This window comes from Gobio gobio (genome assembly GCF_949357685.1).
Source record: "Gobio gobio genome assembly, chromosome: 7".
NCBI lineage: Eukaryota > Metazoa > Chordata > Actinopteri > Cypriniformes > Gobionidae > Gobio > Gobio gobio.
In genome coordinates this window covers 52,441,854-52,658,863 of record NC_137103.1, presented here as the reverse complement: position 1 = coordinate 52,658,863, position 217,010 = coordinate 52,441,854, and the positions used below count along the sequence as shown (strand labels likewise).

Below are 217,010 nucleotides of genomic sequence, written 5' to 3'. Positions count from 1 at the left end.
CACGCCACATATAAACAAAATTAAATGAATAAATACAAAATAATGACAGACACATACACACACTCGCACTCGAATCTACCAGCGTTTGAAACACATTCACACTCATGCAGAGATTGGTAACATTATAAGAGCATGGAGACTTTATTTTGAAATAAAGTGCAGAAACTATCCCTTGAATGAAAGAATGAAATGAAAGAATATCCCAGTGAAATTCAACAGATCCAATGCATTTATCTGCAGATTTGACATTTGCTCGGGTGTAATGATTCTTAATTTGACATGCTGATGTGCGATTTACTAGATCAAACGGTTTGCTTGTAAAGTACAGTGTTTTACAGTCACATAAAAATAAACATAAATAAAATAGCTCAAATCAAGCTGCAAAGTCTTGATGATAGAAATTTCAAAAGTAATTTAAGAAAGCGTTTATTGCACACAAAAATAACCTCCAATGTATTACTGGGTATAAATACATATTTTAAGGTATAAACTAACATTAGACAGATGCAAAAAAAAAAAAAAAAAATCCCCTCAGATTATGATGTTAGACATTGAATATTACAATCTTTGCAACATAAATGAAGGTCAGTCTGACAAGAAACATGAGTGTAAAGATCCAGGCTGCGTCCCAAATCGCACACGCTCTTATTTTGAAGAAGTTATTACTTCATAACTGCTACAAAAGTACGTTATACAGTATGAATGATGTACTCAAGCGTGCCGCACACGTCCTGTAAAGTGAAGCCAAAGCGTCTCGATCGCCCCCAGGTGGTTGGTCCCAGTATAGCTCATAAACCCCGCCCTCTCCAGGAAATGTAATGGGACGTGGGACAAACCAAACAATCAAATTACACTTCAAATATTTTTTCCCCAAAGATGGTTCCTGTCGTTTTAGGTTTTTATCACTCTGATGTTAGTTCAAGTGTTCATTTTTTTTTTTTTAAATAAGTTTGGTTTAAGTTAGTTATTTGATGCTATATAAACGGGGAGTGTGACGTTATGATTGACAGCTTCTCTGAGCGAAGTCACTGAGGCACTAACAGACTTTTTTGGGGGTGGAGATTGGAGCTTTAGCTTTAATTTCTGCATTTCCATAACTGTTTATTTCACACCAACATAATGAGTTGTTTGTATCGCAGAGAGTGTTGGCGGGATTTTGATATCGAAGCTCTACTTCCTGCTCTCTACTGCGCAGACTCAGTCCCAAATCTGCCCCAAAGATCCTTGGCCCCAAAGATGTCAGCGCCATATTCGGACGTTAGCGGCTTCACTTTTCTTCAGTGGAAGGTAATAAAGACGCGTCGTCCATATTTTTTACGGTCTATGGATGTACTACATTCGCCATGTTGTCATTGTCATGTGACCTACCAGCGTCAGTTCCATCAAAGTAAAATCATTTCACTCGGCGGCCATCTTTGAAACGTCTCTCAGACATGCGGGTGCAGCTTCTATCTTATTGAATGGGGAAACTTCAAATTCTCCAAAACTGTTCGCCAAGCTTACGATTACATTTTTGAAATCACCAATGAAATCTGACAACAAATGTCTCATAAATGTAGTTTCTAAATGCTCGAATTGTGACAAAGCCAGCATTTTTAAGCCTCGACAAAGCTAATGTGCAATCCTAAACCCGCTTCTCAGAACCCTGCCTGTTTCTATAGTAACCAGAGCGCAAAGACTTTACTAATCAATGATTGGCTCTTTCATTTAGAAGGCGGGGCTTATTCGCCATATTGGGCGTTGCACTTTCTCCCATTCATAAGTAATCCGAGTGCACCATCTTCCTATTTATAAAGTCAATTTGATTCATTCACAAATCCTCTCCCATGGCCTCGTGGGATAGTAAAGTGTCCATCATCAACACACTTCAGAATCTCGCCATAAATAGTAGCTCATCCTGGGACTTTTTGCCTATTGTTTTATGAGTACTGTGAGTTCGGAGATACTACTTTTTTATCACAAACTGTTTTACGCCGGCTATATAGTATGCGATTTTGGACGCAGCCCAACTGTTTTATCATTATTGCTAACAAAATTTGTGATAGAAGCTTCTCTAGACTAAATATTTGGAAAACAAAGTGATTTTGTTGTAAGAAGATTTTAATTTCCAGTGACTTGATGAAGCCAACATTATTGTAGCTTTTATGAGGGTTAGTTCACCCCAAAAAATGTAAATTATCCCATAATTTACTCATCCTCAAGCCATCCTAGGTGTATGACTTTTATCTTTTAGTCAAACACAATCAGAGTTATATTAAAAACCTGGCTTTTCCAAGCTTTATAATGGCAGTGAATGGTGTCTTGGAGCCCAAAAGGCACATCCATCCATCATAAAAGTAATCCGTACGGCTCCAGTGGGTTAATAAAGGCCTTCTAAAGCAAAGCCATGGGTTTTTGATCATCTCTGGCTTCCAGTAATGGCTGTAAGCGAGTCGAGTATGGGCAGAAGAATGACCTCTGACCTGACTCATGATGTAGGATGTAGGAGTAGCGTAAGCTCAGGTGAGAGTAGACGCCTCTCATGCTTCAAACAACAAACTCAAGCCACATTTCTCTTTAAAAATTATCGTTTTAAACTTCTAATTCATGACAGGTGTTTTGCTCTATCCTCTGTGCTTCCACATTCATCAATACGTCATGTGTTGGGTCAGAGGTCACTCTTCCGCAAGAACTCGATTCACATACGGCCGTTACGAAAAAGCCAGTGATTAACAAAAACGCATGGCTTCACCTCAGAAGGCCTTTATTAACCCCCTAGAGCCATACGGATTACTTTTATAATGGATGGATGTGTTTTTTTGGGCTTCAAAATCCAAGTTACCATTCACTGCCATTATTAAGCTTAGAAGAGCCAGGATACTTTTGATGTAACTCTGATTGTGTTTGGCTGAGAGACGAAAGTCTCACACACCTAATAAGTAAATAATGTGATAATTAAATTTTTTTGAGTGAACTAACCTTTTAACATTTGACCAGAAGTGGATGATAAATGTACATATTCTATTATGCATATATATTCATAGCTACATATTAAACTAACATGTGCTTTGCAAACAGTGGCATACTGCAAAACCTTTTTGAGCAGTGGCATCATATATAAGCTCGTGCTGTTTTTGTGCTCCGCTACAATATTTTCTGTGCATATGTTTGGATGATATAGTGCTCTACAAACGTTGCCGTTTTTTAAACAGTGAGTATCTTGCTTTCTGTCAGTTTTGCACAAGAATCAGCATTTAACTTTTGAGTGTCTATAGCTATGTTTCCATCCACCGATTTTTATACACATTTTGAGATATCGCATAAAAAAACGCTGGAAGAAAACGCCTCTATGCGCTCAATTTAGGCGGATAATTGTTTCTATCTGATCAAAAAGACATGCGCATGAACTACAATAGCAACACATTTACTGTAAATCCCTAAAAACTCACATGACTTTGCCTCATTGGATAGCTGGACTAACCAGCGAACCAATCGCATCGCAGCATCTCAAATGTTGGTTTGGTCGTTCTGAAATGCCTGAGCCAGTCTGTCATCAGAATCATTTGGTTTAATAACCTTCCAGAGGCGTTTCACACGATTGTGTTCCCAAACACCAGTATCAGAATGAGAAATAACATGCGTTTATTGCATTTCGTCTGCGTGTTTTCACAGTCATTTATGATGTAGGAAAATACATTTTTATGAGATATTTTGTGCCAATTTCCCAGGAAGTGACGATTTCTTGAACACATGGGATGGAAACGCTGATTTCATTTCCAGACATTTTATGCGATATTCCAATTTTGCGCATAAGTTAAATTTGCAACTTTGAATGGAAACATAGCTTATGATTCATCCCACAGTTATGACTCCAGTGGAAATAAAAATTTTGCTGCATAAAAAAGACATATGCATGGTTTTCCGGCACCTTCATCCCTCCCTCACATCCTGTAACAAATCCTTCCCTTGCGGGCCAAAATAACCCAAAGCCCTAAACTTATACTTTGTTTTTCATTTCATTTTTATAATATTTTTATTTTTTAATGCTATTTTTTTATTGGGAGATTTTATTTGTTTTTTATTTTATTTATCTTTAAATTACTAGATTTTATCAATAAATAATATAATTTAAGCACATTTTTTCAACTTAAATTCAAAATAACTTTACAATTCATGCAATAACCAGCTCAAAATATCTCACATTGGGCAATTTGGGTGTCTCTGCTGACCTCTTGTGAGAAATACATAAATAAAAATAAAATGTCATGACCCTTGCCACTAGATGGACTTATAGCTCTATATGGAGCTCAAATGAACTGTTCCGCTGGGTCCTAAAGTCAGTTCTCGAGTTTATCTCTACAGTATGAATTCAGATACACATGTAGACATTATAAAATAATTTTTTGGTAAAGTTTTAGCATTTTTTTGGTTTAATTTTGAGGATTTCTATTTATACGGAAGCATTCCAGGGGGATTAAATTGACCCACAAGGGAATTATTTTTTACTTATTTTTTTTTATTACAACCACATAAACTTCTTGAATCGAATCAACATTTAAAAAATGAGTTTTGTGTCAAAATGACCCGAGGGAAGGATGAAGGTTAAGATGCAACGTTTTGCAGTGCAGAGACAGTCGTAGATAAGCAAATCATCGTCTAATAACCTCAAGGCCGTCTCGTACGCCAGTGCTTGCAAAGAGGCTGATCAGTGTAATTGTTAATGCCGTGCTGAGTTTGGTTCAAGCTAGCATGACCAAGTGCAAATAAACAGAGTGGATTAGAGAGGAGTGTTTTCAGTGATCAGCTCTGGAACATGCCCACACACACCTGCTTCCCAATATGTTGCAGTAAAACATGCAACGGGTCAAACCTTCAGCCATGCGTCTCTGTTCCTTTAATAGAGGGGTATAATGTATGTACATGGCAGCTACTCAAGATTCCATTTGCAGAAAAAGAAACATTTGCAATATTTTGCTGCAGTGGGTCCCAAACTCTGAGGGACAGGTGTGGTGGTATGGGTAAGTTTAAGGGTAGGGTTAGGGCCAGGTGTGGTGGTATGGGTAAGTTTAAGGGTAGGGTAGGGCCAGGTGTGGTGGTATGGGTAAGTTTAAGGGTAGGGTAGGGCCAGGTGTGGTGGTATGGGTAAGTTTAAGGGTAGGGTAGGGCCAGGTGTGGTGGTATGGGTAAGTTTAAGGGTAAAGTTAGGGCCAGGTGTGGTGGTATGGGTAAGTTTAAGGGTAGGGTAGGGCCAGGTGTGGTGGTATGGGTAAGTTTAAGGGTAGGGTAGGGCCAGGTGTGGTGGTATGGGTAAGTTTAAGGGTAAAGTTAGGGCCAGGTGTGGTGGTATGGGTAAGTTTAAGGGTAGGGTTAGGGCCAGGTGTGGTGGTATGGGTAAGTTTAAGGGTAGGGTTAGGGCCAGGTGTGGTGGTATGGGTAAGTTTAAGGGTAAAGTTAGGGCCAGGTGTGGTGGTATGGGTAAGTTTAAGGGTAGGGTTAGGGACAGGTGTGGTGGTATGGGTAAGTTTAAGGGTAAAGTTAGGGCCAGGTGAGGTGGTATGGGTAAGTTTAAGGGTAGGGTTAGGGCCAGGTGTGGTGGTATGGGTAAGTTTAAGGGTAGGGTTAGGGCCAGGTGTGGTGGTATGGGTAAGTTTAAGGGTAGGGTTAGGGCCAGGTGTGGTGGTATGGGTAAGTTTAAGGGTAGGGTTAGGGCCAGGTGTGGTGGTATGGGTAAGTTTAAGGGTAAAGTTAGGGCCAGGTGTGGTGGTATGGGTAAGTTTAAGGGTAGGGTTAGGGACAGGTGTGGTGGTATGGGTAAGTTTAAGGGTAAAGTTAGGGCCAGGTGAGGTGGTATGGGTAAGTTTAAGGGTAGGGTTAGGGCCAGGTGTGGTGATATGGGTAAGTTTAAGGGTAGGGTAGGGCCAGGTGTGGTGGTATGGGTAAGTTTAAGGGTAGGGTTAGGGACAGGTGTGGTGGTATGGGTAAGTTTAAGGGTAGGGTAGGGCCAGGTGTGGTGGTATGGGTAAGTTTAAGGGTAGGGTAGGGACAGGTGTGGTGGTATGGGTAAGTTTAAGGGTAGGTTTATGGACAGGTGTGGTGGTATGGGTAAGTTTAAGGGTAAAGTTAGGGCCAGGTGTGGTGGTATGGGTAAGTTTAAGGGTAGGGTTAGGGACAGGTGTGGTGGTATGGGTAAGTTTAAGGGTAGGGTTAGGGACAGGTGTGGTGGTATGGGTAAGTTTAAGGGTAGGGTTAGGGACAGGTGTGGTGGTATGGGTAAGTTTAAGGGTAGGGTTAGGGACAGGTGTGGTGGTATGGGGAAGTTTAAGGGTAAAGTTAGGGCCAGGTGTGGTGGTATGGGTAAGTTTAAGGGTAGGGTAGGGCCAGGTGTGGTGGTATGGGTAAGTTTAAGGGTAAAGTTAGGGCCAGGTGTGGTGGTATGGGTAAGTTTAAGGGTAAAGTTAGGGCCAGGTGTGGTGGTATGGGTAAGTTTAAGGGTAGGGTTAGGGACAGGTGTGGTGGTATGGGTAAGTTTAAGGGTAAAGTTAGGGCCAGGTGTGGTGGTATGGGTAAGTTTAAGGGTAGGGTTAGGGACAGGTCTGGTGGTATGGGTAAGTTTAAGGGTAAAGTTAGGGCCAGGTGTGGTGGTATGGGTAAGTTTAAGGGTAAAGTTAGGGCCAGGTGTGGTGGTATGGGTAAGTTTAAGGGTAGGGTTAGGGACAGGTGTGGTGGTATGGGTAAGTTTAAGGGTAAAGTTAGGGCCAGGTGTGGTGGTATGGGTAAGTTTAAGGGTAGGGTTAGGGACAGGTGTGGTGGTATGGGTAAGTTTAAGGGTAAAGTTAGGGACAGGTGTGGTGGTATGGGTAAGTTTAAGGGTAAAGTTAGGGCCAGGTGTGGTGGTATGGGTAAGTTTAAGGGTAAAGTTAGGGCCAGGTGTGGTGGTATGGGTAAGTTTAAGGGTAGGGTTAGGGACAGCTGTGGTGGTATGGGTAAGTTTAAGGGTAGAAAAATAATAAATATTTTTGGTCAAAATAATAAATATTTTTGGTCAAAATAATAAATATTTTTGGTCAAAATATGTTGTACGTACTATGCAATTCTAATGAAAAAATGCTGTACTAAATTAGTTAATAAATAATTTTCAATAGTGCACCACACTGTATATAATCCACAGAATTCTGCAAATGGAAGTGCAAAATAACATTATTATCACCTTTAGAGTTTGATAATGATAAAACAGGGAAGAAATTCTGCCAGACACTGAGTATGATATATGAACTGCCATCAATATCCTGAGTCTTACACCGGTGTAAAAGTGTGCAGAACACAGAGTATGTGGAAAAGACAAGTATCACCCTCTGTCTATGAGAGATTTACTTCCTGAAAATGGAAGTGTTGTCCAAGAATCCGTTCGAAATATTCCTCGACCTCGAGGAGCGAAATGCAGGAGAAGGAAGTAGGAAGTGACATCACAGAGGAAGGGAATACAGGCGAGTACCAGTGGAGAATCTTGCATTAGTATTAAAGTTTTGGCCAATGCCTGTTTTAAAATGTCCTTTGTGCTTCCAGTGGAAGAGCTGTGTGATGTCCTGGACTTTCCCATCGGTGGAGAGAGTCAGTGCTGTTCCTTCAGCAGCCCTGGATCAGACAGCGGTCGGTGGAGATCCAGAGGTACGCTCGCCGCGTCGGGGGGGGAAGAGAGCTGGACTGGAAGCAGGGAATTCGAATGCTGCCGTGTCAGAGGAAGAGTCTGGCTGTTTGTGAAACTGTACATGGCAGTGGAGTGTGTGGACAGACCTGACGAAGAGTCTTTGGGGTTTGGATGGATGTTTGCCATGGCCAAAATTTCCTGTAAAAAGAGGAATTTACAGCAACTTTTATAGATGCTTTGGGTATGTATTTCTGTGTTTTGCATCATTCAGAATTGCATGATTGAAATTAAATGTCTAGTCTAACCAGAAATATACTGTTTTTAATCCACGTGGCATTTGATTTTTGTCTTCAGCACTATTTTCTCAGGAGTCACCATTTGAGAGAAAATCTGGAAATTGCACTATTAAAGGACAACTGCGGTGAAAAATGAACCTAGGGGTAATTAACACATGGTTACTGAGTAGATTGTTCTCTGGGATGCGTTTTCATGAAAATCGAATGTAAAGAGTTTTATCGCTAAAAACTAGGGGTGTAACGATTCGTATCACGATTTGAGGTTGTCGATATGATTCAAGGACGATATTGGTTCATTTGGAACGATACGATCCGAAATGATTCAGTGACTTGAAATCGATTCAGTAACTTTTTAGCCAAAAATTGTGTGACTGAAATAAATATCTGGATACTGGTCAGTGCAGGTGAAGTTTCCTAGATTCCTGTTGTTTCTTGTTAGGGAATCAGGTATTAATTAATTATGGATATAAACAAACAAGTAAACAACAATTAATGGAAAATGCATTCACATTTTATTTGAATAAAGTGCAACCAACAGTTTAGGTTGAATTTTAACAGGAAGTTAATCTTTTCTGCTCTCAATTTCAATATTCAATACATTTTCAATAAAAGCACAGTAAGTGCAACCAACATTTCAAAGGTAGGTTAACCTGCTACTTCTGCTTTTGTTTTCCAACATAAAAATATTGCAATATTAATATCAAAAATAAAGTGCAACTAACTTCTCTTCAGGTTTAATTAATAGTAGGTTTACCTGCTACTTTTGCTGTTGTTTTTCAACATTAAAATAATACAAATACAATATTATTATCAAAATTAAAGTGCAACCAACATTTCTTCATGTTGAATAAATTGGCTGAACCTGCTACTACTCTCAGTTTAATAAACAAACAATATTTAACAAAAGATAAAATGTAACCAACTACTCTTCAATGACTCTACATATTTTTTTTTTTTTCAAAAATATCAACTGATCAACATGATCTGACCGCAGAAAACTTCTCTGTGCGTTCACTATGTCTCCAGCTGTACTAAAAACTCGCTCTGCTGGCACACTGGTGCAGGAATGCACAGGTAACATTTAGCAAGGGCTGAAAGTACAGGTAACGTTAGCTCTTTCTCCTGGTGGCTTGATAATTTCTCGCTCGTTGGCTTCTCCTCTGCCATCCGCCATGCTATGTTTTGTTTTCTTAGCGCTGCTGCTGGTGCGTTGCGATGATGTCACAGATAGGCAGACTGAATCGAGTAACGTTTAACGCCTTTATCATTAAAAGTGCTAAGAAAAAACATCCATATAAAGTCTGACGTGCTTAAATCAAATGCTTTATTTCCTATTATCGATACAATCGATTGATTACCTTTTAAAACGATGTTAGATCGATATATGTCGTCCGGAAGGCAAACTTGCAAACACAGATCGATGTAGTTAGATCATAGGAATATAAATCGATACATCGATGTAGTAGATGAATCGTTACACCACTACTAAAAACAGATGAGCTTATAACGCTACGCTAGTATATGGGGCATAGAATAAGTAAAATTAAATCGCTAGTTAATACCACTAACAAGGCTCAAAATAGCCTCACACTAACACGGTAGCATAATGAGGGTAAGAGTAAGTGTACAAACAGTTTAATAAGAAGATACTTTATAAAGACAGTACATTACGTGTATACAGACAGGAGCCATCTTGGAAAACAGTCTCGACGAATCGAGCCACGAACGCAGTGCTATGTGAGCTGGTCGATAGGAATTAAGTTCAGCTTAGCACAGCGTTCGTGGCTCGATTCGTTAGTGGTATTAACTAGCAATTTAATTTTATTTATTATATGCCCCATAGACTAGCGTTATAAGCTAATCTGCTTTTAGAGATAAAACTCTTTACATTCGATTTTCATGAAAACGCATCCCAGCGAACAATCTACTCCATAACCATGTGTTATTACCCCTAGGTTCATTTTTGACCGGAGTTGTTCTTTAAAGATGTATTTATCCTTTGAAGCCTCATACATTTTAATAATACACACACACTGATGAGCCCAGAACATTATGAACAGTCATAGGTGAAGTGAATATCGTTGATCATCTCCTAACAAGGCCACATATTAAGGTCTGGGTAGAAAAATAAAGATCTTAGGCCCCCCCGTCCACATGGAGACGCGTTTAGCTGTATACGTAAAAAATTTGTACCGTATCAGCGTTTCGTCCAGGCGGATCCTACATTTTGGGAGCATGAAACCGATATTTTTTTAAACCGGGTCTCAGAGTGGATAAATCTGAAACCGACAACCTTGCTTTTTTCGTGTGTACAGTCAATCCGTATATTTTGTGAAACGGGTATGTCATCACACCACGTCCCGCACGAGTAAAGACTAGAAGGGATACAGCTACGGCCACTGGGCATGCGCACATCAATGCGTGATTTAATTCCTGTATTTGCATTATTGTAAGGGTAGGTTTAGGGTTGGGGTAGGTGTATGCGTTAATAAAACACAATCTGGTAAGTAGCAAATTTATTTATTGTTATTTTATCGTGAGATTTTGCCTCACTTCCTACCATCGCTGTACCCCTTCTAGCCACAACACTTCTCTGTTTTTAGTGTATTTCTGTGGCAGAATTACAGCGCCACATACTGGCCTGACATGTATACAACATCGTTTTGAGTCGGTTTCAGTGGTTCCGTGTGTACGTGGATATTTCTTGAGACGAGGGAAAAAAAAGATTGGATGGGGAAAGCTCTGGCTTTGTGTGGATGTGGCCTGAGTGACTTTGACAAGAGCCACACTGTTATGGCAAGGCGACCTGAGTCAGAGTATCTCTGAAACGGCAAGCCCTTGTGTGTTCCTCCGGGTCAGAAGTGCTGAGAATTTACCAACAGTGGACAGAGGAGGGACAAACCACAAAACAGTGACAGGGTGTTGGGCGACTAAGGCTTATTGATGCACGAGGCCAATGAAGGCTATCCCGTCTGGTTCGAGCCAACAGAAAGTGTTCAGGATCAATCCCGGAATGTTTTTGCATTCACACAGAAGGCACTCTAGCAATTCTATGGCAATTTTCTGGGATCAACTCTGTGTGAAAAGGGCTAGAGTGTTGGGCGTCCAAGGCTCATCAATGCACGAGGGCAATGAAGACTATCCCGTCTGGTCCAAGCCAACAGAGTGTCTACCGTGGCACAAATCAGACAAAATTTTAATAATGGTTATGGGGGAATTTGTCACAGGGCTGCTGCTGACCAATCAGAGTGCCTATGATGACCCCCGTCCACTGCCGAAAGCGCCTACAACAGAGTCCTGCACGGGTCCGATTTTGAAAACCCGCACCCGCCCGTACCTGCAGTGCTTAAACCCGCATCCGACCCGTTTTCCGACAACAGCATTAAATAAAATCCGCACCCGACCCGACCCGCTTAAAATAGAACCGACACCCGACCCGCAATAAAATCAGTTTAGCATATCACATTATAAACACACTTACAAAAATGTTTATTGCCAGCATACAGAAGTTATTACACGACCATTAACACAAGGACAACTTCTGCCGGGAGCTTAACGTGGCTTAATGTACTGTTATTAAGAGACCAAACTCAGTAAACATAATACTAATAACGTATACTATGTACAAAAAATCAGATGAGCCCAGAATATGAACGCAACGCGTATAATTACACGTTCAACGTTTTCCTACCATAGAAAACCATTATAAAAAAACACTTAACGTGGCTTAATGTACTAAAACAGTGTTATTAAGAGACCAAACTCAGGAACCATAACACAAATACTGTTCGATAGAACTGCTTGTGCTTGGTTTTGTTACCACAGTTATCTGCGTGCTTCCTCAGCCATGAACTTCCACATTTGCGGCTATCTTTTCTTCAATTCCTCATGATCCATCTCGGTCAGTGCAGGCAGAGCGCGCGCACACGGTTGTGATTTTTCTGTGAGGGCGCGCGCGCGGCCACAGTTAAACTGATATGGATTTGAAATTATTTTATCAACTTGGAATACAGGCAAGGCATATTTTTGTATATGCATATTTTTAGGAACACATCTACAATATACATGCATATATTGTTTATATATAGGCCTATATTCGTTTACACGTTGACTGTTTAAAACCCGTGTTTAGACCCGTGTTTCTCCCTTGTCCGACCCGACCCGCACCCGTATCCGACACAGTAGGATGTTTTTCACCCGTTTCAGCAATATTCGCGGGTACCCGCACCCGTGCAGGACTCTGGCCTACAATGGGCACGTGTAACGGATGTAGGTCAGTAAGAGCTGTGCGTGTAACTTTCTTGGCCTCAAGAGGCGCACTAGCGACTGAGGCTAGAGGCTGTGGTCTTTAGCATCCTTGTCTCCCACGCCTGAGACCCCGGTTTGAATCCCGCTCAGAATAGGTCGAGTAGGGCCGATTACACATGCGAGCGTCTGAACTGGAGCAATGGAAAAAGGTTGCCTGGTCCGAAGAGTCCCATTTTCCTTTACATCACGTGGACGGCTGTGTACGTGTGTGCCGTGTGTGCACTGTGGGATGATGACAAGTGTGGAGGTCCATTCATGTGGATGGCAGATAAGGAAGGTCGTCATAATGTTTGGCTCATCAGAGTGTGTGTGTGTGTGTGTGTGTGTGTGTGTGTGTGTGTGTATACACTTTTTATTTACAGTATGTATTTGTTCAAATACCATAACATTTTGGAGCCCCATTTACACCTACTGTATATTTAGTACTTACTGACTGCAAGAGATCAGCCAAGGTTATTGTATGAGAAATAATTAATGTCTGCAGTAGGTGGCGCTCTTCAGCTGCCCGTGTGATCTCTCTCCTGTTTCTCACAGTCTGCGTGTCACAATATAACATATAGATGTGCCAGTAAATGCTTCTCTGTGCTCTTAGAGAATCAAAATATACACTTATTTTGCCATTATTTATATTGTCTAAAACAATATATACAGTAGATGGTAATATATTTAGCTTTTATTTATTTATCATATTTAAATTATTCAAATGCACACTTCAGATGCAGTGCAATATGTTTGTTCCTGCCAAAATAAATTATTTGTATGTTAAGAAACGCCTAGTAGACCTCAAGTATGTAAAGATGCACCCATCTTCCAAATGCATGATGTTTAGTAGGGTTCAGTGTTGTTAACTAAAACTAGGTTTCATCAATTTACATAAAGCGTATATAAAAAATAAGAATTGGAAGTTAAAGTACTAAAATGACTAAAACTGAAATAAAAAGATAAAGATAAATAGGATTATTTAAAATATAGGGAATAATGAAACACTAAACCTTAAACTACAGTTAACATTAAGACTAGGAAATAACCAGCATGTTTGGCAATTGCGCTTCAGATATTTGTATGATGTTCAATAGATCTTCATGAGGTTTGGTTCTGTTCTTCGTTTCCTGTAGGTGTGTGTTGTACCTGTGATGTGCAGTGTGCTGCACTGGCGACGGGCTGCACTCTGATGGCTGGTCTCTTGTACTCGGGACCGCCTGCGAGGCTGCTGTAGGCCGGAGGTCCCAAACACGTCTGCCTCTGGAGCAGCTGCAGGACACTCTGGATGTCTGATGTCATCTGAGACTCTAACCTGGTGAGACAGTAACCAGAGCGCTGTGAGAAAACTGACCTGGAACAAATAGTTCTATGTGATAGAATGAAAATCATTTACACACTCCCATGTTGTTCCAAACCCATATGTTTTTCCATGGAACATAAATGGTGTGCATGTATATGCATACATACATGCATAAACGCATGCTTACATGCATGCATACATGCATACATACATGCATACATACATGCATACATACATGCATGCATGCATACATACATACATACATACATACATACATACATGCATACATACATACATACATGCATGCATACATACATACATACATACATACATGCATACATACATACATACATAAACACATGCATGCATGCATACATGCATACAGACACACACGCATGCATGCATGCATACATACATACAGACACACACACACACACACACACACACACACACACACACACACACACACACACACACACACACACACACACACACACACACACACACACACACACACACACACACACACACACACACACATACATACATACTAGGCATGTGCCGGTATCACATTTTCATGTTGTGATTAATTGCTGAGGCTTTTATCACGGTATACGGTATTATCATGATATTGAAATAAGTTGCAAAAAAACTGTTGTCATACAATAACAGGTTTAATAACTTTCTTATAACAACTGCTAGTGTTTGTTCAGGTCCATTAAATAATAGTTACAACTTTTGATTTTAATAATGTGTTATTAAATGCTGAAATGTACATTTAACTAAGATTAATACATGCTTTAGAAGTATTTTTAATTGTCAGTTTGTTAATGAATGAACTAATGTTAAATAATGGAGCCTTATTGTAAAGTGTGTGACTGAATAACAATCAGAACATATTCAAACAATATCTATAGGGCATGTCATTTAATCCAGATTAAAATATAAAATGTTCAAGTTTGAAAATGAATAGCTTTAAGTATTAAGTATTAGGTTATGTGATGAGCGGGGAAACGGTTGCATTTCTGCTGTTCCGTCAGCGCCCTCTGCTGTCGAAGAATGAATGTGCACTTCGGCGTGTCACTCTTCTGCCATGTGCTCGGCTCATGCACGTTGGTTCTATTTACATCAGTGTGTGTTCCTCTTTGTGTCGTAAACGGTTGATGGGTAAAGTATTCTTAAAATTCATTCTAAAAATCTGAATAATTCGTAATAAATAATTATTCACGGTATTTTGAAGTGCCCACGATAACAATAGTGTGCATGTTTATTATTGCGGTATATCGTATTACCGTTTACCGGCACATGTCTAATACATACATACATACATGCATACATACATGCATACATGCATACATACATGCCTGCACATGTAACGGAGGCCAGCTAGTTGTCGTTGTGTGAGTAAACCTCACTCCTCTGATCTCAAGAGATGCTCTAGCGACTGACACTATAGGTTGCAGCCTTTAGCATCCTTGTTAGAGTGTCCGACTCATGTCGGCGAACCCGGTTTCGAGTCCCGCTTGGAGCGGGCGGTTTGAACAGGAGGGGTTACACATACATACATACAGTTTATATATACACTACCAGTCAAACGTTTTTGAAAGTAGTCTCTTAATGTCACCAAGGCTGCATTTATTTGATCAAAACTACAGTAATATTGTGAAATATTATTACAAATTAAATTACCTGCTTTCTGTTGTAATATATTTTAAAATGTAATTAATTCCTGTGATCAAAGCTGAATTTACTTACAGCCATTACTCTAGTCTTCAGTGTCACATGATCCTTCAGAACTCATTCTAAGATCATTTCTTATTATCAATGTTGAAAACAATTTTAGCTGCTTGATTTATTTATTTGGAAATCAAAAGTTTGGGGTAAAAAAGGGAAAAAATTAATTCATACTTTTATTTAGCAAAGGCACATTAAATAGATTTTTTTTTTTAAACATGAAAGACATTTCTTAAATTAATTAATATTACAGAAAGTTATATTTATAATAAATGCTGTTGTTTTTTTTCATAAAAGAATCCTGAAAATATAATCAGTTTCCACAAAAATATTAAGCAGCACAACTGTTTTTAACATTAATAATAATCATAAATGTTTCTTTAGCAGCAAATCAGCATATTAGAATAATTTCTGAAGGATCACGTGACCCTGACGATACTGAAAATTCAGGGTTGGCAGGTTTGACACCAATAACATTGAGCTTGATTGGTTCTCACATGTTACAAACATGCAAGTCATACGAACTATGGTGCTAGTTTTTGTCATTTTGACAGCAGCAGTTCCTATTCACTTTTAGTAGAAGGGAAAAATCGACCAGGATTTTGTTCACACTTTTCTTTTACTGAAAGAAAAGAACTATGTGCACAAACCTAGATTTAGAGGAGGAAAGGCTGTAAATAAGTTAAAGACTCTGCAGTGAGACAAGTTGATTTTATATAGTGCTTTTCAAAAGGTTTTAAAGCAGATGTATAGAACATAATTTCAGTAAAATGTTTTTAATTCTGGAAGGTTTTCATTTAGCAGTTGGTCTGAATGTCCATAGCTCATTGGTGTTGACTGTTGTTGTACAGCAGGGGGAGTTCTTGCACTGATGCATGCATCTGAATGCTTGTTTCCAGTTTATCACTTTACCTGCTCAACTTTGATGAGAAAGTTATTTATGACCTAGTTTGTAGGGCCTAGTAGAGAGAGATGACCCCAATACAACACCATTTCTGCTCCAACGAGCCTTCACGCATAAATACTCGATAAAAACCATGATCTGGCCGTTCATGAAGATTTCAGAAGCAGTAGCGTTCATTATTAATATTCCCCAAAGAAAGGAGGCATGTTCATTTTTCATGCAGGTAATGGACATGTGCGGAGGTAACGGCGAGGACAGGGGTATCATTTATAGTATGTGATATGAGTGCTCAATGAGCCGGCGCAGGTTTAATCAGTGTGTAAGGCACACCTAGTCATTAAAACAGAGAGCCATTAACTGGAGAATAAGATGATCCATGCTTTCTTGGAGTCTGCAGGCTGGCAATTGTTGTAAATTTGCAAGACATGGTCCGCATCCTATTTCGACTTCATAGCGGTGCCACAGAAAAACAAAAATGACCACAGTGAACAACATGCATTATTATTTTTCTGTTTACTTATTTTTCTTGTGATCTTGATCTTGTCAAGGGTTACCTTGAGAAAGCAAGCTATCTATCTAATATATCTATAGTATTGAGCTTAGTTATATACAGAGTTATATGTAGGTGTGGGTATTAGGAATGAAACTCCTTCAAAGAGACGACCTATACAATGATTTTTAAATGCATCGTATAAGCATATGTGCATATGTATGGACTAACAAGATTTTCCCTAAACTCTTTCCAATCCACCTCACGAAACCTGTCAGGAACACGATAATTTCACTTCATCAAACTCAAAAGAAAGAAAATGACTTTTCTTATTTTACATTATTTTCATGATTATTAAGGACAATTTCACCACCAAATTCTCATAATGTGTCCAGATACTTTTGTTTTTGCCCAAATTTTTCCCATATTTTACTGTATTACGATGGCTGGAATACTTTATGTAATAATGATAAAGTTATAAAATAATAATTTATATTTTAATGATATATTTCAATTGTATGTACTATGTACACACACACATTACACATACACTATATTGCCAAAAGTTTTGGGACGTCTGCCTTTACATGCACATGAACATTGACATCCCATTCTTAATCCGTAGGGTTTAATATGGAGTTGTCCCACCCTTTGCAGCTCTAACAGCTTCAACGCTTCTGGGAAGGCTTTCCACAAGGTTTAGGAGTGTGTTTATGGGAATTTTTGACCATTCTTCTAGAAGCGCATTTGTGAGGTCAGGCACTGATGTTGGACGAGAAGGCCTGGCTCTCAGTCTCCGCTCTAATTCATCCCAAAGGTGTTCTATCGGGTTGAGGTCAGGACTCTGTGCAGTCAAGTTCCTCCACACCAAACTCGCTCATCCATGTCTTTATGGACCGACACTTTGTGCACTGGTGCACAGTTGTAACCCCTCTTGTTCGAACCGTCCGCTCCAAGCGGGACTCGAACCCGGTTTACTCGCACAGCAACTACAAGCTGGCCTCTGTTACACTCACCCCCTAAACCTCACTCCCATCCGGGTCACGGAGTTATAGACATGTTGTAACAGGAAGGGGCCGTCCCCAAACTGTTCTCACAAAGTTGGGAGCATGAAATTGTCCAGAATGTCTTGGTATGCTGAAGCATTAAGAGTTCCTTTCACTGGAACTAAGAGGCCAAGCCTAACCCCTGAAAAACAACCCACACACCATAATCCCCCTTCCACCAAACTTTACACTTGGCACAATGCAGTCAGGCAAGTACTGTTCTCCCGTCAACCACCAAACCCAGACTCGTCCATTTTGGCAATATAGTGTATATAATATATATTATAAATTAATATTTTTATTATATTATTTTATCATAATGATAATTTTGTATATATCATTTATTTTAAAACTCAATGTGCCAGAATATAGTGTTACAATGCAAAATAGTAATGGTCAGAAAACAGAAACCATTGTCCTTAATGTTCGATTAGATGTTATATTTTGTGGTTAAATATGACCTGTACATGCACTTGTCAAGCCTTGTCAGATTCTGTGCTGTAAGATGTGCGATATGCAGCTCAGCTGATGCAGGATTTTTGCTGCCTGGTGCGTGTTTCTTTCTAAGCCAGTATTACAGCTAAAAATACCACCTGCTGTGATTCTGCTCACCCTGCTGCTTCAGTGTCAGTGTGTGTGTGTGTGTGTGTGTGTGTCTGTGTCTGTGTGTTTTAACTGCTGTTATCTAAACTTGTTTTGTCAGCTGAGGCTAATTTTCATGTGCATGTGAATGATAACCACAAGCAATGTTTTGTTTAGTAATGTTTATTGCAGGCGTGCATGTGGTTAGTGTAATTTGTTGTAGTGTGCAGATCCCCTGGAAACATAGTGTAATGTACTGGAAGACTCGCTCGCCTCTCAGAGATGCAAACAGTATTACAGCGGTTCAAATGTTTCTTAAAGGTGCAGGAAGCGATTTCTGAGAATCCTTGTTTAACATTCAAATCAACCCAAACAAACACACCCCTCCCTTCATTGCTCCGCCCCCAAAATGCACAAACACGCAATGCAAGAGCAAATGTGTCTCTCTGACCCTGTTTACACCTGGTATTAAAGGGTTAGTTCACCCAAAAATGAAAATTAGCCCATGATTTACTCACCCTCAAGCCATCCTAGGTGTATATGACATTCTTCTTTCAGACAAATAAAATCGGTGTATATTAAAAATGTCCTGGCTCTTCCAAGCTTTATAAAGGCAGTGACTTGTTTGGTGCATCTATCCATCATATAACTGCTCCACACGGCTCCGGGGGGGTTAATAAATGCCTTCTGACACGAAGTGGCGCGTTTGTGTAAGAAAAATATCCACATTTTAACTTAAAATTTCTAATTTTGACTAAAATAACTAGCTTCCGGCGGTCAGCGGTGCGCAAGTTGACTTGCAGTGAGAGAGTAACCCTTGACCCTTGAACCTTTGACGCATGCGTATTGACGAACGCAGAAGCCCAACTAACCCTTTAAGATGCGCTTTGGTCGATTGGATCACAAGTAGACAAGGGAAACACATTTCTGTTTACCCCTGGTGTTTTAAACTGTTTCTGTTTGTCCACTTCTGTCCTGATTTCTTTGAGGGGAGGGTCCTAAAGCTCTTGCCTGATCGTAACCCTTCTTTTTCTAGTAATCTTTTCTCTTTTGTAATGTCTCTCAGCCATCTCTCTTTCTACAGTCTTTCTTCAAATCTCCCTCTTGCTCACTCTCTCGCTCCCCTTACTGCTGATTGGCTCACTCTTTCCTCCTCCATCATGAGTGGACACGCCCCTGCTGCTGATTGGCTCTCTCTCCTCCCCCATCATGAGTGGACACGCCCCTGCTGCTGATTGGCTCTCTCTCCTCCCCCATCATGAGTGACACGCCCCCTACTGCTGATTGGCTCTCTCTCCTCCATCATGAGTGGACACGCCCCTGCTGCTGATTGGCTCTCTCTCCTCCCCCATCATGAGTGGACACGCCCCCTACTGCTGATTGGCTCACTCTCTCTCCTCCCCCATCATGAGTGGACACGCCCCTGCTGCTGATTGGCTCTCTCCTCCCCCATCATGAGTGGACACGCCCCCTGCTGCTGATTGGCTCAGTCTCTCTTCTCCCCCATCATGAGTGGACACGCCCCTGCTGCTGATTGGCTCACTCTCTCTTCTCCCCCATCATGAGTGGACACGCCCCCTACTGCTGATTGGCTCACTCTCTCTCCTCCCCCATCATGAGTGGACACGCCCCTGCTGCTGATTGGCTCTCTCCTCCCCCATCATGAGTGGACACGCCCCCTGCTGCTGATTGGCTCACTCTCTCTTCTCCCCCATCATGAGTGGACACACCCCCTACTGCTGATTGGTTCACTCTCTCATCTAGCGGTGAAAAGCTATATGACCATCCAGTGAATATTAGTTTCTCTTCCTCTCAATTCCGATTTCGTTTTAACGCCTACGGTGGCCGATTTAGTCCAGGATTTACATGGCTTCCAGTTCGACCTCGTCCACATTCGACACGGTGCCATCGAGTGTTTAAACGCGAATGGCGAAGCTTTAATTTACGGGTATGTCCCTCTTTGGCTAATGTACTTTCAAGATGGAGGGGCAACATGGCGACCCGCATTCGAACCCCTCACCCGTATGTATTTTCAATGGCATATTATAAACTTACGAGAATACTTTATTACTTGAAAGAAGTAAATATACATTAATGAGCACATATATTTTTGAAAGAACTAAGTGTTTTTAGCTAAGAATAAACTAAAAAAGTTACAGTGTAGCTTTAAATTTCTCATAATATACATTGCAGATTCCCCTCATTTCCAAAAGTCTGAAAACGGTTTGTTCAAAGATTAAGTCTCTTTAAACACCTCCTTTCTGAGAGCTTACTCTGCAAAAACATCTGAAAAAGCATAATGAGGCACTTTAAGTTTGTCTTCATAATCTTTCATCAAAATTGAATTTAACTGATGCTCAACATTTGAAATATAAGCTAATGCCACAACTCCTCTCCTCCAATAACCTGACCACATACTGGTATGTAATGCCCTCTTTTACAATCCAGCATGAAATCAACTGTTGCAACTAAAGCATTAATATTGATAGTGCATTCACGAGCTTGTGTATATAACCATTGTGCCATAATCATATGATATCATTGTGCGTGTATATAACCATTGTCATGAAACACGGCTCATTCCCAGTCTCCTAATGGAGCATTATTTCACCTGCTCAGGTGTTCCTGCAGTTGGTCTAGTCTGTGCTCCACTTCTCCATACGTGATGTCACCGTCCAGATCTTCATCTTCCGCTCCGGCCTGTTCATGTGCAGGCGTGTCCACGTCCGCTTTGACGCTGTCAGCTAACCAACCGTCAGTCTGGATATCTAAAACGGGTACAAAATACACACATGCATTTGTGCTCACATAGTGTTGCTACATACTAGGGCTGTCAAAAGATTAATCGCATCCAAAATAAAAGTTTGTGTTTACATAATATATGTGTGTGTACTCTGTTAATTATTATTTATATATAAATACACACACAAGCATGTATATATTTAAGAAAAAATATTTTTATATATAAAACATTTATATTTATATATAGATTATATAAATGTATATACAGTATATACATGCAAATATTTCTTAAATATATTCATGAATGTGTCTGTATTTATATATAAATAATAATTAACAGAGTGCACACACATATATTATGTAAACACAAACTTTTATTTTGGATGCGATTAATCGCGATTAATCTTTTGACAGCCCTACTACATACATGTTATTTTTTTCCGTATAAAGGTGTAAAAGCTTTAAAAACATCACAATGGGCTTTTACTGATTGTGTATTTTATGTGGTAGAATATAACGTGTTTCCACGATCCTTTACACCGCGCTCTCTCGTCTCATCCTGTTAGCTAAAATGCTAATTTCCCAGTTTTTGTCTAGAAAAATGCATTGCCATCCTTACAGAACTCTATTCTAACAATTGAGAAATTAATTCGCATCAAAATACAATAGAGTTTGATTGCACATGTAACTGACACTAGATGTTGCAGCCTTTAGCCTCCTTGTTAGAGCGTCCGACTCTCATGCGGGCGGACCCGGGTTCGAGTCCCGCTTGGAGTGGGCTTTTCGAACAGGAGGGGTGACATTGGTGCCGTGACCCGGATGGGAGTGAGGTTTAGGGGGTGAGTGTAACGGAGGCGGGCTAGTAGTCGCTGTGCGTGTAAACCTCACTCCTCTGATCTCAAGAGATGCTCTAGCGACTGACGCTAGAGGTTGCAGCCTTTAGCCTCATTGTTAGAGCGTCCGACTCTGATGCGGGCGGACCCGAGTTCGAGTCCCGCTTGGAGTGGTTCGAACAGGAGGTGTAACACACACATGACCTTCGATATCAACAACAAAACAAATGGGATGTGCTTTCTCCTGCTTTTGAAAAGTTGATTAGTCTTTATCTTCACTATGCATAATATTAGTTGCATTCATAATTTCCAGTTAGCATTGGCTTTCTGTGTTGTCCGTGATTCTCCGAACACGCCTGAAATATCCTGTGCAGAATGATGTTGTACAGGAAGAAACTGAGAAATTGTATCTCAGGTGCGTGTAAAGGGCTGCTGTCTCTGTGTTAGCGCTTGTATTGGTGTTATATTGCTGTGACTTTCCTATCGGTGAGGCTCAGGACTAATAGAAACACTAAAGCCAGTGGTTATCTCTCACAGACACCTGCTCCACACTGATCAAAACCGTGCGAGACGCCAATTTATGTCCGATCCGAGACTGTGGAGGAACCAGAGATGAGCAGTGCAGTGAAATTTGATTCCTCCAGGACAGATTCACCCTCATGGATGGTTGGAGACTGAGAGACACCTGACGTGGTCATCTCTGTGACAAACGTGTTCAACGACGGGTGAGGTTTCTCTTTACACGCACGTGCAGATTTCCTGTTGCAAGTTGGGGCATATCAAAAGCTTAAAACTGAGCCGCACCCATATTTTTTGGATTTTTACCCTAGAAGAGACATTTTAAATGTGTATAAATCTGCTAAAAGTTCATTTCATCAACTTTTAAAAGTACACTAGCAAATGGATGAGCTCAAAATGTTAAAACCACCATAGGGTTTATACTTACAATATAACTAAAGATACTATTATAATTTTGTATTAATATTTTGAATCAGTTTTTATTTGGTAATATTTTAACATTTAAGATGACGTAGTTACACGTTACTACATGTACTTACTATAGTAATAACAGTAAAGTATGCATAATTACAAGTAACTAACCCTAAAACAAACCCTAACCATAGCGGAGCCTTGGAGGGCAAAACCGCCATAGAACTCCATTGAACTGCAGCAGAAGCCTGTCAAATTTCCATCTTAAAAAAAAATATGTGAACAAGATGCACGATTTGGGCACTTATGATCCATATACAGCACCTGCTGCAGTATTTCAATCACTGAAAATAGCGTTTTTAAAATGCTTAATGTGTAAAACACTTTAGGATGAGTTGCACCAACAAGGATTCAATTAAGCAAAGTTTAACGCTAATCTAGGATTTGTTGTTATGGGTTTTATTTTAAATCGAGTTGTTGCACCACTTAATTTTAAACAGATTAATTGCGCAGTAAAACCGTTAGAATTATAGAGCTGATCGAGCAGCAGACGGAGGGTGAACCGACGCCAGGCTTAAGAATCCTTATTTGTGCAACCCACCCTTAAAGTGCTGTAATGAACTAAAACAGTGATATTAAAAGAGCAAATTCAGTTTACATCTTTTTGATGATGCATACTATATACAGGCAAGCAGATGAGCCCAGAATATGAATGCGGCACGTTTTCTTTATAATGGGTTTCGATAGGGAAACACACAAGAAACCTTGTGTTGCATTAATATTCTGTGTTCGTCTGCTTTCCTGTACAAAGTATGCATCATCAATAAGGTGTATATAGAATTTGGTCTTTTAATATCACTGTCTTACTGCATTAATACTGACTACAAACCTGGTAAAAATGACTGGTGGGCAATGGAGGAGAGCCTTGTTTTGCCCTTCAGGTGGGTGTGTGTGTGAGACATCACATGAAAACCATGAATAGTAAGTACACGTAGTTTATTAATATTACTCACTACTCATTTGAGTAAGTACAATGTAACTACCCCACCTTAAAATAAGGTTTTAATTAAAAGTGTACTTAGTTTTGATACTTTTTTGTATGTTTTTGTCATTTTTATTAGATTTATATATTTATTCATTTTAAATGTCTTTATAGTGTTTTATTTTAGTTACTTTAGTACATCAAGTTAAACTAAATTCAATGTTAACATTTTTAAAATTAAGTTTATTTTGTTTCAAGTAAGGAAAATAGTTTTTTGGGGTTTTATTTGTATTTGTTGTTGCCTATAAGAACCCTGGTCTGCACATTTTAACTGAAAATAAAGATGACGCGCATCGGCTTTAAATCATCAGGGAAACTTGCATGACCTCTAATATATCCGCTCGCATCAGATGAAGTATTGTACCTAATCATGTATTATGTGTATTACATGAATAGAGGTGAAAGGAAGATGCCTACAGCAAGTGCGGTTTGCTTTTTCCAGAACATGTAACACACAAAAGCTGACAATAAATTATATATTTGCTGCATTAAAGTTGAGGCAAAAATAAAAATTCTGTCTTACTCAAAAATGTACTTGCCCTTATGTCCCTAAAATATACAAACCTACATTTTTTTATATATATATTTATAATATATTAGTCATGTGAAAAAGAAAGGAACACGCTATTGAATTCTGGGGTTTTATATATCAGGACATATTATAAAATCCTCTTAAAATATGGTAAATACAACCTCAGATTAACAACAAATCATGACATATTACACCGTGTCATTTAATTATTTAGCAAAAAGACCTTCTATTATTCACAAGAGGGAAAACATTCAAGACAGCTCCCAATCTTCCCAGGAGTGGACGTCCCAGCAAATTCACCCCAAGGTCAGACCGTGCATTGCTCAGAGAAATCGCAATACACCCAAGAGCTACACCTCAGACTCTACATGCCTCAGTTAAAGGGATAGTTCACCCAAAAATGAAAATTAGCCCATAATTTACTCACCCTCAAGTCATCCTAGGTGTATATGACATTCTTCTTTCAGATGAATAAAATCAGAGTTATATTAAAAAAGTCCAGGCTAATCCAAGCATTATTATATCAGTAATAGTTGCTCTGTTTTTGAAGTCCATAAAAAGTGCATCTATCCATCAAATAACTGCTCTACACGGCCCTATTTAAAACTTTATAAAGTAAAAGTGAGAAAAGAAAAGTGTTGAAAGAGCCTCTCGCAATTCAAGATGCGTACGTGACGTCTGGCGAGCATAACTGGTCGCATTTGTCTTTCGATCGGCAGAGGCACTTTCAACACTTTTTCCATAAATTGAATACGGAAGGCGGTCGGCCGAGACTTTACCTTATAAAGTTTTAAATATGGATATTTTTCTTACACAAACACATCGATTCGCTTCAGAAGACCTTTATTAACCCCCCAGAGCCGTGTAGAGCAGTTATATGATGGATAGATGCACTTTTATGGACTTCAAAAACAGAGCAACTACTACTGCCATTATAATGCTTGGATTAGCCTGGACTTTTGTAATATAACTCAGATTTTATTCGTCTGAAAGAAGAATGTCATATACACCTAGGGTGACTTGAGAGTGAGTAAATCATGGGCTAATTTTCATTTTTGGGTGAACTATCCCTTTAAAATGTTCAATGTTCATGACAGTACAATTAGAAAAGACGGGACATGTTTGGAAGGGTTGCCAGGAGAAAGCCTCTAAACAAACACAGCACCACAGCTCAGGTTGGCAAAGTTGCATCTAAACAAACATTAAGACTTCTAGTACAGGTGGTTTAGTGCTTCCTAATTTCAGGAGTTATTATTGGGCTGCAAATATCTCAAAAGTACTTTACTGTCTTCAGAACCCCAAAGATGTCTGGTGTGAATCCTTCATCATCCCTTCCTGCTTTAGCTTTATCTAAATCGCCCCTTTGTATTTCACTGTAAACTCAACACCCAGTCGTAGCAAATACCCTCAAGATTTAGTTTAAATTTGGACAATGTTTTGGTCAAATTCAGTGATCTTTTTATTGATTATTATTTTGCCCCGTTCTCCACTCTCTCTCCTCAAACTACAATCTGCCAAGATCACACTTTAGTTATTTTCAAGTTCGTTATCTAATCCAAAATCACTGAGCATCCTGAGGTTGGAACAGCATGAAGGTTAATGATTATATTGCTTTAATATTTCAATGCCATGATAATCATGTTGAGTTTAGAGGGTTTGTACATGTTTGTGTGTGTGTGTGTACATGTGGAGGTCATATTCGTATGGCAATCCCCCTCTCTAGTGGCTGGTGGGCATTATCTTGCTTGGCTGTAGCGCAGGAGGGAACATTGTGTGCTCGTTGAGGAGAGTTAGGGAATAGATGCCTAGCGGATTTTCCTAAAGCCTGTAAAACGGGCCGCACTGTGCCTTAAGCTCCTGAAAGTCCCTGTTTTACCGTGGCATCTACTTCTCTCTCTCTCTCTCTCTCTCTCTCTCTCTCTCTCTCTCTCGCTCATCATGCTGCTTTCGCTTGGATTTAGGAACAGGCTGATTCGATCGATACTTTTTTTGTGTGCCAGAGCTCTGCTTTCCTTTTATACCCTGTTAAGCTGTGTTTTAAGGACTAACAATGTCTGAAAAGTTTTTAGGACGATTGTACGATGGTTTTTGTTTTGAAGTCATCCATCAAGCTAAAAGCCTGTTTCTACTTCGCTGAAAGCACAGAATATACAGAGCTTTTTAAAAACTTGTGAAGGTTGACATACTTTTATTTACATACAACTATTGCCCTGGCGGAGGTTGTTCTTGAAGGATTATGATAGTGTAAGAATGCAACTATTAATGTTTGACTATTAATGTTGCCGTCAAAATAATATAAATAAACATGAATGAAAGTACATCTTTAGAATTAAAGATATAAAATACACAATTAAATTATTAATAAAAAAAAGCTATGGCACATTGGTACTGTAGTATTATAGACCCTTTTCACATTTCCAGGTTTCTCAGAGCGGAAGTCGTCATAGTTGGGTTAAATATTACAGCTGTGAATGAGAGAATTCATTAAATATTTTTTTTGTGTGCCCATTTGCTCACATAGCAAAAGAAAAACGCCACAGTAGTGATTTCACAACTTTCAAAAAGAGGGAAAAAATAGAGTGAGATTGATAACGGCAGTCAAAAGAGAGAAATATGTTAATTTTTACCATCACTCCCATAGACGCTATTACTAAACACCCTCACAGCAACGGGAACTTTTTTTATTGTAATTTGATGCAAAAGTTATAAAATACAAAGTATTAGTGTTATAAATGTACATATATTTTTTTAAAAATGAAAATACATAAAATATTGCAGGATTTACGAAAAGGGTCTTTTAGCCATGTTGCCATCATGATACAAATAATATAAATGATCAACTAAATATTTAGAATCAAAGATATCAAATGCACAATTATGCATTACAATAGTAGTTTTATTAGCTAAATATTTTTATATAAGAAAATATTTTTTCCTATTATGTAACAGAAATTAAAGCTGGTGTGGTTCGCTTACGTCGTTTGCGATGATTTTGTGAGAAATGTTGAAATTATTGTTCAATGCTATGATAGATTTCAATTTTTATGGATATTTTATATAGTGAAATATACAGTGCTCCCCGAATGTTTGTAAGGGTTTGGACAATGTCAGCATAAATCCTTATAATTTTGACATGATTCTGCATTGAAAAGAGACAAACTAAGAAAACATATTTATTTAAAAAACGATATTAAGATAATAATTCAAAATATATTGGAGATAATAAACAAACAAACAAACAACAACAAAAACATCTCTTCAATATTAACTGCAAGTAACACATTTATACTATGAAATTGTAAGAATTAATGAGGATATTGAAAAAATGTTAACCACTTTTGTGTTTACAAAATTTTGGAGGACATTTTCATTGGCTAGATGATGCTCTTGCGTAGACTAAAAGAAGAATGCAAATTGCTCTTTTCTATGGAAGCTTGTTTCTGCCACAGAATAAAAAATAAAAAAAGTTATAAAAAAGCTAACCCTAATCAAAATGAAGTGAGTTTTTGCTTCAAACAAGCAAAATTATCTGCCAAATAGGGTAAGAAAAATAATCTTATTTCTGTTTGGGACAGAAACCAGATTTCAATCAGAAACAAGATTATTTCTCTTACCCTATTGGCAGATAATTTTGCTTGTTTTAAGCAAAAACTCACTTCATTTTGAAATGTTTCCCCCAGAAAACTAAAAAAAATATCATATGCATTTTACTTATCTAGCAAATATCTTGATTTTTAGAATTTTTAGATATTTAGACTACATTTACATTTAGTAATTTAGCAGATGCTTTTATCCAAAGCGACTTACAAATGAGTGCAATAGAAGCAAATAGGAACGTCAAGGGGAACAATATAGCCGCGTTTCCACCGCAGGAACTTTCCCCCGGAACTAGGAACTTTGGGGGGGAACTCGGTGTGTTTCGACCGCAGGAACCAGGGTCTAAATGAAGTTCCGGGTAAATATTTCCCCCTCCAAACGGCCCTGCTTGCGAGGTGGTACTTTTTAAAACTTCGCAAACTTTCGGGGGTGGGACTTGGGCGCTGAACATGCTGATTGGTTGAGCTCTCGCAGCATTTTTTTTTTCCACCGCCATATTTACAAGTCTTTTGCGAGGTGGGTTCCGTGGGTTCTACGTTCAGTAAATATGTTCTTTGCAGCAATGGAGTTAAACAAAAAATTCATCCGATGGACCGACGACGAGGTTCAGGCTTTATTGAGCATATATGCGGAGGAGGACATCCAGCGGGAACTGGAAACGGCGACCCGAAATGGAAAGGTATACCTGAAGATATCGACTCGGTTCCAGTCACACTGGAAAACAGTGCAGAGAGAAGTTGAAGAAATTGAGACAAGATTACAAGAAATTAAAGGATCATAACAACCGGAGCGGTTCCGACCGGCGTATCAACAAGTGGTATGACCGCCTGGGCGCGTTGTTGGGACACAGACCGTCCTTTTCTGGTGCAGCGGTAACGAAAGACTCGGCTAGTGCGTTGTTGGAAACCATCCAGGAATCCGAGTGGGTTGAAGGTAACGTTAAATATCTCATCTTGGTATCATCTATTAAACTCGTTGCAGTGTTTAAACACGTTGCAGTAACTTTTTTTTTTTTCAGCGTGTTTCCCCCGCGGTCACCAGTACGTTAGCCCTCGTCCCGTGTCTCCTGCCGAAACACACACACGCCGAGGTATAAAGCTGACAAAAATGTGTATATATTTAAAAACTGATGTGTAATCCTTAATGGTTTTGAGTAGTTTTGTTGTTTTTAATTGAAAACTTAAATTGCCCATGATAAAAATTGCACACTGGGCATTGTTCAAGCTGGGCAAACAATTGTTCATTATTTGTAGTGAAAACACTTTAAATAATTAATTGATGGTTTCTATTGTTTCAATATGCAAGCGCTGTAACAAGTCTCAATTAATCTACACTCACCTAAAGGATTATTAGGAACACCTGTTCAATTTCTCATTAATGCAATTATCTAATCAACCAATCACATGGCAGTTTTCTTCAATGCATTTAGGGGTGTGGTCCTGGTCAAGACAATCTCCTGAACTCCAAACTGAATGTCAGAATGGGAAAAAGGTGATTTAAGTAATTTTGAGCGTGGCATGGTTGTTGGTGCCAGACGGGCCGGTCTGAGTATTTCACAATCTGCTCAGTTACTGGGATTTTCACGCACAACCATTTCTAGGGTTTACAAAGAATGGTGTGAAAAGGGAAAAACATCCAGTATGCGGCAGTCCTGTGGGCGAAAATGCCTTGTTGATGCTAGAGGTCAGAGGAGAATGGGCCGACTGATTCAAGCTGATAGAAGAGCAACTTTGACTGAAATAACCACTCGTTACAACCGAGGTATGCAGCAAAGCATTTGTGAAGCCACAACACACACAACCTTGAGGCGGATGGGCTACAACAGCAGAAGACCCCTCCGGGCACCACTCATCTCCACTACAAATAGGAAAAAGAGGCTACAATTTGCACAAGCTCACCAAAATTGGACAGTTGAAGACTGGAAAAATGTTGCCTGGTCTGATGAGTCTCGATTTCTGTTGAGACATTCAGATGGTAGAGTCAGAATTTGGCATAAACAGAATGAGAACATGGATCCATCATGCCTTGTTACCACTGTGCAGGCTGGTGGTGGTGGTGTAATGGTGTGGGGGATGTTTTCTTGGCACACTTTAGGCCCCTTAGTGCCAATTGGGCATCGTTTAAATGCCACGGCCTACCTGAGCATTGTTTCTGACCATGTCCATCCCTTTATGACCACCATGTACCATGTAATGAAACACTTAAACACTAAAATGTATCATTGCATCATTGTTCTATTTAGGATGAATTGATGGAGTGGCTTTACCCTGTGATTTTGTGTGTGCATATTTGTCCCTTCAGGTTTGTGACGGACAACAATGACACATGTTTAGGATATGGTGTTAAGATGAACTAGCACTAAAACCTCACCATCACATGTCTTTTTTTCAGCATCCTCGGCTGAAGGACTGCATCCCGGCGTGGAGGTGTAGCTCTGTACGGATGGGTACTCTATTATTGCTGCTCCCAGAAGCCTTTGCTGTTCCTCTCTGGAGGTGTGACGGTCCTCAGAGCTTCTCTTAGAGCTGAGACGAGACTCTTGCCGCTCCGTTCTGCACTCGCTGTCCGCTTCTTTGAGGCTTACTCCTACGGGATGATCGGTCATGGGTACAAGATCAGACAGAATGAAAAACAACACGGTCCAAACATGTTTTAAGCAAAAAGTGATCTGGCTATAAATCAGATGTACAAAGTACACTGGGGGAAAAAAAATACTTTAAACGCTAATTTAGTTTATGTTTATGTTGAAATCAAGCCAAAAACATTATATTGACCTTAGGGCTGCACGATTCTTGCTAAAATGTGAATCACGATTTTTCTCCATGGGAATTGAGATCACGATTCTCTTACACGATTCTCATTTTATCTTATACTTAAAAAAAAAAAAGAATCAATTTTAAATAAAAGTAATTAGTTACAATTAAATTAAAATGTAGAAACAACAAATGTAGACAGACTAGATGTAAATATATGCTTATTACTGTTTATTTCTATTTTTATGATTATTTAATATCTTGCCTTGTGGAGAGAGGGTTTTTGTTGTCTTATTTCGTTGTTTCATTTTGTTTTTGCGTTTTTGTAAAAAATTAAAACTATAAATAAAAAAAATGTTATAAGAAAACGCTTAACGTGGCTTAATGTACTAAGACAGTGTTACAGACATCCCAACCTGAAAAAAGTCATTTCAGGGAGGTACGCCAAAAAAAAAAAAAAAAACATGAAAGGAGGAAAAGTATCCCGAATTTCACCACAGAACATGACTTTACTTGTATATTATAATATAATATATCATTAATATATAATTTCTATAGGCCTATGCAATTATTTGTAAAAAAAAAAAAATGTAAAATTATGTAGATCACTTTTACTATTTACATAAGCTGCTTTTACTATTTATGTAAACTGCTTTTATTTATATTTCATTGCAACTTTAAACAGGTCTAAGGAGTTTGTTGTTTTCATGTAGCCTTGGCAACTAGCCGACCTGAAAAATATGCACATGAAATGAAACTTGTTTAACTCAAACATAACATGTCAGTAACAAACTGTACAGCGTGCAAGATTGTCATTATGTTTATACTTTATACTTTCGTTTTTTGGGGCACTCTCCCTCTGCCATGCGCTCCAGTTTCTAGATACACTGAACTGATTAATTCGGTTCGGGAGAAGAGATAAAAGCCCGCCCACACTGACAATGGGCTTTATGCACAGCTGCACTACTTCCTGAACTTCAGCCAGCTCCTTTGTTTCCTGTCTGCCATTATTGGACAAACTGATTAATCCAGGTGTGTCTGATTATTGTTGTTGTTACTACAGAGGTCAGGCACACCTGGATTAATCAGTTTGTCCAATAATGGCAGACAGGAAACAAAGGAGCTGGCTGAAGTTCAGGAAGTAGTGCAGCTGTGCATAAAGCCAATTGATTGGTTGACTTACCGAAACAAGCCAATCAGGATGCTCTCCATCTTACATGCGCTTCATTAGGTGCACACCAGCACACACACGCAAGGTCTCTCGCTCTCTCTCCCTCTCTGCCGTGCGCGTGTGCACAGTTTGCGGTTAATTTTTACATCTTACCGCTACAAATCTGACTCCGTTTAGGTCTGCTCTGCCGTCTTGTTACACGTCAGTAAAAGCGAAGCATGGCCAATGAGGGAGAGGAGAGAAGTGGAGATTTATGATTGATTGGTTAGTGTTTTGTTATTGTGTGAGTGTGACAAGCTCTGGTGTGACCAATAACGCGTGAACGCAGCATGATCTGAGGGAAATACACGGAAGTGAATCGCCAACATTAAGAAATGAGATCGCATTTATGTTTGAATCGAGATCGTGATTTTTTTCCGATTAATCGTGCAGCCCTAATTGACCTACATTAATTAACATTTTGGCTAAATAAAATATATTAAGTTCGGCGTTTTTACTGAATGTTTCATTGTTTCATTCACGTTTCATTCATGAATATAATTGGACAAAAACCAATGCATTTTATTTGGTAACACTACAGTAATTTGTCTCATTACTTAAAGGTGCAGTGTGTGAATTCTAGCGGCATCTAGTGGTGAGGTTTTGAATTGCAATTGCTCACCCCTCCCTTTCGAAGCACATAGAGAAGCTATGGTGGCCGACACATGACAAAAAGGTCGTCTGAGACAGCAGTGAGTGACTAGCTCTCTACAGAGTGCTGTCCGTTTAGGGCTACTGTAGAAACATGGCGGCACAAAATGGCGGCTTCACTGTAAGTGGACCCGCGGTGTGTGTAGATAGAAACGGCTCATTCTAAGGTAATAAAAGCATATTGGCTCATTATGTAAGGTCTTTATACACCACTGAAAATTTATTGAAAAAATATCATTTGCATTTCTGTCAATAGATCCTCATAAATATTACACACTGCACCTTTAATGCATTTTTACCGAATGTATTAATCTTTGTTGTTAGTTAATAAAAACACAATTCTTCATTGTTTGTTCATGTTAGTTCACAGTTCATTAACTAATGTTAACAGATCCAACTTTTGATTTTAAAAATGTATTAGTAAATATTAACATTAATAATTACTGCAGAAGTATTGTTCATTGCTCGTTCATGTTTACTAGTGTAAATAACAAATTAAACCTTATTATTACCATTGTCTTCCCATAGAAGCCTGCTATAAAGAAATAGTTTAAACATACCAAAGCAATAATGTAGTAGCACAGAATTTCTCTTAGCCCTTGAACATAAATCATAAACACTGTCTACAATCATAAGGGTGATGTCATAATCATTGTTATACATTACAGTTCTTTTCACTGCTCATGTTTTATTATAGTACGCGAGACGTAAGATTAGGGGCTCATCTATAGAGAGGTTTTATTATCAGTGAGGTGCAAAACAATGTTCTTTCCATGTCTCAGTACATTAAGCAGCGTTAAGCTGTTTCCTTGTAATAGGCGTCAATTAGGTCAAATCACATTAAAAAAATATTGTCTTTCTCCTTGGACTATGGAGTAGGCAATTTTTTTGACCATAAATCTGGTTCTCCCTGGTCGTTGGAGTTGTGCATTTAAGCCACGTTAAATGTTTTTCCACGTTAAGTGTTTTAAAACGGTGTTTAAAGGCTCACCAGAGATCTAGATCTTCATCATAATTACAGCTGTAAAAATAACAGTTTATCCAGTAATAATGACACGACAACAATGCATCTTAATTATTTCCCAGCCAGCGTAAAAAAAAAAAAAAAAAAAGCCAGCCACCACCAGGGTTTTTGAACATTTGTGCAAAAATGTCATGGCCCCCAGAATATTTTGTTGTATGAATATCTGAAACTGAAATATATCAGAAGAAAGAACAGAGAATCTGCTTTTTAAAAAATTGCTTCATGCATTTTTATCAACACTTGAATGTGGGTAAGTTTAATAAAAAAGTAACATTTTGAGCAATTCAGAACGATGATCAAAACACAGATGGAGATGCTGTTTAATGTTGATGATTGTTATTTTAAATATGCATCTGCTTACAGACACGGATCAGGCATAACATTATGACCACTGACAAGTGAAGTGAATAACGCTGATTATCACCGGCTAGTGGGTGGGATATATTAGGCAGCAAGTGAACATTTTGTCCTCAAAGTTGATGTGTTAGAAGAAGGAAAAATGAGCAAGCGTAAGGATTTGAGCGAGTTTGACAAGGGCCAAATTGTGATGGCTAGACGACTGGGTCAGAGCATCTTCAAAAGGAAGGAACCGGCGATAGGGTCATGGGCGGCCAAGGCTCATTGATGCACATGAGGAGCGAAGGCTGGCCCGTGTGATCCGATCAAACAGACAAGCTACTGGAGCTCGAATTGATCAAGAAGTTAATGCTGGTTCTGATAGAAAGGTGTCAGAATACACAGAGCATTACAGTGTGTTGCGTATGGGGCGGCATAGCCGCAGACCAGTCAGGGTGCCCATGCTGACCCCTGTCCACCACCCAAAGCACCAACAGTGGCACGTGAGTATCAGAACGGAATCAGTGATGCTTTGGGCAATGTTCTACTGGGAAACGTTGGGTCCTGCCATCCATGTGGATGTTACTTTGACACGTACCAGCATTGTTGCAGACCATGTACAGCCTTTCATGGAAACGGTATTCCCTGGTGGCTGTGGCTCTTTCTGCAGATAATGCGCCGCCACAAAGCACAAATGGTTTGAGGAGCACAACAACGAGTTTGAGGTGTTGACTTGGCCTCCAAATTCCCCAGATCTCAATCCAATCGAGCATCTGTGGGATGTACTGAACAAACAAGTCCGATCCATGGAGGCCCCACCTCGCAACTTACAGGACTTAAAGGATCTGCTGCTAACATTTTGGTGCCAGATACTACAGCACACCTTCAGGGGTCTAGAGGAGTCAATGCCTCGACGGGTCAGGGCTGTTTTGGATCAACACACTATTAGGTCATAATGTTATGCCTGGTCGGTGTATATACACATTGCCCGGCCAGCAAGTTTAATTGTTGTATGAGAAAAAACGCACCCCTGAACTGAGAATGATACAGACCAAACAGTGAAATCTGTAAGCATTTTACCCAAAGTTCCTGCAACAGTTGCATGGTGTACTGTAATCAATCAATCATATTCACCTTTTGATGGTTTGCGTTTAAAGGAGATCTTCCTTCGGCTCTTCGTATCCTCTCCGTCTGAATCACTAGCTTGTGAAAAAGTGCTCTGAAGAGAAGGAGCCCAACAACAACACGCAATAATGATCTCTGGTGACTGATAAATGCTTAAATTTCATCTGTTTTCTACATTATTTCTTGTGTTTGATGGGAAGTACCTTTGCATTTTCATCCCGCAGGTTGAAGGTCAGCTCCAGATTGGTGAGGAAATAGTCTGCGAACTCTGGATACATGTCCAGAACCTCCAGCAGCTCTTCTCTCTGGATGGTGTGCAGGTCGCAGTAGCTGAGTGCTCTGACGTCTGCGTTCGATTTCCCGGGCTTAGCGTACAGGTGGATCATCTCTCCAAATATATCATTCTTACCTGGAGAACAAAGGTCACATTCAGGTTAGGAACATCATACATGTAGAACACAGATTTTGCCCTTCTGTGTCACAGAAGCCATATCACTATGTGCCTCCCTGGAGATCTATCTACAGTATATGCATGGGATTTCAGATGTTGATTGTGTCTTTTATACGTTTTTCTAGGCAAGCAAAGTCAGTTTAGGTCAGAGTCTATGCGTGCGGATTATCAGCGCTCACTCTCTCTGGAGATTATGATTATGAATCAGATGATGTCAGGTATATGCTGTTCTTTTCCCTCCGACCTCTTGTTAGATAACAACTGTTTGTTCTTTTGCCTTTCTTTAAAGATCACAGAATACAGGATTTGAATTGCTCTAAATGGTTTAAAATGCCTCTATTATGCTATTTTTAAAGGCTCCTAATTGTGTTGAGGTCTACAATAGGTTTAATGCATCCAAGGTCAAAAAACACTTACATTTTCTCATAATATACATTGCAGCATCACCTTTTTTCTCACGGTGTGTGAAACGTTTGATAGACTTGGTCGGCATTACAGGGAACGCCCACAAAACGTCATATCCGCCATATGCCATGGGGGAAAACAAGCCATTAGAATGAATGCACGAAGACCATGTTTGACGCTTTATCTTTACTCTTTGTAATATTTACGATTGATTTTGGCTTGGTGCAGTCCTGAAAAGTTCTCAACCTTTACCTTTATAAGCACTGATGTTTCCTTCAGGAAATGCAAATATAGTTTATTTTAATTATTCATTTTTGCTTACGATTGTCTCATGTTTTATAAAATGGCAAAAACGTCACCGCTGTACTGCATCAAAGTCCATTTAAGTTATAGTTTATCTCAAAAATCAGCAGGCTCTCAGCTGGGCCGCTTCCCGGGTAAATGTCAGACCCACCGAGTGATTCTGCTTTAAATAAGAGAGACGTGACTGAACTGCAGGTGACATTAAACTCAATTGGCTAAAATGCCTGACACAGCTGTTCATAAGGGATCTGACACCTTTCTGAATCTCACCATGAAGAAGCAGACACAAAGCATTGTGGGTTCTTCCAGTGGAGCAGAGGAGGGAGGAGAGGCGCTTTCTCTTTTTAATGGATCAAAAGAACAGTATTAAATGAACGCTCAGGGTTCAACACCAGTTCAGCTCTATCGACAGCATTTCAGCATGAATAGTCACTTTGGGAACTTTCCCAAATACTCCGCCCACTGACGTCTGGATGGGCCATACAAAATTGTACTTTATTAAGTAGTTTAAAAACAGTGTACTTTTACTTGAGTACATTTTAAGTGCCGTATCGATACTTTTACTGCGCTATTTTCCCTAAACCTGCCGTCGCTACATTGTTTATTTTTTTCCTGTCAACGTGATTGGCTAAGACGAATAATCAGTGTAATGACTCCATGCGTCATGTGTGTGACTCCCGAGTCCCTTCAAATCAACCATGATAGCGACCAGCCTAGAGTGAGAGGCACGCGCGCTTTATGAAAGGGGGTTGTTGCTGGTTACTGTATGATGACTGAAATCGTGAAGTTGCCTTAAACAATTACTAAAAATGGACTGCAGAATATTACATTTTCTAATACACGCACAAATGTACGTATTCTGGGGCCTCATTTATAAAACTTTGCGTAGGATTTGCGTCAGAAGTGGCGTACGGATGAAACATAGGACGTGCGTACGCACCGAAATATTCGGATTTATAAAACCGTGCGCACGCACATCCTACGCAGTTTTCCCTTAATAAATCACAATCAATTCTAAATGTAGCGCAGCTTTTGCGGCTTCATGTCACGCCCATAGTTGCCCATAAATAGTCCGGGAAACGCCCGCAAGTTAATATCCATCGATTGCGAAATCATGGCAAATACAGAGAGGAAATCAAAAAAACGTAACTTCACTCAATGTGAAGTAGAAATTATCGTTGGCGAGGTGGAAAAGAGGAGAAAATGCCCCACAGTGTGGGCATTACTAATGCCAAAAAGGCACTTGAGGTGCAAAAGGTTGCAGACGCCGTAAATGCTGTTGCCTCACAACCTCGGACTGTGGCCCGAAATAAAAAAGAAATGGTCGGACATCAAAGTCGAGGCAAAAAAGCGTCTAGCGCTACATCGCCAGAGTGTGTCTGCCACGGGTGGGGGAAAGGGGACACCGGAGCTGAGCCCTCCTGATGAGAGACTGCCGGCAATTATTGGGGAATCCCTATTAATCCCTATCTATGTGGAAATGGGAAATAGTTCAGTGCAAATGTAATTTCTTGCAGCTTTCTGGATGGTTGAGACATACGTCATATGTTCTTTTATCGAAAATAAAACAAACTAAAGGCATTTGCATGAATACCATGGTTCCGTAACTGATGAAGAAATTTTTACTATGAAAACAACTTTCCCCAGTGGACAATTAATACATCTATCTATCTATTTATCTATATATCTCCCTAATTATCTGTCTATCTAATTGCATCTATATCTGCTCCGCCAGACGGACACATTGACGAGAATATCAGTTGTGTACATTATTTCGTTCTGTTTACCATATTATTTATGAGGATGAATTGCATAACATGCCAATATTGTTGCAGAACATATTTCACTTTTTTTTTTTTTTTTTCATTTCTGTTGTAATTTTCGTTTGATTTTGTTTTTTACACTGCAGATCGATCAAACGGGTGTTCGTGTAGGCTGTTAATTGTAATACTTGCTTTGTGAAGTCTTCAAGTTATTTATGAGTCAGTATTGCCATTTCTTTTACACAACGTTCTACAGTATCTCACACTTTCACGTGTTTATTCCATCTGCCGACGGTGTCGCCATTTCTCATTTCATTCGTTTTTGTGCGTACGCCTGGGTCAGAGCTTACGTGTAGGACCGCACATTTTCCCGTCAAGTTTGCTTTTTATAAATACCAATTATTGCGTAGAGAGTGGCGTACGCCTTCTTTTGTGCGTACGCAACGTTTATAAATGAGGCCCCTGGCCCTGTCCCAAATCGCACACTTCATGTGCACTTTCGGTCTTGTTGACTTACAATGGCCGATGCGTGTCCGTCAAGTCCACTAGACCGTAGGGTGTCCCATTTGTCATTTTAGGTCTCAGAAGGGTGCTCGCGAGCGCCCCCTTTGAGGTCGATATGCGCCCTCGATGCGCACTTCAGCCGTGCGGGTTATGCAGCGGACTTCTTCCCGGCAGTCAAAGCGGCATTACGTCGTGAAAGTGCGGACTCAGAGGAAGACTGTGAGGGTTTAGGGTGCCATTTGGGACAGGGCCGGTGCCATCTGCTGGAAACACTTCATTTAGCTTGATTGTTTAGGCTTCAAAGTGCATTAGGCATTAACCAATCGTCACTGCTAGATTTGTGTCCCTTACATCGATTTTGCTCGGCATGTAAACGCATTAACCTGCTTTCTGTCAGCTTATTGAAGTGCATATTTTAATGTAATGTGTTCTCACATGGCGATTTTAAATTTTAGTCCATGTATAAAGCAAATAACTTTTAAAATAATAATTTAAATCTGGTTAGTTTTTAATTGCAAACAAAAAAATAATCAGTGGTGAAAATTGTGAGTTACTTGATTCTGATTTCTGAAGTGTAATCTTTTTACAGAGAAAACATCCATTGAAATTAAAGCTGTACAATGAATGCGTCTTGAAAAAAAAGAGCGGCTTTTTTTAACGTAACATTGTTAATGTACAACGCTTTGCAACCTTTTTTCAATTAGCCGCAAGAAAACCTCTACAGAACGGTTGCCATAAATGTTACCAGATTATTGGTTGCTTTCTCAAATATTACACGGCTGTATTTTTAGTGCTAGCAGTCAAAAATAAAACTTGGAGAAATATTGAAATACTGTTGATCTCATGTTTTTTTGTTCTTGCTGAGAATCATCCATAAAAGAGTAAGATACATTTTTAATTTGCAGGGTATAAGGTGGAATAACATTCATAGCATAATACTCACTACTCACTACTCTTGAGTACTTTTAAAAGGGCTACTTTTTACTCCTACTTTGAGTAGTATTTAGGACAGGTACTTTTACTCTACTAGCACTACATTTTTTGACAAGTAACAGTACTTTTTTTTTGAGTATGCTTTTTCAGTACTCTTTCCACCACAGCATATAAGTTAAGAGAGGCATTTATTTTCAATAAAAATAAAAGAAAATGTTCAAAAAGTGGAAATAAAGTGTCTAACATGTAATTAAGTGTTTATCGGTTAGGGTTAGATGTAGGTGTAGGGAGGGCTTTATTGTCCCAATAAGGTGGCGTCCATTTAATCATTTTAATAAATATAATAATTAACACTCTGTTATTGCAACCCTGCAATATACACAACACTGAGGTGCAAATAGTATCTGTCACTTTCTATAAGTATAAATAGCATCTTACTAATATCTACACCTATTGCAATGGAAATAGTGCTATTTTTACATAGTGTAAATCGAATCGCTGTTTTCATTTAGGCTGCGTCCGAAAGCCTAGGCAGTGACTCGTTGCCTCGCTGCCTTATCAAACAATGACTTTTAAGGCAGCGTTTGTGCATCAAGGCACCTCACGAAACTGATTTCGAACAGACTTCTAAGGGAGTATAACAGTTTAATGATCTACAGCAAAATAGAGAGAGCTTTGGTGAGAACTAAACAAATATTTAATTACTGCAGAAGTAATATCTTGCTATAAACAGTGTTGGGCACGTTACTTAAAAAAAGTAATTAGTTATAGTTACTAGTTACTTCTTACAAATAGTAACTGAGTTAGTAACTGAGTTACATCATTATAAAAGTAACTAATTACCAGGGAAAGTAATTACTGCGTTACTTTTTTTTTTTTTCTCCAAATGTTCAAATATGTCAAATAACTTGGATGCCCCCAATATTAGATATGTTAAATGAATGAATTGGACACTAGAATAAATTATTATTATAAAACATTGTACATTAATGTACACTATTGTAATGTTACTGTGGGACAATGTGAGAGACACCTATCAAATTCAATGCATTATTGTAAATATTATCAGTAGGCCTACTATAGTGTAAATATTGTGTAAATATTATCAGTACTATACTTTCCTTTGGTAGTGGAGCTCACGTTATCACCTGGGTTTTTAGCCACTAATTTTGTGGCATATGATGATGTGAGGCGCTTCAGAATCACTTGCAATCGTCGTGGAGAGACTCTTTCTTCCTGGGCATAAGTTGCACGTTACTTAAATATTCTTACCTTTCACCTCAACGAGGGAAAAGTAGCGCTTATACTTCCAGTTTGCGAACGCTACCTTTGAAGTCGTTGGACCATCGCTGAATGTGCATATGCGTGTGCGTCATTGGTGTGTGTGTGTGTGTGTCTGTGAACCAAAGACCGTGAAAAAAATAGGTGTGAACTCAACCTATCAACTTCAACCTTGTCTCCCACCCACCAATCATCATCAGTTATGTATACCACCCCACCCACCCCCAACACGCATGGCTAGTGCGCGCGCACACACACACAAGTTGCAGGTCCGACTGACAGAGAGCCTGTTCGGATGAAAAGCGCTTCAGTGAGCTCAATTATAGTAACGCGACTAACGCCGCATTTTTTTCCTCAGTAACGCTAACGGCGTTGTAACGGGAGAAACAGTAATTCGTTTGATTACTCGTTACTGAAAAAAATAATTCCGTTAGTAACGCCGTTTATCTGTAACGCCGTTATTCCCATCACTGGCTATAAATGACATCCGAAGTGGAAAATGTTACACACAAACTGACCTGCAAACGCAACTTTCGGACGCCCCCCCCCCAATCTCAACTTTCACGGGATTGTGGGATAGCAAAGGCAGCAAAGGATACAAATATGCTGCCTTCGAAATTAGATCAGATGAAGGACTCTCAGGAGACAAGAAGTGAAGCTAACATTGGATTCAGACGTGCCTTGAAGCCTTCCTGCCTTGAAATGTGTCCTCTGAAGGCAGCGTTTTCCAGATTTCGGACACAGCCTTAGTGTAGCATAGCATCTCGCTAAGAAAATGCTGCTTTTTCACTTCGTTTAAATAGAATCTATTGCTATTTAAACTTTGAATAAACAGCGACTATAGCTAAGAAAATATGCTATTTTCACCAATAGTGTAAACAGCCGCTGCCAATTTTATCTTAACTGGCTTTTGTGTCACTTTTAGACAGAACATTTTAAGAAAATGGCACATATAAATATAATTTCACTCACCTATCAATTGAAGCACAAATCAATCTTTACGTCTTTTTAAATGTCTGTGTTAAAAGATCACGTTTGGCGGTTTAGTGAGTCAATTATCTGTTAGTTTAGTCTTGGGTGTGGATGTGCATTATCTAGACACTACCTTTGTACTCTTACTATTTCATATGCATATTATTCCTGTGCATTGACTGGATGAAATCATAAAGCTTAATATTGTGGCTGCTTTCAGTTTAAAAAGTAAATTATCTGTTAGTTTACTCTTGTGCATTATCTAGAGAAGCCTGAAAAATAAAATTTTGTCTGTCTTTTTGAGATTTAGCAGCAGAATGTGTGATAGTACTGTCAAATTGACATTGATTTTCATCTGTCCCTTCCTTTCTAAGCAGATGGAAATACGGCTGAAAGCTGCCGACCGCATTACCAAGATGGGCAACGAGTGACTTCCTTTAAGGTATTCCTGTGTGGGATACTGTATCCCACAATGCAATGCTCTTGAATCCACCTTTCCATTATCTGAGATTTTAATCTCTGTTGACACATGATTAGTTTTTGACATTTTTACACTAAATTTGATATTTTTTTATACTTTGCTGTGTTCAAGTAGTGAATAGTGACATTTATTATTATCATCAATGTTGAAAACATCGGTGTTGTCATATTTTTGTTGAAACTGTGATACTTTTTTACCCACGTCTTTGATGAATAGAATGTTCAAAAGAACAGCATTTTTTTTTAAATAGACATTTTTTAAAACATTTAAAATGTATTTACCATCACTTTAATACATTATAGCTGGATAAAATAATTAATTTCTTGTATAAAAATAGCCTGGATGCCAGCCGAACTTACCCCCGCACAACATCATTTGAGGTCGGCAGTTCGGTCTGGACTCGATCCGTTGTAGAGCAACTATGCCTGAACAGAAGCTGTTCGGACCGATCAAATTGTCAGGGCGGGCTTTAGACGATGATGAACAGATGATCAACAGTAACGTAAGCATCCACGTCACCAAAGAGCGCTTGGGTTGAATTTGTTCTAATCCTAATCGGAGAACTTGTTCGTATATATGCATTCACCTTCACTATTTCTCTCAGAAATGATGATCGTGTTGGTAAGTAAGTACTCTGTGTATCCTTAAATTCTTTTTACAACACTGGCAAACATCGTTTACACTCATTTCTTCCTGCGCGCGTGCACAGGGTTACCAAGTTTTCACAACAAAACCTGCCCAATTGCTACTCAAAACTAGCCCAAAACAAGCCCAATAGCTTTCTGGGGGGGTTCTCCGGGAAAAAAAGGCGTTTGGGGGGTAAAATGTGTTTTTCGGGCAGGGTTGCCTGGGTTCCTGGGTCTAAATATCACATAATTGGGGGCCGCGGTTTCTTGGCAACACTGTGTGCAGTTGAGTTCTGTTGACATTTGACAACTAACGTTATGCGTCGCTCCGTTGCTCTGATTGGTTGTAGGTCTATCCAATTGAGGTCTTTCCTGGTTCACAGCCCAACGGAGCAGTATCAGACTCAAATACTGACTAGTATTGAGTATGACAACGTCAGGCTAGTATAAAAACCTTTGAACGGTAGTAGTACACAGTGCCATCCACCAGGGGCGCCGCTAAGGGGGGGAAAGTTAGGACAATTCTAAGGGCCCACACATTTTTGGGGCCCACAGAGATTGGTTTTATTAGTAGCCTAGTAACAGTACTAGTAGTAACGTAATAGAGATTATAAATGTATAATCTACCAGAGTAACAAATAAAACAAAATGATGTCTTATTTCTGCATTTCCCCCCATTCACTGCATGGTTCCGTCCTGTCCTAGCCTAGAATCACAGAGTGAGATCAGATGGTAAACTGTCAAATGAGAGATGTCTTCGCATTCGACAAAGAAGTATAGCTTAAATCCGGTCATCAAAACTGAGTACATTTTAATGGGACTATAAATGGACTATAAATAACAGAATATTAAGTTGTTTCCACTAACTGAGGGAAAAATCCAAGTGATCGTGCCTCGCACACATGTCAGTTCTAGCACTGCCAATTTGACATCGCAGCCTGTTCATTATCAAAATAAAATACGATCAATCGAACATATACAAAGTTCTGTGGGTTTTATGTTCACAGCTGCTGAGCGCGAATTCCAGTGCGAAGCTTCAGTTAACGGCCATGAAGTGCAAGATGAGATGTGTAGCTAAACTAAACGGCTGTGTTACGATAGAAGCTTTAAACGAGCGACAGAAACAATCAGTTTGCAAAGACTGTATCAGCCAATGCTCAGCTTTGGGAAGGGAAATATACAGGTCAGGAAGGAGAAGGTGATGGAGATGAGAATCAGGTATTGTGCTATTTAACACAGATATACCTAATTAAATTGCTGACAACGTTTTTGGATCGCTATAGGTTGGCTTGTATGTTTGGTACGGTAGGGGGCCAACCTTATATTCTTTCATAGGGCCCAAAATTGCTAGCGGCGCCCCTGCCCTCCACTAATGACACCCTTGGTAAATATGAGCAAAGGCGGCTGTGAAAATAAATCTGCATTGTTTTTTGATCTTTCAGTTTAAAAAAATTACAAAATTTGAACCTTTCATTGAGTAAAAGAATTGAAAGTCAGGGGAAAATCACATTATGAAATGTTTTTCTCCAATGCATGTTGGCCACAATTATTGGCTCACTATTATGAGTAAAATATCTCTGAAATATATTCCCATTAATATTTTTTTTTTTTAGCACCCCAGGGTGGACTAGGAACATGACAATGTCCAGCCATGACTTCCTGTTTCACAGGAGTATAAATATGAGGAAACAAGGCCAAATTCCCTTAATCATCCATCACAATGAGTAAAACCAAACAATATAGTTCTGATGTGCAGCAAAAGATTGTTGAGCTTCACAAAAATAGAAAGTGGCTGTAAGAATATTAGCTAAAGCATTGAAAATTCCCATTTCCACCATCAGGGCAATAATTAAGAAGTTTAATCAACTAAAGATGTTAGGAATCTGCCTGGAAGAGGACGTGTGTCTATATCGTCCTAATGCACAAGAGGAGGAGAGTTTGAGTGGACAAAGACTCTCAAGGATCACAGATGGAGAATTGCAGGATTAGTTGAGTCTCGGGGTCAGAAAGCTTACAAATGTATCAAACAGCACCTACATCACCACATGTTGTTTGGGAGGCATTCAAGAAAAATCCTCCTCGCTCATCCAGAAACAAACTATTCAGTTGTCAGACTGGAACAAAAGGGTTTGTTTTATAAGCTTTATGGCAGCAAACCCTCAAGATGGTTTGCAAACAGGGATAAAAAGTACCCCATTCCCACGGTTAAGTAATACCGCTCGATCTTTAATGTTGTGTGCCTATTTTTTTGTTGGAGGTCCTGGACATCTTGTTCAGATTCATGGCATCATTTCTAGCAAATACCAACAGATAAAAAAATCTAAACCTGACAGCCTCTGCTAGAAATCTTATAATGGGCCGTGGTTGGATCTTCCATCAGGACAATGATCCAAAACAAACATCAAAATCAGCACAAAATGAAGCTTCTGCCATAGCCGTCCCAGTCCCCTGACCTGAACCCTATAGAAAAGGAGTGATGAATCGAAGAAAAGAGTTGGGAAGCTGAAGGATCTGGAGATATTCTGTATGGAGGAATGGTCTCTGGTCTCTAGTCAGGTGTTCTCCAAACTCATCAGGCATTATAGGAGAAAACTCAGAGCTGTCATCTTGGGGAAAAGGACGTTGCAATAATTGTGGCCAACATGAACTAGAGAAAAGCATTTATTTAATAATGGAATTTCCCCACACTTTCAATTGTTTTACTTCAGATCAAAGGGATAAACAATGCAGATTTATTTTCACAGCCGCCTTTGCTCATATTTACCAAGGGTGCCAATATTAGTGGAGGGCACTGTATACGTATATGTGTTTTAAATGAATTGCATAACCCTATATCAGCCATGCATCATCTAGTTATTAGCATTAGCCTCTCCCATTAAAAAAACACATTTGTCAACCACTTCTAATCTAGTATTCCATTCAGATCAGACAAGATCTACCGTTTTTTTTTTTTTCTTTTGTTCTCTCTCACACACATTCTCTAATGTGCGCTGCTAGCTATAAAAAGCGAACCCTCTCTCTCCTGTGCTTTGAAGATGCCTAACACATCCAGCAGGAGCCACTTAATAGAAATGTCAGAAGCCGCTTCTTATCAGACACAGTTCTAGACACACAATGCAAAAGCCCTGAAAAGGAAAGACAGGCTTGTTTCCAGAATATGCTCATCAGTTTGACATTTTCTGAAAGAACAGTAATGTATACATTTCACTCTGCCTTTTGATTTGGAGACAGAGCAAACCGCACCCTGGGCACCCCGGCTCTCTGCTGCTGTGTTTAAGCATGTAAGGACAATGGCACATCTACCCACTGGGAGCTACAGCGTGTGCCCTCTCTCGCTCTGGTTGCTAAACGCCGCATCGGTAAACAACATGCCTGGACAAAAAGTCCTCCACAGGACGCGGCTGTGACGCGCCAATGTCTGCAGGCCGCTTTCAGCAAGCACACACACACACACACACACTATTGCATTATCGGATTTCTCTAAAACATCGATCACAAGAGCACAGTGAGAAATGAGACAATGAAATATATTCTTATGCTAGATTTTAAAAATAGTCGACCTCTGGTTAAAATAGTAATTTATAAGTGATTCCTTAATTAAATATCTAGAGCAGGATATTGAAGTTCCAAGTGGTCTAATCTCAAAATGTCCTTCTAAAGGCAACTGAGTAATAGTCATTAAGATTTTTGTGGGGGTCAGTAAGATTTAATAAAAAAAGAAATTAATACTTTTATTCATCAATGATGCATTAAAATAATCAATAGTGACAGTAAAGCATTTATAATGTTCTAAAATATTTCTATTTCCAATAAATGCTTATTCTTTTCAACTTTCTGTTCATCAAAGAATCTTGGAAAAAAAATTTATTATGGTTTCCACAAAAATATAAAGCAGCACAACATTGATGTTTTTAACATTGATAATATTAAAAAAAGTTTATTGAGCAGCAAATCATCATAGAATGATTTCTGAAGGATCATGTGACACTGAAGACTGGAGTAATGTAATTCTGGAGTAATTCTGAAAATTCACCTTTGATCACAGGAATAAATTACATTTTATAATATGTTCAAATAGAAACTGGCTATTTTGAATTGTAATAATATTTCAAAATATTACAGTTTTTACTGCATTTTTTATCAAATAAATGCAGCCTTGGTGAGCATCTTACAAACCAAATCTTACCCCCCCCCCCCCCCCTCTCATAATATATATATGCACACTGACATTAGTATATTATATTTTTCATATTATAATATAAATGTGCTGTCAATCGATTAAAATATTAACACACTGACATTAATATAATATGATAAATATACTATAAATGTGCTGTCAATCGATTAAAATATTAACTAATCGCACATTTTCTGTAATTAATTGTGATTAAACATTACAGTGGTTAATATATTTTTATATTGTAATAATTTCACAGTTAATATACAAATTAATGTAGAAACAACATAAAGACAGTTATGTTAAATATTTGATCTAACAGGTGAGAAATATACAGAAATTGAATAAAGTTATCAAACACTATTTTACATAAATTAATCCTTATGAAAGCTACAAAAAATATTCAGCCAAGAGCAGTGAGTGACTTTCTCTTTGTTTTTTGTTTTCTGATTAACATTAATGACAGACAGCAGCAGGTTTATTAGGCTGCTGTCACTTTAAAACCTGACGCACATAATGCGGATCCGGATCTGACACACATCTGATGTCTCTTTACAGTCATTTAAGACTTTATTTAACTCATTTGCTTATGAGGATACTCGACAAAGCTGGCATTTTGGCATAATTATGTGTGTTTTTGTCCATTCAAGCGCTAAAGAGAACTTAATGTGGCCGTGCGCTGTCTGACGAGTCATGTGTGTCTAAACTGGCTCCGCCCTCCTACGTACTTCCGCTCAATTTTCATTTTCCTTCAGTACGGTGTCTGGGTTTGCGGTATATTCACTGTTTTTGTTCTCCATCCAATCAGCGAACAGAGGGAGTGGCTGAGAACAATGCCGTTGCTGTCGTGCGCTAGTTTGAGTTGTAGTTCAGTAATGGCGGCGGAGAAAGATGTGAGCGAAGCCATTCATTCCGTTGTGGCAACGCAGCCGAATATCCAGAAGTTAAAGCCGGAGCAAGAACAATCTTTGAGTTTTGTTGGTGGCCATGGAGGGGCGGTTCTAGGATTTTCATTTTAGGGGGGCTTAGCCCCCAGTGAGGGTATTTTAGGGTCCAAATTGCACTATTAACTAGTAGCTTACTAACATGCATATCCATAGGATGGCTGTTTAGTAATACTTATAAAGTAATACTTATAAAGCTCCCCCGAGAAAACGTTTATTTCTCTGATCTACATATGTGCATTTTAAGATGTTCTGAAGGCCGAAAAATTTGATAACAGTAGCTTGAAAACCATGTCACTGGGCAGTAGATTATTTGTCTCTTATCTCCACATCTCTCTTTTTTCTCTGTTTTTATCTTGCCCAGTCTCTTCCCCTCCTAACGCTGAGCTTTAACTGATATAGTTTTTCCATTTTCGTCAGAGAAGAAAGTAAATATGCTTTACGTATTAACATACTGATATTTATATGTTTTATGAATACTTTTCTTAGACATGTTAATTTACTGTTTATTAAAGTTTTAAGTTTATTAAATTAATTCACAAAATAAACACATTAATTACTAATCTTATGCCCAATACAGGATGAAATAGCTGAGCTTTCTTATTTATTTACTGAAGGCTACAAATGGAATAATATTAATTTACAATATGTACACATTCATTATTAATCTTATGCCTAATCTGAAGAAAACGGTTTTAATATTTCTTGTTTGTTGATTACATTATGAATCACACTGGCCTATTTTCAATTCAAATTGGCGAAATTAGACAAAAGTGTTGGCTATTCATTTGCCTGAATATTTTTGTCTTTGTTTAACATTTCTGACTTAAAGAAGCAGAGTCTTAGCTTACATTTCTCTCACTTGATGTCGAGTCGTGCTGCTAAAATTCATTCTGTGTGAACATAAAGCCCGCCTACTCTGATTTGATTGGTTTTGAAGCCCCCCTAAAAAGGGTCTAGAACCGTATCTGATGTTGTGGCCCTCCTCCCCACAGGGTTTGGGAAAAGTTAGATTTTCCAGCTCGCTCCGTTAGTGGTGAATAGGTTGGCTAAGGCGAACGCTAGCGATGCTAAGTCGATAGTTGTTGTCGTCTCCACTCATACGTCACGACCAAACGTTAGCGATTGGTTATGGCAGATCCAGAGTGGCTCTGGGCAGATCCAATAGTTTTAAACTTCAACAGAGTACCCGCCTTCAAGGAAGTAAACGCTTGTCAATGGAGAGTGGCTAGACTCTCTGTACAAATTAAATGTACGAGAGTCTGGTAGGACCAGGCTAATGTGTGTCTGTCACAGACAGGAGATTCAGACGCATGCCAGTACAGATGTGTGGCGGCACTTTAAATAGCAGCGGCTCGGAGGCTTGCTCCAAACACTTTTCGTTGCAGCGTACTTGTACATGTGTAATGACAATAAACTTGAATCTAATCTAATTTGTTTGTTTTTTGCATGCCTGAATGGTTTAATAGCACTTGAATGAATGATAGCATGATCGTATCATTCATCATATCATGGGCAGCCAAAGGAGGACAAAAAAAAGACAGATGCTGAGTTAATTGCGTTAAGTATTTTTAACATGTTAAACAGTGGTAGTGCGTTAATTTTGACAGCACTAAATATAATATAATTAATATGTGTGTGTAATTTTATAAATAATAGATTTTCATGGATTATGGATTTCATATAACATCTCTTTCCATTAGTGCTTCCTTTAAAACAAGCTTGTGAGCTCTTACCCAGAATGGCCACCACTATGTCGTCCTTGAGGATCTCTATGGATCCTCGAGACAGGAAGTAGAGTGCGGTGAGAACGTCTCCGCAGTGAACGAGTGTGTCTCCAGGAGGAGCATGGGTGGTTTTGAAGCGCATGGCGAGGGCACGCAGGCATCCTTGAGTCGCACCCTGGAATGCCTTACATCCCTGGAGGAGACTTTGGTTCAGATGGAGACAAATATCTGCCTGTAAACACTCAGGAAACCCTTTTAAGACCTGCAGAGAGACGTGAGAATGAGGTGATACTCTATTAGATCCATCACTGAAGATTAAAGGAAGAACATTAGTGCAGACATTATCTACAATTACACTGTTTGTTATGCTGTGGTGTTAATGGGCTCTGTTCCAAAACCGTAACGTACACAGGCAGCATCCTGTCTGAAACTGGCTCTAACAATACAGTACTCTAATAATAATAATGAAATTGTGAAATCTTGATCATATATTCAAGATGGGAGTGCTTCTATGATGCCTTAAAGTGACAGTTCACCACATTTTGGAACGGAGTCCTTTTTTCACTGCTAATGAAATTATTTTGTATGATGTTTCTGCCAAAGTATTCATACAACTAAATTGGCGAGAAAGATACCTTAACCTAGACATATTAATGATGCAAGTGCCAACTACTGTGCTCATATAGCAGTGTAATCATAAATTAAAAGAGATGAAATAATGAGGGTTCAATAATGGCCACCAGAAATGATTCAGTTTCTTAGCAACATGCATACAAGCTTTAACAAGTGCAACTTTTAATCACCAAGTCTCATCTAAATCAGAATGGCTACCATAGACCGCCATCTAATATATGCTAATTCATGCGAGGGCTAGGTGATATTTGCAATATATTGACAATGATTTTGCTGGAAAATACATTTTGATTTTGTCATTAATATTATTAATATTCTCAATGTTATTGTTTAGTTTCTTAAAGACAGAATCACAAGAATAAAAACACCATATTGCCAAAAGTTTTGGGACGCCTGCCTTTACATGCACATGAACTTTAATGGCATCCCATTCTTAATCCGTAGGGTTTAATATGGAGTTGTCCCACCCTTTGCAGCTATACCAGCTTCAACTCTTCTGGGAAGGCTTTCCACAAGATTTAGGAGTGTGTTTATGGAGATTTTTTTTTATCTTTCTTCTAGAAGGTCATTTGTGAGGTCAGGCACTGATGTTGGACGAGAAGGCCTGGCTCTCAGTCTCCGCTCTTATTCATCCCAAAGGTGTTCAATCGGATTGAGGTCAGTCAAGTTCCTCCACACCAAACTCGCTCATCCATGTCTTTATGGACCGACGCTTTGTGCACTGGTGCGCAGTCATGCTGGAACAGGAAGGGGCCGTCCCCAAACTGTTCCCACTAAGTTAGGATCATTAAATTGTCCAAAATGTCTTGGTATGTCTTGGCATTAAGAGTTCCTTTCACTGGAACTAAGGGGGCAAAGCCCTACCCCTGAAAAACCATACCCCCACACCATAATCCCCCCTCCACCAAACTTTACACTTGGCATAATGCAGTCAGGCAAGTCCCGTTCTCCTGGCAACCGCCAAACCCAGACTCATCCATCGGATTGCCAGACAGAGAAGCGTGATTGGTCACTCCAGAGAACACGTCTCCACTGCTCTAGAGTCCAGTGGCGGCGCGCTTTACCCCACTGCGCTGACCAGTGTTGTGCCAGTTCATACCTAAAAAGAACTAGCTCAAAGTTCAGTTCACACAGATGATAATGAACTAGTTCATGTTCATTTGTTAAATTCTTTTTAAGATAGGCCACTATCTTACTCAATAGAACCTCTTTACCATCCATTACCAGCTGCAAATCACTGCCACTCCAAAACTAATCAAAATGATTGTACCAATAAACAAGAGACAATTATTATAGCCAGGAGAAAAATAATATTTACCCCTTAAATAATGTGTAATCATATGTAGAAATTGGAAAAAACAAGGTGCAGTCAAGGTATACTGTATGTTCAGTGAGCTTAACTTGGGTGGGTGTGCTTGGCGGCGGTCCTCTCTTCGTTAATGATTTCTTGCGTTCATCATTCAGTCGCAGATATTTGCCAAGACAGCTCGGATGGCGTAACTCGAAGTGTCGTTTCAAATTTGAGCTCGATGTGGCTGACGTACGTACTTGTTTGTTTAGTCCCGGTGGGCACAGTTTGCACAAAAACGTAAGGTTTTTTCCGTCTGAGTCTTCCTTTGTTTGTACATAAAACTCTGTTAAGTTCTCTTCAAAACTGGCTTCAGCAGTAGCTAAGTTTGAATCACGTGAACTAGTACTAGCACTAGTCATGATGCTGGACCATCAAGGTGTTTGCTGTAAACAGTCGTGTCGTAAAACCTGACTTTTCAAATGAGCGTGAACGTGAACTGTGCATTCTGCTCATTCCTGCCAGAGTGAGCGCCGCTCTCGTTCACGTTCATTGAATGAAAAGTGATTCGTTCAGTTCAGCGTTCGGCGAAAATATGAACGCGTTCATGCACAACACTGGCGCTGACCCCGCTCTGTGATTTTACATGGCCTACCACTTCATGGCTGAGTTGCTGTTGTTCCCAATTGCTTCCACTTTGTTATAAAACCACTAACAGTTGAGCGTGGAATATTTAGTAGTGAGGAAATTTCACAAATGCACTTATTGATCCCATTCTTTCACAAATGTGTGTAGGAGCGTCTGCATGCCTAGTGCTTGATTTTTACACCTGTGGCCATGGAAGTGATTGAACACCTGATTCGGAGGGGTGTCCCAATACTTTTGGCAATATAGTATATATTTCACCATTTTGATGCATATCTTTATTCATATTTTTTTCTTTTGTGATACTCTTTAAGAAACTAAATAATAACATAATGATATTAATATTTCATCATTTTGATGCATATTAGTATCAATGCATTTTTTATTTGGTGATTGTTATTATTATTAATATTATGTTTTCTTAAAGAGTATCACAAAAGAAAAAAATATGTGACCGTGTCACCAAGAAAAATAAATAAATAGGATATGCATCAAATGGTTGCCAAAAGGATGTCTAAAGTAAGTATCATCCTAAATATCATCCAGCCCAAAACCTTTCCTGCTAGGAGTCCTTGAAGGAGGGTGTTAAACATGCAGCGTTTCTGCACTGTGTGACTAAGATGAGCATCAATATTTCCCAAACTGAGTGAAGGGTGACGTGTATGAGAGAGACTAAGAGATAAGACATGAATGAAGATGAGTCGTGTCTGCGTTTATATAAATACCTCCTGCTCTTCCCAGGGTGACGAGGTCGGTCCATTTCATACGAGGCAGACATGGAGAGAGACAGGTGTTGCTTTCAGTACATAAACTCACACATTCAAACTGTGATGACATGTTCAGATAGCATTTCAGAGATCACTTATAGCAATGGTTCAACCAAAAATGAAACGTCAGCCATTATTTAGTCACCCTTGTATACACATTTTCTTTTTTTGTGGAACTTTTTAATTCTGCTCTTTTCCGTACATTACAGTTCATTTTCAGTGAATAACAACTTTAATTTTAATACAGCGCAACTACTTTTATCATACTTTTATGGTGCTTTTTTGTCTTTTTTTTAGAGCTTTTACGTTCCACAGAAAAAATGGAATGTGAGTATACAATTAACAGGTTTTTTTTTTTTTTGGCTGAATTGTGCCAACAAACATGACTTGGCACAGGGATGCCCAAACTTTTTTTGTCAACAGGACCAGTTTGACGTAAAATATTTACTTTAATTTACAAAATTGGAAACATTTAAGGATCTGGGGCCCGTTCTTCGTACGTCGCTAACTCAGTTAGCTGGATTTGATTGTTGACGATTTAACATGATCTCGGATTGTTTGGTTCTTCGAAGCTCATCCTGGACTTGCTGTCATAGTAACAGGTCCGTAAGCTTAAACCTGCTCGCGAGCGGCTTATTTCATGTAAACAGGATTAGATTGCATCTTGAGGTGATACTTAAAATCTGTCCCGGCAGCCACTGCTACTTTATTACAAGAGTTCATTACTGAACCAGGGGCAATAATAATCATTTTAAATAATAATATAAAAATGTTATATTGTATATGTATATGAGAATGTATAATGTTGTGTATAATACTATAGACAGCCACTTGATTGAGCAATTTATTTGTGATGGAATAATTACTTTATATAATTTTATTTTTATTGGTTTACACACATCACATGTTGTACAGTTAATCTGAGCCGTGCATTAAGTGATCACGGATATTATGGGATGGCTTGATGCAGCGCAAGAGAGGATAGTTTGATCTTGACCCATAAGAAACTTGAATACTGTCACGTTACAAATCTGCTTAAAATTGAATTAAAAATTAAATTACAACATTGAAATAAAAATGTAAAGGGTGTACAAATACTGTATAATATCGTGAATATAAATAATTGGTAATCATGTTAAAAAATAAATAAATAAATAAACATTTATCATTTATCTATTATAACTTTTATGTTGGTTTGGTCGTTTGGCTGTTTCCTTATAAAGGTTCAGAAATTCGTGGGTTTTTTTTGTGTAATTTGTCAAGTTGTTTGCCAGGTGGCTTTTTAATTATATGATTTCATTACGTTGCTGTCTTGACGCCAGCCAATCGCTGCATTGCTGATCGTGGTTTCGAGTATCGATGCATCTGCCCTCTTCAGGGAACACAAGAACGCGCAGTGATCTTAGATCATTTAATCCAGATATTTAAATCCAATCCGCAAATTCGTTTGAAGAACCAAATTAGCCAGAGATCAGTTATCACGATTAAAAGATCTGGGATCTGTCAAATCATCTTAGATGTAATAAGCGAGGTACGAAGATGGACCCCTGGGCCTGTATTTATCAAGCATCTGAGAATTACACACTGCTAAGAATTGACTTAAGAGTAAAAAAATTATTGGCTCAAAGCTGTGCTTAAAAGTTAGTTATCAAGCATCTCAATCATACTTTAAGTGAAGTGGAGGACTAAATCTTAAGTGTCAGTCTTAGAGTTGATTTACGACACTTTGCTGTGCCACAAACGGGATTTTAGATGATGTCATAGGGATGAACCAATCACTGAATAGATTGCCTTATTTAAGAATATTCTCAGATAAATTCACATTGAATGGTGAAGTTCCTAAGAGGAGTATACATTCAACACACATTTGACATAAATCATTTTCAAGAGAATACATTATAATATACACATTTGAAATGAAAGATAACCACGTTTTCCACCATGTCTTAAAGGGATAGTTCACCCAAAAATGAAAATTAGCCCATAATTTACTCACCCCCAAGTCATCCTAGGTGTATATGACATTCTTCTTTCAGACGAATAAAATCAGAGTTATATTAAAAAAGTCCAGGCTAATCCAAGCATTAGAATTTGATTCATAGTTGCTCTGTTTTTGAAGTCCATAAAAAGTGCATCTGTCCGTCAAATAACTGCTCCACTCGGCTCTGGGGTGTTAATAAAGGCCTTCTGAAGCGAATCGACGCATTTGTGTAAGAAAAATATTCATAATTATAACTTTATCAAGTAAACTTTCGACCGACCGCCTTCCATGGAAAAGTGTTGAATGTTGAAAGTGAAACTCAAGATGCGTTCGTGACGTCATGACGAGCGGACCTGGTTGTGTTAGTCTTTCAATCGGAAGGGGAACTTTCAACAATTTTTCCATAAATTGAACGGGGAAGGCGGTCGGTCGAAAGTTTACTTGATAAAGTTTTAAATATGGATATTTTTCTTACACAAACGCATCGATTTGCTTCAGAAGGCCTTTATTAACCCCCCAGAGCCGAGTGGAGCATTTATATGATGGGCAGATGCACTTTTTATGGACTTCAAAAACAGAGCAACTATTACTGCCATTATAAAGCTTGGATTAGCCTGGACTTTTTTAATATAACTCATTTTATTCGTCTGAAAGAAGAATGTCATATACACCTAGGATGACTTGAGGGTGAGTAAATTATGGGCTAATTTTCATTTTTGGGTGAACTATCCCTTTAATAACATTTTTGAAACTTGTGTGCTGTTAACTGACCTGCCTATATTAAGCCTAGATTTTGGATATAATCAGCAATTATGGATTCTAAAAGAAAACCGAACTGGCAGGAGGAAGAAGCGCTACTGCTTGCCGAATTAGTCAAACAGTGGAAACTTTATAATAGGCAAGTTCAGCCCAACATTAACCAGCACTGACAGAGATGATTCCTGCTCTGTCCAAACGATACCGTTTGATTAACTGCTCATTGTCAAACATTTCAAAAACATTCTTCCTCTTCTAAAAAGATTTGCGCACGTCTCTGTCTCCTCAGTGCCATCACAAGCCCCAGCGGCAACTCCTAACCACTTGAGAGACCTCTCGAGCTGTCTTGAATAACTGGGAAAGCAAGAGTGATTCTTAGCTTTAAGAAATTTGATAACTTGCTTTTATACTTAAGTTTGAAAGTAGGAGTAAATTTCATGAATTCTCAGCACTTAAGACTAAAATGGCACTTTGAGAAGCTTGATAAATACGGGCCCAGATCCTACATGAATTCCGGGAGATGTGTGTGTTTCACATTCTATAACAGTCTGCCTGACAATAAAGCCATCGTGAAGCCAAACCCCCTCATAGAAGAAGAAAGCCAATGATTTCACAACTTTGACGGATCAACTAAATTGCAACCTCCAAGTGGAACTCGTATAACGGTCTTCCACTAACGCTCTACTGTCAACACACAGCGTTACTTTTTAAACAAAACAACTTATTTGTCAATAAGTGACAAATTAACACCAACATTTTCCGATTTACATGTTGTGATGTGTATAGTTACATTGTGTACTAAGACCGACGGAAAATTAAAAGTTGTGATTTTCTAGACCGATATGACTAGGAACTATTCTCTCATTCCTGCGTAATGATCAAGGAATTTTACAGCCGTACCATGAGTGCAGTGGCGCAATGATATTACGAAAATAGGCTAACTTCCATCAACATAACCAACGTGTAAGACGTGTAATAACCAGACTTCATTGTGATTTATCTTATAATTTTTTTTTGTGTACATTTTTTGACATTTCTGTGTGTTTAAATAGGTTTAAGGTCTGCATTATCTGTCTTAATAAGTAGGGACTTTTATTTTGACGGCTGTTGTAGTCTACGGAAAGATAGTGAGAGCTTGCGGTTCATCGGAGTGGTTAGGCCGATTTAAAGTTTGCAGTTTGTTAAGCACCCCCCGAAAAGGCATAAGGTGTGTATGTTCTTGTTTACTGTCATCTGTAATGAGTATTTTTGTGTATTTCGATGTATGTTAATGATAATGCTATGAAGAGAGAGAGTTTGTATACGAGGTGTTACAGTGATTTTTTGGAGATCAAACGATTTCAATAAACTCCATGAAACATCAGTAAAGTCTGGCCATCATTGGACAGGGTCCGCTACACAACGTGACAATCTGCTTGCACAGAGAGCGCTGGGGACTATTATCAGGTGCTGCATAATATCATTGCGCCGCTGGACTCATGGTACGGCTCAAAGTTCTTTGATCATTACGCAGGAATGATAGTTTAGTTCCTAGCAATATCAGTCTAGAAAATCACAACTTTTCATTTTCCGTCGGTCTTAGTACACGATGTAACTATACACATCACAACATGTAAATAGGAAAATGTTGGTGTTATTTTGTCACTTATTGAGCAGTAGGCTAGCTGGAGCCATTTACCTCCAGTCTTTGTGCTAAGCTAGGCTAGCGGTTATTGCGTCAGACAGTTATGGCACGCACGGAGATGAGAATGGGATGTATGGACTTATCTAACTCTGGGGATACGGTGAATAAGCTAAAGTCCCAAAAAGTTGGCGTGTTCCTTTAAATAAGTAACAGAAATAAAATAACGGAGTGTCTATTTACACTAACTCCGCCCACTGATGTCTGGTTGGGCCAGACAAAATGGCAGAAGATGCTGGATTGTCAACAACAGAAGTAGTGTAGGGGTAAGGCGCGTGGCAGAAAGTTTGAATTCGCCTTTTGCCATCACATATCAGATCAGAAAATATCATGGCTAAAATGGTTGAATAATTAGATCAGGATGTATTAAACGCACCGTGTTCAAGTCGATGCCGTTGGTGTAGGTCCACGAGTGTTGGAAGTACTCCTCCAGTCTCTGCCGGAGCGGGTTTGGGATCTGGTGGAAGCGGATGAACTCTTTCACACGGAGCATCTGCATGTGGTAGCGCGCCGTACCCGAATACAGCCGCTGGATGATGGCAGAAACGTTCCCAAAAATGCTGGCGTACATCAAAGCTGAGGAAGACAGGACAGGGTCACACAGGTGAAATTGCAAATGCAAGGTACATTTTGTCTGTGGAGGACAATTTAGATCAAATCAGCAGTGTTTCTTTATTGTTGTGACCATATTTTGATTACCGAAAACCAGGACACTCGGCCCGGCAATGAGATACTCAAATGATACTCGACATTTACTCAAAGATTCTTTATTAATTTCTATACATTTAAAGTATGCCCCCTCTGTATGGATAGAAAATTGTTATATTAGGGCCAGGACAGGACTTGAAAACAGGACATGTCCTGGGAAAAAAGGACATTTGGTCACCCTATTGTTATCATTTTTATGCATGATGTGTTCTCAGCTATTTATGATTCGATACCTGTGTTTTAACTGTGCTGTCCACTAAGGGATGATGGGATAGATTTTTGACTTTGGACCTGACTGGTTTTTGAACCGGTTATCTTTAAAGGACTGGACGTGCTGGTTTCAGTCTCCTCACCGGCTGCAGCCATGTCTTCATCTCATACATGAAACACTCGCATTCACACAAAGAAACCCTGTAGACAAGTTTGGTTGAGCAAGGTGCGAAACACCAAGGGCCCTATCATACACCCAGCACAATGCTATGCCAGGCACAACGCAAGTGTTTTGTGCTAGTTTCAGCCCTACGCGGTTATCATTTTCACATCCAGCGTCACGTTGTTTAAATAGCAAAAGCACTCGCGCCATCCATTTGCCCATGGGCGTTCTGGTCTGAAAACCAGGTGTGTTCAGGCGCATTGTTGGTGTGTTGATATTTTGAGGAACTGAAAACGACTGCGCCATTGACCAACAAAAACCTGGTGTAAAGTCAGTAGCTCAGTATTTTTTGTTATTTAAAGGGCATGTTAGTAATATGCGCCTGTAGGTGGTGCACAACACGCATACACTCTGATTATTACACACATACAGGGATGCACAACAGCACACAAACATGCAAAATATTAAAAATAAAAGGATTCCTCTCTGGAGAAGCGTTCAGTCTTTCCACTCCCAAATTCTGGCATGTAAATAGTGAATCCGCCATGGTGGAAGCGCAACGGGCTTTTAAAGGGAATGGGAGATGAGACTCTGATTGGTTTATTGCACGTTACGCCCAGAACACACCAATGACTCATTAAGAGACCAGGCGCTTCGACTGTTTTTTCCGTCGTTATACTAGCAAAAGTGGATTCAGACACGCCCTGAGTTTACCTGCGCAATGAGCTTCAGACCATGTGCACAAATTGTTAAAGGTCCTGTTCTTCGTGATCCCATTTTTCAAACTTTAGTTAGAGTGTAATGTTGCTGTTAGAGCATAAATAATACCTGTAAAATTATAAAGCTCAAAGTTCAATGCCAAGCGAGATATTTTATTTAACAGAAGTTCCCTTTCAAAGCCTACAGCGAACGGCCGGTTTGGACGACATCCCTGTACATCCTGCTTTAATTACGTCAGTAGAACAGTTTGTTGACTAACCTCCGCCCACAAGAATACGCGAAAAAGGGGGTGTGGTCTTGTTGCTCCCTCGTGGAGAAGAGGAAGTGTTGCGTTCGGTTCGGTTGCGTTTGTCGCCATCAGACACTGTTATTTTCATCCCGGAGTCAAATCACCTTTGTTTGGCCTTCAGGGGCTGTAGTTTGAGCGCATGCATCTCTCTGTTATGGTAAGAGGCGTGACCTTTCCGGGCAACGTGCGCTAAGCTGCTGTCGAATCACAACACGGGATCCGCTGAAACAATCAGAACTCGTTACGTATTTCTGAAGGAGGGACTTCATAGAACGAGGAAATTCTCAGGCCGTTTTGAGGACAGTGAAAACAGCGCTATACAGATAAGTAAATTGTGTGAAAAATACAGTTTTTTTTTTTTTTACACATGAAACATGAACACATGTTATATTGCACACTGTAAACACAAACAAAGCTTCAAAAAAACACGAAAAACGGGACCTTTAAAATAGGGCCGTAGTAGATATAGCGTTTTCAATGCCCTGTAGATGGCGATATTGCTCCTTTTGTAGAAGAAATCATTTGCTGCAGAAAAAGTTAGGTGCTGTGCAAAATGTAACGAGTAAATGTATTGGCTTAAAAAGGCATACTTATTCAAAAATGTAGTCGAGTAGAGAGTAAAAGTTGCTAATACCTTTGATACTCAGTCAAAGTACAGAGTAGCGGGTTGAACGACTTCTGATTTTTTTTTTTTGTCGACATTTATGTGTTTAAAGTCGAGGTGACCTTCGTCGTCATTAAATGAACAAATAAGCCTGAACCTAGGCCTGCACGATAAATCGCTATAAAATCGCGATCTCAATTCACCCTGTTCACGATTTAATTGTTAAATGACTACGATTAAAAAAAAAAAAAAAAAAAGCCTTTATTTTGAAAGGACCGCTCTCACAAAGTTCAGGGCTTCACCCTCAGTTAATATAATTCCAAGGATTATAAAAAGAAGATATGCGGTAAAACTATTATAAATTAGCCGTGTTCCGTCGAGTGCAACTTCCTTCCCTTCACAGCAGCAGCTCTGTCATTTCTCCCTAAACCTAAACTTAACGTCAGAATCAGTGATTGTTGTAAAAGGCAGTGTCTACTGTTGCTAAAATGCAGGACGTGTTAAAAAGAGCTATTAAATGCACAATAATCCACAGAAGAGACGCTGTTTCCAACTTCAATGTGTGTGTGTGTGTGTGCGCACGCTGTGTGTGAAACGGACCAACTTGCACATTATTCATTAGGCTTCATGTGCGCGTCTAAACCATCAAATACACAACACTTAGACTATGTCAAAATGACCGGATTGGAGAGCAGTCACTTAAACACAGTTTATGTCTTAAATGGGTGTAAATGGTTTGGAGAAATGGGAGAGTATGATATTATTAGATCTGCATTTGGTCTTAAAGGGGCAGCGTCTAATAAACCTGCTGACGATTGAGCTATTAATGCGAATCAAACAAAAGGCAAAAAGAAAATATGCCATACCCACATAACTCCAGTAGGAGCAAGGAAACAACAGAAGCCATTTCTTACCATCTAGCAAAAGATATGGTTCCAATATACAACGTAGAACGTGACGGATTTCAAAAGATGATCCATACATTGGACAAACGCTTCTCAATACCATCCTGCAACCATTTTGAATGTTGTATGACATTTCAGTTAGCCTATTTAGAGCCATATTCAGTGCAGTGTTACATTTCTATTTTTGGTAACCTTCTTAAATGGCCAGTTGAATGCTAATTATACAATTTACAGGCTTGTGGTGATGTGCAATCTTCTATGTGCCAAAACAAATATTTTTGGTATTGCCAATTTGTTTTGTCATGGTTCATGTGTGCAATAAAACATTACACTTCATGAGGAAAAAAAATAGTTGCAGAGAATCGTGAAATCAATTCTAAGCTAAAAAAGTCGTGATTCATATTTTTCCCAGAATCGTGCAGGCCTACCTGAACCTTAAGCTAAACTCGAACCCTGGTTGCCTTGTGGGCAGCGCTGTGCACATTTACTTCCATAGTATTTTTTTCCCCCCATACTATGGAAGTCAATGGGGCCCATCAACTGTTTGGTTACCCATATTCTTCAAAATATACAGTGCCCTCCACAATTATTGGCACCCCTGTTAAAGATGTGGTCGTGGACTTCTAAAAATTCTCCTTTTTTTTAAACAACATAGAACCCAAATGCAAAAAAAGACAAAAATCCAACCTTTCATTTTATTACATTACTTTGGTGGTAAAAAAAAAAAATCACACATTTAGAAAAAAAAAAACTTGAAATCATGTGTCCCACAATTATTGGCACCCCTGATGTTAATACTTTGTACAACCCCCTTTTGCCAACAAGACAGCACTTAATCTCCTCCTATAACATTTCACAAGATTGGAGAACACAGAGAGAGGGATCTTTGACCATTCTTCTTTGCACAATCTTTCTAGATCATCCAGTGTCCTGGGTCCTCTCTTATGCACTCTCCTCTTTAGCTCGCCCCACAGGTTTTCAATTGGATTGAGGTCTGGGGACTGAGATGGCCATGGGAGGACCTTGAGTTTGTGACTGCTGAACCATTTTTGTGTAGATTTTGCCACATGTTTTGGATCATTATCCTGCTGAAAGACCCAATGACGACCCATCTTCAGCTTTCTGGCAGAGGCCATCAGGTTTTTATTTAAAATGTCCTGGTAGTGCAAAGCGTTCAGAATGCCATGCACCCTAACAAGGTTCCCAGGGCCTTTGGAAGAGAAACAGGCCCACAGCATCACAGATCCTCCACCATACTTCACGGTGGGCATGAGGTGCTTTTCGGCATACTCATCTTTTGTCTTACGCCAGACCCACTTAGAGTGTTTGTTGCCAAAAAGCTCAATCTTAGTCTCATCTGACCAAAGCACACGATCCCAGTTGAAGTCCCAGTACCGCTTAGCAAACTCCAGACGTTTACGTTTGTGAGTGTTAGTGAGAAAAGGCTTTTTTCTTGCATGCCTCCCAAACAGCTTGTTGGCATGTAGAGAGCGTCTGATGGTTGTTTTGGAGACTTTGTGACCCCAAGATGCCACTCTTTGATGCAATTCTGTGACAGTGAGCTTAGGACATTTTTTTACTTCTCTTACCATCCTCCTCACTGTGCGTTGTGGCAAGATAAACTTGGGACCTTTTCCAGCCTTGTTTGTCACTGTTCCAGTTGTTTTAAACTTCTTAATGATTCCTCTGACTGTAGATACGGGTAAGTTAAGGCGAGTGGCTATTTTCTTGTAGCCATTGCCTGACTTATGAAGGTCGACACACATCTGCCTTACTTGAATGGTGTGTTCTCTTGTCTTTGCCATGTTGACAAATGGGTAAGAGAATTAGGCCTCTGTGTCACGTAATATTTATACCCCAGGGAAACAGGAAGTCATGAATTACTAATTAAAAGTTCCTAGATACCCTGACCAACTTTAGCAACTACAGAAAAATATATTTAAAAAAAAATCAATAAAAATTTTCAGAGGAATTGTTAGGGGTGCCAATAATTGTGGGACACATGATTTCAAGTTTTTTTTTTTTTTTCTAAATGTGTGATTTTTTTTACCACCAAAGTAATGTAGTTAATGTAACTTGTACTTTTTCTCTTTTTTTTGCATTTCGGTTCTATGTTGTTTAAAAAAAAAAGGAGAATTTTTAGAAGTCCACAACCACATCTTAAACAGGGGTGCCAATAATTGTGGAGGGCACTGTATTTTGTGCTCAGCAGAAGAAAGAAATTAAGGCCGGTTTGGAACAACTTGAGAGTGAGGAAATGATGACACAGTTTTCATTTTTGGGTGAACTATCACTAAGATCTGTAACTACTTGCATTTACTCAAATACATCGCACCATTGTCTGTCCATGAGTGCAGGATGAAATCCTCAGTAGTTTGACTGTAAATATATATGCTAAAATACATTTTTGTCAACATTTAGTAGTATACTAGCTGGGCTAAAGACTAACAGACATGGATTAAAGATGACGTCATGGGGTCTTGTAAAGACAATAAACATATTGATTTGAAAAAGTATTAGAATTCATCTGCTAGATTGAAACGGAGATTAAATATGTCAGTATGAATTACCTGCAATATAGCCATCTCAGGACATGCACTTCAATTGAATATTGAAGAATATTAATTCGATTTTTACTCCTGTATACCTAAAAGTTTCTCTCACAATTAAACGGAGTTCAAATATATTCTTTAAAAATGTTTTAAGTCTCTCATGCTCACCAACGCTGCATTTATTATTGTGAAATATTATTACAATGTTAAATGAGAATTTTCTGTGTGAATATATTTTAAAATGTAATTTATTCCTGTGATGCAAAGCTGAATTTTTAACTTGTCACATGATCAGAAATCATTCTAAGATGCTGATTTGCTGCTCAAGAAACATTTCTGATTATTATCAATTTTGTCAGAAGAGCTGCTTCATAATTTTTGAGGAAACCAAACTTTTTTTCAGGATTCTTTGATGAATGGAAAGTTCAAAAGAACAGCTTTTATTTCACTATTTAAGGATTGTTTCACCAAAACATTAAACTTTGTCATTATTTAGTCACCATATATATTTTTTTTCAATGGAAACTTTATCCTTTTGTGATTCTCAGGAATAATAACAACATGCGGGTTTGGGACGACATGAAGGTGAGTAAATGACAGAAATTTCAGTTTTGGAACAGTCGATCCCTTTAAGCTGTTTTCGTACATGCGTGTGTTTCAGACTTACATCCAATGAGCATGACGCAGATGGAGAAGATCTTCTCCGAGTTGGTGTTGGGGGACACGTTTCCAAAGCCCACGCTGGTCAGTGAACTGAATGTGAAGTACAGTGCAGTGACGTATTTATCCTTTATGGTCGGCCCAGAGCTGGGGTCACTATCGTTTATTTTCTTCCCAATGGACACCTCGAGATTGTCAAGCCAGCCGATCTTATGGTCCAGATATGGTTTCTCCATATTTCCAATGGCGTACCAGATGCAGGCGAGCCAATGGGCGATCAGAGCAAATATACACATAAGGAGCATGAGAACTGCTGCGCCGTATTCAGAGTAACGGTCCAGCTTCCTGGCAACACGAACCAGTCGGAGGAGTCGCGCGGTCTTCAACAGGCCAATGAGAGTGGTTGTCTTGAAAAGAGAGAAGGTGCTCATTAGTTACACTGAAAACAGATTGCATTTTACCATGATACTCATTTGACTCATTAAGGCTAATCAAGTTCTTTTTCATAGGCTTTAAAACTAGTGATCTGCCCTTTTAAAGGGTCATTTGATGCTTTTTAATGTTTTCCTTTTCCGTATTGCCAAAAGTATTGGGACACCCCTCCAAATCATTGGATTCAGGTGTTCCAATCACTTCCATTGCCATAGATGTATAAAATCAAGCACCTAAAGTTTGGTGGTGGGGGGGTTATGGTGTGGGGTTGTTTTTCTGGGTTTGGGCTTGGCCCCTTAGTTCCAGTGAATTTAATGCTTCTGCATACCAAGACATTTCATGCCCCTAACTTTGTGGGAACAGTTTGGGGATGGCCCCTTCCTGTTCCAACATGACTGCACACCAGTGCACAAAGCGTCGGCCCATAAAGACATGAGCATCACAAATGCGCTTCTAGAAGAATGGTCAAAAATTCCCATAAACACACTCCTAAACCTTGTGGAAAGCCTTCCCAGAAGAGTTGAAGCTGTTATAGCTGCAAAGGGTGGGCCAACTCCATATTAAACCCTACGGATTAAGAATGGGATGTCATTAAAGTTAATGTGCATGTAAAGGCAGGCGTCCCAAAACTTTTGCCAATATAGTGCATCTGTTTGTGCATGTAGAAGATCTGCAAATTAGAATTTATTCTATTTTATAGAGATTCCAGACTTGCCTAAAACGCCTTGATCAAAGTCCAGATATTACTTCCTCAAACGTCTGTCACAATGTGAAATATTAGCATAATGCCCGCCCAAAGGCATTCGAAAAGAAACACAGTGAATTGTAGTGTTGTTGTCATGTCACAGAGATGCGGTGTGTTTGGATGCGAACACAAACCCGATTTGTTTGGCCTTCTGAAAACAGATGAAATTGGGGTCAGAGGTTAAGATTTATTCATAAAGCTGTTCCAGAGCAGTACAACCCAAAAGTTTGCTGGTGCACAGCGCATTTTATAGAGGACAGCTTCCTGAACCTGGGAGAGTACAATAGCGGCTATATACAAAGACTACTGCAAAATGTCCTGCTCAGGTCATGCTTGCAAAGTTGGTTCTGATCGATCGGCTTGATCATCTGCATTTTCAGACTCTTGTCTCGAACTGATGGTAAAACCAACGGCATTTTTAATGTATTTACAATTATATAAAGCTTTGGAAGCTGAAGCTGGCGCTACATTTCCAACAAACTCTTGAGCTGTTTGGCCAATCACAAGGCACTGGGTCTGCTAGCCAATCAGAGCACTCTGAGCTTTTTGCAAGCAGGGGCTTTGTAGAAATCGGGGCATTTTACAATGTACAGTATGTGAAAACATGTCAACATTAAAGCATGTTAACCTACTCTATTATACCCAATTTTCTAAATAATGAACTTTTAAAATAGCATCATACGACCCCAAAACAAATTATGTTGAAGAGGGCCGACCCAATACTCTAAGCATAAAAATGCATAATAATTTGCCCACCCGGATCTCCAACCCATTTTCAGTATACAAATTAAACAAAGGAAAAAGTTGGTGAATCGACGTGTACCTGAACTTTAAAGGGGACTCGAAGCTCTTTTTAGTTGTGATTTTAGTGTCTGAGGGTATGTTTGCAGGACAACAATGTACTAAAAACAGACGACAACGTCAAAACGATCCCCGTTCACACGGATCTGCAAATGACTAAAAAGCCTGTATTATGCATGCCAGACCAGTGGTTGGCGATGTCAGGGAAACACCCCGCGAACACGTAATACGCATGCGTAAACATGTAATACACATGCGCATGATGTCACCGTTTTCACAAATTCCCGTTTTTGTTGGTTACATGGAGACGGTAAGTGTCATTTTCAAACCTATGCACTTTAAAACCCGTCTTCAAAAGCTTGCATTTTCAGGCCACCAAAATGGCCACTGGACACCCCAAAAAGAAATTCCCCAGAACAATTTGTACCAGGAACTTTTTTCCCCCAGACCTGCTACTGTTTTACTACTACTCTAAAGTACCGTGAAGATTAGGCAAATTAGTCTGGTGATGCGCGACTGTTCCTCCCAGCCAGCGACATGACACCGCATGTTATTATCAGCTATTACGGACATTGACTGTGCGATTGCTGAGACGAACGCACGCCATCAGACACAAAGAGCAAGACTGATATTTACTGAACGCAGAACGAACCTCGCAAGACTTTTAAAAATGCCGGTTGAAATAAAATGCTGCGTGAGCTCAACCAATCAGCATGTTCAGCACCCAATTCCACCCCCGAAAGTTCCTGAACTTTGAAAAAGTGCTACCTCGCGAGCAGGGACTCTCGGAGGGGGAAATATTTACCCGCAACTTCATTTAGACCCTGGTCCCTGCGGTTGAAACACAAAGGCCGTAGCTCCTGGGGAAAGTTCCTTCATTGGAAAAGCGGCTTTTGATTCATTATGAAACTAGCGGGACAGATTGGGTAACATGCTTAACTTTAATCTTCAAACTCACATCCCATGCACTTTGTGTAATTCATATAACGCTTGGAATTACTTCCTATGAAGAGTTTTCCAAATCAGTCACTTATTCCTGCGTATGTCGTCAGCTCACTGGGTTTTGCAACAGAGCCGTGGGCTTTTATAGCTTTAATTATCCACAGTTAACTGTATTAGAAAAGCCGGAACACATTGTGGCCTAATACACCCAAAGCTCATCTCTGGGTTCGACTGTAATGCCTTCATGACTGCAACACTAATTAATATTTTGATAATCCTGTTTAATTTTAGTCCATTACACACTGCTGTGCCAACACCAGAGATCCATCTCATCACAATTTCGCACCGCGAGGATAAAATAAACACCCGACGTGAGAGACCTGGGTAATGAGTTTCAGCATCCGCACTTCTCGTCTAGCTCTTGGTGAACTACCAAGCTGAGCAGGAAGGAGATAAATCCTCATTTGCAGGTGAAATGTGTTCAATAGACAGAGACACGGGACAAAGGTCCCTGGGAGCTGACAGCGGGCACTGTCTCATCCGAAACGACTCCTTCAACGTCATCGCTTGTCCCCCGGTGGGAGATCATTTGTTTAGCTGGCAATTATACTGTGGCCTCACAAAGCAAAGTAAGGACCCACACCGGGTATTTTTAGAACGTCTTAACGGATGCGTCTGACAGCAATGCTTAGCATGCATACGAGCGCTGACAGTGTGTTAGCGAGCTCGCGGAGCAAAGCACGTGGGGTTTTTTTGTACTCTCACGTTGAGACGTGCTGCATCTGTCATGAGCGACCCATTAAAAACTCATTAGCAGATCCTGTTCACAGCAAATCACGTTTTTGAGTTATAGCCGGACATGCCGATGAGATGGACGCTCAATTATAGCGATTGTTAATCAAGTTTGACCTCACATGAGTGGCCTACTTGTTCAATTCCACTGTTTAACTAGACGAGTAAAGTTTGAAGACTGACTTTGATGGTTTGACAAAAGTTTGAAATAACTATTAAAACCTTGAGTAGCTATGAGGTTTCACTCAGAGAAGTCAATGCAAGTCAATAAAATGTTGCTAACATGTTTTTAGCACAATGCTAGTATGTTTCTAGCAGCATGTTTTAACATGTTGATTGCACGATTTTGCATTTTCCTATCATGCTTTAGCAGACTGCTACCATGTTTTTAACATGGTATTAACATGTTGCTAACATGATGTAGCACATTGCCGGCATGTTCCTAGTATTATTTAACATGTTTCTAGCATGTTTTAATGTTGCTAAAAAATGATGTAATGATTTAGTACAGTGCTAACATATACATGTTGTTAACACGTTTTAGCACACAGCTAACATGATTTAGCATATTGTTAGAATGTTTTAACATGTTGATTGCACGATTTAGCATGTTCCTATCATGCTTTAGCAGACTGCTACCATGTTTTTAACATGGTATTAGCATGTTGCTAACATGATGTAGCACATTGCCAGGATGTTCCTAGCATGATTTAACATGTTTCTAGCATGTTTTCATGTTGCTATATATATATATATATATATATATATATATATATATATATATATATATATATATATATATATATATATATATATATATATATATATATATAAATATATAAATATATAAATAAATAAATAAATAAATAAATAAATAAATAAATAAATAAATAAATAGATTTAGTACAGTGGTAACATTTCTAACTTGTATATGTTGTTAACATTGATAGCATTCTTTAGCATGTTTCTATAATTTTTTTTGACAGGTTGATTGCACGATTTAGCATGTTCCTATCATGCTTTAGCAGACTGCATGCAGCATGTTCTTAGCATGATTCTAGCATGTTTTAATGTTGCTAAAAATGTATATAATGATTTAGTACAGTGGTAACATATTTCTGACGTACATGTTAACACATTTTAGCACATTGCTAGCCTGATTTTGCATATTGTTAGCATGTTTTATCACATTGATAACAGTGTCAGCATGTTTCTAGCATGTTTTAACAAGTTGATTGCACAATGTAGCATGCTTTAGCAGACTGCTACCATATTTTTAACATGGTATTAACCTGCTGCCAACATGATGTAGCACATTGCCAACATGCTATAAGCATGTTATAATGTTGCTAATGATCATTATTTATCACATTGTTAACACACCAACATGTACAAGTTTTGCTAACATGTTTTAACATATTGTTAGCATGTTTTATCACATTGATAACATTGTCAGCATGTTTCTAGCATGTTTTAACATGTTGATTGCACAATGTAGCATGTTCCTAGCATGATTTAGCAGACTGCTACCATATTTTTAACATGGTATTAACATGTCGCTAACATGAACAATGCCAACATGTTCCTAACATGGGTTAGCATGTTTCTAGCATGTAATAATGTTGCTAATAATCATGATTTAGCACATTGTTAACACACTAACATGTACATGTTTGCTAGCATGTTTTAACATTTGTTTTAGCATGTTATGTCAAGTCAACATAATTATCCATATGTTCTGATGACGTATGCCTAATGGTAAAAGCCTGTCAAATATAATAAGGGCTTGTGCAAGATGTGGTCGTCGCCAGTGGGTTTTGAGGAGACCCAATCTGAGTGCTCAATCCTCACCAATCTGAGTGCTCAATCCTCATCTAAGTGCTGTAAATGAGATGCATCCTATAACCACCTGCCATCTGCCTGACCCAGCTCATTCCCTAAGTAGTACACAAACACACCGCAGTCTGGCCGCTGACCAGCAGATCAAATCCATCTGGCTGACCACAGAGGCATCAGGTGACCATAAAGCATCCTCAATGGTGCAGTCATGTTTGCATTTGTGTAATGCAGAATGTCAGATACATAATAATGACAAAAGCTTATGTAGTAAAAGAGTGATAGCATGAATTAATGGACGGTCAGTGATATTTTCTTCTCAGTGCACCAGCACTGGGGCAATATAGGGAAAATAATATTTATTTTCAGCCTTTTTACTTGATATACTGTTTTTAGTTTGGTAAGTTTTTTTTGTTTTGTTTTTTTTGTGAAAAAATGTATAGTCTTATTCAGCAATGATACCTTAAATTGATCAAACGTGAAAGTAAAGACAGCAATTTTACTGTATTTTTAAAAGTCTTACCATCCCCATTATTTTAATATGTATGTATAAATGTGTACATTCATTCATTCATTCATACATACAAACTTTCCTTCATATATTCATATATACACTATATTGCCAACAGTTTTGGGACGCCTGCCTTTACATTAACTTTAATGACATCCCATTCTTAATCCGTAGGGTTTAATATGAAGTTGGCCCACCCGTTGCAACTATAACAGCTTCAGCTCTTCTGGGAAGGCTTTCCACAAGGTTCAGGGGTGTGTTTATGGGAATTTTGACCTTTCTTTTAGAAGCACATTTGTGAGGTCCAGGATGGCCTAGCTCGCAGTCTCCGCTCTAATTCATCCCAAAGGTGTTCAATCGGGTTGAGGTCAGTCAAGTTCCTCCACACCAAATTCGCTCATCCATGTCTTTATGGACCAATGTTTTGTGCACTGGTGCGCAGTCATGATGGAACAGGAAGGGGCCGTCCCCAAACTGTTCCCACAAAGTTGAGAGCATGAAATTATCCAAAATGTCAATGCTGAAGCATTAAGAGTTCCTTTCACTGGAACTTAGGGCCCAAACCCTGAAAAACAACTTCATAATCCCCCCTCCACCAAACTTTACACTTGGCACAATGCAGTCAGGCAAGTCCCGTTCTCCTGGCAACCACCAAACCCAGACTCGTCCATCGAATTGCCAGACAGAGAAGCGTGATTGGTCATTCCAGAGAACACGTCTCCACTGCTCTAGAGTCCAGTGGTGGCGTGCTTTACCCCACTGCATCCCACGCTTTGCATTTCACTTGGTGATGTAAGGCTTGGATGAGCTGCTCGGCCATGGAAACCCATTCCATGAAGCTCTACACATTGATCTTGAGCTGACCACATGAAGTTTTGAGGTCTTTAGCTTTTGACTCTATTGATTAAAGTTGGCGACTTCTGCACACTGCGTGCCTCAGCATGCGCTGACCCCGCTCTGTGATTTTACATTGTCTAGTTACAAGTTGCTGTTGTTCCCAATTGCTTCCACTTTGTTATAACACCACTAACAGTTGAGTGTGGAATATTTAGTAGTGAGGAAATTTCACAAATGGACTTATTGCACAGGCGGCAGCCAATCACAGTCCCACGCTTGAGTTCTCTGAGCTGTGTGTGTGTGTGTGTGTGTGTGTGTGTGTGTGTGTGTGTGTGGGTGTGTGTGGGTGGTCTGAAATGTTTGATTCATGTTTTTATTCAACCAGAGAACCCATAATTTCAACCAAACATTGAAGTTCAATTAGATTCAGAATATTTAATGTAAAAAATAATACATGAGGAGAGTTGATAAATTTGTGTGAATCAGTTTAAAATGTCAGTTGTAACAGTGTATTGATTCAAAACTGTATTTCAGTGATTAATTAGCTTATTAAAAATGTTTACAGAAATCTTCTAGCATTTATATAATTCAGGAAAGCGTTTGATTATGAATGTATTGTTATATTAGTGCAAATAAATTAAGTGTTATTGCATTTAGTGGAAAAAAATAGCGTGGAAACCATGCCTTAATTCATCTTAAGGTATATTTTCACCATTTTTCTTCAATTTTTTGAATCTACTTGTCTAAACTGACGGTTTGGGTGTGAAAATGAGACATTTGGATTCCAGTGATTGCAAAAAAAAAAAGAAATTTCAGAGCACAAATACTTAAATATGATGTTTTTTAGCTGTATCACCCCAGTTGTGCCCAGAGACAGATGTGAAAGCGCCTCCAGTGAAAACGAGCGCAGATGCTGAGAGCGTGAGCTTTGTTAATTGGGGGATCTAAAAGGCTGTTGGATGGCTGGAGCTCGACGTCCCTTTTCAGAAAAACCTTGCGAATATGAGACCGAAAGCAATATACTTAGCAAGACCAAGCATCAAAACCCATCCATAGTCTAAAAATATACTGCAAGCCATCAAATAATGACATTTCCAGTAGGTCTTAATCTATAATTCCATTCTTTAATATTTTAAAAGCCACTGTGTTTGTTTCTGGTGTCCTTAGGCTGTACGTGGCTCTGTCAGAGTTGCTGTCACTGGAACAGACCACGAACCGGGGAAACCATATGCCGGTATGTGCCAAGAGCTCATGATAGGCCATTGACGGATGTGCCTACATAAACAAGCAAGGAAACAAGCCAACCGGCGTGCCAATGATTCAGCCTGTAAGCTGTTCAAACATCAGTTTTTTCTTTCCTCTCTCTCTCATCATAATCAGTGACTCGCATTTGGTAAGCCACTAATCCAAATAAATGGATTCAGAAATGAAGGCCATTCAAAAAAATGGAGGGAGAGAACAACATACAGTATATTCTGATACTGTAATCCCCGATTCACTGAAATAGTTGTGTTGTGGTCATGAGCGCTAAAGCTTTCTGACCTCTGCAAAATGCTGGATCTGATCGGATCTACATAATGGACACAGTACAAACAAACAATTAAATAAATAAATGTTTAAAGCGGCACTTTTTTAGTTTATTCTTAGCTAAAAACACTTAGTTCTTTCAAAAATATGTGCTCATTAATGTATATTTACTTCTTTCAAGTAATAAAGTATTCTCGTAAGTTTATAATATGCCATTGAAAATACATACGGGTGAGGGGTTCGAATGCCGGTCGCCATGTTGCCCCTCCATCTTGAAAGTACATTAGCCAAAGAGGGACATACCCGTAAATTCAAGCTTCGCCTTTCGCGTTTTAACACTCGATGGCACCGTGTCGAATGTGGACGAGGTCGAACTGGAAGCCATGTTAATCTTGGACTAAATCGGCCAACGTAGGAGTTAAAACGAAATCGGAATTGAGAGGAACAGAAACTAAAATTCACTGGATGGTCATATACCTTTTCACCACTAGATGGGGGAAAATATCACACAGTGTAGCTTTAAGCCTCAAACGATCGAGATTGTTTTATACAGACCTTTTTATCCCGAAAAGTTTTTTTTTTATACTTGACTTGAATGTTTTTCAGTTGTTTTCTTAAAGGAACAATCCAGAAATAGGACTTATTCAACTTCTTTCTTACATTTGTTTTAGTTTGGCAGGGTCGCCGCTAGCTTAGCTTAGCTTAGCATAATGAATGGAATCCTATGTTGCCAGCTAGCATGTCCCGAGTAAAAGTGATTTTTACTCACAGGCCACAAGAAGTAATTAGGTGGGGGTTTTTATTTTTGGATCACTTTTACTCAGGACATGCTAACTGGCAACATAGGATTCCATTCATTATGCTAAGCTAAGCTAGTGGCGACTTGGCCAAACTAAAACAATGCATGTACTGAGACAAAAATTTATTTGCCCACATATCTACATGTTTTAAAGAAGTTGAATAAGCCCTATTTCTAAAAACGGTGGAGTGTTCCTTTAAAACAGACAGCCTAAATTATTACTTTAGCTCCAAATGTTTCTGTAGCTCATCTGATATGGTGATTGCAATGCCAAGGGTTTGATTTCTAATGTACATGCATGATATATTAAATGCATTGTGAGTTGCTTTGGATAAAAGCATCTGCCAAATGCATGCACCATGAGTTTGGGGTCTGTAGGATATTTTTTTGTGAAAGAAAAGAAAGGATGCATTAAATTGATCAAAATTGATAGTAAAGACATAATGTTACAAAAGATTTATATTTCAAATAAATGTTCTTTTGAACTTTCTATTTGTCAAAGAATGTATCAGGGTTTTCAACATGTTTCTTGAGCATCAAATCATCATTTCAGAATGATTTCTGAAGGATCATGTGACACTAAAGACTGGAGTAATCCAGTAAAACACTTTAGTTATTTTTGATTGTATTAATATTTAATATATTAATATTTTTTAATCTAACAAATGCAGCCTTGGTGAGACTTCTTTCAAAAACATTACTAAATCTTTCTGACCCCAAACTTTTGAAGGGTGGTGTATTCGTGTAAAAACTTGGCTCATAATTGCACAAATGTAAATGCATAATAATAGCCTCGTTGACAACAACAAACAGGTCTGTGCGCTCATATCCGTTGCAAAATTTGGCTGCATGTGCACGTGTTAAGTGAATAACTGTGCCAATGAGAAGGAGAACACCACCTGCCAATTGGTAATTTGAGTTTGAGATCCCTAGTTTACACCGACAGCCAAGCGCAGAAGGAAGTTAATTAAATTCTGGTGTCACTTACGTCTTCTGATCCTGATCCAAATATGAGCAGGTCGAAGGGAATAGCCGCCACCATGTCTATAAGGAACCAGCCTTTGAAGTAATGGATGGCGATCTTCCCCGGATGGCTCACCACCTCCTCGTTCAAGTTCACGTACGTGGTGCGAAAGTTTATGAGGATGTCGATGATGAACATGATGTCCACCATTAAGTCCACCATGTTAAGAGGGCTGCAGGAATAGCCACATTTCCGTCGTCTTTGTTCCTCGATGTCATTGAGCAGGAAGGCAGCGGAATAAGGGGTTAAAATGGCTGTATATATAACCAGCAGCAGGATGAGCCAATCCCACATGGCTTTGAATGGGCTGTAGTGCAGGATGGTGAACTTATCCATGCGTGGCGTCTGGAGCTTGTATTCTGGCAGCACATCGGCGCCCAGCGACAAGACCTGGAACGGGAGAGGCAGGCAAAAATGTGAGTATTGCATTGTACATAATCACAGGTCTGTCCTGATAGAGAAACAGGCTAAACCAGAATCACTTGTGCAAATGAGTTAGCATTGAATGCAAATGGAATGGAGTTTATTTAGAAGAATAATTACAAATACAAAGTTCTGTCATGATACTCCAGATGGTGCAGGCTGATAGGTCCTTAACTCAATCTGCCTGCAATCACATCATTCTTTATAGGGCACAGCTGATTGGTTCGCAGCTCTACCTTTCAAATACTTGGTCAGTTTTTGCTGCAGGATGCTTTTAGAAACCCTCCACCGAAGGTGCGTAGGCACATATTGTATCCATTAGTGTTCCTATTATTATTTTTCTTCCTCTCATTAAGTCTATGGAAGCCCATAGAACCGTAAGGTAAAAAGTTGTGAAATTTGGCACACAGGTAGAGGACAGTCTGAACATTAACCACATATGGACTACCAGCACATCCGGGAACTTACAACAAGTGAATGATTTTACTTCTTTTTTGCAAGTAAACATCTTTAAATGTGCACTCACCTAAGGGATTATTAGGAACACCATACTAATACTGTGTTTGACCCCCTTTCGCCTTCAGAACTGCCTTAATTCTACGTGGCATTGATTCAACAAGGTGCTGAAAGCATTCTTTAGAAATGTTGGCCCTTATTGATAGGATAGCATCTTGGAGTTGATGGAGATTTGTGGGATGCACATCCAGGGCACGAAGCTCCCGTTCCACCACATCCCAAAGATGCTCTATTGGGTTGAGATCTGATGACTGTGGGGGCCGTTTTAGTCCAGTGAAGTCATTGTCATGTTCAAGAAACCAATTTGAAATGATTCGAGCTTTGTGACATGGTGCATTATCCTGCTGGAAGTAGCCATCAGAGGATGGGGACATGGTGGTCATAAAGGGATGGACATGGTCAGAAACAATGCTCAGGTAGGCCGTGGCATTTAAACGATGCCCAATTGGCACTAAGGTGCCTAAAGTGTGCCAAGAAAACATCCCCCACACCATTACACCACCACCACCAGCCTGCACAGTGGTAACAAGGCATGATGGATCCATGTTCTCATTCTGTTTACGCCAAGTTCTGACTCTACCATCTGAATGTCTCAACAGAAATCGAGACTCATCAGACCAGGCAACATTTTTCCAGTCTTCAACTGTCCAATTTTGGTGCGCTTGTGCAAATTGTAGCCTCTTTTTCCTATTTGTAGTGGAGATGAGTGGTACCCGGTGGGGTCTTCTGCTGTTGTAGCCCATCCGCCTCAAGGTTGTGTGTGTTGTGGCTTCACAAATGCTTTGCTGCATACCTCGGTTGTAACGAGTGGTTATTTCAGTCAAAGTTACTCTTCTATCAGCTTGAATCAGTCGGCCCATTCTCCTCTGACCTCCAGCATCAACAAGGCATTTTCGCCCACAGGACTGCCGCATACTGGATGTTTTTCCCTTTTCACACCATTCTTTGTAAACCCTAGAAATGGTTGTGCGTGAAAATCCCAGTAACTGAGCAGATTGTGAAATACTCAGACCGGCCCGTCTGGCACCAACAACCATGCCACGCTCAAAATTGCTTAAATCACCTTTCTTTCCCATTCTGACATTCAGTTTGGAGTTCAGGAGATTGTCTTAACCAGGACCACATCCCTAAATACATTGAAGCAACTGCCATGTGATTGGTTGATTAGAAAATTGCATTAATGAGAAATTTAACAGGTGTTCCTAATAATCCTTTAGGTGAGTGTATATATTATGTCTTTATATTTAGAGTACCGAGTGCACTTTTCTGTCCCGCCATGCAACTAGCCTGCCTTAGCTCCCGATAGCATCATCCGTACACACCTGGTGACTCGATGAGGTACGAGTAAATGTCCTCTGGCCACTGGGTACAATTTGACAGTGGGAGAATGAAGGGACATGTTTTTAAATTGACCAAATTAAGTGTGTGGATGTATCTTTCAAGCTCTGTGGCAGGCAGGCTGGACATATAATTACTGTTTAATATTGGTGATTTCTTAAGTTATTCAAGCCTGCCGGCTGTGTACGGACATTGTTTTGTGCCGCTATTTTGTATTGAAGTCTATGGGAGTCTAGTTTATTTTCCCCTAGAAGAGGGAGTGAATCTGTTCAGAGACGACATATGACGTTGCGCTGGAAAATATAAATTTTTGAGCCTCTAACTCAATCTCTCTAGCGCCACCAACTGTCCAAAGTTGCACTTTGCACCCTATGACAATTTTTCGCCATTAAAATGTTCCCGCCATTTTGATTGTTTTCGAACTCCTACACCATTGATCCAATTTTCACAAAAGATCATCTTTAGACCATGCCGACCAAAAGTTATGGAGATCAAGTTGATTAGTCAACCAGTTCTCGAATAACGCACAAAAGAACACAATAAAATGGACGTGAGACTATATCTCCACAACGCTTTAGCGAATTTTGACCAAATGTAGGTGTTTTATGACAACCATGACCTGACAACCTACCTGCACAATTTCAGCAGAGTGCCACCTAGTGGTCAGGATATATTAAAACAAATGGCAATGAAATATCAAAAAATGCTAATAGCTTTTGATTAATTTTGCGTATTGCAATAAAACTCGCCTTAATATATTCCTTGGGTCATGCCGAGAACATAGGTACCAATTGCTATAGTATGGTTATTCCTATTTTCACCAAATTCATGTCAGACCATCTTTAGACAGACCATGCCGGCAAAAAGCTATAGACTTTGGCCCAATCCCATTTCTACCCCTTAGCCCTTCCCTTTCCCCATACGCCTTCGTTTTGCGCGTTCACGTGAAGGGGTAGGGGTGTCTCGATTCTCTTTTGGCTGGAGTGGTAGGGGTAAGGGGAAGGGCCAGATAGCCCTTCAAACGAAGATTTTTCAGGACCACACTTCGAACGAAGGGGTATGAGGAGTTTCCCTCCACCGAGGGAATGTGTGTATGTTGCCACTCGGGGTGTGTCGCCTGGCTGCCAGTTTCTCTGTAGCCTGCTAAATGCACTATTTGAGTGATGTGAACACATATTAATAATAGTTAAAAATATATATATCTGGTCATCCTTCATAACGCAGTCGATATTTACATCACGTATCGTCTGTAAACTCTTGCCTTACCAAGGCAACGACTGACTTGACATATAATGTATAAACATTATCGCAGCACCACAGAAGACAACGAAACCATATCAGTACCGGCCGGCTCGGATCAGCACGGAATGGACCGGTTAACAAACAAAGAGAACAGTTTGGCCCGATGGAAAAGCGGCTTCACTAGTCTTGTATATGTTCTGTATCGTCTAAGGAAACTCGAGCTGAAAACGAGCTCCGTTTTATTAAGTCCAAATACAGCGCAAAACAACGTTGGAAGTGAGTAATCTGTTAAACGTGTTTGCGCCTGATTTCTGTTAGATATGTGCACTTCATTGCTGTTTATACTGGTTAAATGTTACAGGACACTAATAAATGAAACAGGGTATGATGACGTGTAATGGTATAGTAGTGGTGTCCCATTTCTTAGGGAAATATTTTCACCCCTAAGCCTTGCCACTCTCTTTCAAGGGGCAAGGGGAATGGGTAGGTGTAATTGGGATTGAGCCTTTGTGTCGATAGACAAAACTGTTTTGGTATACCGCATCAATTCAATGGCATAATGCCAGACTGCATCTCAGGGCTCTGGAAAGATTTTACATTTTTACACCAAACTTTGTTTAATTGTAAACCAACACTGACCACACCAGATCAATTTGTAGTCAGCACCATATATAGGTAATATGCAAAGGTAATACGGGATTTCAGCCCTTTTGCTTAAAATTGTCTCCAAATGTCTTTACACATTTTTGCAGTTTGTCTTATACTCGCTGCCTTGATTTTTAGCTTCTGTGGTGCTTGGCCCTGATAATTGCTGCTTGCAGCTATATTTTATTATTTTTACAGTTTAACAATAAAAAGAAGTTGAGTAATGTATACTTTTTTACTGTTTATTATTTGTTGAGTTTAACTTTTCAAACTTTTCCAATGTAAAAGTAAATACTACCATTAAAATATACTCTATAGTTGTGTAAAATGTTCAGTTAAGTTTCAGTAACCAGTGCACTGTTGATGGTGAAAGTGCGGTAAATTTTTTTGCTGATTTGTGCATTTCCAAAAACAAAACAAAAATGCTGATTTGTGCATTTCGAAATGGAAGATTATTAAAAATTTCTCACAATCTATGTTTATATTGCATTACTTGACAGCTGTCAGTAACATGGCCACAGGCCCATCTTCATAATGCAGTGTGTGACAGTTTCACCGCGCCTCACATATATTTCCCTGTAGTTGTCATCTGTTTCTTTCCAGCTGATGCTATATTTCATGAAATGCGCTGGAACAACTGAGCTCCTTCACATTTGATAAGCGTACCGTGTCAGGGAGCCTCAGAGCATGACATAAATATTCATTTATTTCTCTATAGTTGCACAGTACCAACCGTCTTTGCTGTCAGAAATGCTCACATTATATATAGCTTTTTGGGTTATAAAGTCTAGTTGTCATGCATCTCAGGTTGATTTTGAAGTTATCTGAGCACTCTGCTCAAGGACAAACCGGTGCATCTTGTTTTTCACACACTGAAATATGCTATTCAAGCAACTGGATGTCCTTTGCCTTAATGTAATACATGAAACGCATGGTTCCGCATCTAAATTCTGATTCTCACAGCAGTGGGATTTACTTTTGATTGCTATTTCAATAAAGATGAGAGCCAAATAATAAACACCTAAATATCAATTATCAAATTAAAACAAAATCTCTATATTGTTCTATATATTGTTGGTGTTTTGTCGAAGCTTGAATAGAAAGAACTTCAAGATAAGCATTAACGCATTGTGCTAAAAAAGACACTGGGGTTTAATTTCACTATTTTGCAAAGCCATTGAACAGCAGAAGTCCCCTGGTAAAAGCATTAGGATGATAATAGTCTGTAATCCAGCATTGTGTCTCTGTAATTGAGCTCTAAACGAACTCACACACACACCTTACTGCAGGATTTAACCAACTTTGACAGTCAGCAAATGAGGTGTCTTTTCCTGATAAATATTTGATTCGAAAATATGACGGCAGCACCAGTGATCAGTTGCCGTAGTCGATTTTTCTTTCTCTTCTAAGAAAGTGATGAATTATGTATCTTTTTCTCTTGCAGGCTCGCACACGTCCAGGCAGGTCGGGGAAGTCGATGTCGACTTCTGAAGTTAGGACTTGTGTCCTTTGGATGGGCTGTCATTGACTTCCTTCACTGTCATTGACTTCCTTCACGGCTGGCCAAGAGGCGGACACATTTACAGCGAGGTTTGACCCAGTACTGTATGTTACAGTCTTACAGCGGTTTTGACTTTCACTGGAGGTTATCTCCAGAAGTCACTAACCTTGATATTTCCAGAAGAACAGTAGTATACTTATATAATAACATTTATATTGCTTTGTCCACCATGTGCAATACATTTTTGGGATTTAACAGTGAAAAACACATGCAATGCTGCCATAGAATTTGCCAGAAAGTATCATCTTACTGTTTAAAACACAATTTGCACCGGAAGCATGCCTATGATGCCTTAAAGGGGTCATGAATTGAGAAATCAAATCGTTCTTGATCTTTTGACATGTAAGAGGTCATTGTACTATAAAAACATCCTATAAATTTCAGAACTCAAAACTTCCTTGTTAGTACAAAAACAGCTTCTATTGAAACCAAGCTTTGAAAACGACTCATTTGGGATTTTGTCACATTGTGACGTAATAGTGCAATGAAAGACCACCTCTGCAGAATCTTTGGCCAGGCCCACTGGAGTGTTAGTGAGATGACGAAGAGAGAGATAGGATCACTGAAAAAAACATTACCTTCCAAAGAATCCTGATTCTAGGAAAGTGCTCATATATTTTCAACTGTGAATGATATTTGATCATTTTTAATGTTATTGTTATTGACCCGATAAGAAAATTTGACTTGTTTGCATTACTTTTTTAATTTTTATTTTAGGAGTGTACAATTCATTTTAAAACTTACACTGTATCAAACTAGGCTACTGTAGGCCTACTGTATATGTTTGATTTATGTTGAAGTGTTTGGGACATGGCGTTTAATGGAAAAAATTATATAAATTTAGACGGGCGATTCTAGGATTTTCATTTTAGGGGGGCTCAGCCCCCAGTCAGGGTATGAAAAAAAAAATTGGTAAGACTTTAGTTTAGGGTCCAGTTCTCACTATTAGCCTAACTAGTAGTTTATTAGTATGCATATTAGGATATTGGCTGTTTATTATTTAGTTTGGGGGGCATGGCCCCTCGAGAATATTTTGATTTCTATGATCTACATATATGTGCATTTTAAGATGATCTGAACGCCAAAAAAATAGATAACAATAGCTTGAAAACCATGTCAGTGGGCAGATATGACTGAAAAAGTTTTTCCATTTTTGTCAGTGAAGAAAGTAAACATATGTTTAACTGATATTTATATGTTTTATGTATAATTTTCGATGGCTTACAGGAAAGCTAGGTAACTAAATTGATTAAATTAATTCACAATATGCACAAATTCATTACTAATCTTATGCCCAAGACAGGCTGAAAAAAACTGAGCTTTTTTATTTACTGAGAGCTACAAATGGAATTATATTAATTTACAATATGCACACATTCATTACTATTAATCCTATGCCTAATCTGAAGAAAACGGCTTTGTTAATATTTCTTGTTTGTTAATTATATTATAAATGACATTACATGGGCCTATTTCAAATCAAAATGGCGAAATTAGACAAAAGTGTATTAATTTGCCTGAATATTTTTGTCATTTGTTTAACATTTCTGACTTAAAGAAGCAGCTGTCAAATATGAAACGTTTAGTTTAGCTACATATCTCGCACTTGATGTCGAGTCGTGCTGCTAAAATTCGTGCTCAGCCGCAGCAGCTTCTGTGTGAACATAAAGCCTGCCTACGCTGATTTGATTGGGCTGAAGCCCCCTAAAAAGGGCCTAGTGACGCCCACGAATTTAGATTTATCGGATATATATCGGTTATCGGCTGTCAAATATAAAGAATTATCGGTTATCGGTATCAGCCAAAATTTTCATAGTGCATCCCTAGCTACATCGCTACAACCTTTCATGCTACAGGTAAATCGAAATAGTTCCACATCTAATACTTATTTCATATGCCAAGATGTCAGCCAATCACAGCAGTGGGCGTTTGCACTGAAGTCTCACAGCAGCCAATCACAGCAGTGGGCGTTTGCACTGAAGTCTCACAGCAGCCAATCACAGCAGTGGGCGTTTACACTGAAGTCTCACAGCAGCCAATCACAGCAGTGGGCGTTTGCACTGAAGTCTCACAGCAGCCAATCACAGCAGTGGGCGTTTGCACTGAAGTCTCACAGCAGCCAATCACAGCAGTGGGCGTTTACACCGAAGTCTCACAGCAGACACACCCTTCAAACAGAGCGTTCAAATCAGACGCTAAAATCAGATTAGAAAAATGGCCTTTTATTTCTAAATTATGACAATTTTTGATGTAAAAATCATTCTAACATTATAAGTGCACCTCAGGAAACATTTTAAAATAATAATAAAAACGTAATAATAAATAATAATAAGATGCTTTCGAGCTATGCAGCTCAGCTCTATGGAAGCTTGTTTCCTCCACAGAATAAAAAATAAAAAAGTGTCTTTTTATCTCACAATTCTGACTTTATAAAGTCTGAATTACGTGATACTAAGTCACAATTGCGTGTTATAAAGTCAGAATTGTGAGATATAATGTTGCAATTGCAAGTTATAAAGTCAGATTTACGTAATGTATAAAACGTTTTTCTCAGTTTTCCTTAGAATTGGACCTTATAACTCACAATTGCGTGTTTATATCTTAGAATACTGACTTTATAACTAGCAATTGTGACTTTATATCACGCAAGTCTGAGAAAAAAAAGTCTGAATCGTGAGATTTAAACTTGCAATTACAAGAAAAAAGTCAGAATTGTGAGAGAGAAAGTCACAATCATCTTTTTATATTGTTTTATTCCACGGCGGAGACAAACTTCCATACAGCTCGGCTGTTTTAGAGAGCAAACACCAACCTATCTTCCATGGATTAAAGGGGGAAGTTTAATTTACACTTGAGTCTCTCACACAGAAAGTGTCGCAGTGAATGGTGTTTTGCCAATATTTGGAGATCCATTTCCCAGAGGTGGTAGAAAATCCATCTTCATGCTCTTTTGATGCATTTCAGTGTCAGAAAAGATGCTAAATATGGCTGAGGTAAGAAAGGAGATTCAAGCAATAATTACTGATTGTTGCACTGTATTAATACCCCCTAGGTTAAGTAGGATCCTCATTAGCATTTATTTGCGTACTTGTGTCTGTTAGCAACATTTATTGAATAAACGACGAGTAGTAGTGAAATTATGCAGGAGAATTTGTTACAGTTTGTTACAGTACACTATTGGATTTCCAATCGAATCACAAAGCATTTGACGCATGCAATATTTCAAAAAGATTACGCTCATGACACATTGATTAACTCAAACTCCATGGAGGAGAAACAGAGCAAAAGCACATCCTCGCCTGAGGGCCTTATTGAAAAACATGAAGGGAAAACAACTGATTTTACACTGTTAAAGTCAATGTGAAATATTCATAACCAAGTGGGTCTATAATAATATCTATCTGTTAGCATTCACATTCATTTCACGCTTTTAAAAGCCCTATAGTGGGTGCTAAATTACATATATTATATTATAATGAATCTAATCTGCATATTAGAATGATTTCTGAAGGATCACGTGACACGTGACTGGAGTGATGATGCTGAAAATTCAGCTTTGATCACAGAAATAAATTACTTTAAAAAATATATTCACATAGGAAACATTTATTTTAAATTGTAATAATATTTCACAGTTTTTACTGTATTTTTGATCATATAAATGCACCTTTTGGTAAGCAATTATTCCTTTTAAGTGATGTGCACTGCAAAGGAATCGTTCATAATAAGACCAGAAATGTGTATAAAGAAAGTAAATCGGGTTACTGTCTTACCTGTGTGACCTTCTCTGTGACGTTGTGTGTTCTGTCTTTGACCTTTGGTGCTATGATGGTTTTCTCTGAGGACGGAGGGGAAGGCGCTTTCTTATCGTTGGCTTCAGAGAAGTTGAGTGCGATGAGCGGGATCTTGTTGATGGTGCTGTATTTGTTCAGGTTGGAGTCTGAGGTCGATCCCAGCAGACTGGACTTCAGATGGTTGAACGGACCTGAAGGTAAAGAGTGAAGGAGAGCCTGTGAATATCTCACACACTTATTGTTCTCTTGCAGGGTGATCAATCTAATGTATCATTCAAAATTATTTTTCTTTATGATGAATATTGCTGATATTCTAATTGTCAAATTGTCCATTAAACTCGTAGTTCACCCAAAAGTGAAAATGACGCCATTATTTACTGTATGAACATCGAAACTTTATGAACTGGATACATAAACGATAACATAATTTTCACTTTTAGAAGAACTATTAATCTTCCTAAAAAACAATGTTTCACAGTCCTTCATTGTCTTGTGATTCCTGTGTATGAGAATGTTAAAACGGTGATTATTTTATGGTGTTAAAAAAAACGATAGATAGATGGATGGATGGATACTGTATAGATGGATGGATACTGTATAGATGGATGGATACTGTATAGATGGATGGATAGATACTACTGTATGTGTGGATGGATAGGTGGTTGGATGTAGATGGATGGATGGATGAATGGATACTGGATGGATGGATGGATGGATGGATGGATGGATGAATGGATACTGGATGGATGGATGGATGAATGGATACTGGATGGATGGATGGATGAATGGATACTGGATGGATGGATGGATGGATGAATGGATACTGGATGGATGGATGGATGGATGGATGGATGGATGGATGGATTCTGTATAGATGGATGGATGGATGGATAAATGGATAGGTGGTTGGATGTAGATAGATGGATGGATGGATACTGTATAGATGGATGGATGGATAAATGGATAGGTGGTTGGATGTAGATAGATGGATGGATGGATAAATGGATAGGTGGTTGGATGTAGATAGATGGGTGGATGGATAGGTGGTTGGATGTAGATGGATGGATGGATACTGTATAGATGGATGGATGGATAAATGGATAGGTGGTTGGATGAAGATGGATGGATGGATGGATGGATAAATGGATAGGTGGTTGGATGTAGATGGATGGATGGATGGATAAATGGATAGGTGGTTGGATGTAGATAGATGGATGGATGGGTACTGTATGGATGGATGATGGATGGATGGATACTGTATAGAAGGATGGATGAATGATGGATGGATGGATGGAAAAATGGATAGGTGGTTGAATGTAGATAGATGGATAGATACTACTGAATGTAGATGGATGGATGGATACTGTATGGATGGATGGATACTGGATGGATGGATGGATGGATGGATGGATAGGTGGTTGGATGTAGATGGATGGATGGATACTGGATGGATGGATAGGTGGTTGGATGTAGATGGATAAATGGATAGGTGGTTGGATGTAGATAGATAGATGGATGGATGGATGGATAAGTGGAAAAATGGATGGATGGATGGATGGATAAATGGATAGGTGGTTGGATGTAGATAGATGGATGGATGGGTACTGTATGGATGGATGATGGATGGATGGATACTGTATAGAAGGATGGATGAATGATGGATGGATGGATGGAAAAATGGATAGGTGGTTGAATGTAGATAGATGGATAGATACTACTGAATGTAGATGGATGGATGGATACTGTATGGATGGATGGATACTGGATGGATGGATGGATGGATGGATAGGTGGTTGGATGTAGATGGATGGATGGATACTGGATGGATGGATAGGTGGTTGGATGTAGATGGATAAATGGATAGGTGGTTGGATGTAGATAGATAGATGGATGGATGGATGGATAAGTGGAAAAATGGATGGATGGATGGATGGATAAATGGATAGGTGGTTGGATGTAGATAGATGGATGGATGGATAGGTGTTTGGATGTAGATGGATCGATAAATGGATGGATGGATGGATAGATAAAACATGCAGTTTTGTAAGTATCCATTAAGAACCCATTAAAATCATGTACAATATAAAAGACAAATGATAAATAACAGTAACGCACAACCTCTCTTGGCATAATTCAAACTTTGATTAAAGAAATATCCTCCAAAACTGAAAGCGGCTGTGCTGGTTAACAGCTGATGGAAGTCGTTCAGCATGTAGCATTGATTTTCTGTCCTGACTGTGAGCCGGCGCATCAGTCTCGCTCAATGGGATGTGGAGAGGAACTGCCTGTACAAGTCTGAGCCATTCTAATCCACCTTAATGCAAGAAGGTCCAGACCAGAGCTTTACTGAAAGAGCAGCAAATGTTCTGTATGATCTAATCAAGACATCAATAACAGCTGAGAGGAGAAATCAGGCTGAAAACGGATCATCACGAAACGGCATGACGTCCCAGACACTGATGGATGCTTCTGATCTGTATCCTCAATGTGGTTTGAGGAAGGATAACGGGTGGTGTCGAGATTGTGTTAGGGACGTTGTTTTAACTGCTCTAAGTTGTGGGGAGTCAGTCTCATTTTAGGCTGAAAACTGAACTAAAAGTCTTTGTTATTTGTTAAAGCTTGTGGTGTTCATAGAAAACACAATCTTGTGAAGCGTACAGGGGCCGCTTCGGAAGTAACATAAGTTGGGCATAAAAACTGTAATACAAAAAGTGTTTCCATTTACAGACCGGCTTCTCTGCCAAAATCAGAAAGCAAAGAAATGCATGTTTGAGCTGTTCTAACTGACATATCTTAATTGTCAATTTAATGAACTTTGTAATTCAAACTATTCAACTAGGGTACAGAAAATGTCTTTAGATAGATGGATGGATGAATGGATGGATAAATGGATAGATGGTTGGATGTAGATAGATGGATGGATACTGTATAGATGGATGGATGGATAAATTGATAAGTGGTTGGATGTAGATGGATGGATGGATGGATGGATGGATAAATGGATAGGTGGTTGTATGTAGATAGATGGATGGATGGATGGATGGATGGATGGATAAATGGATAAGTGGTTGTATGTAGATAGATGGATGGATACTGTATAGATGGATGGATGGATAAATGGATAAGTGGTTGGATGTAGATAGATGGATGTATACTGTATAGATGGATGGATGGATAGGTGGTTGGATGTAGATGGATGGATGGATGGATGGATAGGTGGTTGGATGTAGATAGATGGATGGATGGATGGATACTGTATAGATGGATGGATGGATAAATGGATAGGTGGTTGGATGTAGATAGATGGATGGATGGATACTGTTTAGATGGATGGATGGATGGAGGGATGGATGGATGGATAGGTGGTTGGATGTAGATCGATGGATACTGTATAGATGGATGGATGGATGGATGGATGGATAAATGAATAGGTGGTTGGATGTAGATAGATGGATGGATGGATACTGTATAGATGGATGGATGGATAGGTGGTTGGATGTAGATAGATGGATGGATGGATACTGTATAGATGGATGGATGGATAAATGGATAGGTGGTTGGATGTAGATAGATGGATGGATGGATGGATGGATGGATGGATAAATGGATAGGTGGTTGTAGATAGATGGATGGATGGATGGATGGATGGATGGATGGATGGATGGATGGATGGATGGATAAATGGATAAGTGGTTGTATGTAGATATATGGATGGATACTGTATAGATGGATGGATGGATAAATGGATAAGTGGTTGGATGTAGATAGATGGATGTATACTGTATAGATGGATGGATGGATAGGTGGTTGGATGTAGATGGATGGATGGATGGATGGATGGATAGGTGGTTGGATGTAGATAGATGGATGGATGGATGGATACTGTATAGATGGATGGATGGATAAATGGATAGGTGGTTGGATGTAGATAGATGGATGGATGGATGGATACTGTTTAGATGGATGGATGGATGGAGGGATGGATGGATGGATGGATAGGTGGTTGGATGTAGATAGATGGATGGATGGATACTGTATAGATGGATGGATGGATAGGTGGTTGGATGTAGATAGATGGATGGATGGATACTGTATAGATGGATGGATGGATAAATGGATAGGTGGTTGGATGTAGATAGATGGGTGGATGGATAGGTGGTTGGATGTAGATGGATGGATGGATGGATGGATGGATACTGTATAGATGGATGGATGGATAAATGGATAGGTGGTTGGATGTAGATGGATGGATGGATGGATACTGTATAGATGGATGGATGGATAAATGGATAGGTGGTTGGATGTAGATGGATGGATGGATGGATAAATGGATAGGTGGTTGGATGTAGATGGATGGATGGATGGATGGATAAATGGATAGGTGGTTGGATGTAGATGGATGGATGGATGGATGGATAAATGGATAGGTGGTTGGATGTAGATAGATAGATAGATGGATGGATGGGTACTGTATGGATGGATGATGGATGGATGGATACTGTATAGAAGGATGGATGAATGATGGATGGATAAATGGATAAATGGATAGGTGGTTGGATGTAGATAGATGGATGATGGATACTGTATAGAAGGATAGATGGAGGATGGATGGATGGATGGATGAATAAATGGATAGGTGGTTGGATGTGGATGGATTGATGGATGGATGGATGGATGGATGGATGGATGGATACTGTATAGATGGATGATGGATGGATGAAAAAATGGATGGATGGATGGATGGATAAATGGATAGGTGGTTGGATATAGATGGATGTATGGATGGATACGGTAAAGATGGATGGATACTGTATAGATGGATAGGTGGTTATGGATGGATGGATGGATGGATGGATGGATGGATGGATGGATGGATGGATGGATGGATGGATGGATGGATGGATGGATGGATGGATGGATAAAAACTGTAATACAAAAAGTGTTTTCATTTACAGACCGGCTTCTCTGTCAAAATCAGAAAGCAATGAAATGCATGTTTGAGCTGTTCTAACTGACATATCTTAAATGTCAATTTAATGAACTTTGTAATTCAAACTATTCAACTAGGGTACAGAAAATGTCTTTAGACCAGAGATACTCAAATGACATGGCTATTTCATATTCATTTGGTTTAAAATGTGCATAATTACCAGATATGATTTCAAATTTTACCTCATACTTTACCACATCTTTTACCTAAACAGTCTTGAGTGCTGGTCTTTCTTTAAAACAACACAATTATACATTTTATATATATTTATATTTCTTTATTAATTAAATATGTATCTTTCTACAGTATATATATATATATATACTGTAGAAAGATAGATATGTTAATAATAAAGAAATATAAATATATATAAAATGTATAATTGTGTTGTTTTAAAAATACATACATACATACATACATACATACATACATACATACATACATACATACATACATACATACATACATACATACATACACATGTATATGTATGTATATTTATATATTTATTTTTTCTCTACAGTTTCTACAGTCTTTTCTTCTTGGAATCAGCATGTAATCTCTCAGTAGAAGTTTTAGCACTCACCTTCACTTGTGTGTGTGTCCATAAACAGCCGTTTGGAGTTGGTACTCAGGCCTTCGATGTCGTGAACGGAGGAGGCCCGTCTCCGGCTGCACATGCTGTCCCTAGAGATGGACTGGGCCAGGCAGGTGCTGGACTGCGCTTGGGAAGGACTGGGCCGGTCCCAGGGCTGCTTGGGCGACGAGTGGTCGAGGGGAATGGACACACTGACTGGGGAGGAGTGAGGGCTGGAGCTGATGAGCGCCCGCGTGTCATTGGCGTCCGCTGGACTGGAACCGTCCTTCGTGGGTGATCGGACGTCCATCACGGCCGCAGAGTCCTCGCTGGCCCTGGGCGAGTCCACCATGATTGAGTCTGGGTCGTCCTGCGGGAGAGACTGCTTGCTGCTTCCCAACAGCTTCAAGGCTGGCAGACGGAAGCCGAAGAATCTTCCTTTTCCTGGAGGTATTTGGGAGAAAAATATGTAGGGCTATTATTTAGATTTCTTATGAAATGTACATAGTCGCATAAATATATCTGTCCATCTGGCTGTTTGTTGTTATTCCAATTTTTCAAAACCAGTACATTTTGAAAAATGAAAATTTTTCAAGAAAAATTATTCCAATATCCACCACTACAGAAAACTAATATGCTATTGAATACACTCCTTAAATATTTAAATATTAATATAAATATTAACAAATTAAAATAGCTTTCAAATTAAAATCGTATTTATTAAAATACTTCTCAATTATGAATTACAAATATTATATTATTTTTTATTATATGATATTATATTATTTTTATTATATTATATTATATAAATTTTATTATATTAAATATATTATATTAATTATATTATATTTAATTAATTATATTATATTAATTGTCAAAAATAGAAACTCACAGAAAGTCACAGAATCCATCCATCCATGCATCCATCCACACACATACATGTATCCATGCATCCATCCACACACACACACACACACACACACACACACACACACACACACACACACACACACACACACACACACACACACACACACACACACACACACACACACACACACACACACACACACACACACACACACACACACACACACACCCATCCATCCATACATGCAGGCATCCATCCATCCACCCACCCACGTCCACACATACATGCATGTATCCATGCATCCATCCACCAACCCACCCATCCACACACACACACACACACACACACACACACACACACACTCACTCACTCACTCACTCACTCACTCACTCACTCACTCACTCACTCACTCACTCACTCACTCACTCACTCACTCACTCACTCACTCACTCACTCACTCACTCACTCACTCACTCACTCACTCACTCACTCACTCACTCACTCACTCACTCACTCACTCACTCACTCACTCACTCACTCACACACACACACACACACACACACACACACACACACACACACACACACACACACACACACACACACACACACACACACACACACACACACACACACACACACACACACACACACACACACACACACACGCATGCATCCATTCATCCATACACACACACACACACACACACACACACATGCATCCATCCATCCATTCATCCATACACACACACACACACACACACACACACACACCCATCCACAGCCATCCATCCATGCATCCATCCATCCATCCATTCATCCATACACACACACACACACACACACACACACACACACACACACACACACACCATCCACAGCCATCCATCCATACATGCATCCATCCATCCATTCATCCATACACACACACACACACACACACACCCATCCATCCATCCATCCATACATGCATCCATACATACATGCATCCATCCATCCATCCACCCATCCACACACACACCCATCCATCCATCCATCCATCCCCACACACACCCACCCATCCATCCATCCCCACACACACACATCCATCCATCCATACATGCATCCATCCATCCATCCACCCACACACAAATACATACATACATAGGGGGAGAGTCAAAACAGAAACTCACATATTTTTTCCCCCTTCAGTTTCAATGTTGACTCTCCTCCGAATGACAAATGACTGTTTTACAGCGTTTCAGAAGTGGCCATTGAATACTCTGAAATGATTTGGCAGCACCCCTGGCAACATTATAAGAACAGGCGTATTCAGCAGACGTGCAACTTGAGTGGTCTAGCTTCATTCCCACAATGCATTTCCCCCAGGAGAACAACATTCTGACATATGGCTCATTTGTTCAGCCATGCCTTTAATAATCCCACCGGCCTTTGGTCTGAATTCATCCCTCAGTACGGACACAGATCACCACAGCTTTAATTAGCAGCCTCTCAAAATCTTTTTTTTTTTTTTTAAACAGGATGTGATCAAACAAATCCACTGCTTCCCCTGTGGATTTGAGTGTTTCCTCTCCAGTACATCTCAGCTTTGAAGAGTAAATTGCAGTACACAGGACACACTTTCTAACAAGCAAGGTCTACTTCAAGAGGAAGCTCATTCGACTGCACTGGGATTGCAAGTGTAGCGAAAATCAATGACACGCTCAAGATGCGCTCACACTAGACTTCCATATTCACTTCCATTCATGCACATAAATGAGAGAGCGGGAACACAAGCATATGCAAAGAAATATGCAAACAAAGGTCAAGTTTGACCTGCAAGTTTATGTCGAGGATCTCTTACAAATCTGCAGGATTCAATGCAAGCATATTTTAACATCATGGAATCATTCAATAATATTTGTTATTTGCGATGTATTATTTATTAAAAACAGAAGCCCTATGTGTCATTATATCCTGTTTAACTTTGATGTGGTGCTTAACTTCTAGAGATTGAGTAACGTTATTTTTGTCGGCTGATAGCAATACAGATGTGTCTGTAAATTTCCATCCATTTAGCCCAAAAACCGGATACTAATGGCTTGGTCAAAAGGAATTCTGCGTGTAAGCCTTTTCAGCCTGTCGGTGAAGTTCTCTTAATTTATTGATATCTCATTTTTAATCTGACTCCATTAATATTTTTAATCTGACTCCATTAATAATTTTATCTGACTCCAATTCTAAGTGACTCCATAATGTGTGCTACATTTAGAGTTTATCAGCTGATTTTACGATTAGTTGCGATTTAATTTAGATCGTTGATTTTCCTTAGTATCACTTATTTTCAAATATTCGTTCCTCCATGGGACCCGGAGTCGCAAATAGGCTAAGCGTCCGGTTTCGCTTGCTCTAACGGACACAGATTAGTCAGTTCTGATATTACAGAGGATTGCAGGGTGAACTATCTTACCTCTAAGTGAGTCAAACATGTTTACTTATAACAAAACGTGTAATTTTAGTGATAGTCACGGAAACTGCAACTTATAATAACAGTGGCAGGTCAGAAATCAGATTTTCCCTCATGCATGGCTCAATGCTCCTGCTATGGGGTCCCCAGTATGATCTGCCCTGGCAGAGAGATCTGCGGTAACTCCTACTTACTTCTCACGGACACTAATAAAATAATGATTTCAGAAAGATACAGAATAAATCAAGATTAACATTTATTTTGGCCAGACCGGAAAAGTAAATAAGTAAACAAGAATCCATGGTACACAACTGATCAGCATAAAAACATAAAACACAATTGCAAAGCAATATGAAAATAATTTAAGAGAGTCATCATGTCTGGCACAATACATGCAGTAGGGATGAAACGGTATGGAAATTTAACATCACGATTATAGTGACCCAAATTATCACGGTTATCAATATTATCACGGTTTTGTTCAAACGAAATGAAAGTGTTCAAAAAGAACAGATGCACACACTTAAAACATTTCAACAAGTTTTATATTTGAAATTCAACAAACAACAAATAACTAAAGCAGCTCTAAGCACTTTTTTAAGCTAGATTCTGTGGGATTTCCTTCCTTAATGGCCGTCATCAATAGCAACGCATAACACATAAATAATAATAATTTGTCGTAAATATAATCTCTAATATTATCACTGTAAATATATTCCCAAGCAATATTCTCATCAGTGTTCTATCAGACACATTTAAATCTAGCATATTTTGTGTTAGAGCCCAAACAGTATCCTAGTGAAATAATGCACATCCATATTTCCATATGATTTGACAGTTTATTTTATTAAATATCAAAATGTGTGCATCATACCTGACACCTAGATGAACACTTTACAGTCTTTTTATGACTGTCATTCTCTTCAAATGCTATTGAAGTTTGAAACGTGTATAACGTTACCAATGTTGTATGTAACTTTACAGACGGTCCCTAAATTCGCCTGCGTTATGCCAGTCATATCAGATGCGCTGTGGTTCTGCTGTGTTTTTTTTAAACCATTTTCGCTGCTGAAATAGAACAAAAACAGTCGAACACTGTATGATGAATGAATCTCCTGCATACATCGCACGTTTATCTCTGCTTTGAGTGTATATTTCAGCGTGTGAGAGCGGCGCGCGCTCTGAACAAAACTCCGCTAATCTGAACGCCTCTGATTATGAGATATTGCATTCATTAACTCAATAGAAGCACGTGTAAGTGCTTATAATGCGCAACGCGATTATAACAGACGGCTTTTGAGAAGACTATTATAAGTTCAACAGACAGAGTGACTAGTGTGCAGCCGAAATAACGTCACACCCGCAAATGGCGATTGTTAATGTCAAGCCCTGATTATTATCCCTTAAATGTCACCCTAGTCTTGTCTAAATTTGTTCGTTCGCTTCACGTTATTATTTCCCAGACGTAGGTTTGGTATTGAGGTCAAAGTCCACTTGCCTTGGGTTCGTAGTTTTGAAGTGTTTTCCCTATTACAGCGACTTTCTTCTGGCATGTTTGCAGACAGGGTGACCATCTTAGATTAAGTTTCCCTCAGGACTTTTGTAAAAGCCAAAATATGACCACGCCTCAGATTTTGTCCTTTTAGAAGGCTGAACATTTCCCCGAGTGCTGTCACTGCTTTCTGCCATTTCTCCTCATTCAGAAAACAGCGCTGAGCCTGCGTCAGACTGACTGGACAAGATTTACCGCAAGTTTTCACAACCGTGATAATCACACGCGGTTTTAATGATAATAAAATTTTATACGATATTACTAACCGTCACTAAATTTTATCGTGGTTTATCGTGAAACCAGTAATCGTTTCATCCCTAACATGCAGTTTGGGTCAGTGTCTCAAAGAAGTGACTAGTGACTGCAGTGAAACTGAGACCATTTTACCATTTGCACCGAGACCTTTAAAAAGACATCAAACATGAAAGGGATGAAACAATAGATTTACAAGATACATCATCACTGGTATATCTGCATTTGGTGACTTGAAACCAGGGCAAGGAGAAGACAAAATGGGGAGGGGGGGAGAAATGTTTGTCAGGGTGTTGTCACACAGTTTCTGTGAGATCTTCTCTCAAGATTTGTGACTTTTATTGTTCAATTGCTGGGGTGTGTATCTCAGCTTTTGTCTTAGCACCAAAACCGATCCTTACATGTCCAACAATTGATTATTCATTTAAAAATAAGTTATGAATTACAATTATCATTACTATGATGAATAATACAAAATGCAATAAAAAATGTGCTATTATAGCATTATTTATATACCATTACAGTTTTTATAATTTTTTTTGCATTAGCATATATTTTTATCATGTTCTTTCATTTTTATTTTTATTAACTTCATGTGCTTTTGTCTTTTAAAAAAAAAGTTTTATATTTTTATAAAGCTTAATTTACAGTCATTTTAGCGCTTTAAATTAATTTATTTCAGTTGCTATGGCAATATTTTTTATTCTAATTTAATCTAATATTTTTATCTAATATTTATATTATAATTTATTTCAGATGGATTTAAGTTTTAGTTTTTAATATAAACACTGTAACAAATTATTATTATTTATGTCATTATAATAAGTGTAGTATGTCTAGCTATCTAATGTGAGCTTATCTCGTTGTTTTAGACTGTGTAGCAAGCTACAAATGCTACATTTAACTTGACAGTGAATTGTTAATTCATTAAAGGTGCAATATGTAATATTTTTTTCAGTAAAATATCCAAAAACCACTAGGCCAGTGTTATATATTTTGTTCAGTTGAGTACTTACAATATCCCAAACGTTTCCTGTCAATGGCGTCATATCTGCGTTCCCCTCGGTTTTATTTTGCAGAAACGCTTTACTCTCACTACAGAGTGTCTCAGCAGCCGCCGAGAGAATGCACAGAGTAACGTCATAACATAATTTTCAACACACTCAGATGTGTCTAATATGATGAACAGAGCTGCGTTACCTCAGACTCAGGACCGGAAAAGCAGAAATGGCGCTGGCAACTGTCATAATAAAAGTCCCGCTGCTCGCGAGGCGTGTGTTGCGTTCATCTTATTAACAATCACTCCAGTGGTTCCTCAGCTCCACAACACTCACTCCTGCTCTGCTTCAGACTACAGTAACGCTAATAATCACATCCATCAACATGATTTCTGCCCGAGTCCTGTCCCGATTCTTTCCCACCGGCTGTGAGGGGAAGACCACATGTCCCAAGATTCTGCGCTCAAACCTGGCGTCATCAAACTACGCCTTTGTTTTGAATAGGCGACCTCAAGCGGATGTAAAAGTTACATAGTGCACCTTTTAAAGGAATATAAATAAGTTGCTTTACTTATAAATACCAGTGTTTCCTGTTAAAAGCACAGAATGTTACTGGGAATGTACTTTCAATCGTGTGAATATGGGTTAAAGGGGTCATATGATGCGATTTCTTGTTTTCCTCTCTCTTTAGTGTGTTATGTAGCTGTGCATGTATAAGATCTGCCTCAACGTCTCAAACTCGAGATATTCTTCGTAAAAGTGAAGGCTGAGCCACACCTTCCTAAAACACTTTGTTCAAACACACCCCAACAAATCTACGTCAGTCTGTGCGGCATACACATCGCGCTTTTCAAAACGATGAACTTTGTAAAAATCGACACGTTTCAGAAAGGAGGGGCATAGAAGAGCAACAAAAATGTACGGTATGTGTAAAACAATTACTTTTTTGAACCTAAAACCACATAAACACGTTGCATTAAACCAAATACACAAAATAATGTTCCGTCATATGATCCCTTTAAAATATCTGTTTATCTCTAGTAAATGTACATGCTTTATAATATCACTGCACTTTTAATCCTGAGTTTCTCTCTCCCATTATGCTTTTAAGGAAATGTACAAAACTCATGCTCAAACACCTGCACCTACAGTAATTATCAAACGGATCATTATTAAGACATTACAGTGCATTACAGTACGCAGGTGTACAGGAAAGACCATTTCTGTGTGCCAACAGAATGACCTGAACAATCACTCGCTGAATTATAGTCCCTCTGAACAGCTTTTCCCGACTGTCAGCGTGCCTCATTCAGCTCAATGGGGTTTAGTGCACCTGTTAAACAGAGGCAGGTGTGCACGCTTAAGCATGAAGCATTAACCTGCTGGTGTACGAGCAGAACTCAGTGTTGTTCCGGCGGCCGTGTGCATGACTGTAAACACTCCTCAGGAGGGCCGTTTTGGATGCTCAATGACAATGGCGAGGTTGAAAATGATCCAGCACTTGGGAATATGAGGACTTCCTCACTCAGCGAGCCCTTCACGTGCTGTCACTGCCATCCGCGGTCCTTCTGCTGTCACAACTACACATGATACAGGGGTGCCGCTGACCGATGTCCCCTACAACGCACCCGGATCCAGGTGTAACGGAGACCAGCGAGTAGTCGCTGTGTGAGTAAACCTCACTCCTCTGATCTCAAGAGATGCTCTAGCGACTGACGTTAGAGGTTGCAGCCTTTAGCATCCTTGTTAGAGCGTCCGACTCATGCCGGTGGACCCGGGTTCGAGTCCCGCTTGGAGTGGGCGGTTCGAACTGGAGGGGTTACACAGGCAGGTATGAAACATCAACTATGTGTGTTTTATAGTTAAAATGGAAGAAGAAATTCAACTGAATCATAATATAAGTTTTTAGATATTACGCAGTGTGTAATAGAGCTGCAAAGTTTCAAAGATCAAAGTGCAGATAAATGGAGTTTAGTGTCTCTTATGGTGCGTTCACACCGCAAGTGATTTACATGTTAAGTCAATGCAGAGACGCGCGATTCGCGCGAATGAGGCGGCGTGAATGACGCGAATTGAGTGTTTTGAACGCGTGATAATCTGTATATTAATATCTGGTTCAGACAATATGATTATCACTGTGATAACAGTCAATTACATGAAATACAACCCAGTCTCTTTTTGTTAAATGCAAGTTAATGTTTGATCAATAATGCAAAAAAGTAAAAGGTATAATAAGCTATACATGAAATAAAGCAAACAATTCAGTCAAACATTCAAAGTCAGTGCTAGTCGGCTACAACTGTAACGTACAGTTATAGCCTAAAAATAAAAAAAGTAATGAAACTTCACTTTGCCCTCAGCCTAAACGATTTTCCAGGAAACAAAGGAGACCAAAGATCGGCCTTTACATCTACACAAGACAAATTATAGCTCGAGACACCACAGAGACATCCAAGCCAGCGGCAAATGTCAGAAGGACTGGCCGAGGAAAGGCTGCTCTAGCCGGGGTTAATGAGCGCGGAGCGCCGCTGATCCACTGGAGCTCACAACTCCGAAAACGGCAGATAAAATGTTCAAATAGACACTCTTTTTATAAATAAACCACAGATTTGAGCTTTAAACAACTACATTATCGCCTGAAAAAGTCTTAAAACTATGTTTTGTCACACATTAACAGTAGATTTTAACAAAAAAGACGTGTAAACACAGCCCATGTCAGCCATTTCTCAGCGAGGCGAGCCGGCTGGCAGAAGCCCCGCCCATGACGCGAATTAGAGTAAACTCAAAATGTTCAAGCGTCCAACTTCGCGCGAACTTCGCGTCATTCGCGTCCAGAGTGAACGCCACATTAAAAGAAAGAATTGATTCTGAACCGCCTGAAACGAGTCGTCAGTAATTCCAGTCTCACTTCCTACTTGAACCTATGTAGGTTTGGAACAAATTTGCATAATGCCAGTCTATGGTTTTCATTGGCTGCCTGTGAACATTGTCTACTTTGCCCAGCCCTCAGACACTGTAGTTGTAGCTGAGACTGGAAGAGTTTGGTTCGTGATATCGACCTGTTGAGAAGACTCTGTTTTCTACTGCCAAAGAAAACCCACTTAGATGCACTTTACGAGGATGTGGACTCACGATTGGGCTGATCCAGTAAAACTGACATCATTACTGTTCGTATCTCTGTGTATCAGGCACTGAGGAAGATCCAGAGCTGAAATTCAGATATGGTAATGGACGTCTGGTTTCCAACATGCAACACAAGTGGTCGGCTAATCACAACAGACTGGGCCATCTCTACCAATCAGAGCCGAGTATGCTCTCAGGAAGGTGGGGTTTAAGGTAGGGACACACCAAACTGACACCAAAGAACTAACGCTGATGAAAGCCGACTGTGTTGTTGCCTCGTGTCGTCTGCGTCGGGGGAAAAAGATCTGTGCTTGAACCAAGCAGCAACCTCCTCCAGTTTCTCTTGACGCCAATACGGAAGTGACTTAAACTGCAATTCATCGACTGACCACTAGAGACAGACTCCAGAAGGAGCAGAATCTCATTGAGCTCATGTTAAAATGGCCAACATCACAGCAGAAAAAAAAACATGTTTCCAGTCTGGTACAAATTGTGGTTTTGGTCTATACGGCTAATTTTGCCCTTCATGACGACTGTGAGGGGGTAAATTTTTTTTATATCTCATTCGTTTACATTATATAAAGCCTTAAAGTCCTGCATAATTAAGGGCGTGGCCACTTTGAGTGACAGGTGGATTGTTGTTTGTCTGCTGTCTGTTAGTCATCACGTCACCTCAGCTCCGCCCACGTCCCGCCTCTTTGCCCATTTTCTATTATCCGGGAGTGACGTGATGCCAAGATGGCAACGGCCAGCTCGTCCCTACTTTACGCTTCAAAACTGCTTTTCAGAATCCTATGGGTGACGTCACAGACACTACGTCCATATTTTTTACAGTCTATGGCTTGAAGTCAAGTCAAGTCAAGTCAACTTTATTTATATAGCGCTTTTAACAATGTAGATTGTTTCAAAGCAGCTTTACAGTGTTAAACAGGAAAATAATGCAGCATAATTCCAATCAGCTGTATAGCCATTCTGGAAACATTTCAAGTATCATACAGTGACAGTGTGGGCGTTAGATCAATAATTCGATCAGTAATTTAGTTTAAATGGTTAATTTAGTTTAAATTTTTTCAACTAAACATCGAAATAAATCTAAATAATAATGTCCCCCAACTGAGCACGCCAAGCCAGAGGCAACACACCGAACACACCGAAAGGACAACAGCCGACTGTCAGCTAGCATGCACGTTCTGTGCCTGTGTGTAAATGAGACAACTGTCTATGTAAACAGATTCATCTATATTCTTCATTCAGAAAGGGAAACTGACACTACCGGCTGCAGATACACAAGCCGTAAACAAAGCTTACTGTTTTGAATATTAACGCTGCTGATCACTTTCTTTATTCCACTCGGCTCATGTTCTTATTAAAATATTCGCCCAGGAACACTCAGGTAAGATGGCGTAAGATTAGAACAGCCTTCTGTCAGTACCGTCTTGACTTCTTTGCTTCTCCTGCACTGACTAATTAATCAAACTGAACAGCCAATCAGAGTTCTCTCTCTCACCAACAGCCCAACACCAGTTCTACATGCTGAATTGGGCCAAAAAAACTGGCGCCATCCAACTAGAGCCAACGGTGTGGAAAACCAAGTCGAACGACGCTCAAAACCGAGGTGATGTGCGCTGTATATTATGAGAAGATTATTTGCGTTTTTGAGGCAAAACAAAATTAGGAGCCTTTAAAATAGCATAATGGGGCACTTTAAAATAATATCCTCCTAAATTAAATTTTTACATCTACTGATCACATATCATTCCAAATCAAGAGAGATGCTTGGAAACTTATTACACAATTCTTAATGGTGCATTAGATATGAATCCACTCTCATCATGAGTTTTGAGTTGGCTTCAGAGGACATGTAGTACTTGACCAGTGTTATTTTAATATTATGTATATACTTTTTGTTTATTAATATTTTGAATCAGCTTTACATTTCAGCTTTCATTTTCATTTAGCTTTATTATTATTTCTTTCATTTTTGTATTAGGTTTTTTATTTTCCTATTTAGGTTTAATTTCTTTTTAGTTCAGTTTTAGTTTGTATTTATTTCCTGTTAGTAATTTTAGTGCTTAAACTTAGTTATAGTTGCTAAGTTTTTCCATCTAATATTTATATTTTGATTTATTTTAGCTTCATTACAATAGTTATGTTTTAATAGTTTTAGTTAACAATAATAACCCTGAACTAGACTGATGTTCACCCATGAAAATCACAGATGTTGTTGTTCACTGAGAGTGCGTTCATGTTTGATGCACTTGCATTGCACTTGAATGACTTTCTGAAAACTTTCAGGTTGTGAACGAGAGTCTGAACTCTATCTGAGATCATTCTGCAGTGTTTGCACACACGTCAGGCTCTCTCAGAAAGAAGAACTTCAGACACAAGTATCACTAAAGGCCGAAAACATCCTTAACACGGCATTTAGATTTCAAACAACAAGCTTTGTGATTCTTGACGTTTGTGAAGTGCGATGCTGATGGTGAGAAAGTCATTTAGCGGCGAGAGGTTAATTAAGCATAATGAGATTTTAAACCGTCATGGCCACTTCCCTTTTCTTCCTGTGACTGTCAGACATTAATACTCAATCATGTTCTCTGTGCAAAATCTCTCTCTCTCTGGACATCAGGGCCTGGAACTATTCAGGGCCATCTAAAACACAGTCAGAAACACTGCTCGGACAATTTTTCACCATTTGGCTGTCTTTCGCGACGGCCCGACACCAATTCTACATGCTGAATCGACCCAAAAAACCCAGATGCTGTCCGCCTAGAGCCAACGGTGCGGAAAAAAATAAGTCGACCGACGCTCAAAAATGGCTATCAGAAAAAGTTAAACAATTTTGAGGACTTGTTTACCCAAAGATTAAAATTCTGTCATCATTTAATCGCCCTCAAGGCCAGCCCGAGGGTTTGTGAGGCCCTGGCCGAGATGGTAAAGCAGAACATTAGTGCTGTCAAACTTGGCGTGTTAACGCATGCAAATAATTTAGTTTAACGCATTAAAAAAAAATTTTAAAGCAGCATCTGTTTATTCTGTCATCCTTTGGCTGGCGCTACATTATATGATCACTCTCTTATTCACGCAAATGCTTTAAAACCATTCAAGCACGACAAGACAAAAGAGAACCCGCTGTCTGTGAATGTCCTGACTATGAAACACACACACTCACCCGCAACACACACATAAAGACGCGTGCCAGTATAGCGTGCAAAGACAACCGTTCTCTTTCATGCTTGATCAAACAATAACACACATCCATCCACCCATCATCTTCCGCTTATCCGGGGCCGGGTCATGGGGGCAACAGTTTAAGCAGAGACGCCCAGACTTCCCTCTCCCTAGACACTTCCATCAGCTCTTCCAGGGGAATGCCGAGGCGTTCCCAGGCCAGCCAGGTGACAAAAGCCCTCCTAGGTCTTCCCCGGGGTCTCCTCCCGGTGGGACGTACCCGGAACACCTCCCCGGGAAGGCGTCCAGGAGGCATCCGAAATAGATGCCCGAGCCACCTCAGCTGGCTCCTCTCGATGTGGAGGAGCAACAGCTCTACTCTGAGCTCCTCCCGAGTGATCGAGCTTCTCACCCTATCTCTAATGGTGCGTTCACACCGGACGCGATTCGCGCGAGTGATTTACATGTTAAGTCAATGGAGAGACGCGAAATGGCATTCTGCGGCGCGATTCGCGCGATTGAGGCGGCGAGATTCACGCGATTCGCGCGATTGAGGCGGCGTGAAGGCCCTCAAGTTGAAAAATCTGAACTTTGCCGGATATTTTGCGCCGCGTTAACCAATCAGGAGCTTGCTCTAGTAGTGACAACAATGAGGAGAAAATCTGTATATTAATATCTGGTTCAGACAATATGATTATCACTGTGATAACATTAAATGACATGAAACACAACCCAGTCTCTTTTTGTTAAATGCAAGTTTATGTATGATCAATATACATGAAATAAAGCAAACAATGCAGTCAAACATTCAAAGTCAGTGCTAGTCGGCTAACGTTACAACTGCAACGTACAGTTAAAACCTAAAAATATAAAGTAATGAAACTTATCTTTGCCCTCAGCCTAAACGATTTGCCAGGGAACAAATTATAGATCCATGAGACCAAAGATCGGCCGTTACAAGATGAATTATAGCTCGAGACACACCACAGAGACATCAGAGCCAGCGGCAGAAGGACTGGCCGAGGAAAGGTTGCCCTCGCCGGCTTTGACGAGCGCTGAGCGCCGCTGTCCGCTGGAGCTCACAACTCCGACAACGGCAGATAAAATGTTCAAATAGGCACTGTTTATATAAATAGACCACAGATTTGAGCTTTAAACAACTACATTATCGACTGAAAAAGTCTTAAAACTACGTTTTGTCACACATTAACAGTAGATATTAACAAAAAAAAGACATGTAAACACAGCCCATGTCAGCCATTTCTCAACGAGACGAGCTGCTGGCGGAAGCCCCGCCCATGACGCGAATTCGCGTCTGTTCTGCAGTGAATGTCAATCGCGCGAGTAAACTCAAAATGTACACGCGTCCACCTTCGCGCGAATCGCGTCCGGTGTGAACGCCACATAAGGGAGCGCCCAGCCACCCTGCGGAGAAAACTCGGCTGCCTGTTTCCGGAATCTTGTCCTTTCGGTAATTACCCACAGCTCATGACCATAGGTGAGAGTAGGAATGTAGATCGACCGGTAAATCGAGAGCTTTGCCTTACAGCTCAGCTCCTTCTTCACCACGACAGACCGGTACAGCGACCGCATTACTGCAGAAGCTGCACCGATCCGTCTGTCAATGTCCCGTTCCATCCTTCCCTCACTCGTGAACAAGACCTCAAGATACTTGAACTCCTTGAACTTGAGGCAGGAACTCTCCACCAGCCTGAAGTGGGCAAGCCACCCTTTTCCGACTGAGAACCATGGCCTCGGACTTGGAGGTGCTGATTCTCATCCCAGCCGCTTCACACTCGGCTGCAAACCGAGACCAGTCCTGGTCTGAAGAGGCCAACACGACGACAACATCCACAAAAAGCAGCAACGAAATCGCGTGGTCCCCAAACCGGAACCCCCTGGCCCTTGGCTGCGCCCAGAAATTCTGTCTATAAAAATTATGAACAGAACTGGTGACAAAGGGCAGCCCTGCCGGAGTCCAACATGCACCGGGAACAAGTCTGACTTACTGCCGGCAATGCGGACCAAGCTCCTGCTCCGGTCGTACAGGGACCAAACAGCCCTAAGACCCCGGACCCCATACCCCCAGAGCACCCTCCACAGGACGACACGAGGAACACAGTCAAATGCCTTCTCCAAATCCACAAAGCACATGTGGATTGGTTGGGCAAACTCCCATGAACCCTCCAGAACCCTGGAGAGGGTATAGAGCTGGTCCGGTGTTCCACAATCGGGACGAAAACCGCACTGTTCCTCCTAAATCCGACGTTCCAATATCAGCCGAATTCTCCTCTCCAGTACCCTGAATTATGGCACCGAATAATTACACAGAATTATGGCAAAATCGCCATTTTGTAGAGTATTCTCATAAGAGCCGTCTTAAATGAACGTAAAGAGTCCATTTAACCCTTAAATGCATGACTCTTTTGCCAAAAATTCTTACATATTCGGGTCTTTAGCGACCCAGATCTATATCTAACATGGATAGGTCTATACCTGTCGCGAGAATATATAAAACTCCTGATATTAGAGCAGTTTGAGCAGATGTTTTATACCATCATCACTGTCCTCGTCAGAACTCATTTCCCAGTACATTCTGCATCTGGATCATATTTGCGATCTCACGCATATTCTCAAAACTCATTTTCAACGTCTTCAAAATCAATATTTTGATCACTGACAGCTTCCTTCACCAGATCCATCATCAAGTGACAGTGACATTAATATTGTATTGATTATTAATATTGTTTCGTTTTCTATCTGAGGTCACTGAGTGAAACGTCACTTTCATCATTGTGTGTCAGACATTGCCACCTTGTGGAATAAAGGTGAGTTGCAATTATTTCATCATTATAGATTCATTTATTACTGTGCAGGGAAAAAAATACGTACAATCTTACACACTTCGGGCCGTTAGCGACCCTATACAATTTTGACAAAAAAACGAGTGGAAAAACAGGCATTCAATTATTATTTTTTTAATTTTAATTGTATTGTTATATTGTTTAAAATGAATTGATTGAGGAATACTAATAAGGTTTATGTCTAACTTAAAAAAAAATGAATGAGGAGGAGGGTTGTGAATGACGCTAAAGACCCGAGGTATACATTTAAGGGTTAAAGAGATTTGTGTCATGTTCTGCAGCAGCAGATCATAAAGTCACAGCAGCCACTAATGCTGTCTGTCATTAATGATATTTAAAGAACAAAGAGAACAGAGAAAACTGTAGCTTTAATAAGGATTAATCTATGTTTCATTTATAATTTATGCAGTTAGAACTGTTTGATAACTTTATTCAATTTCTGTATATTTCCTACCTGTGAGACAGGTTTGTTTATTTTTTTAAAGCCTAATGTTGAAATTGATATAGCTTTCAATTATACTGTAATGTTGAATGGGTATCATTAATGTTTAAAAAAGTCATAGAGACATCAGTAGCAGTATTAATATCAGTGATACTGGCCTTCATTCATAAAAAGATGCCATTACAACAAATATTTAAAATATACAGTCTTTAAGTTGTTTCTACATTAATTTGGAGATTAACTGTGAAATTATTACAATATAATAAAAAAATGTTTTTAATCGATTGACAGAACAAAAAATATATATGTGTGTATGTTTTATTAAATATGTTCTACTAAGACTTAATCTATATGCATAAATTGGTTTGAATAGAAAATGAAATGGCAAATGCAGGCGTGAACACAGGTTGTTTATTCCATTGTAGCCCAGATAAACAGAACATTACAAAAGACGTCCTAGCAAATTATTCATGACAGCAAGTTAATGTGTGTGTGCACGCTAACAGTCACAGCGCATATGTAGATTACTTGATTTGAAGGTCATGTGCTGTTTGGTTGGCATGATTCTAATGTACATTAGCATGTAAATAACATTGCGTTTGCAGTTTTCTAATCATAGTGGAGGAGTGATAGAGTTTTGCAGTCTAAGCATGTGACATTCTCAATCAGAGCTTCTATTTCAGAATAAACTACAACCTGGAGATTACATCCCATGATTCCAGCACTTCCATTTGTTGCTACTGAGAAGAATATGCATAATTAGTTTCTTGTTTGCCCAAAAGTAACTTCTGAATTTGAATTCCACTCATATTTTTAGAACCTGGGTGAATACATTTAAATATTTGTATGAACGCAATTCCGGGCTATAGGAAAATTGACATCTTTACCCTTTATTCAAATATTATCCCAAATTTGACACAGTTGTGCTTGGAGTCAATTGTTTTATTTGTGATAACGCAATGAAACATGCCAAATTATTGCAGATATCATTTTTGGCCAGGCTGTCATACAAAGAATGAACACATGCAAAAACAAGAGAGAACCAATGAAATATTAATGACTGATAAATGTATGCTTTTTCTCTGTGAGCTTTTTCTATGCATCTTTTTGGCATAGCAAAATAAGTCCTGTAGCTAAAGTTTGCCCTTTTTTGCCGAAAAATTTTGTTTCGAAGGAGAGCAAATGATGACATTCAGTTGTGAGTGAACTCTGTTAATTTTGCCAGGCACTTTACATGTTGTGATGGAGAACGGATGATCTTCCCTCCAATCATTTGGCCCTTTTATCGCACTTGGCTTTCAATGCACATAATGTGTCTTGATTTGCCACTTTGAGTGGTTTGGGGAATCTGATTCGCAATGCATCTTGGTTGTGGTTTAGACCAGATATCTGTTTGATTACTCAATATATATTATGTAGCAAATCTAAGCTGTGTGATCACTGTAAACCTGAATTGTACTCATACATTTTAATTTATTAAATTATCTGTTTTAATATAATATTTTTTAATATATGAAATATTTGAGGTAGCTTATTCATACATTTCAATTTATGTAATCTAAATTTAATTTTTTTTTGTATAAATCCCAGCCCAGTTTCAGTCAAATTTAAGTTTGTCTAAATGAAAAGGAAACCAAAGTTCATAAAACTCAAAACAATGAAACAATTCAGATGACTTAAAATGTATCAGTTTTGTAAACTCAAAAGAAAAAGAAAGGTCTAAATACTCATAAAAGTTCATTTGATTGAACTAATTTGTTTAATTTAAGTTGGCTCTTCTCAAACCAATTCATTATTTTGAGTGTTAGGGTTTACAGATACCATTTTCCCAAAAGTTTTGGGAAGCCCGCGTTTACATGAACTTTAATGACATCCCATTCTTAATTCGTAGGGTTTAATATGGAGTTGGCCCATCTGGGAAGGCTTTCCACAAGGTTTAGGAGTGTGTTTATGGGAATTTTTGACCATTCTTCTAGAAGCGCATTTGTGAGGTCAGGCACTGATGTTGGACGAGAAGGCCTGGCTCACAGTCTCTAGTTCATCCCAAAGGGGTTCAATCGGGTTGAGGTCAGGACTCTGTGCAGGTCAGTCAAGTTCCTCCACACCAAACTTGTGGAACAGGAAGGGGCCGTCCCCAAACTGTTCCCACAAAGTTGGGAGCATGAAAATGTCCAAAATGTCTTGGTATGCTGAAGCATTAGGAGTTCCTTTCACTGGAACTAAGGGGCCAAGCCCAACCCCTGAAAAACAGCCCCACACCATAACCCCCCCTCCACCAAACTTGACACTTGGCAGAATGCAGTCAGGCAAGTACCGTTCTCCTGGCAACAACCAAAATCAGACTCGTCCATTGGTTTGCCAGACAGGCAAGCATGATTGGTCACTCCAGAGAACACGTCAGAGTCCAGTGGCGGCGTGCTTTACCCCACTGCATCCCACGCTTTGCATTGCACTTGGTGATGTAAGGCTTGGATGAGCTGCTCAGCCATGGAAACCCATTCCATGAAGCTCTACACACTGTTCTTGAGCTCATCTGACGGCCACACGAAGTTTGGAGGTCTGTAGCTATTGACTCTGCAGAAAGATGGTGACTTCTGCGCACTGTGACCCTCAGCATGCGCTGACCCCGCTCTGTGATTTTACGTGGCCTACCACTTCGTGGCTGAGTTGCTGTTGTTCCCAATTGCTTCCACTTTGTTATAACACCACTAACAGTTGAGTGTGGAATATTTAGTAGTGAGGAAATTTCATGAATGGACTTATTGCACAGGCGGCAACCGATCACAGTACCACGCTTGAGAGTGATTGGAACACCTGAATTCAATGATTTGAAGGGGTGTCCCAATACTTTTGGCAATATAGTGTATATTTAAATATTATCGCCCAGCTCTTTATATAAAGTTGAATAATACAAGTATGTGTCAGTACAGTATACTGGCATTGGACAATACTATATGGCAAATCTCAGCTGCTTGATTGTTTGTATTTTCACAAAATGTAAACTATAATCATCTAATCTGCTAAATGCGACTATAGGGCAGGAAAATATTAAGATATTATAAACATTAACATCATGCTTTTATGTAAAGCTGCTTTGAAACAATGTGTATTGTGAATAAAATTGACTTGATTCAAGATGCATTTTCATACCTTTTGTAAACCGACTTAAAAATCAATGCAGACAACAGCAGTAAACCACGTCGTCATTTTGATCAACAAATGTCAATTCTCTTCATTCTTAACACAACAAACTTCAATAGCAATGAATTTTGCATTATTATGTTTGCATTATTTCAGAGTCCAAATCACTAATTTACTATACAAATTCGGTAACGGCCGCAAACACATCCGTAAAATCCAATTTCAATTTGCAAACATATGTTGCATGGCCATGCAGTATGCTATTCTGAACGCTGCCATACGACATGCTTTCACACCATTCAAGTGTCTCAGACACTCATTCAGACACAGCTGCTGTGTGTGTGTGAGCCCTGACTCAGCCCTGACTGGCTAGTGGTGCTTCACAAGGTTTGGGCCCTTCAACACCTACAGTACAAATTTAGGGTTCAGCAGCGAGTCCTTGTTGACTCTCCATGACACCCAGAGGCAGTAAAACACACACTCTCTCTCCAAACACTCGACAACATTCTCCACTATAAATAACCTTCACCTAGAGCAGCGTGTTTGCTAAGTGAGGATTTCTAGAGATGCTGAAGCGAGCAGCTGTGCAGCGCTCTGAACGAACACATGACCCCCACGGACACTCAAAGATGCGTCACCGCTGCCACGAGCGCCCACCCTGCGGCCCGCTGCGCTGTCACAGGAACCTGCCCTGCAGATAGAGGAAGTTAAAGGGTTAGTTCACCCAAAAATGAAAATTCTGTCATTAATTACTTACCCTCATGTCGTTCGACACCCGTAAGACCTCCGTTCATCTTCGGAACAGAAATTAAGATATTTTAGTTGAAATCTGATGGCTCTAAAAGGCCTCCAATGGCACAATGCACGGTTCACTCTCAAGACCCTTAAAAGGCACTAAAGACGTCGTTACAAAGTCCATCTCACTACAGTGGTTCTAAAATAACTTTATGAATCAGCGATAATAGTTTTTGTGCGCAAAAAAACCCTAAATAACGACTTACATAGTGATGACGATTTCAAAACACGGCATCATGAAGCTTCGAAGCGTTATGAATCAGCGCGTCGAATCCGCAGTTTGAATCGCCAAATTTCAGCAGTTTGGCGGTTTGATACGCGATCCGAATCATGATTCGGCTCTTTGATTCATAACGCTTCGAAGCTTCATGACGCCTTGTTTTGAAATCGTCATCACTATGTAAGTCGTTATTTAGGGTTTTTTTGCGCACAAAAACTATTACCGCCGATTCATAAAGTTATTTTAGAACCACTGTAGTGAGATGGACTTTGTAACAACGTCTTTAGCAGTGTTGGGGGTAACGCATTACAAGTAACTTGAGTTACGTAATAATATTACTTTTTCCAAGTAACTAGTAAAGTAACGCATTACTTTTCAAATTTACAAAAAAATATCTGAGTTACTTTTTCAAAAAAGTAATGCAAGTTACTTTTTCACATTAATATAAAATCAGTCAAATGCAAAATCAGAGTACTATGCAAACCTCCAATAATTAAATGTTAAATAAAACAACTATTTTTATGCATAATCTACCTTTATATGTAATTTACCAATGTCTTGCTGCTGACCTTTGATGATGAAAATTTAGATTTTTTGTTTTTATTGGTAAAACTTTTTTCTCCTGCATCCTATTCTACCATTATCCAGAATGGCAGCACAGCAGAGCTGCGCCCTCTACTGTTCATGTGAGTTTGCATTTTTACCTCAGCCTGGGGCTTATTATTTAAATTTTGGTATGAAGAGGTCTTTACCGTTGCACAAAAATACAACTTTTTGTTATAAACAAAAACAAGCCCAGCCCAGGTGAGAAAAAGTAACGCAAAAGTAACGTAACGCATTACTTTTCTTAAAAAGTAACTAAGTAACTCAATTAGTTACTTTTTAAGGGAGTAACGCACTATTGTAATGTATTACTTTTCAAAGTAACTTTCCCCAACACTGGTCTTTAGTACCTTTTAAGGGTCTTGAGAGTGAACAGTGCCATTGTGCCAATGGAGGCCTTTCAGAGCCATCAGATTTCAACTAAAATATCTTCATTTGTGTTCTGAAGATGAACGGAGGTCTTACGGGTGTCGAACGACATGAGGGTAAGTAATTAATGACAGAATTTTCATTTTTGGGTGAACTAACCCTTTAAGGAGACGACGGAGATGATAGATGTGATAAAATCATCCGCTTCCTTTCTCGTCCTCACTGAGGCTCTTTCTGTATATGACCTGGTTCATATCAGCCTGTTCGCCATTCACTGTCCGTCTGATGCATGTTTGATGCACACAAAACCCATTATAATCAGTGATGCTGTCTACACTTTGTTCGGCATGTGGCACAACAAATCGCCGACAGTGAACTGTTGCCCTATTCTATTTCTGACATACTCAATGTGCTTACGCTACTTCTGACCAAGCGGCAACCTCTCGCAGTTTCTCTTGAAGCCAATACGGAAGTGACTTAAACTGCAATTCATCGACTGACCACTAGAGACAGACTCCAGAAGGAGTAGAATCTCATTGAGCTCATGTTAAAATGCCCAACTTTACAGCAGAAAAAAAACATGTTTACAGTCTGGTGCAAATTGTGGTTTTGGTCTATACGGCTAGTTTTGCCCTTCATGACGACTGTGAGGGGGTGAATTTTTTTTATAACTCATTCGTTTACATTATATAAAGCCTTAAAGTTCTGCATAATTAAGGGTGTGGCCACTTTGAGTGACAGGTGGATTGTTGTTTGTTTGCTGTCTGTTAGTCATCACGTCACCTCAGCTCCGCCCACGTCCCGCCTCTTTGCCCATTTTCTGTTATCCGGGAGTGACGCACGGCCAGCTCGACCCTACGTTACGCTTCAAAACTGCTCTTCAGAATCCTATGGGCGACGTCACGGACACTACGTCCATATTTTTTTACAGCCTATGCTTCCGACATAAAGAACCATATTTGCAAGGGCCACTTTGTCGCATTCAGTGTAGGCACGGTGTAAAAGTTAAATGGGTCACAAATTGAGAAATCAACTTTCCCTTGAGCTCTTGATATAAAGGTCATCGTAATATAAGAATATCCTGTAAGTTTCAGAGCTGAAAATTTCCTTTTAAGTCAAAGAAAAGCTTTTATTGATAGCTGGCTCAGCAAACGATCTGCGAATGTGCATCCACGTGACATCAGAGTGAAGTGAAATGCCACCTCAAGACGAATGCCTAATTTTGTAGCCCCGCCCACTCGTGCATGTAATGACATGACGTGATAAATAACATGCACTCTAAAAAGTGCTGGGTTGAAAATAACCCAAGTTGGGTTGAAAATGGACCAGCAATTGGGTTGTTTTAACCCAGCATTTGGGTTAAATGTTTGCTTAAAACAACCCATTTGCTGGGTTAAAATTACCCAATTGCTGGGTTAGTCCATTTTCAACCCAACTTGGGTTATTTTTAACCCAGCAACCTAGAGTGTAGGCCTACGTGGAGCTAAACCAGATCGAACTTCCAAGCAATAAAGCTTATGGCATGTTTCAAACATTGAAACAGTCACTGTGGATTCGTTTGTAAACAAGAGACTGGATTTGCAGACAGGATGAGATTAAAAAACAATGCTGTAGTGGCTTCTGGATCGGACAGGAATGATGCAACACCATTTTGTGAGTAAACATGTTTTTTATATGTGATAGTATTGCATTGTTACGTTTGACATCTACTGATTATGTACGTGTCTAACTAAACATAACTTCCACGCTGTCACAGGCTGGAGTATCCTTTGTATTTGAGGTGTTGTTGGTTCATTGTGCTGCTATTGATGATCTGACTCAGTCACTCAGTCACGTATGGGCCAGGGTTCGCAAATCCGGACGTCCTGGGGCTTATGGTGGGTTATCTTAAATGGTGAAATAACATTCCTTTCTTGATGTGCGTTGTTCACTCTCTTGACTGGTAATTTGTAGGAAAAATAGAATCAATTTGAACATACTGATTTGTCTGAGGTGAAGTTTTGCTGATGCATGTACTGGCTTGTGGGTGTGCGTGCACGTGTGTGTGTGTGTGTGTGTGTGTGTGTGTGTGTGTGTGTGTGTGTGTGTGTGTGTGTGTGTGTGTGTGTGTGTGTGTGTGTGTGTGTGTGTGTGTGTGTGTGTGTGTGTGTGTGTGTGTGTGTGTAATTGAGTTAGTTTGAAAAGACATTTTGCGAGCCCTGTGGGCGAATCGTTCCGGTTGCCGTTTCTCCACATTGGAAGTTTTTAAAACAATTCCTCACATGTAATGCTGGGTACACATCAAAAGATTTTTTTTACATCTACAAGATTTTCAAAATGTGATAGACCACAAACATGAGGACAAATAATCCTAGATTTAACCGTTTTGCTCCTATAGAGTGTGGTGTGCCATGATGTGACAAAAACAGCACACCACACACGAACAGATTTTCAACCAAAGTCCCGACTGTAAACACAGGAAATCTCGCAGAGACTTAAGAATAAGCATGGCGGATGATATGCAGGAAGAAATTGCGATGATAGTGTTTGGAATGATTTTCATATTTCAATAAATATGGGTCCTTGTAATGTAGGTCAAACCAGTACACACACACACACACAAACAAAATCTTCTCTGTTGCTATAGCTACCTGGTACATCCATTGCAGACGCTATTTCTGACCAACTTACCTATGTGCCATGGTTTATTTTTAACCTAAAAAATTAAAAAGCATAACTGAAATAAATATTATCGCATTTGTTATGCTTCCGTATTCTCTCAGCGTGCTTTCTGATTGGATATTATTCCGTTTCACGTGAGTGTGCGTGCGTTTGTCCTCGGGGTTCCCCCCACACATCAGGATTTCTGATCGCGATCGGGACGGCTCCGACGTTCTTCCAAGCAGGTTCGGACACTCTTAACACACTTCACACCACAGGAAAATCTGATAAAATAATATTTAGAACCATCAAGATAATCGGGACATAGCTAGGATTGTCAGAAGGGGGGAAATCGGCCCAAAATCAGCCCGATTATCTTTTTGTGTGTACCCAGCATTAGGGAGCCGAAGCTCATAGATTTGAATTGTGATATAAAGTCAGAATTGTGTGTATAAAGTCAGAATTATGTGTACAAAGTCAGAATTGTGTGTATAAAGTCAAAAAAAGAGAAAAAATGGAAAAGGGGAAAAAAAATCGCCTTTTTGACAATGACTTGTGTTTATAAATAGCCCCGTTCCTTTTTTTTTTTTTTTTTTTTTGTTCTGTTGTTTTCTGTTTATTTATTCACTTTTGTATTTTGACTACATTTTGGTATGTGTATACTCTCTTTCCCCTACGAGAGTTTTGTATTTTGCTGTTTTTTGTCAATAAAAATAATAATAATAATAATAATAATATGCAAAACTGTTATCCAATCATAGCAGTGGGTGTTTACTTCCAAGTCCTCAATGCGGCACACCCATAAAACTGAGCGTTTCAAGAGCTAGGCTCAAAACCAGGGTAAAAAATAGCCTATTACTTATTCATTATGATGTTTTTGAATGTAAAAACCATGCGAAGCCAATGAAGACCATAAATGAAGACCATAAAAACCATAGTTTTGTAGTCTTTTGTAGTTTTTCTTGTTGATTAGTTCTCTGATTGTTCCCAGGTGTGTCTTGTTAGCCAATTACCCCTTGTGTATTGAAACCCCAGTGTTTCTCGTGTTCCTTGTCGAGTCTTGCCCTGCATCAATGTTATGTTTGGTGCACTCGTTCTATTCCCAGTGTTGGATTTGTTTTTGTGTTTATCCTAGTATTAAACTCACTGCATTTGATCCAGCTCTCCTTTGTTTTTGAGTTTACCCCATGTAACAGAGTGCAGATCATCTAAAAACACAACAGAGCAGAAAAACACAGGCAGACGGGGAAATCCGGGATATCAAAAACACAGGGAACCAGAGTGAGAGCGCACAGAAATCCAGTGTGACACTTAAGGCAGGATCACACTACACACTACACAATTTTTGGCTGGATTTTGTCGCAGATTTCCGAGGTCTGCGACAAAACCCCCGGATTGTGGCCAAATCAGTGCTTGTTGTGGTTGCTGATGCTTGTCCAATAAGAGAAGTCACAGATGCTGCCATATTTTTAAACAGGTTTGCCGCTTGTTGAAATGCCTAAATCCATTTGTAACGTTTATAACAAATGACTGGTTTTTAGTGGTTTATTTAGACAAAATAGTGGTGTTTTATACTGTTTTTCAACTATAATTTATTTTGAGTTCACTATTAAACTAAACAATTTTTTAATTCTACAAATGTACACATTTATTAACACTGTTAAATGTAATATTTAACAACATATAAGTTTGCATATGTGTTTTATGTCTTGTATCGTATTTGATACATCAGGCTTTTATGGTTCATATAGTGTGATATAATGAGAATATGGAGTTCATACTCAAGGAAGATGTTTATTAATTAAACAAATGCAATTCGGTGCAGTTGCTGATATCTGGCCAAAAAGTCAGATACAATTCTGATAGCTTGTAATGTAAATCAGAGATTTTTATAACAGTATATCAGACTGATTATATAAAATGCATATAAATATCATTCCCAATAATATGTCTTAAGATTATATTAAATGCTTAGTTTATGATCAAAGTGCTGTAGTTCTTATTGTGGGGGACACAAACACAATTCTATGCAATACAATGTGGACATTTTTACAATTATATTAAAAGGCTTTTTACTTGCTAAAAAAACAAATAAACTATCATCCAGACAGATTGTAAAAGCCTTAGACATTTGCATATCAAATATGATGGGCTTTATAGAATTACATTTTGTTTGAGGCTCTTAGTAGACAGCAAACCAGATGAATAGAACGATACAGTCCGCCTAGGAATTGTTCTAGACTTATTACTTTTTTGATGGATCGTAATTATGATCAGACTCGTCTACGGTCTGGTGTTTTTTCTGAGTCTATTTCAGATGGACCAGCATTCAAAATCACAACTAACTGATCGCTTTCCGTGCTGGTCAGATCACCCAAGGTGCCCGACAGCATCCTGTCACCTGAGATGACAAAAAGAAGAGCATATTGGATTGTTCTGCAGGCCGGGAACTAAAGCTGCTCATGCTGATGAGCGTGTTAAATCCTTGATATGAAGCCAGTTACGAAAGCGTCCCACATCTGAGCCGAGAGGAGACAATGCCAGCATCCCACCTGCTTCTGAGAGTCTCAGCGAGAGCCTCCTGTCTAATTAGCATGCTCTGTTGAGAAACGCCCACTGCGCTCAACTGTTCCACACGCCGGCCAGTTAAAGCACTTCCTGTTGTCACTGGGTCTGAACACGACTGATTACAATGGCTGGTTTAGCACAGCGGAGGTGGGGTTGTGAAGGAGTCACGAGGAAGTGATTCCTGCATGATTTTAATTCCATCAATCAAAGATTGTCAGAGACATTTCTGCAGTTTATATACACACAATAGGAATTGGAACAATGTGAAAGCTTCAGTTTTGTTGTCAATGCATTAGCAAACAAAACTATAGAGCACAACAGCAGGAAGTTAAAATCTGAATATTAATAAATGTTGTTCTTTTGAACTTTCTGTTCACCAAAGAATCCTGAAAAAAAATGTATCAACTGTTTTCAACATTGATAATAATAAAAAATATAGCTGCAATTAACAGAGTTCAAGCGCTTTAAGGCCTTTAAGCACATCCATAAAAATATATATTTTATTTAGCAAGCATGTAACAACCTATAGGTCACAGATGGAAAACACCATTTACAGCCAAAACTGGCAATTTACTAATGAAATATATGGGTTTTAAAGCTTTTTTAACTGTTGTCGAGGTTGAGACAACCTAGGACTAGTTCACAAACATGTTTTTTTTAAATAATCTCCAATATTTACTAACGGTGGGCCGTTATCGGCGTTAACGTGAGACTCTTATCGGGCGATAAAAAAAATATTGCCGTTAATCTAAGTTGGGTTGGGAGCTGGGTCTATACTACGCAAGCTATGATGACTTTCGAGTTGACACGCACCCGCCTCCTCTCATTCAGTCCGGTTTAACCCTCTGAACATGGCGAACTGGATGTTTCCTCATGCCAGCGTGTTAGTATTGGTGTGACCGGTCTGAATTTCGCGCGGGGTTGCACATAACGTTAATTCTACTAATTCCCACAGATTTCGCGCTCGCATCTGAAGTGCACACACACATACCGTAATAAAGCCGCCTCTGACATACAAGTGCAAAAATGAGCTCCTTTTTCCATCTTATTAATGGTCAAATACACTCAAAAATGTCTCAATGCCCATCTTGGTGAGTTTTAACGTAAACACAGTCGTAACCAGCTCACAGGAACAGTGTTTGGGATCCATGCGTGCGTCAGGTCTTACGAGCACATATTCTGAATGCCTTCGGCAGAATTCAAATGAGCCATTTTAATCTAGATGAATCTAGATTAATTCCAAGATTACAGTGAGATTAATCTAGATTAAAAAAATGTATCTATGCCCACCACTAATATTTACTGAACGATCCGATTGACAGCAGCGGTCCTACAGGCAAAGTTTCTCAGAATGAGGAGTTTTACAATATGGTATGAATGTTGTGGGCATGTGTGGAAAATCGTGTGATATGCAATCTTTTATGCATGGGAAAAACTCGACAGCCACCCCCAGTGGCCAATTTCTTTCGAATTTCTCATAGGCCTCTAGGGCCGTGATAGCCTGGATGCCAGCCGAACTTAGCCCCGCCCACAACATTGAGGTCGGGAAGTTCGGTCTGGACTTGATCTGTTGTGGAGAAACAGATCAGTTCGGACCAATCAAATTGCCAGGACGGGCTTTATACGATGATGGACAGATGATCAACAGTAACGAAATCATCCACGTCACCAAAGAACGCTTGGGTTGAATTCGTTTACTAAACGGAGAACTTGTTCATATATGCATTCACCTTTACTATTTCTCTCAAAAATTATGATCGTGTTGGTAAGTACTTCGCGTATCTTTAAATTCATTTACAACACCGGCAAAGATTGTTTACACTCATCTACTTCTTCCAGCGTGTGTGCAGTTGAGTTCTGTTGACAACTGTGCGTCGCTCAACATGCGTCACTTATTCCGTTGCTCTGATTGGTTGTAGGTCTCTCCAATTGAGTGCAGAGGCATTTTCTTTCCTGGTTCGGTTGAAACACGCCCCATAATCACAGCCCAATGGAGAAGTATCAGACTCATATTCTGACTAGAATCTGACTATGATGACGTCAGGCTAGGGCCGTGAGTCAAACAGGCCCAGTGAGTTTTGTTCCAATCGGCCTCCGTTAACCTTGTCTGACAGCCGCTTGAAATTCATTGGCTGATGGCAGTCATGTTTTTCTAGAACTTTCAAGAACTATGAATGTCCTCATAGACAATAGCGGAACCTTTGACAAAAACACCATATGCCAGTTTTCAAGTCAATTGGACTGACTGTTGCGTAGCTATAGCCGTTTTTTCAATTTTATAGCACCACCAAGTGGCCAGTCGCTGAGTCCCTTTTCACGCAACCACAGGCCGAGTCCATGCATAGGTGTAACTGAGTTTGGTGAAATTATCTCATTACGTTCAAGAGGGATAGCCGTTTTAGTAAAAGTGTCCACGCCCACTTCGAACGTTTTGGCGCCCCGTCGCGGATAAAGACAATTCGACTCCAAAGACTGCACTGGTTTGGTTACGATCGGAAGTAGATTTTTCGAAAAAATCCTAAATACCCGAAAATCTCACCAGGGTGATCTGAATCCAATAGAATCCGAACGGTTTAGGAGTTATGAGCCATTACATTCTTTTGATCGCTGTAGCGCCACCATCAGGCCGATTGGGCCGAGCCTTGGTGACGTTGTAGACGGTGTGAGTACTACCAGCCCTCAAAGTTTCAAGTGTCTACGCTTTACGCTTTGGTCTGGCTGATCCCTTTTAGGGGAGAATGCTGATCCTTGGAAATTAAAACAATTACATTAGGGTTTCAGCGCTACATGTTTGAACTCTTAATAAATGTGTCTTGAGTATCAGATCATTAGAATGATTTCTGAAGGATCATGTGACACTGAAGACTGGAATAATGATGCTGAAAATTCAGCTTTAAACACTATAAAACATTACAATAGAAAATAACTATTCTAAATTATAATAATATTTCACAATATTACTGTTTTGACTGTATTTTTTATCTAATAGATTCAGCCTTGGTGCTTGGTGCAAACATGCTTCAGTTAAAAGTTTAAAATGTTGTGATTCATTTTAGAGCTGGCTAGTTTGGATCATGCACTCTGAAAGATGCTGGGTTAAAAACAACCCAAGTTGGGTTGAAAATGGACCAACCCAGCAATTGGGTTGTTTATCAAACATTTAACCCAATCGCTTAGTTAAAACAACCCAGTTGCTGGGTTTGTCCATTTTCAACCCAGCAATTTTTTAGAGTGTGGTCTATTAAACATGCTTATGGAGAGAAAATATGGGATACATATTTGCAGAAAGAGCTGTGTGGAAAATCTATATTAGAAATCAAACTGACAGAGAAAAACTAATAATAATGAAAAGAGTTTGCACTCACTGATTTCAGGTTTGGCAGGCGGGGTGATGTTCAGCCTCTCCATAGAGTCGCTCGTCTCCTCGTCCAGAACATAATCGAAATTCAAGATGAACATCATCACAACTCCTTCCTCGTTCTTCACCGGGATGATGTGAGTGTTGCACTGGAAGTCTGACCCTACAAGAGGAAGATGAAGACATGTTTAACTTCCTAACTGTGCTCTGGTTAATTTGGTCCTGTTGCCGCCCCTCGTCTGCTGTCTGGACCACATCTGACTTGTTAATGAAGACACATGGCACGGTTGCTCATACTGAGAGCTGTGAAGACGGGTGAGGATTATAAACTGCCAAATCAAGCGGATGAAACAGAGAACTAAATCACCATAAGGTACTGTGCTTATCATAAAAATGGTTTCATTTCAAAGGAAACTCACTCATGTTGTCCCATACTCGTATGCTGTATTTCTTTCATGGAAAGTATTCATTTTCATGAAGAACTTTTCCATAAAATAACCATTGTTAAAGTGGGGGAAAAACACACTAAGAGTGGCGCATATAACTATATACGTTTTATGAAGTCAAATTTAAGTTGTTAATGTTCCATTTTAGTGTTTTTCAAATTATTCTATTTCACACGAGGGTTCGTTTTTGAATGTCAGGCTTTCTTTTGGGACTATTTTCATTTGCAGAAAAAATTTATATGAAATCTTGTTTGTTGTATGAAAGCAACAACACTGGCTTTTGTGATATTGCTTTATTTATAATGGTAACAGCAAGTTAATGTTAATATTAGTTATCATGTACAATACATTTACAAAATGTATCAATTGTGTTTAATGTTAATTCTTACATATGCTAAGGCTTTTTTAACCTTTCAAGTTTTGTGAATTAACAATGAACAATAAATTAATATTATCTTTCTTAGATTAATAAATGCTATAAAATGTTCATTGTTAGTTCATGCAATAGTTTATGCAATGCATTGACTAGTACTGATATTAAAAAACGTTGGTCTTATGCTATGAAATACTGGCAAAGAAGCTTACAGTAATATAACAATAATAGTGGTTGTCTTTGGAGAATACGTTTCAATTTTGCTGTCAGTGCAATAATACAACCTTTCTCTAATTAACCCTCGGCAAGCGCCAAACGAGAGTAAAAATCGGTGTTGGCGAGTATATGAAATGGTGTCATTTGGCAGTTGACTGGTAACATTTCATGCATTTTAACAATGTATAAACGCTGGGACAGTTGACGGGCCACAGCTGCATTGTCATGAAAGTTTAAGCCTTGACAAGTTAAATATTCAAGCACAAGACGCGAAAGGGAGCTCATTTCGTTTCTCCACAGAAATCCGAAGCGCTCGCCCAGAAACAGAAAGCTGTGTCACAGACAGCACACGAATACTAAACTGAGCTCTCTTTATCAGTGTATCAGTATATTAGATCCGTGCATTCGCTATTAATTTAATAATAACAAATTGTTACATTTATATAGCGCTTTTCTAGGTACTCAAAGCGCTTTACATAGAAGGGGGGAAACTCGTCAACCACCATCAATGTGCAGCACCACCTGGATGATGCGACGGCAGCCATATTGCGCCAGAACGCCCACCACACACCAGCTGATTGGTGGAGAGGAAACGGGGATGATATGGAGGCCATGATAGACGGGGGCCAATGGGCAAATTTGGCCAGGATGCCGGAGTTACACACCTACTCTTTATCGAAGGACATCCTGGGATTTTTAATGACCACATAGAGTCAGGACCTCGGTTTAACGTCTCATCCGAAGGACGGAAGGACTTAAAGTGGCACAACCCATTCTCACTCCCAGGCGACAAAATTTGAAACATGGTAAAGTGCCTTTCTCGTCACAATGAAGACGCTAAAGGCACCCCTAGGTGTCACTATATTGACGCACAGGTGCTCCAGTGATTTCAGTTGTTTGTCCAATGCGTCAAATCAAGACGTGTTTAATTCTTTGAATTCGTAAAAGCAGACATGATTTTATGAATATTTATAGGCTACTTTTATATTTTGGATCAACTAACCCAACTCCTACCCTAAACCTACCCACTTCTAAACAATATAAAACACATAACAGGCAAATAAAAGTACAGTCTAGGGCTGCACGATTTGGGGAAAATATCTAATTGTGATTATTCTGGTTAAAATTGCGATTGCGATTTGAAATGTGATTATTATTATTATTTATTAATTTTTACAAATGGAAAGTGTGTATATAACATTTTGTGATTATATATTAATGTGACTAATAATAATAATTATGATTATTATTGCTAAATAAAAATAAGAAATATTACTATTAAAATAACATTCATTATTAAAAAATTAAAATAGAGCATTTAAGAATAAATATAAAAGTATAATAATAATATTTATATTTTACAGAAAACTAAAAATTATGGGTTACCTGTTAGTATGCAGACAGCCTATGACTAAAAATCATTAGAAAGGTCTAAGGATTTACTGTAAAAAAAACGATTATTATTATTATACAAATCTGTGCTTTTTACCTGCGATATCAATTTCTTGAAGACTATGTCTTTAATATGAAATATGAGCCTCTTATGCATCCACTGTGGGGATTAAAACTCCTGTACATTGAAGAAAAACATATGGATTGTCATATAAATGTATTTAGACTAGAGAGAAGTTTTATTTTTCTTATTTTCTACCCGAAAGTTTCATTCAGCAGAAACGGCACATTTGCACTAGAGAAGTAATCGTTTGTTTTCAGGAAATCCCAATGGGAAATCCCTAAATTGAAGCTAGCTGTATGCTGAATAAAACGAAGATAGAAACGCTTTGACGGATTAAACATGAAGATAATACTTGTGCGACAAGATATGGTGTATTTGAGTTCTTCAAGCCTTCTCGGGTATTTTCATAATAATAAAAGTTTGCAGTGCTGATTAGCATTCTGTGATAAGAAGCCACATCAGCTCGACTGACGATATAAAGTGAGTTAAAACCTGTTATTAAACGTTGAATTTGGTTGGACAACAGGTTTATGAACGCTTCGCATTACTAGTTTGTGAAGATGTTTGACACGTGTTGCTCAAACTCGCAGTGCTTTCAGGCGATGCAGCGTTTACTCCTGATCCCAGAGCCGCTCTTCACTGACACGCTGGGCATTTATTTATTTCATTAAAATCGCAGCCTTTGCGCTTTCATAATTGCACATAAGCCAAATCGCAATTGCGGTTCGATTTTGATTAATTGTGCAGCCCTAGTACAGTCACAGGTATTTTTTGCAAAAACTGACCAAAACTTGTTAAAAGTTAAAAGTATTGCATTCCAAGTCTTTTGAAGTCATACGATATCTTCATGTGAAGAACAGAGTTGATCTTAATGTTTTAATCGCTGAAATGATGATCCAGCCGCTACGTGAACGCAGCGCACTCATTCATATCTCATTCAAAAGATACCCCCGACTCTTTAGCATGACACAATCGGTCACGAGACCCACACAAGAGCCAATGCAATTTCACTATGAAATCATAACTGACAATTTCATGGCCGATAAAAAATATGTGGCAAAAAGTTAGTTTTAGGCCCTGTATTAGGATATACACTCACCTAAGGGATTACTAGGAACACCATTACCATACTAATACTGTGTTTGACCCCCTTTCGCCTTCAGAACTGCCTTAATTCTACGTAATATTGATTCAACAAGGTGCTGAAAGCATTCTTTAGAAATGTTGGCCCATATTGATAGGATAGCATCTTGCAGTTGATGGAGATTTGTGGGATGCACATCCAGGGCACGAAGCTCCCGTTCCACCACATCCCAAAGATGCTCTATTGGGTTGAGATCTGGTGACTGTGGGGCCATTTTAGTCCAGTGAACTCATTGTCATGTTCAAGAAACCAATTTGAAATGATTGGAGCTTTGTGACGGTGCATTATCCTGCTGGAAGTAGCCATCAGAGGATGGGCACATGGTGGTCATAAAGGGATGGACATGGTCAGAAACAATGCTCAGGTAGGCCGTGGCATTTAAGCGATGCCCAATTGGCACTAAGCGGCCTAAAGTGTGCCAAGAAAACATCCCCCACACCATTACACCACCACCACCAGCCTGCACAGTGGTAACAAGGCATGATGGAGCCATGTTCTCATTCTGTTTACGCCAAATTCTGACTCTACCATCTGAATGTCTCAACAGAAATCGAGACTCATCAGACCAGGCAACATTTTTCCAGTCTTCAACTGTCCAATTTTGATGAGCTCATGCCAATTGTAGCCTCTTTTTCCTATTTGTAGTGGAGATGAGTGGTACCCGGTGGGGTCTTCTGCTGTTGTAGCCCATCCGCCTCAAGGTTGTGTGTGTTGTGGCTTCACAAATGCTTTGCTGCATACCTCGGTTGTAACGAGTGGTTATTTCAGTCAAAGTTGCTCTTCCATCAGCTTGAATCAGTCGGCCCATTCTCCTCTGACCTCTAGCATCAACAAGGCATTTTCGCCCACAGGACTGCCGCATACTGGATGTTTTTCCCTTTTCACACCATTCTTTGTAAACCCTAGAAATGGTTGTGCGTGAAAATCCCAGTAACTGAGCAGATTGTGAAATACTCAGACCGGCCCGTCTGGCACCAACAACCATGCCACGCTCAAAATTGCTTAAATCACCTTTTCTTTCCCATTCTGACATTCAGTTTGGAGTTCAGGAGATTGTCTTGACCAGGACCACACCCCTGAATGCATTGAAGCAACTTCCATGTGATTTTTCCATAGATAATTGCATTAATGAGAAATTGAACAGGTGTTCCTAATAATCCTTTAGGTGAGTGTATATACAATGGCATTATTGCAAAATGTTACCTTTTATAATCAGCAGAAATGATAGTTGCAGGATAAAACACAACAGAACATAATTAGACCCCTCAAAATGCACTTCTTGTGAGCTCCTTCAAAGCAGATGGGCCGAAGCACAATCTCATTTGCACTATACAGCCGGAGAAGGTGAGATTTAGGAGCTGAACCTGAAGAAGTGAAGAGGTGATGGCAGCTTTCATCTGCTCTCTGATACCGACGGTACATTACTGAAATACCCTCTCCAGCTCCACAACCTCGAAGAGAGAGAGAGCACAGAGAGAGAGAGACTGTCCTGAGCTGGAGGGTGTGATCATGGATAAATGCGGTGAATCAGACCCGGAGGTCAGAGGTCACAGCCTGTGCCTCTCTCTGCAGGCTTAGCCCTGTTCAGCTGCTGTTTTTCTGCAGCCCGGCCCACGTGGACGAGGCAGGGACTTAGCAGGGTATGACCGGCACAGTGAATTTGTCCACATGGACAGCAATGTTCTCCTTTTATCTTTTTTTTCTTCTTTTTTTAGTCCAATCCATCCTTGTGTCCTTCTCATTCAGTCCACTCCCAAAGCCCCTTTAGTGATGAAAGGATACAAAAAAAGCTTGCCCTCTCAGGCTGCTGATATCTGCTGCGCTGAAGGATTATTAAAATGTTTGGGAGTTTGTATGAAAGCTTGGGGCTGACATAATATAGTATATCATACAACAGATCGAATTTGTCCTGGATGCTGATTGAGACTATAGAGGTGGACTATGAGTGCTGATGCAGGAGGGAAGACACAGACTCGTGGGCTCCTGCAAAATATATGTATCTAATAATAACAGCAAGAAGTCTGTCACCTGAGATCTGAAGCGTTGTGTGTGTGGAAATGGGAAAAAATAGTCTATAGACACCAGGACGACAGATAATCAAACCGGACCGGAGTGAAATAACACATAGGCCTCTTCCTACGGATTTTCACAGGTGGAAACGGGACAAAACTTGAATGTTTTGGATGGGAGCACCATAAAACCTAGAACAAACACCATTAAAAAAAACATGTTCGAAATAAAATAAGCACTAACTGAAATAATAAATACATACACCATATTGCCAAAAGTTTTGGGACGCCTGCCTTTTACATGCACATGAACTTTAATGACATCCCATTCTTAATCCGTAGGGTTTAATATGGAGTTGGCCCACCCTTTGCAGCTCTAACAGCTTCAACTCTTCTGGGAAGGCTTTCCACAAGGTTTAGGAGTGTGTTTATGGAGATTTTTTTATCTTTCTTCTAGAAGCGCATTTGTGAGGTCAGGCACTGATGTTGGACGAGAAGGCCTGGCTCGCAGTCTCCGCTCTAATTCATCCCAAAGGTGTTCTATCGGGTTGAGGTCAGTCAAGTTCCTCCACACCAAATTCGCTCATCCATGTCTTTATGGACCAATGTTTTGTTCATGTGCAGTCATGCTGGAACAGGAAGAGGCCAATCCACATATTTTTAACGTGGCCTACCACTTCGTGGCTGAGTTGTTCCCAATTGCTTCCGCTTTGTTATAACACCACTAACAGTTGAGTGTGGAATATTTAGTAGTGAGGAAATTTCACGAATGGACTTATTGCACAGGCGGCAGCCAATCACAGTACCACGCTTGAGTTCTCTGAGCTCCTGAGAGCGACACATTCTCTCACTGATGTGTGTAGAAGCGTCTGCATGACTAGTGCTTGATTTATACACCTGTGGCCATGGAAGTGATTGAACACCTGCATCCAATAATTTGGAGGGGTGTTCCAATACTTTTGGCAATATAGTGTATTAGAGTGGCCATATGTCTGGATTTAGGCCGTACAGTCCGGACTTTAAGCCCCCTGTCCGGTGTCCGGTGTACGGCGCAGCCTCAAGCCGGACACTCATTTGTCCTCCTTTTTGGAGTTGCACTGAATCAGCCTAAAAAAACCCGCTCTAGAATCTTTATAGGGATGCAGCAGCACAGCGGCTAATGCCGTACGATCTCTGGTCAAACAAATGATTGGCTGAAAGCGGTGTCAAATAAATATCTGATATTCAACCTCAATAATCACTGTATCACAAAATTGTTTTGTAGTTGCGAGTACACCAGAGTACTATTCAATTATTCTTGCCTCACTAAATTAATAAAGTGTCCTCCTTTTTGGTGTTATGAAAATGGCCACCCTATAGTGTGTATATATAATAAACTTGACTAAATACTATAAATATCAAGAACACTCAACAAAAGTACTAAAACTTTTTTTTTCTTCTTTTTTTTTATATTAACAAAAACTACAATAGTATAGGCTATTAGTTACACTAGAACAACACTGGCGTGAACGATCTGTTGGGTGAAACAAAATGAAGCAAAATGCTTAATTTAAACACTTACTAATGTCGCCTTTGGTTTGGCTTGCTCAGTTGGGGGCACTACATTTTCAACTAAATATCCAAATCAATTGAATTACTAAACTAAATTAAATACATCAACTAAATTACTGATATGCCCACATTGTCACTGTATGATAATTGAAATGAGCTGATGACATCCCCGTGATGACAGCCGAATTAAATTCTGTTGCATTATTTTCCTGTTTAACACTGTGAAGCTGCTATGAAACAATTGTCATTGTAAAAAGCGCTATAAAGTTGACTTGACTAATGCATTATTAATAAAAAATAGTTATATCTGTTAATATTTTTTATGGACCTGAGCTAACAATGAATAGTTGAATTTTTATTAACGTCAGCAAAGATTAATAAACACTAGTTAATGCATTAACTAACAATGAGCATTTGTTAATGTTAACTAATGGAAACTTATTGTAAAGTGTTACCAAATGAACCAACACATTTCCATGTCTTAAAAAAAAAAGTAAGATTAGATACGGATTTAAAACAATTATTTTCAAGATTATACTCAACAAATAGCAGTTAAAAAAATCTCGAACTGTGCATAAGAAGAAAAAATGACTATAAATATTTTCATAACTATTTTGTAAAATATTTATTCATTTTAATATTTAAATGATTTTATATTTAATTAACTCTAACCTTTTTTTTAATTAATTTTAAGAATGTATTCATTTTGAACTTTATATAACTTTATGCATTTTAATCACTATTCTAAAATATATTCTAAAATATTAGCATTTTTTCATGGGAACATGGGATAGCAGTCATCTTTATCAGGTCTTTATTTGGCCTGACCGATATACTGGTCTCCTAACTCATTAAAATGCCTTTGAAAGGTGTAAATCAAAGTACACGATCAAATTATTTTATTTGCATATACCATTCAAAGTTTGGGGGTCGGTAAGATTTTTAATGATTTTGAAAGTCTTTATTTGATTAAAGTAAAAACAGTAATATTGTGAAATATTATTACAAATTAAAAGAACCGATTTCTATGTGAATATATTTTAAAATGTAATTTATTCCTGTGATTCAAAGCTGCATTTTCACCATCATTACTCCAGTCTTCAGTGTGACATGATCCTTCAGAAATCATCCTAATATGAAACATTTCTTATTGTTATCAATGTTGCATGTGCTGCATAATATTTTTGTGGAAACCGTGATATATTTTTGTTAGGATTTTATGACGAATAGAAAGTTTGAAATAGAAATCTTTTGTAACACTATAAATGTATTATCAGCAGAAATGTACTGAAATCTGGTCCAGAACAGCAGATTCACACTATTCTTTCTCTCTTTCAGGCCCTCCACACCTCTCATGGTCACAGTCACACCCAGCAGGAGCCCAATATCTCAGCTTTTCTTCTACAGCGCTGACGCTCATATAGGACACAAGCAGGGGATGGTCTATGGGGGCTTCTGGAACATGCTGGACTAAGCATTTCCCGCATCCTGAGCAGTACATCAACGTCTCCGGCACCGGCAGGTATCATTAATACTTCCAACGCAAACGCCGGCAAGAAAAATGGATCAAATGAGGTGTGGAATATCCTGTGGCAAATGCAATTTAATCTACATGTTCAATGTAATCTAATGAGCACGCAAAGCAGAAGTGATCGAAAAATCCTCTGTCCTGTCAATGACAAGATACAATCACGAAATGATTTCAGCCATTTACGAAGATGTCCTCATGAAAGGTGGAAAAAGGACTGGAAATAGCCAGGAAATCAAATCAAATGTGCAGTTTTTTTAGTAGTAGTTAAACATAAAGTCAAGTCAGCTTTATTTCTACAACACAGATGCTTCAGAGCAGCTTTACAGTGATGATAGGAAATGAGTTTTGTTTTATATGAAAAGCTAAAGTACGTTTTTGATTGATTAATTTCTGTTGTAAAAACTGATTTCAAAATGTAAAAATGCATGTAAAAAAAGTGCACAAAATAAAAACAATGTAAATATTATTATTATAAGTATATTATAAATAAATAAAAAGAACAAGAATGATTGCATCTCTTAAATGTCTTAATTTAGTCATAATTTAGACCTTTTTAAATTTTCAGCTTTTTATTTCATATTTTCAACATTTTATCTTATAATTGACTTAGCACATCATATTTTCGACTTATCTCACTATTATGACTTTTAAAATCATATTTTTGACTTTTTATCTAATAATGAAGAGATTTAAATTCATATTTTTATGACATTTTCACCATTTTATCTTATAATTATGACTTAGCATGTCATATTTTTGACTTTTTATCTCACTATTATGACTTTTAAAATCATATTTTCATAATTGTATCTCATAATTATGACTTAGCATGTTGTATTTTCGACTTTTTATCTCACTATTATGACTTTTAAAATCATATTTTCAACATTTTATCTCTTAATTATGACTTTATGATCATTGAAATGAGCTGATCAGTAATATAGTTGAATATTTAGTGTCCCCAACTGAGCTTTGGTCATTGTTTCTAGACAATGACCAAAAAAAAAAGTAAAGTTAAAAAAAATAAAAAAAATAAATAAAAAGTAATATATATTTATATATATATAATAAATATTTCCATGATTTTTAAATTGTATTAAATGTAAGGCTATTAGAATAAAAATAATTGCTTATTAAATTACACATTTATTTATTTATTTATTTGAATTTGATTTTATCTTTTTTATATATACTTCTACCTGATCGGACTCCAAAAAGTGATTTTGTTGGTGATTTCAGTTTGATTCAGTCATATTACATAATATAATTAACTTAAAAACCATTTAATTTAGATGTTATTACATGAAGTGCATATTTTAGATCATTTAACATCATAAACCTTTAATCAGAGATAGCTTTTATGCAGTTCACTTGCAGTTAATAGCCCTGCGGGATGAATTTATGAATGTATAATGTATATTCAAGGAATAGTAAAAGCTGTTCAGAAGAAGTCTGATGTTCTGTATGCATAAAGTCTGAAACTCTGCGTGATACATCCCCTCAAAAGGACGGCATTTCAATGCTTAAATCCTGCTTATGTTAAATACTTCAACAAAATCTTCTTCTGTTTATGGAAAAAGCCCATGATGGAAATATAAGCGGCTCTGGAGGAAAACAAAAGGAGTTCAGAGTTCAGGTCATTAACCACCCGCAATCCAGTTTAACCAGTTACAATTCCAGTTAACCAGAGTTTATCTACTAGTGGTGCAAAACGAACGTTTCATCATGATATGATATAACATATGACGATAATTGTCATAACTAAAAGCATGCTTCAGTGCCATTATCTGTAAATAGAGAAAAGTTGCTTCAGTATTTTATTGAACAGATAAATTGTCATATGTATCTCTCTAACAGAGTTCATTGTAAAGCATCATCTATTGTGAAGGCTCATTTCATTATGGTTATTGTATTGCTGTGCTGGAGTTTATTTTCAAGGAAGTACGGTGCCTATTAATGGGAAAAGCTACAGTAGCGTCTTTAGCTAGTCAGCTTAAGATCCTGTCCATTTAAACTGGTTATATCTGCTGAGCCTAGTAGTGAATGTTTTATAGGGAGATGATTTGTAGGATAATCTCTCGCTCTCTCTCTCTTTAATTATGAGAAATAATCATCCGCACAGTCATACAGAACAAAAACACAACCAAATCAATGTTCTTCTGCAAAATGCATGCAGTTTTGGGGGGATTTTTTAGGGCCAAAAGTGACATAGAGCAAAGGTGCACTTAGGGCATGTCCGAATCCACTTATGCTAGTTTAATGGCGAAAAAACGGTTGGCACACCAGGCATATGGTCTAAAAGGGTTGTCCCTAGTCTCTTAATGAGTCATGGGTGTGTTTTGGCCATAACGTGCAATAAACCAATCAGGGTCTCATCTCCCATTCCCTTTAAAAGCTAGTTGTGCTCGCACCATGGCGGAATCACTATTTACATGCCAGAATTAGGGAGCAGATTTGGCAGACAACAAATTATAGATCACCCGTTAGATCTACACAAGACGAATTCTATCTCATGTTTAACCACAACAGAGGCATCCGAGCCAGCGGCAAACGCCAGAAGGACTGGCCGAGGAAAGGCTGCTCTCGCCGGGGTTAATGAGCGCCGAGCGCCCGGTGATCGCCTGGATCGCACAACTCCAAAAACACAAGATTACATTTTTTTAAATAGGCGCTCTCTTTATAAATAAACCACAGATTTGAGCTTTAAACAACTACATTCTCACCTGAAAAAGTCTTAAAACTACATTTTGTTGCACAATATCAGTTTAGTATCAGGGTTTCTGCAGGTATCACCAAGTCAAATTTAAGACTTTAAGACCTTTTTAAGACCATTATGAATGAAATTTAAGACCTATGAAAGGAAATGCAGTCACAAATTTACTTGCAAAGTAAATTAATTTATTCAAATTGAACAAATCGATAAACTTGCACTTCCTCATAACTAAATTCCACCAGGATTTAGCGACTTTTTTGGGGGGGTGATTTTTGAGATCAAAATGACTTGAATGATTTTGTGGTGGTAATTTTTTTCATAATTAGGACACCACATTTACCATATTCTGTGTGATGCACAACAGCCACACATGACAATATAATAAAAAACGAAATACATAAATAGAGTTTATTTTGGTTTACAAATAATGCAGGATCTAAAAAAAAATGCATGTTCATTTTTCATTACATTTAGTAATCGCAGAAACACGAAAAACTGGAGGACTATTAGCTGAAGAATAAAATCAGTTTTATGTGTCTGTGGTACAATCTGAAAGAGACTCCAATAACACGAAAGCTGATTGGCTGCAATATAAGCTGCCTTTTGGTCTCATTTGTAGTCATATTACAGCGAATTACATTTGGACTATTTAAACATTCTAAAGTGCTGCAGGATTTCAATGAGCATTAGAGGTAGCGTTACATGGACATAGGAAAATTAAGACCTGTTTAAAATGATTTAAGACCTATAGGACAGAATACTTTAGCGAATTTAAAGGGGTGGTAAACCACGATTTCACTATTCTAACTTTAGCTAGCGTGTAATGTTGCTGCTTGAGCATAATCAACATCTGCAAAGTTACAACGTTCAAAGTTTAAAGCAAAGGGAGATATTTGCTTTTAAAGAAATCAATTTCTAAGAACTACAGCAAACGGCCAGCAGGCGACTACAGACATTCCTCCAGGGTTGGTGACATCACCAGCCTCAATATTTACATAAACCCCTCCTCCGAGAATATTAAATATTGGGGGGTGAGGCCATTTTTTATCGCTGCGCTGTAGTGGTATAGTTAGGCTGGAGTGGTGTTGCTGCAATGCCGACGAAACGCTGTTATTTTCATCCAGATTGCAGGTCTGGGGTACTTGCTTTGTTCAGCCTTCCTAGAGACGGGGGTGCGTTGCAGAGCGTTTAACATACAGCATGTTATATGCACGTGTGTGTATGAGACAGAGGGGAACAGGTCGCAGATCCTGCCCATCATAAATCACGAGACAGACGGAGGAGGAGAAGACTGGAAAATGTGACATAATGGACAATATTCATCTGTATTTGCAATTCATGAGCCGCGGTTCATGCACGACGGGCTCGCGGCTCCCGCTGCACATTTCACGGAGGAAAACTTCCACAATCTTCGCGAGTTCAATGCAGGATTCACACAACGGCTTGTCCTGAAAGCTGGATTTACAAACAGAAGCTGTTTACGGGCCACAATCTGTAAGTCTGATTTATTTTTCATGTCTCATGTTTTCCTGTTATAGGTTAATTGTACGTTCTAGCAAGGAAGTAAACAGATGACAACGCTGTTCTGCAAACCAGTCTGTTAAATGCTCATTCATACTTAATGTTATCCGACGAACACCTATCGTGACAAACACTAACGTTAAAATCTCAACAGTGAACTTGGCATTAGTGTAAATGATTCTTTGATTAGAGCTTTTATGTATTGTTTATCTACAGGCTTGCTAAACATGGTTCTGTGTGTGATTTGGCTACTAGTAAAGCCAATGTTTAGTGTTCATTTTGGGTTAATAGTTCTTGCAACAGATATTTGGCTATAATCCTTCTAAAAATACAAAAGTATCAGTGCCATTCAGTAGTGATCACTATAGATCCGCAGTCTTTACTCATTAGGACTGAACAGGTTCTGCTCGATCATCTTCACTAAAATGTTCTGGGTCTGATTCGGGCTCAGATTGGTATGGTTTTATTGACGCCGTTGTTTCTAATACTGACCAAAGCACAGCCTCCGGTAAAGGTAAGGGGCGTGACGTTTCCGACAAACGTGCACTGCGTTTAGCGAATCACAACACACTGGGCCAGCTAACCAATCAGAGCCCATTGTGTATTTTTGAGGGACTGGCTTCAGACAACCCGGAAAGCATCAGACCGTTTTACAAGGAGGGACAGAGCAGTGTAGAATAAAGGTAAAATATATGAAAAATAATGAATTTTTTTAAAAAACGAAGCATGAACACGTTACAGTGCACCCCCCAACCACAATCAAGCCTTCAAAAGAATGTGTTTTACCACCCCTTTAAGACTTTTTAAGGCCTACAATTTTGATTTTGAAATTCTAGACTTTTTAAGACCCCGCAGAAACCCTGAGTATTTTTAAATTATGCAGGGTTTCTCATCACATCACTTTACTACGTGAAAGCAGCAAGCAGGCTGCTGATTGGTTAATGCGGCGCGAATAGACGCCAAAGTTCAGATTTTTCAACTCAGGCTTCAGACACGAATTCGCTTCAAATGCGTGAATGCACAAAAAGCACCATATAAAATCACTTGCGCAAGCCGGTCGATTCGCGACATTCACGCAAACTGGATGCGGGAATGAGGCGGAATCGCGTCCATCGCGGCGCGGGACCTCCAGACATCAACGAGTTTTTACATTGACTTAACATTGAAATCACACGCTCCAGATGCTCAATTCGTGTTTTGTGGATGCAGCATAATAAGCAGAATGCGCGTTGTGTACCCGCCTATATGCTCATATTACTCACACGCCCTTTAAATAACACAAAAATACTGCAATATTGCCTTTAGAGCAGGTTTTTGTTGGTCAATGGCGCAGTCGTTTTCAGTTCCTCAAAATAGCAACACACCAACAATGCGCCTGAACACACCTCACTTTCAGACCAGCACACCCATGTGCGAACAGATGGACCCGAGTGCATTTGCTATTTAAACAACGTGGCACCGGACGTGAAAATGATAACTACATCGGGCTGAAACTAGCAAAAAACACTTGTGTTGCGCCTGGCGTCACATTGCGCCGGGATGATAGGGCCATAGTGTACCTTTAAAATAGTCAAACAAGTCTAGTGCTGTCTTACAAGATGTTTTTCTTCAGGATATTGCAGGCAGATATCTATAATACGACAGTATCAAAATAAAAAAATAGGCCTATATACGGATTTGTTTTTTTTGTTAGTCATTTGATCCAAATGGATGCATTGTTACACCCTTACTATGCACTCAAGTATAGCATTTTATTAAGCATTTAAATGATTTCTTTCCTTCTTTCCAGTGCACCACACCTACTTTCTCTGTAAATGTGCCAGATCGCTTACTTGTAACTTTGACAGTAATTCGTTCATACTGATTTCCCCCCTCAGCATCTGAGCTCTTATGAAGGTCTGTGTGTTCACAAACACAACCGTCTTAACCAAACCCTCTCGCTTTCTTCTTCAGGGAGGACAACTGATGTGCCGTTTGCAGACGGATCAAAGATTCTCACTGCACAACATGTAAATGGAGTGTCTGTTGAGCTCAGACTGTTTAAGTGTGTCTCACTCCCTCCGTCTGGGAGGAAGACATTGGTAGTCTTCATTAACAGCATGCTGGCTGTCGGACTAAATATAACTACTGTAGCTGACACTGGAGCAGGACCGTTCAGAGCAGACATCCATACAGACATTTTCATTCTGTTAGTCTCTAACCAGTTTGAAATATGAGTGCACTAACCAGTAATACCATGATAAAATCATCTAATACTTGGAAACCATATTATACCCTTTTACAAAGACTTTTAATAGGTTTAATAGGTTTTAATGCTTGAATGTTCAAAAAACACATTATTTCCCCTATATTCTCCATTGTTGCAGCTCCTCTCTTCCCAGTCTGTCAGTAACGCTCTGTTTAGTTCTGTCTCTACGTAGCCCCTCCTTCTGAAAAGCACAATGTGCTATGATTGGTCGGCTGGATCAGTGTGTTGTGATTGGTCAAGCGCTTCGAGCATGTTTGGGAAATGCCACGCCCCTTATCATAACCGCCAGTTTCAATCAAGCGGCAACCTCCCGCAGTTTCTCTTGAAGCCAATACGGAAGTGACTTAAACTGCAATTCATCGACTGGCCGCTAGAGACAGACTCCAGAAAGAGCAGAATCTCATTGAGCTCATGTTAAAATGCCCAACTTTACAGCAGAAAAAAACATGTTTACAGTCTGATACAAATTGTGGTTTTGGTCTATACGGCTAATTTTGCCCTTCTCGACGACTGTGAGGGGGTGAAGTTTTTATAACTCATTCTTTTACATTATATAAAGCCTTAAAGTTCTGCATAATTAAGGGCGTGGTCACTTTGAGTGACAGGTGGATTGCCTTTTGTCTGCTGTCTGTTAGTCATCACGTCACCTCAGCTCCGCCCACATCCCGCCTTTTTGCCCATTTTCTATTATCCGGGAGTGACGCGCTGCCAAGATGGCAACGGCCAGCTCAACCCTATACTTTACGCTTCAAAACTGCTCTTCAGAATCCTATGGGTGAAGTCATGGACACTACGTCCATATTTTAATAAAGTCTATGGTTACACTACTAACTAACTCAACCAGGCCCCGCCCCTTTATTCTGCATATTAATTATTTAAATGAGGAATATTGTGATGTGTTCATTCCCGGAAGAAAATTAAAGACTACAATGGAAGCATTTCAGGGAGTTCAGAAACAGAGACAGAAACAGTAATATATATATATATATATTAGTGGTGGGAATAGATACATTTTTTTAATCTAGATTAATCTCACTGTAATCTTGGAATTAATCTAGATTAAAATGGCTCATATGAATTCTGCCGAAGGCATTCAGAATATGTGTGGTCGTAAGTGATTGTTTGTCTTTTTGTAGTTTGAATAATAAATAACTTCTGTCCCTTTAAGACCTGACGCACGCATGGATCCCAAACACTGTTCCTGTGAGCTGGTTACGACTGTGTTTCGTTAAAACTCACCAAGATGGGCATTGAGACATTTTTGAGTGTATTTTACCATTAATAAGCTGGAAAAAGGAGCTAATTTTTGCACTTTTATGTCAGAGGCGGTTTTATTACGGTATGTGTGTGTGTGCTTGAGATGCGAGGGCGAAATCTGCGGGAATTAGTAGAATTAACGTTATGTGCAACCCCGCGCAAATTTCAGACCGGTCACACCAATACTAACACGCTGGCATGAGGAAACATCCAGTTCGCCATGTTCAGAGGGTTAAACCGGACTGAATGAGAGGAGGCGGGTGCGTGTCAACTCGCTGTCGGTCGGAGAGGAGAGGAGAGCGCGGCTGATATCGATACTGTAGAAAATGAGTATCGTATAGTTTCAGATATTTCAGTATTGATATATATCGAAATATGGATATTTTTGACAACACTAGTAGGCATACACACAGGTTCGAAGACTCGTTCTCTCGCCCCTACAGTGCAATTCGGCTAGGTATACATCAGCGCTAAAATATCAAGGTGAAAGTCATCAATAGCTTGCGTAGTATAGACCCAGCTCCCAACCCAACTTTGAGAATAGATTAATGGCGATATTTTTTTATTGCCCAATAAGAGTCTCACGTTAACGCCGATAACGGCCCACCACTAATATATATATATATATATATATATATATATATATATATATATATATATATATATATATATATATATATATATTAGGGGTGTCGAAATTAATAATTTCTTCGATGCATCGCGATGCAGACGAGGACCATTCGGTATCGGTTCAGTAATAGACCATAACGATAATAATGTACAGACGCGCTTCTGCCCTCATTTGTCACGTACGTGCGTTGTCGCGGTAGCATACAAAGGCAGAGGGAGGCGAGACGCGAGTGCGAGTAATTAAAAATACTCCAACTACTTCAAAAGCAGACATCTGGGCACATTTTGTCTTTTATGAACAACCTGGTAAGCACGGCCTGGAGAAGACACGCGCTGTGTGTAAATCATGTCACGCACTAATAAAATGTGCAAGGGGTAATAATACCACTAACTTGAGAAACCACGTCAGCCGTTTTCATCGTGAGCTGTTCCGCCTGTCAGGTGGACCCAGCTCAGCCAAAAATAGATCAAATTATATCAACATTAGAGTTCTTAAAGTGCCTGTTTACACCTGGTCATGCGTTTTTACAGATCAGATATCTATCTGATTTATCAAAATGATTTCATTTACATTTGGTCACATAAATGTGTCTCCACAAATGGATTTAAATCCGATCTCCAATTACTGCACTATATGCAGATTTAATGTAGTTAGTAGGGCTGTAATCTCTCAGTCGATTAGTCGATTATTATTCGATACGTTCTGGTTCGACCAAAATTCTGATTGGTCGATTTTTTGCCATTCATTTCATCAGTTTGGCCGCGTTCATTTCATCAGGTGGAATGCACTTATTGCTAATGGGGGTGTTTTCAGAGCACCCCTGTTTCACAGGTAACAGTCTGTCTTCAGAACACCCCCCTTGTTTTCACTTCTTTTGGATTAGCCCAACCCACTGGAGAAGAGAGACAGATTGATGTAGGCTACTTTGCTGTATATAATTTATCTAATTGTGAGAGTGTTGTCCTAGTCAGTCCTCTTCTACCATGTCAACAAAGACATCGGCAGTGTGGCAGCATTTTAAAAAAAATAGAAAATGGGAAAAAAGTCGAATGAATATTTTACACGCAACAGTTTGTATATCACAGCTCGACGACAAGCATGTCATATCACCTAAAAACGGTAAGCTAACTTGTCTGCGTTAGGTTGCCCCGTCTGTTTAACACATTCTCACACATGTATTTTTTAACATTGTTGGGAGGAGTAAAATGTTTCAACAACTAGATGCATTTAGTCTTTAGTTTTGACTGTAATGCGGCACAGACCACTTCCTGAAGTGGCTTTTAGTTTATTGTGTATTTGTTCTAAACGCTCCTGTGGTCTTCTGTACCCAGACTTGAGTTTTGTTTGATGTTTGATACATTCAAGAAGCGTGTTTTCTTTGAGCAGGTAAAATTAAAGGTTCAGTTCATATAACTGACTGACAAAATGATATACATGAGGATGCTGTGCATCGTCAATGCATTGTGATGCATCGTGATATCAAACCGAATCAATGGCATGATAATGGTAATCGAACCAAACCGTGAGACCAGTGTAGGTTCACACCCTTAATATATATATGTAGACCTTTTTCAAGCAACATTACAGACCAAAGAAAGGTGAACATGTAACAAAACCTAAATAGGACGCCTTTAAACTGTACAGAGAATGGAATGCATTCAATCAAATCTATGGTTTAAATGCTCAATTACAAATGAGGTCCTTACAAATGAATTTTTTATAATGTTAAAATCATGACATTTCTGTTTCGCAACATTTCCAGTCACTAATGACACTGTGATGCCTTTTTCTCTAATTAATAATGGAACAAAGACGCAGATCGTGTATCCACTCGCCAGTCCGTCTGTTTGACATGTTTTGGCAGCAGTGCAGATCAGGACTCGTGTTTCTGCTCTACAACCAGTACTTCTAACTTTACACTATCTGAACAAGGTCATTCCTGTCCTGCGCAACCTTTTGAACTCTTAACCAAGTATTTTTATGCAGCTAATTATGCGACAGATTTTCAAAAATATGCTCTATTATTTCTAGATTAAATACACAACGAAAAGAAAACGATCAGAGCTGTGTTAGAAAGATTGATGGTTATCAACATTTTCATGTTGTAATCTATAATATATTCTACATAAATTAAATGTTCTCAAACTGATGTGTTAGTGTGACACAAACCGACAATCAAATCTACCACTTACTGATGTCTGTGCTGTTTTTTTACAGGTGCAGACTGTGTGTTTTACATGATTCATCAGCAACAATTAAAGGTAATTACATCCTAAACATAACTGAAGTGCGTCTCTTGGATGTTTAGCGCCATTAGGTTGAGTGTGTAATTGGTCTCTGGTCTGACGTCCCGACTGGGACACCGCAGACGCTCTTACACCGCAGACATTGAGACAGAGATGCGATACACAAAGATCTAGTGTCTTGATGGAGGTAAAGAGGTCAAGAGGAACAGTTACATCCAGAGACAGAGAAGTCTTGTGTATAGGGCATATTCTAATTACATGATCTTTCATTTCACTACCTTTTTGTTTGTTTGTTTGTTTTTTCCCTTTTGTTCCTCTTCTTTATTTTTTATCTTCCATTATATTACTGTTTGTCTACACTCTAAAAAAAAAAAAAGGTTCTATATTGCACCAAAAATGGTTCTTGGCTCGTAATCATATGGAACCTTTTTTAGTGCTATATAGCACCAATTTTGGTGCTTCAGTGGTTCTTCAGTGGTTCTTCAGAGGTTCTTCACTGGTTCTTCAATGGTTCTTTGACTAAGGTGCTATATAGCACCTCTGAAGAACCGCTGAAGAACCACTGAAGCACCAAAATTGGTGCTATATAGCACTAAAAAAGTTCCCCTATGATTACGAGCCTTTTTTTTTTAGAGTGTAGTGTTTTGTTAATAATTAATAATAATTATAATAATTTGTTTCATTTATATAGCGCTTTTCTGGGTACTCAAAGCGCTTTACATAGAAGGGGGGAAACTCCTCAACCACCATCAATGTGCAGCACCACCTGGATGATGCGACGGCAGCCATATTGTGCCAGAACGCCCACCACACACCAGCTGATTGGTGGAGAGGAGACAGAGTGATGAAGCCAATCGTATGTGTGTGTATATATATGTGTGTGTGTGTGTGTGTGTGTGTGTGTGTGTGTGTGTGTGTGTGTGTGTGTGTGTGTGTGTGTGTGTGTGTGTGTGTGTGTGTGTGTGTGTGTGTGTGTGTGTGTGTGTGTGTGTGTGTGTGTGTGTGTGTGTGTGTGTGTGTGTGTGTGTGTGTGTGTGTGTGTGTGTGTGTGTGTGTGTGTGTGTGTGTGTGTGTGTGTGTGTGTGTGTGTGTGTGTGTGTGTGTGTGTGTGTGTGTGTGTGTGTGTGTGTGTGTGTGTGTGTGTGTGTGTGTGTGTGTGTGTGTGTGTGTGTGTGTGTGTGTGTGTGTGTGTGTGTGTGTGTGTGTGTATGTATGTATGTGTATATATATATATATATATATATATATATATATATATATATATATATACACCTCTCCATGCTGCACATTGGTGGTGGTTGAGGAGATTCCCCCCTTCTATATGTAAAGCGCTTCAAGTACCCAGAAAAGCGCTATATATAAAATTATTAACAAAACATATATATGTATGTAACCCCGGCATCCTGGCCAAATTTGTTCGTTGGCCTCTGTCCATCATGGCCTCCTAATCATCCACATATATATATATGGATGATTAGGAGGCCATGATGGACAGAGGCCAACGAACAAATTCGAACAAATTTGTATATATATATATATATATATATATATATATATATATATATATATATATATATATATATATACACACACACACACACACACACACACACACACACACACACACACACACACACACACACACACACACACACACACACACACACACACACACACACACACACACACACACACACACACACACACACACACACATTACATTTGATCTTTCAAAGGAACGTCTGTACACTCAAAAATGTAAGACTTTTTTTTTTTTTTAGATTTACAAATTCCAATTGTATAGTAAAATTCCATCAAATTGAATTGAATAATCCTTACATATTCATATTACGGATTAAGAATTTTAATCCGTGAGTTAAAAAAAAATAAAAATAATATTTTGTATAAATCTTAATGGAACAAGGGACAAGATATTTTGATATTGTAATAATTTCAGTTACTCTCCAAATTAATGTGGAAACAATTTAAAGACAGCATATTTTAAATATGTATTGTTGGCATCTTTTTATGAATGAAGGTCAGTATCACTGAAATGTCTCAAACATTAATGACATTATGTTACAGTATAACCGAAAGACACCAATTTCAACATTTATTAGGCTTAAAAAAACAACTTTTAAGTTAAGTGAACTTAAAACAATCTTTACATAAACCCATAATGATAAATGTTATATTTACCTGTGGCCTTCCCTGTTAGACATGTACAGAAATGTAATAGTTATCAAACACCTTTCTTAACTGTAATAATAAATGAAAAGCTACAATTAAAGCTACAATTTTCTGTTCCCGTTGTTCTTTGATGAACATTAATGACAGCAGTGTTTCCCCTAGAAATTTTTCCAGCAGCGGTGCTGTTACGTGCCGGAGGTTGTTACCAAGACGCGCGTCGGGGGGTCAGGGGGCATGCACCTCCGAAAAAAGAAAAGAAAAATTTAAACCTTGACTCCTGGCAAGTTTTGTGGATAGAAATAGACATTTTGACCATTCAAATCCAAATTAAACTTTTAAACATTCATTTAAAAGGTGACTTATAGCCTATTTTACTTCAATAACCTGCAGGGACGTGCAGAAAATTCCTAAGGGGCAACGGCTCAAATGTAAGAGAGGGGCAATATGTAAAAATAAAAGAAATAAAAAAAGTGTTTGGATAAGTAATTTTCTCTTTGCCTTTTGTTGTTTGATTCACATAAATGGCTCAATCGTCACCAGGTTTATTATTAGATGCTGCCCCTTTAAGACCGAATACAGATCTAATGATATCATTCTCCCATTAATTTCTCCCAACTATTTACGCCCATTTAAGCTAAACTGTGTTTAAGTGAATACTCTCCAAGCCTGTCATTTTGAGATATAGGCTATTTTGTTGTGTATTTGATGGTTTAGTCGCGCACACGAAGCATATGTGCAAGTCGGTCCGTTTCGCATCGTGCGCGCGCACACACACACACACCCCCGCCTTGAACTTGGAAACAGCGTCTATTGCGCGGATTATTGTGCTTTTCATTTAATCAAACACGTTCTGCAATTTAGCCAAAGTGGAGAGTGCATTTGACAACTATCAACGATTGTGCTGAGTCTGACGTTAAATGCATGTTTGGGGAAAAATGACAGCGCGCGCTATGAAGGGAAGGAAGCTGTGCTAGACGATGCGCGAGCATAGTTTATAATAGTTTTACCTCATATCTTCTTTTTATAATCCTTGGAAGCAAAAATAAAATAAGATTAATATCACAGCCCTAAAGTGTAAGCAGACTTCATTTTTGTTTAGTTCTCTGGCCATCGTCAATCTCTCTCTCTCTTCTACAGTGTGTAAGTGAATGTCGTGATATTACTGATCATGAAAATTTTGCAGTGGCGCTGAAAATCCAGGGGCGGCGCTGCGCCGCTGTGAATACATTGTAGGGGAAACACTGGACAGGCATCATCAGTGCTCCTGTCACTTTAAGATCGGTCACTGCCGAACATGACGTGGATCTGAAGTGCTGTGCATCTAATTTTCTCAAGTTTAACTATTTAAAACGTTATTTAACTCATTTAAGACTCCTAGTATAAGAATACTTGACAAAACGGGCGTTTTGGCAAAATTCTCTGTGTTGCTGTTATTGTTTGTTCAAGAGCAAAAGAGAACTCGATGTGTGCACGAGACTGACGCGAGTCTGTCTGTGTGTCGTGTGTGTGTGTGTGTCAGGGTGTCCCTCAATGAGCTGACATGAGACGCAGCCACACACACAGGCCATTGACATACAGCGCGTTCTCTTGTGTCTTGTCGCGCTTAGATTGTTTAAAAGCATTTTCATGAATAAGAGCGTGATCATATAATGTAACGCTTGGCAAAAATGTATATATATATCTATATATATCTATGGTGATGATTAGGAGGCCATGATGGACAGAGACCAATGAGCATATTTGGCCAGGATGCCGGGGTTACACCCCTACTCTTTTTTTCCGAAGGACATCCTGGGATTTTTAATGACCACAGAGAGTCAGGACCTCGGTTTAACGTCTAATCCGAAGGACGGTGCTTGTTAGTATAGTGTCCCCATCACTATACTGGGGCGTTAGGACCCACACAGACCACAAGGTGAGCGTCCCACTAACACCTCTTCCGGTAGAAACCTAGTTTTCCCAGGAGATCTCCCATCCAGGTACAGACCAGGCTCAACCCTGCTTAGCTTCAGTGGGAAACCAGTCTTGGGCTACAGGGTGATATATGGCTGCTGTTTTGTTGTTATTTCTCAATATGTGCATTTTGTACAATTTCTGTATGCATTTCATGAATTAATTAATATATATAAAAAATACAACAAAAAAAATTATGAATCACATAAACTGAAATGGTCCATTCCCTTGTTCCATTAACATTTATACAAAATATTTTATTAAGCTCTATTTTTTTTTTTTTTTTTACTCAAAATTCTTAATCCGTAATATGAATAATATGTAAGGATTTTTCAATTCAATTTGATGGAATTTTACTATACAGTTGAAATTCGTAAATAAAAAAAGTACAGATGTTTCGTTGAAAGATCAAATGTACTGTATAAAATAAAATGACACAAATGTGTTTAAAAATTAAGCATGTGATTTCAACCAGTGTGTTTTTAGTATCATTGATCTATTATACTTTTTGTTAATTTTGAAATAGATTTTTTTTTTTTTTTTTGATAAAATTGTAGTTATTTTGTTGCGTTTTTGTCTTTTTTTTTTAAGTATCATTAACATTTTTTATCAGGTAATTTTGGTTTATATACTTTTTTTTAATGGTAAACCTAATTTCTGCACCATTGGTATCGCAAAATTGAATTGCAAAAACAAACAAAAAAACCAACTACAACTTTTTTCAATTTCTTTATGGTTCTGGTTGTCATATGATGTCTTTTTAGGTTGCGTTGCGGGCAGTACTCAGTACCTGGCGTGTCTGGCTTGGATCACTGTGTGTCTGGGCATTCAGAGCACAGGCAGATGGACAAGCACTAGTTGAATGAAGAGATTTCCTTACATCCTGTACCATGCTGAAAGTCACCTCTAATCTACAAAGTCTGGCATATCAGAGCTGTCATATGATTGAGTGTGTGAATGCAGCAGGATAATGTGATTTAAAGTGCTCCAATTATGCTTTGTCGGATATCATATTTCATGCCGTGTGTAATAGAGCTGTTTGTGAACGTAAAAGGTCTGCAAAGTTTCAAAGTGCACAATAAATGGAGTTGTGTCCCAGAAGAAAGATTGAATTCTGAACCGCGTGAAACGAGTCGTCGGTAATTCCAGTCTCACTTCCTGCTCGAACCTTGAGCTGAAATGCGTGGTAATGGGTGTTTGGCTTCCGATGTAAGCAGTCAACCAATCAAAAGTGACTACGCCATCTGACCAATCATAGTAGAGTAGGCTTTGGAAACAGGGTTTAGAGAGACTGAATCTTCTAACTAATTGTTTTCAGACTCTGAGAAATGAAGTGAATCGGCAATGTATATTATGAGACTATTTTAAAGCATTTTTTGACCTTGGATGCATGTAAACATCGCATCGACATTTAAAACAAAATTAGGAGCCTTTAAATAGCATTATGGGGCACTTTAAAGGGCATTCACTTATTTATTTTTAATCAGATTTGGCTTTTTCAACAGCTCCCACTGATGGTGCATTGTGGGCATGTCCAGTGATGCAACAAAGTTGAGAAAATTAGCACTTTATGAATTTGGAGCGACTTTGAACGTTTTTCACTGCTTCAATAAATATGGATGGCAACTGCCAGAACCATAAAGATGCAAGTCAGTCATCATATTATCAACAACAGGCAAATCCATCCACCCATCATCTTCCGCTTATCCGGGGCCGGGTCACAGGGGCAACAGTTTAAGCAGAGACGCCCAGACTTCCCTCTCCCTAGACACTTCCTCCAGCTCTTCCAGGGGAACCCCGAGACTTTCCCAGGCCAACCGGGAGACATAATCCCTCCAGCGTGTCCTAGGTCTTCCCCGGGGCCTTCTCCTGGTGGGATGCGCCCGGAACACCTCCCCGGGAAGGCGTCCAGGAGGCATCCGAAATAGATGCCCCGAGCCACCTCAGCTGGCTACTCTCTAAGGGAGCGCCCAGCCGAAATGAAGGAGCTCATGACCATAGGTGAGAGTAGGAACGTAGATCAACCGGTAAACACACAGCTTTCGCCTTACAGCTCAGCTCCTTCTTCACCACGACAGACCGGTACAGCGACCGTATTACTGCAAAAGCTGCACCGATCCGTCTTTCAATGTCCCGTTCCATCCTTCCCTCACTCGTGAACAAGACCTCAAGATACTTGAACTCCTCCACTTGAGGCAGGAACTCTCCACCAGCCTGAAGCGGGCAAGCCACCCTTTTCCGACGGAGAACCAAATCTAAATAATGAAATGTTAATGTATACAAACACATTCCCCTCCAGAATGGTCATTTTTAGTGCCAAAAAATGAATCCATGTCAAATTAGACTGAAAAATATTATTTATATATATTTATAGTATCACTGGTGATACATCCCATTTATGATCAAGCTATAAAAAACAATGAAAAACTTTATGAACGGTACAACACTATGATCAATTAACAATAGTCATTTAACAACCTCCAATGATAAAATCACTGTACGTGTGAATGGTCATTTTATTAACAAAGTTTGAATGTACCAATATTGTATTTAAATGTTTAAAATGTTTTGAATGCACATTTGAAAACGATATCAAAGTCAACCGAATTTACTGTTTGTTTTCCTCAAGAAGTCAGGAATTCATAAGAACATGAGACATAACTTAAATTTCAGTTTATTTGCTTATCCTCACATAAAGCTTGTATAGTACTGAATATATGTAAGGACTATTTATATGACATTTTATGGCGTTTTTGTTCTTTTTCAGACATGGACAGTGCTTGGTCCCAATACAGTGTAATTGTATGTAAGGGAATCAGCTCAGAAATTCAGCCAAACTCCCTTTTTCCTGACAGAAGAAAGAGAATCATACACTCTAAAAAATGCTGTGTTAAAATTAACCCAAGTTGGGTTGAAAATGGACTAACCCAGCAATTGGGTTGTTTTAACCCAGCGATTGGGTTGTTTTAACCCAGCAATTGGGTTGTTTTAACCCAGCGATTGGGTTGTTTTAACCCAGCAATTGGGTTGTTTTAAGCAAACATTTAACCCAACCGCTGGGTTAAAACAACCCAAATGCTGGGTTAAAACTACCCAATTGCTGGGTTAGTCCATTTTCAACCCAACTTGGGTTATTTTTAACCCAGCATTTTTTAGAGTGTAAAGTTTTGGAATGACATGAGGGTGAGTACACGAACGGTTTTACATTTTGTTGTGAACTATCCCTTTAAAGGTGAGGAGTGCACTTTGTGTGACTGTGATTTTAAAGGTAAAGTGTGTATAATTACCAGCAGACATAACAACATTGGCTCCACCAATGACATGAACTTGGGGTGGCCATTATTTTTGCAATCTTGTTTGGTGCTGCTACAGTTGCAGAAATTACACACCTTACCAGTAAAATTACAGTCATCAGTCTGTGATCCGAGATCAAATTCAAGGAACAATTTTCTTCTTCTGTTTCTCCATCGGTTACCAAAACGCTCACTCTCTGCTGCTCATTATCGAGGCGTGTTGTGGCAATGCAGTTAACTTGTCTGACTCGATGTCAGAGCAATAACACACAGAATATCAAAGCTATAGATTGCACTTAAGTGCCTATGCTATACATGCGTTTCCAGACTCTTCTCAAGTTCCAGATAGGAAAGATACCCATGTTAAATACTTAAGAGCCCCCCAGAGATTACGGCAGTTAACCCTTGACACTCACGTTGAGCAGGTCTATAGCGCCGATGTATCCGGTATCCTGATTCATGTTACAGAGAATCATCAGACGACAGGCAACCTTTAATCTGTGCATTACAATCCTTTCTTTAATCATTTCTTTATTACAATTTGTTGGCGGCCACACTCAGCATTGAAAACACGCCGTTAACAGCCTTCAGAAGAATCTTTGTGATATTTAAAGAGCCCCTATTATGTTTTTTCAAATATTCCCTTTCATAAAGCTGTTTCTGCAAAGTTGTTAAGTCAAAAATGCACAATAAATAAAGTTATTGTCTCCCAAAAGAATCGAATCTGAACCGCGTATATACGAGTCGTTTGTGTTTCGAATCTCACTGTTCTTACAGTTCTTTGTCACTAGAAAAGACATTTGCATAATGCCCGCCTATGTTGTAACTTGACCCGCCCTCAAACACGTCATTTTACGTACGAATGCTTCTCAAATCTCAGTTCAACGCGGGATTTACAAAACGCTTGCTCTTGAAAGATGGGTCAGTAGTCAGTTTATTTGGACCAGCTGCTCCACAGAATCACAACCTTTGAGTATGAATAATTATTGATGTATATATTTTCTACCGGGTGTTCAAAATATGTAGTTTTGTGTTTTATATTGTGTACGTTTCCGGCTAACTTTTTACTGTCTTACTGAAACACTTCTGCTCATCATCTGTGGGCCATAGGGGTGTAACGGTACACGTATTCGTACTGAACCGTTTCGGTACAGGGCTTTCGGTTCGGTGCACACGTGTCCCGAACGGTTCCGAATACAACGCGCGTGTGAAAACGACCGTCTGTGAACGCGATCATATGTGAACGGGATCATCTCTTCCTAAAGAATAAACATGAATTAATGTCTTAAGGTATGTTGAGGATACATTAACACTTACTGAAACGTATCATATGTCGTGTAATCGCTCAATCAGTGTTTCAACCGCGGAAAGAAGTCAATTTTAAAGGTCCCGTTTTTCGTGTTTTTTTGAAGCTTTGATTGTGTTTACAGTGTGCAATATAACATGTGTTCATGTTTCGCGTGTAAAAACACAGTATTTTTCACACAATTTACTTATCTGTATACTGCTGTTTTCACTGTCCTCAAAACGGCCTGAGAATTTCCTCGTTCTATGAAGTCCCTCCTTCAGAAATACGTAACGAGTTCTGATTGTGCCAGCGGATCCCGTGTTGTGATTCGACAGCAGCTTAGCGCACGTTGCCCGGAAAGGTCACGCCTCTTACCATAACGGGGAGATGAACGCGCTCAAACTACAGCCCCTGAAGGCCAAACAAAGGTGATTTGACTCTGGGATGAAAATAACAGCGTCTGAACGACATGGCGACAAACAAACTATACAAACGCAACCGAACGCAACACTTCCTCTTCTCCACGAGGGAGCAACAAGACCACGCCCCCTTTTTCGCGTATTCTTGTGGGCGGAGGTTAGTCAACAAACTGTTCTACTGACGTCATTAAAGCAGGATGTACAGGGATGTCGTCCAATCCGGCCGTTCGCTGTAGGCTTTGAAAGGGAACTTCTGTTAAATAAAATATCTCGCTTGGCATTGAACTTTGAGCTTTATAATTTTACAGGTATTATTTATGCTCTAACAGCAACATTACACACTAACTAAAGTTTGAAAAATGGGATCACGAAGAACAGGACCTTTAAAACAGCTTGAGATCAATGTCACTTAGCATCACATTTACCTCAGAAGTCATTCAGTGTACAAGGCTGTTAGTTCACTTTCACTAGAGAAATCAGCTCTTTCACTTAATATATGCACTTTATAATTAGCCTATATATATTAATTCTACTTAACCTGTTAGTAATGTCTTGTTTATTTAATCATAAATACTCTGTATAAATGATTATATTTCAACAACGAACTGGAGAAAAAACTATTTTATTATTAGATTTAGAAGTTAATGCAAAAACTGCCTTATGTGAAGTTTACATGTTTGCATACAATGTGTTATTTGAGTGTTGATTATTTTGTCTAAAAATAAATAGCTACTGAATTTAGGCTAATAGTTTGGGCTCTGTTGTTAACCTTTAATATTATAGTAATGTGTGAGTAAGGGCTCCCTATATAGTTTACAGTATTATCTTTGAGAAACTTTGTTATAATTTAATTCATTTAAGGACAGACACTTTTTTTCCCCAGTAAACCACTGTTTAATAAAAATAAATAAAAAGCAATTTTGTAAAACTGCTGTACCGAACCCGTACCGAACGGTGACTTCAAAAATGAGGTACGTACCGTTACACCCCTAGTGGGCCACTATTACCTAAAACTAAATCTATTAATGCAGAATGTCTGTCGTTCTTACTACTTTGAGTAAAGATAAAGGATGGAGCAAGATTTGTTTTACAAACGTTTGTTACATTAGTCATTCACGTTAGTGCTTGTCTATTATTGATAGAGTTCCCACATGTGCACTGTAATAAATGAGAAATCCACACATGGGTTTGTTGATGGACACACACTTGTTAATGCTGATGGTGAGGAATTACAGCTGCAACATCTCATAATGAAAAGTCGTCCTTGCGATGGGCGGTTCGGGTTGAATAACTAGTTCTTCCAATGTTTTATCATCGGACTCACGCTCGGATTGATGTGGTAAAATCCAAGTCATCGTTACTGTACAGTGTGTGCAATCACTGAGCTTCAGGAAGCCTCCGGAGCTGAAGTTCAGTTATGGTGATGGACGTTTAGCTTCCAACACGCGCTGTAAACCTGATCCATGTAAACCTCTAGTAGGAGACTCCAAACAGAATTAAGAATTAAGAGACGTATCTTAACCCCCACAAAAAAAAAGAAAAAAAAATTAACCAGGCTCATATGAGTCATTTGTGATTCAGACTACACTAGTTTTTGTATGATTGCATGCATACAGTGAGAACAACACAATAGAACAACATGTTGTCTTTGTATTTTGTATTTCTACCACATCATAAATCATTCAGCTCAAGCTATTTTTTTATACAACTGGTTCTTGGCTTGTTCTGATATTTGTATGGGCCCTTTTCACATTTCCTGGGGATTCTCAGAAGCAGAAGTCATCATAGTTGGGTAAACTTCAAGCCAATAAAAGCACTATTATGGGTTTTGCTTTTGCTATTGGAGAAAATATATTATATTATATTTGCTCCAATAGCAAAAGAAAAAACCCATAATACACTCCAAAAGTCATTTGAGAGATTGGTCAGAAATGAGAGTGTCTTTTACTGCCAAGGTAATGCAAAACACAAAGTATAGAGTTATAAAATACAGTATATCACATTAAAAAAAATGAAAATATTAAAAACTTTACTAGATTTTCAATGAAAACTATGGCTATAGCTATGTTTCCATCCTAAGTTGCAAATTTAACGAATATCATAAAAAACATTTGCGAATAAAGAGTTCAAGAGAACAAAAATCGTCACTTCCTGAGAAATTGATGCCTGTTAGAAAATTGGAAGTTGCTGCAAGTTGCTCTTTTTTTGTACATCATAAATGATTTATGCCTCAGAGCGCACAGATGGAAATGCAATAAACACCATCATGTTATCATGTGTATGCCTGGTGTTTGGGAACACAGTCGTGACAGTTCAGGGACGCCATTATACACAACCATTATGATGGAAGACTTTGCCTCTGGCATTTCCAAATGACTAAACCAACATTTGACATGCTGTGCAATGATATTGGTCCAATGGTCCCACCACGCCCCATTTCCGATAGAAAAACGCATTTCCAAAGTATAAGTTTGGCCACGTGCATCAGGGGATTTATTCTGTAAATGTGCTTCCATCTTAGTCTTCTGTTCGAATACAAAAACTGTCCACCTCAATTGATCGCATATGTTTTTAATACACATTTTTAGAATTTATGCACATCTTGGCATTTCCATCCAACATTTTTAATGCAATATACAAAAACTAGCAGACAAATAGCTACAGTCTGTGAGATCATTGTGCATGCATGCATTGAACTAAGCTCTGGTCTCTGTCCTGTCTGTCTATACCTGATGGCACATCCGAGACACCTTATCGACTCACTGTTTTTCCAGCTCGCTACCCTCTTCCTCTTCCCCTGGGCCTTCAGCAGTGAACACATCCGTCAGGATAGAGCTGTTCTCATAGCACAGTCAGCTGTCACACAGCTATACGCTCATTCAGAGACTATGGGTTGGATTTATTAAACAGGGCAAATTAGCGTGAGCGCAATTCCAAAAAAAAAGGTTGATGGGAGTCTACAGTTCTGCGCATGATCTACTGACGACATGTAAATTAAAGACACAGACACAGCCGGATCATTTCCATAATGACAAACACAATCGAACAAGAGCAGCAAATCTGGTTTAAGACTTGCTTTTTTGGGAGGTAAATAATGACACAAACACCAGTAAATTGACGAGCACAAACCTTAGTAAATCACATTGCATGATTCATTTAAATACTCTCCTCCCATAAATATTGCGTCTGAAAGAGAAACTCCTACAAATGCATATGCAATAAGATCAGCCGCAAAAATAACACTGTCCACGCCTTTACAATGCTAATTTTTCACTGTGTGTCTTTAGTAAATCATGACAGAAGTTTTTGAATGCCAAAAGAGGGTTTGCTTTGGAGCAAGCTGTTAGCAAATCTGGCCCTAAACCTCTTCAGTACACAATTAATAAAGAGTTACTCTTCTCACACTTCTTCGGCTCTCTCATACACGTGGGGCAATGTGACGCCAGGCACGAGTGTTTTGTGCTAGTTTCAGCTCGACGCAGTTATCCTTTTTACGTCTAGCGCCACGCTGTTTAAATAGCAAATGCACTAGCGCCATCTGTTTGCACATGGGCGTGCTGGTCTGAAAACCAGGTGTGTTCAGGCGCATTGTTGGTGTGTTGCTATTTTGAGGAACTGAAAACGACTGCGCCATTGACCAACAAAAACCTGCTCTAAAGTCAATAGCGCAGTATTTTTTGTGTTGTTTAAAGGGTGAGTTGGTAATATGCGCCTATAGGCGGGTGCACAACGCTTATTACACACACAGGGATGCGCAGCAGCACACACACATTTTTAAATATTAAAAATAAAAGGATTCCTCTCTGGAGAAGCCTTCAGTCTTTCCACTCGCAAATTCCATCATGTAAATAGCGAAACTGCAACAGGCTTTTAAAGGGAATGGGAGATGAGACTCTGATTGGTTTATTGCACGTTACGCCCAAAACACACCCATGACTCATTAAGAGACTAGGGACAACCCTTTTAGACCACCGACCGTTTTTTCCGTCGTTAAACTAGCAAAAGCGGATTCAGACACGCCTTAAGTGCACATGCGCCATGCGCTTCAGACGATGCGCTCAGATCATTAAAATATGGCCCCAGAGTCATATCTAGAGACCATATATATAGCCCCTTTCACACATACAATCTTTACTGGTAAATTATCGGCAAATTACCGTAAAGAGGCAAGGCAAGTTTATTTGTATAGCACATTTCATACACAGTGACAATTCAAAGTACTTTACACAGAAATATAATTAAAATATTCGTAAGTGAATAAAATAAAAAAATATTTAGTATAACCCCTATCTGGAGTGGAAGAAAATGGAGAGTCAGGTTTATTTAAAAAATATTTGTCAGGTAACCGTGCGTTTAAACAGTACCCTTGCAGACAAATCTTCTTGGCCTTAATGGAGGGCCATCTCAAAATTATTGACCTGTCAGAGCAGATCTAATTTCAGCATATTTGTGCATTAAACCGTAAATTCTGGTCATTTTACGGCAATTTACAGAGATTACTGTGACTATAGACTCTAAGGACTGTTTTGACTTTGGGCCACCTAGAACAAGTAGCACTCACATTTTCTTGAGAAAATGTAAAACTCTAGTTGAGATTGATGTGTGCTTTTTAACAGTCACTGCCATTAGCAGAAAGCAGGATGTCTGATACATCCATAATGCAACATAATAAGGACAAACGAGACATAATAAAAGAGTTGCTTTAAGGCATGTCATCTTCACTCTTGATGCTCAGTGTCCTTGAGTCAACAGGCATACAAATACAGCTCCTGTTTACTTCAAATGGGAAAGACTGACGTCTCCAGAACAAAACACAACAATCTGTTTATGCTTGTTTGAGTGAATCAGATAATATCATAAATTCTGCTTCTTTTGCTCAAATCACACTAAAATAATGTATTTTTCTTTTACAGGATTGTGCAGATGATACTATGAGAAGAGACTTACAGTACATTTATCAAATGGACTGTTTTTATTCCTCTTACATTTACTTAAAGAGCCCTTATTAGGGTTTTTCGAATATTCATTTTGCTTCCAACACGCGCTTTATGCGGTAGACCGATCACAACAGACTGCACTGTAAAAAAATGATCAAGATTTTAACGGTAAAAGACTGTAAAAATGCTACGGTGAAAAGCAGTTAATTGGTAAACAGAAAGCTTCCGTACTATATATGGTGAATAACTGTAATAGATCTAACCTTACATTTAATTAAATTTTACAGTAAAATACCGTTCAATTTACAGTTTTTTGGAAGTGAAAAAGAACAAGTCATTGTGTAATTTACAGTGGAAAATCGTAAATTGACATTCCCAGAATTCCCTGTGTGACACTTCGCATTTGATGTATTTTCATTTAAATAACTGTTTCTTAGTTTTTTCTAGTCAGTTATGTACATTAGGGTTTTATGTTACATCTAATATTGTTAAATTAATGTTATTATTCATGTTTGTTACCACGAGGGTGTTTAGTGTTTGTGTGAATGACATTCTATATATTAGTATTGTCCCCCTCAAAGCTTTGATTCATCATGTGATTCTCATCTCCACTGTGATTGGTGGTTGACAGTATATATCAAAGGTACATAACAGATATTAGTATTTCAATAGGTTGGTAATTTAACATTATTTCAGTTAATGAAATACGTTTTTTTAACGTAATTTTTTATAGTGTACACGTAATTATTACAATATAAACTTTTAAATTATACGTTTTTGAACTGTTAAATAGATAGTAAACTAAGGGCTGTCCAGTAAAATCTAAAATGTTGCTACCGTATTTTTTACGGTAAAGTTCTAGCAACCACAGCTGCCGTTTTTTAACCGTAAATTTTATGGGGATTTTTTTTTACAGTGTGGCCAATCAGAGCAGAGTAGGCTCGCGGAAACAAGGGATTTAGAGCGACTGATTCATCTGTCGAGTCGTTTGAGAATCATTGAACAATGTGGTGATGTGCAATGTCTATTATGAGAAAAAGAAACCGTTTTGTGACCTTTGATGCATGTGAACCTGTTGTAGGAGACTCAAAACCAACCTTTAAGATAGCATAATAGGGGCACTTTAAATGTCAGCAAAGTTTTTCATCTAATTATAATACATTTCTTTCAGTTTCCTGGACTTGGAGTAGCGTGCCAGTGTGTTCCTTCCATTTTGAAATGGTCACTGCTCTTTGCGCTCCATGGTAGTGAGAAACTAACCCGTCGGCCGCTCTCAACGTGAAACTGAGATGAACAGAATGAAGCTAATGACAGTATATTATTGACTCCGCATCTGCTGCACTTGCCTGCACATAAATGGCTCTCGATCTAAGCGCAGTTCTCCTTTCAAGATGACGGAAATTTCATTAGATTCCTATTTCCACCATCAATAATTAAAACAATGTAGCACATCGCAGTAATCAAAATACAAGTGTGCATTTCACCGCCGACCTTGAGAATGAAGACTTACACCCAGGGTTTAAAATTAACTTTTTCTCACACCTGACAATGGCGAGAGAGAACATTTACAGTTCTAAATACATACATTTACTGGCCTTGAGATTGCATTATTTTTCTAGCTGTTTTTTTCCCCCGTTGTCACTTGAGATTGATCTTGAAAGTGCAAGACAGATCCTAAGTCTTTTTTCATTCCCTGATAGCTTTTCCAACCAAAAATAACATGCTTAAAAAGTATAATTGGATTAGCAAACAATTTGCAATGTAATAATCCAATCGCTTTAATCTATTGTGGCTTATTTGAAACTCAATCGCATTAGTAAACATCGCTATTTTTTGTACGTAAATGCATTTTTGCACATTTGACACTTTGCATTTTGACACATAAAAATAACATATTTACAGCATCTACATTAAATGCAGCAAAATATATAATAATCATTATTCCTGTCTATTATTGTTACTCTAGTCCCTTAAATTATTTTATTTATTTATTTTGAATGTTTATGCATGCATGTCATCATTTATCATCAAAATGGAAAAAATGTTTCATGTCACAAAAAAAAAAAAAAAAAAAAAAAAATATATATATATATATATATATATATATATATATATATATATATATATATATATATATATATATATATATATATATATATATATATATATATATATATATATATATATATATATATATATATATATATATATATATAATATATAAATAATAAAAATAATAAAAATAATAAATATATTTACAAATCCTTTTAGGTTATCGAATAATTCAATGAATCAAGTTGATTTTATTTTATTTAATCAATGACATTAATTAAAAAAAGATGTATAATATAAATCAAATTATTGTAAATATGTATTATGCATATATTATTGCAACTCTTAGTGACATACGAATTGTACCAAACAAATATTTTTAAATTATAAATTATATTTTATTTTTACATTTCTAAAGCTGTGCGTATGTAATATTTATAAAATATATAATAATAATTTTTAAATAATAAATATATTTACAAATCCTTTTAGGTTATAGAATAATGTAATGAATCAAGTTTATTTAATTTAATTTTTAATTTATTTTATATATGTATTATGCATATATTGTAACACAACATTTTGTCACTGTACATTTATCTGACTCTTAGTGACATCATTGTAAATAGTACCCATACAAATATTTTTACATTATATTTTTTACATTTCTAACGCTGTGTATATGTAAATCCTTTTGCATTTTAGATGCAGTCAATACATCCATATGCACATAAATGTACTTGCAACAAACTCTTACGAGATCAAACTGCAATATATATGGTTGATACTGATGCATTTGATGTACATGCATCATATGAGTACTGGATCTCTGTTTAATAATACAGATTAATAATAATAGCAGGACTTTTTTTTTTTTTTTCAGGGCAGATGTGACCGCCAAGTCCTGACATGATGATCATTAATAGAAAGCTGCACTTCATTATCAAGTAGGATGTCACAAAGCAGTGTCATAAAACTTGTCAGATCCTCATCATTTCCATTACGGTAAGCATTATTTTATTGGTCTGTTCAGTGAATGCATTACAAGGTGACAGGCACCATCCCAAAGGGAAAAAAGCGGAGGATGCAAAATAAAACATTTCAGTAATCTTCCCATTTTTTCCCCCAGACTCCCCATAATTTCGCCTACTCGATTTGCCTCAGACTCGAGCAATTGAGTTCCCGCATCCCCAGGGAGAACAGATTTTGTTTCATTCACTGAGCGAGTTAAGGCTTTTGAAGGCTAAAAATAGCCCTGTAATGGTCATACCTTCAGGAAAGACTGTGTTAAGTCATTACCGAGTGGAGGGATAGGTTTCACTCTATAACTCCCTCCATCGCGAGGCTTTTTATGCGCCAGACAAGCCATCGGAGTCTAATGACCCCTGGTGAAAGGTTGCATCTTTGTCATTCACTGGTGTGTTTTTAAGCACAATGCAATTTAAAGGCAACGGCTCAATGATACAGCAGCGGCCATCCGTTATGGTCGAGAAACTGAACAAGACAGGCTGGACTACATGCAATCGAATTCTGAATGAGCATGTGAGGGAGAATCAGATTACAGCGTATGCTCGGGTAATCTCCAGCAGTTGACTATATTAATCCAATGTCGTTGAACATAACTCAGGATAACACATGACCAGCTTAGAGGAAAAAATCAACTGTGAATGCCCACAGTTCACCAGAGAGGTCTGGGCTTTGAAGGACTGTAAAACAACATGTATTTTAATACATATATTGAATTTCTAAATATCACAAACCATATCAAGGTAATATTTCCATATTTGCAACATTGTTTTCTGTCAGTGCATTCATATTGTATGGTATGTTTACAGGCTATTATGACTATTATTATTGTGTTTGCTGCCAAAACAGCCCTGACCCGTCGAGGCATGGACTCCACTAGACCCCTGAAGGTGTGCTGTGGTATCTGGCACCAAGATGTTAGCAGCAGATACTTTAAGTCCTGTAAGTTGCGAGGTGGGGTCTCCATTGATCGGATTTGTTTGTTCAGCACATCCCACAGATGCTCGATTGGATTGAGATTTGGGGAATTTGGAGGCCAAGTCAACACCTCAAACTAGTGCTCCTCAAACCATTCCTGAAGCATTTTATGCTTTGTGGCAAGTGTATTATCTGCTGAAAGAGGACACAATACCAATACCGTTTCCATGAAAGGGTGTACAAGGTAGATGGTACGTGTCAAAGTAACATCCACATGGATGGCAGGACCCAAGGTTTCCCAGCAGAACATTGCCCAAAGCATCCCTGCCTCCGCCGGCTCACCTTCTTCCCATAGTACTCCATGTGTTCCCCAGCCATCACGTGATGTTAAAGAAAACGTGATTCATTCCATTGCTCAGTGGTCCAGCCTTTATTAACCCCTGGAGCCGTATGGATTACTTTTATGATGGATGGATGGATGCACTTTTTGGGGGCTTTTTGGGCTTCAAAATCTAATCTCCCATTATAAAGAGCCAGGATACTTTTTTTAATATAGCTCCGATTGTGTTTGGCTGAAACAAGCCTGCAGCGCTCCTCTCAGAAACTGAAGCCTCTGCGCCTCGATCGCCCCCCCGTTGGTTGGTCCCAGTATAGCTCATAAACCCCACCTCTCCATCATGTATTACAATGGACGGGAGACAAACAAAATCAAATTACTCTTCAAATAACTGTTTCCTAAAGATGGTTTTGGGGGGGGTGACGTCATGATTGACAGCTGAGATTGACGGCTTCTCTGAGTGAAGTTGTCACTGAGGCACTAACTGACTTTTTTCGGGATTTTCGGGAGGAGATTGGAGCTTTAGCTTAAATTTTTACATTTCCATAACTGTTTATTTCACACCAACATAATGAATTGTTCTGCATCTGTGAGAGTGTGGGCGGCAGTGGTGTAAAGTACTGGATCCGAATTACAAATGCTCTACTTACTGTAATTTAGTAGTTTTTCTCAGGAATTGTACTTTATTAAGTAGTTTAAAAACAGTGTACTTTACTTGAGTACATTTTAAGTGCTGTATAGGTACTTTTACTGCGCTATTTTCCCTAAACCTGCAGTCGCTACATTATGTTTATTTTTGTCCTGTCAACGTGATTGGCCAAGGCGAATAATAAGTCCTGTCTCCATGCGTCACGCGTGTGACTCCCGTCATATCAACCATAGCGGTAGGGAGTCGCGACCAGCCTAAAGTGAGAGGCACGCGCGCAGGGGCGCTGCTAGCAATTTTGGGCCCTATGAAAGAATATGATGTTGGGCCCTCTACCACACCAACCTAGCTATCCAAAATCTTTGTCTGCAATTTAATAATACTGACCAATTAAGCTCGCTCAACCCAGAATGCCCCAATTGGCTGATGAAACATTGATTAAAATTAAGATACTATTTATACAAAACAAAACTTAATGAAGTGATCATGTCTGATCAACTCCATTCATCTTATGATCTCATGCTGTTCACTTTTCATAATCGACATAGATTGACAGATTGACAACATAGACATAAAAAAATTATAATATTTAAACATACTTAATGGCTGCAACAATTTTAGCACAGAGAAATGTAATGTCGGAGTGATATGAGTGAACGTAGTTTTACCGGTGAGCGTGAGCGGTTCATGAGTGCTTTGCTGGATTTTGCCGGAAATGCGGCATCATTTTTTTATATTTGTAACTCTTTGGTAGATTATATATTTATAATACATTACTACTAGTGCTGTTACTACTAATAAAAACGATCTCTGGGGGCCCCAAAAGTGTGTGGGCCCTTAGAATTGTCCTAACTTCCCCCCCTTAGCTGAGCCCCTGCACGCGCGCTTTATGAAAGGGTGTTGTTGCTGGTTACTGTATGATGACTTAAATCCTGAAATTGCTCCGTGAGCCACCATACATCCTCATCTCAGCGTAGTTTATCAACTGAGCAAGGAGAGAACGCGTACAAAGTTAAGTGTTTCTTAAAGGGGCGGTACACTTCATTACAAATCATATATAAAACTCCAAAAATATACATACCAGCATAATTAAATCAAAAGACAATGAAAATCAAAAAATATATTCAAAATTAGAGAATCAGAGTTTTTAATAATAAAGAAAAGATTTTGAGTGAAAATTATAATGTAGATTTTACACTCATTACAAGTGCATGTTTTAATGTAATGTAATGTGTTCTCACATGGCGATTTAAAATTGTAGTCCATGTATATAGCAAATAACTTTCATAAAACATCAGATTTATATTTAAATCAGGTTTATGTTTTTAATTACAAGCAAAAATAATCAGTGGTGAAAATTGTGAGTTACTCGATTCTGATTTCTGAAGTGTAATCTTTTAACAGAGAAAACATCCATTGAAATCAAAGCAGTACAATGAATGCGTCTTGAAAAGAAAGAACTCTGCTTTTTTTAACGTAACATTGGTAATGTACAACGCTTTGCAACCTTTTTTAATTAACCACAAGAAAACCTCTACAGAACGGTTGTCATAAATGTTACCAGATTATTGGTTGCCTTCTCAAATATTACACGGCTGTATTTTTAGTGCTAGCAGTCAAAAATAAAACTTAGAGAAATATTGAAATACTGTTGATCTCATGTTTTTTTGTTCTTGCTGAAAATCATCCATAAAAGAGTAAGATACATTTTTAATTTGCAGGGTATAAGGTGGAATAACATTCATAGCATAATACTCACTACTCACTACTCTTGAGTACTTTTAAAAGGGCTACTTTTTACTCCTACTTTGAGTAGTATTTAGGACAGGTACTTTTACTCTACTAGCACTACATTTTTTGACAAGTAACAGTACTTTTACTTGAGTATGCTTTTTCAGTACTCTTTCCACCACTGGTGGGCGGGCTTTTGATAATCGCGCCTCTACTTCCTGCTCTCTACTGCGCAACTCCGGTCCCAAATCTGCGCAAGATGTCAGCGCCCTCCGAAAGCTTCAACTCTCATCAGCGGAAGACAAGGAAGTCGCGTCGTCCATATTTTTTGACGTCTATGGGCTGAAAGAAGAAAGTCATATACACCTAGGATGGCTTGAGGGTGAGTAAATTATGGCATCATTTTCAGTTTCGGCTTAACTATTTCTTTAACTTGAAGCGTGTGCACACAGCGGCCGTTGTAAGTCCTCAAAACCGCAAGTGCACAAGCAGTGAGACATTTTGTACAGGGCCTGTGACTGCTTCAATCAGACGGTTTGAATCACACTCACTCAGTCAGTGAAGCATTCAGAGCCGTTACTGAGTTCAATGACTCACTCACTGAACCTCAAGTCGTTTTTTGATGTCTGAATCGAAATGAACTGGAAACTGTGATGTAGGCCTACTTTTAGTTTGTGAAACTTTTTGTCGTGAGACAACAATTTTTCATGCATTTGATTTATTGAAACCAATTTTTAATCCAAATAAAATAATCAAATATTTAGCAAAAACATTACTTGTTATTATTTAGCAAGTAAGGTTAAATTGCATGGGCTGTAAGGAATGAGTGAACCATGTTGGAATTATTACAAAAAAACTAAAACAAAATCTTATTATCGGTGTTAAAAACTGCTTCATATTTTAGGAAACTGATTATTTGATGAATAGAAAGTTCAAAAGAACAGCTTTTTAATGTCGTCTTTTGTAACATTATAAATGTCACTTTTGACCATTTTAATGCATCCTTGCTGAATAAAAGTATTAATTTATTTCCAAAAAAATCGTACTGATCATAACCCTTTGAACCATATATGAGTTATGTGACACGGACGTGTTTTCGTTCATGTCATGAACAAACAGCTGAATCAATCTTCTCCACTTGGATAATAGTGCAGAGAAAAGCTCAATGGCGATGAGAAAACCACAGAAAACTCCTCTTTCCCCAGCATATCCGCCTAATGCGCTGAGACAGCGCTGGTGTTGTGGGGATGTTTTGCTGTAGTTAATGCACAACTGGTCTGTGGATCTACCAATCAAAGACGAGTGATGGAGGAGGGGATGGAGAGTTGTTAACCCTTTGTTTGCTGCCTGCTGGCCATGTGGCTTGCTCTGGTCTTACTGGGGCTGCTGCGAGCCAGACGACATGGCCTACTTTCATTTCTAATCAGCTCTGCTTGAAGACTGCCTCACGCCCACTCCATGAGCAAAACTGATTGGCTATTACATTCGTGCCAGGATTTCGCTGAACCACCAGTGATGATATTCCCCAATGTCATGTTTTCAAATGGCCAAGGGGCATTTGTCATGTTGTATTCCTCATCTGTGTCTGGGAGCAGCATGATCCATGGGGTTATATCATGGGAAATCACCCTTAGGACCGAAAGAGAGTGCTGAATGTCTATGAATGTGTTGAAATCTTGCAAAACACTGGTATGAAGGAACCAAGACTCATCGGAATCCAGTGTTTGTATTATATCTGGTTTATGAAGCAGTGCTATTTTAGCATCATTGAGATACTATTATAGTTTTTCCCTGCCAGCGTTTTTTTTTTTTTGGTTTTTTTTTTTAAGTCTCCAGCGCCAGCGTTTTTACAAATTTTCACAAAATTTTCATGGCCCACAGAATATTATGTTGTATGAATATCTGAACATGCAATGTCTCAAAATAAAGAACAGAGCCTCTGCTTTTAAACAAAAAAAAAAGTTTTATTTTAGCTTTATTCTAAAGTTTTAGCCACTTTGTCAAAGACTACATCTGGATGGGATTCAGAACGATGATCAAAACAAAGATGGAGTAGATGGAGTCCATCAACACCCCAAAGCTTCAGTCCTGTAGCTCGTCCTGCGTCAACATTTCATTCAGTAACATTAGGCAGCTTTGATTTATATGCTGTTTAATGTTGATGATTGCGTTATTTACATATGCATATGATTACATATCCTATCACTTGTTTCTGCTTCTTCTTCACCTGTGTTTTGATCAGGAGATACTCTTTCAGAAGATGTGTAATAGCGCCCCCTACCATATAACAGTGAAAATTCTGTCAATGAGGGGAAAAGAGTTAATGGTTTTCATTTTATATTTTAATTTTGTTAAAGTTTTAGTCATTTTGTTGCATGTTTTGTAATTTTTATTAGGTATTGTTTTTATTTATTTATTTGTTTGCAAGTCAGCATATTCATCCGTCACTGTCTAATCCAGTGCATTTGGAGCAGTTCAACATAATTAATTAATTCATAAATTCATAAATGGCCAATTAAGAAGTGTTGTACCTAATTATAATTATTCTTCACACATGGTCACTCACATGCAGAAAAAATATTGATATGGCTACAGATTAATTTTTCCCGCCATTGACGGAATTTTTCCGGCTTTCCGTGTTTTCACTGTGATACACTGTAAAAAATAAAAACGGAAAATGTACTGGTAATTTTCTGCCACTACATTATCCAGTAATTTTACGAAAATTTCCGTTAACCCTTGAAACACAAACAAATGCAATGTGTAATTCAAAATACAGATAAAACACCTGTAAAAAAACAACAGGGAAAATTCCTTCATATTTAAACCCTATTTTTCCTGATTTTTTTTTTTACAGTGTGCGGTAAGGGTCGCAATTGTTATGTTCAGGAAAAGACACACACACAGCGCTTTGGTTGAACGCTAGTTTGTTTACTCACAACAATAACAATAACGAACTGGTTACCAACCACAACAGCTATTACACATCTTCTGAAAGAGTACAGAATCTCCTGATCAAAACACTAATGAAAAAGCATCAGAAACAAGCGATATCATATGTAATCATATGCATATGTAAAATAACGCGATCATCAACATTAAACAGCATATAAATCAATGCCTAATGTTCGTGAATGAAATGTTGACCCAGGACGAGCTATATCCATCTACTCCATTTGTGTTTTGATCATCGTTCTGAATCCGATCTGGATGTAGTCTTTGACAAAAAAAAAAAAATTCTCAGGTTTTTGATCAAAATGTTGCTTTTTTTTATGAAACTTACCCACATTGAGGTGTTGATAAAAAATAATGTATGAAGCAAGAATAGCTTAGAATAGAATAGCTTTTTTGTTTAAAAGCAAAGGGTCTGTTCTTTCATTCAAACAACAAAATATTCTGGGGGCCATGAAGCTTTTGTGAAAATGATCAAAAACGCTGGCAGGGAAAGAGTTATTTCCTCATTTACGTAAAACATGGACACATTGCAGTAATTTGTTCCTTTGTTTAGAAACAAGAATTAATTCATAAGTTGTGGAAGCAAACAATATCTTGATTTTTTTTTTCTCGCATGTCATGTGCACGACTCCATATCTACGAAATGTCATTGTATGGAGTTTTCACGGAACAAATAACAGCGTGCATTTGGAATGACAAGAGGGTGAGTATACGATGACTTGAATATCACTTTCAACAGTTGTTTAGCTGTCTCTAAAGCTCACTTTTTTTCGTTCCAGATCATTAGAGGTCTTGGAAGACGGTCTGAAACGTTAGGAGATGCCTTCATACAAAACCGTTATCTGGTAAGTCATTGACCCACTGGTCAGCAAGGTTCCAGTCAACCTTAAATGGCCGTCGTCTTCAAAGCGTAATGCGATGTTGAGGATTTCCCAAGAAACAGTCATTGTTCTGAAAGACTTTCTTCTAAACGGATTTCATAATGGAAACGCCGTGATCTCCATTTCCTTTTGTGTGTGTGAGCCAGATTAGATCTCGCTGCATTACAGTCGAGAGGGTCGAGAACAGAAGGAGCGGTAGGCGATGCTGGCAGCGGCAGAAGAACAGATGGTTTAAGTTGCCTCTGGATGGCTTTCAAAAAGGCTTCCCTTGGCTGAGCAGATATGTTTCATTAGAAGCGGTCCTGATGCATTGGACAGACATTTGCCCCCTATAATGCACTGCCCATCTGCTGGGGTTGAAGTGTTGGTGGGGGCGCCGGTTATATCTGCTAAGTGGAACGTACGTGATGAATCTCAAACAGTAGAGTTTAGAGAGAACCTCAATTGTTTCTCCTTGACAGAAGTGCAAGGAGAGCGTTTGCCAAGATTGAAGTCGTCTGTGATCTCAATATGTTTCTATTTTTATTGTGTAGGGAAGCATTTTAGAAAAGGTTGATGCTGAGAAGGCACACCATTTGTAAAATGTTAAGTGTTTTAATGAGGACCTATTATACTTTTTTACATTTTCACCTTTCTTTAGTGTGAAATGTTGCTGTTTGAGCATGAAAAAGTCCCTCCAGCGGGAGTTATTCTCCATATCAGTGTCACAGTTTCTTAACACCCTGAACCGTCTCCATTGTAGCCTTGAGTTTTCTTCCGGGAACAAACATGTCACAATATTCATCCTTTAAATAATACGCAGAATAAAGGGACGGGCCCTGGTTGAGTTAGTTAGTAGTGTGTTTAAACTCACGGTTATGTAAAGGGGCGGGACATTTCCTAAACGCGCTCAAAGTGCTTGACCAATCACAACACACTGATCCAGCCGACCAATCAGTGCACACTGTGCTTTTTAGAAGGAGGGGCTTCATAGAGACAGGAAGTAAACAGAGCGTTACTGATAGACTGGGAAGAGAGGAGCTGCAACAATGGAGAATATAGGGAAAATAATGTGTTTGAACAATCAAGCATGAAAACCTTTTCTAGTAGAGCACAAAAACAAAATCAAGACTTTGTAAAGGGGCATAATATGGCCTCTTAAAGAAACAGTTGACCCAAAAATGGATTTTAAATTGAAATTTAAATCAAATTGATTCTCTCTAGTCATCCAACCCCATATTCTTTCTTTCATGACCTTATAGCATTGGTCTCACTTGTATAAATGTGCGTTTTTTACAAATTAGATTTAAAGGGATAGTTCACCTAAAACAAAATCTGTCATCATTTCTGTAAACAAATGTTCCTCTCCACAATGCTAGTGGAAAACATCCTTTATTGTAATACAAAAATAATTATATTTTATAATTTTTTTATACTGTTGTCTGAGGTCAATTTATGACGTTTGCGTGGTTTTTACATTCAGAAACTTCATAATGAATAAGTAATAGGCTATTTTCTGCCTTGGTTTTGAGGCTCTCTTAAAAAACGCTCGGTTTTGATGGGCGTGCCGCACTGAAGACTTGGAAGTAAACGCCCACGGCTGGGATTGGATAAGATTTGCATATTTAATGAGCTTCAGCTCCCCTGTCAGTACACGTGAGGAATTGTTCTGAAAGCGTGTCGGAAAACGCTCACAGGACTCGCAAAATATCTTTATCAAACAAACACAAAGATTCATCTCTCATCCATCCGCGATTGATTGGAATGTTGTCGCCCGATCAGTGAATATAACCGCGAACCATACACACACACACACGTGCAAGAAAGGAATGTTATTTCACCATTTAAGATGATCGATCTGTCGCCAGGCTGAAAAACACATAGCACCCGGGACATTGGGCTTTTAAAAAAGTAAAGTCCGAGCCCTGGCCCATAACGTTACAAGTCCGAGTCTGATCACGAATGAAGCAATAACACTTAAAATAGAGGATTCTCCAGCCTGTGACAGTGTGCTAAGGTAATCAATAGATATCAAACGATCTGTAACAATGCAATACTAACACATATAAAAAACATGTTTTACTCACATAAGTGTGTTGCACTTACTTCTGTCTGATCCAATATAGAAGCACAGCATTGTGTTTTAATCTCCATATGTCTGCAAATCCAGTCTCGACCTGTGTCTTGTTTACAATCGATTTCGCGGTGAAATGAAGCGAACAAACGCAATGTCTTACGCGCATGAGCCGGCATGTTTATTGGCTTGAGGGCTTGAGGCGGTGCTTCTGCGTCCTATTACGTCAGTGGTCGACATATTGTGAGATCTCTCGTTTTCTGGGCCTGGTGTCTATTAAAGCTTTTCTTTGACTAACAAGGACGTTTTCAGCTCTGAAACTTACAGGATATTCTCATATCACGATGAACTTTTATATACCAAAGGCTCAAAGGAAAGTTGATTTCTCAATTCATCACCCCTTTAATTTGTAAAATAATTATACCTCAGTCGTATTTGTTGAGCTACGTTTATGCTTATTTAAATTAATTTAAATTAAAAAAAATATATAATTATAATGGAAAACAAATTGTAAAATGAAAAATGTTCTTTATGCAAAATATGTATGTTCAAAAATCTTCCTTGTGAATTTAAGTCTGGCAGATAAGACAATTATGAGTAAATATCACACAAATGTATCATATGACTTTAGAAGACTTGGAAAAGTGATATGTTTTTCATTTAGGATATTCTACCATACATTTTTTATACCATTTTTGGAGCTTGTCAGTATAAACTTTGGTTGTAAGGAAAAGAGCATCTTGTGCTTCATTGAAGATGAAGTGCATGAAGAAAATGTGCATTTTTTAATAGCCTTTAATGCTTTGAAAACATTAACATTTGTACAACAGCACTATATTCAGACACTTAGCTGTGATAAACTGTTCCTACTGTAAACGCAGTCATAGTTTTGGAGAACACTGTACTGACGACACCTGATCTCAAAATAAACTCGATATGTTTTGAGCGATCTTTATTTTGATTGGCCGACCGCTCTCACTCTCTCTGCCAGATATGCATGCATCTGACCCAGCCAAACACACGCCACTATTTCATAACCGATGCAAGAGTAACCAAAGAGGTGGCGGCCCTTTAATAATGCATGCTGCCCTTTCAGGAGCAACCATCCTGCACCTGCTGCTACACTGTACCTTCAGAGCCCTCCATCTACCAGCCTTCAGCTGTGCATGGAGGGAAGAAAGACAAGGGAATAAAGCCCTCGGGCCGGCCCTTCACGGAGGGTACGGAGCGAGTGAAACCCAACACCCTCGCTCGCCACATGGCTCAGATCCTGCAGGGCTTCTGCGCAGAGGTGGAGCGGTGAATGTCTCATTATCTCTTTAGCTCCGGCACGCTCCAACGGTGTCAACTTTTGTCCTTTAAAGGACGTGTGACTTTACGGGTCGCTTGTGAGCAGCTACTGACAGATGCAACACATGCTTTGACGGTGTTCACGGTGGAGCAAACTCATGATAAAGACGCAATACCTGATGGTGAAATGCAACCTCCCTGACATATGCACGACACAAGTGTTTGTTTGGAAGAAGTGTATGGAGACTTACCATGCCCTGAGGAAAGTTTTATAGCTCTTTCATCATCATTTGGTAACACTATACAAAAAAAAAGGTCATCGGTGAACTAACAGCATGAACTAACAATGCATCTATTCATCTTAGTCAATTCAAAGTTGTCTCTGTTAGCATTCGGTAATGCACTGTGAAGTGTGAACTAACATGAACAAACAATGAACAATTCGAATTTTTACTAAAGTTAAACAAGATTAATAAATGCTTTTAAATAGATTGCTCATTTCATGCTGTTAACAAATGAGACCTTATTGTAAAGTGTTATCAATATTTTACATAAAGCATACATTTTGAGATGTTTCTCCTAAACGTCCTAATTTAATGAATGTGCACAGCAGCTCAGATTATGTGGTCTTGCAAGCATTTGATGAGAGATGTTTGAGTTCATATTGAGATATTATTGAGAAACTCCAAGGATCATTTATCTAAAAGAATTTAAAAATGTATCTAAAAGAATCTAAAATGTATCTCAAATCTTAAGTCTCCATCAGCTCTCCAATTGATGTCTATGAGGGACAACTGAGACATAATTTTTTTAATTGAGACTATATAGTGTGTTTATACACAGATTAGACATAACATTATGACCACCTTCCTAATATTGTGTTGGTCCCCCTTTTGCTGCCAAAACAGCCCTGTCCCGTCGAGGCATGGACTCCGCTAGACCCCTGAAGGTGTGCTGTGGTATCTGGCACCAAGATGTTATCAGCAGATCCTTTAAGTCCTGTAAGTTGTGAGGTGGGGCCTCCATGGATCGGACTTGTTTGTTCAGCTCATCCCACAGATGCTCGATTGGATTGAGATTTGGGGAATTTGAAGGTCAAGTCAACACCTCAAACTCGTTGTTGTGCTCCTCAAACCATTCCTGAAGCATTTTTGCTTTGTGGCGGCGCATTATCTGCTGAAAGAGCCACAGCCACCAGGGAATACCGTCTCCATGAAAGGATGTACATGGTCTGCAACAATGCTTAGGTAGGTGGTACGTGTCAAAGTAACATCCACATGAATGGCAGGACCCAAGGTTTCACTGCCTCCGCCGGCTCGCCTTCTTCCCATAGTGCACCTGGTGCCATGTGTTCCCCAGGTGAGCGACACACACGCACCCGGCCATCCACGAGATGTAAAATAAAATGTGATTCATCAGACCAGGCCGCCTTCTTCCATTGCTCTGTGGTCCAGTTCTGATGCTCACATGCCACTGTTGGCACTTTCGGCGGGACAGGGGTCAGCATGGGCACCTGACTGATCTGCGGCTATGCCGCCCCAAACAAAACAAACTGAGATGCACTGTGTATTCTGACACCTTTCTATCAGAACCAGCATTAACTTCTTGAGCACTTTGAGCTCCAGTAGCTCGTCTGTTTGGTCGGACCACACGGGCCAGCCTTCACTCCCCACGTGCATCAATGAGCCTCGGCCGCCCATGACCCTGTGGCCGGTTCTCCACTGTTCCTTCCTTGGAGCACTTTTGATAGATACTGACCACTGCAGACCGGGAACACCCCACAAGAGCTGCAGTTCTGGAGATGCTCTGACCCAGTCGTCTAGCCGTCACAATCTGGCCCTTGTCAAACTCGCTCAAATCCTTACACTTGCCCATTTTTCCTGCTTCTAACAAATAAACTTTGAGGACAAAATGTTCACTTGCTGCCTAATATATCCCACCCACTAACTACTAATTTCATAATGTTATGCCTGAGCTGTGTGTATATGTATATATATGTATATGTATATGTATATGTATATGTATATGTATATGTATATATATATATATATATGTATATATATATGTTTATATATATATATGTTTATATATATGTATATATATATGTATATATGTATATATATATGTATATATATATATATATATGTATATATATATGTATATATATGTATATATATATATATATATTTCAACTTCAACTTCAACTTTATTTATTTATAAAGCACTTTCAACACCACAAGTGGAACCAAAGTGCTGTACAGGAGGTATAAAAGAAAAAGTAAAAAACACAAAGACACAAAAACAATACAAACATATAACACACAATTTAAGAAGCATTATCAAATGCTAAGGAAAACAAATAAGTTTTAAGCGCACTCTGAAAAACACCCAAAGAAGGACAGGTTTTTACAGACAGAGGAAGGTTATTCCAAAGCCTAGGAGCTGCAACAGAGAAAGCCCGGTCACCTTTACATTTTAAACGTGTTCATGGAACCGCAAGAAGCAACTGATCATTTGAGCGCATAGACCTGCTGGATTGACAGCGGCTGATTAAATCAGTAACATACTCAGGGGCTAGACCATGCAGAGACTTAAAAACATACAACAGCGCTTTGTACTGAATTCTATATCGTATGGGTAACCAATGCAGTTTCCTTAAAACTGGAGTAATATGTTCTCTCTTCTTAGTGCCAGTTAAAAGTCTGGCAGCTGAATTCTGAACAAGCTGCAAACGGGAGAGGGAAGCCTGACTCACACCCAGATACAAAACATTACAATAATCCAAACGCGATGACACAAAGGCATGAACAACCTTCTCCATATCATTAACAGTAAGGATAGATATGTATATGTGTATATATATATATATATATATATATATATATATATATATATATGGTTTATGTTGAAGAAACATGCATGATTCAAATCAAACGCATACAAACCATCTACTAAAGAAATCATAGGTTGCAATCATGCCAACTTCCTCTAGCACACCTAGGTTCATTTACCCCAGAACTGCATGTGTAATATTCCTCACATTACGCAAGCCCAAAGTTACGAGGAACTAAATGGCGATGTGACTTCACATTTTTATGACAGGTGCAGTTTCGCAGAGAGACGCAGGCTTGCTCATCTCGTATTTGCCGCTGTGAGTGGCACGATGACCTGCGCTGTCTGTCACAAAAATGCAAGCAATGACATTGTCATAGGGACTAAAATATATTTTTTATAAAAAAGAATGCAGAATGTCAGAGACATGGGCCAGTGGTTAGTAAATGTGCTCTGACGTGTTGCGCAATAGTGCTTGAGTGCTGTGACTTCCGTTTGTCCGTTTCCCCCATTCATTTACTGACTGTGCCAATGCTGAACTGACTGGAATGGATCCTGAATGCTCTCAATACAGGCTTCAGACACACAGATCTCATTTCCATGGCAGAGTATGACGGTGAGGAACTTTAGGCCCAAGATTATCACAAACTCAATCTCTGTCTCTCTCAGGCATCTCCAGATGTGTTCTAAAACGTTATTAGCTGCCTTACTGTCTACATAGCCAGCATCCGCTAAGGCAGCATGGTAACTTAAAAGCGATTACATTTAAAAACTCTTTACATAGAAATGATAATCCTCACATGAAGCGTCATAAGGTTTACATAAATTAAGGATATGATACTCTCATAAGCGTAATAATATTGAGTGCACACAAATATTGGGTAAAATAGCTGTTTTTAATTGTGTTTTAGTATTAAAATATTAATCTTTTGTTTCGTCCACCTTTCATTCAGCTTGTAGTAATGGATTGTGGGATTGCGTCCTCTGTGAGAGATGCATGTAATGATGGTCAAACATGAGACATAAAAATGGTGATTGTTGACAGCATTTGTATAATATGATGCTATTACTGAAGTATTTATAATTATTTGGTGGTGCTTGCTTGTGCAAATTTCATTAGGGTTTCTACGGTGTTGCTAGGGCGTCCTGGATGGTTGCTAAGTGTCAAAATATCAATATTTCGATATGTATTGATAATTAAATATCTGAAACGATCTGTGCTCCCAAAAATGAAAATTAGCCCATGATTTACTCACCCTCAAGTCATCCTCTGTGTATATGACATTCTTCTTTAGACGAATAAAATCTGAGTTATTTTAACAAAAGTCCTGGCTCTTCAGCTTTATAATGGCAGTGAATGGTTGGGTCATTTTTGAAGTCCATAAAAGTGCATCTATCCATCATATAACCGCTCCACACGGAGCTAATAAACGGGTTAATAAAAGTTCAAAAAGAGTTCTGAAGCGAAGTGGCGCGTTTGTGTAACAAAAATATCCATATTTAAAACTTTACAGACTAAAATAACTAACTTCCAGTGGTCAGCAGTACGCATGTCAACTTTCAATAACATGGAAGTCACTCACAAAATATTTGTATTGCCTTATGGAATAAATTCCATAATTTGAACATAATTGGGTCTTCTGGTTGGTTGACCAAAAAAAAAAAAAAAAACACTGATATTTTGGTTTATGGATTTTTTTGTTTGTGTTATTGTCCTCTCAAGCATATATATTGCAAGATTCTTTTTTGGACACATTTATAATTTTACATTAAAAAAAATTGTTATTGCTATTTTTCATTGTGGAATGGACCTTCACAAAATATTGTTCCCCTAATTAAAAAAATATCTATATGTTATTGGAACTATTTATGTCAAAATTTCTTATGGAAATAAAATATTCCATAATTTGAACATAATTGGGTCTTCTGGTTGGTTGACAAAAAAATTGATATTTTGGTTTATGGATTTTTTGCTTGTGTTGTCCTCTCAAGCATATATATTGCAAAGAAATATTATTCTAGTTTGTTGGAAACATTTATAATTTTACATTTTTTTAAATTATTGCTATTTCCCATTGTGGAATGGACCTTCGCAAATATTTTTCCCCTAATTAAAAAAAAACTCTACTTATGTTATTGGAACTATTTATGTCAAAATATCTATTGGAAATAAAATATTCCATAATTTGAACATAATTGGGTCTTCTGGTTGGTTGACAAAAAAATATTGATATTTTGGTTTATGGATTTTTTGCTTGTTATTGTCCTCTCAAGCATATATTTTGCAAGAAATATTATTCTAGTTTGTTGGAAACATTTATAATTTTACATAAAAACAATTTTGTATTGTTCTTTTCCATTGTGGAATGGACCTTCACAAAATATGTTTCCCCTAATTAAATTATTTATGTCAAAATATCCAATGTAAATAAAATATTCCATAATTTGATCATAATTGGGTGTTCTGGTTGGTTGACAAAAAGACATTGCTTGTTTTATTGTACTCTCAATGCAATAAATATTATTCTAGTTTGTGGAAACATTTATAATTTTTCATAAAAAATATTTTGTATTGCTATTTTCCATTTTTTTAATTGACTTTCACAAAATATTTGTATTCCCCTAATTACAAAAAAACTATGTTATTGGATCTATTTTATGTCAGAATATCTACAAATACTCCGTAATTTGAACAGAAATGGGTGTTGTGGTTGGTTGACAAAAATCACTGATATTCTGGTTTCTGGATTTATAAATGTTCATAAAACATTGTTTTGCTATTTTCCATTGTGGAATTGACTTTCACAAAAAAAAAGCATTCTATATTTATGCTATAGGAGCTGTTTATGTCATAATATCTAATGGAAATAAAATAATCCCTAATTTGAACATCATTTTTAACACACTGGCTCAACAGTAAACCTTCATTACAAACAACTAGTCCAAACACCAGACTCTGTTCAGGAACGACACTGCGAACAAGCGTATGGAAATAAATAAACAGCTAGCTGGCTCATGAGCTTTGCATGAGCGCTGTAATCCATCATGAGGCGGGAGCGAGGTGTCAGGGCACACAGGTGTAACGACTCCATTAAGACTGCACACGAGCGGACATCTCCATATGCTCAACAACACCGAGGTGACATCAGAGCCCATTACCCACAAACCTCTTCATCCACACCGCGCCCTGGAAGTGCTAAACAAACTCTGTTTACCAGGGGTCATGACAGCTGTGTGGTGTGATCGTGAGGGCCGTGTCATCGGCTGCACACACACACACACATTGATTTGCTTTCATGGTGACACTTGCAATTGAATTTATACGTAATCTTGTTAAAACTGTGTTCAGCCGCTGTAGCATCTTACAAGAAACCGCATCTGAACTCATTTTCATCAGGTACTACAGTCGATCAAGGATGGACGTTATGATGTTTTTTAGGCAGGACTTTGCCTTTTTATTGTATTACTTTTGTTTTGAACTGAAGTGTTACATAATGTGATGCTGTTTTTGCTCCACATTATGTAACCATAAGAAGAGGAGAGATGAGATGAAGTCCAAAATCCAAAAGTCATCACCATGTAGAAACCATATTTTCATTTAATTTTCATCATATATACTGTACTGCTGTTCAAAAGTTTTTTAATGTTTTTGACAGAAGTCTCTTCTGCTCATCAAGCCTGCACTTATTTGATCATCGAGGAAAAAAAGTGTGATATTGTGAAAAAAATGTTTTATTTTAAAATGTAATTTATTCCTGTGATCAAAGCTGAATTTTCAGCATCATTACTCCAGTCTTCAGTGTCACATGATCCTTCAGACTGCATGATTATTAGCATGATATTGACTGTTTATTAGTACATATTAATGCCTTATTCTGCATGACCATAATACCCAATACCTAAACTTAACAACTACCTTACTAACATTTGACCAACATTTCTTATTATTATCAATGTTGAAAACAATTGTGCTGCTTCCTATTTTTGTGAAAACCATGATATATTTTCTTTCTGAATTCTTTGACATTATACAAAGTTCAAAAGAACAACATTTGAAATGTCTTTACTGTCAGTTTTGATCAATTGAATGCATCCTTGCTGAATAAATGCATTAATGTTATAATTAAGTTGGCTCTAAATTGGTTTAAAAGTCCTATTTGAATGCTAGAACATTTTCTGTTTGTCTTGATGGGTTCTCTTCTTCTGTATCGTTTTTGGATTATGGAGTTCCTCAGGGTTCCATTCTGGCCCCTGCTTTGTTCTCGTTGTATATGCTTCCTCTGGGGACTATTCTTTCTAAACATGGGGTGTCATTTCATTTTTATGCTGATGACACCCAAATTTACCTGCCCTTAAAGAAAAACGACAAAAAAGCGTTAAGCTCTTTATCAGCATGCTTGTCTGATATTAAGTCTTGGTTTTCTTTACATTTTTTGCATCTAAACGAGAGCAAAACTGAGGTTATTGTTTTCGGGCCTACAGATGTGTTAGCAAGTTCTGAGGTGACCTGGGAGACTTGGTCCCTAATGTAAAACACTGGGTGTTATTTTTTATTCTGCCCTTAAATTTGATAAGCAGATTAATGCTGTAATTAAATCTATTTTTTTCCAATTAAGAATATTATCTAAGGCTAAGAGTTTTTTAACATTTGCAGAGTTTGAGAGAGTGATCCATTCGTTTATTTCATCGAGACTTGACTATTGTAATTCTCTTTATATTGGGATGAGCCAATCAAATATTAGTCGTCTCCAGATGGTCCAAAATGCAGCAGCCAGGCTGTTGACTGAAACACGGGAATTGAATCATATTTCCCCAATATTACAAGCATTGCACTGGCTGCTGGTTTGTCATAGAATTGATTTAAAAATTCTGCTTTTTGTTTTTAAAGTCTTAAATGGATCAGCTCCAAAATATCTTTCTGAACTTCTGAAATTAATTAACCCTGTTAGGTCTTTACGGTCATCTAATCAAAGACTGCTGATGGTTCCGAGATCTAGACTTAAGACGAGGGGTGACGGTGCTTTTTCTATTATTGGTCCAAAATTGTGGAATAGTCTTTCTTTAAGATTAGTATCCACAGAGTCTGAATTTAAATCTAAGTTGAAAACCTACTTTTTCTCTCAGGCTTACAACTGTATTTGATTTTTATATTGATTTTAAAGATTTCAAATGAGTGTTTCTGACAAACTCATTTTATTATTGCATTATTATATTTATGTATTTATCCTCTTGTACAGCACAATGGCCAACTACTGTTGTATTTATTGTGCTATATAAATACAATTTTAAGTTAAAGACCTTAAACATCAACGTTGTTTTTTTGTTGTGTGATTAACATTAATAACAGACAGCTGCAGGATTTTTAGGCTGCTGTCCCTTTAAGAGCGAATGCACGGATCTAATATACAGATACACCGGCGTTTTATTTCTCAGCTGTTTACCTTCACTTAAGACATAACTGACTATGGCCACATCCACATGAAGCCAGAGCCAAAATTATTCCGTACATGAAGCCAGAGCCAAAATTATTCCGTAAACACAGCGTCGTCTCAAGAAATATCTGCGTACACAGGAAACCACTGAACCCGACTCAACATGATGTACATGCCAGAACAGTATGTGGCGCTGTAATTCTGCCATAGAGATACACTAAAAAGGAGAAGACGACTTGGGTCATGACATCATCGTTTCAGAAAATATACTGATTGGCTGTACACATTCAGATTCATCCACTTTGGGACCCAGCGGTTTCAGGCTCTCAAACCGCCGGATCCGTCTGGACGAAACCGATGCGATGCATATTTTTTACGTATAGGGGAGAGCAGGGCACAACCTAACGCTTTTTGACTCTCTCTGTTTGTGCAAATCAGAAAAAAAAATATTTGTTATTTTAAATAAACAAAAAAAAAGAGATGAAAAATTAACGCAAGTAAGAAATGTACTTTTGCTATGGTTAAATAAATGTTCAGTAATAGCTTCCAAAGATTTTTTACATTTTGACTAGGGCTGGATGATTCATCGAAAACTAATCGAAACTGAAATTCAGAACCTCTAACCGACGTAATTTTCCCATGTCGGTTATTTCGGTTTTAGTCATGTGACTCCGCCCCATCAGTCACATCAAGTGCAGTTTGCCGGCACACAGAGATGCAGGAGCAGTTATCTTTGTTTATAGATGCCCAGAATTACTATAGTAATTGCATGTTTTAGACAGTTTATACAGGTCAGTTAATCGCCGTTCTTATATGCACTGATACACACACACAGACAGCGAGTGCAAGCCCCGAAGCCACATCACTTTCACTTGCATCCTCATGAAGTTTGTCAATTAAATGAGTTTAAAGGCTTCCTAACATTAAAGTGATTATGCACTATTCAACAATATGGAAAACTTCTCTGTTCAGTGCTCATGAGCTTTTTTCTGTGACAACTGACAACACACGCGCCCTGAAGCCAGATCACGTTCACTTGCGTCCTCACAAAGCTTTGTCATTTGTATGTGTTTTAAAGTCTGCCAGTTTGAACATTGAAGTGATTTTAGTCCATCAGATGTGTATTATGTTGAACTAATGCCTGATATATTGTGACACACGAACACATCACGTGAAGATCGCACGCAGAGAGGAGCGTCCTGTGATTCATCACTAAAGTCGCTTAGAAACTCAACCGTTAAAGCATAGATTTTAATACCTTTAGAAGCAAGTACAAACCACAGCTTCATAATTAATGGAGCGGTATGACTGATTCACACACACAATCACTCTCTCGGTAATGCATTCAAATATGTAGGTCTACTGTGCTAATGTATCTGTATCTGATGTACAACAAGCAGAAATCTGACCCAGACAATCTGCTGAAAGTGAGCCGTTTCCTCCAAGTATTTTAAAATCACAAAGAAATTCACTTTTCCATTAGAAAAAAATATCCCACCTTTAATAATATATATTTTTTTACATTATCAGTGAACTATGAGGGCAAAAAAGGAAAGCAAAAAAAAAAACAAAGCCAAATTATCGTTCATTAATCGTAATCGAGGTAAAACAAATTTTTTTGGTCAAATCGTTTGTTCAAAAAGTTTTCTATAAATAATGTTGTAATGGCAACTAGTAAATACACCAAGTTTCGTCATTCTGGCATGTGTGGAAAGTGTTAACCCATGTGTTACAACCAGGGCCTGAAATTAACTTTTTTTGACCACCAGCCACTGAGCCTACTTTTTTTTTTTTGCCTCACAGGGCTCGACATTAAGCCTGTTCAAGTGCTTGTCCTGATTTTTTTGTTGTTGTTTTTGTGTGTGTGTTGTAAATATAATGTATTCTGAAGAAATATTCTCAACAGTGTTCAATCTTCTTTGACATATTTAAATCTGCATATCTTTGATATTTTTTAATTTTTTACAGGGCATTTTTTCCCATAATCTTATTAAATATAGGCTATGCTTCAGCTTTCATTTTATATTCTTAAATTTGATCTATAAATTAAATTAGAATAGTAAGACACTGTAGGGCTGTTACCAATCAAATTAAATAATTTGCACTGAAAAATTACAACTACATTTAAAAAAAAAATATTCGATCGTTTTAAATATTTTGAATATATACAAATAATAAATGTTGGAAAGAATGTTTACACATGAAACTTAACCGCCAGTAGGTGGGGGCAGGTCTTAATGAGTGAGTCATTGAGTCGATTTGTTCAAACGGATGATTCATTTAAGTAGGAGGCAGTCGTTTATGGATAGGTAATTGAATCTTTGATACAAACGATTCATTCAAAACGCTGAATCATTCAGTAACACGCTGTTGCTGTGAGATGCGTTATGGTTCTGTTATGATCTTTGTTTGGAACGATTTTCGCTGCTAAATCAAACAAAAACACTCAATAGTGCATCTAAAATGTAAGTGACTTAATGTTAATTAATTGATTTCTCCTCGAGAGGCTGCGCGAGCGTCAACAGCGCAACATTGTTACAGTCAGTTTATTATACATTATATTAGGCTATATATTATTATTCACTATCGATCGCCACTTACACTAAATTAATGCAAAATCATTCTTGCATTTTGGTGATTCATTAGTTGTTTTTTGTTATTGACGGTTTAATCTGTCTAGTAAAATGCTCTTTCACTTGCCCCTTCAAAAAAATCCACTAGTCCCACAAACATTGTTCTTTAACTTGTAATGATTAATTAATTGCTTAAATTGCTTCAGTCTATGTATGCAGTCTGTTAGTTCACCTCACCTCCAGATCCAAGATCGTGCCAGATCCAGATCCAAATCGTGCTTTCCTTTGACACTTCACATTTGAACACGTCTGTTCCGAACACGTCTGTTCTTTCCTGTTCAGTGTCTCGCAACATATACAATATTAGTCGTATTATTGACTGCATGTTGTAATATATTTATAATTATATAATCATCAGAAGATATGTGCAATAAACATTTGTTATGCCTATCCGTTCTGAACAACCCAATGTGTCCAGGCTTCATAGGAAAATCAATTAAACTAGCTAAAAAAACTGAACTAAACAAACATAAAAAAAACTACTCACTTGTTTGTAAGGAATTGAGAATTAACCATAGACTGTAAAGGAATTAACTAATTTCTATATCCAACACGGCTGTCACGTCACGTGACAAAAGAACGAGATGCGAGAGATGAACTGTTTCTGCATTCAGCCTATGGGGACTTGAACAAACGATTTGAACGAGAAGACTCGAGAGATGAACTAATCTTTTCTGTTTCCGGTGACTGCATAACCTTGCCTAATGGGGCTGGGACTTGGTGAACTAATCAATTGACCTATCGGTAAGCTCCGCCCCCCTTAGTTACTGTTGCTAACTCGGACAAACAAACGGAGTTGCAATATCTTACAATGACAGCTGTCAGTGTGAAAACCTTATCCCAAGATGTTTTTGGACACAGAATGTAGCGTATATCCCGTCCGAATGATGGCCAAACTTTACTGATGGTTTATCAAGTTTATTATGTCCTTTTTCATTCCAAAAAATCATCGTAAGAGCTGAACAAACAAAGCATAAGAAGTGCGCATTAACGTCTCATTCACAAACTCTCTCTCTCTCCGTTGCATTACCATTAAAATACACAGCAAATTACACAAAAACACTCATAAAACTAACAGTAAACAAACATATACACAGACCGTATGCCTTTTCGAGGGTGCAGTTAATAACTGGTAAACTTTATATGATCTACAAAACAACTCCGATAAACTGCGTGCGAGCTCTTCCTTTCACCACCCGTAGACTATAATACCCATCAAAATAGGAGTCCTCCTTAGTAGGACAGATAATGTAGACCTTAAAAATATCTAAAATTAAGTTAATTTACATATAACCAGTTTAATATGGAGAGGCACGGAAATGTAGACCTTCGTATTTTGACCTAACGTTACAGTGTTACATGACGTGAGAACAGTTAGTTATTTCGGTTTGTATGTTAGCAGGGACTTTAATCGTAACTTAAGAAGAGCATGACAAACAGAAAATCCCCTCAGGATCCCTGGAATCAGTGTTACAGTACCTCAGGCACATCGTTTTGCCATTTTTGTAGCATAAACACCATCAAACCGATGAGAGCTTCGGATTTTCCAATGTTTCTCTATGGCGCTGAACCCTAAAGATGTCCGAGTCCCGGTCCCAGCGCAACTGATACTCAACTGCTATTGGCTCATCTGCGTTCAAGGGGAGGGGCTTACCGATAGGTCAATTCTGTTTCCTGTACAGAGCATATGGGATGTTGCGCATGCACAGTCAACACAAAATGAACGAATCGCTCTCTGAGACAACCTGTTGTTCTCGATTAAAAATGAATGAATCGTTCATGAACGACACATCACTATTCCGATCGCATAAACGTTCCGAAACAGCAGTCGCATCCTCTCAAACTGCCCAATGAATCACTCTTTTCTCATTGGCTACCTCCCGATGTGGCAGGCAGATTGACAGTGTTTCCCGCCAAATGCAAAATTCACCCGCATTTGGCGTGTGGTCGAGTGTTAATTTCAGGCTCTGGTTACAACTAACCCTGCATTAGGTTGTGCTCCGCTCTCCCCTACAGCTAAACACGTCTCTGTGTACAGGGCCTATGTTCACAAGGATACTTGCATTTTGACATAATTTAGTTTGAATGTGTCTGTTCAAGTGCAAGAAGACATGAAAGAGAGACATGATTCAGTATTTACACACTGTCTGAGATGCTGATTTCTGGGCATGTGATTCGGATGTGTGCACACAGAAAAAACATATTGCGTCTTCTTGAGCTTGAATATTTAAATTGACAAGCTTAAACTTTCATGATGATACATCGCTGGCCCGGGCGTCGTTCACGTTAATGTACATTTACATTTATTCATTTGGCAGACGCTATTATCCAAAGACAACTGAGGAATACAGGAAGCAATCCGTCATGAAGAGGCGAAAAATCACTGTGTCTGAAATACTAAGTTTTGGACTTTACGTAGAGTAGCATAAGCTAGAATATGGAGAGATGTTTTTTTTTTTTTGAGATTTCATCTGTCTTTTGAATGTTGTCAGTGATTCTGCATTCCGGATGGAGGTGGAAAGATCGTTCCACCACCAAGGAACGGTGAATGTAAATGTTCTGGAAAAGGGATTTCATGCCTCTTTGTGATGGTACCACTAGCTGAGCGAAGGCTTCTGGTGGGGGGTGTAGATTCATAGGAGCGTGTGGAAGTATGCGGGAGCTGAGCTTGTGGTGGATCCGTAAGCAAATGTCAAAACCTTGAACTTGATGCGAGCAGCGAGTGGTAGCCAGTGCAGAGCGATGAAGAGAGGTCTGACATGGGCCCTTTTGGGCTCGTTGAAGACAAGACGTGCCACTGCGTTCCTGATCATTTGAAGCGTTTTAATCGCACACAATGGGCGCATTGCAGTAGTCACATTGGGACAATAATTGCATTATGTTCTCACAATTTTGCATTGTTAGAATTTATAAAACTCTTTTAACACTTTTAACTCACATTTGGTGCTTGGCCAGTGTTCATTTCAGGCCCTTTGGTTAGATTGCCAAAAGTCGGATCCTGATTACTTAATTTTAGAGGTGCTTCTCCTAAACAGGTCTTCATCTATCAGGTGCTTTATATATCTCAAATTGAATCACACCTTCTTTATAATTCATATCTTTGGATGAATAGACAGCACAAGGTTCCTAGCAAAAGCTTCGGCCTCAGGTGAGCTGCGTTGCTCTCTGATCCGCAGCTGATGTGAGGTATTGTTAGCCCGTGTGTACAGGGTGTTGAATTTCACTCTCAGCTTGATAGCACTCTTTAACCGAACCTCTAATGATTCCTTAATGAGGCTCAGTCTGCTTTTCAGTCCCACTTTTATGCTAGCTGAAACGCTGCTTATTAATATCTACGTACAGGGGAAACGGCTGTTTAAATCGCCCTACACCAGGTGCTATTAAATTGCAGTATTCAGCTGAAACTGCACAGGCGAGTCATTAAACAATGGTGTTAATATATATATTCCCCAGCTGAAGCTCATTGTTAAGGGTTTTCTATCTGAGCAGGTACAACCATTGACTTTCTCCCAGTACATGCCTATTATGAGTTGTCTATCAGTTGTAAACCAATGCACTATAACAGAGATGTGCTGTAATCTGTTTAAAATGTTGAATCTTACAACAGAAAGACAGTTTAGCATGTATATTTACAGCCAGTATCCTCCTATGGTACATTGCCAGTATGTGAGCCTATTAATTTCCTTGCATTGTTGCAATTAAAATGTTCTTTAACTAAAAACAAGCTGTTTTTAAGCCACATGACGTTTGATTTTCTCTCTGTTTTTACCAGAAAAGACACATGCAGACGTGCTTCTCAGATTGCACTATTAAAAAGTCTCTGCACATTTGGATTTTATTTACTTACTTACTATTTACTTTCTTACTATTTACTTAATTACTATTTATTTACTTACTTACCTACTTACTATTTATTTACTTACTTACTTACTTACTTACTTACTTATTTACTTACCATTTATTTACTTACTTATTAACTTACTATTTACTTACCTACTTACTATTTATTTACTTACTTACTTACTTATTTACTTACTATTTATGTACTTACTTAATTACTTAACTTACTTACTTACTATTTATTTACTTACTTATTTACTTACTTACTATTTATTTACTTACTTATTTACTTACTTACTATTTATTTACTTACTCATTAACTTACTATTTACTTACTATTTATTTACTTACTTACTTACTTACTTACTTACTTACTTACTTACTTACTTACTTACTTACTTACTTACTTACCTACTTATTTACTTACTATTTATTTATTTACTTACTTACTTATTAACTTACTATTTACTTACTTACTTATTAACTTACTATTTATTTACTTACTTACTTACTTACTTACTTGCTTGCTATTTATTTACTTACTATTTACTTACTTGCGTACTTACTTATTTACCTATTTACTTATTTACTTACAATTTTTTTTATTTTCTTACTTACTTACTTACTTACTTACTTACTTGCTTATTTACTTACTTACTTATTTAACTTACTTATTTACTTGCTTACTATTTACTTATTTACTTACTTACTTACTTACTTATTTACTTACTATTTATTTATTTACTTGCTTGCTATTTACTTATTTACTTTCTTACTTACTTATTTACTTACTTGCTTATTTATTTATTTATGCTGCATCATTGGTAAGTCAAATACATGTTGTTATTCACAGATCATAGTTTTACAATAAATTATTGGTAGGCCTATTATTATTGTCAAATGTAAAAATTTAGGAATTGTTTGTTTATTTTTCAGGATCAGTTATCAATTATATTTTTGTAAGCCAAACCGCTTTGACGTAAAATATTTCCTTGAAGTTCACCTGAGATTTTAAGTTTATATTTTAATAATTTAACAACACATTTGCATGGTTCTCTGATGTTGGTTCATATTAACATGACATGCAAATAATATATTTAATATTTTCAGTGTTTTTTTTAAAGTTTAATTTGACCTTTATATTGATTGTTTAATTAATATGTTTTATTAATTATTTTATTAATTATTACATTATTTGCAAATGTTTATAATAATAAACAATAAACAAAGGGTGTTCTGGATGGTTGTTAAGTGGCAAAAAAAGTCAGTCAACCTATTCATTTCCTAGCATTGTTGCAATTAAAAGGGTCTTAAACTAAAAAATATTAACTTATTATTATTAATTACTAATTATTTGGAACTGTTTATGATAATATATAGCCACAATGCTAGGGTGTTGTGGGTGGATGCCATGGCATTTCTAAGGTTGCAAGGGTGTTGCTAGGGTATTCTGGATGGTTGCTAAGTGGCCAGAAAAAGTCCAGCCCACTCTATGATATTCTGGATTTTTTGCTTGTCTTATTGTCCTCCCGAGTGTAAATTAAAATGAATGTTATATATTGTTATATATGGAGCAAGTTATGTGAAGCAATATAATGTTATTGGAGCATGTTTATGTTAGAATATCTTGTAAAAAAATATATTCCATCATTGGAACATAATGCAGACCTCATGGCTCATCTAACGCACACACTGAGTTCAGGCTCATCAGTGAAGCATCTTCCTGTGTAACTGTTCAAACACTGCTAGCAGAAGAGCCGATGTGAGCTCTAGCAGCAGACGCTGGCGTGTGTTTTTCTTTAATCCTGTGTGTTTGAAGGGATTGGACAGGCTGAGGGCTGAATCTGACTGAGTAGCTCTAGGCGGGTGTAAGGATGCCCACATTAGCAAGTCTGCTTCACTGCACACTTCAGCTGAAATCAGCTTTCCTTCCCACCAAATGAGGCGCTTACGATATTGTAGCAGAGACGGGCAAAAGGCGAAACAAAAGGAGAGAGGGCGTGTGAAAAAAAGAAACACACTGCTTGCATTTCTTGTTCGATTCCAAAACCTAGTGAGCTGCCTACCTAGACAGTATTTTAAGGTGTCATCTGATGCGGGTGGCTTATAAAAATATATTGCATTCTTTCAGTACCGTAAAGTATTAAAACTTGAGTATTTTACTAGAGACTAGAGATTTACAACCATGCACTGTAAAAAATTATTGTGATTTTAATGGTAAATGACTAAAAATGCTATGGTGAAAAACTGTTAATTGGTTAACAGAAAGTTTTTGTACTATATACGGTGAATAACTAGCCTGACAAGCCAGACACACATCAAGATGCTGGGTCTGGGAACACACCAAAGCCGATTTGAAAGACCGCTGTTCAACAGCTTCTTTGTTTACAAGTAGCAGGCGGAACCGCGGCAACTCTGCGGTCATTATGTTAAGCCCGCCCACCAACTCTATACACGATGTGATTGGCCTGACTAGAGTTTGTTTTTTCCAGCTTGACAAGCCAACGGAGAGTTGCTAGACGAATTACATTTGCTGCCGCTAGGGTGCGTCTAGATTTCTAGGCAAGTGAATTACTGTAATAGATCTAACCTTTACATTTAATTCAATTTTACAGTATAATACTGTTAGTTTACTGCAGTTTTTGGAAGTGAAAAAGAGCAAGTCATTGTGTAATTTACAGTGAAAAAACGTAAAGTGACATTCCCTGCGTGACACTTCGCATTTGATGTATTTTCATTGAAATAACTGTTTCTTCTTTGTTTTTTCTAATCAGTTATGTACATTAGGGTTATATGTTACATCCAATGCTGTTAAATTAATGTCTATTGCATTTTTTAAATTTCATGTGTTACAATGATGTGGTTTAGTACTTGTGGACCTTCTATATATTAGTATTGTCCTCCTAAAAGCTGCTTGTGATGATCTTTGATTCATCATGTGACTCTCATCTGCACTGTGATTGGTCGTTGTCAGTATATATCAAAGGTACATAACAGATATTAGTATTTCATAGATTGGTAATTTACCCAAAAAAAATTTACTGTACATTTTTTATAGTGTACACGTAATTATTACAATATAATCCTTTAAATTATACGGTTTTGAACTGTAAAATAAACAGTTCTTTTTCTGTACTTATTACCTTATAAACCTTTAAATTATATGGTGCTGTCCCGTAAAACCTAAAACGTCACTGCTGTATTCGTTACGGTAAAGTTCTGCACTGTAAAAAAAAAAGTCAGTTAAAATAGGGCACAATGTACTGTATAAATATGAAGGAACTTTCCGTGTTGGTTTTTTACAGGTTTTACCTTTATTTTGAATTACACATTGCATTAGTTTGTATTTTAAGGGTTAATGGAAATTTCCGTAAAATTAATGGATAATGTCCAGGCAGAAAATTACCAGTACATTTTCCGTTTTTATTTTTTACAGTGTGGCAACCGCAGCTGCGGTTTTTTTTTTTTTTACTGTAAATTTTACGGGATTTTTTTAACAGTGTGTAGGAAGACGCATCATGGCTATATTCCAGGATGACAATGTCAAGATTCATCAGCTCAAACTGTGAAAGAATGGTTGGGAGGGAGCATGAAGAATCATTTTCTATCACCTCTAAGTCCAGACCTTAAATTCATTGAAAGTCTTTGGGATTTGCTGGAAGAGACTCTTGCATTGTCAATACAACAACCAAAAATTCCTACATTGTTATTTAAGAAAAGCTACACACTACATCAATTAGGGTTAGAAGAACTGTAGCCAAACATATAACCAGCTAGAAACATAATAATCGCTTCAATATGATCATAGACTCTCAAACATTTGCCTATTTAAATCCAAACAGCGACTTTTTCTTTGGCTGGGCAGTGTATACTATTGTGTCACAATATATCTCAATACAAAAATGCTCCAATATGAGTCCTGGATAGCAGCTCTACTGTATGTACAGTATTATGTATAGTTCACCCAAAATTAAATTTAGCATAATACATGGTAAACTTCTGGGTTTACCATATTTGATGTATGCTTGTTATCAGTTTAGTTTAGCAGCATATTCAGCATTTAGAACCAATTTTTTCCCCATGCACTTTATAGCACTGTTTTGTAGGATGCAGTCCATTAATTCACTATTGCAGTAATGCAATATCCCATCCTGTGTAAACAGCCTCTTATGTCGGGTTCAGACTACATTATATCAATCCAATTTTGGCCCAATCAGCTTGATGTAGGGTGTCATGGTGATTCGTAAATGACTATGGGCGTCAGGACGGAAGAATCAATCGTTTCATCTCGTATAGAGAGTCATAGTGGACACCTGCGATGCTTCACAATGTCCCGACAGAATGACTAGCATGTTTAAATGGGACCTATTATGCCCCTTTTTACAAGATGTAATATAGACCCTTTTTTGCGGTGACGTCACAATTACGTCACAGCGTTAGCTGGAGGCAAAACAAAGGGAAAAGTGGAGGCGGCCAATACAAACCAGCACAGAGTCGGAGCTCAAAATGTCATCTTGTTGTGTTTTTGGGTGCCAGAATCGATGGAGTACAGGCTCCAAATTGAAATTTTACTGCTACTGCCAGACAAAACAAACGACGACAGCTGTGGTTAAATGCAATAAAACGTGCGGAATGGAGTGAGTGTGTGTGTCAGGCGCTGGCTAGGCAGAACTTCGGATCGTACGACACAAAACTCATCTGTTAAATCTTTGTATTTTAAAGGGTTAGTTCACCAAAAAATGAAAATTTGAATGAATCAGTGAGTCGAATCATGATTCGGATCGCGTGTCAAACTGCTGAAATCACGTGACTTTGGCGATCCAAACCACTGAATCGACTCACTGATTCATAACGCTTCGAAGCTTCATGACGCATTATTTTGAAATCGGTCATCACTATATAAGTCGTTATTTAGGGTTTTTTTGCGCAAAAAAACTATTCTCGCCGCTTTATAAAGTTATTGTAGAACCACTGTAGTGAGATGGATTGTAACGACGTCTTTAGTACCTTTTAGAGGTCTTGAGAGTGTAAAGTGCATTGTGCCAATGGAGGCCTTTCCGAGCCATCAGATTTCAACTAAAATATCTTAATTTTTGTTCCGAAGATGAACGGAGGTCTGACGGGTGTCGAACGACATGAGGGTAAGTAATTAATGACAGAATTTTCATTTTTGGGTGAACTAACCCTTTAAGTCGTGTACGTGTCCATTTAGCACATAGTTATAGGCATCTAAAGATTTATACGCCCTCAGTTTCTCTTTACTATACAACCTCGGTTTCTCTATCAGGTAGGTGTAGATGCCAGGCCACTCAACCGGAGGTAATCCTGTCAGATCGTCCATCCATTGAGTGAGCGTGTACAGGTCGGTCAATCTGGTTCCGTCCGTTAAGGTTAACTTTTTAAAATAACGGTCACAGTCCCGGACAGAGAGTGACCTTACATATTCAGATGAAATTACTCCAGTCATTGTTTAAAAACAAGTTCACCTTAAAAAAATTGTTAGTGAAGCGATCAGGGGAATCGTTCTGCCTCTAGCTAAGCTCCGCCCACAAAAACATCACAATGTTTACTAACTGAAAAAGGGTCTAGACAGTTGTGTCTGTAAAGTTTCAGCTCAAAATACCCACAGATAATTTATTATACCATGTTGTAAATGCCCATTTTTGAGTGGAAGGGGGAAATCATGCTGTTTTTGTGCATGTCTCTTTAAATGCAAATGAGCTGCTGCTCCCCGCCCCAATTTACAGAAGAGGGCGGAGCCTGTACAGCTCACACCTTGGATACTCTGCCAAAAACTAAAATATCGGTTTTGTTTTGATTATCATCTCTATCGCGCTCACGCTCACGTGACATTGCAGTTCTTCATCTTCATGAAAGTGTATTATCTGCAAACGTTTTAAAGCCTTATCAGTCTAAACTTCTGATATATGGTTTTCTGAGCGCATGCATCCGAAGCACGCACACAGAAAGCTGGATGTCAGACGAAGCGCCCTGTGACTATTAAACTCTGTTCTGTTTTACATCTTATTGCGCTTAAATTGTCAAATACACACAAGGTTATGTGAAAAACACACAGTTGGTGAACGTAAACAGCAAGTAAAGAAATCGCATGTGTATATTAGATCTGTGATGTCAGTGTAGTATACAGTAACTACTGCTATATCTGCTGTTAATATGAATCCAACAACAGAAGAAAAACAGAAACTCACTCACTGCTCTTGACTGAATAACTATAGTAGCTTTAATAAGAACACATTTCTTCTTCTCTATGCTTCAAAACTGCTCTTCAGAATCCTATGGGTGACGTCACGGACACTACGTCCATATTTTTTTACAGTCTATGTCCACAGACAAAATATGGTGTAGTCTGAACCCGGCATTAGAGTGCAAGCAGTAGATATTTGGTTTTGAAACAGAGCCATGTCTCTCCGTCTCTCTCTCTCTCTCTCTACAGAGCAAAACCACTGAGCCAACAGGAAAGGATGGGGTTGGACTCACCGTCCTTGCGATGGTACGTAATCTCCACTTTCCGTTCCTCTGAGCCCAGGAGAGCCTGAGCCACCTGAGAAATCGCATGTCTCTTGGTTTGCTCCCCATGCAGGAAGTCACATGTGCAAGGTTTCTGCATGACGTCCGGCCGTGAGAATCCCGTCATCTCACAGAATCCGTCATTACAGTAAATAATAGCACAGTTCTGGACCCGGGCATTGGCTATGATGAACTTCTTATCTGTAAAACAACCAAACATCACATGAAATTAGGCTTGAGATATGAGAATGAGTTGGGTATGAGACATTCTTCAGATCTCTTCTTACACTTTAGAGGAAACACATTTTCCCAAGTGAGATTTTGTCACACTTTAGATAAGGGTCCAATTCTCACTTTTAACTACGACATTTGCCTCAATACACTCCTAATTACTGCTAATTAATAGTTAAGGTAGTTGTTAAGTTTAGGTATTGGGTAGGATTAAGAGCTGTATAATATGGTCATGTAGAATAAGGCATTAATATGTGCTTTATAAGTACTAATACACATAGTAATATGCATGCTAATAAGCAACTAGTTCATAGTGAGAATTGGACCCTAAACTAAAGTGTTACCGAGATTTTTGTCCTGAGCAAAAGAGGTCCGGGCGATCTTTCACTGCAAAGAGACTCAATTGTGGCTTTTACTCTTGTGCAAATATAACCAAATAAGCATGAGGTCCGTCAAACTGATCTGATAACAGTCTATACCAGTGATTCCCAACCAAAGGAAATCATTTTAAATGACTATTTAATTGGATTGGATTGGATTCTTTCTTCCTTCATTCTTTCTCTGATAAAGTTTCTCCATTATTGAACTCTTAAAACTCATTATACACAAACAAGCTCAAATGAATGTTTTTCATCCACAACATTTATTGTTTTTAATTTATAAGCACTGATAAACAGAAAAAAACTAATCTAGTTTCTACCTGAAAAAAACAAAGTCAATTCTATATTAGCACTCAATAATATTGAGCTCGTAGAAAATAAATCAACATTATACAATACATTTTTTTTTTTTTCTTCTCTATTTTCTGATACTGGTGTTCCCATCATACACTGGGGCATGAATAATTAATAAGGTTGCATTTTTCACTGTTTTCCAGCTCCAGTTTTATCATTGCTTTTTTTGTTAGGCTTAGTAACTTCCTCTCTTGTGACATCAGGGCCCTCATTTATCAACAGTGCGTAGAAAAGGTTCTATATTTTATCCTACGAATGAAATTTAGGAAGTACAGAAAAATACGTATTTATCAAACATGCACACACAGTTCTTACGCACAATCCTTAAAGCAATCCTTGTTGATAAATCCCACATGTGCGTAAATCCCATGCTCGTTCCCGGTCATTAGCATTCGGAAACGCCTCCAATGAACCATATATGGTGACAACACATCCCTTTAAAAATCACGTGATTGTGTTTTTTCCTCACCGTAAAAATGGCAAAGAAGAGGAACTTCACAAACATAGAATGAGTTGCGCAACGACACCTAATTTGCATCGCAAATGATTTCACGTTAACAGAATGAAACCCTTTTCTATTTACATTAAATTTGTTGGTTGATGGTGCTTTAATGGCGATGTGGGTGCAGTCTATGGATCCAATCATGTTTGGGAATCTGGCGATAGCATAAGCCCCATTTTATTTCGGCTTGTTGAGGATTTCGGTAAGGGAATTGGGTCCAAGGAAATAATTGCATCCAACATTTGTCACAGCTGTCTCTTATAGGGTTTGACACCAATGCACCCTTCGCCGGGAGTTTGATTGACAGGCGATCTGACCAATCATAATCCGCCATTCGCAGAATCCGCCATTTTTGTCCGACAAAGCAGTCAAGAGAGTTTGTAGATTAACGTTGGTGGACTTGAACTTCTAAAACGGTGTGTACTGACATCTTTCCGCGGTTGAGACAACATTCCTTCTGAAGTTCATTCATGTTTATTTGATACTATAAATTAACCAGACGGAAAAGATGATCGGTTCACGAGCAGCTTTAAAGGGATAGTTCACCCAAAAATGAAAATTCTGTCATCATTTACTCACCCTCGAGTTGTTCCAAACCTGTATGAGTTTCTTTGTTCTGCTGAACACAATAGAAGATATTTTGAAGAATGTTTGTAACAAAGCAGAGAGAGCAACCATTGACTACCATAGTATTTTTTTCCCTACTATGGTAGTCAATGGTTGCTCTATCTGCTTGGTTACAAACATTCTTCTAATTATCTTCTATTGTGTTCAGCAGAACAAAGAAACTCATACAGGTTTGGAACAACTTGAGGGTGAGTAAATGATGACAGAATTTTCATTTTTGGGTGAACTATCCCTTTAACTGAGGCGCCACAGCGACCTGTCATCACACATTAAAGGGCCACAAAATCATTTTTATTGTTTACATTTATTTAAAAATGACTATTTTAGAGTTGAGTCTTTGTTTCATATTTAAAGTCAGTGTGTTGTCAGTATCCTCTTTGCTCTGCGATGTGTTTTTCACTGCATGAGAACGTGTGTGTATGTGTGGTGTGAGAGCGCATAGCAACAGTAACTAAAGGGGGCAGGTCTTTGCGAACGGTCAATTACGCATCGTGTTTAAAACAACAAAAATGAAAAATTGAGTGTTTTGTAATTAAAGTAAACACAGGACATATGTGATTTGCTTACTGTGTATACTGTCTTAAATGCTTTTTATGTGTAGTGTCGCTATTATACCACTAGATTCTCTGCGTAATCATGCTCAAAGGTCTGCTAATATTTACACACATTTCTATGTGCATCTGTGCATACGCACCGTTGATAAATAAGGGCCCTGGAGTTTGTTTTCTACTCAAAACAACACATTCATACTCAAAAATGATCCAATGAATGTTAGCGTTATTGCGTATTGTGTACCAAGTACTCAGATCTCTGTGTTCGGGTGGGTACCACATTACTTCTATTATGTAGATATGTTGCCTACGCAATATCTATAGTGTATTAATTACTTAGATATTCTAAAGCATTAATTTAAAAGCATGGCTTGATTCTGTGTTATATTGTTTGAGTAAAATGTACTTGAAAACCGAAGCAAAGTAAAAATTGCTCAACAAACTATGGCCAAGTTACACATATTTTCTTTTAATTTACTCAACTTAGTTAAGTAGATGTTACTTAATTCCATATGTGAAATTTAATTTAGAAATATGCATGCAAAAACTTGCAAACCTATAGTTTATAATATTTACGGTAATGCTAAATGGAATCCAGTATAATATGAGCACTTTTATTATATTTTAATTGTTTTATTTTGTATTATCAATGTAATAAAAACTACATTATTTTACCTTGTATTGTATTTGAATGTTTTATTATTTAATTGCATCATAAAATTTGACCTGATATCTTTTTTATATCAATATAGCATGTGTACAGCTTATGTAATGAGTGCTTAAAAACCTTAGATGCCATAAAAATCCTCTAAATACGCTCGAGCAGTCTAGATTTCACTGCGTACGTGTAATCTTCAGTATGAGAGCATAATTCATCTGAACACACAGATGCAGAGCATGCTGTCATTCATGCATTTCAATGGTATAGCTGCTTTGTACATAAACACTGTCATCTGACAGATGCATGTGAAGTGGAAACACTAAAAAGCCACAATGCTGAAAGTCTCCTGACTGTCATCTGCCAGTCTCTCAGCCTTATTATGCTCTTTATCAAATGCTATATCACATATAATTTTATATATTAAGTAATCCAATTGATTATTTTATAGTGTTTATAAAGGAAAAGTCGTGCATGCACAAAACTGGATAGTGAATGTTTTACTGTTTACTTAACCTTAAATGTAGATTATAAAGGGTTTGTGTGCATGTAAATATAGTACATTTGTCCATGCATGTTAACACTAGCACTTCCTTTGTCATCTAAATGAAAGAATCAAGCATCTCTGATTTGTGTAATACTTACTCTGTCCCTCGAATTTCCGTATTATTATTCCGAGAAAGGTATTCTGAGGAGCGACATGACCTCTCCGTACAGGCATGATTAGAACAATCTTCAGCTGCTCGTCCAAAATAAAAGCGAACCTCCTCAAAGTTATCGCTGCATCTGAACGGCGGCTCTTTGTCCGATCTGTCCACTTTCAGGAGCTCTCACATACGGTGGATGTAGTCACATGCGTGTCGGAACCTTGGCTGAACTCCTCGAAACCGACACCGACAGGAATCGGTGATGAGGAAGAGTGGGGTGAGATTCGGATGGAGAAGCATCGCTGTCCGCAGACGGGTGAAGTCCTGTGTGGTGCTGAACGCGAATGGAAGACTTGTGTTGTGATGCGCCTCTAGGGGCTTTAATAACTGAGCTCCGCCGCCCCGGGCTGAAACTAAACTCACCCCGGCGCACTGTCAGCCTCGGCGGCGCTCGTTTCGTCGATGACACGTAAAGGGGGTTGAGTTAGCGCGCTCATGACTCCTGCATTCGTGGCCGTTTCTCTGAGCATCAAAAGTGTTAAAAAAAATAAATAAATAAAAAAAACATCCAGCAGCTAAAAGTATGTTCATATGAAAACCTTATTTCTGAATGTTCGAAAGGCACAATATGTAATATTTTTGGATTAAAATATCCAAAATAGCTATTTTGTTGACTTGTGTAGCCTACATTATCACAAATGCATCCGAGAATGTTTAAATCCAGAGAAATGATAATTTTTAACTGACACGGACCGTGTCTGTGCGTCGCCTATCAATGACATCATACCCGTCTTTGTAGAAACCATGGAAACACCAAAAACTTTAATATATTATGTTTTATTAGACAATGGAACAACTATTTGGAGACATTTATAGACAGAAAATTAATTATTGTACAGTAAAACAGCATTTTCTCCATCATACAATATGTTTTAAAATGAATTGCATGCCATTTAGCAACACAAGCCATCCAGCATCTAGTAATATGTCAGAATTGCGAGATGAAAACTAGCAAATGTGAGAAAAAAAATTCTGAATTGTGGGATAAAAAGTCGCAATTACCTTTTTTATTTTTCATTCAGTGGCATAAACCATAATACTCAAATTGCATCGGAAACACTATAGATTGTGCAAGACGAAACCCAGAAATTCGACTGTGAATTTCAATGGTTTGAACCAAGAATTATAGTAATGCCCCGAATTTAAACAAAAAATTGCGTATGCATTTAAACATACATTTTTACTGTAAAATTACATGCATTGTCTTTTCAAATATAACATGTTTTTACTTTTTTGAGTTAAAAATGATTATTATTACAATGTCATTATTTCTCATATATCACATTGTACCTTCTTTTTTAGAGAAATTCTTATGATGGTAGACATTTGGCTAACTGGAACCAAATGTGCCTAAAAATGACCTATCGAAAATCCTTTTCAAAATTCGCCACATTGAAAGTCATTTCGTAAGTCATTTAATCTTTTAAAATGTATCATTTGTATACCAGTAATGCATCCGCTCAAATCTTCTTCACAGCCGTGACCTGTCCATGGTCCTGAAAAGCCCTCCGCAATATTCCCAGTCTATATGACTACACCAGACCTATTATACATGAACCCGTAATACCTATATGTTATAAACATGATGCAATTTTACTGAATGGGCTTCTCCAGTGCTTTGCGGGTGTTTGCATTAATCCATATATAGCCTACTGACAATAACAAGCTATCCTCCCAGCTTGGGCTGACACACAGAGAGACAGAAAGCAAGAAAAAGCAGAATGGAGAGTCTTAGGGAAACATCTGTCCTAGTATTTCAGTGAGGGCTGAAAACCCATCTGCTCCATTGAGAAAAAAAACAACAACAAGAGGATGGACAGTATTGAAATGCAAATAGCAACTAAAACAACAACAGAACCTCCTTTAGTGTTTGACCTGCTGCTCTTTTCCCAAAATGTCCTGTTAGATCGAATTGTATTGTCTTTGATTGATTTTTAAAAGGTTCGTTAATGTTATCTCCATAGTATCTCCTTTGTTTCTGCAATGAGAATGGAGACTTCTGCTTCTCTGCTTGTATCAAGTCAAGTCAGCTTTATTTCTATCGTGCTTTACCCTCTTAAACTCTGCGGACCCTACCCAAATTGAAAAGCATCCCATACCCACATACAGTGGTCTCTAAATATAAAATTGTGGTGTCATTTTACAGGAAACCCTTTGAAGTTACATTAACCACTGCTAAAAGTGATAAACATGTAAGTATATGTTGTCTGAGCTGTAATAACGCCCCCCGTTCCCCCCCCACCACCACCTAAAAAAAGAGGCGCTTTTTGAGGGTTATAAATTCATTTTTGGATCCCTTCAGATCCATTTGAATAAATCTTGCATACAACATGATACAGACAAAATGGAAACAAGTGGAAACAGCCCAAACTGTCTGCAGGGTAAAAAAAATGCTGGGTTAAAAACAACCTAAGTTGGTTTGAAAATGGACTAACCCTGCAAATAGGTTGTTTTAACCCAGTGAATGGGTCGTTTTAACCCAGCGGTTGGGTTAAATGTTTGCTTAAAACAACCCAATCGCTGGGTTAGTCCATTTTCAACCCAACTTGGGTTGTTTTTAACCCAGCATTTTTTAGAGTGTACATGTTTATCACCTTTAGCAGTGCTTTATGAAACTTCAAAGGGTTTCCTGTAGCCTGGATGCCAGCCGAACTTAGCCCTGCCCACAACATTTAAGGTCGGCAGTTTGGTCTGGACTTGATCCGTTGTGGAGCAATTATGCTCGAACCAGAGCTGTTCGGACCAATCAAATTGTCAGGACAGAACAATTTATCCAATTGAGGTCTTTCCTGGTTCGGTTGAAACACGCCCCATAATCACAGCCCAACGGAGCAGCATCAGACTCATATTCTGACTAGAATTGAGTATGACAACGTCAAGGTTTCCTGTAAAATGACACCAAAATTGTGTATTCAAACCACTGTATGTGGGTATGGGAAGCTTTTCAATTTGGGTAGGCCAAATCCAGGCGGAAGCATAGCTTCACAGTAATGAACAGAATCAATTAATAAAAATCAATGATGCAAACATCAAATATGAGACAAATTCAAAACTCTAAAAAGTCATTATTCAGCTCAAGTTTTGTTCTCATCCAATATCTCAAACAGCAATTATTTCTCACCAAATGACTGGAATTGCTATCCACATCAATTCACAAAGTACACGTAAATTGTAGCACAGGGCTAATGATCCTAAAAGCAAGACGTTTGCAAAGTCCTTAAAAATGCATTAGCCTAACCATTGGAGTTTGTATTAGGAAAGGCTGGAAGTGTTTTGATAGGGGGTTTAATTGCGTGAGGAGTTCACGACGATGATGATGATGATGATGATGATAGAGGTGATCTGGGCTCTGGATACCAATCCAAACAGAAAGTGTACTGTTGCTATAGTAACCTCCTCAGGCGAACCCCATTTCTGTTCGCGAGCGCCAGCTGGGAATACGCCATTTTCCGAAGGCTAGACTCCCTCCACCTAAACCTTTTGTTTTGACTTCCTGTGGGGGAGTTCAGGTCTTAATTGGGGGAGTCAAGGCCCTCTGTAATTCGCACCCTGATGCACAACAGCAGAACGGGGAACTGCAGGTGTCAGTGTGAGACTCACACAGCTGTTAGAGTGTGTCATCAAACATGGCAGCAGCTCAGAGTTACTTGTCACACGTCTTCTATTAGAGTCTGCATGATTTGTTTCTGAGACATGAAACACAATCTTAGCATTTACTTTTAATGTCCATATGCTGCGATGAATCTTAATGTTAAACATAAGAATGTTTATGGATGCATTTGTTGAAAATCACTCAGTTACCAACTATAGGCCAAAAGATATATACACCAATCAGGCATTACATTATGACCTAATATTGTGTTGGTCCCCCTTTTGCTGCCAAAACAGCCCTGACCCGTCGAGGCATGGACTCCTCTAGACCCCTGAAGGTGTGCTGTGGTATCTGGCACCAAGATGTTAGCAGCAGAGCCTCCATGGATCGGACTTGTTTGTTCAGCACATCCAACAGATGCTCGATTGGATTGAGATCTGGGGAATTTGGAGGCCAAGTCAACCCTCAAAGTCGTTGTGCTCCTCAAACCATTCCTGAAGCATTTTTGCTTTGTGGCGGCGCATTATCTGCTGAAAGAGCCACAGCCACCAGGGAGTCCCGTTTCCATGAAAGGCTGTACATGATCTCAACAATGCTTAGGTAGGTGGGACGTGTCAAAGTAACATCCACATGGATGGAGGACCCAAGGTTTCCCAGCTGAACATTGCCCAAAGCATCACTCAGGTAATGTGAAAAGTAAAAAAAAAAAACGTGATTCATCAGACCAGGCCACCTTCTTCCATTGCTCCGTGGTCCAGTTCTGATGCTTATATGCATTTGGCAGACGCTTTTATCCAAACAGTGCCCTTATTACAGGGACAATCTCCCTGGAGCAACATGGAGTAAAGTGCCTTGCTCAAGGACACACTGGTGGTGACCACTGGGATTGAACCAGCAACCTTCTGCTTATCAGTTCCATGGTTTAACCCACTGGACCACCATCTCACTAGATACAAATTTCTCTTCTCTCTGGGTGTGATGGGTGTCAGAGGCTGGGATTGAACCCGGGTCTTCAAGTCAACTGAATTGCTTCTTTACCACTGAGCTATCGTGGATGACATGATGCTCATCTGCCACTGTTGGGGCTTTCGGTGGTGGACAGGGGTCAGCATGGGCACCTGACTGGTCTGCGGCTATGCCGCCCCATACACAACAAACTGAGATGCTCTGTGTATTCTGACACCTTTCTATCAGAACCAGCATTAACTTCTTGAGCAGTTTGAGCTCCAGTAGTTCATCTGTTTGGTCGGACCACACGGGTCAGCCTTCACTCTCCACGTGCATCAATGAGCCTTGGCCGCCCATGACCCTGTCGCCGGTTCTCCACTGTTCCTTCCTTGGAGAACTTTTGATAGAGACTGACCACTGCAGACCGGGAACACCCCACAAGAGCCGCAGTTTTGGAGATGCTCTGATATATATAGATATCAGTCATGAGGAAACACAGCAGGTCTCTAAAGATCTGAGAGGCTGCAGTTTACTTAATGAAAGATTATTTCTCTGAGGCATTGAATGAGAGAGCATGTGTTCTTTTCAAATTAAACAGTGCATGCTGTGAGATCAGACTGAAATGATTAGGGATCACTGAAATCTCTCTTATGGTAACGCCCCCCTTTTCTTCATACCCTCTGTTTGCCTTTGACTGAGGATTTTGATCTTCTCATGTGTGATAAGCTGATACCTGTGCTGTCGAGGTTCATACGAGCTAAATTGCATAATGCACACTCATCAGCATCCAGGACCATTGACTCTGCAGGGGTTTGAGGTAATGCCAGGTGAAGAGGATGTTACTAATCCTGCATGTGCGTGTTTAAATGATGCACGGTGTGAGAGATGACCTGTTATGATTTACTCCCCATCTGGACGAGCACTAATCTCAAAAGAAATTGACCATTTCAGAAACTGCGGGGGTTTGACTGTGGCCATATTTCTGAGAAACTGTGTATCATCTGTGCCTTGTGCATTTTTAGGCTCTGAAAATGAGTACTGGCACATGACAGCTTGGCTGAGATTTCATCAAATTACTGCCCTGAAAGCAGAGAAATTGTGATATTGACTAAAATTGTGTCTGAAATGATGCATGTTGTTGGAAAAAAGTGGTCTGCAGCCTTCTTGGCCTAAAAAGGAAAGATACAGGGAGTGCAGAATTATTAGGCACGTTGATTTTCTGATCATATTTTTTTTTCAGGCACATTTGACCAATTCCAAACCACAGTAATCCTAATAACTACTATTGATTTAGTATTTAATAATGTATAAGTGATATATAATTGTTCATGAAGGCTGGAAATGAAAATCACCTTATATTCAGGTGTGCAGAATTATTAGGCATGTTTTCTTTTACAGATAAATTGAGCCAAAAAAGAGATTTAACTCAGACTGAAAAGTCAAAAAGTATTAAATGGCCATGAGAAGGATGCAATACTAATGCAATACTAGACATTGCAGTTAAGGCGTGACCATTGGACAGTGAAATGCTCGTTGGGTCAGCAGGATCTGACAAAAACAGGTGGTGAAGAAAAGACACCTGTTAACTGCAAAAGAATTAAGAATTAAGGTGAAGAATTAAGGGTGAAACCATCAGGAACCCTTTAGTCTCCAGCGCCACCATTTTCCAGAGCTGCAACCTACCTGGAGTCTCCAGAAGTGCAAGGTGTCAGGATCTCAGAGACTTCAGTTAGGTAAAGAATCCTAAAAAATGACCCCCACTAGATAAGAATCACAAGCTGAAGTGTTGTAAAATACATGAAGAAGGTTTTTTTATAGGCTTTATGGACAGATAGGTTGAGAGTGACTCTTGAAGGACCAGCACCACATCCTCTAGTACCACTGTTTGAAGAATTCATCTTCCAGAATCTGGCAGTACGTTTTGGGAGTTCATTTTTAGTCCATCTCTGCAAAACGGACTTCAGGATGGACTAAAATGAACTCCCAAAACGTACTGCCAGATTCTGGAAGATGAATTCTTCAAACAGTGGTACTAGAGGATGTGGTGCTGGTCCTTCAAGAGTCATTCTCAACCTATAAAACCTATAAAGCCTATAAAAAAGCAGGCTTCATGTATTTTACAACACTTCAGCTTATGATTCTTATCTAGTGGGGGTCATTTTTTAGGATTCTTTACCTAACTGAAGTCTCTGAGATCCTGACACCTGCACTTCTGGAGACTCCAGGTAGGTTGCAGCCCTGGAAAATGGTGGCGCTGGAGACTAAAGGGTTCCTGATGGTTTCACCCTTAATTCTTCACCTTAATTCTTAATTCTTTTGCAGTTAACAGGTGTCTTTTCTCCGCCACATGTTTTTGTCTGACCCTGCTGACCCAACGAGCATTTCACTGTCCAATGGTCACGCCTTAACTGCAATGTCTAGTATTGCATTAGTATTGCATCCTTCTCATGGCCATTTAATACTTTTTGACTTTTCAGTCTGTGTTAAATCTCTTTTTTGGCTCAATTTATCTGTAAAAGAAAACATGCCTAATAATTCTGCACACCTGAATATAAGGTGTTTTTCATTTCCAGCCTTCATGAACAATTATATATCACTTATACATTATTAAATACTAAATCAATAGTAGTTATTAGGATTACTGTGGTTTGGAATTGGTCAAATGTGCCTGGAAAAAAAATATGATCAGAAAATCAACGTGCCTAATAATCCTGCACTCCCTGTATAAGCACAATTTGTGTTGAAAACAGGGATGCATTGATATGAAAATTGGCAGATAACAATAACCGATAATTCTCTATATTTGATAGCCGATAACAGATATATTGTCCGATAAATCTAAATCCAAATTTTTATATAATTTTTGAGAGCCTGATTACAAAAGCAAAAGTCTCACCATTAAAAGCCACGTCCCAAGCACACAATTATGATGTTCTCATTATAATTGTATGTATTCTATATGACAGACTTGCGCTGCACTTTTTCCTTTTTGAAATGATTTCAATCATATGTCAAGCAATTCAAACTCATCATGGCAAACAGTGCGCATCTGAAGTGTCTCAGCTGAAGGAAATAATACATTATTTTTTATTGACTCTTTTTTTTTTTAATTGGCCAAATTTTCTTATCGGGCCAATAACAATAACATTAAAAATGAACATATATCGGCAGATACCGATATGGTGGCCGATATATTGTGCATCCCTAGTTGAAAATGCTTAACCCAAAATTCAACAGTAATTGTTAGCCAAAATTATCAATTTAGTCTATATCTTTTAGCCTATTTTTGGGCCTATGCAGTTCATGGTAAAATTAATACATTTCAATGTTTGATTTTTGTATGAAACAATTTCACCACTTAACCACCAGATCCTCCTGTCAGCCCTCATGACAAAGGGCATCTCAGGAACCACACTCTCAGGTGGTTCGTTTAGGGCAGGGGTCTCCAAACTCGGTCCTGGAGGGCCACTAGCCTGCAGAGTTTAGCTCCAACCCCCAATTAAACACATCTGAACCAGTTAATTAGTGTTTAACTAGGGCCTTGTAAGACACTGATTAGCTGGTTCAGGTGTGTTTATTTGGGGTTGGAGCTAAACTCTGCAGGACAGTGGCCCTCCAGGACCGAGTTTGGAGCTGTTTAGGGTGTTGTGGAGGGGTGAAGTGTCTAAATCGTAACATCTAGCTACTGGGGTACCTCAGGGCTCAGTGCTGGGACCGCTTCTCTTCTCCATCTACATGTCATCACCAGAGGTGGGTAGAGTATCTAAAAACTCAAGTAAAAGTACAAGTACAAGTTTTTTCATTACCCTTCAAAATCCTAAAGGATTCCAATAAGAAACCTGTACAGGATTCCATTTAGAATTTCTATCATATTTTGGAACCGTTCCTATAGGATTCTGTTTGGAAGTGTCTTATAGGATATTTATGTCTGATTCCTATAGGATTCTGTGGGAATTGTCTTATAATACAATACATAAATATCCTGATTTTAATGGGATCCAATTGGGTCTTCTCTCTCTCTCTCTCTCTCTCTCTCTCTCTCTCTCTCTCTCTCTCTCTCTCTCTCTCTCTCTCTCTCTCTCTCTCTCTCACACACACAGACACGCACACACAGACACGCACACACAGACACGCATGCACACAATGTTACTCTAAAAAAGTTACGTTACTCTAAAAAGTAATTAATTAATAATTTATTTATTATAATAAAAATTAATAATAAAAAAATATAATAGGACAAAGTGAAATTCCATTAAATAAACACACACGGTTCAATAGGATTCTAAGAAACCAATAAGATCCTACAGGAAAAACTGAAATTCCAATTGGATTTTTTTGACAAGGGTAGAAATTTACTCAAGTTAAAGTAAAAATAACCACACATGTAAATGTACTCTTAAAAGTAGAATTTTTCAACAACAAAAAAAATACTCAAGTAAATGTAACAAAGTAAATCTACTTTATTATTACCCACCTCTGGTCATCACAAAAAAAAAGAAGATGATTGTATTATGCTGTTCACTTTATTTAAGCAATTCATCTTGATTTAACACAATTATATCAGGTTTCTGCACTGTAAAAAAACCAACTTATGTTTTGTGTGACAAATTCAGCTTTTAAAGTTTATTCAACTACACTGTAAAAAATCCAACTTACGTTTTGTATGACAAATTCAGCTTTTAAAGTTTATTCAACTATTTAACATGAAAAAAGTTTGTACAACTAATTGACCCTAAGTTGAGAAAACTCAAAAATGTTCTGCAGCTGGTTGCCTTGTAAGTTTTCTCAACTTTTATTTTTTACTGTGTGGTTCAAATGTCATTGATTCATGTTAAACTGACTTAAAACCGTTACTCTTTGACATAACTTGATGTTTTCATTTTGAAATCAAATAACCCAATCAAACAGGACTTTCACTTCCCATCATGCTTTGCAAAGGGGCCTATTCAGAGAGTAAATGTTTAAATAAACTGCTATTTGATGCATTTTTAACAAGATGAGAAAATGAAGAGACTTTTTAATGCTTAATGTTTAGTTATGTTGGTATTCAATTTATTTGTGTAATGTTAGTGTTTTTGGAGGTTACTATTGTGCTGAAGTGTAGAGCATGTGCTTGGGGTGAGGACCTGCTAGCAATTAAAGTTGTTTTATTAATAAAAAAAACACTTTGGGCATGCCATGGATGTAACAAAACCATTTTCTGACTAGCAATTAAGATCTTGTAAAAGGTTTTGTAAATGTTGTAAAAATAGTCACTAAATAAAAATATTCTATTAAACTGGATTACTTTTGTTTTTTTCTATATTCATTTTAGAATAATTAAACTTAATAGTTTTGGACAAAATTAAGAATGTTAACCTGATTTAGCTAAATGGCATTAACCTTACGTAAAAAAATTCAGTTTACTGAAATAAACAATGTTAATTAAATTCAACATAACCCAATTACGTGGAACCTGTTGATCATAAAAAAATTAAATAAATCCGACGTATAATGTTTTTGAGTGTAGGATCTGTCATTCAGAAACATGTTTTTTCTTATCACTGCTACGCTAATGACACACAACTCTCATTCAAACCAGATGATCTGATGATAGCTGCTCGCATCCTGGCCTGCCTGACAGACATTTCTTGATGGATGAAGGACCACCACCTTCAACTCAACCTTGCGAAGACAGAAATGCTTGTCGTCCCAGCCAACCCAACAATGCTGAAACTTTCCTTTCTGTACAGGAAGTGAAACCGCTCCTCTGGATGTTCTGGACTGGAAAGTGAAGAGTATTCTAGGGCACAAATTACCAAATGCTGAACTGTATTTGGCTAAAAGCCTTCTCAATGAGGGATTTTTGCCACCCATACCCAACAGAGAGACCACCTAGCATTGAACTGGCAACCACTAAGAATACCCTAGCAACCACCCAGAATACCATAGCAACATCCTGGCAACATATCAGCATTGTGAACAGGCAAACACTGCTCATCTTTTGTTCACAACACGTCAGATTCGACCTGGCTTTGTTGTTTTCTCTGCCGTGATAGAGCCAGCGTTTTCCCTTGACTAGTCTCTATTGCTCTTGATTGTTTCAAAAAGCTACCGTTTTTCCCAGCGACAGGCTGCCATGGATCGTTCATTTTCCCTTAATCTGTGGGAATGAGGAGCAATTGCCGAGCAGCAGGAGAGAGGAGCGGTTAATCCAACTCTCACGTCAGGGAGCCCATCTATACTGCACCCTTCTCATCTGATGCTTCTCCCGCTCCCTCACCTCACTCTCTCTCCTTCGCTTCTGTCCATCACGATTAGGGTCAATGCCATCAGCCTTTTCAATAGCAATACGGCAATCGCTCTCTTTGCCTTCTATCCCTTCATTCTCCTCCCAGTCGTGTATGTTTTTGCACTCTGGAGTTAAATGAAAGGAATGATTGAGGAAAAACAGCAGGCTGTGTTGTCAAGTTTTAGCTTTCCTTTCAGCTAAATCTAAGCACATGCAACCAGCTGTGACGTTGCTTTCTGTTGCCGTCGTTTTATAAAAGCAACACTCTTGAGGCTCTTTTTCTGCTTGAACAATTTACTGTGGTAAATTTACTGTATAGCACGGCCTCAAGTAGCTTTAATACACTATCGTTTGTTTTTTGAAAAAGTCTCACATAGATGCACTTGTTCAAAAAATACAGTAATTACTTCATTACTTTTTGAAGTGTCAAAGTGGTATTTGTGTAGCTGTCAGTGAAGGGACAGAAAGCTCTCAGATTTCATCAAAAACATCTTCAATTGTTTTCCGAAGATGAATGAAAGACTGGTTTGGAACGACATGAGGGTGAGTAAATAATGACAACATTTTCTTTTTTTCATTCCGTGTGCATATAGAGTTTAAATGGAAACATTTAAAAGGTGTCATGAACTGGCTTTTATACTGTTGTCTGAGGTCAACTTATGACGTTTGCGTGGTTTTTACATTCAGAAACTTCATATAATGAATAAGTAATAGGCTATTTTCTGCCTTGGTTTTGAGGCTCTCTGAAAAATGCTCGGTTTTGATGGGTGTGCCGCACTGAAGAGTTGGAAGTAAACACCCACGGCTAGGATTGGATAAGATTTGCATATTTAATGAGCTTCAGCTCCCCTGTCAGTACACGTGAGGAATTGTTTTGAAAGCGTGTGGGAAAACGCTCACAGGACTCGCAAAATATCTTTATCAAACAAACACAAAGATTCATCTCTCATCCCCCCGCGATTGATTGGAATGTTATTTCTTTTCTTTTTTTTTCATACTTTATTTATTGGATTTTTGTTAGACACATCAAAACCACACAACACATATAATCCAACTACAACTAACAATTGCAAATACACACATGCCTACTTAAATAATAATAATTTAAAATAAATTGAAATAAATAAATAACAATAAAATAGGTCCTCTTTGTTCAAATTATTTTCAATGTCTCTTCTTCAATATATAAATATATATATATATATATATATATATATATATATATATATATATATATATATATATATATATATATATATATATATATATATATATATATATATATATATATATATATATATATATATATATATATATATATATATATATATATATATATATTAGGGATGCACCGAAATGAAAATTCTTGGCCGAAACCGAAAACCGAAAAAGAGGAAACCAAGGCCGAAAGCCGAAAACCGAAACACCGAAAGAAATTATGCCAAATATTAGTACCATTGCATTTATGGCTATGACTGTGTACTAACTTTACTAAAATCAAGGCATTGCAATTGCATACATTAATATTAAAGTTTCAAAGAATAAATCAATTACAAGTTATGCCAATATTTATTTAGCACATTGCAACAATGCACAGTATAAAATAAAATTCAAACTAAAATGTTTAACTTGACCCCACTCATTTGTACATTAAATAATAATGTACAGGCCTACAGAAAGATTTTAAAATTAAATGTTCTCTCATAAAAACAAAGTGCATTTAGGTCTAGGGCATTTAAAATTGTTCTCTGTAGGACTACTACAAGAAAGAGCATTCAGAACAAGTGCAACTGCTTAAAGATACATTTATTTTCTCTGTAGGCCTTTAACATAATAGTGTATCAAAGCAAAGACTGCCATAGCCCATATGTTAACTGTAGAATAGGGGTGTAACGGTACACAAAACTGACGGTTCGGTACAGCAGTTTTACAAAATTGCTTTTTATTTATTTGTATTGGTTAACTGAAAAAAAAAAGTCTGTCCTTAAATGAATTAAATTATAACTAAAAGTTTATTGAATATATTGCTCTAAACTATATAGGGAGCCCTTACTTGCACATTAATATTAAAGGTTAAAAACAGAGCCCAAACTATTAGCCTAAATTCAGTTGCTATGTATTTTTAGGTCTAATAATCAACACTCAAATAACATCGTACACAAACATGTACACTTCACATAAGGCAGTTTTTGCAATAACTTCTAAATCTAATTATAAAATAGTTTTTTATCCAATCCGTTGTTGAAATATAATCATTTATACACAGTGTCTGTCATTTTATTTAAACATACATGAAATAATCAAGATATCATTAACAGGTTAAGTAGAATATAATGAATATAACGGCTAATATAGGTCATATATTTAGTGAAAGAGTTGATTTCTCTAGTGAACTAACAGCTGTGGACACTGAGGTAAATGATGCTACATGACTGTTTAGTTTACAGCAGTTATTGAGGTCTTTCCGCCGTTGAAACACTGATTGAGCGATTACACCACATATATACACATGACAGTAAGTTGTAATGTATCCTCAACACACCTTAGATGTTCATTCATGTTTATTCTTTAGGAAGAGATGATCGATCGCGCTCACAGATGATCGCGTTCACGCGCGCGCGCTGCCGCCAGATTGAAGTGTGTTCCGCGCTTAAAACATGCCCACATGTTAAAGATTGCGTTCGGTTTCACAGTGAAGTCTGGTCCTCTTCTCATCGAGAACATGAACAGCTCTGAGCTCTAACTGTCAGTGCTTGTGCATAGAGCAGACGTGGGTGTTTCTCAGATATACTGAAACACGTCCACACCGCAGACATGTTGCTTCAGACAAGCACGTGCAGGTCGCGGTTTCTGTTTGCGTCATCACAACATTTCGGCCATGTTGTTTCGGTGATAAAAGTCTTTCGGCCGAAAACCGAAAATGCACTTTTGGGGCATTTTCGGCCGAAAATTTTCGGTGGCCGAATATTCGGTGCATCGGTGCATCCCTAATATATCGGCCGAAAATTTTCGGTGGCCGAATATTCGGTGCATCGGTGCATCCCTAATATATATATATATATATATATATATATATATATATATATATATATATATATATATATATATATATATATATATATATATTAGGGATGCACCGAATATTCGGCCACCGAAAATTTTCTATATATATATATATATATATATATATATATATATATATATATATATATATATATATATATATATATATATATATATATATATATATATATATATATATATATATATATATATATATTTAAGACAGAAACTGTTTATATTTTTCCTTTCTGTGTGGTCTGTATATTCCAAAATTTAACAGAAAAAGTGTAACATTGCAGATTCAATCATTTTAAACATTCACCATCACTTGTTGGTAATATTTGAGACCAGATATTACAGAATATACATTGTGTATCTGAAGGGGAGGAAAAAAATAAAATAAATAAATATTTAAATAAAAAATATAAATAAATTGGGGGATACATTGGACTAAAAGATGCCTCCAGCATTAATGTATGCCTCTTCTTAGATTAATTGTTTATTTGCATTAAGGGATCAAATTTAACTATCACCAGAGGAATGAATGAGCTGGAATGAATCCACTGGAGCTCACAACTCCGAAAACGCCAGATAAAATGTTCAAATAGACACTCTTTTTATAAATAAACCACAGATTTGAGCTTTAAACGCAAATGAAGCGAGTAAACTCAAAATGTTCAAGCATCCAACTCCGCGCGAATAGCACGAATTATTCGCGTCATTCACATCCGGTGTGAACGCTACATTACACACGTGAGCTGGAACCGGCATCGTTTAGCTCCACGAGTCGGTGGGAGGGGTTGAGGCGGTGCTTCTGCGTCCTATTACGTCGGTGGTCGACATATTGTGAGATCTCTCGTTTTCTGGGCCTGGTGTCTATAAAAGCTTTTCTTTGACTAATAAGGACGTTTTCAGCTCTGAAACTTGCAGGATATTCTCATATCACGATGAACTTTCATATACCAAAGGCTCAAAAGAAAGCTGATTTCTCAATTCATCACGGATGCACTGAATATTCGGCCACCGAAAATTTTCGGCCGAAAATGGGCCAAAAGTGCATTTTCGGTTTTCGGCCGAAAGACTTTTATCACCGAAACAACACGGCCGAAATGTTGTGATGACGCAAACAGAAACCGACCAGCACGTGCTTGTCTGATGCAACATGTCCACGGTGTGGAGTCTGTGGACGTATTTCAGTATATCTGAGAAACACCCACGTCTGCTCCATGCACAAGCACTGACAGCGAGAGCTCATGTTCTCGATGAGAAGAGGAACAGACTTCACTGTGAACCCGAACGGTTTCTGAATGCAATCTTTAACAGTGGGCATGTTTTAAGCGCGGAACACACTTCAATCTGGCGGCGGCGCGAACGCGATCATCTGTGAGCGCGATCGATCATCTCTTCCTTAAGAATAAACATGAATGAACATCTAAGGTGTGTTGAGGATACATTACAACTTACTGTCACGTATCATATGTGGTGTAATCGCTCAATCAGTGTTTCAACGGCGGAAAGACCTCACTATAACTGCTGTAAACTAAACAGTCATGTAGCATCACATTTACCTCAGGCAGTCATTCAGTGTCCACATCTGTTAGTTCACTAGAGAAATAAACTCTTTCACTAAATATATGACCTATATTAGCCGTTATATTCATTATATTCTACTTAACCTGTTAATGATATATTGATTATTTCATGTATGTTTAAATAAAATGACAGACACTGTGTATAAATGATTATATTTCAACAACGAATCGGATAAAAAACTATTTTATAATTAGATTTAGAAGTTATTGCAAAAACTGCCTTATGTGAAGTTTAGATGTTTGTGTACTGTGTTATTTGAGTGTTGATTATTAGACCTAAAAATACATAGCAACTGAATTTAGGCTAATAGTTTGGGCTCTGTTTTTAACCTTTAATATTAATGTGCAAGTAAGGGCTCCCTATATAGTTTAGAGCAATATATTCAATAAACTTTTAGTTATAATTTAATTCATTTAAGGACAGATACTTTTTTTTCAGTAAACCAATAAAAATAAATAAAAAGCCATTTTGTAAAACTGCTGTACCGAACCGTCAGTTTTGTGTACCGTTACACCCCTATTCTACAGTTAACATATGGGCTATGGCAGTCTTTGCTTTGATACACTATTATGTTGAAGGCCTACAGAGAAAATAAATGTATCTTTAAGCAGTTGCACTTGTTCTGAATGCACTTTCTTGTAGTAGTCCTACAGAGACAAATTTTAAATGCACTAGACCTAAATGCACTTTGTTTTTATGAGAGAACATTTAATTTTATAACCTTTCTGTAGGCCTGTACATTATTATTTAATGTACAAATGAGTGGGGTCAAGTTAAACATTTTAGTTTGAATTTTATTTTATACTGTGCATTGTTGCAATGTGCTTAATAAATATTGGCATAATTTGTAATTGATTTATTCTTTGAAACTTTAATATTAATTTATGCAATTGCAATGCCTTGATTTTAGTAAAGTTAGTACACAGTCATAGCCATAAATGCAATGGTACTAATAATTGGCATAATTTCTTTCGGTGTTTCGGTTTTCGGCTTTCGGCCTTGGTTTCCTCTTTTTCGGTTTTCGGTTTCGGCCAGGAATTTTCATTTCGGTGCATCCCTAATATTTTCCCCCATCTAGTGGTGAAAAGGTATATGACCATCCAGTGAATATTAGTTTCTGTTCCTCTCAATTCCAATTTCGTTTTAACTCCTACGGTGGCCGATTTAGTCCAAGATTAACATGGCTTCCAGTTCGACCTGGTCCACATTCGACACGGTGCCATCGAGTGTTAAAACGCGAAAGGCGAAGCTTGAATTTACGGGTATGTCCCTCTTTGGCTAATGTACTTTCAAGATGGAGGGGCAACATGGCGACCCGCATTCGAACCCCTCACCCGTATGTATTTTCAATGGCATATTATAAACTTACGAGAATACTCTATTACTTGAAAGAAGTAAATATGCATTAATGAGCACATATATTTTTGAAAGAACTAAGTGTTTTAGCAAAGAATAAACAAAAAAAGTTACACAGTGTAGCTTTAACAAATGTACAAACGTGTACAAACAACTGATGGTATAAGTTTGTCTGAAATGGTGTTTAATGGTTTTGGAATAACTGGATATGGGCATTTTTCCAAGTAACACAAGGGCCGTGTATTGTCATGGGCGCAGGGCTTGTTTTGAGTACAATGCAACACAAAGCTTCTTTTTTTCCCGTTCATTTAGAGAGGTGATAAGTGTCTCACCATGCGAGCGCTTCTATCTTTAGCGAGGAGAGCGTACGTCCCGTGGGAATTAAGAGGCCACAATGTACATTCGCTAAAGAACAGACACATCCCGTCTGTCACGCATAGATAGTGTCGCCACCCCGTCATAAAACGCGCTCCCGTGCTCCTATTTTCTCTCTTGTCGGCTGTCAGCCTCAGATGGTGTCACAGTCACAGCCTGTCGTAAATGTTTCTTGCTCTTTATCTCCCCCGTCTCCCTCCAGTTTATACCTCCTTCAGCGTTTCTCTCTGTGTGTCGTGTCAGCCGCTGCTCTGTGGTTCTCAGAAACAGCCCCACGCGAGGGCCCTAAGCGGCGGCTCTCTCTGATGAGGTTATCGGGTTGGTGAAAGGGCATGACAGGATCTCTCCAGCGCCGCCCTCCTGGAGAAACAGACCCCTAGAGTGAGAACATGTGTCAGCACTTCATACCACCACTGATAACACGCGTGAGTTTACAGATTATGATTGTCTCACATATGCTTAACACATCTCAACTAAGCCTCACATAGTTTGAAATAATACAGCTACATTTTGACACATAGTAAGCTGAAGTTGTTATCTAATTATCAACTGTGTCCAACTGGGGCAGTGTTATTTTAGTAATAGTGAGAGATACTATTATAGTTATATTATAGTTATAGTTATATATATATATATATATATATACATACTATAACTATAATATAACTATAACTATATTTGTAACTGTTTGGTAGAATATACATTTATAATTTCTATTACATTACTACTAGTACTGTCTGTTACTACTAATAAAACCCATCTCTGGGGGCCCCAAAAGTGCGTGGGTCCTTAGAATCGTCCCAACTTTCCCCCCCTTAGCAGCGCCCCTGGATGTTGGACGAGAAGCCCTGGCTCTCAGTCTCCGCTCTAATTCATCCCAAAGGTGTTCAATCGGGTCAGGACTCTGTTCAGGCCAGTCAAGTTCCTCCACACCAAACTCGCTCATCCATGTCTTTATGGACCGACGCTTTGTGCACTGGTGCGCAGTCATGTTGGGACAGGAAGGGGCCGTCCCCAAACTGTTCCCACAAAGTTGGGAGCATGAAATTATCCAAAATGTCTTGGTATGCTGAAGCATTAAGAGTTCCTTTCACTGGAACTAAGGGCCAAAACCCTGAAAAACAGCCCCACACCATAACCCCCCATCCACCAAACTTTACACTTGGCACAATGCAGACATGCAAGTACCGTTCTCCTGGTAACCGCCAAACCCAGACTCATCCATTGGTTTGCCAGACAGAGAAGCGTGATTGGTCACTCCAGAGAACACGTCTCCACTGCTCTAGAGTCCAGTGGTGGCATGCTTTACCCCACTGCATCCCACGCTTTGCATTGCACTTGTTGATGTAAGGCTTGGATGAGCTGCTCAGCCATGGAAACCCATTCCATGAAGCTCTACACACTGATCTTGAGCTACCGGTAATCTGAAGACCACATGAAGTTTGCAGGTCTGTAGCTACTGACTCTGCAGAAAGATGGCGACTTCTGTGACCCTCAGCATGCGCTGACCCCGCTCTGTGATTTTACATGGCCTACCACTTTGTGGCTGAGTTGCTATTGTTCCCAATTGCTTCCACTTTGTTATAATCCCACTAACAGTTGAGTGTGGAATATTTAGTAGTGACGAAATTCCATGAATGGACTTATTACACAGGTGGCAACCAATCACGGTACCACGGTGGCCATGGAAGTGATTGGGGAACACCTGAATCCAATGATTTGCAGGGGTGTCCCAATACTTTTGGCAATATAGTGTGTGTGTGTGTGTATATATATATATATATATAACACATGTTGTCTTTATTAGTTTGTATTAATTAACATCATCTTTTTGAAGTGATTGCTGTAAATGAATGAAATGTACACATGGATGAACACCTGTCACATGAATGGAATCATCTCTCTGGATTATGAGGACACAGGATTAGCTGCGATGATTGTGTACAACACAATTAGGTTAAATACACACAGTCTCACGATTATCTCTCTGTTCCAGTATGAATGAAGAAACGTGTGTGTATATACACCTGGGTCTTTTTTGGCTATAGCTCTGAATGTTTTAGAGACTCAATGGAAAAAGCAAAGTCAATGAACTTTGACTCTGTTATTCACGGGTCATTCAAAGACAATCTCAGATCGAACAGATCGAGAAATGGCCTGCTGGGTAATGCTCATGCTTTGATGGGCTGGGTGACTCGAGGCAATGCCGTGCATATACCGCCAATCACAACCGTTTTAATTAATATGCCATATTCTCAAGTGAAATCGAAAAAGCAAAAAAGGATCAGCGAGGCAAAAAAGGGACGGGAAACGATTGGATTGACTAAAGTGGTCGTTTCCTAGCATGGAGCCAGACTGAACATGAGTTTGCTAAAACAACGACTAAATAATAGCTTTTTGAATATTGATTAACATTAGCCAATATCCCATAATAGCAAGTGACATCAGTGAAAAAAAGAAAAGTAATTTCAGAAGACCAAGTGATTTTATCTCCGAGCAAAGTGCACCAATAAATCGTTCACAAAGACCAAGGATCTATTATTAGCTGACTTGGAATATAGTGCACGTCATCTACACCAAAAAAAAAAATTTTCACTGCAAACTGCAAGTCAATTTCACAGTTAAATAGAAATAAATGGCATGTAATAAACTGAATTAGACATTAAATTAAGTAGAAAGACTGTTGTTTCTTGTAAACTCTCCAATAGTCTTGAATTAAAACTTAAAAAACAATTTACTGTGCACTTTTATTGTGATTTTTGTCCTTTTTTCGAGCTTGACAGCTGTACTTTGAACGTTAAATGGTTGTAAATGAAACAAATATATGTTGTACAAGAAGTTTCAGTCTTTATACTGAACATTTCATATTTAATTCATTGTGTTACTTGTCGTTTTTTGTAATTATTTGTGCAATTTACGAATTAATTTTCACATTCTTTGTGTACATTCAAAACTTCTCCTTTTGTGTTTCACCAGATGCAGGTTTGGAACGACATGATGGTGATTAAATAATGACAGTAGGTTTATATTTAGGCGAACTAGTCCTTTAAGGGTGAAGTATTTGAACTGGTTAGTGCCCTATTAGGTGGTTTCAAACCACAAACCAAGCTCAATGAGGCGTGTGTGTGTGTGTGTGCGCGTGTGTGTACTCAATGGGCTTATTACCTCACCCTCATCTGAGTCTGACCTGGCCCTCGCTATCACTCACGTAACCATAGTAACCACCCTGCACCATCACAGGCTGCTTTTTTCTCAATGCAAATTGACTTTGTGCTTCAAAAGCCCCCCAGATCCTCAACCCTCCACCGCGTGACCAGCAAACCGCTCTCACAGATTAAACAGCCCAGACACAGTGTCACATTTCAACAATGAAATGATTCTGAGAGTCAGCTGAGATGTGAGTGTGTGTGTGTGTGTGTGTGTGTGTGTGTGTGTGTGTGCTTGAGTGTGTGTGTTAGTGGGGTTTAGATCAGTGTTCCTCAACATTTTCTGTCTTATAAAAGATAATGTAAATATTGTGGCAACGTGTGTGTGTGTGTGTGTGTGTGTGTGTGTGTGTGTGTGTATAATATACATACATACGCACACACGCACACACATACATATATATATGATTCTTTAAAAAGTTATTGAATTTGTGCTGTAAAAGAAAATAATCATTTATTTTTAATATAACTTTTATTTAATATTGTGTTGTTCTTTTTATTTATAGATTTTAATATTGTATTCATATTTTAAAGTGCAACTTTAAAATTTAAATGCAATATTTAAACTTTAACAAAGCAAAATTGTTCTATTTTGGACAGGTTTCAAAACTACATAAAGTTTCAAATGTTATTTAATTAATACATTAAAATGATAATTTAATAATAATACAAATTATGTGCAATATTAAAAATGCTAAACAGGTTTTAAAAGTTTAACAAAGCAAAATCATTCCAACATGGACAGATTGTGTGAAAAAAAAAAAAAAAACTACACTAACTACAGAAAATATGAGCCAGACTACATAAAGTGCGGGTTCATTCATTTATTCACTTAATATTTGACTGCTGAGAGCAGGAAAGCGTTGAAATGTAACCAATAGTTACAAAATTTCCAGTGAATATTTCTGCATATTGCTGGGCCTGTGCAGCTCATGGTGATATTTATTCCAGTATTTGATTTCAAGGACATTTTTGTTTACCTTTGTTTTACCGTGTTCAGCTGCCAGCTGAGAAGAACTGCTAGATCAAGACGAAACAACTTGGACAAAATGAACCCGTTAATGATGTTGTACTTGAGTAATAGCAAAAGGTGTTTTAAGCAGCAGCAGATCCAGACACATGCACAGTCTGTCTCTAGCCGGTCCTCAGAGGGTTTTGGGCTTGTGGTTGGTCTGTCTGTCTCCATAACAGCGCGTCTGGCGGGCAGCCAGAAACTCGTCTCTAAGGGTGTTTTCACTTGAGTCCTCTTTAAAAGAACTCAAAAAGTGAAGCCAAAATAACCCACTTCCCGTTGCATTCACATTGTCTTCGGCATTAAAAGTGGACTCAGATCTCATTTTGCTTTTTGTTGTTTGTTGAACACAGACTTCCACACAATTTCTGGCTTAAAAAACCCAATCGCTGGGTTAAAACAACCCAATTGCTGGGTTAAAACAACCAAAATTCTGGCTTAAAACAACCCAATCGCTGGGTTAAAACAACCCGATTTCTGGGATAAAAACAACCAAAATTCTGGCTTAAAACAACCCAATCGCCTCGTTAAAACAACCCGATTTCTGGGTTAAAACAACCCAATTGCTGGCTTAAAACAACCCAAATTCTGGCTTAAAACAACCCAATAGCTGGGTTAAAACAACCCAAATTCTGGCTTAAAACAACCCAATTGCTGGGTTAAAATAACCAAATTTCTGGCTTAAAACAACCCAATTGCTGGGTTAAAACAACCCAAATTCTGGCTTAAAACAACCCAATTGCTGGGTTAAAACAACCCAATTTCTGGGTTAAAATAACCCAGTCGCTGTGTTAAAACAACCCAATTGCTGGGTTAAAACAACCCAATTTCTGGCTTAAAACAACCCAATCGCTGGGTTAAAACAACCCAAATTCTGGCTTAAAACAACCCAATCGCTGGGTTAAAACAACCCAAATTCTGGGTTAAAACAACCCAAATTCTGGCTTAAAACAACCCAAATTCTGGGTTAAAACAACCCAATCGCTGGGTTAAAACAACCCAAATTCTGGCTTAAAACAACCCAATCGTTGGGTTAAAACAACCCGATTTTTGGGTTAAAACAACCCAATTGATGGGTTAAAACAACCCAATTGATGGGTTAAAACGTCTCGGTTACGGATGTAACCCTCGTTCCCTGAGGAGGGAACGGAGACGTGACGTTAGTGACTAACGAATGGGGGTTTCGCTTAGAAGCCTATCAACTTCGAGTTTTGAGAAAACGCCCAATGGCGTGCCAATGCCATGGGCATGCGGAATTTGCATACGTAACTCCGCCTCACTGCGTGAGTATATAAGGAAGTACAAGGCAATATCGCATTATGTTACCTGCTTGAGGAGCCAAGACTGAACTCCTGCGTTCCAGGTAGCACAGCTGACGTGGCAAGGGGACGTTACGTCTCCGTTCCCTCCTCAGGGAACGAGGGTTACATCCGTAACCGAGATGTTCCCTTTCGTTCAGTCACTACGACGTAACGTTAGTGACTAACGAATGGGGGTCCCAATATAATCCCGCCACTCAGCTGTCTTCCAGCGCCCTGCATAAGTGTGAGTACCCTGTCGTAAGACTAGTACGGACGAAGGACTCCCACTTAACACAGGAATACCAAGGTACACTGGGAAGCATATCCCAGTGAGGGAATGCCAAAAAATGCCTACCCGTGGGGAGGACTTAAGAGACACATATGACCCGCTGAGGGTTGCATATGGAAGATCTCTAGGGTACCAGCCGAAGGTGGATTTTTAACCCTAGGGGTGGCGGGGACACGCCAAGGGAAGAACCCGCTCACTGCGGAGACTTACGGTGAAATACACATGTGGGGGTCGCCGGAGGGAACCATGCACATGGGGCACCTGGCCGGACATGAGGGTCTGGGCTCGAAAGGGCAGACTGAACTGATGTCGGCGTCGACAGTGCTGGAGGAGCTCAGGGCTCTCGGGGAGCTCACCTGAGGAAAATATCGCACGTATCCAGTCCGTGGAGTGGAGTGGCGAGCAAGCGAAGACACCTGAGCCTGGCCCATCACCGGCCCCTCGGGGGGGCGAGTACATAGTCGGACACTGGCTCCACTCGGAGATTGTAGAATCTGGCGAATGTGTTGGGTGTCGCCCAGCCTGCAGCTCTGCAGATGTCTGCTAGCGAGGCGCCATGCGCTAGAGCCCAAGAGGAGGCCACACTCCGGAAGTGTGCCCTCACACCAAGGGGACATGGTCGGCCTTGCTGCTGGTAAGCCAAAGCAATGGTGTCCACTATCCAGTGAGACAGCCTTTGCTTTGAGAGAGCACTTCCCTTCCGCTCTCCACCATAACAGACAAAGAGCTGGTCTGAGGTCCTGAAACACTGCGTCATGTCTACGTAGGCGCGGAGGGCGCGTACTGGACAGAGCAATGCCAAGTCTGGGTCTGCCTCCTCCAAAGGCAGCGCTTGCAGGTTCACCACCTGGTCCTTAAACGGAGTGGTGGGAACCTTGGGCACATATCCAAGCCGGGGTCTCAGGATCACGTGAGAGTTAGCCGGCCTGAATTCCAGGCACGCTTCGTCAACCGAAAATGCCTGCAGGTCCCCGACCCTCTTGACTGAGGCCAATGCGGTCAGCAGAGCCGTCTTCATCTTATAGACAGAAACTTAATATCAACCGACCGCAAAGGCTCAAAGGGAGGTCTCTGCAGAGCAGTTAACACTACTGCGAGGTCCCAAGAGGGTACGAGAGGAGAGCGAAGAGGATTCAGTCTCCTGGCTCCCCTCAGAAACCTGATGACCAGGTCGTGCTGACTTACCTTCTTGTTCTCCAAGAGATCGTGGTGGGCAGATATTGCGGCCACATATACTTTGAGGGTGGAGGGAGACAGCCTTCGCTCCAGGCCCTCTTGGAGAAACTCAAGCACGGACCTGATCGGGCATTTCCAGGGGTCTTCTTGGTGGGAAGAGCACCAGGTGACGAAGAGGTTCCACTTCAACGCATAGGCATGCCGAGTGGACTCTGCCCTAGCGGAAGTGATGGTAGCGACCACCGTAGGTGGTAGGCCACTCAAACCTGCCGCGTCCCGTCTAGGAGCCACACGTGGAGGCTCCAGAGGTCGGGACGCGGGTGCCAAAGGGTGCCCCGTCTCTGAGTAAGGAGGTCCGGTCTCAGAGGAATAGGCCAGGGAGGGGCTGTCGCAAGGAGTATGAGTTCGGGGAACCAGGTCCGGCCGTGCCAGTACGGGGCGACCAAAAGGACCTGCTCCTTGCCCTCCCTGATCTTGCACAGGAGCTGTGCGAGTAGGCTCACTGGGGGGAACGCATATTTGCGTAGGCCCCGCGGCCAGCTGTGCGCCAGTGCATCCGTGCCGAGCGTGCCCTCGGTCAGGGAATAATACAGGCTGCAGTGGGAAGAGTCGTGGGAGGCAAACAGATCTACCTGTGCGTCGCCGAACTGTTCCCAAATCAGCTGAACCGTCCGGGGATGGAGTCTCCATTCTCCCGGGAGAGGCTGAAACCGCGAGAGCTCGTCGGCTGCGTGGTTCAGGACTCCCGGAATATGGACAGCACGAAGGGACCTCAGGCGCTTCTGACTCCATAGGATGAGATGGCGGGCGAGTTGAGACATACGGCGGGAGCGTAGACCGCCCTGGTGGTTGATGTACGCTACTACGGCCGTGTTGTCTGTCCGGACAAGCACATGTTGACCCTTCAGCAGCACTCGGAAGCGGTGCAGGGCGAACCGTACTGCCAGCAACTGGAGGCAATAGACATGCAGGAGGCGCTGGGGTCCTGTCACGGAGCCCGCGGCTGCTTGTCCATTGCACATGGCACCCCAGCCCGTGGCAGAGGCATCCGTCGATACGACAACATGCCTGGAAACTCGTTCTAAGGGCACACCGGCCCGTAGAAAACTGAGGTTCGACCACGGGGTGAGCGTCTATAAGCAGGCCCGAGTCACTTGGACCCGGAGCGTGCCAGACTGCCATGCCCATCTCGGGACTCGATCGTGAAGCCAGTGCTGAAGCAGTCTCATATGAAGCAATCCGAGTGGCGTTACCGCGGCTGCAGATGCCATATGCCCCAGGAGCCTCTGAAATAGTTTCAGTGGAACCGCACTCTTGCTCTCGATTT

At 38.8% G+C, this 217,010-nt stretch overlaps 1 protein-coding gene across 1 annotated transcript; it reads right to left on the bottom strand.

Annotated features, from left to right (window-relative positions):
• Positions 1–7,588: 7,588 nt before the first annotated feature.
• On the bottom strand, positions 7,589–191,563 carry LOC307128781 (potassium voltage-gated channel subfamily H member 7; the record flags this gene model as incomplete). Its single annotated transcript, XM_079820724.1, has 15 exons — positions 191,440–191,563; positions 187,462–187,692; positions 118,923–119,078; positions 89,512–89,946; positions 83,915–84,126; positions 74,381–74,806; positions 64,178–64,577; positions 57,736–57,935; positions 49,618–49,870; positions 35,245–35,450; positions 35,051–35,135; positions 30,302–30,528; positions 20,878–21,083; positions 13,357–13,522; positions 7,589–7,822 (listed from the first exon to the last, which is right to left on the bottom strand). Exons 1-15 carry the CDS (start codon positions 191,513–191,515, stop codon positions 7,589–7,591), a joined length of 3,513 nt encoding a protein of 1,170 aa, XP_079676850.1. The 5' UTR covers positions 191,516–191,563.
• Positions 191,564–217,010: the final 25,447 nt, after the last annotated feature.